Source organism: Nipponia nippon, unplaced genomic scaffold, assembly GCF_047370975.1.
Source record: "Nipponia nippon isolate SJK-2023a ecotype South Korea unplaced genomic scaffold, ASM4737097v1 scaffold_7, whole genome shotgun sequence".
Classification (NCBI taxonomy): Eukaryota; Metazoa; Chordata; class Aves; order Pelecaniformes; family Threskiornithidae; genus Nipponia; species Nipponia nippon.
Window position 1 is genome coordinate 19,022,547 of NW_028262391.1, and position 271,345 is coordinate 19,293,891.

Genomic DNA, 271,345 nt, shown 5'->3' on the forward strand with positions numbered 1-271,345 from the left:
TTGAAGTAGCTAATACCGAAATTTGTACTTGGCAATTTTATTGCAGATCCTTTCCAGCAGAACTAGCATGAATACAATTCAATTCACTTGTTCATGTGGATGACCCATATCTCAAAAAATGGAGTGATCCCTTCCACTTCAAGAGTTTTATTTTGCACTGCTCTTCATGTTACAAACACAGTAGACTCCAACAGTTACCCAAAGGAAGGTTCATAGAGTAGTTTAACTCGCCAAAAACAACAGCTTGCCACTAAAAACAAACAAAACAAGACTCTACATGCAGTCACATATTGGTTATTTTTATCTTGTTGGTCATGAGAATGTTAGCAAACAAACCTTGCTTTCTTTCAACAAATAGTTTGATATACAGTCATATGTACAGAGAAATCTGTGTCCTTAAACCCCCCCCAGAAGATGGAACATAACTGTATTCACTTTCTAATGCCAAAAGTCTTGATTATAAGCAAATCGGTAAACAGCAGTAAGCAAATAATTCCTAATAAGCATCTATTTAATTTATTCTAAGCTCTTATTTGTAGTCCTGTAGCACACAATGTTCTCAAGCAATGCTCAGACCTATGCAGCAAAGTCATAGAGACTCCCATCAGCAGAGACAATTTCAACAGGAGAAAACAGGGCAGCCTGGGAATAGGTGAAACGGGCTATTCATGCAGCTGAAAAACTTTGGGAAAGCCCATGAGCTAAATTGTAACAAAGGCATGTAAATGAAAATAATCAGAGCAAGCAATGCTGCCTACAGGTAACGTTATAGTGTCTAGCATTATAATACATAACTGTTATAATGGAAGTGTCAGGCATTTTAGAACTTTGTCATATTTCAAGAAATGGAGCTGAAGATTTCCCACGTTATCTGTCTCACACTGGCAGTTTTTACTGGGGCTTTTTTTGGGACATTGTATCAGAAGTACTTGAGCCATTTGTAAAAATTAGCATTAGTAGAAACACCTCTTTTGCCCCTATTAACAAAATTCACTACACAACTATTTTATTAAGCAGCTTGCTATGTATGAGAGTTCTTTGTCATCAGGAACTTATTTTTCACCATTGCTGTGAAAAATACTACTTAGCTGTTCCCAAGCAGTTCATGAATGCATAGTCTCCTAGAACTGAGCAGCTCCAGCCTAGGCTGTTGAGGCAATAGGCACAGAAATGCAAGCAGAAATGCTCTCTCACTTCTGGGTTTCAATGCTTCTGCTCCTCTCACCCAGGCAGTATGGCAAGGAAAGCAGACTAGCAGGTGGGACAAGAGCTGGGATGAAAGGGTGGAAGGAAGCACGCACTGAGACAAGGAAGCTGCAGGCGGAAGACTAAAAGCACAAAGTAACTTTAATTTTTTTTGTTTTTACTGTCTTTGACTGTTAAGTTTGTAACCTTACTGTCCTCCTACATAGCTTTTGTGTTATGAAGTCAAATGTTTTACTAGACTTCTTTTCTTGGTCTATATTTATCTGTGCATTGTCTGACTTAAAGGACAAAACAACCATTTAAATAATCATGTCTTCATCTGCCACTGTGAATGTGCACAAAACTCCACATATGTAGCAATCTGCACCTGCAGCATTCTCAGTAAAAAACAAACAAACAAAAAAATCATGTTTGTGTCCATACTCAATACAACTTTTCAATATAGAGTAACAACATATAAACAGTTCTACTTCAAGAGGAGAACTAGGTATTCCTAATAGTACTCCTTTTTAGGTGTAAACATCTTTTATGGCATAGCTGTGATGTTAACAACTGTGCAATGGCTTCCTGTTATTTGGGACGACAGATCATACAGGCATATGAGCAATGAAGAATGAAACAGTACTTCTGCACTGAAATCTTTTTTAGGCCTTGGCACTGCTAACCCATTGGAAATGCACATGCACCCCAGATATCTGTTTGACTAACATGACTGACATTCATGGTGTTGAAGCAGCAGATTGTTAACCCCAGCTATAGCTAGATTTAGCCTACAATATAAACCCATTTTTCCTTCTGCTCGCAGGACTAGCTTTAAAGTGGTCTGTGCCAACACAAGTAACTATGATATAAACATCATGGAAAATTGGTTTTGGCACAGCTCCTCGACTCATTTCTCCCAAGACCAGTGAACTCTGAAGAGCCACTCTTCACTACTACACCTCACTCACTGCAGCTTCTTTTTGGGTGCCACATCATATACCTTGATCCTCTCCATCTTCATGCATTTGGAAGGAAAACTCAGTGCATCAAAAACAGTGAGTCAATGCAATTATATAAATGACTAACAGCACTATATATACACACTTGATACATCATCCCATCCCCTCACCCCCCAAAAAATGAGAAACCAAAAAGCCCCCCCACACATACTTTGTTCTTGACCAGGATTTGCTATCTTTTGCCTCATTAATCCTTCCCTTTGGGTTTGATATTGGCCTAAATAAAAGGATAATGACCCTGGATATGAAAATTCAGTACCTTCTTGCTGTTACACAAATAATAATCCAACAAATCCTCTGTATACTTAAATTTTCTTTCTGACATCTCTATTTACACTAGCAGCAGTAGCTCTTGCTTTTTCTGAGCCACATCATCATCCCAGGCACCAGGCCATCTTTAAGCACCTGGGAACTGCTGCTAAGGACTTGCCTGGTGCTGTGTATCACCTACTGCTTCTAGGAAGCAGCCTTTTTTCATTAGCCCTTAGCATTCCCATTTTCGAAATCAGAGGGTCCTAGTTCTTTTACAAGTTTATACTTGCATTTCTGCAGCTGGTATAGCCACTGTGATCTAATAAATGACTGTTCAAATTCATAGGCAGTAGCCTGGTAAGTCAGTGGAGTAAAATTAGGAAAAAAAAATGCAGTTATTTAATCACTTGGGTCCCAGCTCTATACATGTATTGCAAACAGCGGTTGTTCTGACTTCAATGAAGTTGGCTTTGACACAGCTAATTAGCACCAAAACATGCCCAATCAGGGTATCTGCTACATCACCAGTGAAGGTCTGATTGACAGAGCAATTAAAATGCTTGTAGCCATCTTATGCTAAAACTAGTCATGTGAACACAATAGCTGCTGCATGCTTTGTGCCGCAATTATGTTACAATTAGGACAGCAACTACACATCTGTCAAGTATTAGGTATTTTTCACATAGACCCTCTGCAGGAAGGTCACTGGAAAAAAATCCTTTGGAAGATGCCTGTTCAGTCTAATCACAGGATAAAGCAAGATATGCAAGTGCAACTGAACTGTGAAGTCACTGTGCTCATCTCTCATGCCCATCACCAAGAGATGCGAACAGGCAGTTTGCCTGCCTGAAGCAGCGCTACGCTCCTGCAAGAACAGTCTCCACAGATTTGGTTCTTTCAGTCCTATGGACACTGCAGGCAGCTGAACATTCTAGGTCATCTCTCCTGAATGAAATGTTAATACATTTAAAAAGCTGATTAGTTGAACTGACCCATCTTTTTGTCAGCTCTTTAGTTTGTCTTCAGAAATCCCATAATAGGATTTACTGTTCTGCAGCAGTTTGCATAGGAGCCCCGTAAATTCAGTCCAGAGGGCCTTTACTACAGGAAAATAAGCTGGTATATCATTTCACTGCAGTACATTTCAAATACAGCAACAGCATGAAGAGTATCCAGGTTCAGCACTGATTTGCATGAGGTCATATGAACATTATTATTCCTATAAAAAGCATATGTGTTGTAGCAAATTCAAACTGCGTTGCAGGAACATGATGAAAGAGGGAGAGCATAGGAACTCTATCACCAGCTTCCTCACCCACTGAATAAAAAAGATAGCAGCCAAGAAGTTAGACAAAGTAAGCAGGAGGCCTATATTTGGCAGCTCATCTCTACACGCAGCTCCATTTCAGAGCAGCAAACGAAGTTCCTCTGGTAGCGCATTTCAATCCACAGCCTTCATTCAGCACAGAAATTTGCTAGACTGCACATGGCTGAAATTTTCCATTTTCTATTTCAACCATTCTTGAGGTTTTTCCTAAGATGAAACGTGTAATAGCTATTAGAAAACAAAATAACAAAAAAGTACACACACATACGCCCCCAAGACAATCCTGGTGACCTTTCCTTTGCCAGTCTTCAGTGCTCCCAGGCTTTAGAACAGGAACCTGAAATTTGGAATAATAGCATGTTTGTGCATATACTCTATGCTGTTCCAAATTTGCACAAATACTAAACCTTTGAAAAACATCATGTAAATGAACCCTGAAACCTGTTGGACAGGGTAAAGGGGCAAGGGGGGCAGCACGAAGTATTGTGGGAAGTTCTGGTCTCCTCTCAAAAAGCAGGGCTAGACAAAATTCACAGAGAGGAAACAAGGTTGTTTAAAAGATAGGGAATGCCTGCCATAAACGTCCAAGACTTTGAAGTCTGGAAAAGCAAACAACAGACATATGAGATAAATCTTCAAAATTATGAATGGCATAGAGATAGTATGGTGACATGGCCCGTTCACCATCTCTTTCAGTGCAAAACCGAGTGGCCTCAAATCATAGAATCATAGAATGTCCTGAGTTGGAAGGGACCCACAAGGATCATCGAGTCCAACTCCTGTGAAGCTAGCAAGAACCAAACTCAAAACAAACAAAAAGGGTTGTTTTTTCATATGAAAGTAGTAGAGCTGTAGATGTCCTTGCCATATGACAGTGCAAGTTTATATGGATTAAAGAGAAACTGGACAAATTCATGGAAGAGTTATCAGTCAGCAGTTACTGACTACATAGACACCATATTGCCTCAGGATGTTTCTGTATTAAAAATACTTGGAGCTGGGGAAAGGACTAGAGGATGCTGGTCATACATGTTTGTCCTGTTCTTATGCTCGATCCTAGACATTTGCTTTTGAATTCTGTTGGAGGCAGGACCTTGGGCTATAGTTTTTATTGTTTAAAAAATTAAAAACTTCCAAAAAATATCTTTATACAGTTATTTCCCTGCTGTTATCTCTCAAGTCACTGTAAGCCATACAAAACAAGCAATATGTCTGCTTCTGAAGTCCCAGAGATTTAAAGAAGGACCAAAGTAGACAGGTGCCAAAGGACATCTAATGGAGTCCTGGTTTGTATCATCTTATATTTTTTTATTCTTCCCAAAGGCTGGTCTGTCCTGACTTTGCTCCTCGCATACATGCCCTAATCCCAAGAACAATAAGGAGGAAAGGAGAAGCGTGGCATGGAGTTTGTCAGCTTACATCCATTACATCAAGGGGGAAAGTCACTCTGCCTAACTTGCAGCTGTTACGTAAAGGAGGCAACTTGCCCAACAAAACAAGTAAAAAGAGGCTTCAGTAGGCTCTCCCAGACAGTGATTCAGAGTTCAACACCTACTCAAAAATCCTCTGAAGGTGTTTCCATCTCTCCTAGGCAGACTAGGAGACAAGCTGGAAAACACAGAAATCCAAGCAAAATAGCTAAATTTAGGCAGATAAATACCCCTTCTTGTGCAGATTGGAAATAAAGACTGAGCCTAAAGAGAGAACTATCGAATAAATTGCTAGTGATTGCTTTTAGACTGCCCAGGAATTATGGTATTTTATCATGTCATCACATCTAATAAACAGAAAATGCAATTGAGTCACTCAGTGGGCAATTTGATTTGATTTTTCATTTCTCTTTGATGCTTATAATTCCATCTTATGTTAGCAGCAGAGAGGGTTGTGCTGTGACAGTGATAATACATAATCTAGTAGCGCATATTTTTGCCTACAATATCATGAAACTAGCAAGTCATGATAACCCCTAACAACAACAAGGACTAAAGATGAGACTTTCACATAGAGGCTTTTGCAGCATTACTGCCATCATTAGGCTGCCACTCTGTAAAAATCAGATGGTATTTTTCAGCGTAATAGAGCAACCTTCCTTCACCAAAATGCTGGTGCTAGCTGAACTACCCTGCAGCTCTGGAAAGCCCACAGAGGCTCATTTACACAGGGGTTAATGGACTGAATTCTGTGCTTGCATTCCCAAAATTTAAGCCTCCATGCAGATATTCTCCCAGTTTTACTATCATTCAGCAACCTTTGCCTTCTGTCCTTCTGACCAGATATAAACTGCATGGATTAGCTGTTTTCACAGCTGTACGAACTACTTCAGCTAACATTTACCTAACTTTCAGAAGCATAACAGCACTTGTATTACAATCCAGGAAAATACTTCACACAATTCCACTCAATTCCTCTTCTAAAAGTCCTTGAATTAACGTAGGTTCATAATTATCCAAGTATACACTTAATTGTTTTCAGACCAGTTCTTTTATTATGTTGTTTTGGTTTGTTTTTTTTTTTCAGTCTCTCTCAATGAGGCTCAATTTAAATGTTTCCAGTTGAAACAACCTAAGCTAAATACTCTTGTGACTACTATGACAATAGACAGTTCAAAGCACAGCATAAATGTAGCAGAATTTACCTGTCTGGGAACACAAAGGTAAGATAGTAGCTTGAACTTGATAGTTAGATAAATGAAGTTATGCCTATTTGTCTCATGCTGTTTAATTCAGTGCATACTCTGTGCTTCTGAATTGTGGTACAAAGGCATCTTAAACTGCTATAATGCTGAAGCGCATTGCCTATCCAACGCTCTAAAGCACAGGAATAGATTACCTGCAGTGGTTATGGAAATGTCTAGCAGTGAGAATTTTTAAGAATATGTTGGGCAAACTGCTTCTGACAGTTGCTTAAGTATGGCTGACATTACTTTCAGACAAGGGGATTATGTTTCATGGTTTTTCCCAGACCTATTTTGTAGAATTTCACGGCATGGCAACATTTAAACCACAGTACAAATTTATAAAGCAGCAGCAGTTCTGATACTTTGGGATTTGGTGTGACTACATGGCCTTCTGAAGTTCCTTCCAGCCTGAATTATGCCCTGATTCTCTGTATAGCAATATAGATTGCTATATATCAAACAGTTCCCCTCTATACACCACTGTGATTTTAGAGGTCAAAGCATCAAATATGGAGAACTATAGAGGAGACTGGTAATGTACATGCCTACATATAAACATGGTTCTAGTGTACGTTTCATACTCTTAATCTTGGTGTGTATATACATCCCCCATCTGTTTCTCTCTATATTGTGGTCTGCTTATACTCCCCCTCTATTTCTCTCATCTGTTCTCTTTTCCTCTGGAAAGCAACACATTCTAAGAATTTCAATGGATTCTTCTATGCATTTAGAATTTGTCCAAAATGTTTTATCATTCTGAAAGATCTTCACATCTAACTGAGCTGTATTTACAGATGAACATTCAGAACAATGAAAAAAAATATTTGTTTGAATTTTAATTTGCAGTAAAAGTAACAACTTGGCTGCTACAGCAATAAACTTTTATCTAACTAACTTTGAGAGGCAGTAAATACTTTTCCCTATATATAATGGATTATGAGTATGGAATACATTGAGTTGGCTCTAAGATCTCAATACAGAAATAAAGAAAAAAACCCAAAGAAATTATCACCTAAGAAAAAATGCAGCATTCTTGAGTTCAATCTTCAGTGTAACTAGCTTCATAATCTGACTAGTATAAATGAGCTTTTGATAAATGGTGTAATTTACATGTACTTATAGCATGTTATAAACCCACACAATAATTTTATTTCTTTCTCTGGAATCTGCTTCTTAGCAAGTGTTTTCTGACAAGAAAAACAGCTTCATGACTCCATAAGAACAAGAACATTTGGAGATTGTTTCTGGTGACAGACAAAATTTAGCTGTGCCCAAAGCACCATTAAAACTGCAAAGCTAGTCCATTTTTTTTTTCCTCTAAAACTTAAGGACCACATAGCTGATATTCAAAGACAAATTAAAGTTAATTTTATTCTTCCATCATTATTATCATTTCTGGGGTTTTACCCCTTAGGTTAAGAAAGATTTGGAGGTGCTGAGAACTGACTTGAGAGGTGAAAACCATGCAAAACACCGTACTTCATACAAAACAGAACTCAGTCAAGTTTAAGAGGTTCGTGTGACCTGCCCATGTTCATACAAGCCAGGGAGGAGTTCCCTCTAAGTCACATGGCAGCAGTAGCCTTTGTATTCCAATCACAAATCAACCAAGCTTGAACAGTTCAAACCTTAGTTCAGTCTTATGTATGTTTCCTGCTGTTTTCCTTTAAATCAACCAGAAATTAAGAATGAAAGCACTGCTTGCTTTTAGATTTGTTAAATAAAAAATAATTTAAAAAACCAAACCAAACAACAACAACAAAAAAACCCAGCCCCCCCCCAAAAAAAAAAAAAAAAAAAAAAAACGTCCCCCTGCCAAAACAACCTCACAAACCAAATTTACAAGCCAAAATTGCAGTATTGCACACATAGCTGAGCCCTCTCCTAATCCCACTAGCATGTATGACAGGTATGTCAGCACTACTTTTTTTGCTCAATGAAAGCAGGATCTAGGCACCTGTGTAGTTCTGTGGTGTTACAAGCATTTAAATTATCCAAAACTGAAACTAAAGTTACTGAACGAAGAATTCTAATGCAAAAGCTCTGCTATTGCCATTTTCCTGCATATTATGATTTTAAAGAAATATGCCAAAACAATTATTTTGTGAGTCCACCTACAAGAATGAATAAAAGTGAATTGATAAAAACTTTAAAGACTTTTAATGCGTCTTGACAAGTTTTAAATGACTTTATTAAGGCAGAACAGCACAGTTTTTTTGAGTTATTTCATAAAAGGAAATGAAGTCTCAGTTTAAACTCATGGCCACAATTGAAAGGAAAAAGAACCAATTTTTGGGGGGAAAACAGCAAGAAGAATTTTTTAAGAACCAGCTGAATTAGAAACACAAACCATGGAACAGCTGGTTCCGCTGCTTTAATAAGTGACTTAGAGGTTTGCATCCATTTCTGGATAATTCCACATGTAGAGATATACTAATCCTTCAGAGAACCTTTCCTGACGCCAGGATAACCATACTGACCAGGCTTGCAGACATCCTTCCCAAATGCTAGTCACTGGCAAAGTCAGTCTCACCTGACAGGACTGAGAATTACAACCATATCACTTCAGTCTTTAAAAGCATTTTTACAACATGTTGAAAGAATAAAAAATAGGGTTGTTCCTAGAGAAACCATAATTAAGTATAAATGTTCATATTAAGTATAAATGTTCACCATGAGGAACATCATTTAAAAACTATATTATGATAGGACCATTCCTGATGAAACACTGATTAAAGCTATCAGCTTTCAGCTAGAATATAAGAGGCACTTCCCGCCCCCCCCCCCCCGTGGTTGTCCTTTTGATGAAAAAAAAAAAAAACAAAACATGCTTTGACCAATATCTCAGCCTTTAACATCATATCAAAGGCGAAGATCAAGCCCTTGTGTGCATAAATATGTAATGAGGGCCCCTCATCACAAGGATTTCCAAACTTTTGATACTTAACATCTGACACAGGGCAGTTCAGGCAACACACAAAACACTTTGATGTTCCACTGAGAAACAAGATCAATAAACTACAACCAAACTGAAAATATTTGCTCCAACAAGCATGATGAAGTCATTACATAAATGTTGGCTCTGGAGATAGTTATACAAGATATCAGATAGTATATATGCAGGTATACATTCAAATATTTATATTTTATCCAGAAATTTACATATTTACTAATGTGTGATCTTCAGATTAGGCACCACATATTAATGTGCATTTTTTAATGGTGTTTGAAGGAACTGGAATGATACCCATTTTCCTACTCTCCTCCCTCCACCATGTGTTTAAATTCAGCCTATGAAGTATAAATAGTATGGCTCTCCACGAATTTCATAAAGCAGTCTCATATATCCAAGTAAGCAGTATTTACTTATAAGACTCAAATTGTGCTAGGGAAATTCAAGACAGTTCTGCCATTAGTGTTGGAGGGAGCAAGACTGGACATTAAAGTGGATTCAGCAACAGAAAAATAATCCTAATAAGCGCAGGGCCTGGTAACATTACCTAATGTTCAGCTTTATATAGAGTAGGGGAATGGTTGCATGGATTTTGGCTTGGAAGACTGATGATAAAGAAATTTGAGCATGTACCATGGAGCGATGTGTAAATGCATACAATTATTTTATAGTATGTATATATAAAACTCAACCAAAAAGATATCTATTTAGTGTGGCATAAAATAAGAAAGCAAATCATTCAGAGAATCAAGACACGATATAATTACCATTGGCTTAGCCTTTCCCTAAGGTTTAAGAACCTGTAATTGAGAGCCATGGGAAAAAAAACATCAAAGTAGGTCTAATTTTATCAATCTTTAATTAAATTACTGAACTACTAACTCAGTTTAACAAAGCTGGTTTTGTATGGCTCTACTGTTATGCCATTTTGACTTTTTGCAATAAAAGTGAAATGCAAGGCCTATATTCAGGAAATTATTTAAACATACCTTAGTTGTAACAATGGACTACCCTTAATGAGATCTATACATGCTTCATAGTATTTTGCTGAAGGCTGATTGAATAGATGCTTAAAAAAATAAAAAAAAAATAAAAGAAAAAAAAATGTTAAATCTGAAACCAATCTGAGCCTACTCCCACTTGGACAATCACACAAAGGGCTCCACTGCTGCTGGGCTAGAAGTTTGAGCTGCTTGGTGGATATTCAGGTTGTCTGAATTGCATCCAGAAATATGCTGAGTTATTAACGTGGCAGATGTCAGAGAGTTGCATGAATGAAATCCCTGGTGTGTTTGGCAGGAAATTTTAAGTTTAAAATTGGCTATAAATTTTAGGAATCTGAAACCAGGTGGTACACTCTGATTTGAACAGAAACTGAAGAAACTGCCATTGACTTCAGTGAGAAGAGGAAAGGACATTCAGTCTGAGAGACTGGGGATCAGAATAGGCTTAACCTTCCAGCCTGCGTTCAGATCATTAGTCATGCTGCATTTATTGCAATCCTGTCTAGGCTTCTTGCATTTCCCTCTCTAACCAGTAATCAATATTGAATTAAAATTTGGGTCCCTGGAAAGGTGCACTGAAATAGTCCACTCATTTCTGAATTATAAATGTTTTGGCAAGCCAAAAAGCTGCAAAAGTCAAACAGAAGCTATGTCCTATTGTATATTCCAGCTCTCTGGCAGGATTTATGAATGGCACTAAAAATTAGAAGAAGGAAACAGGTATTGTCTTAGTGCTCGGTCCCTACTCAGCTACCCCCAGCAACAGATGCATTTGGAAAGACTGTACAGATGCCTCAGAGCTGGAAGTTGAGATGTTAGTGCACAATTTTCAGACAACACCATCACAATTTAAAACTCAAAAATGATACATGATAATTAGTGTCAGGAGCAATACAAGGAACTTTGACTTTGGCCAAAATATCCCCAGCAGTTGGCATGGTCACTAAGCACAAAAAGTCCAAAATCAGTGTTAGCACACCTGTGTACACACACCCAAACCCAGAACATAGCTGCTATATGGATGGGTTTAAAGAGCAATGAGAAGTCAACGCAAAAGAAATCTGTTTGCTATCTGTTCTCTTTTCTGAGGACATCTCAAGAGCACTCAGGGAGAAAGATGTAGACTGGATTAATTACATTGGTAACATCTGTCTCCTCAAAAAAAAAAAAAACAAAACCAAAAAACCCACCAAACTCTCCTAGGGCAAATGCAGAGTGCAAAAGGATTTGCTGGCATGCAAGCGTAGCAGAGCACATAAGGAATAAATTCAAAATTTGGAAAGAGTTACATTTCTCATGCATGCAATGTACTCTTTTACAGATACAGAGCATGTACAAATACACAGAGCAGTTTTATGGCATACAAGATGCAACTAGAAGAGAGAAGAGGTGCAATTTATGAAGAAGCAGCAAAACGTTAATCCTGCAGAGGACCAAAATTAGTCTGCAGTGCCTATGAAATGGCTTGCATAGAATAAAGCATCTTCCAGATTTCAAACCAATTGGCAATTCCAATTCCGAAGGTTATAACTGAAGTCCAGCTTCACTCTGCAAAAAGTAGTGGAGCTGACACAGTATTTTTCAAGCTTTTAGATGATCAGGAGAGCAAATATGACAGAATGGCAAAGAAAAATCTATGGAGAAAGAGAAAGATGAGACTGTTTTTAAGATTACTGAATTATCAATTACTGACTGACAGCTGAACTAAAAATCCCACTGTGTCAGTATGACAGTCACTATGGAGAGTGTGGATAATGCTGACTGCTTTTGAAAAATCTTCCTGATTGAAAACGTAATACAGGAAATATAGGAAAAGTCATCAGGCATGTCGATAAAAGCCAAAGCTACATGTGATAAATACACAATGAAAAACGTGAGCGTGGTAGAATTCTGTGGTTTTGTATAGGATCTTCACACAACTCTGAGCCATTAAAACTGGAATAACTGGACTTTTGCAGTGGTTTTTAAATTTTAAGTTGTTGTCATTTTCAAATGAATTATGCAGTAACTTGTTGCAGACTTCAGCAAGTAGCAACATTGCAACATTTTAAGTTTAAACTAATTCTTAAGGAATAACAAAACCTCTTCCTGATTTTAATATACTTAAAATGAGATGTGCATGACATATTTTTACAAATTCATTCTATTATCATTTGTGGTCTTGATTTCCGTTAATCCTGCAAAATACTTTTCCCTAGATACAATATTTTAATTTCAAAAACAAATACCTACTAATTAATTTTTTTAAGCAATCTAAACTCTAATCCTTCCTATTCTAAAATAAAACAAATAACTAACCATTGCTTATCTATTTGAAAATAAAAACGGTTCAGATTTCGAAAAACTGAAAGGTTAGTGACAGACACCATGAAATTTAATCCTTATAAGAAGTCTTTATCAGTATAATAAAATGTTTCCATTTTTGTCAGACCCTTTGCCATATTGTTATGTACTTTCACCATCAGAATATCAATATGTAAGAATAAACTTCTTAAAGATAATCTTCATATTATCTGGAGCTCCTTAAACAGAGTCAGTCTCCATTTTTTCAGACTGAAAGCTTATTCTTGCCTTAACACACATCTTTTTTGTCACTGAATTATTGTGGCCTGATTAAAGTTTAATGACATGGCTACTCTGGTGATGAGTCTCTAGAGACTGTCACTTACTGACAAACCCATCCAAGTTTCAAAGACAGCAGAAGTGCTAAAAGTGTATAAAAGCAGTAGCTGTAGAACAGCAAATTAGAAGCACTGCCTTCTCTAAAGACATGCAGTGCAACAAGTGCAGTCTGAGCCTGTGATGTTATTCACACACTGCTCAGGAGGCTGCTGGCCCCAGAGAGATCCAAGAAAAAAAAAAAAAAAAAAGAACAAACCAAACAAACAAACCAACCCAAACCAAACAAAAAAACCCCACACAACAACAAAAAACCTAATGAAGTTTTATTAAAAATTACACAGATCTTGATTATCAATAGCTAGAATTTCTTGAGAGGACTTCTAAGAGCTTTGTCTTTCAGAGCTCCATTTCATCAATTTGAATAGGTTCTTTCTCACAGAACCAGTTTCAGTTGTACTACATAACTCTCCAAAGTGCAATTAAAAAAACCCAACATTTACAAGGGCTTTCTCCAGTTATTGGCCTTATCTTGTTTGTCCATACTAGAGCAAACTAGTCTCTCCAAAACTGTGACAGATCCCCTTCTACAGCAACTGAAAACACTAAACAGGATCTGCTAACGCAGGTTCACCAAATTTTTACATTTGTATCAAAAAGAATAACAATAGTATTAGCATTACTGTATTCTTAAAACACTAGAAAAAAAAGTGGGTTCTTGAATATACATGAAAATTAGAGTCATCTAAATTAATAGCTTATAAATATGAGTTAAACCTCAGAAATTCATTTTCTATTGGAGGTCTTTGACATTAAACATTATGTTCATTTTCAAAGAATTATTCATTCTATACTGAAGATGAAAATTCATTCTGGACGACAACTAAAAAGCATTAGCTCTTGCAAAACAAGATTTCATACAAAGCATATTTGCTCACCACTAAGCAACAGTCATTTTGCCAATTCTGTAATAGTTGCTTCACGGTTAGGGCCAAAGATGCTATTACCTGGTCATAGCACATACGTTTAGAAATGCATTGGTGCAATGGTGAGCAGAATCTAATCCAATGCATTAAGATAGTTTTAGAGACGCCTTAAGTTGCAATAATTACTTCTCATGGACAAACAATAAGCAGCTACTAGGAGTCAGTGAAAAATTGGTAACAATATCTTCAGCAATTAGAAAGACTTTACCTATAAGCCAAAGGATGAATTCTGCTATTTTTAACATTACCACTTTACTTCAAAAACAAAAATAAGGCTAAATATGAGCCGTAAATGCTGCAATTGTCATTCCTGAAGTAGGAGGGCCTGCATTAATACGTTCTCTCTCAGTAACCTGTTGGAACTGAGAGCTAGATGAGGCTTATCATGCTTCCAATTGGAATTTCTTGAGGCGGGCAGTAGAAATACAACCCTTCCAGTGAGAACCAGACATACCGCGCATGTGCCATGCACGTAGTCTGGGCTTACACTGTACATCTAATGTTGTCACACATTAAACATCTTCACATGTAATGATCAACTGTGTAGCATGTTTTCGATAAATTAAATGATTCCACACAGTGTGGTTTCTCAGCATGTGCACCGTAGGAAAACCTGGGGTTTCTAGCAGGCAGCAGCTCAGGAGAAGCTCGGTACAGCAGTTCTTGTTGGACTGCCCGACATACAGAAATATTAGACAAATGGTGAATCCACCCAGACAAAAATCAGCCTGGGAAGAGTCCAAGGCAAAAATCAATGCACGTATATCTAGAAGCAAGATCGAAAGCCCTGCCAATTCTCTGAGGGAACCAACCACCCATTAGACTAGTTTCATGTTCACCTCCTGCCCCGACCTCAGAATCAGCTGTTCACTCAGCTACATACCTAGTGGATGAAGCTTGTCAAATGAGTGTAATCCTTAAATATATTATAACCTGCTGATTAGAATGGTAATCCAGAAATTAAAGACTGGGGTCTAATATCCTTCAGAAGGTTCATAGCCATATAAGCAATCTGTCAGGGGGATGCTCTACTCATCCCAGACAGCCTGAGATGGCAAAAACCATCTTTCCTGCTGAACCTATGCCATTGTGTGGAAAAGATTTTGAGAATCAGTGGGGTACAAAAATATCAGAAAGGGAGCAACACTCACCTGGGAAAGTACAGCCTTGACTCCATTCCATACTCCCAAGCTAATTATTCAGAGCTAATTATTCTGCATTTTATTCAGTGTCTTTATTTATATGCTGTCTCTTTGAGCCTACAATCATGAGTCTATGAGGCCAAGTAATGAATTTTCAATTCCATTTGATTTCATTTCAATTTTCAAGATATAAATAGTTGAGTGATACAAAATATACACAGAAAAACACCCCAAAGCCAAAACCACCTGTAAATGCTTCGAGCTTTGCAGAGTAGTTTTCTGTATCTAATCATATAGCTTGCAGGTAACATTTTACTACACCACAAAAAGGTGAATTAGTTTACAGCAGAAAATGCTACGTTTACTCCCATCTCATGATTTTCACATCAGAATATTATAATCTTATATTTTAAAATAGTATCAGCATTATATTTGTATAATTTAGTAGTTTAGTAGCACAGATGCTTTTGCTAGAATGAAAATTTAATGACATTACTTATCTAGACCAATTTTTAATATAACACCTATATGGTGAGGTCCTGATCCTTCCTTCATGTTAATTTACCATATATTAACTCAATGTCAGAGCCAAACATCATTTATAGCAGCATGAGAGGATAATCTCATAGGAGAGCTCATTAAAGTGTGATTCCTTCTCTTATTATGCTAATATAGTTGGTGGTTTTTGGTGTGTTCTTTTGGTTTTGTTTGTTTTTTTTTTTTTGAACAAACAAAATCCATTACCAATTTTCTCACTTTTCATATAGAAAATGTAACTGGAAAGAAACTAAAGAAGTCATCCAGTCCATATTGTTACATCAGTGTAATGCCAACCGCATTCCTTACTGATGACTTCCCAGCCACTCCAAAGAACATCCTGTGATAGAAAAGTCACAGATCCCACAATAATTTATTCCAGTGATTGACTGTCCTTAGACTTCCAGTCCTTCATCCAAACCAAATTTCTTAAGACTCTGTGAATCCCTAACTACTGTCACCTGCCAGAACAGCAGACCTTGGTAATACCTTAATGTAACCACGAATAAAGAAAATTCAGGGGAAAACAAAAGAAAAACAAACAAACAAAAATAGACCTGAAAAAACCCAAGCCATCACCAAACTAGGAGTCATTGAATATTTACTGCAGATCTACTCATTTCTGGGAATGCCCAGCCATGCCAGAAATCTTCTGATTTTGTCCTGTTGTACATTTTACTCCTTTGTCCCCCACAAATTCACAACATACAATGTGATAAAGACTTCTGTCAAACAGTTACAACTAGCATTATGAAAGCACTCTGAATTTATTGCAGTCCAAAACTTTTTGCAGAAAAAAATCATGATTTACCATTTCCCTTTGTATCCGTCTCTTCCTCTTTACCAAAAAGCAGGGGGGGGGAATAAGGTGTTTCACAATATTTCATGAAAAGACAAACTTTATTTCACCCATTCCTCTTCCAATCATAAGCAGTTCATCCAAGTGAAGTCGTGTTGAGTATCCCCATGAATCACTCACTCATTTCTCAAATATACCATTCCCTAGATGAGTCTTCAGTTATATTTTTAAATGAAGCATCTCTCTGGCTCCAGCTAATTCTGTGCTTAGCAATTAGAAGTCATATACATAGCAGAAGTACATGTGCCTTACTTCATTTTTATTATGGTTTCCTATATCAAAATGTAACTTAAACAGCGAAGTGCAAATTCACTGACAGAAGTCAAAAAGCATATATTCAAAAGTAGAGATTTGTGAAATGAAATGCTTGCCTTCACAAGCAGTTATGAGATCCTAATTTTGATTTTTCCTCATAAAACAGAAAATTATTTCAGGACCTCATCAAGCTCTAAACACTGCCCCCTTCTCCCCAAATCTAGATAAACTCTTTCTGTGCTCCTTCAGAGCTATAAATGAAATTGTCTTTGCCTTCCTGAAACCTTCCCAAAGTGTGCCTTATTGTTAAAGTTATACATCTGTCTTATTCCTAGGTTGCCCTAGAAGCAAATTTTCATTCAAAAGTGTTAAGCTCTTGCAAGTTTAGGCTCTGATGCAATCCTGGTTCTCATGGATATCACAAAAAGTTATCCTGTAACTGGCAATTTTACAAGCTTCCTGAGAAAATACAGAGGATTACTGGTGCAAGGACTCTGTTATTTAAATTTCCTCAGAAAATGGAGTAGTCTGAACTACATTAAAGGGGCTGTGCAGAGAGGCTTTCATACCTATGGCTCAACTATACCTGTTACAGTGGAAATACACATTTCAGTTTAACAACTGGTATTTATGATTCTGGAAATACCATTAGCTACTATGGTGATGCAAATTGATTTCATAGTAATTTTAAAACAAACTTTTAACTCCATAGGATTTTGTACATGACTGTAGGCATCTATTTACAATCTCCCCTCCTGCAGCTATTTAAACAACTGTACATGGTAATTTAGCAGCAGAAAGTATCAAAACCAAGAAAGGTCAGTGTTTTCACGTTTATTTAAGTCCTTCTGGCTTGCTAGGTTTTGTTATTCTTTTGAGAGTTCAGCCAGAGATGTCCAAAATGAGACTGAAGGACAGTGTACAGTCAAGAAGAATCACACACACACACAGGTAGTAGCTGCCCTGTTCTTTTCATACACCTGCATTTCATTGTCAGTATATCCCATCATTTATTCAAATCAAATGCATGAGCAATTTCTCACATCGCATCTCATGAATATATAATCCACCCAGAAAATTAACACACAGCAGTTGGTGAATGCTTACATGAAAAATCTACTAAAAAAGTAAACCATTTTCCTTCACATTTTAATTGTATGTTCTCACCACTAATGTGATTTTAATGCCTCAATAGCCATCTTAGAAAGCACAGAACACTATAGCTACGGAGAACCCTGCCAAATCAGACTTTCTGCGTTATCATTTGCATTGGTCTTTGAATTTCCTTTCTCAGCCTCTTCTTCTGTCCTCTGCCAATTTTTCTTGTTTTCTGCTTGCCTGTCCACATGAGGAAAAATGGATAGTTCTTATTCATAGCTGCTATGAGGCCATTTTAGTATGTCTTTTGACTTGACCTCTTCTGCTAGGGACGTACAAAATATAATTCCTATTTAAAAACTAACTGCTCCCAGCACTTGAAAATTCCACCCAAGAGAACAGTCAAAAATATGAAGCCTGGGGGAAATGCTATGTTGGAGGATCACGGCTAGCATTAAGATAAAACTTCCAAAACTAGTTTAGTAATGAAAAATTCCAGTGATTTTCAGGAAGATTCAGAATTCCAGATCCTATTTTCAATAATCATTCAGAAGAATTTAAAAATTCTATATATATTCTCAAAACAAAGCTGACCCATGTAGTCACAGTCTTTTAAGTAAGTACCAGCACTTTGAATGACCTCTGGAGCTGTAGCAAGGGACAAGAGCAAGCACACAGCAGTTGTACAATATATTCTCACAGCTCATGCGACATTAAGTTTAGAGGCTGAGAACAGAGGGAAGTCAAAAGCATTTTTTCATCTTTATCTGAAAACCCAGAACAGCAAAGATGAACTCAACAAAAGGTGTATTTGTGAATGTCTCTTTCTGTCTACTCTATATGCATCATCACTTTTAGATGCCTAAAAGATTTCAGTTAATGCTACAGATGATGGCTCATTGCCTACCAGCTGGTTATTATTATCAGCTTCTAGCCCTATTCTGAATAAAAGTGTGTGCATTAGTTTTGACCTAAGAGGAACTAAATGGCTCAGTTTGAGTTTATTGCAAACACCACCTTCTTTCCTTGTGGAATAATACAGTTGAGATCAGCTTAAACACTCAACTATACAAGCTCTCTAGTTTACTGGAATGAGACTGACAACAAACCATTCATAATTTCAAAAATCTAGGAACAACTTAATCTTCTTGATTTATCCTCCAGAATTAAATGCAATCTCCTATCCCCTTCTCTTCCCCCATCTTTTCTGGGAATGGGTGAAAATAGAATGTAGGTTTGGGAGCTAGAGAGAAACAGACTGAATGAGTAGGTTTAATATTTAACCTTGTATATTAACTAAAAAATTTTGAAATTAGAAAAATCTGAAATTAGAAAAAAATTCTCTTTGTAGTTACAGATATGTATATAGATGAAAAATAAATACACCTACCACCCGTGTTCTCTGGTAATGATCTGCATTTATTAAATAGGGAGCCATGTCATGCAGTCTGGAGCTAAGTGACAAATGACACTGATCATTCACTTTTGACTACATCCAACAGTGATCTTTGTCAGACCATCTTCCTCTCAAGCTTCTGGCCATTGCCAGCGAGAACCTTGTGAGCCAGATCTGTTCTAATATAAATTAAAATAAGTCATGCTACTTATTTGTTGCAACACGTTATGACACCTCTTCAACACTGGTTTGTTAACTGAAGGTGCTTTAGTCACAGCCCAAATACTCATGTCAAAGGGAAAAAGACAGAACAAGATTTTGTAATTAGATCACCAAAACTGTAAAAAAAAAAAAAAAAAAAAAAAAAAAGTATCAGACAAGAAGCTCTTTGTCCAAAATGTTTTATAATATTAAAACTAACTACCTAATCTTCAATGTGAAGAGTTTAACAAATGTTACTCTACAAGCAAAACGCACCTGATATGTTGGGTAAAAAAATATGTGTCTGTCTACAGTGTCAGAACTCAACCAATGTATTGAAAACTACATAAAGAGAATTATGCAACCTCATCAATCACCTGATAGCACATGAGGTAATAAATTATGTATGATAATCAACTGCACAGTAATACAGTGAACTGTAATATCCATTTCAGTAAACAAACATCTAGTAGACAAACATAAACCATGTTAGATGATTTCTATTTTAAAAAACTTGTCAAAATATATACACAAAACCCATGTAGCACCCCTTTTACATTCGTTGGGAAAGGGACTTACTTTAGTTGTAAAGGAATAGCTACACATCTGTCAAGACAGTAATCTGTGTGCTCACACCAACTGCACAGAAAACATGGACAAGAAAAATAAACAATATTTTTGGTGCACCTCTATTTGATTGTGCCCAAAGGTGTCTATCAGGATTAGGACCTGGTTGTCCTAACTGGGTGAAACTACTTGTTATGTAAAAGAGATGGTCCCTGTATTGGGGATTTGACAATATCATATTTATTCTGGAAATATTATGCCTCTGTCCAGAAAACACTAAGACGTTGAGAGCTTTTTTGATCCTGTTTTTGTGAACATGCACCACATGCTAAGCTTTCCACCTCTGTATTTCTAATTAGGAGAGTTTTGTAAAAAGCAGCTCGCAGGACAAGCAAAGGGAACTGAAAAGCAAAACACTCTTTTCTCCAGTTCCCTACAACATTGATCTGTTCCTGAAAACACCATCCAGTTACAGAATCAGTATAGACTGGATGGATTTCCTGGGACAAACCAAGCCATGCATAAGCACAGTTTTCAAGGACAGTTTTTTACTGCAAGTGAACAAAACTTCAAAACCACAGAAGCACGGAATCACACAGAGCACAGAATCGCTTAGGTTGAAAGGGACCTCTTGAGATTGCTTAGTCCAACCCCCCTGCTCTGCGGGGTCAGCTAGAGCAGGTTGTCCAGGACCATGTCCAGAGGGGTTTTGAATATCTCCAAGAACGGCCGGAGCCAAATCAAAGTCTTAGTGTAAGTTTGGCTCCCTCTGCCTTTGCAGGAATGACTGACATTTTCTCAGGTGACAGTCAGGTCTGGTGCTATTGTTTCAGTTTCTGTCAGCTCAAACTAACAACTCTGCAACAGTTTATTCTGCCTATCTTCCCAGCAGCAGGGACAATTAATTATTTTTAAGTAGCCCTTGGATTTTTATAAAAGCCTAAACCAGCAAAATCTTAAGGCAAACAACTGGAATAGTCTGTATACTTAAAATATAAGAATATTGTATTCTCTGGCCGTGACTTTCTGTTACCCAATATGGGAACAGTGTCCTAGGCTGACACGAAAAAGACAGACTGAGCTAACTAAAATGCCACAGTATTCTCTTCCTGTTGCCAATTCATATCTAAAAGCTGAGGAAAAATACACTGCCGGTGACAGCTCTGAAATAAGTCGATGTGTGACAGTAATCAGTTCTCTTCTGTCAAGTTGGGTTCCAGGAAAAAGAATAGGTTTTTTAGGCTATGTGCCAACATTGTCAAGGAATAAGAGCAATGACACAAAGTAGTACTTGGCTGTTTCCCTCCAAAACAAAGACTACGGGCTCCCAGCAAAGAGGAGAACCAGCTACCTGAAACAAGGAAGTTTCTGGTAGATTGTGAAGAAATCAAGTCATAATGGCTGGCTCAAAGAGGGGCTCTGAAATGGTGAGAAGAAGCAACAAAAGAAACCACGTCCGTACAAGACAGGTTTTTGCAGGACGATGGAGCCAGACAGTAAAGAGTGACTGATGCAAAAAAGAGAGAAGGAATCAAATTACAAGATGAGAGTCACAGAGCTTCACATCAACGAAAAGGACGTGATAAAAATCAAAGCAAAAACCAGTATGTGTGTCATTTCAGTGCTATCTGCTGGAGTAAGGGACAGATGAGTAGCAGCGTGTATGATGGAAAAACAATGGTTCAGAGCCATATCACATCAGGGAACAAAGACCAAATGTAAAGGCAAGACTGAGCAACAAATATCCCCACCCCTAATGAGGGAAAAACCTCTCCTCCTCTCTTTTTCTGCCACAGAGCTCTTCCCCCTGACAACTCACAAGAGCAGACAATCTGAAATTAGAGAGTGGAAAACCTGTTATGAACTTCTGGAGTACAAACATCACTGACAGAAAATCATCATTTCTTTTCACTGAACTGTCCCTCGCTGAAGGTCTCTCTGTCCTTTTCCTTCACAACAGTAGCAAAGCGTCTCAACGATACTGAAGAAGCTGTTCTGAAACCCAGAAACAGGAATGTGAAAACCATATCTATAAAGTTAAAGGACGTAAAGCAGAATAGTTGAGAGGGCAAAAGTAAAGGGAATAAAAGAAAAAAAGTAAAGGGAGTAAAAGTAGAAGAAGTAAGGGAGAAAACAGAAAAGATACAGAGAGAAAAGGATTGCACGCTGCTACGGAAAAGGAGGGTAACAGAAGAGTTAAGGATGGGAGATGGTGTGAGACAGCCAAACAGAATATCTGTAGGCAAGTAATGTCTGAGCCTCTTCTCCAAAATCTATGAAGAAAATAAGTAAAATATAGTATCACAGCGGTAAGTTAACATTAACTGCCTTACCCTTGGTGGTGACAAGGTTTAAGTAACTACCACACATAGAACCATGGAAGTAAACAAGGGATGCACAGAATGAAGAGAGGCTGCAATGCTCACAATGTGTTCAAGGGAAGGCATCAGAGAGGCTAGATGAGAAATTTGAGCATAGTAATGACTGAAATAGATAGCCATGTTACGTGACTGGTAGTGTCTGTGCGTGCTATGTCTACGTGTGTCAACAGAGCCAGGCACAGACCCATGATCAGTTGTACTCTTTCTTAGTGTTTTCTCTTCAGACAAAAAAAAAAAAATAAACCAGTCTAGATGAGGTCACACTACTTTAAAAACTAAGGGAGTTTAGACATGAGCCATGCCTTACTCTGTGCCCATGGGGCCAGGGAACAGGCCTTGACTGGCTTTAATTACTAACCTAAATGCAGCCTAAGAGACACCTAGGTAGAGTCACGTGTGGACTCAATCTGAGGTAACAGTAAATATCTGGGGCAGAAGAAATGCTTAAACATTGACAGAAAAAGGATAATATAATGACAGTGAAGGAGGAGCAGACAAGCTACTGAACGAGGAAGAACGTGTGAAAGATTAGAAGGTCGGTGGTAACAGCATTGAATTTATCAGAGAGTATTGTGACAAGGGAGAGAAAATAGGATACTTAAAATACAAAACTGGAGATCTGACACCTGGAGATCTGATGCAAAGTCATGTACAAATTACTTATTTCACGTATCTTCTGATAGGTGAAATTAAACTAACTGATCAAGTGGAAGCTGATAGAAAATATTAAGCACTACATGGGTAGGGCAATGGTGTCTATTAGAGAAGAGCTGATGAGAAACAGAGTCAACAGGATTGAGGGACACGACAGACCTGGGAGTCTGAGTGACTACAAAACATGGAAAATGCATGGAAAACTGAGGAGGAGGAAAGGGCATTACAGCCTGTTTCCGGGAATGAAGGGGTGCAAGAGCATTGGAAGAGTGTGAAAAAAGGTATGGCACAGTGCTGATGGAGTCAGGTCAGAGGGGCTGACATTCAAGTATTAAACAGAGCAGGTAATGTTTCCATTTCATGCAGACAATCAGTTTCAACACTAACCTGGGCTTGCATTTAAGCAGGTGAAGTCTCTGGTTTGTCTGGCTCTGGATTTCAGGACTTTCCACTCACTCAGAGTCTGGAAAGATTCCTCAGGTCTCCATGCTGTTAGACGGGCTGGCTTTAGGCCAGCATATTTCAAGCGCTCCCCTAAGAGGCTGCTGCGTCTCTTAGTTTTCTCGGCTTCTCCACTTTCCATTTAAAACCCAACACTTTCTGTTGCTTTGATTCCCATTTACCCTTAACCACCACGATGTAGCTATCAGCCTTGCCATCTCTCATTTGTCACTTCACAAGTTGACAGATGACTGTGACAACAGCAGGGATAATCCATATCCTTAGCACAAAATCTTAAGAGGTATTTAAAAATTAACAGGAAACTTTCTCCTCTTGGTTATGCAAAAGTCATCAAGAACAAACCCTTTAGGTAGCCTTTCTTAACAATGAAAAATGTTGGTTCAGTAGTTAAACGATACCATGCCTCTAGCTGCAAAGTTGGTTTAAGAAATTTCTGCACTGCAAATTAGAACAGAGAACAAAACCTGATTTAATATATTAAATAATTCCCTCCACATGCCCCAGGCCCTTCCAAAACTCGCTAAACTTAATGATTTCATAGCGTTGTGCCAAATAAAGGGAATAGCAAGATGTAGAAAAGACACAGGAATGGTGTATTTAAAGGACAGAAACATCAAATCTTTATTGCAAAAGAAAAAGATGTTTGTCAAAGTGTGGATTTAGTTGTCCTTGCCACCTGCCCTTCCTCTTTGTCTTTGAATTCACTCAGCAAATCTCTGAACGCAGCAATGACTAAAGAACAGCGCTCACCATACATCAGTCAACCTTCCAGCAGTATTTGTGGATATGTGTATGTTCTTGCCATGGTTTTACTGCTGAATTCCTCAGTTGAGCACCGCGTTTGCTACGTACCTAACAGAAGTACAATACTCATCACCTAACTGAACAGAGCAGACGTGAAGCTCTGACCCAGATCATAAAAGTATTGAAAACAAACCTCAGCAAAAGGGGGATCTTGCCAGCAACTACAAGCTGATGACAGTTGTCTCCAGCCCTGCAAATTTCACACCTGAGCCAAAGGACTCCTACAGAACCCCGGAGGCTCTGCACACGCTCTAGCTCAGGGTTCACAAATAACTTAGGTTTGCACAGTGCATCACTTGTGACTCAGATGCTTTTAATCTCACCTCTCCATGACTAGAGACCAATTCTAATAATTTGTACTGCATAGATTCAGACGTGGGTGCGCAAACATGACAAAGCCAAGCCACAAGGCATTTAGTATTTTCTTGAAAAAAAAAAAAAAAAAAAAAAAAAAAAAAAAAAAGACTGCTGCAAGTAACGATGTAAAACAGTCTAAAGGAGCTCAAAACAAGGCGTAAGTTGTAGTTAACTAAGTAGGCTCCTTTTCCAAATTCTCGAGTCTCACATCTAAGACAGAAAGAAAGAAACCCTCGTCGTTTAAATCACATGGTTTACGGGGCTGGGGCTCTAAGAACATCACGACATCCATAACGAGGAGTCAGCAACGATCGCCTGTTTCTTGCTGGAGTCACCCTGCACCGGGTTGTCAGGTCCCAGTTCGCGCACCACAAACAGAGCGCACCACCAGCAACTTCTTCAGGCGTCCTGAACTCGGTGCAGCCCGCTACATCGCTTCAGCGGCGCGGGAACAGCCCCGCTCGGCTGCCTCCTGCCCGCCTCCCGTCGCGTTCCGGCTGGGCACCCGCTGCCGGACAGCGGCTTGCAGGTGTGGCGAGTCCCAGGGACGGCACCGCCCTGGCCGACCGCCGCTCGCCCGGCCAGCCCGGGCCTCAGGTGCCGCTTTCCCACCCGCCGCAGCCCGCACCGCACCGCCCCGGGCGGGGGCACGCCGACCGCTGCCCCGGGGACCGCAGCCCCCCGGCCCGCCGCCACCGCGGGGCCCGGCCGTGAGGGAGGGACGGGGGAAGGCAGCCGGGGCGGGTAGGGGAGGAGTGAGGCGGAGGGGAGGGCAGGGCCGGGAGGAGCCGCGCCGCAGCGCGCCGGGGCCGCGCTCTTGCTGCCCCGACACCGCCGGAGCGGAGGGTCCCGCCGCCGCCGCCGCGCCCGCCATGGCCGGCCGCCCCCCGCCCGCCGCCGCCGAGCCCGGCCGCTCCCCGCCCGCCGCCGCCGCGCCCAGGTAGGGCCCGCGCCCGCGCCCCTCCCCGCGCGCCGCCGCCTGCGCGCGTGGGGCTGCGCCGCGTCGCGAGGGGCTGCCGCCGCCTGTGGCGAGTAACCGCTCCGGGTGCCGCCTGCCCGGCGAGCGACGGCTGCCACCGGCGCCTGCCCGGCGGCGAACGGCGCTGGGCGCCCGCGGGTCCCCGCTGCCTGCCCGGTGAGTAACGGCCCCGGACGCCCGCCGGTCCCCTCCCGGTGAGCAGCCGCGCTGGGCGCCCTCCGCCCCGGTGCCGAGGACCCCCGCCCGGGCTTACCGCGGCGCGGGAGTCGGGAGCCCGCAGGGAGGGGGTCCCCCCGCCTGAGGGCGGTCACGGAGGCGCGGGGACACAGCGGCGGGGCGGTCACGGAGGCGCCGCGCTTCGCTTCTGCGGTACCCGCGGGGGAGGCGGGTGGCGGCCGCCGTGCCGAGCCGCTGCCGGCGGGAGCGGCCGGGCCGGCGCTCGGGAGCGGAGGGGGCAGCCGAAACGGGCACCGCAAATTCGTGTTCAGCTGCAGAGGGGCTGGGGATGCGCTGCTACCTGCCAGAAGGTGGTCAGCCGCCGTGGCTTTACTCCTACACGAAAAGCAGAAATTAAAGGGCTTTTCTTAAAATAGAAAAAAAAAACCCCAAACCAAAAGATTTTGTAACCTAATTTTGCTAAAACAGCTCGTTTTCATACCGTAGCGTCTTAAGAGAGTCGGCGAGCTAATCAGCGCTTGATAAAATACCTTTAGGATACTGTGCTTAAATCACTTCGACACACGTACGCTACCTCGTAAATCAGATTCTTTCACAATGAAAGAAAAACCTAAAAATCACTGTACTTTTATTATCCCAGCTCCACCGAACATGTATTTATAGCACTTAGGAACAACAGATTAGAGCAAAACTTCCTTCAAGACGGAAATTGGTGCACAGATAGGAATAGCCTACCGGAGATGCAAGATGTGGTTAAGCATAATTTTCAACAATCACAAGTAAATTGCATTTTGATGCTAGCAGCACACAGAAGTATTATAGAAATTGTACCATTTAAGTACGATACAGACTATCAGAGATAAAAAGCATATGTTGCAAATTGTTACGATTCATTTTGTTTTAGTTGCTTCCAGTGCAGTGTCCCAATGAGAGACAAGTGGTAAAAATGATAGAAATAAAATTTGGAGAAACTGAATTCTCAAGAGGAACTGGTTGGGGGAGGGAGGGATGATGGCACTTAAGTGGGTGATAATTACTTGCAGAAGAAATTGCTTTTATTTACTTGAAGGAAACAAAAAGCTTTAAAGCAACCCCTCAAAGAGAGTTAACTGAATAGTGTTTCGTATCAGTAAACATTTACTGACCAAAGCTTAATAATGTTTTTGTACTTTGATCTGAATTGCCTGATCTAGACATAGCCCTTCCCAATTTTTCCTTGGCATTTCAGGGCAAAATGAACAGGATTTAGCTTTTTTATTGTTGTTGTGGTTAATTATGGCTAGTAATTTTATGTGCAACTTTTACACACTGAATGCCAATGTGATTGTACAAACTTTCATATTTTATGGGAAGCTACACTCTGAAAGTGAGAGGGACTCAGATTTTAAGGCCAGAGAGACTTTTAGGTTATCTGATCTGACATCCTTTATCTCACACTCTACAAGAAAAATTGGGCAGAATCCAATTTTGACCCCAGTAACCTGGGTCAGGATAAAACAGATATTCCAAAGAGACAGTCTTAAAGATATTAAGAATTAGACAAGCTGCTGCTTTCCTTGCTTTCATTGTTACACATTTACCTCCTCACAGGCATACAACCACCTTCCAGCTCCACACAATTGTTCCTAGGCTTTTCATCACTGTATAAAACTGAGGAAACCAGTTTGCTCCACTCCAGAGCTCTGCTATCTGGTCACCTCTTGACCTCAGCTAGGCCTCTTACCCAGAATACACTGTCTATTTCTGTAGCAAAGCCAAGGCTTATCTTGCTCCTGTGAGCAGCATACCTCTTTCTTCTTCCTGAAGAGCGAGAGATTTTCTTCCTGTAGCTTAAGGAAGTCAGACTTCCTTGCACCAAGAACTACAGTTCTCTTTTTCATCTCTTTTATCTCCTGCAGCTGGTATGTTGACAGCTGCTTGTTATTTGTTGATCAAGGTAACCCTTTCTTTGCTGAACAACTCTGTAAGCTTCATACTTTCTGTCTGTGAATAAGGGTCAGAGGACTCCAGGAAAGACGGTGACCAGAACAGCGAGACCAGACAGATAACTTGTCCTCATACATCTTCAGCTCATCATGCCCACCATAAAATATTTGGGTAACTTTAATTGGGAACTAGTTACAGCAGCTTTTGAGAAATACAAACAATGAATATTAGCATTTAGGAGTTAGCTTTACAGACCTCACCAAAGAAAGTTTTCACTGTCGAACTCTTATAAATCAAATAGTATTTTGCATCTTCCCTACAGAATCACTTTGAGCGTTGGCCTGTTTCTGTGGCACTTCACTCCTGATCTTACCCACCTACACCCAACTTCCTAAACCAAGGCCGCAGCTCTGCCCACCTTGCTGACTCTCCTATCACACACTACAATTGCTACAGCAATTGTTCAGCATAAACTTAGGGTGCATGTTAATTCCTGCTCAATACCTTCCTTTGCTTTGGCTTCCATATCTGAAGGCAAAAACATAAGCCCTGGATCTGGATGCCTGCAGCCACTGCGGAGCACAGCAGAACAGGCTGGTGGCCTTTGGACATCCACTGATAAATTAACATTTCTGGCAGTAGCTTCTTGCAGTGAATGCTTACCCTGGGGATCAGATGAGCAGCTGCAGAGAACTGCACGGAACTGGTAGCTGTCACTTTTTCTTCAAGCAGCTAAAATATATTTTTGGTGCACGTCGTGGTTGGGAAGCTCGAACTGTGGTCTATAATGATTTATTGGGTTTTTTTTATGGTGGAGAAACAAAACCCCATTAAGACCTTAAACATACCAGCTTGCACTTTGCCTCTTCAGGTGAGAGGCAGGAAGAAAAATGCTTGAGTTTTTTACATATGAGCCAGGAACTTCTGTGCTTCTGTCCCCTGTGTAAGCCAGTGAGTATTTGGGATGCTGTTGCACAGCTGCCTAAGGAGATACAACCACCTCTTTCAGTAAAACTGCAGTTTCTCTGCTCAAGCTTATGAAACTAAACCTTTACACATATGCAATTTTTGGCCAACATTGTATATCTGAAAGTAGTCTTAGCAGACAAATAAGAGTCTTCAGACACGTCTTTTGGACTGGCACATGCTTTCAACACACCTTTTGTGTGAATACTGGAAAGAAAAGGAGGGATAATAAGTGTTCTTCAATTCAGAATTAGAAGCAGCACTGGGACTTAGAAGTGACATTAAACTGAACAGTAACTCAAAAGAATTACAATGCATATCCGCCCAACAGAGATAAGAAGTAGCAGGTTTTGTATTTTAAACAGTGAAAAGACAAGTCCAAAGAATGTCTAGCTATTTCTGAGAAACTTACTCTCCCTGTAGTACAAAAAGTTTTATATCGCCAACACGAAATGAAATATCTTTGCTACGTCTCAGTAATGCCTGCCATGGCAGAAAACTTAGGCATGTAGAGCACAGAGAATGACTAAGAAAAGCCTTTCTGGTTTTATAGGGTCCTGTTGGAAACCAAGCATTTTTTACATTTGATGAATATGCTAGGGCTGACCACAGATACAAAGAGGTAAGTTAAGGTATTCAAAGCTAAGAAGAGACCCAAAAGATGCGGCTATATCAGGCCTTTCTTACAGACAGTAGGCACATGGCACACACTCATCGCCGTTAGTAACTTATACAGTAACACTAATGTCACAGACTTCAGCTGACAGCTGCTCTTGTGGTCCAGCAAAGCAGCCCAGGTCTTGTATAACAGAGAAAAGAGATTTGATGGCTTTGTACTAAGATGCTTTTAGGAATGAGTGAAATAAAACTTTGATCCTTTAAGAGACAAAATTGCAGGCAAAGACCCAAATTATGAAGTTCAACAGTCGTGGGACTAAGCTAGAGATAACAGTTTCTTTGAAGAAATCATTAAAAAAAAATAGAACTCCAACAAAAAAAAATGTCAAAAAACAGAACAGCAGCACATAAACCAACAGGAATCAGTACTAAGAATTCATTTTGAACAATTGTCAGTGATGAGTGGAATGAAATAAGCAAAGACAACTACTCAGGGGGTGATGGGTGATATTTGGTGAGACTGGTCACATAGCTTGCAGATCTGTTCTCCATATTTTTCCACCTCCGTGAGTAAAAGAGAAACAAATATATTACAAATCTTATTTAAATAAAAGAGGGCAAACGAAGAAATCCCCTGAACAAGAGTGTAGTGTTGGAACTTTCATTATCAAGACAACTGCATGCATTAGTACAGTAGCTAGGGTCACATATGAGGATAAAATTTGTTTTTCTGCACACGTGCAGAACCAGTGCTGCAGCCCAACCAGAGGAATCAGTTTAATACTTGCTGGATATGCTTTTCATTTGAAAATTAGCAGATGAATTTACCAGATGTTTTGAGTGAAGTGGCCAGAAAATTTATCTAATGTGATGTGATCATTTTGGATATTCACTACCTTCTTACAGTGTCAGTTTGATTGTCAGTGGTGGGAATTCTTGAAATGACATGCTGCATCCTTTTTTCATGGGGAATTACTTTAAACAGTTCATTAACCTGGCTCACCTGTGTTGTCAAACATAGGCAACAATTCTCAGAGGTGTTTTCCTTCAGTGAGGTCAGGGGAGAAAAAGATTCAGCTAAAAGCAGACGGAACTTAAATTGTCAAAGGTCGTAAGTCTGTGGATGAGGAATCTGATCCCTTGAGGAGTGGCGCTGTGGGTGACAGAAGGAGGGAGACCTGCAGAAGTAGTAAAGAAATGAACTATATAGTTTCCATGCTTTGTTTCACTAACCCAGTACACACTATAGTGACAAAAACCCATTGCTTATTTCCAGACTTGCATCTCCATTTCTTCCTTTATTTTACCAGTCTCATCTGTTTTGAATTCTTTAATCCAGGTTAGCCTAGCCTCCCACATGAACTTCATACTTCTTTTCCTGAAAACATCCATTAATCTCCTCTTTTGGTTCCTGCTCTACTCCTGTGCATCACTTCTCCCCTTTCTGACTGCAGTGCCTGTAATAGCATCAGTCACTCTGTTCACAGTTCTGCCTAGATGTACCAACCCTTCTTCTTCATCATTCAATCCTCTCCTCCTTCAAATGTCCTTCCCCTGGGATTGCCTTGAGAAACCCTAACAAGTATCAGTGACAGTTTGGCTTGTCCATAATTTGTTGATATGCTGTTCAATCTGTATATGATTTAGGCTTTGACCTCCTTCCAGTAATCATTGTAAGCACACTTACTAGGTTAGCAGGGTTTTGCCATCTCCTTGTTCAGCCCTATGTTAATTACTTTACTCTTTCCTGTACATGTAGTTTGTTAGGCTACACCCTGCGTAGGAGGGAGGGAGGCATAGTTAGGCTGGTGGGAGCCTTTATCTGCACTGTGGATGAGGAACCCTAGCACTGAAACCTACTTCAGGTCACTCCCTCATGCAGCTGTCATTCCCTAATGACTTGGCTCTACGAGCATTGTAAATTAGAACACCTTCTAAAGAACAGTATTTTAAGCCATGATTGGCACCTGAACAGCTAGAAGGCAGAACAGTAAGTCCCATATTCAGAGAGCAGAGTGTCTTGTGTGCTAGAGGTGCTGAGGAGCAGGAACAGGCTGATAGGAGAGGCTGAGAGAGCTCACTCCGGTGAGGATACCAACCTGGGATTGCTGGGATCCCCACAGTGGTCTCTCCAGGTACACTGCTCTGTATTACATTCTTTCAAGCTGGGCTGGAATGCTGCAGCTGCCTCTCAGAGACAGTATCTAGTTATTTAACAACGGGGAAACAGCTTCAACACGAACAACCGGGAACCCAACCACTAATAGCCAAGGAGTTTTGAGTGTTCACCCAGAAACGGAAAAGGCAAGTTTAGTTTTCTCTCAGAAGAAGAAAAATGAATTAAACTTCTACATCAAAACAATAGCTTTATTTACCAACTCACCGGATAAAACGCAGGAGCAGCTCCCCCTCTCCCTGCACGTTGTGCAGGCTCCTGGCTGCTCTCTCTGGGGAGGAGCAGGAAGGGAAAGCCTGCCTGGCACCGGCAGGGACAATGCACTGTGAAACACTTCACATGTATCAGGAGCTCTGCGTCAGAAACTTGTGGGGGTTGTTTCCCAATTTTTTAACCATCTCTTTCCTTATCAGTGGATTAGATAGTGCTTCATACTACATGTACAGGACACCTTCCCTTCCTCCTGCTTCGCTGAAAACAGAGGGAAAAAATATACTGTTTTTCTTTTAATAACAGGTACGAATTGAGTAAGTGCAGATTAATACTATGATTGTTAGGATTTATTTGGTGCCCAGTATGAATTTTAAACCTTCTTTTTTAGTCTTGTCAACCTTGGATTATTTTCATTAATCTCTTTGGTTCCCCTCATTAATTTTCTTCACTTCAAGACTTGCCTCATTATTATTAAATATCTGGCTGCCGCCAATGCCCATGACACATAATAGGTAGAAAGTGGTTTTTTATCAAAGCTATGTTTTCTCTTGGTTGTGGCATCACAATTTATTATATATCTAATTATTCTTGACTGCTATGTAAGCAAGTTTCCTTTCCAAATCTTGATTAAATTTAATTTATAGCTGAAAGAAAAAGGACTTTTAAAAAAATTCCAACACAGAACCTGGTGCTGCAGTGCACATTCCCCAGCTAGTGAAATTCAAAACTGGTCAACAAGTCCTGTATAACTCTAAGTGGTCACTTTTAATACTGGGACCTGTCCTCTATGCTCTATTCTAAGCTGGCTCCATACACTTGCAATAACCAGCTTCCAAGTATTACAGGATTTGTTTGTTTTCTGGAAAAGTTTTGGTTTATTGTATGAATTGCTGAAAAACTGGAATTCATTCAACTGAGACATCTTTGTGTTACAGTTAAAACTTTTTAAACAGAAAGATGCACAGAGTTTAGGATGCCTAGACTTGGATAATAGCTTAACTTGGAGGATTGGCTTTCCCAAAGACACACCAGACACCCATGTGGTGCGATATTGCATAGAATTAGTTACTTAGTGGCAACTATGTAACCAGTTAGATTTGTAGGTTTTTTTCTTGCATGGAGGTTAATTTTCTTGCTGGAGTAGCAGCACAGGGTGTATGGGCTAGGTAAGTCCAGAAAGCTGGAGTGCAACCGTTCAGCCCACGGACAGAGCTGTTGTAAAAGTAAGAGCATTCAGCAGGCCAAGGGGGGCTGCAGTGCTTGTCTGTGCAGTAATATTAAGTTACCTGGGTACTGTAGTTTCTCTCCAGTGAAGGCTTGGTTTACTTAGAACATCCCATAGGACTGGATGTGTATTTTCTTTCAGTGATGAAAAACTTAGGCAGTCCTCATGTAGTCCTTGTGAGATTGCATAGGTATCAGAATTTCATATAGCAGGCACAGCACATCTCTGCCAGCAGTGGAGCTGTTCAATACATTCAGTGGCTCTTCAGAATATTAAAGGGAAAAAGAAAAGGTGTCTCTTGGGTTTGAGAACTGTGTTTAAATTAGGTCTGAATCCTTTTCCCCCAAGATTCATTTATAACTGTCTGTGCTGTTTCAGTTTGAAAAGGGAAGAGGTCAAAGCAGCAGGGTATCAGTTCAACAATGTGCTTACAGATTGTTCCTCTTCTATGTTGTCAAGACAATGTCTTCCTTCTCGGTGAAAAATGTGTATTACCATTGTACACATCCAATAAAAATTAACAGCTCATTTATTTTTAAAAGAAAAGATTTGCATGCTGTGATACTGAAATGAAAAACCTATCATCCTCACACAAATTCTGGAATAAGACCCTCCCCTCAACTAGAAAAAAAAATTGTTTCTTGAATATGTAAAAATGCAGAAATAATAGCATGGCTATTAAGGAGCTTAGTTAAATGGTCACATTGTACCTGTCAATAAATTCAATCCCAAGCATAATACATGCCATAAATTCAGTGAAATCCGATGGTCACATTATTCACATTCTTAAAAGTAAGTAGCATATATGAACTGTATCAGTGGTTTGCATGATGAAATTTAAATGTCAGTATAGTTACCAAATACAAAGTTTTGATACGTTTAAAAGTACAGCCATATTTCTAAGATCATGCAAATCAATACTGTACATTATGGAACAGCGCATCTGAGTATAAGAGAGAGGTCTCTTTGGGTACTACCATCAGTAGCAGATTTTTATTTCATAAAAGCAAAATTAATTCATAGGTAAGCACATATTTGCTGAGTGCAACAGGTGATTTTTCTGATTCATGAAGGCATGGCTTTTAAAATAATACGTATTAGAAAAATAATTGAGTAACTACTGAAAAAAGAGAGACAGACTATAAACAAATAATACAAATAAAAATAATAATCCAAATCCAGTAATTAAAAAAAAAAAAAAGAGGCTGTAGGACCAGGTTTACTTTGGCATGGATTGCTTTTGGATACGCAGAACTAGATCTCTCTGTTATACTGCATCTTTCTCCAGCTGAAGTTGTTACAGTGATCTCCCACTAATAAAATAATAGTAATTTTGCAAACCTTGGATTTAAGTGTGTGCTGGTTTTGGCTGGGATAGAGTTAATTTTCTTCATAATAGCTAGTATGGGGCTATGTTTTGGATTTGTGCTGAAAACAGTGTTGATAACACAAGAATGTTTTCATTACTGCTGAGCAGTGCTTACACAGAGTCAAGGCCTTTTCTGCTTCTCACCCCACCCCACCAGCAAGGAGGCTGGGGGTGCACAAGAAGTTGGGAGGGGACACAGCTGGGACAGCTGACCCCAACTGACCAAAGGGCTGTTCCATACCATGTGATGTCATGTTCAGCATAGAAAGCTGGGGGAAGAAGAAGGAAGTGGGGGGGACATTCGGAGTGATGGCATTTGTCTTCCCAAGTAGCCATTACATGTGATGGAGCCCTGCTTTCCTGGAGATGGCTGAACACCTGCCTGACAATGGGAAGTAGTGAATGAATTCCTTGCTTTGCTTTGCCTGCACATGCGGCTTTTGCTTTACCTATTAAACTGTCTTTATCTCAACCCAGGAGTTTTCTCACTTTTCACAGTTTCTCTGAAGTTCATTACAAAGCAGTGGCTGAAGAAGCTCTGCAATTTATCTACATCATGCCACCAAGGAAAAAATTTAGATTAATTAAATTAATAACTCATTGATCTGATTCACCTTTAGACTCTCAGAGATAATGTCCTATATTCCTTATATATAGTTAGAAAGGCAGTAGGTTTTAGGGGGTAGAAAGAAGAAGGATTCATCTTGCCAGAAAAATCTCAATCATAATTTCTTGGACTGAAAACTCATGCTTTCCTTATGCTGGTATAAGCTAGAAAAAAATTGAGAATGTTGCCTTTATACTTACCACTCAGTCCTGTTAATCACATTGCAGTACATGGAAAAAAAGTTTCACAAATTTCACAAGCTAAACCAAAGGCAATGTTTGTAGTATCTTGATAGAATTACACAAAAGCATGTTTTATCATATTAGAAGCCAAGATAATTAGAGGCAACTTCATTTTGTTCACATCTCTGACAATGTTATGCTTTTTAAAAAACCTGTACTTTTAAACAAGTGGGTTTTGAGGCCTTGTTTGCTATAAGTTATCACAGATTGCTATTTATTGACATATTAACTTAGCATCAAAATGGATAAGATTTGTGTTCCTTTGGGATATTAGTAGCAAATCAGAATTGTTCAGGAATATTTCAGGCGTGTAAATTATGTTAAAATAAGATTTGTTGTGAATAAGCAATGACAGAATGTATTCTTTGGCATTAAAACAACTTCAGAATGTACCCTGACATTTTAACTAGATAGTTTATGAATATAACTGCAGGTGGTCATAGGAACAATACTGGATTAAAGAGAACAGGAAATTTCTGTGAATACTTTAGATGAAGACACTTATTTTTAGACTGTTTTACTTTTCTGGTATCATTAGTTAAGGTAAAAACATATTGGTTTCTGAACACTATTATAATCCTAAACAACATTTTGAAACATTTAGCAGGAATCTAAACCAATTTGGCTTACTTTCATATAAAAAGGGCTGGAAACCAGAATGGAGTTGAAGAAATAATACATTTACTAGATGGTACTTTTGAAAGTACTTTAGATACCGTTAAAGTAAAATATTTACCATAATCAAACTGAGTTTGGTAGGGACCAACATCACAGCTACATAGAGTAGTTTTGACCAATTGTTTTTTTGAATATATAGATGTGTTGGTGAAGCTGCCTGTCTAAGGCAATGAATGACAATAGACTATGAATTGCCTTCATTTTTGCAGCTGTAGAAATGACTTTGCAATTGGGCAATGTTATTTCTGAGAACTGAGGAAGAAGGGTAGACTCTCCATAGAAGAATATCTCCCAAAGCTTCCAGCTTTGCTCACAGCAGCAAAGTCTTAGTTCTCTTGGGGGTGGGGGGAAGGGAGGAATTCAAGCAGGTGGGTTCAAAATACCTGTTTGGATCTTCTGGTCTGCCAAACAGAAGATCAAAACATCTTTGGTGGCTTGCTAAAATATCTGCAAGCCACCGTTATGTTGAAGATGAGGGTAAACTGACCATTCCACTTAACACGCTACCTCCTCCATGAATTAGAACAACCACACAGGCCAGCATGGTTATTTGGTGGTGGGAGGGATCATTCTGCAGTAGTGCTGTCCTTGTGTTACAAAAGGCTTGGCATAACACCAGTTCAGCTGGTTGTATGCCACGCAGATTCCTGATAGCAGGATCACCTTACCCTGTTCTTTGTTCCTCTACTCTGATTGACTTGTACCTCAGAAATGCCCCCAGAAAGGAAAAAATAGGTTGTCATGCTTTACTGATTAGTTCTGTGGCTTACTGGTGGCTGGGGAGTCTTCAGGCATTTGGAATAAATATTTTATTATAATTTCCTTTAGTATTCAGAAACATTAACTTCTGTGATATGGAAAACTGCATCTTCAACTACACTATGCTGAAGCCAATTCTAGGATCTCATGATTTGTAACAAAGAACACTGTACAGCGTGATATTATGGCCTCTCAGCTGGTCATACATGTAGGTTTTTTTTTCTAAGACCTCAAGCTGTTCCTTAATTCAGATTCTGTGTTTAAAAAATTGGTTTTCCAGTATCACCAGTCCCTTTTCACTAACAGCTTTGCCCTTTAGCTTTTTTAAAGTAGCTGAAAGTGATTCTGCGACAGTAGGAAATTCCCAAGCTTCTCCCTTAAATTTCTGGGGACAAGTCAACCCTTTGTTAATCTCAGATTTCCAAAGCCAGATTTATTATTTCTGAGGAGAGCTCGTACAAAGAATTTCAGAAAGTCTGCCGAACATTAGAAACATGCCATTCAAAACATGAAAGCGATGTTCACCTTCCTATCATGCACATAATCCTGAGTACCTACCACATTTCAATTACACTTCTACAGTCTATTTGATTTGTAATCAATCTAAAAAGGAAAACATTGGAACAGCTAGCAAGTTTTGATTAGCTACATGCATTTTCTATTCAAATAAAATCATGACATACACATTTACTTTTCTGTTACAAACATCTTTGTCACATTTCTCTTCCTTTCAGAAATACTTAGTATCTGTCTTGAATTTAATTAATGAAAAGCTTTTATAGAGTAGGTGTGAGATCGTAAAAGGTAACCTTTAAGAAAAGTTGTCAGATAGTGAAATACTTGATTGCACGTGCTGCGCTTTGAGGCCTGTATTGTCAGTATTTGACTCTTGCTCTAATGCTCAGAATCAGAAACACACTGTATGGGTTGGTGGCAAAAGCTGGTTGAGAAGCTTGACTGTGAAGTTTGGCTATATAATATAAACAAGATGCCAAAAAATACTTAACAAACTAGTTAAGCAGAGATTAACATCCTCCACATGAAATCACCTGTTTCTTCCTATGTCATGTTCCACTGGTTCTCCTGAAATGCCCACCTGACAGTTTGTGCATAGCAAAAGGATGAGAGGAGCAGTCAGAGAACACAAGTTGTTTGTTAGATACAAGAAACATTTAAAACAGACTTTTAAAAATTACCCAGTGGTTTATGGCATGAAAGCCTAATTTGCAACATCTTTAAGTTTGTCTTGAAAAATGCTGAGAATTTCCATTTCTAGTTGAAATTTGTGGGAGCTGCTTGCACATTTGTTATGTATTTAATTTGGACCAAATTTCACCAGATTCCAGCTGTGTCACAATGTTTTTTCCATTATCTTTAAAAGAAGCAAGATCAGATAACATCCCACACTTGGAATATTACATTGTGCTGCACTAACAACATATCTATATTAAGAATAAGCATTGCCATCAAAAGTGCAGTAATAATATAAGTTGCTTAATAAATACACAGTCATGAACATTCTTGTTTGAGAGGAAAAACAAGTGTTTCCTCTTTGTCCTCCTTTCTACAGCACAAGGACAAGTGCTATTGTACAGTACACCTACATATGCTAAGTGAATAAGGATTTTTTTCTGGGACATCCTTTTAATAATGTTTCTGATTTTATATTGCTTCTTGCTGACTTAGTAGGGTTAAATAGTAGCAAGCCTATTTCTTTGCTACAGAGGAAATGAAAATGCCTTATTCTGTTTTTTTCTGTAATACCTGTACCTGGATATAGTGAATTCAGTCTGTATTTCTCTAAAACCATCTTCCTGATCAGCACTGCCCACTAAGTTATATACGTACAGACTAATTAGTTTGAAGAATCCTTCCTTTAACAAGATTTCTTATCTTTTCTGCAGTCAAACCCTCAACAGTGCCTTAGTTTCCCACCTAGCTAGCACTCCAGAGCTGAGTATAGGCTCCCTGCTTTTAGGGCAGAAAAGCAGTCTTGGCTATCTTTCAGTCCATCTCCGTAAGGTGTAGTTCCTTAGCCCTTCCTGAATTTAAGGGCCTATTCCATAATCTTTCCCAGGTTCAGTCATTCTTCCTCACCAGACCTTGTCTGGTCCCTAGTTGTTGATCCAGGGCTTCTTTTTATATGTTCTGAAAATCCTTCAAATCAGGAACTTCAAAAATTATTGTTACCAATACTGCATTCTACATATCATTCTAGGCATTTTCTTTCATTGTCTTATGCATCCTACCAGGAAGAGATCTCATGGTTCCTCATGTGCTCTTTCTGTAGTCTCTTCTGATCAAGGTACAGGCCTGTCCTTTCTAGAAGGTTTCCTTAGTAAGTAGCCATTCTACCAGCATAACAAAGGTCCACTTGGAATTGTCCTAAAGTCATGTCAAACCCAGGGATAGGTGGGAAAAAGGCAGGATGCCTATCAGCTGTATGCAAAAGCCCAGTTTGTATTGGGTTGGCTCTCTGTCAGTAAACTATTGTAATATAATTAACCATCAAAAATACCCCCAACCCAATCACCTGTCATCCAGCTCCTGATTTCCAACTCTTTGATTTTATTGTCAACTCTTGCATCTGAGTATACGTTGCCGTAACTATTGAATGTGGAGAAGTTTGTCAGACTTGTACATAAAACATTGTTGTTTTTCCTTTAAGAATTCAGTCAGTAAATAAAGGAAGGAAGGAATATTTCTAAGTAGATATATAGAATTTAGTTAGTTTCATTTACATTTATTCTTCCATAAAACTTGTTTGTTCTTTTATAATATTTTCAAAACATGATTTGAAAGAAGGCTGACCATTGCTAATGCTTGCAGAGGCTTCTAGACTTGTTTGCTTTTTTTTAATTTGGAGCAGAATAAAGGGCATTCAGGGCTCTGTGAACATGGAAGGAAAAGGTTTTTTTATTGTGTGGTGTACCATAGTATGAGTTGTCTTTTCTCTGCTCCTGTTTTTCAGTAGCACGTAGCTAAAGACCTGGCCTTTTTGCAGCTATATCACTGATAAAAATGAAATGTAAATCAAGAGTACCCAATAGATATTATGAAATGAGCAATCTGAATATAAAGCACTTAAACTTGTACTCTTTTTAGTGCGCTGATCTGTAAAACTAGCAACCCAATCCTGTACCTGTTAGACTGCATAGACACTCAGGTCTGATAATGATGGGAAGTATTCAGTATTTTCAGTTCCCAGTGAAGTCAATAGCAGCCAAAGGAGACTGAAACAAGTCTATGAATACCTTAGAAGATCAGACCCTGATATTGCTAGTGATTATATTCTGCACATGGGTTCCAAATCCATAACAAAATCAGAAAGACATTTGTTTGAGGTATTTATAGAACGTCTGTTTGCCTAACCATCTGTGCTCTGATTGAAGTACACACATGGTCCAGACTGAATAAAAACCAATTCTATGGATTAAAATAGTAACTTTGACACTGTTACATCTAAAGATTTTACTGCTAGTGACTTTGTTGACCTGTTTAGATGTAAAGATAATTTTTAAAACTGTAAAATCTGAAAGGTAGCATGAGGAAAGAGTGTGACTAGTCTGTCCACTTCAAAAAGGCTTTGAAGTTAAGTGATGCTGTTTGAACGCTGCTTGAATGCTGCATGCCTTTCAAACTACTGCTTGCTTAGGGTCTGGATTAATCTAGCTACCTTCCTCAGTTTCTGAGTAGCTTTCAGGTTTATTTGTGAGTGGAAAGGTAAAAATATGCTAAAGTATTTTGCCATGCTTTCACTTGTCTCATATTTTTATTTCAAAATGAGATTCATTCCTTTTTTTATTGTTCATGGTGTTCAGTACAAATATTAGCAAAACATTAGAAATGTAGCTGACTATATCTTGGAGTTAATTGCACTGAGAAACCTCACTGTGTTCGTTCGGTTTGCTTCCTTCATCAAGATTATCTTTTTCATGGATCAGTATGTTTTGTATGTTCAAAATGCTGAGATTAGGAATCATAATGAAAAGATGAAAAGCACTAGGCTATAATAGGATTGATTCAAAATATATATATATAATGGTCACTTACTATTTATCGAAATTTCTCCTTAGGCATGATTATGGAACAGCAAGTGTTTGGAAGCTGGTTATGCTTGTTCAAGATGGTAGGAAACTGAAGTTTCTGATATTGCTTCACAAGATCAATTTTCTTTAGTGATAACCTGGGGAATTCTTTAAATTACCTCCTCTTAGTTGATGTAGCACCATCTGCCACATCTGCAAAAAAGATAATTATTTTTAGGAGCAGCTGTGTTTTTTTGATTAAGTCTTGAGTCATCAAGGTCAGTATTTTTGAATTATTCAATGTAGGAAAATAGAAACAATTGTTTTGCCTTTTGGTCAATAATAAAGGATGCATTGTTATTGCAGTTAGTGCCATAAACCTCATAGATTTTACTACAGTCCTCTAATTTCCAAGAAACTTGTTTGCATTCTTCGTGAGAGCATTTAGCTTTGTAGGAAAAAAATATCAGTCATAATTAATGAATCAGTAAGACAGCACCTGGTGGCAAATAAGTGACTGTGGAGACTCTTCTGTTAATGGAAATGTTAAAGTGAAAATGGCGTACTTCTTAACACTGGGTCATAGGTCCAGGTTCTCAGCTTCACTTTCAAAAGCTGAATTGTAAATTAGGATCTCTCACACCAAAGGAAAAATCTCCAAATGAGCCATCCTTTAACAGAGATTCCTTGTTATGCCTGTGGCCTTCTGTGATAGCTCTAAATCAGATGAGCACATCTAAGTCAGATGAGCATTCTCCATCACATAATAAACAATGGGAGCCAAGCAAAGGTGAGAATTAGGACCTGAAACCTTCAACAGCTTGCTTTATCCTGTAGCGAAAAGGCTCCGATATGTGCCAGATGCCTTGAAAGACTAGTGCTTTGTGTAAACTCTTAACGTGAAGTAACGAGTATAGTACGTGAGTGCAGAGCTATTATTTGATGATGAGATGGCTACATCTCTGCCGCAGTTTCTTTCAGCTTCCTGCTGTTGAGGAACTAATGAGAGCAGGCAGTTTCTCAAAGACAGAATAGTTTTTCCCTGGGGAGTTAATGAAAAGGAGGTTTATCTTACTGGCTTTGCTACAGAGCGAAGGTGGCAGAGCTGTATGGCCTGAGGAGGGTCTCTTAAGAAATCACATACATGTTGAAAATTAAAGCTTAGAAAGGATCCCCACAGGATAAAGAAAAAGAAAAGGGGTAACTTTGATCTGAGAGATGAGATAATTGGAAAAGAGATGTTGAAAAGCCAAACCCATGTTCCATATTGAAAGACAGACCTGTGAATCTGAAGGTATCTAGACAGAACCTCATATACTGCACCTCCTTGAGTTATGGAAGACTCAGGTTTGTGACACTGGATGCCCAACCTGAAGAAGCTCAGCTAGGCGCTCATTTTTTCATCAGTTAATGTGTACTGCTACATATCTACTTTGCACGATACCTAGAGGTGTTCATGTAGCTGACCATCAGTGGTGGCCAAGGCGTGGGGGTATGTATTTCTCTGTACTTCTTTTAGAAATTATGTACCCATAAACTCACTGAGGAAAGGCTGTGGAGTCTAAAACTGTTTCTGAATGTAGCTCTCATAATTTAGCATTTCTTTCTTAAAATTATTCCGCTTTTCATTGACTGTGAACACTGACTGCATGAACCTGTTTGCAGACAATGGGAGCCTTGACTTCATATCACTAGCACAACGCTAGAGTTGAACTGCAATGCAGCATAAGAATAAGGGTTCTGCTCTACAGTCACAGCACAGGAAACATGAACCCGAGGACAAAAAAGAAGCTCTGGAAATGTTACAGATACTCATGAATGTGTTGTCCCTTGTCCTGTGGAACACAGTTGCTGATTTTACCTGTGTTCTGAGTAATCAGCTGGACATGAAACACAGCTCTGAGGACTGGGATAGCTGACAAGAGCATTTAGGCTTACCAGATTCCAGTAACACCAAAGGCAGTTGTTGTTGCCTGTCTGAACTTCACTCTGAGATGAAGCCTTTTCTCATTCAAAACATTTAACAGCATTCTACATTTATTTCACTCATCATGTACTTTTAACAAGCTTTTCTGTATTTACAAATGAAAAGTAGGTTTATTTTGGAAACAACACAGATTTTAAAGGATTAAGAAGATTTTACAGATCTTTTTGCTTTCCACACGACTAGGAAGACTATGTCTGTATGTAATGTGCTGCCTCTTACTGGAGTATCATCCAGAGAGAGCACAAATTGTTAATACTCCAGAACATGACTCCTCAACTATATTTTCCAGCTGTGCTTTAATGTACTATTCTATTTGTACTGTTTAATTAAGGTCCAAAAAGGCCTTCAGTTAGCGGCCATCTATCATCTTTGTTGCTTTTAGACTCAGCAACACTTTATGCACTAGAAGTTCAGTTCCCTGCACACAGTGTAACTGAGAGCAAATAGTTATTATCAGCATATCAACCCCCTGTAGGGCAAAGCAGTGGCAAAGCCACTCAGTCTTTCTCTCAGTGAAGAGCAGGAGGAAACAACGGGCCTTGTACTTCAACCTGTAGGTCAGACTTGATTTGTAAATTTCTATTAGATTGCAGAAGTGATGCATCTTATAAAAAGAGGCAGTGCACAGCTTCTGCTGGGAGTACTGACTTGGACCTAGTTCAGAGGCTGCACCTTAATTTGGACTTATCAAGGAGGGTACTTAATTTATACGGTATTTGATCCTCTGAATATGAGGTTCTTATTTTTAATGAAGATATAAAACCAGAATGACTTCATATGTTTAATGTCCCTCTTTCTGTTAAAGAACTCAGTATACGGCCTGTAAAACGCTATTTTGCTTTGTCAAATGCCAGAGAAATTACTGCCCAGAAATGTTACTGCTTATCTATATAATCTGAGCAATGGAGCAGAATTTTGTAAACAGACAAAAGTCTCCTTTCTAGATACAAATGATGCTGGTATCTTAGAAAGTATTAAGTGGTATCACACTTTTCAAGTGAAGTCAGTTAACCTACTGGTCTCACTTGTGCATCTGTGTTCAATCCTCCCATGCAATTCATGAAGCTTCCCCCCAGTTAGCAATTAATAAGTGCTAAGTTAGTTTTATATCTTTCATTCACTCTTCTAATTCCAGCACATATAGATACTTTTTTTTAATAATTATGAAATAGCACCACACACATCAGCAAAATTCTTATTGATAAAGTTACTTATCAATGGGAGTGAATATATTCATAACTGGTCCTAAGCAGTATCAAGTGAAATATAGATACATGAATCTTTGAGAGAAAGGTAGCCTTATTGATGTTTGACTGGGGATTTGGGCAAAAAGTGGAAGTAGCCTCCTCTTAACATATTGGCTTAAGCTCCAGTGAAGGTCACTTATGAAAATGCATTTTAGTTTTTAGTTGAGCATACCAGAAAATTGTGCATGGTCTGTTATCCTATTGGAACTGATGAAAGATTATTAGTTAAGCCATGTTAACCTGGTTGCTTGTTATGGTCTATTGCAACATGTTCCACATCTCACAGATGACTTGCAACAAATTAAAAGCACTCTAGAGACCCAATTTGGGAAGCAGAACTTGATCGTGTAGGACACTCTTTCCCTAGTACATTTTTGAAGAAATAGCCCTTTAGGACTCTGTGGTCTTTAATTGCAATGACATCATGTACAGAGAGAGAAGCTTCACTAAGCTTGTGACAATTTGATTGTTATATGGAGGGAAATCTTACAAGGCTGGCCTGAACTATTCCAAAAGTGTGAGGGGTGGTACCAGCTGTGCATGCAAATAATTTGGCTGGGGGAGCTTGTTTTTATGGTTTTGTATTTCACATCTGCACAGTTCCAAAATAAATATAGTTCTGTTGTGTACAACTGACTCACAAAACAGAGTATGTGCATGACTTACCTTTGCTCTAAACCTATAATCTATCAAGCTATTCCATCTAGATTACGGAATTCAACCACTCCTGTAGTGTTTTTTTTACATTTTAATCACTAGCCCTTTGCTTCTATCCAGGCAGGTAAAAATGCAGCAAACTTTTTTTTTTTTTTTTTGTCTACCAAGCTGAATTAATGCAGCAAGTATTTCATTTGCTGCTCCAAGCTGCCTACTTATGAAAACAACCTAGTACCACTTTTTACAATGTCATTCAAGACAGGCAGATATGATTGTAGGCAGCTATATGCTCTCCTCTAGTCTTCAAAGGACATTGGTCTGCTATTTTATATCCAAAGTATGTAGCTCAGGAGAGTCTTCCAAAAAGGGAAAATTAAGGTAATAAATAGATGTAACATCAGCAAGGAGAGTATAGACACTGTCTTGTAATCTAAGTTAAGATACGTCTCTTTACTGAACTGTATTTTGTTATCATTTGAGTTATCTATGTAGCTGAGTCACTGGAAAGGTTTTTGGGGGTTTGTTTCTTTTTTGTTTTTCAGCAGCTTTGAATCTCCACTGATGCATGAAGTCCCAGAGCACCAAGGCAGCAGCACAGACAGTTCGGCAAGCAGTTTGGGAAGCTCCGTCACAGCATGTAAGAAGGTAACTTCTAAGTTTATGTTATATTCAAAGGCAGATATATCCCAGGTTATAGCTTTGCTTTTTAGCTTTTGTCTTTATTGGGGAATACAAAATTTAACTGATGCCTAAAAAAGAAAAGGACTGATACAGAAAAATAAATTCTGGGTGCTGTTATGATATCTTGTGATTTTGTCTGCCTGGTCTATACTTGTCTGGTCCCAAAATATATTATACATATATGGGAGATAAACTCCACCTGAATATTACTATTTTTCCTCATTATCTGACAATATGAAATAAAAGCAGTGCATAGCATGAATACCTTCAGGACTGCTCTTCAATGGGTGGCAAGTTTCTGGGACCCAGCCTGAAGGTCCAGAGCTTTGCTTCTCTCAGGTCAGTACAATGGAGGGTCCTTCATGAAACAGCTTTTCTGCCTTCCCTAGTATCTGACTGGAAGGGTTTCAGCAACCCAGGAGGTAGTATAGATGACCGTTGCTGGTTTTGTTGCCTCAAAATGGGTTTATATGTAATTATTTAATTTCTTTTTTATGTAATTTTTTTCATGTAGACAATTTCAGTACAACTGAGAATACACAGGTGAAGGCCATGGGTGCTTCCTTTTATTCCTCCTCCCCAGGGCCAGATTATGGCAGTACAGTCTGAGGGAAGGGGGCACTACCAAAGATCTATTGAGGAGGGCAGGTCATCTTTCATCTCTCACTTTGCAATAACCCTCAGAGCTCTGCTGTCTCCCACAGGCATAATTCTAGAGCCGATAAGAAAGCATTTGTTCTAACACAGAAATGTTATAAAACTTCACAGTTCATTCAGCTTTCCCATAATTCTTACTTTTTTTCTTTTCCTTCCGCTAGTAATAATAATGCTTTCCTTTTTTTTTTTTTCAAAATAACAACAATATATATTTATATATGTAAGCAGAGAGAGAGAAATTAAAATATGTAGAAATAAAGATTTATTTTCCTCATCCTGAAAACCACACTGTGGGTGGTCAGTATTGTCTGTCTACAGAAATTTTGTTAAGTGTGAAATCATTGATATAAAAAAGAACTCAATAGACTGATGTGTACACTGGGACTGGGCTTCTCCAGCTCACCCCAACATGGCTAAAAGACAAAGTGTCAATATTTCATTTGATCAAAGGGTTTGTTTATTTGCAAAAGAATACCTGATTATTAAAAAAATGGTGCTGACTGTATATAGCTAGAAACAGGCAGCAAATCCATTGTGTGGGAGAACATCTTAAATTTTCATTTAATCTCAGAATTGTCTATTTTATATAAGACTGAAGGACAGTGGCACAGCACTGAGAAGTGGCACCACTGTGTTTACAGATACTCCCAGCTTGGTCACCTTCAGAAGCAGCACCACTCTCTTTTAAAGGCTAGCCTTTACCACACGATTTAGAGCTGCTTCACCTGTTTGATCCCTTACATTTGAACTTTTCATTGTAACACGAGTCGATTTTATGATTGTCGCCACACTAAAAGAAGTCATTCACTTCTGCCAACACTTCTGACAAACAGCAGGATATTTTGGGCGTCTTTACAGCATTGTCACAGAATGTGTTACCATTCTTTTTTTGTGTGGAAAAGGATAAAAAATTACCAAAAATAGGCCATTACCTTCTCTTTTAGCCTCTGTTAGTTACAGTGATTTTTAAGTTAGATGTGTAATTGGTGGTGGAGTGAAACACTATGGGTTCCCGCTGCAAGGGAACGGTTTAAACAATTGACTTGCAGGTTTGAGTAATTATATTTGGCATGAATGGCTCCTGTCAGGAACCGTATGAGATGTGGCCTGTTACTACACAGATCAATCTGAACAAATGCAGAAGATGTGCCCCTTGATATCTCATCTTATTCTGTATGTCCCACTTTCATATCTTTTTTGATGAGTAGTAATTAACCAAAGCAATTAAGATGATCAGCCACGAAGGCGCAGCTGTTTCATTTGTGGAGCAGAGCCTTTTTAATGTTGTCTCGGTTATAGATATTTACTGTATTTTAATGTCTTATGATCTAAATCAGGGAGCAGGAAGCTGTTACACTAAACTCGTATGCAATATTTTCCTCTGGGAAAGAGTGACTTTTCTAATCCACACTCTGCTAGAGGCTGATTTAGTTCATTGATTCACAACACACTGAGTAATGCTGACGGCTGAGTCTCTAGATGAGAGTGGAAAACTTTTTTTTTAGAACCATGAATTACTGCTGATTTCACATTTAGTGCACGATAAAATTCATCCTGAATTATTTTCTGAGTGTGATGATCCTTCTCTGAACCAGATATACAGCAGTATAGTGTGTGCAGCTGTTACAGATAAGTATGGTCAATGAATCAAGTTCTGTTTTCAATTGTACCATTGCAAATCACGAGCAACCTCGCTGAATTCAGCAAAATTGCTAACAATGTATGTCAATGGGACTGGCCCAGAACTTGTCTCAATTAGATAAGAATGAAGAGAAGTACAAGACGGGAGGAGGAAATTTTGGCAAGTGGTACTGTTTGCCTTAAAAGTGCAGGCTATATAAAAGAAGGATGCTGACTGACAGCTGAAGTAGTACAGGTTTAGGTTTCTTATCCTTTGGTACAGACCAGCTCAGTATATTTTGAAAATATACTTGCTTAAATGCAAAAATGGCAATCAGAATGTACTGGTAGAATTACATCTCTGAGGAATACCAGTTCTCACACTGTATTTGATTAATTAATTAGCCCTGTTAATTTAGGCCAGCTCCTTCAAGCTTATACATTTTTGATCATTGCAGTCATACATTACTATAAGGACTTCAGTATATTCCCTTAAAAGCATGAATATCCCAGCAAGTTTTAATACATATGCAGACTCCCACTTTATATAAACACATTTTTGCGTAGCAGGTGTGGGTAACCCTACTGTGATCAGCATTGCGGGGTGGCTCAAATTATCCTCCCTCCAAAGAAGTGCTTATGGGAAGGTTCTGAGCAAGAACATGTCTGTAATGGTCCTAATGCAGAAACTTGCATTTCATAAGGTAGAGTTTAAACTCACCCAAAGTTTAACCCTCATTCCTGCCACTGCTTACTCAAATGTCACCTTCCGTCTCCTGAACACCATTCAGATCTGTGTAAAACCAGACCATATGCAAGGAGGCCTCTCCCACATGTTCCTGCATGCCTCCCTTTCCCACAGCTCTGTCTTTTCTGAGTAATTTCCGGAGGCTTTCCAGATTACTTTGGGCCAGCCTGTATTCCTTAGATTGCTGACCTCTGCCAGCTTCTGCTGCATGGACTCAAGTATATCTGTTTTTGTTTTTCTCACCTGTCTTCAAATCCAAATTGCTGCAAATTATCTTCTCCAACCTCCAGTAGTAAAAATGTTATGCCTATTGCACCTTTTTTCACATTTCTGGCTGCATTCTCAAGTGCATGTGCAGAACTACTTATGCACACATGAGAGCAGAATCTGGCCCAGGGAAAACACTAACGTTCATCTCCTTGAGGTTACTTAAAAATCACATGCTGTCCAAAACTTCCATGTAATAATTTCTACCCTTGACTTCAAAGTCTATTATGAAAAGCTGCATACAAAAATTAAATGTACTATAAAGACTTGCAACTTATAAACCATCCTGGAGTGACACAAGCTTGGCAACTATGACCTGACCTGACTGAAACATTTGCTCAGGAGAGTTATTTCTTCTGTTGGTGCTTTACCAGTATTTGCTTCCTGATAAAACCTTCCTCTGAAAGAAAGATAATGCTACCACAGGTCATTTAACATCCCACAGGAGGAAAACTAGGTGAAGTTTGGACTGCCCAGCTCATTTTATGGGTTTATCATCTACAGTATACATCTGCTATGATCTAGCTGTTCTGAAACATTAGGCGTGCACACCAAGTCCTTATAAGACAAAGAGTAGTAGTATCAAGGATATGAACCTTGTTTCTGCACAATAATTTCTGCCTATTCTGGTTTCTCAGAAACTGTCTGAGATTTGGGAAAGAAAGACCTAAAGTGATTAAGACTGAAGGCAAATTCACTGTGATTTTTAAGGAAATGAAACAAGACTGCTTGTTACAGCAAAAGCTATTTAAGCTAAAGAGAACTGTTTCCTACGTATGAAAAATTATGTCTTAACAGGTAATTAGAACTTCATCCCTTGAGGATGAGAAGATCTAGAATGAGATGAAACCTGAAATTACTATATATATGTAGATATATATGTGTGTGTGTGTGTATGTATATGTTCAATTCTTTATGTCTTTATAAAAGCCTCAGAGAATGGTAATTTTTGGAAACGGGGAAAAAAATTCTTGATTCTAGATTTTAGCAACCAGTTTATAGTAGTTCAGCATTTCCACATTTGAAAACATTCCTTAAAAAAAAAACACGTTTATAACACTAACAGGAAATTGTTTCTTTGGGATATGAAATATATGATTTTCCCCATCTAGTCTCAGAGTTGGTTATGGTGGCAGGAATGTTTTTGCACTGAGACAGGAGGTTATAAAATTTATTGAGTGCAGAGTCATTCAGCTGGTAAACAAGATTAGCTAGCAGCACCCAAGAAGAGATTGGTGTCAATGTGAAGCATTCATGAGCCCTTCTCATTCTCAGAACAAAGTCTTCGGGCACGGTGCTTTTTCCGAGTATTTTGTGAAACCTAAATTTGTATTCAATAGCTCTTTGGAAGAAATCCCATAGCAGGGCTGGAGCACTGGGAAACAACCACCACAAAGGTGCAAAGCCTTTGTGGACGGCACCAAAGAAGGGCACTGAAGCAGGCCAAACTTATGGACTGTGGTGTTCCCCATTACCTCCTCATCCATCTTCTGCTGACTTTTATTCAGAAATCAATATAGAATAATACAGGGAGTGCAATATTAACTATCTAACTGGCTTTCTGCCAGAAAGATAAAAATTAGAGTAAGTGTTAGTCTGTGGGTGGTAATAAGCTTACTTCCGGATTGCCCCTGAGTATTAGAAAATTGCGTCAACTGTTCAGATCAGCTTTCCACAGTCATTTATCTTCCCTGAGAAATGAAGAGGCCTCACAAGTTCTTCTCACTTCTCTTCCTAATGAAGGGATCTAGGCTTACGGATCAAACGTTCCTGAAGTAGGACAAAGGTGTCTCAATGCAAAACATGCAGTAAGGTAAAGGAAAGTACTGTGGATAGATTTTTTTTCCAGGTGGAGCAACAAATTTATATTTTAAAATATCATTATTAAAATAAAAGGCTAAAGAGCTAAAGTACAGCCTATTTCCACGTAATGCAAGAATTGCGAGAAGTACAAATAAAATATACATCCATTTCATAAACATACTTCTTAACATTGCTGCCTGGGGAAGACAATAAGCCCTATAAAATGTTCTATAAGTAGTCCACTGTTGCAGCTATTCTTTTCCTGCTGTTACCTAGTTGTTTTAAAAATACTAAGGGTCCCTCTTTTTCATGGAAGAATACTAGTACAGAGGCAGCAAGTAAGAAATTCGGTTCAATCTAAGCATCAGACTTGCAAAACTGGCTTTGCCTCTTTATAGTCTACAGATATGTGTAGCCCCATTTTGTTTTTGTTTGAGCAAAGCTTGTGGCATAAGCTGTAGGACTGAGTCAACACAGAGACATTAAGTGCAAAGTTTTGGTCTCAGGGTGCTCAGTACTCATTGCAGCAGGTCTTAAGTACTTTAGCTTCTCAGAAAGCAGAAAAATGTGTTTAAGAAGAAAGAGTTTGTAGCCTAGGCAGTCCCAGAAATGAGGCTGCTGGCAGAATGAATAGTACTGATCTATTGTGGGGAGAGAGACAGTAAATCATAAAGGCTGCAAGTTTGTGCACTCTGGTATAATTAAATAATTAGTTTTCACAACATCTGTGTTTATCACTTTAACACAGAACAAAACTCCTAGCAATATTTTCCAATAAAAATGTTGGGTTTAGGCATCTCCTTCAAGTATCTCCAAGTACTCTCAGTTCTGAAAGAAAATAGGCTAATGTTTTAGGGGATATATAAATCACTTGATTTAAGGTGCATTAACTGGACAGGTCCAAAAGGAACGGGGGTCCCAGTCTTGCCCCCAAAAATTTTGTAGGCAAGATTTCCTTTGAGTTACAACAATAGAGTTCAGGACCCCAAAGTACAGTAGGACTGAGTAATTTTTTAAAATATTTTAACTATTTTTAACTATTTTAACAGATTCTCTGCAGTAACAGTCTGCTAGAATCAACAGACTACTGGCTGCAGAATCAGAGGACACCATGCCAAATTGGCTTTCTGGAAGACAAGTCAGAAAGCAACTGTGCCTCAGTAAGTACTTGCTGTAATCTCCTCTGGGGGAAAGTCCATTGAGAGTTATTTGGGTAGGATGTGGGGCCAACCACAGTACATGTTAAACTAAAGAAGTCAGTGACTAACTGGCACTGAAATAACAGCGATCTATCTACAGTTTCTGTAATTTCTAGCTTTCTGTTAAAAGCAAAAATACAAAGCAAAAATGCATGCAGATTTCTATACAGAGCACATTAATGAAGATTACTGCAGAGGTTTCCCCACATTTGGCCTTCAGACTTTGTGGCCCTCCGTATTTTTTTATGTTCATAATCTGCAACTGACAAGAAAGAAAAATAAGCCAAAGAGAAAATTATTCCAAACCATAACTTGATAAGTTGAAGGTTGGAAAGAGTAGATGTTTAAAAGGCTGCTCAATGTTCTCGAAGGCATAGAGATACGATTAAAGAGAAAACTGTTTCCATATTCGATGAGAAACTAGCTGCTAAAGAACTCAAACAGAATTATTTTACATTTGAAATGGAATTTGAATATCACTATTGTGGGTTATAATGCAATTAAGAACAGCTTTTGCTTAAGAGCATACATGAAGAAATAGGAGTTGTTATGTTGCTTTACACACTATCTACATGAAACTGGATGGCAGTACATTGCTATGATTGTAATAGGTTTTTTGTCTGATGAAGGACTCAGGAGAGCAAATCCTTACTTGAATCCCATTTGATTGCTACTCCCTGGCCCCAGTGAGCCAACAAGGGCTTTAGAAAAGAGCGGTTTTATCTCAGGCAAAAGGTTTCCAGCAGTGCTTGTGCTGCACACAACCTAAAGACCAGCTGAGGGCTCTCATGGAGTCTGCTGGGATTCCCTCAAGGACATGGACATTTCAGCTCTAGCTGATGAACCCAGACTCCTGCTGTCAAGAAACTGAATCTCCATCCCATGGCGGCAATGACTGGAGGCTTTGTGCCTTGCCTGGGGGTGATGCAGCATGCTTGAGAACAGCAGGAGTGATACAATAGTGTAATTGCAGCAGTTAAAAGTTAGGAATATGGTCAAAGGTTATAGGGCTGAATTCACTGTCATGCTGTCCACTGGACTATCAGTTCCCACAAGACAGAGTGAGCAAGATGCACAACCTAATCAGAGTGTGCTAGTAAGTAACCATACAAGGTATAAGGTGAGAAACTAAACAGACTCCTGTATCTATTTTGGATGATGCCAGGTGAAACAAGGAAGGGAATATTAAGGAGTAATGTTTAGTGATACTAATTTCCTAGACTCCCAAAACTAGACAGACAGCAGTTTTCTGTTCTTTGAGCATTCTGCATGTATTTTCCCAAGCAAAAGGGTCACAGTATTAGGAAGTACTAACATTGCTCAATTGCAGCTGAAATGCTGTCATTTGAACAGTATCCTGAATACATTTGTAACCAGAACAGGGTCATCAGGCAGGTAATGTGTTGTTTGATATAGGAAAGGATTGCTTTTAATGCAAAAAACATTGACCACAGTCACTTGGTTTCACTATTTAGTATTTCATATCCTAAAAAAGGCGTGTTTTCTCAGAGGAAATGATTACTCCAGATAATAATAGAAAAATTAATTATGACTTGCTTTTTGATATATTGAGCTTTGACTTTATTCTTCATGTTTCCTTGAATCTTATAGGAAATTATACCTATCTCTGATAGGATGGAGCTACTGAGAAAAGATAGCTTGTTAAAGCAAGACTATACTCAGATTTGATTTAAAAATACCTGGTATAGCTGCTTGATACACAGTTTTCCTCTTGAAAGCACAGACCAGGTTTTATTTAGCCCTGGTCAGTTACCTTGTAGGGAAAATAAGCGTTACTCTTACCATTCTGCAGATGTGAGAGAAGAGGCAGAAGTACTGAAATGACTTTTCATTACAATCCTCAAGGGAGATTCTGAGATAAGGGGTTTCAGCAAGTCACAGACCCAAATCTCACATGTGCTGAATGCCCACAGCTTCCCCTGGCAAAGTCATGCAAGGTGATAATTTTCTTTTAATCCCTTCTTTGTCAAAGAAAAGACAAACAAGACAAAGCTCTTTCCTAAGAAAACAGCTTGAGTTACTACAGTGTGATGGTGTAGTTCTGCTTGTAGGCAGAGGGTGGGCAAAGGTGCTCCGTGAGACTTCCAGGATACAGAACTGCTCCACAGTTCCTAATGCCATCCTAAAACTACAAGACCCTGACTGACCCCTTTTTTACATGGGAGGAACATTAGGATATGTTTTGAAACAAGGTCTGCCAAGTCATCTTCTCCCATTGCCTACTCCTTGCACAGTGTGCATATAGGACAGTTAGCTGTCCCTGTAGGGCTTTCTGAACACAGTGCCAACTCTACACACACAAAAATTTTGCAATTTTCAAAGCAAAATTTCAGTACCTAGCTGATTCTGCAATTTACAGTTATCACTATAGAAGAAAAGAGATTATATTGAAAGAATTTGGTATTAACGAGATTGAAGTGGAATGTACAATAATATATTGAGTGAAATTAAAATACCATATATAGAGAGCATTAATTTAGAAGCTAAGAAGTTAAAGATTATTTGGAACATTAAGAGAAAAGCTATTTGGTGGCCTGGAAGCTTAGTTCTTGATCTGTCCCTAGAAGTTTTGCTTTTGAGTTACTGTTGAATAGTTACTCATAAACTGTTATGAGCAGAACTGAAGTTTTGTTCATATTCCTGGTTAATTTATTCTGAGTGGTAGTACAGTACAGAATTCTAATTTGGGTGCCTAAAAAGTTCCACAACTAATGTAAATACAAGCAATAAACTAGAAACCTTTGACATTAATCATCAAAATTGATACATGGATCAGAGTGTAAGCACACATCTTTTTTTTTTTCAGAGTTGCTCTCCCCATGTTAGATATGTAGGTGGTTCATTTGGCTGTGCATAGTACCTGAGCAAACCAGGGAACAGGGAATACTTAACCACTGCGCAAGGATTAAGCATTAGTTCAGTATCATACTCAGAACCTGCAAAGCACTTCATTCTGAGTCCTTTCCAATGACCAACACTAAATGAGCAGAAGCTGCAGGAATGAGGGAGGAAGAAGGATATGAACACAGAATAGTTTCCCCAGCTTCTCAACTAGCAAGCAAACCAGACTGCCCTTAGCAGAAAGTATGTTCTCTTTCATGTGGAAGATTTTATAAATTGCTGTTGCCAATGGTGTCAGAGATGTTTTAATCAAACTGCCTCTGAAAGTTGTCATTAGGTTTGCAGAAAGAAAAAAGGAATCTCAAATGTACTATATCATTAACGGTTGCTTTACCCAAAGATAGCTTGTAATACATTTAGCTATAGTGTTCAGTTTTCATTTGGAAGAGTTCATGTTTAGTTATAAGGGGTCTAATCTTACTGTAACTATAAATGCAACAAGACCATATGAACATATGCTTTCATAAATGTTATATTCATTATGTCCCATTACAAATTAGCACAGTTAGTACAAGTAGAAATAGACTCATGGCTGTCCTATGTACGCTCACCAAGTATACTAATATTGCTTTATTAAAACACTAAACATTTAACTCAGTTATAGCAGACTACTTTTTCAAAGAGAGTTTTTGGTTTTGTTTTGTTTTTTTTTAAGGAGACACACATTTTGGTACATGTAATAGTCCATTCATTTCCAGTGAATGAAAATGTAGCCATTATGATATGAATATAATGAATTGTGTTAGAGGAACAGTATTTCATATTTGCTTAAGTTGGAAATCTTCTCCTGAGCTCTGAAAATTATTATTTCAAATTCTGGTATTCCACCATAATAGAAGAAATATTAGCGTGTCCATATTTAATCCAATGTCTCTGGTCATCTGCAAGGACGAACAACAGAAATCATAGGGAGAAATAATAGCAAAATGGGGTGTCTTGTTCTCTCTTTTTATGCCAACTTAGCACTGTGTTGGTGAGTTGTCTGTGAAAAGAAATGTTATATGTAGAATGAGTGAGTATGATGTGAACAGAGTTTGAAAGATTGTTTTGTCCTAACTTTCCTTTCCTACTTTCTGTACATACTATTTTTGTCCAATTCTCTGTGTTTACATTTAGGAAATGAGATTACTGGGATTGAGTCCAGGGGGACAGGGATAACTGTCGTAGGTTATTAGGGCTTTCTAGGGAGACTTCCCACACAGGCTAGTCAGGAAGAGGCAGCTGAAAGAGATTTCTGTGTGCTTGAAGTGAAGGCACAGTGGGAGAGAGTGAAGGTAAATCCTAGGAATCAGCACTGTTTGTTTTCATTTCTGTATTGGAATAAAACATCTTACCAGCTGTCTTTAAAACGTCCCTGCATTGAAGTGTGCTACCCTCCCTATTTCAGATGACCCTGTCTGATTTTGCCATGCTGTGTGCTTAAAAGGGTTAAACTCCTTCAAAGAACTTCTACACCTATGTTATGTTTTTTTCCTCTTCAGAGAATATTTGAGTAATTGCTAAACATTCAATTAAACTTAGTTAAATTAACAATGATACTGTTTAACAGTAGTTTACTACTGCAGATTAGAATACGTAGTTTCATGCTAATATCATAATTAGATAGTATACATTTTAAAGGTAGTTTAATTATGGAAGTATTGTTTTGTTTGTTTCCACTGACTGAGAACTTAATTAAAACCCACCTAATAGAATAAAATATGTTGATTTATGAGACATAATCATAAGCCACACAGTGACTTCTAAATATAATTAAAATATCTGTAATGTGACATTCTTATTAACCCATGGAAAGACCTCATAAAATAAATGTATTTTCACATAAATATATATGCCTTTGTCCACTCCATTATTGCCAACTAGCTTTCTCTGGACCTACACCAAATGTTCCCTGCTTTGGACATGCTTTTAAGCAAACCTTATTTGAAAAGAAAAAACTGATAGATGCTTTGTCCCTACTTCCCCTCCAAAGATCTAGATTATTTAATTACCAGTGCTGAACATTTGTGGTTGGCTTATGTTAAGTATAAGTAAAGAAATTAAAATTCTTCTTTAATTAGATGATTTATAGTTTCTTCTAGCATTGGACTCTCCTCAAATGCAAAGTCTTAATCTTGCACACAGGAAAGTCATTTATGGCTCTTCTTAGCAGTTCCTAAGATTTGACATTTTTCTTTTAATGCCTGTGTGTAAGCATCAGCATGATTAAGATGGTATTGCCACGCCGCTAAAGATGTATCTTAATTGTCTTTTAGGAATTCTTAATGAAAAGAGTTATTTAGAAAAAAGTAGGACACAAAACAAAACAGAAAGATATTATAGTCCTGCAAGACATTTGACATTCATATACCTCAAGATGCAGAAATAATAGCAGTGAATTTTCTGGAAATTCTCTGGACTTTCACACTCTAGACTAGCAACAGATAGAAAAGACATTAGAAATTATATTTGCACTGAAAGAAGATTTTCTCTCAAAATGGACCCAGACTCCAATAATCTCTCCACAAAATGCAACATCATGCCCTCTCCCTCTTCACAGGACCACCTTGTCCCAAGACACAGGCTGGGAAGCAGGCCTTCCTGCTGCACACCACCTAACAAGGAATTGCATTTGAGAACCACTGATCTAGGAAAATACACCCTTCCCTTCCCAAGAAGCGCGCCTCTCTGTGTGGTGTAATGGGATTTCCAGACTTTGGCAGAAATGCTGCAAACTTTTTGTCAAGTGTCCTGGAGAAGTAGAAACACAAATTTTACACCATTAAATGGCAGTGGTAGATATGGAAGGTGGAAAATCTCTGCTTTTCAATTAAAACAAAGCAATAAAAAAGAGTGCTCATTTCTTACTTTAGCATAACCAGATACCACTTTTTAAAGAATCAGGATGTGTCAAGGGCTCAAAAGCTCATTTTAAAATCATTTTATGTCTCCTTATAGCTGAAAAAAAATCTGGCTTTGCAGGCAGATAGGTGGTAGAACAGTTTCAATAAAGGGTTTAAAGATTTGAAACATTCTTGAAATAGTCCAGCAACTTTTCCGCTTGCAAGTACTCCTACTCTGTAACAACATAAACACTCATACCAGAATACTCCATACAAGTATGCATATAATGTAGGCTATATGCATGGACATATGCAGTTGTATATTGGTTAGATCCAGCCCAAGGGAGCAGCAGGAACACATGGCCAGAGTAGAGGGAAAGGGGAAGGACAGCAGCCCAAACTTCAGTCAAATTCAGTGTTGTTAAAGTATCCTCTCATTTAATTGTTGGCCGCTTTTATCTGACCCTGTGCCATTTGCACTTTTTCTCCAAGTGGTCTGATGAGTGCTGGTGGTAGTCCAAAGGAGAGGGGAGGACAACATGACTAGAGAAGTGGGGATGGTGGAGACGGTAACCAGCAACTAGGTGGGCTTATGCCACATGGAAGAACCCTAATCCATCTGCAGCACAGGAGGAGGAAGGATTGCAGCTTGGGGTTGTTAGCTGGTTAGTTGAGTACAGGAGAACATACCCAGTCTAGGAGGCAGACATTAACATCTCAAGGAAAAGCAGCAATGCTTATATTAGTGAAGGATGGCAAGGCTGTTGCCTTGGTGAGAAATACAACAGATTGTTAAGAAAGCAAACAGGTGATGTAATTATGGTTCATGTTGTCTATGATCTCTCTGTTTACTGAGATAATGAAGACTGTCATTTTACCATCACAGCAGCTGGATTTTCAGAACTGGCTCCTTACTTTGCTACTGCATAGCTTCACTGTGCTAAGCAGGTACCTGATCATTGTCACTTTCATTGCAGTTCAGCCATCGAGCTTTTAAACAGATTCAGGAGGAGGTTAAGGATGCCATTACACACTAGTTTGAGCTGGTCAAATCAGAGCTTCTATGGTCTCACCTCCTCCTCCAGCCCCCTCTACTTCATCTTTTTTACTGCCCTGGCATTTATACAAACATGCAGTAAGTTGGTTCAGAGAGAGAAAAACAACTATGAAATTAAGAAATTAGTTTTTCTGGCCAATTCTTCCTTGAATCATCTCACCATATTGTCAGACAAATGCCAGTGCTCACTCAAGTGATGGAACAAAAACATCCAGGAAACAGCTCCCACAAATTAATTCAAATTGAATGATAACATATGCACAAAGAGGAAAATCCTTGGCAAGGTGTATTTTGAGGGGAAAAAAAGAGAGCAGCTTTCAGTTGAATTAAAGTAGATTATGAGTGGTTTTCATTCATTTCTTCACCCAAGTCTTTTTAAAGATTTTACACTAAGTATCTTTAGATGTTTAGGTACAAATATACAGATTTATATTTCACACCAGTCTTTGATACTAGAATTACTTCCAGGTAACTTGCTAACAATAGTGTGGACACTGGGTTAGGGTGTTGAAATCTAAGCACTGGGACATTTTGTATCTCTTAATCAGGGCCCCTATCTGCAGTATGTTCTCCAGAGTCTCCAAGGAATGAAAGCATGCCCTTACTGAAAGGTGGAGATCTAGTCTTACAGGAGTTCAGAAAGGAGGATGTTACTTCTCAGTATTGGTAGTAGTCAACAAGTTTCTTTATACAGCCAAGTATGGAAGTGCAATCTTGAATCCCAAAGGAGGTTTGTTTGTTTGTTGGTTGTTTTTTTTTAAATCAAAACCATATGTGTGTTCCTGAATAGTGACCATACATAGCTGAAACAACTGTTTTGTTTTATTGTGTTTGAATGAAGATTTACATTTCCTAGTAAACATAGCAAAGCCCTATTTGCCTCCATAAAATAGACAGACCTACATACTAAGATGTTTGCCCTCCGTCATGAGGTTGCATGCACACCCTCAGCAGTATGTCATGTAGACAGGGGATTACAAGCGTGTTTATTTTACCTTTCACTCAGTAATTACTCAGCCATCTTCCAGAACAGCATTGTCTCTTTCAGAAATCAAATTCCATCAGTTGCTTTCCAGATCTAAGCCATAATTACTAGAGGTATTTTAGTTTTAAGTCCCATCTTCCTATTCAGCCTGACGATACCTTAATTATATCCTGACAAGGAGCAGGAATCAACAGCTGCAGGCTAAATTGTGGCATTGAGTCTTAGTCCTTTCTCAGGCATGTGTGGGTGTTCATGCTGCTGTGGTAAGGAATTGTACCTTCCAGAGACCCCCTCTCTCCTTTGCACAGAGAAATAAGAAACCCTCTTCTTCATCAGTTACTCTCTGCCTTATGGAGCCCAGTGCAGGCAGTCTCAGCACTAGTTTAAAAGACCATTGAAAGGATTACTTGTATAATCTGTAAAATGTGTTTCTCTTTTTGCTCTCGTACATACTTGGCTCTGAAAAATATATTTTCACATATGAGCTAATGTTAAGCCAGAAATTAAATATGCCCTTAAAGGGTTGTATTTCCACATTTTCAGTACCACACATGTATTTTATACAGCAGCCAAAAGCTGCCTCATGAATTTTGGGGCAGGGAAGATCAACAATAGATTTTCTTCTCTTTCCTTGTAACTTCAGGCTTGGAGAGTCTTTAATCTTCTGTCTAGATCTACCATCTTCTTCCCTGTCCCTCTGTGATAGTCTCATACAGCAGTGTTTTCCTATCTGTATTTAAGAGAACCGGATGCTTAGCCTTACTCTGACAAAGCTATAAATAAACACTGGGAGGATCAAGTGTGGTATTGCAGCTGTATCCCCTTCAGCACTTCACACTGACATATTCTCAGTGCCTCCATGGTCTGCTTTATCAAGAAATGGGATTCTTGTGCTACCTCCAGAGTGGACATCTGTAACTGCTTGCTGCTTTTATAACCACAGGCTCCCTCTAAGATGAATTGCAGCGTGAGGCTTATAGAAATTTGTTAAACATTAAGTATACAGGGCACTAGAGAAAGCAGATGGTGCATGTGGCATAAATATTTATTGGCATATTTTCTTTAAGTCATAAGTGACAATTAATTACATGAAATTCAAAAGAATAAGCCTTAATGGGAAGAAAATATTCACAGCTGGTTTTGAAGATATGAATTGGGATCATTCATTAATGCAGTCCAGCCATTACAATACGGGTAGTCTCTAAAATATCACGACCCATAAATCCACCAAGTCATTTGAGATCTGCACCTTCTGAAGAGTAACTGGGACTAAATTTCAGGTACATTACTGCTAAAAATGCTGAGGGAGAGCAGTATAACACATCCTCCTGACAACATACAATGTGTACCTAAAAAAGAATTGTGGCTGGGCTGGGGAGACACAGGAAAGTCACGTCAGGACATTATTTAGGTGAACTTGAGCGACCCAGAAAATAGTATATACTAGGTTGTCTGCTTTTGGAAACGCTCCATTAGGGCTTGCAAGGAGAGAGTTTAGAAACCTCTGCATGTCAGACAGCAGTTGTGCATCTCTCATGGGAGAGATTTTTACATAGAATCTGAAAGGAGTAATGTGATCTTTGTGGCTGTCCTGATGAAAATACAGGGCAAGAAGGGGAAAAAGACTTTCTCCACTCACAGCTAGAGAGGGAAATTGTCACTCTTTAGCTGTGCGAAGGACTGTACAACAGAAGGAAGGCCCAGACCTGGCTTCAAGTTGATGTTTCCCCAACCTGCCCTGCATCCTGTTGAAGTTCTGGGCAGAGAAACTGTCAGTAGAGTGCCATGGTCCTACTTTGACAAGGATGGATTTTTTGATGATTTGCAGTAGCCTGATCTCACTTCGGTTAGATAAGAAAGGTACCACTGTATAGGTGAGGGATACCTGTCATGAAGGCTTTTGAGTTTAGTTTGCAGTGCAGAAGGCGTGCCTGAGTTTCTTCATACTCTGGGGTTATCATTTGTAAATTCTTCCACCTGTGTAATACTGCTTCCTCACACTTCTATTCATGTACATCCTTTTGCAAGCAGCTACGTGGCATATCTAGTACTTCCAAACTAATATTTTTATTTCTACATTTCACAGCTGTTTCCTCTGCCAGAATCATTTTGGCAAGCATGGAAATTAATACGAGACAAGCATTGCATCCAAATGTTAATGGATAATTAGCTCTGTCTTCCAGAAGATGCTTTTTTATTCTGAGTCACTATCAGGCTATTCCAAACACCTCATATAAGACATATTCCAACTCAAGATCCTCTTTAACCATTTAAATATAAAAGATCAAATTCTACCATGTGTGGAGAAGAGCGCTACATCTTTTATACCGTTTCCAGTCTCCTATCTACCAAAAAGTTGAGCTATGCATATTAGTTATAACTGTTAATGAGTCCAAAAAGAAATGAGGAGACCCAATAGTAGGGAAAATAAGTCACCAAAATTTAGTCGGGGCGGAAAGGAAATTATAATCTAAAAGCAAATAACTGCAACATAAAAACAACAACTGGTAATTTTCAGTTTCCTTATTTCTTATGAAATACTGCAGATCTCTACAAAAAGGAGATATCAATACTTATAATACATCCTTCTTCAACAGGCATTTATCTCTATGCTGAGGAAAGGGAGACACTTGGGAATTAGCCGATTATGTTCTTCCATCCCATGACAACACACCAATTCAATAGCAAGGCAGGAAACAAAATCCTGCCTTCTTCCCAAAGCTGCTCAGAGGTGGAGCAATAGGAGGCTAAATAATAGTAATGAAAAAAAAAAAAGGTGGGAGAACACTCTACAGAATATTACCTGACACTCAACAAATTTCAGCGAGCAGTTGAACAGCTGGAATCTCTCTCTCTCCCAGAAATCATAGGAAAGTGTCTTTTCCTTTACATGTTCTATAACGTAGGTGTCACAACCCTCACTGCTCTGCATGAAGGCATTTTAAAGAAACACAGTATAAAACCAGAAGTAAGCTGAATGAAGATCACACATTAGGCATTATGAAACTGTATACACAAGAAAGCGACACGCACACACTCCTACTTCAGGTAATCCTCACGTCCTCTTCATTAGGGTGTGCGTGACTGCACAGTTATATCTTTAAATAGCTGAGAAATTTGTGAGTGGGCCTGAGTGAGAGCAAAGACCGTCTGCCCCCAGGCAGCTTGTGTAATTGCCTCTGTTCCAGTTCAGTCTGCTGCTGGCTGCAGCAGTAGACCTTCTGTTAAGTAAAATGAGCAGTTGTTTATTACACAGGTAAACACACATGCCCAATGACAGTGTGAGAACCTGAAGAACATACTAGGGTTGGAAGTTCTGCATAGCTTTGTGCTCTTAGCATTCAGAACATGAAATCTAACTTCCACTGTAAGTTGCACCTAATTGCAGTTGTGCGTTTTGCCGTAGGTGTTTTCTTCTCCAGAACTCAGGATCTTGTATAGACAAAGCGTAGGTTCATATGCCCTTTGAACTGAAAGATCCGCTACAGCTCTCTGTACAACATCCATTTTACCATCATAGTGTTGGCATACAGCTTTTCTTTTTTCCTGGCTACACTAAGAAAAAGTTACCGGGGTAAGCAAAAACAGAGATAGGGGTTTCTGTTTTGTAGAGATATTTACCTTCTCAAAGTATCAGCATGAGTCAGAGAACAATCAGGAACCACACCACATAGTGTTACTGAAATTACCTAAAACACCACTCCTGACAGTATTGCAGGAAACTGGCTCAGGCTGAGGTTTCTAGCTCCTTTTCCAAAAAGATCTAACCCAATCCTCAACTGGATGCCAGGATTTCTCATCTCTTTGCTCTTCTGCAAAGAAACTGGGAGCTACAAAAGCCCTGACTTTAATCATCACTGTAGGAGCTTCCAGACCCCTTTCTGTAAGATGAGCCCAACCTAGGGATGATGCCACAGAAAGCACGTCAGGGAACCTCACAGTCCCGTTTGCACCACTGCTCTGGACCTACAGGTTTAAGAAGGCTGTGAAGAAAGCAGGTGTTGGTAGAAGCTGGTAGAAGCTTGTCTAGAAGAAAAAGGAAGTTCAGACCAGAAAATCTTTTTAACTTTCAGCTTCGTCATTTCAGATATGAGAAATCGAAAGCTAGGAGATTCTTGCTTTATTTAAGGTGTTTGTTCTAAACCCCTCAAAACTGTTATTCAGATACTTTTTCTCCAGTCATATACAAATAAGTATGTGGAATAAACAACTCATTTTTTTAAGATGCAGAGCTTAAAAATGGTAATGATAAAGCTAATAATCCAACTGACTCATGGACAGAAAGATTTTTATTTTTGTCTGCTGCTATTTAACATAGTAGAAAAACATTCATGATTTCAGCAGCTGTGTGGTCTGGCTCTGGGAATACAGAGCCTGTGAGAATGGGTGAGTGCACAGAAGTACAGGTACTTCTGCCTGACACACAGGGATTAGGGATGGTTTCAATAATTCTGATGCAGTGGCCACCTCCTCCAGATTCCAGCACAAGATGTTTAACTGAGATATTCCATGCTCTTTTTAACTGATGGTATATAAATGTGGGTAGAGTCATATTTTTCTAGAGTAGTTTTTCTAAGCATATGGGAAGAATCAGTATCAAATCCACCAAAATGAGGTTTCCCAGTTAAAATCACTTTATGTATTACTAACAGTTTAAAGAATTTCCCGGCTTGCTTCTTAAACAGCGTATTTGGGTAAGATAAGTCCTCCCAGATCCACACCTCCTACTCCTGCCCCCTTTTTTTTTTTCTCCCCTGGAAGATGCTTAAAGAACTCTGTGAGAGAAAATTATTTATCTTTACTATTTCATACTAGATTCTGGAAATCAATAGATCAGACTTCAGCTGGGGCAAGACCTAAATCTGTCAAAAACCACATGTAATTAGGCAAAACATTGTCCCAAAGCACCTGTGAATTTGTGTGCATAAAAATAGTTTGACAAACTAGTTGAATTAGATTTAAATTAGTTTGATTAAATATTTTTTTAAGAATCAAGAGAATACCTAGGATTACAACCTCAGTAAAGAAGCATAATTATGGTATCTGGTTGCCTGTTTACCAACAGAAATAATTTCAGGCTCAACTGAGAGCAATGAAAGAGCAAATTCAAGCTGAGGGGAGAGAAAATAAAGGAGAAGTGGGGGGAAAAGGAAATTTCAAAGTTCAGTTAAGGCTTTCTTTCTAATTATGCAGTGGCACTTAGGGTTTTGAGAGCGTATATTTAAGATGTCAGATTAACTGACTTGAAGAATCTTTTTAATGTGACTGAACAACACATTCAGCAAGCACGGTAGGCATGGTGATTCATGACTTCATTTTCAAAAAAATTGTGGGATCCGAGATGGCGGTATCGTAGAAGACACTTCTTTTTTTATGGATGCTAACACAAAGCAGTCCTCTAAAAATAGGCAGAGAGGAAGAGAGGGCAGCACGAAAGTAAACCCCTACTTATACAAAAGCAGACAGACCTTCAGGGACACATTTGGCAACCGAGCCTCCCCCAATGGCTCCGAGGGGCTTAAATAGAAAGACAGAGGAGTCCGGTGTCTTGACAGAGTCATGTCAAGCAACCTCCCACAGCAACAGACTCCATCAGCAGAAGTTGAGCATTGGGCTTCAGCTTTTTTCAAGCCAAATTTTAAGCCGTGATGGTCTGTGGGAGGCAGGTGAGAAGAACAAAGGAGGCTGGAGGGTGGGTAGCTTTGATAAGGAGACAGACTGTGTTGCCTCCAGTGCTGACAGTGGGAGAAGGAGGAACTGGTGCTTCTGCCCCACCAGTGTTCTTCTCGTGACTCCTCTGCAGTTTGCAGGATCTGGTGTCTGATGTGCCTGACGTGCCACACAAAGCTGCCATTCTGCATGCTAGAGATTAAATCTCCATTTCCAATCAAGACATAGCTTATGAGTACACATGGTCAAGGTCTCCTTGTGACAATCTGTAGTCACTTTTGAACTTGCTGGATGATATCTATCTAATTTGACAATAGGACAGAGGTCCCAGAGGTAAAAGTTCCTACGGGTTTCATGAATATAGATGAAACTGGGAGATTGTAAGTGCACCAGCTGAGTGTGAACTCAAACCTTACTTATACAACAGAGAAACAAGACAAAGCCACACCTTCATAAACACTCTACTGAAGGGAAAGTAGCAGTCAGAGCTTACACCTCAAGATGCTGAAAAGTTAACCTTGAAATGTTAATACATAGGTAAGCAGGCTTTTCTAATCCCAGCACTCACATAGCCAATCAGAAAATCATCTGTTTTCCAGACCACTTCATAAGCACAAGAACATGTAATATTTCTTTTTCAAGTAATCTTGCTGCTTCAGAGCTCTACCTATTTAACCTGTCTAACAGCTGGGCAGAGCTGCCCTGGAATTTGTAAAGCACACGTGAGCAGACAGATGCTATGCAAGTCTCCTTCAGCAGAAACAGAGGTCAGTCCCCAAAGGTTTAGTTTAAAATGACTGAAGCTGTTGGCAGCCATATGTTATCTTTATTACAGAACTTTGGTCAGAAATGATGAAAAGAGAGATTGGTGAGCCACAGCAGGAGCCAAGCCGACAGTGAAAGACTAAGCTGGTGAAGTTGGGCAATTAGCCTTTTGTTTGAAGCATACTGTTAAGAGGGGACACACAAAGCAGAGGGCATCACTGCTGTTCTGGGCTAATCCTCCACTCTGACAAGCCTGGCACTGACATTTCTGTTTTTCTGCTTTCATGTTACTGTTTTTCTAGTAGTTTGTGTCTTATCTTCATTGGTCTTTGTGTAACTGAACTAATGTAGGTTAGTAGATTTAAGGCTGTATTTAGAGACTATGAATTGCTGAATTTAGAGGCTATGCCATGTGTTGTGAACTCAATGTTTAGAACAGGGTATGCTATCTTCTGAGTTGCAGTGGAAACCACTAGCTGGTTGCTAAGAATTTGTTTTATGTGGAAAAAATCTCTAAAGAGCAAAGTGGTTCAGTCACAGAACAAGTGGATTTTTTTTATTTGTACTTTAACTTAACCTAGAGAATTCTACAGGGTGACTCTGTTAGACATTGACAATAAAGTGCATGGAGCTAAGAACACTGTCATCAAACCGTATCCATTATAAAGCTGTAATTTCTGTTGCTTGTAACATTAGTCAGCTGTAGCTGGATCTTTTGTGTGCTGAATGCACATACTGTTAGGGGAAGGATGAAGCATTCCTTTTCAGAGGGGAGAAAACATGATGGTCTTGGTTTAAAAATTTAATCTTATGACCCAGGAAGCAAGAAGAAGCACTGGGGCCAGGATGGGCTTGGTGGGGAGAAGGAAGAGTTTAGGGCATTATCCTGATCAGTTAGATTTTACAAACCTGATTTTTGTTCTTAATGTGTATATTGATGCATATTTATCATACAACTGAGCTCAGTCAAAACCCATCATCAGACCTGCGTGTTTCCTTCCTTAGTTCCCACCTCATTTTCTCAAAAGCAGAGAGAACTTACAGAATGGTGTGCTTTTACACACAGGTGAGAAGGATCTCACTAACCTGTGGAACAAAAGGGCCTGGGTTTAATCTAGAGACAATAGTTTCTGATACACTGGATCCAGTCCTGAAATCCTTTCCACAGAAGGCTTTGAGTAGAGATTTATCAGGAGACATGTTTCAGGAGGCATGACAACCATGGAGCTGCTGATTTTGTCTGCTGCCCTGCAAAGTACCACCTCCCCATTCCTTCTTCCCCCACTGCAGTCCAGAACGAAGGCACCTAAGCCCAGCAGACAGTAATATGTAGCAGGCCAGCTCCACTGTGTGAAAGACAGTATGAAAATGAGAAACAAGGTCTAAACTATTACGCACACTAACATTATACTACAAAAGGGGGAAAAAACATTCTGGGTATCAGAATGAAGTGATAAGCATTATTGAGTAGTAAAGGCAAGTAAAAAAGAACTAGCTCAGTTAAAAAAAAAAAACAAACAAATACACTTTTCCAGATCTTGCTGCTTTAGCTTCTGATCTAACAGCTTATACCTAGTTGTATAATGCACAATTTACTCTTCCTATCCAGCTGATAGATATGCTTTGGTAATACCTGCTCATTCATACACCCCAGAGACCTGGAGCAGGTGGAACTTGAGTCCAATCATTCTTTCATATTCATTGCTATGGAATATTTTCACTTGACATCTTTGTTTAGAAAAATCATTTGCATTTTTAAATTAGGCTTAGCAGCATTTACTTCCTCATCTTTCTCAAGTACTGTAAATGCCTGTAGAGCACCATAGAACTGTTTGACATGGACAGATAAGCAGAATGGATTTAAGTGCTTATAACTTTTTAATCTCCTTTTTTTGCTTCTACATGACATACAAGTGTCTTTGGGAAAAATAATTGATTTTTATAGCAGTTTAGAGCAACACTGTACCAAATGAGACTATCTAGGTGTATTTAAAAAATAGTAGGCAAATACTCAACTGTCCCAGAAATCTGAACATTCATTTAGTAATGCAACATCAATGTTCTCTTCTCCATACATCCAACATTGTAATAATTCCCTGCTTCAGCTGCTTATAAGATTAAAGAATGCATCTGTTTGGCTTTGTAGACTACCGGCAGTTACATTTCTTGGCTTACCAAGACTAGCCTGGGCAGAGACTGCCAAGACAATCAGAATTTAGAGCTGCAGGGAGTCAGTCTTTCACCTCTCTTTCATTGTTAAATAGCTCGTTTTTTCAAACCATTGAATATTTTATATTCTTTGGTGCAGTTATTTAGCAGAGTCTGGGCTGTAGTTAACCACAACAGTTAAAACTTCATGGCGTTTTGACAACTGAAAGTTTCAACAATTTCTATAAAATCTTTTCCCTAGAAGTGTCTAAAAATTTGGAAGTACTGTTTTGTAAAGTTTTATCTTTGTCTTTCTGGAGCAGCCTGGTCACTGACATATTGCTCCAGACTGTGCTGATATTTAGGTAGCAAGCATCAGCCTGTCCTGCTGAACAGGAGATCAAAGGATGCAGGAAAAGGGGAAGGAGCAGGACTGGCTTCTGTGCAACACACAAAATGGTCTCAGGTTCATACTTATTATTTTGCTCAGGAACAAATCCTCCTTGAAAGTAACATCCCCTGCAATGGTCTTGAACAATGATTTTCCCGTACCAACATTCTTCAAATACAGGAAATGGAAAAAGAGAAGATTAACTTGAACAAAGCTAAATGATGGTATCAATTATGGTTTATTGGTTTATATTTATCATTGTTTTATTTGGACTGGCCTTGAAATCAGATTTCTCAGCTTTGTTAACTGTCACAGTTATATTGTCTAGTCCTCTGAGATTCTGCTTGACATTTAAATGGGTACAGAAAGAAAGAAAATAAATAAGCATAAGGCCTAGCAAAAAAAAGTAATTTAAGAAGACTAATGCAGGCATGTAAGGTTTTACAGAAATGTACATTAACTTTGCAGTCTTGTACAAGCAGTAATACTTTCTATTCATTCTGCAGCAAGAACGACTTTTGACCCCAAAATGGGGTTAAAATGGTGACAGAGAAATTTTTAAATGGTAATGAGAGACAAGCAAAGGGTAGAAATACTAGGCTGGACATTGCTTTTGGCCTTGATGGATGCAGAGTCTTTTCTGTGAAGTAAGCTTTACACCCAACATAGAATCATAGAATCATTTAGGTTGGAAAAGACCCTTAAGATCATTGAGTCCAACCATTAGCCTAACACAACTGGGTACACCACTAAACCATGTCGCTAAGTGCCACGTCTATACATCTTTTAAATACCTCCAGGAATGGGGACTCAACCACTTCCCTGGGCAGCCTGGTCCAATGCCTGACTGCCCTTTTGGTGAAGAAGTTTTTCCTAATACCCAACCTAAACTTCCCCCGGCGCAGCTTGAGGCCGTCTCCTCTCGTCCTATCACTTGTTACTCGGCAGAAGAGACTGACCCTCACCTTGCTACAACCTCCTTTCAGGTAGCTGTAGAGAGTGATAAGGTCTCCCCTGAGCCTCCTCTTCTCCAGGCTAAACAACCCCAGCTCCCTCAGCCGCTCCTCCTAAGACTTGTGCTCTAGACCCTTCACCAGCCTCATCGCCCTTCTTTGGACATGCTCCAGCACCCCGATGTCCTTCTTGTAGTGAGGGGCCCAAAACTGAACACAGTATTCAAGGTGCATCGAGAGATCAGCATCAGTGGCGTGGAGATTCCTCTCCTGATGCAATCTGCTCATACCTTTCCCTCTGTTCCTTGCAACATCCCCTTTTCTCCTCCAAAATATGAGCTTTTGCTGGTGCATTGCAATAGGATGGGTACCAGCAAGCACACAGTGCAATAACCTAAAACTAGGGAATTTGTCCTCAAAACCACCATGCTCACCTCTAGCTCTGCACACACTAATCCCTGATAGGTTGCAGGTTGGAAGAACATCAGGCAGCCATTTGCATGGTGCAAACAGCCTGCACTCGAGGGAGAGGACTCCTCTGGCATGGTGTGCAAACCCTGGCGTCTTGCATAAATAATGGGATTTCTGCTTGAGAATGTCCTGGGAGCACTGGGGCAGTCTCTGAGTCATTGATAACAAGATTCCCATCCAACACAATGAATTTGCCCAAGATCTCAAATTTCTGAAGCTGCAACGTAGGGAGACTTCTACTCTCCAAAGCCTGAGTCACAGTGAAAACCTGATAGCAGCTTTTCAGCACATGAATCAGAATTATATTGTACAAATTGTACTGAGAGGGGCAGACATATTGGCCTCAGGTGTCAGTTATGAAGGTTTTCTTTTAGTAAATAATTGTGGTGAAAGCACCAAAGCCATGAGCTTCCCAAAAAATTCACACAAGCAGTCTCCTTTCATGCAAGTCTTACCAAACCTAGATGCTAAAAAAATTCCTAGGATCTCCAAAATTATGAGGTAGTTTGTTTAGTTATTAGCTAAAGGGTAATCTCATGTGACATTTTAGAACATTTATTTAGAAATCATCATTTTACAGCTATTTTGTTTGTCTTTCTAAAAAAAAAAAATGCTACTTTGAAACTCTATTGGGATTACAAGACTCAAGAAGCTGCAAGTTTAAATAACAGAGGGGTCAATAATTAGGGGTCCTTACAGACAGGCTATATATACACACACACATATATGTATCACAAGAAGTCCAAGAGTTTTTATTTAGCCTTCACATTAGCATAAATAATTCAAATAAAAATAAATGCAAGGTTCTTTTTGGGAGCTTTGCAGATCAGCATTTTGATAACCATGAAAACAAATGATCTTGTCATACAGACAGAAAAAACAGATGGCTGCATTGCTAGAATCTACTGGAAAAGGCATTTTATGCCATCCTAATATAAGTTAAAAATATGTGAATGTTGCTGGTCATTTTCAAAGAGAAAAATATCACAGAAAATTTCTGGACAAAATATGGCACGTTGCCACTCCTTTGATACTTCCTGTGGGTGACAGTTTGCTTTGTCTCAGATGCATGGAGTAAACCAATATTTTTTCCTAGGGCTTTTGCTGACTTCAGCTCCTAAGGGAGCATGACATGCAGCTGTACGTTCCACGAAATAGGCACTTACCATTCCAGTGAGTGATGCCTTGGAGTAGCTATATTTGGTTATTGTGCTGTGGGGAAATTACAGTGATCTAAACTATCTTTCTAAAGCCAGGAGGCTCTGACTTTGGTCTAATAAATGTTTAGAGCAACTGTATTGTTTTTCTACTTTTGCACAGATGAAATTAGGATGAGAATAAGGCTCAGAATTCCAAAACTGCTATCCCATCACAGAGTTATTACTGAGAGCAGAAATGAATGAGGTCAGACACTCCATTAAATCCTTAAAAACAACTGGCATTGCAATCACAGTTGCTGTAAAGTTTCATAACCCTCTTCACAAACTGTATCTTCACAGTTCTACATATAAAAAAGGGATAAAGTGTTCAGTAGCATAATAGCGTATAAGAAACAATACACATCTGGAAAACAAACATTATCTGCCCAAAATATAGTGGGGAAACAGCGTGGAAATAAATGCCAAGCCTTTAATTTCTCAAAGGACAATGCTAAATAATCAGAACGTCACTGCATTAATGTAAGATGCATGTTACTCACATTGGGCACAAGGAGCAAGAGAAGATGGAAACAGGCACAGTCAGATACACATTAATTTGAAAGTCACATTGTAAGAGTTTCATACCTACATCACCCAAACCAGGACAGAGAGAAGCAAGCCAGCTGCCCTGACATACAGCTACCTTCCTGCTCCCACCACTGGACTCCCGTCAGCAACAGATGCTAACATTTAAAGTGAACAACCAACCACCGAGTGTCATTGGAGAAAGCTTAAAGTGCAAGGAACAGCACAGTTTGAACTTGCCTTTCCTGCTGTGGAAATACAATCACTGCTTCAGTTCTTTGCCCTTGAGGACTGCATTCTCATCAGCACTTCAGCGGGTTTTATATACAAAACTACTATGAGTCTTGGGCTCAGCAGTCATTCAGCCTTCCTAAGCCACACAGTTGTATCCCACACGTCCGGAGGCTTAGGCATTTAAACTATGTTTTTTCCTTTGCACCCAGGAACTGCCTGCTCAGAATTATTTTCTCCTGAGATCTCTCCTGGTGCTAATTATCTTTTTCACTTCTGTTTGTAGGAAATTAAACATGAGTTTCATGGGCAGATTGCAGTGCAGTCCCAAACCAGTTATTTCCTCTAACTCTCTCCTGGGCTGTCTGAATTTGCACCTTGCATGTCTAAGTAGACTTGGTGTTGTGACAGATGACAGGAGAGAGGATGGAAAAAGCATAGCACCACAGACCTGGGACATAAAGACCCTATAAACTGAGTTTCCAGACAGCATCTATATACTGACATACCAACCAGGACAGCACAGAACATGGTGAGTTCTGCACAATTCCCCTGCAAATCCAAATACATACACAGAAGTTTAGCCTATGCTGAAGAATATGGCACCAAACCCAGACTGCTAGTGACACCTAGGCCAAAGCTGATGAGGATCAGCTGTATAGATACATTGGTAGAGTGAAAGGGATGAAGTGGTTTGTGCCACCTGAATGTTGTCCTGCCACCATTTTGGCATTTTGATACCATCTTTAGCTGTATGGTTGCAATCCACCACGTGACATAGATTAGAAATAAAGAAACCATGTTTGAGAGTGTCCTTTAAGTTACAAAGTCATAAACTCAAATGTTAGAAAATGGCAGATACACAGTTCTCTGCTTCTTCAAAATTCTCTACCTTTTTGCAGTCTTCCTATTCACTGAATCAGGCAGAGATCCTGTGCTGCATAAATGTGGGCATACAAGGTAAAATTAAGGTTGCACAAGCCATCTGTATATAATTTTCTAATATATATAATTCTAATTTTCAAGGTTGTCTCTTCATTTTAAATTCCTTTCTTTTAAAATAGATATTGAAATTTATTTGGGAGGATGGTATATAATGCATATGTATTTGGATTTTATGGGGGAGGGAAATAAACCCTTCTTGCAGCACTTTAAACAAATGCTGATCACAGTCCTTTACAGCGCAGAACACGACTATGGCTCTCACTTCACTTACCAGGGTAACTATATCAGTTAGGTGCAAGGGACAGCTATTATCCCAGTGAGAGGGAGGAATATAGTGGATTTTCAGTTCAACCTCTTCCCTAAGAAGAAGCTGGAAGAACTCATGCTTCATGGGAGAAAAGGAACCAAGCATCTCAAAGCTGTTTCTCTTCTCAAAAGCTGCTAGCAACTCCTAGCCATTACAGCACTGTGCAAGAAGCTACTATTATTGTGTCAGGATGAACCCAGCCTTCAAAGATCTCTGCTAAGTTAGTATTTTGACATAGAAGAGGATTGGAAAACAAACAGATTTTCTGCTTCGTTAAAAAAAATAGTAGTTTAATAAAAAACAAACAAACAAACAAAAAAAACCCAAACAAAAAAACAAACCATAAGCTAGGGCTTGTTTTAATCTCACCAAAAGCTATAAGATATTTCATAGGACAAAGAAAAAGCCTTTCCTTACTGTTGGGCATTGATACAGACAATAGAAAGAGGCATTAGCGCTTCCTAAAACAAACAGAAAAAAGTAGTTTGGCAATCTCTTACCTGGGGAAAATAGTACAAAACTGAAATAGACTTCACCCTAGAACACCTAGGAAAAGTACATGTATTTTTTTTAAATCACTGTTGTTAGTATTATACCTCTGAGACAGTGTTTCTTTCTTACCATCAGTGTGCTTTTTTATCGAGGGAATATTAAAATGCCAGTGATACCAACCTCGGTTAATACAAGTGAAATGAAAGCAATAAGGGAAATATAGACAATAATATATTTCTTTGCTAGTCATTCAGCTGTTTGCCAGCATCAGTACTCGAAAAAAAAAAAATGAAATTGCTTTACTCTTCCAAAGTGAGAGCACAGTGTTACGGTTTTAGTGATTCCCTGAGGCCGCCTGTCAGCGAGTGAAATATATTTTGTGTATAGTACATTGCATCCTTAAATGCTTTATAAACACATTATTTCTTAACATGTAGTTCTTTTAAGAAGTAATAGTCTTAATTTGCAGACAGTGGACACTGAGCTGTCTGCATAGTTTCTACACCAACTCAAGAGCAGATTTCAGGACTTGAAATTGTTGATCTAGAGAATTTACTCCATATACCTCTTACCAGTCACAGAAATTATCATGCAAAATAGGGAAGAAAAAAGAAAAAAAAAAAGTTACTCTGTTTGCTTTTTATATAATCCTGGAAAGTAAAGGCTTCTTCAAGATCAAAGCTCAGCACGTTAGTAATCATAATCTGCCTGGTACTGTCCTAGTAGAAACTCTTGGAGAGCTTTATGAAGAGGAGGCTTAGGGGGTCAGACTCCAGTTCGTGTTATTCACGTAACAGAATCTGCATAGAGTTTCTATTTACGCTGTGATTGTGTATTAAATGGTTTCTGGATATGTAGCATACTGCTTTCTCCCAGTATTGAGACTCTAGATTTGAGTGCAGTGGTACATGTTCACCAAAAGAATTGTTCTCACTTCAGCAAATAGAATTTCTACACTGGAAACACTGCTGAACCAAAAGTAGATATTAGCATCTAACAGGGAAGTTGTGGGTAACTATCTCATGATATAAAGCCAGAATTGGGGTGGTGGTTTTTTTCCTTTTTGTATTATGTAACACCATTTAATTTTTGTTGGTTTTGTCCCCCCAAAATAAATATTTCCTAAGCCAGAAAAAAAGGCAATATCTTGATGTTTCTGCATGGTTTTCAGAAAGCAGCTCAGTATGAGTGAAGAGCAGACACATTTTAGAAGTGAAAAGATGTTTGTGGGAAGACAAGGATGTGAGGTGTAAAGGAGAAGTGTATGGGAAAGGATTGGCATTTAAAGATACTATGATTAGGACAAGGTTATGTTCTAGTTAAACTAAGGTAAAATACATTAACCCGCATGTGATCCAAAGGAAAAAAGTCAGAATTAAATTGAGGTTAACAAATGCTGACCTGACCTTGGCTCTTTCTTCATCATCTATGCAATATTTCCCTCCTATTATGAATTATTATGTGGTGTTGTTTTGCCTTCTTTTGATGGAGGCATCTCTGATAATTACTAGAAGTTCATAGAATCATTAAGGTTGGAAAAGACCTCTGTGATCATCAAGTCCAACTGTTAACCTATCTGCCAGGGCCACCTCTACACCATGTCCTCAAGCACCACATCCACACGTTTTTTGAACGCTTCCAGGGACTGTGATTGCACCACATCCCTGGGCAGTCTGTTCCAATGCCTAACCATCCCTCTGTGAAGAAATTTTTCCTAATCTAAATCTCCCCTGGCACAACTTGAGGCCGTTTCCTCTTGTCCTGTCGCTTGTTACTTGGGAGAAGAGACCAACCCCCACCTTGCTACAACCTCCTTTCAGGTAGCTGTAGAGAGCGATAAGGTCTCCCCGGAGCCTCCTCTCCTCCAAACTAAACAACCCCTTCATCAAGCAATGCAAGCTAGTGAGAGCTTACATTTTGTATTATGTAAGCAGAAAACAGTGAGAGATTTTTCAGATGGATCTTTTTCTCTTTGAGCACCTCTAGTGAAGTATCTCCAAGAAAAATATCCTCACAGTGAACTTCCGAGAAGGCAGCAGTAGTGCAGAGCCTGCCAGGATGGAGCCGTAGAGTTAATTTGTGATTACAGTAGCCATCTAGTCCCACCTCCTGCTCAAAGCAGGGCTAATCTCAAAGCAAACAGCAAAACAGAAAAAGTAAATGAGTTCTTCAGTGTCTTTCACCAGTGCAAAACTATTTTTGTGTAAAAATTGCCTCTAATTAAAACTGCAAAATCCACAGAACAGGAAAATGCTAAGAGACTGCATTGGCAGTGTAATAAATCAATGTCAATGAAATTTGACAAGTGTGTTTGGAAACTGGATTCAGTACTGCCGTAGGTTTTATAATATAAGTTCATTAGGTTCTGAAAATAAAAAAGAAAATAGATGAAAGAAAGAGAATGTGACTTTAAATAATAGATATTCCTGCTTATACTGTTATTTCTTATATTGTTATTTCTTCTACAGAGGCACTAGTGAGTTATATGCCATCCGTGACACATGAAATAGAGTTGATTATTTTTTGGCTGCTCAGAAAGGGCATACCTTTAGGATGGTAGTTGGTGTCACTGGTAGGAGTGCCAGTGTATAACACAGCAAAGACATGTACCATTGTACCAACACGTAGGTAGCAAATGTAAAAAACAAGGTTTACCAGAGAGTCGAGTGTTTGGCTGAAATGTGCATGCAGACATGACTGCTCCTATGCAGCTTTTTTCACAAAGCTTTCACACTGAATCCAGTACAAAACTAGACCTTAACACCCTGGCATGGGGGCTTGGAAACAAAGCTCCTAAGTAACAGCCCTACCTGCAGCACAGTAGTGAACATGCTTGGGAGGACTAGAAACTGGACCCATACCTTCCAGCGCTCCTACCCTGGTTGCCAAATTAATGGTCACCTAAGCAAGTGCACCTCCACGCACCTGCGGACTCATAACCATGTATCACTGCGGGCATTGGGCAAGTATCCATGCGAATCAAGAGCATAATTTTCTAACGCTTTGTAATAACTACCTATTGCTGATATGTAAAATGCCTACATGTAAAATCCCAGTAAGACAAATTTTTGACTGTATAATTAACTGTGACATGTTTAGGACATTACATAACTACTGCATTACATTGCTAGAAGGTATTTTTAATACTTTATAGCTTAGAAATTTTTATAACTATTTCTTAAAAGTTAGTCAGCCATAAAATGCAGATGACTGGCATATCCTGATTGTTGACATTGTCAGGCAGAGCAATGTTTTTCCTAAAATTGTAAAAATGTTGGAAAAAAATGTTTTAAAGTTCATATAAAGATGCCATTAAACTATTTAAAAGGGCAAAAAGCTTTCTTTTTTCAGTGGGGTTTTTTTGGTTTACAATGGGAGGTCTGGCTGGATCTTTCCATCTGCTGTGCTGGCTGTTACTGCAGATGGTCATAATCTGTACATATGGTATGTGCGTATATAAACTGAAATCACTGTTGTCTTGGGGTAAAAGCAGGCACACAACAGGAGCTTGGATGCCTAACAAGAATATTGGTGAAGGGGATAATTTAGAGCATTTTATTTTTCTAGGGGAAATTTACATAGAATTAGGGAGAGAAGCATTTACTGTTTGCTGGAAAATTAAAAAAAAAAATCACTCAGCTCTTAGAAGGTAAATTCTGGATCTGCAACTTATTTGGAATCAGGTGCTGGCTTCAGCTCAGCCCTGAATCTGTGCCAGATTTTGGTTTAAATCAAGACAACACCAAAATCTCAACAAACTTCTAAAGAGATATCCACAGTACTCGGAAGTAGTACAGTCAGCCTAGCTTTGGAGTCCCTGTTTCTAACTCGGAAATAAAGCTGAAGGAGGAATTTTCTTATTTCTGAAAATTAGAAAATGGCCTTCCAATCATGTAAAAAAATAAAAGTCTTCAGAAATGAAATGGTCTTTAGATCTGAAGTTTCTGCTTAAGTCAATCTCACCACCATTAAAATGGTTGCTGAAATTCATAATGATCAAAGAAGGAGCAAAAGACCTTGCAGTTAAAAGTAGTACTTTCCAGTGAATCGCATGTAAACTTACTAGATAGTATGCTGGTCTGCCACCTATTGTAGTGCCCGGTTAGCACTGCTGAAAACTTCCGCTTGCATATTGGCTCATGAACCAAGGTTAAAAAAAATTCTTTCCATAAAGTCTTAAACTTCTACTTAGGAAGGCTGGAAAGTTAGAAAAAATACTACAATATTTATGCGATGTGGAGAAAACTCTAAAAACAACTCACAATTTGTATATATATCAACATTTGTGCTTATGAAACGTTTAGCAGCAAGTGCCTGAAAAGAAGAAATCATTGGAAAAGCAAGACATGAAGAGTTTATCTGGTATACAATCAAAAGGATTTTTAACATTTCCTCTATCTTTTCTAATGTGCTCTGTATTACAGTTTACTGGCAACATTTGCCCATTCATCAGACAAGCTAATTGTCAGAGCAGGTAAAGTCATGACTCTTACTTTTGTTTCTTTTTTCTCCTTTCTTAATATCTACTCTGCTTACTATTCTCTTTGCTAACATTTCAGCCTTTCTTGTACTAGGAAAAGTCTTCACGTATTCAGCTACAAGGCTAGAAAAGGAACATATATTGACTTTAAAGGGTTGCTGCCATTCTAATATGACTTTAAAAGCTACTGTTTCTTTTTCTCTCTTATTACAGGTTTGTTTTGTGAATTTAGATGCAAACAGAGATGATTGCAGTGATGAGCAAGTGAAACAGGTAACAGTTTAGGTCTTAATAACATGCATAGTGTGTCTAGTCAGGTGCACCAGAACTCTCCAATACAAACCCAGATCAAAATTCTATGGACAAATCAAAGCCAGCCCTAGATTTTCAATCCTTACAGAGAGCAATGCATCAGGAATCTGAAATTATCTCAACACCAGGCCATATTTTATAGCTTTTCTTACTCCCATCCCAGAAATATCTAACAGATTGTTGCAGCCTGTGAATTCACAGCAGTTATCATGTGAGTAGACTTGCTCAGCCTTGGTTTTATCAGTGGTGAATACGGATATGTCATACATTCAATTTTTTAATTTGACATAATACTACATAAAAATAATTTCTGATGTCTCTCTTTCCTACTGCCAAAAAGCCTCTAAGAATCTTCTACTCATTTAGGTCTTGTTCAGCTGACCAGTCTTACTCAGTCAAACTCCAGACAGTTTGATTATGTGGTCTTGAGGAGGGGTCTAGCTAAAACAGAACTAAAGGTGTGTTTCACCTGTTTAACTGAAAGTTTGGAGGGTAGAAAAAAGGAATTTAAAAAAAAAAAAAAAAAAGAAAAAAAGCTTCGTTATTTTACAAACACTAAGACAAACTACATCATGATATGCTATTTAAAATACATACCATTCCAAAAAACCCTCAGACCTGAGGAAGTCACATTTTAAAGATATGTCCTGGTGTCAGTTTTGAGTTTACATCTTCCTTTATCAGTTCATTTTCATCATCCTGGCTTGGCGCCTATGATCGACATATGTGGTAAGTGAACAAAGGCAGGATCTCCTGACAGTCCAGGGAGCTCCTCAGTAAAGCATTACGGTTAGTTTGCTGAAACCACTTTTAGCTCATGGGAGGACAACCAATGCTGGGGCCTGGTTGCCTCCTGCAAGTCATTCATTAGCAGGAACTGTTTTTCTATGCTGTTTTCTGCATCCTGGATCTGTGAGAATTCAGATGTCAAAAATAAATATGGCTTCCTGCAGCAAAATGATTTTTCTGTTGAATCAGCAGGTTAACTATGCGGAATGGTGTGAGAGGTTTAACTTTACTGAATCCACAGAAGCACTGGTTGTTTTCTAATAAGCAATGGTTTTATTGTCATTTACAGTGTTTATTAAGGAACAAAAGCTATAGAAAGTCATAAGGAAATACCAAAAGTTTCTCCCTCAGTCTTAGAGATAGATATCTGGAAGAGCCAACTTAAACTATCTTTATGCAGCTACCCTTTACAATGCCTGTAGATTAGATTACTCCCTCACAAGCACAAATCAGCTTTGAAATCAACTGCATGATTTTTACCTATCAGCCCTACAGCAGTGGCACATTCACCACCCGTGCGCTTCACATAGCCCTAATCTGTTCCTTCGCAGCAGAGCCTGGTTGGCTCCCCGCCATGCTGCACCCCGACATGCCCACACTTGGCACGTGGCGGGACTGGTAATGGAGAGACCGCAACGTTTGGCCACATTTTAGAAAGGTAGTTTCTGGTGCAGAGTCTACACGTTGATTAGCCATGACTGGGAGATTATACTTTTCTTTTACTTTTCAGTATAGGTAACAGCAATTCACTGCTAGCACAGGCACTGTGTATTCTTCTCTAAGAGGAAACTCACTCATCACAAGTTTTGTGTATAATATGCAGTTTGTGTAAATTAGCTTTGAGTGGGGTGGATTTTTATACAACATACTGATGTGGTGAAAGCGTTTCATAGAAGCATTTTAAAGGTGTTAACATAGCTGTTGCTCATATGAAATATAGAACTATTTACTAATAGGTACTGTTAGGATTTTACATTACCCTTTGAACCTTGGAATGGGTTAAATTGGGGGCTTTTTTGAGTAAAATAATCATCTTTCCAGATTTTTCCTTTTTTGTTCTGAACAAAAGGTAAGGAACTGAAGTAAAAGATATACAAAATGCCATGATTTCCTACCGAAGAAATCTAATAAAATGTGGCAATTTAAGCAGTAGAAAAATAGAGGTACGTAGAGAAATGTGTGTGATAACAGAAAGGTTATAATTTGAAAAAAGAAAAGGATGAGAACTTTTTTATACTATACTGAAATGTCAAACTGAATTGAAGCACTGAATTCAGTTATGTCAAATATAAATACTTAGCCTCATCTGAAGATCAGTCTACAGAAAAGTTAATTGTTCCCCAAGATTGAATTAGATTTGCTAAGCCAGAAAGTTTTATTATATCCAATTCAGTACTAATAACAGTACTGCAAGCTTATTATTTTGAAGATGAAAAGGAAAAAGTGAAGTATCATTGAATTGCATAGTAACTAAAGCATACAGCTGGGTGCCCGAGATCTGCATTCCCTTAATGGCTTTGCCATTTGATGGACCGTGTTAGTGCATAAAACGGAGGTGGTATTTACTCCCTCTCTAAGGGGTCATTCTTGATTCCCTGTTCATAAAGCAAGCACACCGAGATCCTCGGCAGAAAAGAATTGCACGCACTCTTAGAGTAGGTATTGTCCTTTGGCCTGGCCTTTGTACACGAATGAGCACAGATGTCTCCTGCACACCACTGGGGGCTCCTAGCAGTATCGCAATACAAACCTCCTATGTTACATAGCATCATTGATGTTGCGACTATTACCGCTTTTGGCTCTAGCAAATACATAACAGGTAGAAAATTATTTTATCATTACAAGTGAAAGGTCATGAAAGTGTCTAGTGGAAGAGCAAAGAAATACAGATTTCATCTGTGTATTATTCCAGGTTTAGTATTGCATCAATTTGATCAGCAATTTCCAGCTAACTTTCTCTTCGGTTTCTTGCTTGTCATATGCCTGGAGGAAAACTGGAAGATTTTCCCTGTTCTCATTACCATACTTACTGAATCTTTTCTGGTTTAGACAATAACAGACACAGTGTTCTCAGTCTCTTAGGAACTCACTTGTAATAGGAAGGCCAAACATTTAGATGCACAAACACAATCAAGCTGTTTAGCACATGACAATGTAAGGGATAACAGGTTGCCCTACTGGACAGTTGTGCAGAGGTATATACTGTCACTGTTGTCCTGCCTAGTGGCTCAGAAGAAAGAATGTGCATTTTAATGCTGTCAGTTCTATTTTTAATCGACTCAAAGTAGTAAGTTCAAGTAAGCTTTCTAAAGAGATGCCTATAAGTGGTATTTTATTTTGAAATTTATGAATATAACTGTGCAACTCAGACTTCATTACCTGAGAGCAAAAATCTATCTTTCATACTGCAGAGGTTGATCAGCGTCTCTCCAAATCTCCCCAAACTCATCAGTTCGATGAATGTACAGCCACCAAAGGAAAATGAAATAGTCCTGCTGAGTGGATTAGCATCAGGAAACCTTCAGGCCGATTATGAAGTTCCCCAGGTAGGAATCAAACTAATCTTTAAGATCACATCACACCTGTGAAGGATGGAATTTGGAAAATGGAAAAAAGGAAGCTGAAAGCAAAGACCTTGCACCAGTTTAAGAGATGAGTGGGAGTTTGCAAACATAAAAAATAAATCTGTCTAACAAAAGTCTGTTAAGTATGTGGCGGGGGGAGTGACACAAAGATAGGAGAGAGATCCTGCTATTCCCTCTAGATCCTGCGGATGTCTGGGTTGCAGCTGATAATGCTTTAAACCATATTAGCGGTTGATCCTGCAGGGAAGGCAGGCATTGGTGGCAGGGATGATTCATAAGCCCAGATTTCAAGAGTAGCAGGAGTCAGAAGGGCAGCACAGAGGAGGGAAAGGAAAGATGTAACTCTTTTTCTGTGCAAATAGCTAGATCAGGGCACAGCTCCTACAGACTGCCGTTCATGTGAAGTCTTGCTACTTCCCACTTTTGCTCCCAATCCATCTTCTCCCACACGTGCACCTCGGAAAAGGGCTGAAGACAGGATTTGAAGATCCTAGAGGCTACTGTAAGCCTTAGTGTGACAATGGAAAATACCAAGCTACATTAACCGTATCAGAGCTGATTCCTCATTTAGCTTCTGTCAACTTAAACAGTAATTAATGCATTACTTAGAACTTAACATTTAAGGGAGCTAAAGGCAAAGTTATCATGCTAAGTCCTTCACTCCCATTATTGCCAATGAAATGTTCCCTATCTGTGATCTGGAGGCCTCTTACTGGCACCACATAGAGAAAGGAAGCAAACGATAATATTTGCTTAAAGGCATTTTAATACACACGTTCCAGAAGCTTAACTCCTTATTGTAATAAAAAGCTTTTTCTTCCTTTCCATTTTTATTGTACTTTCATTATGCCTGTTCATGTCTGTGTAAAGAAAGAGAATGAAAAATACTTCAGTATTTTTTGGCCTGATTCTGATCTCATTTGGCCAGGCATGAACTGGAAACAAATTCATTAAAACTGTAGAGTTATCCTGGAGTACAAAACTGTCTCAGCAAACTTAAAACACGAACAGGTATCTCCAGTTCTCTCTGCTGCAGAAAAAAAAAAAAAAGGCAGAAAACTTTTTTTTCCACTGAAATTAATTGGTGTACAAAAGTCTTCATGAAGCAGGCCCTGGAACAGCTGTATTGCAAAGATCATTGAATTTTATTTTTACCAATAAGCTGATCTTTAAAGAGAGAAATTTCCTGGTTACTGAGCTTTCTTGCCACTTGTGACTAAAGGCTGAATTTAGAAAGATTTAAAAAAATAAAAGCACAAGCCTGTGGTGGGAGCAGTGGAGCTCCAAACTACACTTTCCTGGGGGGAAGCCACTGCAATACACACAAGGGTATTTCAAGGTCCGAACAAGATGACTCCAGTACCCAAGTCATCCCCATCTCCGAAAGACTGCGGCCATTGAGACTGGCAGCCTTCTCAGAGAGAGTGCAGGCAAGAGACAAATAAGAACTAACCTAAATTTCTGTCTTGTAAGGTGAGTAAAGCTTTGCATTGAGACTGGGTGAGATTTATTGGCCAGATAAGCACATGCTATGTTTGTCCTTACATTTGTTTGGCTTTCCAGAGAATTGCATTTGTAAGGAGACTTGCGTAGTTTTCATACAAGGATTTTTATTCTGCTCCCCCTCAGCCCTTTTCACAAGTACAACCCTGCAAACTGTGGACTGGAGAAACAGCAGGGGAACGTTTGATCTAAGGCTGCATCTGTTTTTAATAACATTTTTCACAATACGGTGTATTCTCATCTGATTCAGCAACAATTTCTTAGCAGCTAGTTAAAAAAAATTCTTTTCTGTTCTACTTTTAACACACTAATTTGTCTCGTTTTCTGTTCAGACACATTTTTTAGGTGGAAAGGAAGAGCACGTTAATAAAACATGCTATTCCAACATAATACTCATCCCACTTCCTTTATTACTAGATATTTGCTTTGCATTCACACTCAAAAGATCTAGGATGGGGTTACATTATGCTAGATACTGTGTGAATGCACAGGGGGCCCAGGGCATCTCTTGCACAGCTTAGAATCTACCACCTTGATCCAGAGTTGGTTCCTATCAAGCTGGCTCCTTCCTGGGGGCCTGGAGTTAAAGCACAAGATCACAAGCTGCAAAAGCTTGGCTTTGCTTCAGAGTACATCCATACCACAAACGTAGTCCCATGCAGAGATATCAACTTAGCTCTGTGGTTATATAAATATCCAACAGTTTTAATATCAATAAAATGAGGATAACAAGAGTTCCTTTCTCTCAGTTTCTGTCCAACTTTCAACTTAATTGTACAGCTTCTCTGGGTAAGACAGTTTTATGTAAAGGCACATCACAGTGCACAGTAGAGCCCCACTTCCAGTGGGAGGTTATACTGGTCTGAAATAATGGGGCTTTGGGCAAATGAGAGGACGAAGAGCAAAGAAACAAAATAAAACACTATTTTAAAACAGTCTGTAAGAACATCTAAAGGTGACCTGCTCTTAACAATATCACCAGCCAGTATTTACCGGGCTGCCTTCAAACAAGCGTTGCAACAGAAATTATCCTGAAAATGAATTCATGCCCACAAACAACTTCGTCAAAAGACAGGTAATACTCAGTGGTGTGAGGCCATTAATAACAGTATGTCAGATGGCCAACTCTGACATGGCTAAAAGCAAATCAGTCTCTGTCATTAAAACAAGTTGATTGAAAACAAACAACTTGGTAATTTCAACAAAATAAAGATGCCTCTGTGATACAGCTGGGTTCTCTACTAAAGTGCTTGTATAACAAAAGCTGTCAGTCCAAGCGGTCTTACTTTGGCAAATATGTAACTGCGCACTGTGTTACAAACATCTAAATGACAAATTGTACTGCATCTTTGCAACAGAACATTCCTGAGATATTTATAGAGAGGGAAGATTAAAAGAAGTTTTATTTTTTAATTAAATAACTATTTGAGATTCTTTTCCCCTCTAGTGTCCTTGGCTGGCAGATGTCTGCTTGGTTCAGTGTGCGAGGGGGGACAGGAAAAACAGCGCAAGCTGCATCATTTTTGAAATAAACAAGTTTCTGATTGGACTTGAGCTCGTTCAGGAGAGACAGCTGCAGATAGAAACTCATGTCTTAAAGCCTGAGGATGACACAAACTGCTCAGTGTCCTCAATAGAAGAAGATTTCCTCACAGCATCTGAGCACCTCGAGGATGACAACGAGGCTGATGAATATAAAACTGGTAAAAGCAACGGGACTGAGCATAATTCTGCTACTGTTCGTACTGCAAAACAGCCGTGGCAATGCTCACAGAAATTGCACTTGATGTTAATTCATGCATATATTTATTTGTAATTTAGAAAATGGACAGCCATTCATTTTTTTAAATTGTTGTTTGAAGACAAGGATACATGGTTGTGCAGTAGTTTTACAGAGCAGCAATGTGTTACATAGTTGTGCAGCTGTTTTCTTTTTGAAGTTACAGGGTACTCTGCAAAAACTAATTTCTTATTTTTCTTTTAATAGGTCATGAAAAATTAAGTGTTTCAGAAGCATCTTCAGATGTCAAAAAAAATAAAGGAAAGGGATTTGAAAATCTCCACTACAGAAAAGCCAGGTTGCCATTCATTCTTGAAGGGAACAGCATTAATAAAGATAACGCAGCTACTAGAGTCTCTGAAGCTGTGAATGTTGTGGCTGAAGGTGGCATCTTACAACCTGAAGATAAGTCAGACCAGGAAATACTGTGGCAGAAGGAATTAGCTGGAAGAGCTACTTCATCCGGTAGTACTACTAATTTGACTAATGAGGTTGAAAATTCCTGCTCAGTGCACATGTTAGAAGATGTGCCTTTAACCAAAATGACTAAAGAGGAGCTGGAGCCTCTGTATCACCCAACAGCGAAACACAACAGTAAGACAGATGGAGAAGATTCTGCAGGTATCAGGAAAACTGATCCTCCCTCACAAAATGAGCAGGCGACTACAGGTCAGTATGCCACAAATTTAGCAGAATCTGTTCTGCAAGATGCGTTCATTAGACTGTCACAGTCTCAACCCACTTTTAGTGAGGAGGCTGCAGTCAGCATCTCCATAGGAAGCTCCTGTAAGTCAGAAGACGTAGCTGCTTCCCGATCGTGGAATGAACTTCCAAAGATTGTCATAGTGCAAAGTCCAGACAGTTCTGAGAATGTATCTGACTGGCCAGGGTCTGCCTTCCCCAACCTGTGCCACTGGACTGAATCAGAAAGTTCTGCTGAAGTTTCAGATTACTTTGAGGAAGAACATTCAAACAGACATGGCCAGAGCGCACTGGAAGTGGCGCTGGCTTGTGCAGCCACTGTTATTGGAACCATTTCCAGCCCCCAAGCTGCAGAAAAATTTAGACGGGATCAAGAAGCCGTAGACTCTCAAAGCAGAGCAGTTGATAATGAAGAGCTACACACAGCATCTTCACAGCTACTCGATGACTGTGCTGGCACAGAATATTCATTTCCATCTGCGCTGTGTGGCATGACTCAAGTAGCAAGTGCTGTAGCCGTCTGTGGTCTGGGGGAAACGAAGGAAGAGAAGTACCCTGCAACTTCGAGTGGACTTCTGTCTGCTGCCCAGACATCTGCAGCCATTACTCTTCATTGTAGCATAGCTATAGGAAGCAGCATGGAGAAGCTAAATGATAGCATTGCAGAGGCACTTCTCAAAGAGGCATCGACAATTTTGACAAAACCCAACACATACAAAAATGTAGGGCATTTTATGGAATCCATAAATGGAAAAATTATTGAAACAGCAGCAAGGCCACAGATTCCACACACTGATGAAGTAATCAGGGATGAACTGGCACAAAACTTATCCAATATCATTCTACGACATTCTATTGAAGAGGTTAGGAAGAAGAGACAGCTACACCCCCATTCAGAAAATGGCTCAAGTACGCAAGACATTTTCATGGAGACTGCAAACGAGTTGCTTTTTAATGTAATATATTTCACTTGCAAGAAGATGAATGACATAAGACAGGTTGAAGAGTGTTCTCCTCTCTTTTCCGAGGGCACAAAAGTGGAGAAAGTAACAAGAGCAGAAGGATGGCCAACACAGGCAACAGCACTTGAAACTTCGCACAGCCCCCTTGATCACTCCACTGTTAAGCCATTTGGTGCTAGCAAAGATCTTGGAAATGTCACAAACACTAGGAAAAGTAATATGAAAGATGTAAATAGCAAGGAAAGTGCCACACTGAATTCAGAACCAACAAGTAGAACTACAGGGCATAACGCACTTGTTGCAAAAACATCTCCCAAGAAAAGATACCTGAAAAGAACCTCACGAGACTGTTACAAATCCCCAAATCAAAGTAACAATCATCAGAAGAAGAAAGACTACAGATCATTTTCAGACAGAGAAAATCCCTTTGCAAACAATGAATGCAGGCATGGCGTCCAAGAACAGCGGTCTTCCAGTGCCACCACAAATGCAGAAAACCAGGCCAAGCACAAGTGTGATGCTGTGCTAAATAACGATGTTCAGGTTAGCTTGTCTTTATTAGGAAATCATGTCTTGCTTCCTTCTCAGCCTGTACTACAGGTGAAACATTCAGGGGACAAATATTGTATAACAGATTTTGCAGAAGAATTGGCAGAAACAGTTGTCTCTATGGCAACAGAAATAGCTGCCATTTGTCTTGAAAATTCAAATGGAAAGCAACCCTGGTTCTGTGCATGGAAGAGAGGCAATGAATATCTGGTGACCCAGAGTTTATCATGCAGAACCATGAAAAGGAAAAAGGAAACCCATGCTAATGGTTCAGTTGTTCGGAAGCACAGGGCACCTAGACTTAGTGAGATCAAAAGAAAAACAGATGAGCACCCTGAGCTAAAGGAAAGATTGATGAATCGGGTAGTCGATGAATCTATAAACCTTGAGGACACACCAGATTCAGTCAATATCTTTGCAAATGAAGTGGCCGCCAAGATCATGAACCTCACCGAACTCTCTGTGGTTGATAGCATCTGGCAAGGTCCAAACCACCCCAGGAACAGGCTGCACTGTGAAAGATGGAGCCGAGCCAAGGCCTCAAGCTGTGAGAGCATACCGGAGGAGGACTCAGACTCCAAAGCCTCTTTCAATACCCTAGGCCTAACGAACACCTTTGGTCAGCCTGTGAGCCAGACAAGTTCTGTCTCAAAGCAGTCTAGTTGTGAAAGCATTACAGATGAATTTTCAAGATTTATGGTGAATCAGATGGAAAATGAAGGAAGAGGTTTTGATTTATTACTGGATTACTACGCAGGAAAAAATGCAAAAAACATCTTAACTTCTGCTTTGCAACAGGTAGCCAAGAAAAATGGTCATCTTAATGTAAGACCAAGTTGTCCATCCAAACAGTCCAGCACAGAAAGCATAACAGAAGAATTTTATAGGTATATGCTAAGAGAAATAGAAAAGGAAAATAAAGATAACTTATCTTCCCCTCGGAATTCCAAGGACTGGTGCGGCAGTTTGCTACCACCCTCTCTACGATCACCTTTTTGCTTTAGGCAGTCGTCAATGCCTGACAGCAGATCATCAGGCTCTAGGCTAACAGTCAATGTCCCAGTGAAGGCAAATTCATTAGATGGATTTGCCCACCATCACCAAGATTCCTTAAGTGTACAGCCAGTCAGTACCGTGGCTTCTTCAGGTCTTTGCAAGTCTGACTCATGCCTGTACCAAAGATGCAAGACTGACCAGATAACAGATATGTTGATTCACGAGACATGGGCAAGTTCTATTGAATCTCTAATGCGCAAGAACAAAATCATAGCAGGTGAGGCAGAGGCTGCAGAGGCAGACCAGTTTCACAGTGATTCCCCACCACATGTGGAACAATATGCAAACAGACTGGCTGCAAATATTGTGGAAAGTGGTAAAAATTTAATTGTTGTCCAGCAGGATTCCTTTGATTACACAAGCCGAGAACACGTGCTGGAAAGCAAACATCCCCAAAGCGCAACTCAGATTCAGTCAAAACCCAAAGGGGATGGAGTAAATTTGGATGAGAAAAAAGAGCATACGAAGAGCCCTGGATGCCTCCCTGCAGGTCAGCGCAGGGAAGTGCCTTTAATTCAGATAGAAACCGATCAACGAGATGAGCCAGATAAAGACGCAGAGTCCTTAACTTCAAGTGGCCCCTCTGGAAAGGAGCATCAAAACAAAGAAAAGCCTCCAGAAGCTTTTGATGGGAAACACATGGTTTCCGGTTCCCTACTAAATAGGTAAGTGACAAAACAGCAAATCAGCATGTTGCTTTAGCATTTGTTTTAATTTCCCAGTAAAAATTACTTTGATAAATGGAGAAGAAGAGAAGCACTTTTAAAGAAATAAACAGGTTCAGTTCTGACTACAGGTTTCTAATGGCATAAAATCACCCAATCATATCTCACAGTGCCAATTTCTAGAGCAAACTTACATTGCATATGACAATACTATGGCTCCGAGATTCAAATCTAATACTGCACAGACAAGTGAGTTTTCCCTCTACAGATATTTAAGTCTTTCTTTAAGAAAGATGGACGAAGTTTGAACTTTCATTTAGTGATGACTGATATCTCAATTAAAAAAAAAAAAAAAAAGTCAGTGTTAGTGTAAAACAGAAGATAGCAGAATTGGACCTGTAGTTCTCTGCTATGCTTGTTCATATAACGAATGCTTTGTGTACCTGGAAACAAGACCAGACTTCTGAGAGCTTGAAGTTCAGCTTTGTGTTTGCAGTCTGGAGCCACAAGTAATAAAAATTCTTTAGTGGAGGAAATAAAATAGTAATTAAAACACCCCTCACCTCCTTTGGTTCAAGACTTCTCTGGTAGAATTTCGATAAGAGATATCTTTTAGATAAAAAAATAAAATTTCATTTTATTTTAATTTAATTTCATTTCATAGAGTTTATACAACAGCTTACCACCCTCTCCTCACAGCTGTACTCCTTCTATTGAGAAATCTGCAACTTGCTTTAGTTAAGGCAAAGTGTAAACCCAGTATGAGAATGCAGTGCCAATGTAGAAGATTGCTGTGGATGCTATAAGGTTAAGAGCAAGGCTCTCCCTCAAGGCACTGCCTATTTTTAACTATACTTCTTCATCGTATCTGTTACTTTAATGGTATCTAAATTGCCAATCACTTGCAGTGTTGCAGCACCCCATTATCTCAGAGTGCTAGAAAGAGTGCAGGTGCTAGTGTTAGAAACCATTTTGTAGCTCATTTTATTCTAGACAGTGCTCTGTTTTGGCTTTTGACAAAGCTCTGCTTGAACTGAGAAAGCATGTACTTTCCTGTGTTATGGTAGCAATTAGGTGGATAATTATCATAGTGTCGCTATTCTTTCATACTGACTCTCCCCCACTAACCTTCCTCTTCCTTCGAACGCAACCCGCTTTTAATAAGATACATTTCAAAATCTACCTATTTGGAATCTTGACTGTTTGAAAATGAAGTTATTTTCGCACAGTTTGTGAGCCCTTTAATAACAGCTTTTCCTCTGCCTTTGATGCAGAGTTCCCGGAGCAGCTATGGGAGGTTTAAAGCAATAGGATTGGTTGGGCAGAATTAGTATCCAGAGGCTACACCTACAGGAGCATTTTGGTTCAGCGATGCAGTGCAGTTCTGAATCAAGTGCATTTCCATGCATTGACTCTCTTTGCAGCATGCAATGCATATTTCTTTTAAAGGAATCTCAACTAGAAGCTGCACAAGTGTGTACCAGATGTGCTTGTACCCCTACTGGGAAGGCAAAGCTTCCAGCGGTTCTTCACATGGATTTGAATCGCTTGCGGCATGGCTGCATGGACCAAGTCTAGGCTGATGTAAAAACCTAAATATATATATATAATGTAGTTATAAAAGCATCAGCACCAATTGCTTTGATCCACTCCTATCGCATGAAATCACTTGCTAGTGTAGATACAGGCACTCCAGGCAAAATATCAAGCAGACATACAGTCAATTAGGAGGGGAGGAAACAAAAAAAAAAAAAGCCACGCAGGCCTGGGAAAGAGGTCTTCAGCATGGAAAAAGAGTTGTTTCTTGTACGTAGGCGGTGCAACAGACCCAGTCCTGTCACAGATACACAGAAACCGTTCCAACTGACTTCAGAAGCAGGGAACTGTCAGTTCAAAGCATCGCTAGTCTGAGAGGTAATTGCATAATGAATCAAACAAACCCCAAAATGCCAAGTAACAACGCCCATGAAAATCTCTCATGTTTTGGACTGAATATTAGGTGCTACCTGCCCTGTATTAAAAATCTGAATAACACCGCTACCCTGCGACCTGGCTGCTCAGTGCCTTCATGTTACTGCAGATGATGAGTTTTGTACCTGAGGGGTCAGGGATGACAGGCGTAGTTGTTTGACAGATGTTGACTGCCTGGCAGAGCAGAGGCCCTCAGGCAAACAAGTCCCTTTCTCCCTGTGCAGGAGGCTGCCTCTCTCTCTAGCATCCAGCAGTAATGCAGCAACTTCTCAGTTGTCCCAAGAGTGAGAGCATGGCAAAAGGTGATATCCACAATGATATTGTCCCAGTATATTCTTAATCAAGTTAATTACTTGGGAGCAATAGAGTTTTTGGGGTGATCTCTTGCTCTAACTGAAGGCAGGGCGCCCCAGTCATAACTATAGATAAAAGTCTGAAGGCAAGAACTTCTCTAGAGGGATCCTGCAGAGGGCTGCCAGTGCACACCACATTGCTTTAATCACAAAGTTGCAAATGCAGACCATTCAGTAAATACAATAAAACTACAGTTTTGCTTTAATTGTTATTCTGGCACTGCAGTGATGTAATTAATTCTTTATTATCATCCAAAAAGAGGGGGGTTGGATTATTATATACTTTTCTGCCTGCATATCAAAGGTCCCACGGTAAGACTCACAAAGTCCAGTTTGGCTCTGAAAAGTTACTGTAAATATAGTATTTATTTTTTTGGTTTTGTGTGCGTTTGTGGGAGTCTGTATCTATATGTGTCATATAAATATGTGTGTGCGACATATGTCAAGTGTGCAGAATTATAAAGCATTTTTCCCTTAACCCTGTATTTTCTAAACTCAGTCTGGGCTCCATATTCAGCCTGGTTTCTGACTACCTACTGCACACCTACCTAGAAAAAGAATACTTTGTCCTTCCCCAACCTAAGCAGCAAAGATCCTAAGAAGCACAGAAGGCTAAGAGTCACTAGTGAGTCACAACCCACAATACTTTCCTACTTTTACTTCTAGACCTCTTTTGGATCTACAATGCTAACGGAGTAGAAAACCCTGGCAAGAAACTTACCCATTAGTACGACAGGGATTTAGTGCCAATATATACTTCCAAGAAATGCTGTCATTCTGCACAAACGTAAATCACATATTTCAACCACTGATTGGCTGAAGCGCATTAAGCAATAGGCCTACACAGTGAGCAGTTCTTTTTGTACACGTAAAATCTTTTTGCACAAGTTAAACCTTTTCTATGCGTATTTCAGCATAAGGCTTACTTTGGTTTGTGTTTGTTTATAGCAGTCATAAGAAGATCCTTTTTTAAGAGCACCTCAGACCATATGTTCAACTGGACTTCGTGTATAAATTATAAGCTTGTCCAGTCTCTTGCATCTGTATAATTTTGCAGCTTGGTTGACTTTAATGAGCAGCGTTGCCTGAAGATTGGTGGCACCAGTTTGTTTGCCTATATTACAGTATCAATGTGCCTTCCTTGTCACCCTACCAGCAACAGTCCTCAGAGCAGACCGGATGCTGAAATCGTAGGAGAGACAAAAACAGCTGAAGAATTTCCAAACCATCTCAGCAGCAGTGAAGAAAGCACTGGCAGCTGGTCCCAGCTAGCTAATGATGAGGACAATCCTGACGACACAAGTAGCTACTTACAGCTCAGCGAGCGATCCCTGAGGTACCCATATCGTCTGTTCTCAGTGTACAATATGGTCTAATCAACCAAGCCAATGATTTGACTACCATGCATCAGGAATGAGGGTCAACAGCTTGAGCTTTATTCAGAATACTGTAAAGAAAGCCTAATGACAGAGTTCCTCTCTTTATTTTTAAAAAAGGGGAAAAAAATTAGCCACATTCTGGTTTTCAGCCAGGTCTTTTTATTATTGGTGAGCAGCTAGATTCAGACACGGAAAAAATTTCCTGGCACCACTCAAGTGCCTCAGTCCTACAACGAAAGGGCCATTGGACAAGCTACTTGCTACGGTCTTTCCTTTGATTTATTTGCTACTATTTGCATAATGTTTATTTTGGCATCTCCTTAGCTGAGACTGATGATGCTGCTATTCCCACCGGGTATCTGTGCACTGAGAGCAGAGACAGAGCCCAGATCTGCTTAGACTGGCACAGGGGAGCAGATCAACAGAGAATAACTGAGTTCCCCCTGAGTCAGCATAAATTCCAGAGCTCCCATTGCAACGTGCTGCTTTTTGTTCCTACTCAAGTCAGGACATGTGTTTAAAGATGTTATCTAGTCCTTAGAGTTTGTATAAAGTGATGTTAGTTTGACTTCAGCCCTTTTATGAATTCAAATTGAGCAAGGCTTTTTCTTCACATGGTCTTAGATTAGATTTTAAAATATTGCCAGGTAATTACATCTTTCTCTTGGGTATTAAGACGACAAGGAGGAAAGACAGTACTGGTAATGAAGCAAGGAGGAGAAAGAGGCTCTGTCAGAGAGCACTGTTGGCTAGTTGAAAAAATACTGAACAAAACCTGTCTGTCAGTGTGGGTGAACATTCGTCCCATTATTAAAGTATCAACCTTTGACAAAGTCCTTGGGCTGAGAGCGCTAATGTATTGTGTCTTTTGGCTCTGCATTGAAACAGAAATTGCTACAGCAAGTCTGAATGCATGGTGTGCTGACACTGACTCAGAAAAATCTGATGGGGAAAGGAACTGTCTAGTCAATTCTTCTAATATAAGGAAAAATACTATTAGTTGCTTTTGCAGTAAAAATTAAGAGGTTCAAGTTGATTGGCCACACAGAACTTGTTTGTGCTAATTGACTTGCAGCCAGCAAATTCACACCCTGTTCATCAGACTACTACGATATCTGCATAGACATTCACTGTCAAATTTATAATGATGTTATAAAGTGAACTGGTACTATTTTTTCCAAATATTCTGATGAAATACTTCATTCTTGTGAAGAAGCCAAAGAGAATACTTCTACATATTACTGGTCCCAATGAGCACTGGCTTTAATTAAAATCTCAGTCTTTCAGCGTAGTCAGAAACATCAGGGGCCATCACTGTACCTGTGGGTTCCATCAGATCCCCGCTAGTATTTGGGGTATGATGTAATACACTGAAACTACTGCTGCTTACAGGCATGGAGTCACCCAGCAGGTAAGTAGTATGATGGGAACCAAATGCCTTGCTATAACTCAGATTCAGAGGTACCTGAATCTCTGCAGGTTTTTTCCAGGACATCTCCGGACCTGATAGTACTTCTTTTCAAGGACTCATGCAGACTGTTTTTTTGTTTGAGGCCACACATTCATTGCATAAGCCATTCACAAGAAGATAGTCCAGTTTTTTATTCTCTCCAGTTTACAGCATCACTTGATAAATGCTCCACCTAGAACTATTTTAATAAAAGCCTCATTATTTTGAGAAGATCAGTGTGCTTCTTTCTGGGAACCACTTGCTGAGCACAACTGATTTTGTGGAACTCTGCATAACAGGGGGCAGCCTCCTCACTTTGCTTTGTACATAAATAAATTTTAAAAAGATGTATGGAGACATGTTCAGTGCAGCTTGGCACTAATATTTAAACTTTTGCTTTGTCAGCAATGGCAACAGCAGCACAACTAGCAGTCTTGGCATTATGGACCTGGAAATCTATCAGGAAAACATGCCATCTTCTCCTATGATTAAGTAAGTAGTCACTGAAGTCAGACTTGATGTTTAGTCTAATTTTAACTGCAAATAGTTTACGCCACCTAAAATGTGCCAAGCCCTGCTTTGCACCTGCTGCTGAGCCTGCCATTAGTTTCAGAAAAAAGCACATGCAGTTGTCTGTGCAGAGTGACAGCACTGGACAGTGACAGATTACAGGAAAGCCCGCCCAGGTGGACCTCTCCAGGGAATATGGACCCACCGACCTCTCTGCCTAAAGAGAGTTTTCTGCGGTATCAGTTTCCCATTGTGCGAACTTTCTTCTCCAAATAATTTCAAATATTATCAAATCTTTACTTTAATAGCAAATAAGGATCAATTAAAGTCAAAGGAAAAAAATACGATAACATTCTTTCCAAAAGTAATAATAATTTGGCCCAAAGTACATCTTACCGGTTGTTTCTGGGCATGTTTCTACTGAGCATGCAATAAAATGATCAAGAGATGTGCAAGTACCTGCCTAAAGATTCTGGGACCCTGAAACCTGGTATAACCTGCCAACTGGTGAATGCCATGATGCAGTCAGGGCATGGCCACTGCAGAAGTGTACAGACTGTACATCATGCATTGAACACAGGACTTTGTGAAGTCACTGACATCAGAAAATCTTCACAGCTCGTTACCAGACTATACTACCACTGTCTTGCTTTCAAGAGGCTCTTTTTTTGTAACATGTCTGGGCATTCCTATTTCTGTAGAGTTACATGCATTTTCCCAGCTGCCGATTCGGAGACTAACCTTGTGAAAACATTCCCATCTTCACAGTAGGCAGTGATACCTCCTACACACATTCCTAAGGATGACCCCTCTCCCTTTTATTTCCGAGGACCAAAGGGATACATTTCTGACTCCCCTTGTTAGCCTTCAGGGCCTATTCTCAGGTGTTAGCCAATAGGTGTGAGAAGTTTGTACTTCCACAAATCAAAGTCAAGGCACAGAATACATCTGCTGTTCAAACAGAAAACTGGAAAAAAATCTGATGGGAAGGAAGTTATTAAACACCTATGATTCTAAGTCATGACAAACCATGTGTTGCATGCTGCCATGTTATCCTTTCCTCTCACATCTTGCAGTAACCACTGCACGAGTATATATAACCTTGACTCTTTGAAGCCTTGGGGGAGATTCTGAAATCCTGTGAACGAGGGTGGCAAGAGTAGCGTCCTCCCATGCTAGAAACAAAATCTTACACTTGCAGCATTCCCCAGTTGAGGACAGAATGGAACAGTCTGGAAATGGGTACTGTGCGTGCTGTCCCTCCAGGAGCGATGAAGCAAATGCAATAGCTGTGACATCAATAGTGAATTTGCAGTCTCCTGCCACACGTACACAAACATAGATATTATGTTCAGAAATGGAAGCTGAAGCAGTGACCACATGCCAGGAGTTTGCTTCCCGTAGTTTAATGAGAAAGAAATGGTACATAAGAAATTAAGAACTTCGGAAATTTTTGCAAGATGTAAACAGAATTTATCCAAAGAGCTAATGTATTTAAAACCATCAGTAGTTGAAGTCATAGATAGTTATGATTGTATTTAACTATGAAAGATTAAACTAGAAAGCAGGGCTGGAACAGATTCAGCCAGGGAGCATAGCACTGCAAAACGCAGACATTGGAAGTTCAGTATTTCCCCCCAGGTTATGAGACTTGCTGCATCTTACCATAATGTCATTTGCTTGTCATTACGTAAACTGTAAAGATACACAGATCCTGGTAAAATATAATACACAGCGCAACCAGTACACGTACTTCATCCTGTTACAGGAATAATGCTGCAATTCCCATAGCTTTTCTTGATTTACAGATTAAATAACATTCCTCATTTTATTATTTCATCCTATGTAACTTTTTTCTTGCAGTTTTCTAGGTCTTACATTGGGGGAGAAGTTTATCCATCACGAAGCAATGCTGTAAACTGTTCCTAAATATCACTAATAAACTTTGTTGTTGTTTGTTTCTAAGTGAATTAGTAGAAGAAAAGGTTTTCCTTAAAGAACAGACAGAAAATACAGAGGGTAAGTTGAACCATATCAATTAAAGCATACAATTTGAAGTTAACACAAGTAATTGCACAGTGACTGTTGGGATTATTTTTTCCAGAAAGTACTTCTGGGCTTTCAGTGGGAACAGCCAATTGTCAAAAGGACCTACTGGTGATAAACTTTGATCTGGAACCCGAGTGCCCGGATGCGGAGCTGCGAGCCACCCTGCAGTGGATAGCCGCTTCTGAACTTGGAATTCCAACCATCTATTTTAAGAAATCTCAGGAAAACAGAATTGAAAAGGTAGTATTGACAGAATTGGGCATGCTATTAATTCACTTTAATCACAGTACCAGTTATGATTTATTGAGGTTACTGAGCTTAAAAGCTGATGCAAGAACATCATTACAGCAAGATGGCAATGCTACTGTTTATTACAGGAAGGGAGGAGAGGATTAAATGTGTCAGAATTTAAGGTATGTGAAAGACGACATTTAGTAGTATGTCCATGGCACAAAAAATAGTATTACCATGCGACCTTCTCCAAAGCCTCTATAACACGCTTTGATGAATCTGCTCACTTTTTCGTATCAATGATGCATTAAGTACCAATGCCTGAGGCAGAATTAACAGGAAGAGTCCTTTATGTGGCTGCATTTGAAGGGTTGCAGGTGGCTAACATGGAGTTTAAACACGTAGCTTAAAAAATAAAGATGACCCGAGTGTAGACATCACACATACAAAGTCCTGCTACCCGCTGACAGTAAGAGCTGACTATGACGCGAGACATAAGCTGTACTTAAGATTTTCAGCTTTGACATTCCTTAGTCCTTGTGCAGGTTCTGTCTTGCCTGCAACACTGATTAGGGCAGCCTCAGGCAGGTCTGGACTTGTGCATGGCTGTTCATAAATTGCTACACGTGAGGATACAGCGGGGTACCACAGGGCCCTGGCAGTTTCTCCTACATTTATGCGGGATCCATCATGGCCAAGTGCACTGGCTTTAAGGTCACTTTGTGCTGGCAGAAAAAGATTGCTGCTTACCAAGGAATGGGCCCACTGCTCAAATGTACAGAAGAGAGTAACTGCAAAATAAAGATAACCTATATTAGCTCAGGTTCGGTGTCTCACATACCAAGACTACAAGGCTTCTGCACCAGAGCTGATCAGCAGCTCAGAGGACAGGCAGGATGGACCTGTCTGTGTAGGCATATCCTTATATGATTACTACCCTGAGAGACAGTTTTAGCCCAGGCAGGGACCAACCAGCGCTTCCAGTGGCGCCATATTTGCATTCACACATCTGTTACTTGGAAAATTAGAGTGACTGACTGAAATATTTTGCACCGTTGTATGGAAATTATGAAGCACCTCCTCTGACTTAGCCATAAAAGTGTGCTACGTGTGCCAGTACTCTTCTGCTCCTGCTCAGGTGTAGCGTAGCCTCTGCCAACCACCATTTTGAAAGCAGAAATCCGTTTCCAGAGGGAGGCAGACAGACACAGACTACCAGAACTGCAAAACCTTCTGAGGTATTAGTCCAAGCCAGAGCACCAAGAGCAGCGCTGCAGTCCAAAACGGCCACAAGAGGTGCAGACTGTTTCTGTTCCTGAATGATTAGTTAGTGCTCCATTGCAGACACCACCAAATCCCACCTACGTTATTTCAGGAATAACCAAAACAGCCCCTTTTCCAAGGTCAACAAGAACAGCTCAAACTTTAAGGCTTACGACATGTCACAGTATTCAAATAAATTAATGAAAAAAGTGTTACAAATCAGTATTTTGGTCTTTTAAAATAATGTCTATGGGAAGATCATTTTGAGTAGCAGAGATATTGTTTGATTTTCTTGAGCACATGCATTTAGGAATCATAAACATAATTTAAAATGCATTCAGCAGCAACAGTCCAAATTGCGTCTAATTAAAGAAACAGCTGTCAGCTTTACCCATGTGCTTTGGCAAACAGTTAATTCAATTGCAAAAATACACTAGAGAATAATGAAGCACATCCTGCCTACAACAGTGCTCTTGGAAATCGCGTGCCTATTAAATATCATTAAAATACATATTAAAAGTTTAGGCTTCAGTATGTAAATAGCAAACAGCTACACTAACTAGACACACACAATATTTTCTTGTGTGGTTTAAAACTGGAAACGTAGAAGGAGCAAGCTAATTAGATATTGATTGTGAAATTCAAAGAAATGAAAAGCTTTGATTTTCATTTATGTGCTTCAGAAAAAAATGGGACCAGATGTATGACACTGTGAAGCCCATTATTAAGTACAAAGTGGACAAAATTCAGGATTTTTTACAGCTGCTTAAGAACATATATTTAACCTCTGGTTTATCTGGAAGTTAAAAATAAAAAAAAAAAAAAATCGAATATAGATCCTCTCCGTGATTCAACCACAATTGTGGCAAATGTCTTCATGTGACCAAAGTTTACCCAGAATCCCCTCTCACCAGTACTATGTGAGTATTTAAAATACTGTGGGATGTATATGTGGAAATACAGAAAATTAAGTATAAATGAAAATATAGGTAATGGTACTGAAGAGGGTTGGTTGTTTTTTTTTCTTTAAAATGGATAGTCACGCTTCCATTATTTTGACAGCAAGTTGTTGATAACAGGGAAAGTTGTGATCCTTTATCAAGCTGACTTTCACTGGTCTTACTTTCATTGCAATAAATAAGAAATAATTGATGAGAGCAGCTAATTTAGAAATGTCATGAGATCCGACTGTCTTTAGGGAGCTGTGGAACTTCAGAAATGAAGTTTTATAAATAGAAAGAACCTTCCTGTTGCTGTGCGGTGAATTGTGTCTGCTCCCTCATAGACCAGTGCATTTAGAAAGGATGGTCTTACAGCAGTTTGTGTGTATTCATTTAACAAAACCTTAGCAAAACATTAACAAAATCATAAGCCTGTTCTGTTTTGTTTTCTTATTTAGTTTCTAGATGTTGTGCAATTAGTTCAACGGAAGTCCTGGAAAGTGGGGGATATCTTTCATGCCGTGGTGCAGTACTGCAAGCTCAGCGAGGAAGGCAGAGAGATGACACCAAGCCTGTTTGATTGGCTTCTTGAATTGGGTTAAGCAAGTTCACCTGTTCAGCGTTTTTGTTTTATTCCAGTTTAAATAAGCAGTGGTTTGTGTAACACTCTGATTTCCGAACATCACTGAATAAAACGAGCAAAGATATACAAACTCTACAGAAACAGCACACGTCTGTTCCACAACTGAACAAGGAGCAAAGTGAGCCCAAGGCGTATTGTATCTTTCTGTGCCATGAGGGAGTCTTGACTTATTGTGCTATAGGATGTACTGTACTGGGAGGGGATGGATTTTTAGCCTTCTGAATTAATGGACTACACAGTAAAGGCTTAATTAAGTATCTACTATGTTCCATTTTCATCAATTTGATTAAATCAATCAGCTAAAATGGGATAGTACACTAACATTCAGTTTTAAAACACCAATATTTGTACGGTTTAGCTATTAGAACCAGAGTGTGTTCCAGGATGCCTAGAGACACCCATGTCCCTAGATAATTTTTTTTTTTTTTTTTAATTAGCCATAGTCTGCTAAGGGGTAAAAACTTAAGAACTTTGCAGTTAGACCACACAATAAAAAGCTGCTGAAAACACATCTTAGTTTCTTTCCATGTGATTATTTCTCTTCCATAGCTGTTCCCCATTCCTATCTTCCTCTCAAGGAACTAAAACCTAGACTCCTAGTTATTGCCCTTAAAAAAGTCATTCCTTTCCCTTGGAGGCAGCGCAGTTCAGTACTGCACTCCTGGTACGTCCCCGAACGCAGCTCTGTGAGCCGGGGCAGCGGGCTCCGGAGCCCCGGCCCACCACAGACCTGCCGCGTGACCTTGGGCGAGCCATGTCACCTCTGTGCCTCAGTGTCCCTACCTGGAAAGAGGGAGTAACGATAGTACACTTGTTACCTACAGTGCTTCTGTTTGAGGCACTATGTAACATGCTACATATCAGTTAAAAGCAGTGAAAAAAATGCTATTTTAATTTTAGTTTAATCAAATAAATTGTTAATAAGGTGAAGAAATGCATATCTGAAAAGAGTACCATCTCATCGTTAAAATCTTAATGTTAATTTTTCTAACTTACAGGAAAGCAAAATGATTATTAAAATTTCAGCAGACATACTTGTTCATTTTGGATATAAGTGTTTGGACTATATGTGATAGTTCACATTACTATAACATTTATATAAATGTTTGATAAGAAATACTATGGTATCGTCTTGTTGAGATGATCTGTCAGTATCATGCACTTAATGATACGTTCTCTTGACTCTGCCAAAGAGATTGGCTTTGAATTTAAAGGTAAATATAACTTATCACATCACAGCTCTTCTGCGATTTGTTTCTTTGAAAATATTTATCTTTCGTCTCTCCCTACCCAAATAGCATAATAGAAAACCTGCCTGCTTTTCCCAATAAAATATTTAAGAGATGTTTTATTTTCCATATAACAGTATATGCTTCTGTAATATTTCTTGGGGAAAAAAAATAAACGAACTATCCTTTTGCACTAAATATTTTTGAAAATTTTGAAGTAGTTTTAAATAATTTATGAAAAAGAGCCATATTCTCAATTTTATCTTTAAAACCATTCCTAAACTTGCATGATTGCATCACTCATTTGTTATGAAATACAAATTGTTAGTGAACCAAAATCTAACGTGGAACATTAAACAACATGAGCGATTCTACATCTGCTCTGCAGCATACACAAAACAGCGAAGGTGGCTTTACTGTCAAGAGAAAGGTCGGTTTATCGCATGCGCTGAGCGTAACCGCGCAGTCACTGAGCCTGCTGCTGAGGATTGCTGAGCATCCCCAACTCCCACCAACATGAGTGGCAACTCTGAGTGCTCAGCATTTCTGAGGCTGGAAGTTAATAAAAAGCACCAAGTATTATAGACTTAAAGTGCTTTGTTTGAGTTAATAAATGGGAAAGTGTATTTATTTTTAAGCCAAATACAGTTAGTTGTCAGTATACCATTTTTTGCTGTGATAGAATAAATGTTTACTTATCCTACAAAGCACAACTATCATGACAGAGTTGTAACAGTGTGATGCAGTTTCTCTTAATGTTCTTAATGTTGCAATTTATTCAGAAATAAATTTGTGTTATAATGTGCGTCCTCTTTGCCTTCCTAAAAAGTTCATGAATGTGCTATGGTTTTTTTGACCTATTAAACAATATTTGCCTGCCATCCCTGTAGCTTCCCAAAGCTCTGCTTCTGAATGAAAGATCTGACCCATGGCCCTAACCAAAACAAGTCAGAGGAAGCTCCAGGTCTTACCTCAGTGCCAAAGCTATGGCTTTACTCAGGTTCCACAATTCATTCAAGCGACGCAAGGCTAATCATGACATTCTTAGTATCACAGTAAAATAAAGAGAAATTACATGTTCATTGCTGAGAATTAACCCCAGAACAACTCCCAACATGCCAAATCTCTATGAGGGCTCCCTCCAGCTGCTTGCAGTACCTGCAAAAGTGGGCGGGGGGGTGGGGAGAGAGAATTTCAGGAGTTTCTTCTGCTTGTATAAGTTTGCACAGATATTTACTGCCCTACTGCCTAGGTGTAAAGGTATTTCTACTGCCAAACAGAAAAGGAAACCGACACTTAGCTGAGTGAATCAGAACAGGACTTGTCCACCATTAAAAAAGGCTGAAAAAAATTAAAGTCAACTTTAATTACACATAAATGAGAACTTCATACTACACACAATTTTAGGTAAAAATCTCAGAGTAAATTATCTGCAGTTCAGCCTTTCTGTATACATGAGCATGATGCAGGTTGTTAATATCATGAGGGTGTGGAGAGGGTAGGACCCAACAAATGAAACTCATACGAGCCAGATTCCACGCAAACAAAAAGAGGTGACGCTTTATCAAATGAGAGGATGCAAAACTTGTACGCAGGTTCAAGCGGGAGCTGGATAAGGACTTGAAAGAGCTGCACCACAGCTTCCTAAATAAGACAAACCCTATGAGCCTGGGGAGGTGCCCTGGCCACCAGAGGCCACCCATGGGAGCAGCAGCCAGTTGCCGCAGCAGCTGCTGCGGTGCTGGGCCCAGCCAGGGCTGCCCCACTCACCACCGTACTCTGCCAGAAGGCTTCGGGGAAAGCTGCCTTCCACCCTGGTGTTGACTCCACCACCCACCTAATGCAGAGCAGGGTTTAGCCTGTAGATACATTAACTCAGACACAAGAGAATTACCTATTGAAAATAAGTACTTAAAACCTTCAGTTTTAGTTTGGTTTTGTTGAGGGTGCTTTTAACATTGGGATCATTAGAAATTGAAAAACTATAATCTTCCTCCATTTTGTCATAACACTGAAGATTTTCATAGTGTCTTCAAGTAAATTAACCATTTTATTGTGGTCTATGATAAAAATGGTCACCTGTCTACAGTTATCCTATTAAGTTCAGCAGATAACTTTTCTGGAGAGGCCGATTTTACTGTTTCTCCTGCCCAGTTCCATGCAGAGCTGCACGACAGCCAAGCATAGGAATGTCCCCATGTGTCCTGCACTCTGACTTTCAAAATGTCAGGGAAAAAAACCCACCACTCCATTGAAATAAAGAGCTCACAGGAGCTACTTAATAAATAAAACAAATTCCAGCTGAGAAGAAAGCACATCCATAGTAGCCAATTTAAAAATTTTAATTCAAGCCAGAGCCATTCCTAAGCCTTTGCTAAGTATGAGCAAACTCATAACGCCACTACAATTTTTCAAACTCACTCTACAGCAGGTCATCACAAGGAACAGGCCCTCAGAAAGCAACTTGCAGGATTTAGCAGGACAGACAGTTAAATTAGACAGCTGGCCTATCAAACTAATTAAAACAATTTGCAGGGAAGACAGGTCTGGCTGATGGGTACTGTGCCCTCCTCCCAGCTTCAGCTGAAAATCAGTAAAGTCCAGCAAACTGGAAAATATCACCAAGGACATATTTCATATCCTTTCGCTAACTACCCAGTAAATGCAAGTGATCACACGGAAGGAGCCCAAAAAGAAATTCTCAGAAAATACCACTTTTAAAACACGAGTGGGTGTGAGTATTATTATCCTCACCTACTCAGAGAAGAATTTGAATCTCAAGAGATAGAAAAAGCATACGTCAAGAGTCCAAGTACACATCGTATGCTTACATGGAAATCCTCGTCCTTGTCTTGTAAAACGTATGCTCAGTCCTGGGGAAGTTACGTGATACAAGCTAAGGGCTTCTTTCCTAGAAAAACAAACTTGTATATTCACAGAGGCACATACTGGAAGGATTCCAAGGTTTAAAGGACAGAAGGACAGAAACAATATAGCAAATCTGATTTCCACTGTGGCAGTCCTTACTAAAGCACGCTTCGGGAGTCTCCTGAGGTAATCATTTTCGATAAGGTCACAGTGAATCGAGTTTGCCAGCATTTCAGGATAAGCTTGAAAGCCACATCCCACGCCAACCACCCCGTGATTACAGTGGCAGCTTGGAGAGTGTAAGGTATGTAGAAGCCAAATGTTTTTACAAGATTTAAGAGGCACCAGACAATAGAGTTAGAGCACGCACAGTTGCTATTTTGGTTACAGGGACTGAAGTGGAATTAGAGAAGGGGATCAAGCTGCTAACAGAGGCACAGAACGATTTCAGGATGATACATCTATACAATGCACTCCTAACATATATCTCTATAATTTATTAAATCTACACATGGGTAAACCAAGGTGCAGAGAGCCTAACATAAAAGCACTCCTATGCTCCACACCTAATAGTACCTAGGGTGCTACTGACGTTCTTATGAGGCACCAGGGCAGCACACTTTTCAGCAGTGCTGTGAATCACACCAGATGTGAAAGTATTTCACATGTGAGCAGGAAACCTGGATAACTTCACCTGAAAAGCCACGCCACTCACCCAGTGAGTCTCGGCAGAGTCAGAAATAGAGCCCGGATGGCCTCCCAGTCCAACGCCTGGTCTATGAAACCTCAGCTCACTCACAATTTCACATAAAAATAGGACAAGAGCTCGAAGCCAAGAGCTACTACAGATGTTTGATTTGCTGAATCACTAGCATAGTATAAGAGAAAAATCGTAACGGAAAAGGCAACAGAAAATAATCCAACCTGAAAAATTAAGCAAAAAAAAAAAAAAAAAATCTACTTCCTAATTGCAGTCCAAAGAATTTTTTTTACTTTGTGATGGTTACACAGCAAGTCAAATTCCAGTTTTTAACTGCATAGCAGTATTTGTAAACATTTCCCTACACTAACTTTCCTCCATTTTTGTCAGCTGGAAATCCCCCATGTCACATCTGTAAGCACAGGTGCAAACTGACCTAGGGACACAGGGCAATTCTAAAATAACACAGAACTGCATTGCCCTTCCTGCCCCTTTCAATTCTGGATTGCCAAGGTACTCTCTTGGTATCATAAGTCTTTGCACAAGACAACAGGGAACACCCCAAGCATTACTGTAACATTAACATCAGCCACTTTGCCTACTGGTAAAGGCTTAATTTTAAATGATCTGCAGCACACTGCTTAGTTCTCCCACAACATGACACTACTTGAAACAACCAGGATACTTGCCAAGTGATGACGGGCACTTTTGTTTCTTCATTTACACACAAGGATGCTGGCAAGCACTCAGAGATAATCAGAACACATCAGCATTAGTAACTTCCTATGAAATTTAACAACATTTAGAAGTCAAGTCCACAACCAGAGATATACAATATAAACAAAATACCTTCAAGTTCATTCTCTGCTGCACGCTTCCTTTCTTCCTTTTGCCTCCCAGGCACCACACATACTTTGTTCAATCCTGCCCTCTGTGCCTCTTCATCTTTCTTCCAAGGCTGCTGGCAGACACCAGTCAGCTCTGCTCCTTCACCACTTCCCTGCAAAGAGCAACTGCACTTCCAGGTGCTCTGCTAGGAGGTGGGGAGAGCCCTGAACAGGTGAAGCCTGTTGGTGATTGCTGGCAAGAGGTAAACCTGGGTTAGAGTTCATCCTATGGTGGTAAATAACGTGCAGGAGTTTCTCGTCCACTTCTCAGTTTATGTCATGATCCTTGGCTCCAAATCTTTGGTGTGTAGAGTTTCTTCATCTTGGCCATAATCTTTGGGCCAGGATTCAGAGTTGGAGTCACCACCCACATTATTTTTTTTACCTCAGATGAAAGCAGAAGAATGAGGGCTGAGCAGAAAGGAATGGAAAGATGTGAGCAGGTATGAAAGGGTGGTGAGCGGGAGTTTAACTACAGCATGCATGCAATAGTTAATAGCAATACAGTTCACAAATGGTTGCTGATTTTCCCCAGAAATATCAAGTGCGACATTGTATTATAAGTAGTGAAACTGGCATTTTAACTCACTACTTTATTACACAACAAAAACAAATTAATACAAAACTACTCAGGGCAAGTGCATAACAACACCGCTTTCATACTTGAGAGTATCATAAGGCTATTTTTTATTAAAAGGGTTACAAGGGAAAAACAACACACAAAGAAATGGGGCCATCCTACTGGACTCATTGACACTAATCATCATTTCTCTCAGGTGACTGAGGTAACAGAGCGAGACTCTTCTCGGCAGTATCCAGTGAAGAGCCAACGTGCACAAATTGAAATACAAGAAAATATTCTATTTAAAAATAAGAAGAAAAAAAACAAAACTTTTTTTACTGTGAGAGTGATCAAACACTGAGCAGGTTGCCCAGAGAAACTGTGGAGTCTCCGTCCTTGGAAAAATTCAAAACCAGCTGAACGTGGTCCTGGGCAGCCTGCTTAGTTGACGCTGCTTTGAGCAGGGGTGTTGTACTAGACGATCTCCAGGGGCCCCTTCCAACTTCTACTGTTTTGTGATTCTATGATTCCATATCTACCAGACATCAGCAAAGTCAAACCTATCAAAATCTAGGTAACTTCTCTACTTCAGCAAAGCTGAACAAAGAGGGTAAAAGAAAACAGATCTGAAAGATTGAGTTTATTGACTACGAAACTCATGAAGTAGGCATATACCAAACTGGATCTTTCCTTGTCGTCAGTCAGTGCCATATTCTACAGGTGTTATCCTTGCTCCCTAGTAATAAAAACACATTGTGAGGCAATCATTTAGCTGTATTGCACAAATTATCCATTTTTGTTAACGCCTACATCAACAATGTACCTGGAATGCCTAGGAACCAGAGAAATATTTTTCTGTCCATGACTAGGAAGAGACAGCAGGACCTGCAGCAATATTTTTAGCTGAGATCATCCTGCATCCCCTATTTTGGTAGTTCACTCAAAAGATCGAAGCGATCACAAATACTCTGTTCATGTTTCCCACTCCCGTGATTTTTCATCTGAAGTGAATGAAACCTGAACAGAATGCAGTGCCAAATACACAAAAGGTGTGCTCCCATCTAAAAAGCTTTGCGTTTTGCTCATCCAGACCTCCCTCACTGCAATACATTGCGAGAAAATGGCTTAAGTCACTGGTCTGGGGCTAGTATAGGCCCATAGGACAGATGGTGGGGTATGCCCATGCCTTTATACAAATTTGTGAGCCTCAGTTCCAAAGTGAGTTTCTAGGTTTTTTTGACTACATTTTAAGTCACTGCTGGTACCTGCATTTGGGATATGGCTCCAGGACACTTTTCAGACTCTAATTTTTTTTACCATAACAGGATTTAAAATGTTTCTCAAAAAATGAAAAAAAAATTGGAATATATTTGTTACCTGTAATTATTATATCGCCTTTGTAATTGAAAGCGCAGGAAAATATCTCATCAGTGTGACCCTCTAATATCTGAAGGCAGTGTCCAGTAGCAGCATCCCAGAGTCGAGCTGTTTTATCAGAGCTGGCTGTTAATATGCGATTGCCTTTAGGGTTGAAACATATCTTTAAAAAAATATAGAAAAGAGTTATATTACTTAGCAAGTCAATATGCCCAGAAAAAGAAGCATATCTAGTGATTAAAAAGTGAAAACAGAAACCAGCAAGTCTTGCATTCAGTTTTTCAGCTAAAATTCAGGATAGTATTCCACTAGAGTCACCCTGGCAAACTTCTGTGGCTGAAAATTTTGTGTATGTGCAAAGGTCTATAAACAATGACCTTACTATATGATCAAGACTTCAGAACATTATCCCCCCAAATCACAATTGCTCTACAACTGTAACAACTTTATTTAAATGTTATCATCATTCCAATGTAGAATTTATACATATTTTATAGAGTTCTACATTAAATAACTTACGTCTCTATAATATCAAAACTTCCACTGAGGGCAACTCATTTTTCAGTATGTCTTCACACTTGTTAAACATTCATTGCCAAAATTGCTTGCACTTCCAGATAATCTCATATATTTCTACAGCACTAACTGGACACTACCAGGTTGATTATATAATGCAAAATTGCTTAATTACTGAAGGCAAAACGCCTATTCCCCAGAAATCACATTTCCAAGTAATAAACTTCCCAAGTGATCACAGAACATCTTGCAGCTGCAGAAGTAGATTGACTTTTCAACATGCTCTCGGATGCGCAGATTCTCACTTCCAGCAAAGAAATCATGCCAGCACTACGGACCCTGATGGAAGCTGTCCCTAACCCACCCACATGTCAGCACGTATTCAGACTGCATTCCTCAGTGCATCTACACTGAATGTGAAATATTGCACTGAGTATATTAAGTGAGGAAAGACTAGCCCTTCTGAACTTAATATTCTCCCAGTGGAGTGATGATAATAGCCAAATCTATACAGTGAAAGCATGTGAGTTTTGTTCACTGAGAACCATCCTAGTTTCAAAATATTAATATTTCATTTACAAAATACATCAAACAAAAGTAGCACAGACTTAGCCTGCTAGCCTGGAAGCTAGTGAAAACTACCTGAAAGAATAATGAAAAGTTGCAAGCATTAAATAACAAAGTTTGAAAAACACGTACAATTTTGGAAGTAACTAAATGTATTTGGAACTGAACTTTGGCATTAAAAATTGAGCCAGACAAGACTTCCAGCAAAGTACATGAGCACACTCCTCATGACCAAGTGATTTTTGAAACAAGCTTTGTACTTCCAAGTCCCTTATGCACTTTTGAAAATAAGACTCTCCATGTATTTTTGCCACAGAAATGTTTTTTCTGTTCCATTCCATAAATCGGGTGTGCAGAGAAATGAAAAAGAGTAAAGAGGAGCAGATCTGCTAGAAGTAAGGAATAAGGGTGATGGTAAAAGCCTCAGAGACAATAGCCTTAAGATGTCATCAAGAGACTAAAAAATTGTGCTTATTGTCAGAGGATCTGGGGACTCCAAGGGCATAATAACACAAGTACAATTTAGGACAGGTCAGACAGAAGCTCTATTAGCTATGATCATAGTGAGAGAACATTTGGACAGCTTCTCCTTCTCTGCTCCCCTCTGCCAAGTAATTGCGGAGACCCAACCTATATACTGTTTCAGAAAAAGGAAAAAGGTAAGGAAAAACAATCATTTCAATGTTAACTAAGCCAGGTACCATCCCTGGGAGGGATGGATTTCTTAAGCAGCTTGCTAACTGCCACAATTCTAAGGAATCAAGTAGTAAATAACATGACAGTATGGAGAGATGGCTCTTGCTAGAGCTTACAGGAGTGGCACACCCACTATTATCTTAGCTCAGAAGTGGGGAGTTGGAAACAATCACTGACTGATAGCTTTTACTTGAAAGGAATGTTCTTTTAGTAAAGATAACTTCTTAGCCAGACCTCTCAATCTTAAATATTAATAATTTTACCACCACATTCTTTAACAGTATTCCTGTGTCATGGAATAACTGGTGGATTGGATGTCACACGTAATCAAATAAGAAAAGGTGCAAACCGCAAACAACTTACCTTTGAAATTTCACCTCCATGCCCTTCTAGCTTTGCAATGCACTTTTTTGTTTCTGCATTATAGACTCTTGCTGATCCTGTTGTAGTAGCATAAAGCCATTTGTGATTGTTATGCTTAAGCATGCATTTCAATAAGGACATTTTAATAAGGTCGGAAGGGCCTCATCCTCAGGTTTGATTTCAAAAGAAATAGAAGACAATCTTAACACAGTTTCCTCCAAGGATAAAGTATGTCAAGAAGGATCTGGTTGGAAAAGGTTGACTACTTAATAGGTTCTGCTGGAAAACTTCTAAAATGTGAATACAAATGGCCACATAGAACACAGACCACTGAAGTCTGTAACTTCAGAATGCATGTACAATATATTCAGAAAGCTTTCATTATATTTCAGATATTCATTCTATTTAATAAGTTATTAATTATACTTAAGAAGCTATTGATTACATTTCAGGAAACTTTTTACATTGTCTTATGTCTTAATTTAGCAACTACAGCAAATCAGATCCAAACAGTGTCCCCCATCCAGTCTGTTATCCTGTTTCTAAAAGTGCAAACCAAAACACTTAAGTATGTAAAAATAATATGGTATTGTCATTATGCGCTATAACGCAACACTGTGCAGGTGAATACAAAAAAATATTTATTGCGATTCCTAAATAAATAATAAGCATGCAAAACTGCTGCATACCAACAACAAAACAAAATTGCTTCTTTCAGTATCTCTTTATTGTGTATTCTCTTGCTGTGTGTTTGGAAAGCCTAGTAGCAAATCCACCATTAAAATTCCAACTACCTTTTGCATTTAAGCCTAAATCCGAGCCACCCAAATCACACTTCACTCAAAAGCTACTTACCTAAACATTTAAAATTAATTTCCAGCCACAAGTGAATTATTTCCCTACAAGTTTGAAGTTAAAGGGGAAAGACATATTGAGTTGATTAAAGTGAGAAAAATAGGAAAATTTTCACTGGGGAAAACTTTTTAAGTTAATGCCAAACTTTCTATAATGCAACAAACATTGCCTGACCCACAGTTTCGAGTCACGATACTCCACTTCCATTAAGCTACATTCAAAGCAAAACCAAAGGAAAAAGTTGTTTTATGCTACTATCACAATTCTTATAGCACTCCCAGTCACTCCACTTACCATCAGCAGAGGCAGTTGCAATACGCTGGCCAGCATAATCAAAGCAGACATCCAATATTTCATCACTGTGACCTGTTAAAGTTGCTACATGTGTCCCAGTCATAGCATTCCACAGCTGCATAGATAAATAAGGGTAATTTTTTTGCTTATTTTGACTAATTTACTTGACAGATATCTAGTTGATCCATAAAGCAACATGTATAGGCCCTTTCTGATGTCTGACTGAAGGTATTAACCTGAAACCTGGATATAACTCAATAAAGAGTCACTGTTTAGTCAGTTTAATGAAGTCCTATATATTTTTTTTATTTCAGTGTATTGATTAAATGAGCCTTAAAATATATATATATATTATTATTTAACTGGACTTCACGGAAATTAATAAGCTTATAGGTTTTACGCTTAGTTGTAAATTCTTTAAGGAATTACATGTACTACATTTAAAATAATTCTCCTCCATTTACAAAAGATATATTTTTGTATATCAAGTAGCTGTATTTTTATATATCAAGTAGCTGTATTCAGTACATACTCAAGTTTCTTACCATGCATGTTTTGTCCATTGACCCAGTGACAATGAGAGAACAGTCCCAGTTGAACTGTGCACTGCTAATCTCTCCTCGGTGACCTATTAAAGTATGTAACATCCTACAAAAAAGAGAGTTTACATTTTTAGTGTGTATTTTGATATATGCATATAAATTATAAGTAAGTTTATAAAATGGTATAGTTAAGGTGTCAAGTCTTCACCATTTCATCCATTAAAGCAATTAAATGGAGTGGTACAGCTCATTTACGATTCTAGTACTACATCAATTCCATTTTTTATTGTTGAGACAAAGAGGCAGTAAGGAATAAATTGGAAAAGTCCTCCCTTCTCTTTCAAAAATGTTTTAGTGAATGTATTTCCAGTGAAATGTGATGAGTTTCCAGTGCCAGAGACAGCTTACTTGTATTCATCTACATACAAAGCATATACAGCAAGTTTTTCCGCATTACTCTGGCATTATCCCACTTCAATGAACTGTAAACAGTAAATCTTTAAAACTCCATATAATCTAAACCTTTTATAAAATCTGCTGAAGATCAAATGGAACTTAATCGGTACTTAATGTTAGCGTGTTCCCAAGTAACAGGCAAAGGACGACCAAACTGAAATATGATTTCTAATCCTCATTAATCCTAAACTTCTTGCTGCACAAAGACTGACAATATTAATTCCATTAAATTCTTCAGCTTTAGCTGAATAGAGAGGGTACAATTAGCCATTATCGCTTCCTATGAATTAATGGCCTGTAAAGCAATGAACCCTAAAAAAGATTAATTGATATATATATTAAAGGATTAGTAAATTAGGTTATTATCACAATGCTAATATCACTGTATCATTAATAGAAAACTGTTTTAACTAATGGATAAACTAACGACTAGAAAATCAACTAAATGAGTTTAAGTAACTGAAATCTTTTTATTCATTGCATAAGATACATAAGGGTAGCTAAATTAATATATACGCTAAATGAACAGCAAAGCAAATCTCCTGAGCAATTGAATTTTCTATTTGCTTATGATAACAAAAACTTGATTATACTCATGTCATTTTGTAGAATTACTCCTTTTCCTTTCTAACAATGTGAGGCCTGCACTGTTGTAATTGTGTAGACCTTTTAACAGTAAAAACAAAAATCAACAAGCTGAAAACAACAGCGGAAAACTTCTTTTTGTGAACTATTATTTGGCCATCAAGACTGCTGTTATTGTAATACCTAATACCTAAAATACCTAATATTGAAAAAAGTTTTAATTTAAAATTTAAAAGCTTTAATTTCCAAATTTTGAAAAGGCAGTCCAGGCTTCAAGCTTCAACATAAATATCTGATCAATAAACAGAATAAATAGTAACATGTGGAACATCTCACAGAAACCACAATCGATCAGGTACACAATTAGAAACAACCCAGAAAACAGGCTTGTGAAATGCCATAAAAAATTTCCATTTAAATTATTAAAAAAAAAAAAATCGGCTTCAGTCATGATAATACTTCTTTAGCCTTTAGTTTCCAATGAAATTTAATATATGGATGCTCTAATATTTACACCATAATTGCAAATAAGAAGAAACTGTCTCTCTCTCTTAGCATCCTGGTGTCCCGCACTCCTGATCCCAGTTACAGGCTGTTAATTTGTCAAATGAAGCTCTGAAGACACCTTCAACTGAACTACGGCTGGCTGGCTGTATCTGACATTGAGAAATTATTGAGGAAATACAGACCTGTATTATAAAAGCATGTTGTCCCCCCCTTTTTTTTTATTTTAACATCTTATGAAGAAAATCTTGAACCTTCTTGAGATTTCTTGTTGCTACATCAACTTCCCTCAGGATAATTCTGGATACCTATCCAGAATAAAACTAAGCAGCACAGGCACTCATCAGAGGAAGACAGCAAAATTAAAAGAAACTTCAAGTTCAAACTCAAATTTGGAAAGCAGTGTTTCTCATGTATTTCATATGGTGAAAGATGGGCACACACAACCTCACCTACAAGATTTTTACAAATCTACCTGAACCTGTATACAGAAGACTATGATTTGCTCGCAGTCTTTCTGACTGCAACTTTTCATTATTACTAAATGTATACATGCCCAGCTGCCATCTAAAAGGCTGAATGCTGGCCCTGGCACAATTATATTGCCCACTAGCTAATTACCAGAGCTGCCAGCGTTTAAATGAGAATTTTCTCTTCGTATTCCACTTCCTGGTATTTTCCCTGATGTGAAGTCCACATTCATTTCTTAGAAAAAAAGAATGCAACATGAAAATCCCAAGACTTTTACTTCACTGCAGGCTCAGACAAGAAGCTGGAAGAAGAAGATGGTTTATAAAAATAATACTTGCAAGAACACCAGGCTGAATGAAGTTGAATCCAAAGGTCCAATTTGCTGAATGAGTGTGTCCTAAGTATTTACATGCCAAACATTAAACTGCTGGTGTTGAATAAGCTGAAAACTTACAGGATCAAGCCTTAAATGATGTACTATGTGTATGTTATTTTTTAAAATCATGATTACTCTCATTCTGAAGATACACACATTGTTTACTACCCCAAGATGTCACTATACACACACTTTCCTTTTATATATAAATTTCAGAGATATTGCCTTTGCTCTCACAAAAAGAAAAAAGACATGACCTCTGAAAACATAATAGAATCATTATCTTCATAAATTACTTTGTCAGTAATCAGGGCAATTGTTTTATTATTCTACTTATACCGAGTTTCCAGTTGAAAAAACAAGTGGATTTGTCATGATAATACAAGAAGTTCATATCTAGCTACTACATTATTATTTGTTGGCATCATAATCTAGACATTTTATTCTCTGCAGTCAGAGAGGCCAAATTTTCTCCTCTTTGTAAATTTATACTGACATAAAGGACTGTGAGAAGGAAAACAGACCCTCTATGGTTTATAAAGACAATGTGACTGGACTAATTTTTTATGACATAACATATACTTTCTACTTAAATAGTCTGTTCCATCTAGAAACTCTAGACACTTTCCAAACCACGAGTTTCCACGCTGATAAAACATTCTCCTGTTTGGAGAATTCATCAGCCACAAACACAGGATCAGTCCATTCTGTCTGCCTCCTCAGTGCTAATAAGATGGAAATTTGGAACAAAAAACATATACAAAAGCATTTTGTGAGCAGCATTCCTTTTCAGAAAAACAAAGGGAACAGGAGTAACAAACTATAAGATGAAGGAACGCATACTCTAAATGAAGCAAAAATACAAGCTCTGTAATTTGTAGCTCAACATTGTCTCTTTCATTTGTCATTACAACATGCAATGTAAAATGATATTTATTAGTACTTTAGTACCTGCCTGTGCCAACATCCCACACTGCTACTGTATGGTCAAAGGAGCCAGTGATAATCCTGTCTCCAGTGGTGTTGAAAGACAAAGCAACAATTTCTGCTGAGTGCCCCTGAGAGAATTTTAAAAAAGGAGCATGAGAAAGCAAATTATGACTTTTCCATTAATGTAATTCAATATGTAGCTTTTTTTCAGCAGCATAATCCTTCTATAACCCTTCAATATATTATTTACTGTCTTGTCCAGTATATCACAATTTTGACAGAAAGATCTGCTGGACTGTGGAATAGTCAAAATCCCAACAACTGCAAAAAATCAAGCACATCACTTAAGCAGTAACCAATTGTCCAGTGATGTCATCAGTGCATATTTTTCATATTTGATTTAAACAGAATCACATTTGATTTAAACAGAATCACATTTGTTCACCAATACATACTGAAATCAGATGATTCATTTACAGTAAACTACAGTACAGCTTGTCAGTGGTGTTGGTGGAGAGGCTTGGAAAAATGAATATAGGCATACTTATAAGCTAAAGGATAACACATTCCACTGCTCTTTGGTCTGCTCAGGGCTCTAAGAAAGAGAAAGTCAAGGAGGAAAAAGTGTCTTCCCCACTCTATAGGTCACATACAGCAAAGGAAGCTTACGGACTACCTGTTATTTAGGATTTATGTGAGAGAAATGCATTGAAAAAAACCAGGCCTATCTGAACCTGTGGAAACCCGGCAAGGCACGTAGAGCAAAGAGACATCACAATCTAGAGGTAATTGGATGAGTTTCCTCTGCTGATTTTACAGGAAGAAGATCCATACAGATGTAGTGTCTGACATTAATGTTCTCAGAGTTACTTCATGTTAATGCAGAGGAGGCCATAATTTACAGGATAGCAGTGCATTTTAATGAGCGATGGAAGACATTCTGATCTATACCAGTAATGTCACTGAAATGAGAAAATCCATCTTTTGATAAATAGGACTTCTTATGAAACACTATAGCTTTAGCATTCCCTTCAAGTTTTCTTAATCTGTTTTGTAACTGCAGTCACTGTGGGACCCCCCTGGTAACAGAAACTCTGCAAGTTTTGAGACTGTGGTAGTGGTTATACTGCTATTTATCTCAGTTAGAAAACTAAGAAAGCAAGGAACACCTTTAAAAACATAAGGAAGGCAAACATACACTTAAAGTGACTATTTCTTCTCCTTTCTCTATATCCCATAATTTGGCGGTGGTATCCATGCTGCCAGTTGCCACCAATGTGCTCTGAAGATTAAATGATAAACACACCTGTAGCAAGAAACATATGGAAGAAGTGGGAAAAGAGAGTATTTATATACATTTTCTCAAAAACAATAGGTCAGAATTAATATTTTTAAAAAAGACAAAAGACTGACTTAATATTTTATGGCATACAGAAAAATTGCAGAGTTCTTCCAACAGTTCACTAGAAGAGCAACAAATCCTTATCACATAGCTCTGGCTGACTACTCCAATCAAATGGACTAATTGACTGCTTTGCAATGGCAGTGCATCAAAAAGACTTATTGGAAGATTTCCTGTATTATTTTCTGAGCCTGGATTAAAATTCACTATTTAGGTGCTTCATTTTGTGTCACAGGGAGAAATTATTTAGTTCACAAAATTTTAATCAAAATCAAGACTGAAGCAGTTTGTTAATTTATTAACAGTGCATAACTGGCAGAGAACTACATATTCAGTACCAGTATCTGTAATACAATAGATAAACTTATGCAATCTTAATAAACAGCTACAAATTTCTAAACCTCCTCCTATAACTCCAACATGTTTTAATCACACACACACACTTGCACGCTCTTGCATGCACACTCACCCCCTCTCACAAGATGAGTGGGTTACAAGCACACCCCCCTCCCTTTCCTGGGCTATGTGTTCCCTTACTTGCACACACCTCCCCTAGGAGACACGAGTGCTCTAGCTTTAGTTGAACCCACGCCACTTCCTACAATCTGCTGATCCGCACACCAGAGAGAAGGCATCCAAACTCACTCATGCACATCTTATGGGAGGGACAAAGGGGCCTTCTTCTTGAACCCCGTACTGACAATCCACTTGCCGGATGCAGACTCCTCATGGTGACTCCAAGAGGAAGGCTACGCTTGCTGGTCTAAGCAGAGACTGTGATGCCCAGGGTGACTTCTGGAAGCACCAAAGCAGGTTTTGACAACTGCTGCTTCCAGACTAATGTCTCCCCCGCCCTGTTATAAATTATTTTGATTCTTTTACACTTCTTTTTGGGCTTTTCTACTTCTTTATTTCAAAATGCTCTTTGAGGTTCTCCAGTTACTCTTCAATCCTACTGACAGTACTCCCTAACGCTCTCATTTGGTAGGCTTCCTCTTTAACTTGATCAGTTTGGGGCAAAGACCCTCCAGACAGTTTTGTGTCCCCACAAACACACTCTGTACACTCACACTCTTATCTTAACACGTGTCATTATGTAGGCCATTTGCCATGGGCGTCCCCACAACATAATATCTATTTATGAAAAAGCAAGAACAAAAGCTCAACAACTTCCATAATTCATTTTTCACATTGAAAAAAATCACGTAGTCATCTTCCCATTCTCTGTAATTACTCAGTATGATTGTTTTGCTAGTAAAGAATAAGAGGTACCATGTGAAAAGGAAAACAGTAGCTCATGTCACTGGTGCATTTTCACTATGTCCATTTATTTTTCTTTTTTCTATTTTTTTATACTGAATACCTATGGACATGCGCTTGCCAGCAATGTATCATATGTAATAATGGCCTTTCAGAAACAGGTCTCATTCAGAGAAACACATCATTTTCTGCCGGCTATTATCTTCTACTAATTACTGGTTAGCACAACTCATAACACTTTGGGTCTAATCTAACCCCTACAGAAGTCAGAAGAAATTGAGAGGCCTTTAAATATTTAGCTAACTGATTTGTGGAAGCAAAATCACTGCAGCCTGTCTCAATAAGGTATAGGCCTCAGAATCTACAAATTAAGTTTCAATTGCTTCCAGAAACAATTTCCAGAAATCCTTTATTGAATAATGATTGTATAGCTGTTTTTGTTAAAAAATATATTCTGCATTGAAATTAAGAGTTTAAGTGGACTTGCCCCCATCTTTTAAATCAGAGTGCTGTGCATCAAGGCATTGAGGCCAATAGCATCCTGGCTTGCATCAGGAACAGTGTGGCCAGCAGGACTAGGGAAGTGATCGCCCCCCTGCACTTGGCACTGGCGAGGCTGCACCTCAAATACGGTGTTCAGGTTTGGGCCCCTCACTACAAGAAGGACATCGAGGTGCTGGAGCGTGTTCAAGGAAGGGCAACGAAGCTGGTGAAGGGTCTAGAGCACAAGTCTTAGGAGAAATGGCTGAGGGAGCTGGGGTTGTTTAGTCTGGAGAAGAGGAGGCTGAGGGGAGACCTTATTGCTCTCTACAACTACCTGAAAGGAGGTTGTAGCGAGGTGGGGATCGGTCTCTTCTGCCAAGTAACAAGTGATAGGACGAGAGGAGACGGCCTCAAGCTGCACCGGGGGAAGTTTAAGTTGGGTATTAGGAAAAACTTCTTCACCGAAAGGGTAGTCAGGCATTGGACCAGGCTGCCCAGGGAAGTGGTTGAGTCCCCATTCCTGGAGGTATTTAAAAGATGGGTAGATGTGGTGCTTAGAGACACGGTTTAGTGGTGGACTTGTCAGTGATAGGTTAACGGTTGGACTTGATGATCTTAAAGGTCTTTTCCAACCCAAGTGATTCTATGATTTGCTATTGCTAATAGGGCTCCTAGTGCATTGGAAAGGAAACCAACCATTTTTAAGCTTGAACTGTTTTCGTTTCACATATCTTTGACATTTCAGCATCCCACATATTCCCAGTTAACACACTTAACATTTCAGAAATTCATTCTTCTATGGCTCCAGTTGGTCCTGTACATGAAGTACAGATCTCAGCATGAAAGACAGCAATACAAGCAATGATGTTCTTGTGTATTTAGTTCTGCAAATATGAGAGGCAATGCAAGATATCTAGAAAAAAATGGGATATATAAACAAATCAAAGACTAAATATGTGCAATAAATCAAAAATTCTGATTGTTATGGTATTTTTCAAAAAAGTTAAAACATTTTTGAAACAAGGGTAATAGGAACAAACTAAAAATAAAAATGTCTTTTCAAACTGTATACAATGTTTTCTATTTCTTAAGAACCGTCAGACTATCTTTTCTTGCAGTGCAGAAATGTTCACAATGTCTGAATGTATGAACAGATGCTGCAGAATAGCTGCCCCTTCCAATGTCAGCTCACAGGGACTTGGAACCCACAGCCATCAATGATGGTGTGTGAAAGCATAAAGGAATAAGAAACATCCATCAGTACTTACTATTTCTGCACTATGTCCTCTGAAAGTATGGTAACATTTTCCGGTTTCTGTACTCCACAGTCTGCAGGTTTTATCAAACGATCCAGTGGCAATCTTGTCACTAAATGGAAAAAAACCCTGTCATTTTTATTTAGAAAAAACCTTCTGACTTCAAAGACAGTAGAACTCACAGAAACAATACTCAGTTGTCGAAGCTTGTGTGCATTTTAGCGCATTCTGCCGCAGTACAAGATCCTGGAGCAGTATTTCACAGACAGAAGTTACATTAAAGGAAAAAATTAGCAGACATAATTAGTTTCTAAAACAGCTACTATGCCTATCTATTAGGACAGAAGTGTTCATAGCTGATGACTAACCTACATTAGGGATTAGGTTATCTGCTGTACTTCCAGATGTATTTAAAAGTTAGATCATTTAATCAGATAGCATCTGTTTGTTTATCAACAGGTATAAACTCTTCTTATAAGTAGTTTACCCAAATTTCAGAGGTCAAATTCCACTCCCACTGAAGTCAGTGGAAGCATTGTGACCAACTGCAGCTAGAGCAAGACTGAAGTGAGTTACCCAGAAAATGTAGGAAGGGACACTTTATTGAAACCTAAAGATTAGCAGGAAAAACAACATTATTTTTTTACTGAACTTTTAATTTAAAAGTAGCTCAACGTTCTCATCAGATTTTTGCTTGCTATATATTGCTTTTCCACTTTTACGTTACAGTCTAGTTATTGATCTTTGCACAGATTTTTGTCATACATTAGTTTCCTCAAAGTACATAAAAGAGTTTCATTAATCGTTTTTTTAAAGTAAAGACTAATATCAGAATATAAGACATCATTAATATAGTGGATTCTAGGTTGGATAAAGACTTTTCATTTAGAAGGAAATGACGATGCTCCAAATAGCCTAAGAAAAAGTCTTTAACATTTATTTCCTGATGTTAACTGTTTATTGCTTAACTGATAAACAGGTCATCTGACAGTGAAAGAAGTAATGTGATTCAACATAAAAATAGGAATTAATTTCTCTTATTTTGCAAAGAAGCAAAATGGTTTACTTACACACGACAGCTTCCTCAGGAAGCAAATGACAATGAAACTTCAGTAGCTAACATGTAATTCCCTTCACCTAACAGGTGGCAATTCTAACCTAGGGCAAACAGTTATTGCAGAAATAAAGATGCACGGATTCATATTTGACATTCATACAGCGGCACCCTGTGGATTTTATAAAAATTACTCAACAGCTCTGACACTTCTAAAGCACACCCTAAATAATAATGAATGTGTAACACCAAATGGAGAAATCCACTTTTATTATGACAGAAACGTTCTTTCTCCTTAATTGAAGCAACTCAAGCTGTCATAAGTACTTATATCTCACATCATATACAATTACATGGAGACAGTAAAGAACGATTAACATTCAGACCACAATCTGATTATGTAGATATTATTGAAATAAATCTGTGTTTCAATATATTAAACTGACTCATATATGTATTTTTCAAGGCACTGAGTACCTAATGAAATTTATGCTTTGAATTTCTAAATTTCATTTTAAAAAATTATAGCAGAAAACATGTCTGAATGTCTCTCTTATACAAATAATATGCAATGTCGTCCCACGGTCATTAGCTATAGTTGAACTTTGCAAATTCAGAATTTGAACTCTTTCAATTTGAGATAGTCTATTTTATGTTAAAGTTTGAGTAACAGTTCTGTATTCGCAAAATAACATGATAAGCAATTATGATGTATCTCAGAGAAAATATATTTACCCATAGGGATTATTGAAAGCTATTGCATAGACAACATTTCTGTGTCCTTCCAACGTATGTAGCTCTTCTCCTGATGCAGTATCCCATACTTTGCAGGTTCTGTCATAGCTTCCAGTGATAAAGCTAAAGCAAAGAGAAATTAGTTTTTGAATACAGTAAATATCTTGCTGGTCCTGGTGCATAATCAAATGAGTTATTTCCACAGATTTCAGTTAGCACTGTCTCAGACCCTAAATCTCTTGTTTCTTTCAAAAATATAGATTAATGACCACAGAGGTTCCTTTTTTAATTTAAATATTATTCATTAAAAAAACCTTGTTTCTAATCTTTAATGTATTTCAACTAAAAAGCAAGCTGCTGCTTTCAAGACATGAAGGAAAAAATGATTAGGCGTATGCCCACAGTGAAATGAATTAACACGAAATTCCACTGCAGTGAAAGTCCCAAATGAATTTATGTCAAAGACTCATTTATCTTTTAGTAATATTCACTTTATTGCCATAAAGGTGCTTCTTTCTGAAATATGATAATTGTCAACAAACTATCATCTTGGAAGAAAAAAATTACATAAATTGAATCTCACCTGCTACTTTTTTGCATCTCCCATTGGCTCTCCCCCAGAGGCCTGAAATCCAATCCCCAGTCATGCTTGAAACTGCTTATGAGCAGCACAGCTGAATTCTTTTTGCAGCAAGATAAGAGCATTGAAATTCCCTTACAATTTAATTTACAAATACAAAACTTCAATTAGTGATTATGTATTTTGACTTCGAAAATGACTTACCGGGAACCAGATTTGTTAAATGCTACATTAGTCAGTGGCAATATATGTGCTCTAAGTACCTGAAATAGAAGCAGGGGAAGAAGAAAGCAACATTTGATGTAATTAAAAAAAAAAAAAAAAGAAGCAACCCCAACCCCCAAACAATTGCTCAAAATGCTCAATAGGATAATATTTTAATATTTTCTCCTCTCAGATTAGCAGTTACAGCTGTAATGCATTAATCCCTAACTAAAAAGTCCCCCATGTCTCAGCAGGTTATCACTGCAGATATTATATACTACTGATTTCAAATTTATATTTTACTTGAATGAACTGCCTTTTCCCCCATGTTTGCTTTTTCTCCATCTTCTCTGAGACCAGCAAGGTAATCCTAAACCAGAGCTGAAAGGGCAAAAACAAATGAGTGGGGAGACCATGCCTGGTGAGATCACTGATGAAAGAAATTCCAGCTAATATTAAACCTTATATAGTGAATCAAGTGATCCAGCTGAATTGAGTATTTTAAGTCTTTCAGCTTATGGGATCCTTTCAGCTAGTTTATGATTTTGTTTTAAAAAACAGGAAGAACAGAAATAAGCTACATCTACGTCCTATGAGGTCATGACAAAAAAGGTATGCAGAACTACAACAAGGATGCTTGTCAAGACAAAATTCAAAGAGGGAATTTCAAATTTGATGTCTGCCTGTATTGTTTAGGTTATGGAGGTCACTATTTTTCTAACATTGCTTCTAAGGTCGTTTAATCAGACAGTATATGTGTTTCATGTGAATTATCTCATACCCATAATAATACACATTAAGGTTTATTAAACATAGGTGAAAATGGTTTTAGATACTGCCAATGAAAGTCAGCATGCCATGATACTTTGAAAATTACTAAAAAAAAAAAAAATCATCTGGTTTGTGTTTGAATAAGGTGGTTACTGTATAACAGGGTTTGCATTTGAACAACTTTTGCCTATTACAAGCTGGCTTCTGCTCGAGTCTAAAGCATAATAAAATCATAACCTGGGAAGTCACAGCAATTGCTGACAGTGAAGTAAAGGGATGTTAAAAATACAGCAGTGGTCCACTAGGTCTTCTCTGTAGTGTAAGAATGAAGAAGAAATGATTTATGAGCAATGCCATTTAATCACTGACATATTACCACAGACTCAACTTTTGGTACTTATCTCTAGCTTTCTCAGCTGCCTGTCTCCAAAAGGAAAATGAAAGGAGCCCAGAGATCATCTACTCAGAAGAGTAGGGACTGATCAAAATGGAAGAGAAATAACAACAGTCAAGTGAAGGACTGAGAGAGAAAGAAACAGAACAGGTATTTTATGTTAGAGAAACAGCAATTTCTGTTCTCTAGAGAAAGTAAGACAAGTTGTACTCACAGCTACAGCAGTGGGAATGGGCAGCCAAGATGTGGAAATGACAAAAAGTATTTTGCTTTTTTTAAAACAGCCACAGTATACAAATATCCACATATGAGAATGAATAATTATGGAACTTTATGGAAATTTGATCCATGACATTTTTAGGGCTCCATGCAGGCAGCTCTGAATAACAAACATATTTAACAATTATGAAAAAAAGGGAGGAAAACAATATGGGTTTATGTTGAATTTCAGATCACTGGACTAATTCTGCTCTTCCAATGCCCAGTGCTGCAGTTGCTTCATCCACAGAACTCTAAGCCAGTAAGAACTGCTTGTGCAAATGATACAACAATCAAACCCTAAGGCAATATTAAAAAAATGTACCTCACTTCTGCAAAATCTGCTACAGCAGTTTCTACAATAAAAATCTGCAAATCACTACAGGATACCATTGCTATGTAATAGTTTAAAACCTGAGAAATTGTTACAAAAGCTTGTTTCTCTGCAGGGTGCCTAACAGAACACTATCACCACAATTGCTGGAAATAACAAAAAGATGGGTTTATGCACTCATTTAAGATTATGCTCCAGTGCAACAGGAAAAAAATATTCATTTCCAAACAATGCAAACAGATGGGACATTGTTCGGAAAAAAAATTCTCACTCCCACCTACCTCTTGTATTTTATTAGTATCTCAGAAGCACCTGATACTCATTTACAAGCATTAAACGGAACTCAAATATAAACCAAGTTCTTTTCACACACTTCTAACTACTCTTGAGTGAAGTAAATAAGCCAGCACTGATTGGATTTGCCTGCTTCTAGTATTTCCAAATACAGAAGCTCAAATGTGTCACTATACCCAACAAAGAACAAATACATTATTTATACTGAAATTTCAATAAACACTTGATGATTTGTCAGTCTCTGTGATGAACAAGCAATTTTAAAAGCTTGTGAAAAGCAAGGCATTATCTCAGTTGAGAGCATACCCTAAAACAGAACAGAAACTTTTTAAATTTAAGGTGCCTTATTAAATAGCTCTGTTTTCAAGGTTATATACACAGATCTTTGCAGAATTCACCCAGATGTGTACTGTTGGTCAAAAGAACCCAAGTTATATCTAGCAACGTAAGATTTTTCTTTAGCCAAACAAACCAACACAAAATTTCTCCCTTTTCTCTCTAAATTTAAGGTAACAATCAATAACATAGCACTGACCAGCAATTTTTAACAGCTACACATTGCCATCTGCTGACACAATAAAGATACAACACTTAATTATTTCAGATTGCAACATGCAATTTCTGGAAGCAATTTTATTTTTATTTCCACAAATAAATACAATTAAACCTACTCTCTTCTGATAGACTGAATCCTGGATTTGAAGTCCTGAAAGGTCTCTCTAATAATTATTCTTAAAAATCTGACTCATTTAAAATAAATTTACAAGGTGCTGTCCATAAGCTGAAAATCAAATTATCAATTTTCAGACATAATAGTAATGGCAGAAAGTAATGACAACCAATATTACTGTATGTAGCAGAATACCTAAAATAAACAGAGTTTTCACAAAATGAAGAACAAGTAGACAAGGGTATGAAAATATTTTGGGTCTTTCCCAGCAGCTAATTTACTTGGGGTCTAGTTACAGGTTTTGTTTAAACATAACTATGGGTAATGTTTTTCCAAAGAGTCTTATTTGACAAATAAGAGAAGTATGTCTCCATCCAAAACACACCCTTGTACATAAGCCTACGTAAACAGTGTCTAGGAACAGTTATACCTCCCAGCTTTTTGGGGGAATTCCTGGCAGACATAACCAGGCCAGACTCAGTCACTCTAAACAGTGCAGAGGTGATTGAAAAGAGTGAAGAAATTGGTCATAAAATCTAAATTTTGCTCTCAGGCACAATATGCAACAGTAGAAACATACTTGCAACATCACAACTGAAACCCCCCAAAATCCCCCAAATTATTTTAAAGATGCCTCTGACCTTAAAAAGATAGAACTTGTGATCCTCTTTTTCCTCTAGCTTCTCTTGCAATCTTCGTACTAAATGTATGACGTGTTCCTTGCATGAAGCTGTGATGAGAGGTTCTCCTTTTCTAATTTCTTCTACTAAGGCTATGGCATCTGTGCTAATTATGAGAAAAAACAACAACAAAACCCCAAACCCACCAGATTTCATCCTCTGACAATAATTATGATTATAAAAGCAAGAACATCATTTACTTGCAGAGAAACTGAAGTAAGCAATTCAATGATATGCACTTATCTTATTCTGTAAAGGCTTAAAGAAATATGGATAAATCTTTCTTGGTTTCTATACTTCCCTCTCTTACTGAAGTTGTTCAGTAAGATTTAACTTTTAAAAATTTTAGCTTGGCAAGAACTTTCCACAGAGGGTCAGACATGGGAGATGTGCATCTAAAATTTTGGAATAAATATCTAAATTAAGGTGGAATTTCATAAATTCCCAATGAATTGTCCACGAAGTAGCAACAAGATAAATTATATATGGAAAGTGTTAAAATTATCTCTGTCTGTGGCTTCACAAATCTATACCTGTTCCTGTAACTCTTAGTTATGATAATAACTTCCAAAACATGGTCTGCAGTCTGATTCCTGGCCATCCATGAGAAACTGAGGGTTGACAATACCCAGCAGTTGAAGCACCAGCATACACTTAAAATTGGCCCTAGCAAGAAAACCTAGCCTTTCTGTTAGTATGTAACAGTATGTATTATTGCAGTCTAAAGGGGATCTTCTATATCAGTCCTCTAAATGGGAGTCACTAACATCCCCATATATTAGTATCCTCTCAGTGTTTATACTCCTGTTAAGTAATACCAGACAACTTATTTCTTTCATAAAGTGACTTGTTAGGTTTTATTCAGAGTACTGAGCTGGACATTTCCAGGTAGACAAAAATAAATAATTTATAAATTTGGATTTTTCATCTTGCATGTGCAGCCTACATTGTCTACTGACTCTGGCCCACACGCAAGGACTCTTCAATATCAATGTCGATATTAAGACAATCATATTACTTCATGCCCTTCTGCCTAATAAACTCCGTGGATTTTGGCAGCTTTATTTAATGGTGGCATTTTTTTCCTCTTTCTGAAGCTCTTCCAACCAGAGCTGGCTGAGTAGAGCACGCAGGCTGACTATTATGACCAAAACCGTATTAAAGCTCTCAGCTTTCTTTTTGATTTTTCTTTTGGGTGCCAAGAGGAAGACATTAGCTGGAGGAAAGCGGAAAAAACAGTTTGAGAGCCACATAAATCCTGATAATCTTTCCATGGTGTTTGATGCCAGCCAAAAAGTTCTGTGAAAAAAATCCACTAGATATGACATGCAAATTCGTGAAGTGTTCCATATTTTTTTATGTGTACAAATAACCGACGGGAGGAAATGAAGCAGAGGGAGCAAGACTTTTCTCAGTACTGCCCACTGAGAGGACAAGCATCAAGAAGCACAAATGAAAAAAAAAAAAAAAAAAGGAAATTTAATCTGAATACAAAAATACACTTTTTTTGCTGTAAGGGTGGTCAAACACCAGGATAGGTCTCACAGGGAGGTTGTGGAGTCTCATCTCATCTGGGAGATATTCAGAACTCAACTACATGTGGTCCTGGTCAACCTGCTCTAGCTGACCCTGCTTTAGATGGTCTCAAGATGTCCCTTCCAACCTAAATGATCCCCTGATTCTGTGACACACCATTATATTCTATCACTGAATGCACAAAATAGCCAGTCAAATAACCTCTCAAGCACTGGTGCATAAATTATATGTAGCAGTATTACAGCTAATTCAGCATAGTAACTTGTCAAGTCAACATTCTCATTACAACTAATTTGTCCTATTTCTCACAAGGAAGACATAAGAGAGTTTCAGACTGGTGCCTTCCAACTGCCTGAAAACCAGAGCTAGATGTGATTGAGGATTGTCTCAAGCAAGTCTCACTTGCTTCCTCATGAAGTGACCTTTGTCTTGCCCTCTATCTTACCGGAAGATATCCTATCAAACTGAAATCTAAACTTGACTTTGAAATACATTGTATTTTTTATTCTTCAGTTAGGCCAGTCCCTGATTTTTAGACATATCAAGCTCCTGCCATTTCTTTCATCATCTGTAGGAGACTAGAAAACCAGATTATGTACTCTTACTTCTTCTTTCAAAGGACTCAACTACAATTAGTTTTGCAACAAAAGAAACCAGAAAACTTCCATTACTTGCAACAGAAGCAGATACTCAGTTTCTCCACACAAACATACGGGAGGGAATCACTTACTTGCCTATCTTACACCACCTTACCTGTGGTTGTTATGAGGATTAATTAATGTAACAGGAGAGATCTGAACTGATATTTAGTTGTTATTTTCAGTGATTTCAACAGAGGTCATTTAAACCAATGTAACTGGGGTTGAGTTAGACCCACTTTTTAAAAACATTCTGAAGACCAGAAATACTATTACAGGACCTAAGAACTAACTGTCATTCATCACAACATTACAACGTTAAATGCTGTACATTTCTGCTGGCTTTGTACAGGCACCTTCATAATCATACTTCTATAAGCAAAAAAAAGGCTTCACCTCTGAACAGAAAAGCATGATGGTAATAATCAGATAGAATGCAAGATTCTGTATTTAAAATAGAGGGAAAATAGTTTGATTATGTTATTTTCTTTTCTGTGTATGTATTTTAGTGCACAAAGACACAGCTGACCTCAATTATGTTTAAAACAATCAAATAGAGTTGTATCTGAGCATGCTATAAAACAGCAGAGAGTGCTGTTATCTGAAATAACATCATACTTACTCAGGTCTAAGATAAAGTAGATCTATAGATCTGGTCTTTGGCTCACCACCTTGTACATACTCCAGAATAATTCCTTTAAAAAAAAAAAATGTGATGAAAAGGTCTTAATTAGATGTCAGAGATTTCATAACATGCACTGTAGACTGCAATGCTTCCACTTTTATTGCTCCACTGACTTCAGCAGACCTGCTTCCAAGTTCTTGAAACTGGAAGGATGTTGGCTGCTCTTGCTGAGCGCTAGCAGGGTGATGAACAACTCCAATGTGTTTATATGATAAAAGATACTAAACAGTATTATTTATGAGCCATTTTCTATTCTGGAAATGAACAAGCTCTTTTTCCCCCAACAACTTTTTGCATGATTTCATCAACTCTATTTTCAAAGAAGCTGTCCTGAAGATACTTGCTGTAGTTTGGTGTTCCAAGAAGCCTGGAAAACATGCTTTACAAAACCTGTTATATTTATTTCAGTGTTTGCAAAGGCCTGTGTGCAGTAACGTATAGAAAATCATAACACACTTTCCATTTCTAGGTATGCTCTGGCACCCCTGCACCTGAGGTGAAGTATTAAAATGTTTAACCGCATTGCTTCCTGTTTTGAAACAGTTGTTAAAGAGTCCTGCTGCTCCTTGGTTTTCTGTGGGAAAGGATAATTTAGATTAATTTTTATGTCATTTTGCATTTTACCAAGTCTGTAAGAAAAATATTTAATTTGAAAGAAAGATCTGTTATTACAATATTTCCTGAGCTGGCCATCTCCACCTTGTTTCACTTTTGAAAACCCATTAAGTCTCCCGGCTAAGTTCATAAGAAATGACGAAGACTGCTTAGCCGAACAGCTTTTCAAAGCACAGTTCTGCTCAGAAAAGTCACAAAACAAAGAAAGGAAAAATAAGAAATGTGGCAACTTTTAGCTAAACAGGCCTTTTGATATACATTGATATACACATATACATTTTTTCGTGCCAGCTACTGCCACTTTTGACTTTTTATACTCCTTACTGCAATGCGAATAAGACCACCTCGATTTCGCAATGATAAATCATCAATTACAGCTCCAATCGGCAATGAGCTGCTTCCAGCGGGCAGCCTCTGACCCAGCCGCAGTGCCGAAACACCCGCACCTGAAGCCAGCCCAGCTGCAGGTGCGCGATCGCCCGCTGACTCCCGCCCTCGCCCACGGCAGAGGTGAGGGAGACCTCCGCTACAGGAGGCCCCCGGGCCTCCCTACGGAGGCGCCCGCCACACGCCCAGCGGCCGTCCCTACGCCCGGCCCCAGCCCCGCCGTGCCGGCACAGCCCCTGACAGGGCAGGGAACCGGCCCGGCCTTCCCGCGCCCCGCTCCGCACCCGGCGGGTAGTAGCGCAGCAGCAGCCGCCGCAGCATCATCATCCTCCGCCGCCGCCGCCGGCCTCCGGCCCGCTGCCATAGCAACGCCCAAACAGCGCCTGCGCGCATGCGCCCCCGCCGGGCGGGAAGGGCCGCCGGGTTGCAGCCTCCCCTCACGGCTGAAGGGCTGGCGTGGCCTCGGGCCGAGGCGGCTGCGTGAGGCATGGCGGTGCCTCTTCAAGCCCCTCGGCCTGGCTGTTGTCATCCACACAGCTGGAGCGGCAGGGAGGCCCGGTGTGGAGAGCTGGCTGCCGGCCCAGGTGGCTGCGCAGCTGGGGCAGGACGAGGACATGGCTGCGCAGGCCCACGCCTCGGCTGCGCAGCCGTGTCCTCGTCCCACCCTGGCTGCGCCACCGAGGCCTCCCGTGAGGGAACAGTTCGCTGTGAGGTTGTATGTGAGCACGGCACTATTGTGTTTCCTGCTCTCAATTATTTTCTATGAATTCATAATGTTCAGGGCTTTTTGCTGTTATTTTATTTCAGCAGAACTATCCATTATATTGGCAAGATGTTAACCAGAGTAGTAATAGCCAGCTAGAATCCCATCACTATTTATACAAACAAGTTTGCTCTCTCCCAGATGCATAGATTTGTAATTATCCCCGCTGAATTTTATCTACCTTTTATTGTCCTTTCACCTAGTATTGCAAGGCTTTTCTGCAGCTTTCACAGTCAGCTCATCTTGGCTACCCTGAATGCCATCAGCTAGAACTGCTCACAGTATATAATTCGTACAGAGCTGCAAGGGCTTCTAATCTATGCCATAGAAAGGAAAGTACCAGATCTTCAAAGGCTAGAGTGCACTAAAAATGGATACAATTTGGAGTGCTAAAGAGCCACAAGTAACGGCATAACAAATATATGAAAGCTATTTGAAAAGCATATAGTCAGTTAATTACTAAGGAAAGCAGGCAAAGATTAAAAAAAAAATTGGAAAAAAACTAATCAGCTTAATTATTTTAAAGAGAAACTCGGGACAGATACATGAGTGTGAAAATACTGTTTCATCAAACACAGAAGAAAAAATATATTTGAAAAGAGGTAACCAACATGGAGTCATTAAAAGATAATGTATTAATAGAACTAAAAATTTTGAGTCAAGCTTTATGCAGAAATGACTGTACAGCATCAATAGGGGGAAGCAGTGAACACATTTTCACTTAGCAAATCTCCTCTTAGCCCACATTGTTGACAACGGGTCAACAGAATAACAATACGTGACTTTTCCAAAAACACCCATATGGCTCCCTACAGCTTCACTTTGAAGACAGTCCTTTGGTTTTTGAAAGCCAGGAAGTAAAATACAATGGCCAATTCCAGATTTACTTTGGGACGTGACTAGGGGACAAAGTGGTCTCTGGGTTTTTCATTCCCATTTGTGTTTGAATCTTTTGTCTTATTTGTATGTGGAAAGTCTTGAGGCAGATAAATATTTTTACTGAAAACAAATACTCCAAACAGCTTTCCAACTGAATTGACTTACTTGGACCAACCCTATTCAAAAATAACTTTTTGAACAACCCCGAGTCTTGGCGGTCTCCAGTTTCTTAACAGGTTTTTGTATTTGTTTAGCATGATATGTATCCACCCAGATTATAATTCTGTTCTTTTAACTTAAGTGATATGAACAACGAACATGGCATGAGCACTACTTCCTAAATTAACACCTTTGTCCTTCTTAAACACACATTCGTGAAGCCTTTCTGGTGCCTTCAGTATTACTTAACACAAACTGGAGGTGCTACATTTGATTTTTTTAGTCAAATATAAAGGCTTGATGCTTCTCTATGGCATAAATGAAGAGTATCTGCAGTTCAACTATAACTTATGCAGTAAGCATCTCTTCAATTCTGCACTTCCGCATTGTATTTGCATCATTGAATCAATTATTGTGATATTCCTGAGCAATCATTTTTTTCAAGGTTTTGAACATCATATGCCAACAAGCTTTTTTTTTTTGTTTTCTTTTCATGAGACACAGAAAGAGAAAATGCAGCCCCAGACTAAACAGGGAAGAAGGAAGTGGAAAGGCTGCAGAGCTCCATCACATCAGTACCTGGTGGTTCAGCACATTCTCTCCTCACTTTCTTGCTGTAAATCTCCCATCTGAACATGCACGCCTCACAGCTTGTCACCACCTGGTATTAAAAGGCAATAATGACACTGAAAGATGGTAAGTCAAATCAGGCCTCAGCTCTCACCTCCTTTCCTTGCTTCTGCAAGCAGAAGATTTAGGAGCAGTGGAGTCATGACAAATCAATCCCTCTTAGCTCTGTGCCTGCTATCCAGACTGTCCCAAAGAGGCACTGGCATAATGGCCTTGTTTGCTCTGTTCCTATATGGTAACTAGAAAAAAATTGCCGACCACTTGCGTGGGGGACAAAGAGCTAACACTATGCTGAGATGAAGTTTTTCCCAGAGTGCCACCCAGGACAGGCCTGTCTGCAAAATAAATATATAGTAACTAACGGCATGTCTTTCTGGCAAAACAGAACCAGAGTTGTAGCACAGGCAGGATTACCTAAGGAGACTTTAGGCAGCAAAGGTAAAAACTGTAGTGAGGGAGTGAAGGGAAGGACTTAAACACAGCTAATTACTTGAGGACTAGTCAAGCAGGGACTCTGATGATAGGGCAGACTGACCTGAAGTCCATACCACCAAACCTTGACTGTTAAGCAGAAATGCAACTCTTTTCAAGTTCAGGGAAATGGGCAACTAGTGTATACTTTCAGAAGGAAAATTTTTAGACTGCTGGGGCAAAATTGTTGCCCTAATATTTTTTAGCATTCAAAGAGTGCACGTAGCCTCTAAGCCATGAAAGGCCCATTTCAAAGAATCTGCATACACACCATAGAGAGTTCGAAAATATCTACACTGGAAAGAAAAATCAAATGCTGAGACATTAATCCAGGGTCTGCAGCAATTTTTCTCTCTGGATGAGATAATCAGCTTTTATGTACAGAGATCAAAAGTATGGATGTTATCAGCCTGGAAAGATAACTTATACATCGGTTGCTCCCTGTGCATTTTTGCTTATATCATCAGTTTGCAGGAAAGGCAGAAAGTTAAGATACTATAAACCTCACTATCAGTCAATATTCAAAAGCCTTTGAAAGGCTGCAATATACACTTATCTGGAGTGCTGGGGACAACTGTGTTGGACAGTATGAAGCAAAATTAATACAGTTACAATGAAGAGCTCTTCCTGCCGTCACAGGTTCTCAAAATCTCTCTTTTCTTGAGCCAAAGTCCTAAGAAGGATAACAAGAAGAAAGTGTTTCTGACTCAAACACACTCTCGCTTACAGAGAAGAGTTGGTTTTAGGCTTCCTGATTTGAAGTTGTACCATGACCCACTTGTTCTGAAGTAGGTCAGTCTGTGGTATGCTGAACTAAATCAGAAAGACCAGCCCAAGAGTAGTCTGACTTAAGGGAAAGATGTAGAAAGCCACTTCCTATTTCTGTTATGTTAGTAATGGGTGCAGTGAATTTTTACTAAGGGGAGTTTTTGCATGCTGTCCTTTCTCACATGCTGCCCTTTCTCATAATTGCCAGGTCTGTCAGATGCAGGAGGACTGTGCTCTGATATTTCCTTGTTTCTGCTTGGTGAATTAAATGGGTTTAGGTAATTTTTTTCAAGGTTGTTTTATTCTGGCTTAGATAACCTGCTTCCTCTTGCCTGAACAGACACCACTATACACATGCACTTCTCTGTGTGTTGTTTGAGTTCCTTCTCACTTCTGCTCTGTTATTTCTAATGCTAATCATGACACCACAGCCATGAAAAATGTTAAGACTACATTACTTGTATAAGGAACATGATCTTCCAGGAGTTTGCTGTTTGCTAGGTGTGCTGGTTTTGGCTGGGATAGAGCTAATTTTCTTCATAGTAGCTAGCATGGGGCTATGTTTTGGATTTGTGCTAGAAACAGTGTTGATAACACAGGGATGTTTTCACTACTGCTGAGCAGGGCTTACACCGAGTCAAGGCCTTTTCTGCCTCTCACCCCACCCCACCAGCGAGGAGGCTGGGGGTGCACAAGAAGCTGGGAGGGGACACGGCTGGGACAGCGGACCCCAACTGACCAAAGGGCTGTTCCATACCATATGACGTCATGCTCAGCACATAAAGCTGAGGGAAAAAGAAAGAAGGGGGACGACGTTTGGAGTGATGGCATTTCGTCTTCCCAAGTAACCATTACATGTGATGGAACCCTGCTTTCCTGGAGATGGCTGAACACCTGCCTGCCAATGGGAAGTGTTGAATGAACTCCCTGTTTTGCTTTGCTTGTGTGTGCACGGCTTTTGCTTTACCTATTAAACTGTCTTTAACTCAACCCACAAGTTTTCTCACTTTTACTCTTCTGATTCTCTCCTCCACCCCACTGGGGGGGAGTGAGCAAGTGGCTGTGTGGGGCTTAGTTGCTGGCTGGGGTTACACTACAACACTAGGTAAGACCTATTCTGGGAGAATGAGCTGACTGTGTTATAGAACAAAGTGCTCTCTTTCCCAAAGATTGTTTTTCATCTTTGCATGGCTGTTTTCATCAATTTAAAGTTATCTCTAATTAAAACAAAAACAAAAACAGAAAAAACCCAAACAATTGCCACTTGCCTAGAAGGTGTGTCACCTACAAGTTTCTGTTAGAAATAGATGCATGTGTTGGTTACCTACAGTGAGGTAGTAACAAGTACCAGAAAGGAACAGTAGTTGTCGTCTTTGCTCTTTTCTTCCATCTTCCATTTCTGGCAAACGGCTTACATATCCCATGCAGTCATGCAAATTCCATACATTCTTGCTTGTTTCAGTCAAATTTTCACTTTTAGCTGAGAAAAGTTTTTCCTTGCTGTCCACTTTTTAAGGGAGAGCCTTTCCTCTTAACCTTGCCAAGCTGATGGGTAGACCTCACAACAACAAAACCTCAATGCGGAAGAACCAATAAAATATATTTATCTTACCCTCTCCGAGAAGAACTCAAAAATACCTTTAATCTTTCTTTCCATGGTCCACACTGTAGGAGGCTGAAGATCTTTTGGTTAAGGAGAGCTCTGTGTCATCCAGTTAAGATGGCAAAGCTGACGGTATCGGGTAATTACGCAAGTATTCTGCGGTCAGATTGTCTGAGCTGCAAGATGAAAGCCAGTGAGTTATCCGGATGCACCTAGTGAGGAAAATAGAGGAGCACTGCTCCTACATACACCTAACACAAAACTGAGTCGAACCACTTTGAGTCAGGAGGAAGCAGAAAGCTCCCAATGAATAACAGCATTTCTAGTAAGTCTACAATAGAATTGAAAAAGTGGTGAAAGCCACTTTGTTTTAGAAAACACAGGTTCATTAAAGTGAAAGCGTGTTCACATCACCAGTCACCATTGTTTTTAATAAAAAGGTCAAAATAACTCATTTGGGCATTTATATTTCATTTTTATAATGCCAAAATTCATTAAGCATTTCACATAAACCATCATGTTTTCTACATATCTATATGCCTTCACTAAGTGTGGTAGTCCTATTGCATTGTCTCTGTGTTCTTGTTTTCTAAGTTTCTTTACCATCATTTTGATGTACTTCATATGAATGTGCAAAACAATATATATGTATATCATCCAATCATCATAAGTAGCATTAATACAGCACTACCCACTTTCAAATTCATAAAACATTTTTGCCTACTCTCGTACCAGTTTGGAGGATGCTATAGAATAAGAAAGTCTTTGAGATTTGCAGTATCTCGGATACCTTTGAGACTTGCATTGTCTCTGAAAGACATTTTGGCCATTTATTCCTAGCCGTAACAATATGAAACATTCAGATGCCCACTGGAACACATAATTATATTTTTCAACCAGCTCTAGTAAATATACATTTGAAAAAAGAAATCACTGTAGTAAGGCATATAGCTAAAATATTATTATTTTTCAGATATTCATGATGAACTTTTACATGAGCATTTTGATTTTTATTCCTTAAGTACAGCTATATAACAAAGCTTATTCATACATGAGATACTGCCACATTTGAGTGAACAGTTGAAGTCACCACACTGACCACTCTACAGCTCTGATTTATCTGCCACATTAAATCTATCATTCTCAAAGACCCATTTGCCTACTTTGTAAGTTTATAGTATCCTCACTAGCTTTGTGCCTGACCAATGATGCTGCAAGGATATTAAACTACTAGTTTAATCTTGACACTGTAATTGACAATTTCACCGCAAATTGGACCACTTACTTGAACCCATCTCCACTGACACAACTCTAATTAGATGGCTAGACCAGTCAGTGCATAGCACCTTGCCATCCGCTCCCTCCGGGTACGAGGCTGTAGCTTCTTACAGATTTGTCATGTTTCTCTGCCCTTGGTACCTAATGATGCTGTCTACTGTCACTTCAATATTTGTTATATGAATTCTTCGTACAGAGTTTATCCCCTTGCAAGCCATGTTCCTTCAAGAACAATCTATGTTTTGATTAAATTTTATCATCCAGAAGATATAGGAGTCTAGTACAATTTTGTTGTACTAGACCATCCTACACATAAAATTTTCGCCTACACATAAATGTTTTGCCTTGACTTATGGGCACATGGCCAGAAGCGAAGGCAGTTACAATTCGCATCACAAATGTACCTAAGGTTTGACTCACTCAGAAATAAGAAATACTTAGCGCTCTGTTTCATACACTTTGGTGCACGTCTTCACTAATCATGGTACCCCAGCTGCACTATCTCAATGTTTCTTGGTTCCTAGGTTGCTTTATCCGGTAGCTATCTATTAAATGGATCCTATCATTCAGGCTTTCTCACCGGGGAGACCAAGTGCTGGGCCACACTGTTCCCATTTCCAGAAGCTGGTTTGTCTCTCTCCCCCTCGTTCTTAACATGAGCATATCTTACCAAGTGAGATACTTATCTTACAGGCTGAGAAACCCCCAACTAACAGAAAAGCCTATCTGATATCTTATTACAACTACCTATGTGTGTCTTCTCATTCACAGTGGCACAAGAAACAGTTAATATTAGCCCTTGAGCAAGCTAAATCTCTGAAGCCTGTGGGCCATTGCATCCATCTCCAACAGCAAAGAAGCAAAGGAGTAAAAAAACAAACTATAAACCAAACATAGAAAGAACATACACATCTTCAGCCTCAGCCAGAACAGCATTTTTTTTCCACTGAAAAAGAGGCTCAAGATCATAATTTCTGATAACTGAAAGTAGCATTCACTGCAAGAAACATGGCAATAACCTTCCCTTTAAAGTTTGCTACTCCAGCTGCTACTCAAAAACATGAGTCAGATATCAAAACATCATACAACCAGCTTAGGTGTGAAAAGCTGTTGAGATGTTCTTCTTCATCTTTTGTTTTTCAAGGCTTTCCCCGTAATTTTGAGGGCTAGAAAAAAGAATCACCCTGAAGCTTAGATTTCTGGGTAAATCAAGATACTCCAGGAGACGGATCATTGTGAAAACCTAGTACACTGGAATGCATTGGATCCAAGGGTCATACAAACAGATTTAACCAAGAGGTTAGATTTGTAAATTAATACATGTAGGAATTAATTATGTATTTAATGAACCTTAGTGATTGCATCTCACACGTTCCTTGGACACGTCTCCAATAATAAGAATATTAACAGTTGGGAAGAAACCAAATTTAACAGAACCTGAGATGCAGACTTTTTATCCACAGAATAGATACCCATACAAAGTCAACTCCCACTTACATCAGTCGCCTCTTCTGAGAGTCGGGTAGCTCTTTCTCCTTGCATTTTCCTATCCCTTTGCTGGCACTGTTAGTCTAGGAAAATCTGCCGTGTGCAATCCCTCTTTTCCTCACTTTTGTATGTGCAGCTGTGTGGCCGTGATGGTAGATAAAATCCTCCTAGTATAGGACATGCATTGTAAATGTATCCAGCAGAATTCTGTATATGGAGGCTATATAGAGCATATTTGTTTTTTCAAGGGATCTCAACCCAGACTATCGATTGTGTCCTTGATACAAAGAGAGTATTAAAAAAAAACCCCAAACAATAGAGTTTTCAATTTAACGTTAGGGAGTAGCAAAATTTCAGGAACACAGAAATGTAGATGCAGATACTTAAAAATAACATTGTTACTTTATTTTGGGGGTATAACTGAAGTCATATAAGCAAAACTATAGAAATGCTGTTGTAGATGTAATAATAGCAATTAACAGTATTTTAGTCTCTACTTTTCCTGTGACATATTTGCTTTTTAAGCATACAGTATTCTAAATTTCATCTGATGCTTTTACATTAAATATGTATTTTGGATTGCATAATCCTTGAATAATGCTGCAAATTCAAGGAAGCTAAAAGCCTATTAAACAAATGCTTGGTTTTATTTATGGTAGTAGTCACATGAGCTTAATATATAAGAGCAGCCACAGCACCGTATCTATTGTATATCATATTTACGGGTTCTAACGTCAGCATCTCTTGTTGAGCTTTGACTGGAAGCTATCTGCAACTGATAATGCAGAAGGAAGAAACACAGCAATTTAAAAAACTTTAACAGAGTTAGGACTGCAACACTGCACAGTTAAGGCTGACACGTCCCAGAATATAGCAACCACAAGATCATAGGAACATAGATCATAGTTTTCCATTTATGTACAGTCATACAGCTATAATTGGTTCGTAAACTTAGCATACACAATGCAATAGTTTTAGTCTGAAGATTAAAAACTTTTGTGAGTCATATTTTGGCAAAGGATGTTGCCTGTAGCCTAGTATTTGGAATAAGACTGTCAGGGTGTAACACAACTGAGAGCTCAGCATACAGAAGGCTTGTTACAATTGAGCATCTGTATTGTTCTGATGTTTATCCAGCTGGACGTATGCCATTAAAATCAAGTGACAGTGTCATGAGCCTAAAGCCCTTCTTGATTCATGAATTCCCTGATTCACTTCTCAAGAAAATTACAGCTGAACGATGCATTCCAGTTCATCAGGACTGAAGTTCGGTTACATGTGGGCTTGTTGGTACTGGTAATTGAAAATAACTGACCAATTATCAACACCCCTATGAAAGAGCTAAAAGTCATTGTCACTAAGCACACCCAGTAATGCTTGGTTTTCAGATATACTTGAAAACATGCATACCGCAGGCTAAGAAGGGCCTTCACCCATTTGTCTCTTGGATTTGCACATGCTTTACAACCCCGTGTGGAAAGTGGAAAAACCAAGAGAAAAAGTGTCTTCAACTAATAGTTAGGAGCTACCATCAACCGAACAGTAATTCAACAAATACCTTGTTAGTACTTGCCCAGCAGATGAGATGTGGCAGGTTTTATATTTTAACAGCAAAATTAAATCAGCAGAAGGTTTGCTATTAATTACAAAAATCACTGTCCGTGCAGTCCTAAGTTATTTTGTTGCTTTGTGCTGGAGTGGGAGAAAAAAGTATTAAGAAATGAGTAAATCTAATTATGATTCGATATATGAAGAGAAATTTTTCTGTCAAAGATCCCAAGGTAATGAAATGAGATTGCTTTAAGAAAAAAGGAATTAAAAAAGAAGCAAAAATAAACATTAAAAAACCCCAAACAACAAAACAAACAAACCAACCACACCAAAAGAATATGCACAAATAGGATTCAATAATAATACTCCAGCAGGCACAGGAATCACTGAGGACTGGTCGCAATACAGCGAGAACACGAGGCTTTGGAACTGAAGTATGAAGTTGTGCTGAGACTTTGAAGAGAAAGCTCTCACAGCCATTATCCAAATGATATCCAAGCTCTAGTAAAAAAACCTCATTGGCATTTTGCAAGAAAAAATAATTTGTTTTTTTAAAAAATTATATAAACGGAAGGGAAAAAGTCACCAAATGACCATCTAAGACTGCATCTCAAATTATTCAACAAAATTGTGCATGCCGAATTAGGAGCTGAAGGCCAAAGTTATAGAGGAAAAAGAAACTTACCTACACAAATACAGAGCAGCCCCTCCAAAGTAATCAGGATTCAGGCTTTCCTAGAAATGGTCATGATTTTCAGAGCTGTCAGAACTTTTAACTGGCCACTTAAGGTTACTTACAAAAACGTGCCTCTGATACAATGATTTTGGAGATATGGCGCTCACTTATAATACCTATTTGTATCCTCAGGAATGCATGCAGGGATGTGCTATTTGGACATGGAATTTCCTACCAGTAACATAACAACCTTATCAATTTATGTTCTTGAGCATAGAAACCAATTTTGAATTTTTTTTTTTTTCTCCAATGAGGTTGGTTATAAAAAAATATTCAACCAGAATAAGAGAAACTAAAAAAAAAAAACAAACCCACAAGTCATAGCTCTGTGGATGAAGCATCTGGGGTTTTGTGGCAATAGAGCCATGGCTGACAAGAGGAAGGACGAGTTACAGAAGCAATACAAAACTTTTAACTGGCCCAACCTGGGAGTACAAAGAGCCACCCACAGAATTTCACACATCAGTCTTCACTTTCTTATTTTGCTCCCCTGCTTTGAATTCACTAGCTTGGACTCCAGGCTTTTCTGCACCAAGCTCCTATACAGCTCTGGTTCCTAACATCTCCACCGATGCCTACCTATTCCCAAGGCAGGCTTGGAGAACCTCACCTTCTGACACTGTTAACACAAATTCTTTCACTGTGTCTGTACCATTTTACTGGTGCCTGATTTAGCCTGCAAGCAATTTGAGCCCAAGCAGGAGCCCGTACTAGTTGTAGCAGGTATGAGGCAGAGCTCTGCTGTTTTGCCCAGAAGTTAGGGGGATTCCCAGGGAACATGCTGGGTAATTACTCCTCCCTGGAAGGCTGATAGCTTCTTACATGATATGCTTAATATCAGGGACATGGAATCCACCTGCTGGAAATTAAAAAAAGCCCAACACCTCTCAGCTCCTCTCTCAAGGACGCCAAAAATACTTTACATTTAAGTTTAAATTAAATTAACATTAATGCTTCTGTCTCTATGACTAAAAGGTACCAAAAGCCAAGGCGTGGATTTATCTGCAAGACTCTGGTGCTGACAATGAGAAGACTACACCTACACAGCCTGCTTGGTCACATCCCTGAAGTCCGTGTGGGCCATGTAATGGCACCTAAAAAGCTGAGCAGCCTTCCCCATTCAACCTGCACCCATGTCTTACCTACTCCATGAAGTCCCATTACTTTTACCAGGCATCATCTGTACTGCAGTAGTGCCTGCAGACCTCCATCAAGACATCCTGCATCAGGAAAACCTCATTATGCTAGAAGTCATAGGATACTGTAGGAAACGCATAAAGGGGAAGGAAAGCACTGCAAATTTCTCCTCTAGAGATAGCCCTTTAAGTTGAGAGCAGGCTGTGTTACCATAATCATAATCCTTCTCAGTGGACGAGCCAGAAGCTTGCCCTGTAACAATATGTGTAAGGTTTCTCCTGAACAAATAGACAGACTGGTAAGAGAAATTCTCTCAAGTCTGATTAAGATGAAATTGAGCTAAGAACTGGTCTTCATATTAAGCAAAAGCTTTGTAGGTAGCAGCTCTCTGGGGGAGAGGGAGGAATTATACCCTATGGAGGTCATAGCTACCTATAGGGCAAACAAAGTGAGCGAGGTGGAAGGTGGCTTTAACAGGTGTGAATACACTTGGATAATTGTTTCAGCTGGAGGCTCATAAGCAAAGGAATTCATTTCAAGGGAAAGTCACCTTTTTCAAATGAAAAAATAAACATATCACACAGAGAGTGCAGATTTTAACATTTATTTTTTTTAAACTCCGTTTTCCATTTTTTCCACAAGCAGACTTTGTTTAACAATAGTTCAGGAAGTATTATAATGCTAACTACAGTTAAAAGGAAACATTTTGGCACAAGGCAGTGCCAAAGAAGTAACAAAATAAACAGAATAAATAACCCACTTTACACATGCTGAACAAAACAAAAATAATATGCAATAAACTTAATAAAACTCATACTCTACAACAGCTTAAGGTAATCCTTACTAAACAGCACTCTTATGTCATATTAGTAACATACACATATTAGTAAAAAAAGAAACTTTAACCAAATGCTTAATTCAAGCAAAACAGTGATGCAATATGAATCAACTCAAGAAGTTCAATGGTTCCAAAGAAGCCAGAGATAGTGGTGAGTAAGCACACAACAGTGTACAAGACGACGATCTCAACCGACAGGTTGAACCTAGTGGTTCTTCAGCCACGTCTGTGTTTAGTTCCCTGCTGGAAACCGTATCACATTGACATCTTCTTGAGCTTATGGCTGTTAAAAGAATGAGAGAACACACATAAGTAATGACCTCAGCCCCAGGTCAATTATAGGTTTCTCTCTCCAAGATATAGCACCTCCTGAGAGAATAGCTCAGGTAGAAAAAGGGACATGTGACACAACTGTCCCCAAGAAGACTCTGAAAAGGAGTACCCATGTCTGACAGGAGACAGTAGCCACGTCTGACAAAGACAAATGTGTTCAGCATTGCCATCAGAAGTGGCGTTCAGGAGATGTAAGAAATGGGCTTTCATACACACTCTCTTTTCATCAGCCTAGTGGTATTTAGATTTTTAGATTCCTACCTCAGGAAAAGAAGATGCTTCTTCACCCAGCCATCCTTAGGATTTACACAGGCATTCAGCCCACCGTAGGTGTGGAAACTGGAAAAGAAATAACAATAAAGAGATCAGTAAATCATTAGAAATCACTGCTAGTAAATACTGTGGAATTCATTTGGTCAGAAACATGCATCATAGTTACTCTATGTAATAAACTATAGCAACTGCTTTTGTGAATGCCAGTTAGATATGGGATGCTCCACAACCCCTCCAATGCTATATGAACAAAAAGAAACACCTAGTGAAATAAATGTAATAGCTGCTTCAGTCTCAGGGATCATTTTTTGCACCATAAAGTTGTGTTCAATTTATTGGAACTATTGAAACAAAGAACTTTGCTGGAGGCCAGAAATAATTTGTGAGACTAAGGAGAATAGTTTCTGTCAAGCTAAGGTGACAGATCATCATTTAGGAGGGCTAAAACCTTGTGGAAAAAAAATTCTGATCTCTGTGAATTAAGAAAACTATTGTTGCTTATGTGTCTGTTAACAGGTTTTAGCAAGGGAACACCCTGTGTTGGCTAGAGTGGCTGTCAGCTGGAGACAAAGCACATCTGTCTTTGCACAGCTGATTCCTAAACAGTCAGATTTATTATTTACATTGTGCAGCTGTCCTGTCAGTTAGTAGTCCCTGTCAACTAGAGGTTGTGTATTTTGTTTACAGGTATTATATACAATCTATTCGATTAATTTAACGTTTTGAAAAAGTGAGAAAAAAATCATGCTTATAATGTTCAAATCATTGTTTCTGCCTGAATGGTCATCCTAAGGTTAATACATGCCAGAAAAAACAGAAGATCTTCTGAAAGTAACTTACATGATTGCATGGATATCGCAGACTTCACTGGAGAGCTGTTCAGTGTAACCCTTTAGGGCCCACCGAGGCAGACGCACTTTAGTGTAAGACAAGCAGCAATCCTGGTTGCTTTGTGCTGGAATGAAGGAAAACAACAAAGTAAATAAAACCCATTTGGACCACACTGCCTAGGGTACTCCCTGCTCAGCCCCCTGACTATCCAGCTCCCCGTCCGCAGAAAAGGAGGATTAGGCAGCATACGTTGCTGAAACAATTCATTTCCACCTCACCCTCGTCCTGCTGCCAGCTGCGAGCATGCACACCCCGGCGTGGCTGGCACGCTGCGGAGCGGCGCCAAGAACCTCTTCCTGGGGCCGAACGCCCGAGCCCACTCACCTTCGGAGGTGCTGCACAGGAGCAGCGCCAGGAGCCCCAACAGGGAAACCAGGACCAAGCTCTTGCTGCTGAAGCCAGCCATTTCTGTGCTCCAGTGAGTGCTCGGCTGCTGCCCACTTGTCCTGCCAGCCTTGCCGCACCTCCAACTGCTTATAAAGGGGTGGCAGGAGCCATGGGAATTCACACGCGGGCGGGTTCCACTGTCATCAGCGGGTTTCCCCATGGCAAATTCCATCGTGCCCGATTTGGCCCCAGCACACCTTCCTGGTGCTATAACCGGAGATAATAGCGTGCTGGGGAATTTTTTTTTTTTTTAAATAGGTTAGAAGATTCAGCCAAAAAGAAAAGGAAATAAAAGGCTGTGAGGTAATGGTTCTGTGGGTGAAGCATGTGTATTTTTAGGGGTAGGAGTGTGGGTTGTGAAATGAGGAAAGTCAAATGTAGGTAACTCTTGATGTTACCTACAGAAATTGCATGTCTGCTGTGCTCTAGTTTAATAAGCCCAACTTGGGGGGCAGAGAGAGGTGGGCCTAACCCAGCCAGATTCATTGCAGTATGGCATGCTCACAGAAGCTGGGTAACTATCTGCAATGATACCAAAGCACTACATTGATATTTACTGGTTGACCAACACAGTAACATCAGGTTTTCCAGATTACTGCTTTCTGAGCTCTTGACTGTAGTATTGGTGGGGACATGTGAGCAACATTGAGTATTCATGGAATAGGTTTCTTTAGAGTTTCTTTTACCATATATTCACTGCTAGCACTTTCTGCCAGTTTGTTACACATCTGAACTATTTCATCTGAAACAGAGTTAGCTTAAAAGCAACTTGAATGGGGTCTATGTTTTCTACTGATTCTGTACTGTCCAGAATGCATTAATGCTGCTTCATAAGCAATAGCTGTATCTTATTACTTTGCCATGCCAAACTGTACCCGAGTGTTGTGACTCCTGACCATTCAACTAGAACACACACAATCTTAAAACTGCCTCGCATGGCTCGGGAGAAACCCTCGGAGAGAGGCTCTGTCATCGCTGCAAGTACACTGTTTGAGCTGCTACTGAAGGTTGTTATTTCCAATGCCGTTTAGTGACCTCTGTGAATGAATGTGATGGCTGCAGGCCATGTCCTGGTCAGCTGGTGTACGCAGGAGCCGCTACCAGCTCCAGGTGGTTATAGAGTAACCTGAGCTTGAAGTAGCTTCTCTTAAGGCAGAGCTCAGGAACACGGTCATAGCCAGTTCATGATTACATACCTTCTGTTCTTCACAGACTGGCAGTACCTCTCGTGAAGGGTGCATTCTTATTATTTCTTCCTAGAAAGGTAAAAAATTTGAACTCTAGAACAGGTTATTATTCAGAGAAATTAATTTCTCTCTATAATAGCCAGAATTTAGGGAAGCTCGTATGGCTGGGGTACATATGAGTGGCCTTGAAGTGTGCATGACCTCACGTATGTTGGAGATGCTTCTCCTCAGAGCCACTGCCATTGGTCAGAGGACAGGGGAAGAGGCAATAAAGATCCCATGCCCTGATATATCCTGCTTTTTGTAACTACTTTATGGATCATAGTGAAATGCCATAAAAATACATAAAGATCAATGCTCTTAGTATGCAGCTATTTCTGAACTGTTTTAAGGACTATCTGTCAGCATTAGGCAATGCTACAAAATAGCTGACTAGAATGCTAACACCTGAAATGATGGAAGGTTGGCTTGATAGCTTTTTCCTTTCCGTAAAGATAGGAGCAGTTAAACATGAATCATTTACAATATTTCTAGATTGACAGGTATCAAGAAGCATCACGGGCAATAAGCAATTCTCTATCATCTTCCCCATCAGCACCAGTTTTTGGTTTTTTTTTTAAACTGGCTGTCCAGTAACAACCTGGGATTTTTTATTTACTTATTATTTTTTAAGCAGGATTTCACACTATCCAGTCTCTATCAAGCAACTGCCTTTAAGAAGATATAAAAATTAGGCATTGGGTTATCAACCCGCATTCCTCCACTTCCACCCTCCCATTTCACTCTAGTGTCGATACTAGGGAAGTCTCCAGCTACTTAAGAAAGAGAACTTTCTAAGATTGTGAAAATAGTAACCGTATCTTCTTATCCATGAATTAGTATCAAGAGCATCAAAAGCACTAGGCAAACAATAATTTTTAAAATTGCTGACAAAGCCTTCTTAAAAGAAGAGATCAGTTTGTCTCCTCTCTTGCTAATGTACTTGTTTCTCCTGAAGTTCACCTCTCCCCTATTAGTTTGGAGGCTTGAGATGTAACTGATTCGGGTGATTATAATGGTTATTGATTAGGCAGCACATCTTTTAAAAAAAAAATCTAATACCTTAATTGGCTAATAAAACCACCACTATTATTAGCAATATTACTTCACAATTATATAACTTCAAGTAATATTGAGTTACAATTCTATTGCTTACTATTAGTATTGATACAGTGGTTACATTAATATATTGGTTAAATTATTATAAAGAAAACTGAAAAATCACTAGTAGGTGCTATTAAATTGCAATTCTACTGCCTTGCCTCCTGCACTGAGTACTAAGGTATGAGTCTATCCTTCCTTACAAGCTTATCCCTCCTTACTCCCCCCTCCTGCACTGTCTTTCAGCTATAGACCTGGTGGAGAATCTGGTTGTCCACAGGGGTTGCCCCCAGCATCCCAGGGAGCTTGGGCCCACAGGCTGGCTTCACCACTGCCTGGAGGCAGCCGCACTCCCTCATCACAAGATCCACCCATTTCTTGCACTCCTTCATTTTATACATTATTCTCCATTTTTTCCTTTTCTTGAACCCACCTTTTTACCACCCCATGTCTCCTTTCCTCCGCCCAAACTCCCCCCAAATAAACCACTCACCCCTAATTCCTTTTTCTCATTGATCCCAAATCTATTACACCCATACCCAACTTCAATATTTCTTATGCCATTTCCTAGGCAATTACAGCTTAACATGTTATTACTGATACAGTTATCTAGCTGGAGGTGTCCTTCCATCTCAAGTCTCCCTTCTGATTCTACAGCTCTATTTCTTCTCCATTCGGTGCCTTTTGGACAGAATCTTCTCACTTGAGCTTTGACTCCTCTACCTACTCCTAAGCACAAGCAGCGTGGATACCAGAGCAATGACATCACCCAGTTAGTGCTCACCCCATCCTTCTGCCCTCAGGCAGTTTTCATCACACCTCTGGTTCCCACCAGAGGCCATGACTGGTGTTGCGCCTCGTGTCGCAGTGGGACTCTTGCTCATGGTACTCATTTTATCTCATGGTTTGTTTGATTTAGGAAATTAGGTTAAGAATTAGATTTAGAACAAAAGCCATCAGGAGGGCTTCAACTTCAGGAGCGCTGTCCTTTTATTTGTACTTAGTGTGTACAAAGTACCTTCAGTTTATTTGCACAAAGTAGTTAAAAAAAAAAAAGATCAAAAAAGTTTAGTGCAAATGGCTGAAGAAAGTTGCCTGCTAGGTCCTGATATGACTCATAACCATATCTCATCAGTCTTTACATTTACAAGTCCCTAATGCAAACAGAAGGCAAAAAATAATATAAAAACAGGGAGGTGCATGTGTGTTCACGGGAAGTGATTATTCCCTACGGACAAGGGGACGGCGGCTGTTGTCCACACTGGCTCAATAACACTTTTGTCCTGGTTTCCCTTAGCACTTATGTGACCAAATAGGGCCATATGGACTGGACGGGGGACTGCAACACAAGTGAAAGACTGGGCCGCTGGGCTCCAGGGTGGTGACCAGCACCTCAGAGTCTGTTTGTGGGCGGTCATTGCTAGGCCAATACATTGTGTTTAGTGTCCCAATACTGATGCAAGTAGGAGGCTGCACATGGAGTGGGGGTCAGCGAGGGGGCCGCCAGGTCGAGGGAGGCCATTATTTCCCTATGCTGGGGCCCACGAGGCTGCAGGGGGGGGGGGGGGGGACGACGACTATGCCCAGAGTCTCCTCAGAGGGGTACAGCCAAAGTACAAGAAGCAGCAGCCACAAGTTGTGAAAAGGGAAATTCTCATCAGACATAGTGAAAAACCCTCTTCATAGCAAGGAAGGTGGAGCACTGGGACAGGTTGCCCAGGAGGGGATGTGAAAGCGCAGTTTGAATTCCCTTGGAGATACTCAGACCTCAACTGAACACGGCCCTGCCCTGAGCATGATCTTACACTTGGGTTCCTTCCCAAGCCACGGTCAAGCCCACATTATTTTTTCCGTTTTTGTCATGTCTATTATTTGTCTCTTCCCAACTTTCCTTTGCTGTAAGTTTCTCAGCTTCCCTCCCTCCTGTTTTCCCTCCTCAGATCCTCTCACAAACTCTGCTCTCCCTCCCTATTGCTGCACTCACAGTAAGACAAAGCACCAAAAGACAGATTGACAAAGTTTTCAGCCTCTCCTAAACCTCCCCTCCTGTTGTTCCAGGGGCCATAGGGAACAGGCCAAACCCCTCCTGTATGTATCATAAAAGATGAGGCAAAGACAGCCTAGGTGCCAGTGCTGTAGAGCCGTTCAGTTAGAGCTGTGAAAGGAGAGGAAATGCATCAGAGAAAACTGAGCCTTTTCCAAGATAATATTAGGAAACTGATAATTCTGAGCAGTTTGGGGATGTTAAAGAGGAGAGCTGGGGAGTCAGACTGCTCTCAGACACCAGCTGCAAAGCTACAGCCTCTCTGTCTCCTCTTTCCCTGGTCACCAGGCTGCTGTCTCCTGGTAATGCGCTTCCTCTCTCATCCCAAAGGGCTTTTACCCACAGAAATACCTGCTGAAAGTCTCAAGTGCTGAAGGGACTTAATAGTTCAACCTTGATAAACATTCCTGTACCAGAGGAAAAATGGACATTATTTCTGGGGGATGGGATTGCTCCATCACTCTCCCTATTGAGAAGCAGCACAGAAGCAGACCGCCTGGTTTCCAGGTACATGTGGAGCTGTGTCAATAAGGCTATGTCTGTTTTCATGCAAAATCTTGCATATGAGAAGCCGTATGCACATGGGAAATTCAGAACTGTACATGATTTGGAAAACAATTTGAAATGCTTTGAAACTGTGGCCCCACAATGGTAATCTATTTGACTATGCAGCTCTGCTACGAGATCCCAAAACAGTCATACAGATGCAAGGCTTGAAACACTCCATTAACTTCTGAAGAAAGACAGAGAAGGAATTTTATAATCACTATTTGCTTGATAGACTACAGCTTATAGTTACTTCTTTATGGCTTTAGGTCTAGTATTAAACATGAAAGGTTTTTAAAAAAAAAACCAAAACAAAACCATCTCTTACCTACCCTGATGTTAGAAACTGTCTAGAATATCTTTACCTATCCCCTACAATAAGACAAGAAACATATTGACAGTTTTTAATTGACTGGCAGCAATTTACCAGAATTTCCATTTTTATTCATCCTCGCAAAGAGATGTTGTTTTATTGCATATTACTGCCCATGTCCAGACTGCTAAAATAAAGTATTATAGCAATATAGCTGATCAACCAGGAAGGACAGAACCAAATGGGAAATTCCCGTCTGTAATTTCCAATGGTTTAGGATGCCTTTGACGGAGCAAAGGGCAGGAGAAGGCACTAGTTCAAAGGAACAGGGCCAAATGCAGGGATTTAATCATTGCATAATCCCTGATGAAATACATAATAAATCCCAAGTACAAAAGTTCCACAGGTTACTTGCTCAACATCTCTGGAGCTTTAGAAGCTGTGATGCAATACAGTGATTTCATGCAGTTCAATGCTTGCATGACTGACGAAAATCCTTATCTGAAGGAAGAAACAAATTTTCACTAATTACATGTTGCACTTCATAAGGAACAGATCCAAAACTACTATTGAATGACATTGGTTTGATGCAATTGTGGACAAATTATGTGCCTATTGGGAGAAATGAACCTCTGATCTATCGAAAGTGCAGGTTGTGAGGAAACTGGTACATCTGCTGTGAACATCCTAGCATCCATCCTAGCACTGCTGGTTGTTTGCTGCTATGTACATACAGGGGCTGAATATCTGGCGTTCTGAGGGCAGATTTCTCTCTTCCAAAATTAACCCTACTCTGTCTATAGCCCCTTGTGGTAGCCTACCACTTTTTCACAGAAATGTACCTCTCAAAGTTGAAGACAAAACCTATAGTTGGAAGGAAGGATGAAAATAATAGTCAAAAGAAGAAACAATTAAAAGCTGCCTACCAAGCTGAGCTCTAGGTTACATTTGCTTTATTACAGCTCTGTCTCCCTTCCAATCTAGATTCGTATGCGCCTTTAGGCATAATAAACACAACAAAAGAAACATTTTGACTAATACATTTCTGACCATTAAAGAAGTTGAGAAGTGCCAATTTTTTGCATAACTTCACAAAGGCAGGGAAGAAGGGAAGGAATCACTTGAGAGGATACAATATGTATCTATCTCCTGCAAGGGACTGAGACCACCAAGTGTTATCTGCAGACAAAAAGGAACCTGCTTACAAAAAGAAGTAGTAATGTGATTTACTAGAGTCTAACATCCTGAAATCTTCCCAAAAAAAGCCGTCAGCAACCTTTTGGCGCTAGAGTCATCATACAACCCCACTGAAACTAAGCCTGAAGCTTCTTGTTTTCTATAGCCCCCACCTCACCACCTCTACGCATGTCGGTCAGTGCTTCTCCACTGCTGTGGTGTGGCTGAGACTTTCCCAGAGATGTACAGATCCCAAAGAAGATCTAGAAAAGGAGAGTGGCTGGGGCCAAAATCCACAGCCTGAAGATCAAGTTGCCTTCCAGTACAAACAAATGAGGGTTTGCATTTAAAAAAATATTTAATTCAGAAAGAGGAGAAAAAGATACTATTCCTTGGCAATTATGAAAGAGATATATGTGACATTTTCCAGATTTTGGCAATTAGTAGACAAAGATAAAGGTGGGGAAAAAAAATCTGGCACTTAAAAATTTCATTAGAAATGCAATTTTAGGTGGGCTGAAGCTATTAATGAATTCAGTAGAAACGTGGTGAACAGTTTTATCTAAAAATTAGAAGAGAATAATTTAGAAAATGTGAAATGTTTTTTTTTCTCATGTTCTATGTTTGCTTCCTCAAGTTGACCTAAAACAAATAAAACAAACCCTAAACAGAAAAGAGAAGAAAGAAGAACTAAGTGACATGAAGTGGTAAAGTTTTAAGTTGACCAAGACAACTCATTGACTGAAGGTTTTACTAAGTCACACTTGACACATAGAGCACTCGATCACTCTGGACTACTTAGTACATGATTAACACAGCTAGCATTTTGTCATGTATTACTGAAAGACTAGCTTAAAAGTATCCAGTAACACCTGCTTATTTCGGATTGCTGAAAAAGAACAAACAAGTTTGGTTTTAGTAGATATTAGGTAACACTGTTGAGTGGCTGCATCATGAACACTGGCAGAGTAGCCATGGACACAGGCCTTCTCAGGGCAAGTGCTGCAATCGTAGCTTTTCAGCACTACACAGCTACATTATAGGGACTTTCCTGTGGGGAGATTTAAACCATGGTTGCCCAAACCAGCCAGCCTGGACTTCCCTCTGTCCAAGAGTCCTGTTCTTTTTCCAAGGAAACCACAGCCCTGGGTCCTTCCATCCCAACTCTTACAGGTTCTTTTGCATAACACAATTGAGATACTGCCTTTCTTACCCTCCTATACCCTTAAAACTCCTTTTCTGGACCTTAGTCTTCATCTCTTGATTTCTGCAAGAGGCATTTGGGGGCCCTAACAAGGGCAGTCTTGCCCTAGCTCCCATTAAGGAAATGTCTGCCAGGGTCATTTTTCCTCTCTTTCTACAAGGTTCCCCTTGGCTGCTTCAAGCATATCTGGCTTGTCCTCATTTTCAAAGTCTTTCTCACCTTATTTCTGGCCTGGGCAACTCTAGTCAGCCCAGTGGACAACTCCAGTCATCCACAGCAGTGCTCTGTTGGTTAGGCCTTCGGCCAGGGCTTTAAGGAAGGTGCTGTTCCCAACCCACAGGACTGCTCACAAGCATCAGGGGCTCCCGTAAACAACAAGGGCTTGTTCTGCAAGAACCAGAGCCAGAAAATCTGCTCAAACAAAAGATGTTTTAAGCCAAGCAATCTGGGCTTGACAGAAATCTGCTATTCCAAAGTGAACTGTGTTTTACAAGAACATTTTTGCCTTGAGTTACTAGACTTAGCCTTCCTTGGATCAGAGAACGGCACAACCTAGCGCACTGATGGACCTGGGAACCAGGGCCAGAGCTTCAGGATACGACACATACACTGTAACTGCTGCCTTTGAAAGGACTAACAGAAAAATGAAGGCACATGGAGAAAATCTTGGACCAGATTAAAAAAAAAAAAAAAAAAATTATTCCTCATTAAAGGGACAAAATCCAACACACTGTTGGGGGGGGGGGGGAACAACAACAAAAAACCCACACCACGAAACCCAAAAAAATCCCTCCCTAGTACACTGCAAGTGTTTGGTGACTCTATTATCCAAACTCTTCTGAGCTGGCAAGAAATCAAGGTATTAGAAGAATCCAGGACATTTTGAGTACAAGAATTGTTACTTTCAAGCAAACACTAACAGTATGACGCATTTATTTTAAGTCTCTCTCAAATGTCATTAGAGATTTAGCATTAAATAAAGCATCCAGCTAGTTATGTGCACTTGTCAAAATGTGACAAACATTCTTCCAGCAGGACTTTATGCTACCTGGGCTGTTGCAGTGATTCAAAGTCTCCCACAGTGTCTGTAATGAGATGCACCTTGAGGGAAAAAAAAAAAAAAAAGGTAGAGCGGAGGTGCTGAGCTGAAACTTCCTACACACACAAATTGTGCAAACGTAAGTTTGCATCTCTGAAACGAGATGTCCGTCCGTGACGACAGGGCAAAATCTGCTACTAGTGGGAGTTTTGTAGGATAAATGTACAAGGGAACACGCCTCAAAGTGATATTTCAACACGGAAAGTTACTTAGAAATCCTTTCAGGTTTTTCCTCTCATCTCTCTTTGGCAATCCACAGTAAGTCACCACTAGTCACTAAAAGTATTAACCAATTTAAATGAGATTTCTTTGACCTATATATCATTTCCTTTTTCTTACTTCACTGGAGATGAAGAAAGTATGCAATCAAAGAAAGGCTAAAGCACAAGCTAAGAGTGTGTGTTGAATTAGATTGTATAGCATCATTACAAAAAATACAAATAGAATGGCAAAGTCACCAGGTCCAGTCATCAAGTAGCAAACTTGGAGATATTGGTCGTTTTTTTGGTGCTGGGATATGCATACTACATGCATCCATCTGTGACTGGCGTGCCCTCCAAATTCTAAAGGTGAAGCTTAATAGATTCTTCTATTCTCTTCCTCATCTCCTAAAAGCATGATTTTTACTCTTTTTTTTTTTGTTACAGTGTTGAACAATGATTGCACTGAATTAAAAAGATGAGTTTTTTCATTTCTACCAAAAAAAAAAAAAACAAACCAACCCCAACAGTGAGAGTTGGCACAAGCTCTCTATCCAGAGACTACTTGCCTTGTGGACTTTGGCTGGCTCATTGGTCATGTGGAGATCATAGCTGTCATGGGAGTGATCTGTGGTTGGCACTGATGAGAAAAGAGGCCTCTGCTTTTAGAGCATTTGGTACTTTATGAAAGCGATTGTTTCATTCTTACATGTAACATGCAGCTCATACCAAGGGAAGTATTAAGCAAAATGTTCTTATTAGCCACAGAAAATAGACATGTTTCTCTCAACCACAGTTTGCAGAAGTGAAGAGCTCAAAGCCAACTTGTGAACCACACTGATAATCTTAAAGCGATGGTGAAAGATAGCTTTGCAGTCACAACAAAAACTCAACCACTTCTTTCTTGCCAGGATCATTTATCCTCCACTTCATCCAGAAGTACCAAACTGCTGTTCTTCCTTTAAACACTGACGACTTCCATGCCATTAGAAGAGCTGACAGCCATACTGTGTGGGGGGCAGAGGGAAACCAGAGCCCAGTACACCCACCCACAGCCAGCACTTGCACAAAAGTCAGTTGTGGACCTACAGCAACCACCACAAAATTTTAAATAAAAGGAAAATCCCCAGAGAATCCCACTGACAAAGTAGTAGTTCCTGTCCTCCGCTGATGATCTGGAAGGAAAATGTAAGGAAAACAAAAGGAACTACTTAAGGTGTAACCTTTTCTTCTGTAAGCCTTTCTGCCGTGCTGTAACATTCATTGAATGCAACAGGAAGACTTTCTCCAACTTCCAGTAAACTTTGCATCACATTATCTTTGGCTTTCAGCTCTCCGTTTTAAAAGTTTCAAGACAGTATTTTGCTCTTGGTACAATTGCAACAGAAATAAATTCGTCTGTTAGAGCTAAAATATACCCTGATGCCAAGAGGAAGACCATATGTCAGATATTATTTGTCTGCTCAATCCTGGAAATTTTATCATCTATTGAACTCACTTGCTTGATTTTTTTTTTGTTGTTGTTGTTCAAAAGTAGTTTTGAACCATAAAAATCAAGGTTGAAAATGTTAAAATTTAATATCCCAGCATTCTCAGACCTATAAATCAAAGAGGAAGATACCACAAATCTCACAAACAGCTTCAGTTTGAACAATGAATTTTGTGGTAGAACAGTATCAGCAGATACCTCCACATGCTGGACTGTTTCCTGGCTCAGCTCTGTGGCTCCTCTGGACCATGCTGCTTTGCATCGCTCAGCTGGGAGACCAGAGTGTGCTTTGTGCCAATCAGAGTGCGAAAGTAAAAGGGGGATCTTGCTCAACTAACAAACCTAGTCCTCAGACAATGAGAAACACCTTTATTTGGAACCTACCAAAGTCTCTGGCAGGTTTTCACAAGAGACATGGAACAAATCAGAGCGCTGCAATGCATGTCACTGGGATGTAAATAGGGATGCCATACGTCCCCGTAAAGTCTTGGCAATGCTCCCAAGGGGACACCCAGTGTAAACTGGATGCTGCTTCCCCAGCCTCTCACAACTATGGAGGTGTTGGCCCATCACGTACATTTAATTCAACAATGAAACTGTAAACAAAAAGAGGAGAAAATCCAGCCAGTGACTTATATTGCAGAAAGCTAAAGATGTTGAAGTTAACTTTCTCTGGCCAACAACAGGAGATTAAGAGGGTAAAGCACTCCTTTCAACCCAGCACTGGCCAAAGTTAGCAGTGTACAAAAGGGGACATAAAGCATGGTTCTGCAAGCAAAGTAGGTTCAACTGGTCTTTATAAACTCATCACAAAACCTCTACATGATCCATGCTCTGTTGGTAGCACATTATAACAAGAGCTCCAGACCTTACCTATGCAAACATCCAAGTGTGCCACTACTAAAATGTTGCCTATAAGAAAAAAGAATTGGCTCCCTCAAAATGTCCCAGAGTGGTGATTAATGACACAGTTGTTAGTTCCAGATCCTGCACTGCTACTAGCAGCCACTACCCTGCCCTGTGCAAATGGCACTGCACACTCTAGTGACATGGCTAAGAGTGACTGGATAAAAAGGAAGGGCATTAGCCTTGTGTAAGTAGCAGCGTAGTGAAAAATAAGGTTATGTCATTACTTTTTAGTAAGGAAGTACTCGTAAGTCTACATTTAAACTAAGTCCCTGAAATATTAGTTTGGTTGAACGTATTCTCTAACTTACCCCTCGGAGTAATGCACTTAGTACTTTCTAGTTAAATTTTCTAAACTAGACTTTGCATAAGCATTTAGTAGTCTCAGATGAAAAGCATTTGAGCCCAGCATGTGAATGTCTCCCTGCCTTGGGGACCTTGCGTGAGATTCAGCTGAGAGGTGAGTTATAGAAACCCTCACCCATGCACCACAGGGTTCAGGCTCAGACTGCAAATGGCAGCTCGTTCCCAAAATGGGCATGTAGTGCACGAGAAAAGATTAAGATCTGCTCATCCATAAATCAAAAGTGAATTTGCCCCGTGAATACTCCTGGGTCTTAGGAATCCAACAAAGAGGCAGTTTAATCTTCATAACTGCCATTACAACCTTTCTGTGCATTGACTGTATTTGACCACTGTTGTGGTTTAACCCCAGCCAGCAACTAAGCAGCACACAGCCGCTCGCTCACTCCCCCCTCCCTGGTGGGATGGGGGAGAGAATCAGAAGAGTAAAAGCGAGAAAACTCATGGGTTGAGATAAGAACAGTTTAGTAATTGAAATAAAGTAAAATAGTAGTAATAATAATAATAGTATACAAAGCAAGTGATGCACAATGCAATTGCTCACCACCAACTGACCGATGCCCAGCCAGTCCCTGAGCAGCGGTCTCTCCTCTCCCAGCCAACTCCCCAGTTTATATGCTGAGCATGACGCCATACAGTACGGCATAGCCCCTTGGCCAGTCTGGGTCAGCCCCCCTGGCTCTGCCCCCTCCCAGTTTCTTGTGCACCGGGCAGAGCATGGGAAGCTGAAAAGTCCTTGACTGGTGTAAGCACTGCTTAGCAACAACTAAAACATCAGTGTGTTATCAACATTATTCTCATCCTAAATCCAAAACACAGCACTATACCAGCTATTAGGAAGAAGATTAACTCTATCCCACCTGACACCAGGACAATCACTAATTGAGAAAAATCTCCAGTATTAGCCACAGTACATTTTCTTTGCTATCACTCTTTCTTTAAGGGAGTACAGTACACATTCTTCAAGAAGTATAAGCCTTCAATCTGATTTGCAAAGTCTCTTCTTCTGAGTTAGGCAGGTGTCAAGAAACAGATGTGATTTGAGAGCTGAAAGTCAGTGCTAAAGTCAACACCCAACCAGACAGTTTGAGAGAGAGACGTACCTCACACAGCTGGGGTGAGGCTCTCAGCCTTGGTGCCATCCTGTGAAGCACCAGAGATAATACCAGGATCGAGCCTAAGCGGCAGCAGAGGCAGGAGAAGGTACCAGGGTGACAGAGGTTTGCAGTCTTGTTCTCTTACTGCCTTTACTTTCCCTTTTCTCCTCAGAATTTTCCTGTCTCCTTGATACATTAGAGACCATATTGCATTAACTCTTTAGGATACACTACTACAAAACTCACCTTTTCTCCAGGTCTTACAGAGTCTTCCCTTTCCCACCTGAACAGAATTGGGATCCCAACTATAAGCAGATCTCCTAGCCCACCCTCCAAGCAGAACACTTCTGCTTCCAACCAGACTACATTCAAACTCAGCCTAAAGAGCATGGTCCCCTTCAAACCCAGCAACTAAGCTCTGCTGCAGGCAGCTTATGACACAGAGCTCAAGTTGACCAAAAATTTGCATAAGCCCTCATAGTTTTACTGTCTGCCATTTGGCATTCGGATGTGAATCAGTGAAAAAGGATGAAATTTTAGGTACAAAAGAGATGGACTAAAAAGTGTGGAAAGAACAGCTATAGAGGAGAAAAGACGGTCTGAAAGCAGAAAAAACCAAACATCAATAACTGGAAGTTACTTAAATCATTCTTTCTCATTATTACATTACAGGAAAAACATAGTTTGGGGGTTTTTTTCAGTGCTGAGAAATTTGAGTTGGATTCTTACCTCAGTTAAGACAATGCAAACCCAGGGTAATGCTATTCACATCAACAGAAGTTCTCTGCATTTTAGCAAGAGGCCTTGAGAACAGAATTGAATGCAGGTATACAGTCTCCTCTCAGATGGGCTGTCACCTCCTATAGCTATAGGTTCAATTAAATATGCAGTGAAGTAGAACCAAAATAACTCTGGAATCAGTGTCAGACAGTGACTGACAACTGCGAAAGCGCCAAAAGGAATTATTACGTCCGCTTCACACATTAGTTTCACATACATCACAAAACGTCACACGAATATACAGCAGTGTCCCAGGCAGGATTAGACGGATTCATGGACAACAGGTCAACAAACAAATGATAAAGGCAATAGGCAGGAATGGCACCTCTATCATCACTAATCCCATAACTTTCAGTGCTGAGGAGTAGGAGGTGAAAAGGCTGCAAAATGTGGCCAAGGATGACTGCAAAATACTGGCCTAGCTGGGCAACTCATCTGACCCAGCAGGGAATTTCATATGCTTTTCTTATTCATGCATATCTCCCTGTTCTACAGTTACTGTACCATTTTACTGTATATGAACTAAGAACCTGCCTTCCTCTGAAATTGTTGGATAATTCACTGTTATTTACAAATTTATCATTTTCTTACTGTATTGGTCACATTCCTAATTACTATGTCCTTCATTCCAGACCTATATGTGGTAGGACTGGGGTGGGTGTGGATCTAGATTCTCAGGTACATACTTTTTGTGCAAATCTGTACATTTCAGATGATAGCATCCTTTGCTGTTGTGAGTCCCGCAGGTTCTTCTGAAGATGACTATAGGGCCATCTCCATCTTCAGTAGAACTGTAAGAACCTGCCTGAGCAAAAGATCTGAGAAACTTGCTAACAAACAACAGTCAAGGGGAAGCAGAGCGGACTGTTTTACTTTTTAAGCCTGCTAGAATAGTATGAAACCCCATGTATTCAGTGAGGAAGCATTTAAACCTTATAACACGGTTATTTGTTCTCCCTCATCTCTGTCATTACCCATGCATAGCTACTGCTCTGTCTTATATATCAACGAGTTCCAGGCACCGGTGGGTCCCAAGCCACATACCCAAAATTCTTTAAGAACAGGATTAGTTCTATTGCTTTTGTGCCAGTGAAGCACCAAACCCGTAGTTTGGGTCTTGATCTACTGCTGCCTTTGGGCAAGGACAGGCCAGGATTATCTGGCTGTTCCTTTAAGGGTGCTGAAAGTGGATGCTGAAAGAAAGCCAGCTGGAAATGTTTTCAAAGGAGGTGTCATCAGAGCAAGCTGAAATACCAGAAGAACAGGAAAAGCACAAAACCCAAATAGAGTCCAGTAGCTGCAACACCCACAGGACAGCCAGAAGAAAGACCAGAGATACTCAAAGGGGACCTTTCCCTTGGAAGTAAAAAAGGGAGAGCTCCAGCAGACAAGGTAAGATTATATATGAACTTCAGAAACCAGAAATTCTGCAGTGACAAGGGAAAGAGGGAGAAAAGAGGAGAGCAGTCTGGTGGGGAACTGGGGGGCTGGGTCAGGCTGGGCAGAAGAGCTGACGGTTCTGGCACTAACCAAGAATTGATGGGGGAAGCAAGAAACAGAGGAGATTTTGCTTGAGAATGACACTAAGGCATCCCACCATCTCTCCAAAAGTTAAGAAAAACCCTAGAGGTATAAAAGACAAATTGACCGTAAGGGGTGACTGAATGGGAACAAGTTGGATCCCTCCCCCTTAAGCACCAAGGTACAGATCTCGTTGTCAGAGGTTTGTGGTCATGAATGCAAAAAGGAGCAATTATACCAGCAGCCACAGAGCTGAGCTGGGGCTGCAGCAGAGCCCTTCACCAACAGGAAAGGGCTGGGGTGTGAGGCAAGCACACACCCCGCTGCGGACAGAGCAGCACCCACCTCCCGCTCGCCAAGGGCAGAGCAGGCTGGCTCTGCAAGCCCTCAGCCCACTGCATTTCCCAGCTCAGCACCAGTGGCAGGTTTTTCCTGCACAGCTGCTTAAACCAGGTGGGAAACTTCTCATCTGACTTATCTGCCAGCCTAACACAGGTGCCTCAAAGCATGTTTACTCGTTGATACCCCTACAGAAAAGGGGTACATGTCTAGCAGAAAACCCCAAACAGTGCATGTGCTGGGACTGGAGGGATGCAGTGACCAGGGCACATCTAAAGTCCTTCTCTATATAGCTCAAAACTGAAATTACTGCACATGATGGGACAGCCATGCCACAAATGGGCAGCATCAGAGGTGCAGCACACAGCACCCTGCGAGCCCTGGGAATACAGCAGCTTGTCCCACTCACCTCCCAAGGTGTGGGACGTTTTGAAAGGATCCATGAGACCTGCTGCCTTTGCGTCACGCAACCTGCCAGGGGGAGAGCAAACATGGCAAGACCTGACACAGACTGGGGCAAAGAATCTAGGCCGACAAGTGAAAAATATAACCTGGCTAAGTCACAGAGCTGACTTGTACATTACAATGCTAGAGATGCTCTTCATCCCTCCTCTTCTCGATGCCTTTCTCAGAACCTCTCGGTACCACATGAGGTGTTCACATGGCATTAGGGTGCTGTAACACTTTAATGATTACGATGTGAAAGGAGAGCAAGGGGATGTTCTGGTGACTAAGTGTGATCCTGGGCAGGGCCAAAACTGGTCAGTGCTGCCAAAGCCATGCCTGCAGCAGAAGCTATCACAACAACTGGGGAGGAATGAGGGGCAGAAATACTTCTTTTCTTGAGCATTCTTAATGTGTCTCACATTCCTCCCATGCACATTTTTCCTTTGCTGGGGTCATCTTGCCCTCTAGTGGTTCACACTACAGAGCTGACACAGAGCTAAGTTAATTTCTGTTGTAAATCCTGTAATGCCAATGATTTCAGCCGTTATGCATAAAATGAAATAATTCAAATTCCCTTTGATCTGCACGCATTTCTTAGTGCATCAGACCATTAGTAAAATGTGCTATCGTGATGTGAAGTTAGAAAAGAAGATGCATAGTGCTTGCTGCCTTATACATTATATATCATACCCTATAAGAGGGTCCTGTGCCCATCCAGTCTGGAGTGATGCAGTCAACAGGTACATGAATATTTTAGCTGTTTTGGAAGAGATCTTTCTTCAGCTTTTACAAAAAAGTTTGAGGAAAAACACTGCCTGCAAAATACTTCATTTTTTAGATTAAAACTTTTGCCTGAAAAAAAAAAAAGTTCTCAGGAGGTAAATAGGTAAAGGTCAAAAGCAGAGTGATGGAAATCCCAGCTGGTAACAAGCACCCTCCAGAAGGCTCCAAAACATAAATTGTACACGTTTAGGTTCCTGACATTGCCTATACCAACAGGAATATGGAGTATAACTTACTGTCTGTTTCCTTTGTGTGCCCCCCATTACACCCATTTTGAGTTCTCTTTGGGCTCCATCCAGCAGAGTTGCCAAGTTTAATTTATTCCATAAGTCTCAGCTAGAGACAAGAACAAAAATATCTGCTTCATTTCATTTTAGTGTGAACTATTACCTGCAATGACCACAAATGTTTTTTATAGATTGAAAACAGGATGTCTGTACCCAAACTGGATTTCTGATGCAGTTAATTCCAGCCGAGGATCTGGCTTGGCATCCTTTCTGTATTTCTTAGTGACTTTCATCTGCTAGGCTCCAGAGTTACCAGCTCTCTGTAACAGGAAAGCCATGCACATCTAGGAGGCAAAGGAGGAAAAACAGCAATTGCGGACTAGTTACTGGTCATTCAGCAAGGTGCTTGGCTGTGATCAGTCATGGTGCTGAGTGAAAACTCAGTGCTCAGCTGTCTTCAGCAACTTTTGTCTAGAAAGGCTTTATCTGTGGTTAGCTTGGTCAGTGCAGAATGAATGACAGTGTAATTTGTCTCCCAGTTAAAGACCTTCCAAGTCATTCTTTATAGACTATCTACAAAGACAGAGAAACAGCAGACAAATGTAAGGAAAAGCTGTTCACTTTAAATTTATGAAGAAAAATGTTTTCCAACTGCCAGCCTCTAATGAGCACTCCTGAGCATTAGAAACCACAAAATAAAAATCAATTACTAGACATCTTTGTGCTTGCATGTGCAGTACCATCCTGCTAACACACTTCCTCCTCAGCTTTGCTGCAGAGGCCATGGGCTGCTGGAAGCCAGAGAAGAGCCACACCTGGACTTTCCCCACCCTGATCCTCTGCCTCTATGGATTCTTCTACATGATGAAACCATCAGAACCTTTCCTAACACCCTATCTAACAGGACCAGATAAAAACTTGACCATAGATGAGGTATGGTTTTAATCTGCCTTTTCTCTTACATGGAGCAGCAAAAATAAAAAAGTAAAACTTTGTTTAAAGTTTTTAACCAAAAACAAAAAAAAGCACAACTGTAACCAGCTTTGGCAGGTTACAATTTGCAGCAGATGGCATAAATAAAAGATCCATTTAATGGATTTAAGATCCATTTGCCTGCTCAACAGTCTCATGCTGCTTCAGCGTGGTTATATATTTTATGAATTCCTTCAGAGCAAAAACATTCCTCTACAAAGGCATTTAAAATAAATGAACTTCCTTTCCCCAAGAATGACAACACAGAGATTTCCTCTTCTCTTCTAGGTTACCAACCAGATTTTCCCGGTTTGGACATACTCCTACCTCGCACTCCTTTTCCCAGTCTTCCTGATTACAGACTACGTACGCTACAAGCCCGTCCTCCTCCTCCAGGGCATCAGCCTCATCGTCACGTGGCTCTTGCTCCTCTTCGCACACGGAGTGGTGGCCATGCAGGTGGTGGAATTCTTCTACGGGATGGTGACAGCCACCGAGGTCGCCTACTACGCCTACATCTACAGCGTCGTCAGCACCGATCACTATCAGCGAGTGACGAGCTATTGCAGAAGTATCACTCTTGTTGCAGCCACCCTTGCCGCTGTGCTGGGACAGCTGCTGGTTTCCTTAGCAGATGTATCCTACTTTCACCTCAATGCCATTACTTTGGCTTCCGTGTCCCTGGCATTCGTGTGTTCGTTTTTCCTCCCGATGCCTCAAAAGAGTATGTTCTTCCACAGGAAGGATGTCTCAGAAACTCTCCCAGGACCAGATAAAGCTGTGGCTACAGGCGACTCCGACAGGCCATCGAGCGGCCAAGAGGACAAGGGCTCTGTGTCTGCTGACAGGGGACCAACACCTGAGCAGCAGGCTGATAATGCCAAGCCCCAGAATCATGTGCTCAGAGTGCTGGTGCAGCTGAGCAAGGACCTGAGGGACTGCTACAGCTCTAGGAAACTTCTCTACTGGTCCCTGTGGTGGGCTCTGGCTACGGCAGGCTTTAACCAGGTTCTGAATTATATCCAAGTGCTGTGGGACTTCAGAGCCCCCTCTCACAGCTCTGCAGTGTACAATGGAGCTGTTGAAGCAATAGCAACTTTTCTGAGTAAGTTAGCGTCTAAGCATCGATCACAGAGGCAGTCTCTAAAGTTTTACTTTTGAGCTCTTTTAAAGTGCCATTCCATTGCAGACACTCCAGGAACCCAGTGTATGCATTGTGCATTCAAGACCTAGTTCTTTGACGTACATAAGAGTTCAAATGCAAGCTATGCTATTTTTCTTTAGGACTGGGACACCCATTTATCCTACAGTATGGAGAGAGTGTACAAGTCACACAGACTACATCCAGATGCTAAATCCATTCAGAGACATCCATGTTTCTTTGGATGAGATTGCTGGCTTTTCCTCCCCCCTCCCCCCAAGAAGTATTGCACAGTTCCCATAACAATGGTATCAGCTTACGCAGATAAGAGTAGTTTTTCATAAATATTTTACACAAAACCAACATAATTCTCTCATTAAGATCTTTTCCTAGTGAAATATTCTCGTGCAGCAGGACAGAAAGAAGAATTTTAGTCATTCCAAGATACAGAGATTGGCACAAAAAGACCTTATTGAATTCACTGCACTACTGATATTAACCATTACACTTTTGCACCAGAAGCAGATGCCCACACCACATAAGCAAAGTACTGTTCTCAAAAGGTAACATCAAATGATACCACCCTGACTTGGCAGTGTTTCACATATTGATATTGTGCTGCTGTAGACAACTTGCACAAGACATTGGGGTGTGATCCACCAGGGAAAATAAACACGTCTACATCATACCTGGTCATTCAGGTTACCCTTACAGTCATCAAGGAGAAACAGATACTTCTAAGATTTAAAATTACTCTCATCTTGAGGTAGGCAACTAAATAGACCAACTGAATCACGAATTAGAAGCACTTATCTCCTGTAGCGTCTACCCCTTGATTAATTCCTCTCTCTTGTGGAATTGCCTATTTCTCAATGTAGAGGTATAGAAGTTTTAAAATTGTATGAGACCCCTAAGATGGGTAGTCAGGTGGCTTACCTTTGCAACGGATGTGTCTTTGTAGCAGGCCCACCAAAAGCAAACAGTGCCTATCCTTTCTCATTTTCCTGAATATACTCACTTGATACCTCATAAAACTCCCTTTTTTGACAGCTTAGCCCCTTTACAAGCTGCACAGAGCTAAACTGTTAAGCTAGAAGGTGTACTAGCTTAGCTATGAAGTAAGCTAGTAGCGGCTGGAAGAATTGTTCTTCTTGAGCTCCAAACCGTGTTCCTTATTCTCTCCCTAGAGATACATGCTGGGTACAGACAGCTAAATAATGACTCCTTCTACATAACAGTTTATCCTGTGAAGTGGAATAAAACACTGAGAAAGGAATGGCAGAGACTGGATTTATGCCGGTGTCTAAAAATGACCAGTCATCTACATGACAGAAGTGATTAGAAATGCTTTCAAAACACTTCAGAAATACTCTGCTTCATTATTCAGCATTGCCTTTCAGCATGTGAGGGTGGCAAGACTTGGTGATATAGGCTATAGGACAGATACAACATTTACATGTTTTTTTCTCTTTTTCTAGGCTCAGTAACGTCTTTTGTAGTGCAATATATGAAAATTAACTGGGACCTTTTTGGAGAACTGGCTTTAGGGATCTTCTCTACAATAGATGCTGGTTCTCTGTTTCTCATGCACTTCACTACCAACATCTGGGCATGTTACACCAGCTATCTCATTTTCAAAGCATGCTATATGCTCCTCATAACAATAGCAACGTAAGTATAAAGCCTTTCAGTGCTGCCATTAATGCACGGAATACTAACTGTACTTTAAGTTTACTTTGGACATCCCTCCTTTTACTCAGAGGTAGCTGATCTAATGCTAGACATAACTGTTTAGGTAAAGACAAGGGCACTTAAGTGCCTAGTTATGTTGTTTTCATTCTTCTAAACAACCATAAAAGAAAAATTATCAAAAGGACGTTGAACATTTACCTAGGCAGAAATTAAACAAGGTACAAGGTATCTTTATTACTAAAGGCAGTGGCAACAGGAAAACATATAAGCTGTTTTCCTCCTTCCTGGCATGGAACGTGCAAAGTGAACAACAGGGACAAGCATGCCTTGACAACCATCCTTTAAGATCCCCTTATGTCTAGACCACCTTGCTGATACACTTTTTAGCATGCTACCAACTGCATGAATACAAGAAAAGATTTGGCATGGAGTGTTCCCCAACATAACTTTATACATACAATCTTTAATGATATTATGATGTAAAGAAGCAATAAAAGAGAACATTGAACATATAAACTGAGACACGATCTCTTAGGAGACCAAGATATTCTGTTGGCAGAAACAGAAAAATAAAAATAATACAAATAACGAAGATAATATATTATCTGTGTAATAAATATAAAACATTTTTATCACTCCAGTTATTTTATTGATTGGAATGTCATTAGACATACCACACTATTTCATTAACAAAAATATCAGATGTATTTTTATGTCAAAACCCAAAATTATTCAGATACCATTTCAAAAAACCGCTAAAATGATAATGCATGACAAGATTATGCCTATCTTAAATGTAGCCAAGTAAATCCTCTGTTTTCATTTTAGTGGACTGTTAGTACATTATAGTGGATCACACACCTGGACTATTTCAACACATTCTACAAAAAAAAAAAAAAAAAGTAAAAGCTTGCATAAAAAAACCCTTCTAAAAAATCAATGAAAAGAGTATTGCAGGAATTCCACCCTTTTGTTCAGTTAAAAACTTTGGAGGTAAATATTGGAAGGAAAGATGTTCTGATTATTGTCAAAAAGGATATTGCAAGGAAAATCTACAGGCTCCTGACAGGAATAAACAGTATACTACCTCCACTGTCAAGCCACAAAGCAAAAAGTGATTCACATCATCACAGAAAAGTTGGTTAGAAGATACCCATAGTGACCTTCTAGTCTAACCTCCCAGGCAGGGCAGAAGTCCTGCCAATGCCAGATCAGGTCATGGTTTTGTCTGGCCAGGTCTTTGAAAGCCTCCAACCATGGAGACTTTACAACCTGTCTGGCACAGTCTGTGAAGGTAGAGAAGGAACAAAGGGGAAGGTTAGAGAGATCTGATATTCTACTTGATAAAGCAGATCCCCTGATAATATGGTTTGGGAAAGCAACACAGACAAGTACAAAAACATCAAAATACACTATGGTCATCAAGACATTTTTTTAGAGAAAGCAAGGAAGCAAACAAACAAATGAATCACCATTTACTCCGTCCTTGATATATCATCTGCATGAATCATATGTCTTCATCAACTAAATAGGGAGCAACAGCTTTCCACCCAGTGTGAAGTAACTCACCTGCCAGTCTCACATTAGGTTCCAGATTGCAGTCAATCTGAGCATGGAACGCTATGCCTTGATGTTTGGATTCAACAACTTCATTGCACTGGTGATTCAAACCATTCTTACAGTGGTCATCGTGGATTCAAGAGGCCTGGGACTGGACATAGTAACTCAGGTAAGTGCTGTTAACTTACCTCCTATTTACTGCTTAGCCAATTTGTCTTCAAAAGTTTACCAAGAAAGAAATTGCTGTGCCAAAGGACAATTTAATTCCCTCTTTCTTCTATAGAAATCTAGACATCTTGCTCTTCCCTTGTATCAGCCATCATTCTTCCCTTTTGCCTTTTAGTGCAGTATTTAGGATTACAGATGCTGGTCTTTGACTTTTTAAAGGCAAATACACCAAAACATAAATAATCAGGCCCTGCTATCTGACCAGCTTTTGCTAATTAGTAGGACACTGAATAACATCATCTCTGCCCAAAAATTCAGGCTGGTTTTCTCAGGTGCAGAATGAACATGACCACATGTTGTTAGGGGAGTTCAAGACCATGAGACACAGCCTGGATTATTGGAGTTATTTCAGCTCAAGTGAAAAGGACACCTGCCTTCTAATTCCAGCTCAGGAACAACCTAGTCTGTATCTCAACATGAATAATAGAGCTTTCTGCCCATATTTTGGTCACTTAATTTGGGTGGGATATCGTACCTCACAACAGTGTCTCTAACTTCAGTCATCCCAATTCCACTCATGTTGGAGTCAACTGAAATGTACTGACTTCTGCATTTTCTCAGATGGGATCTCAGCTGGGGCAGCTTCCTACTCCCACGGATTTGAAGACGACTAAAGCTATTCAGATATTCTGTGCAGAGAAGGCAAAAGTTACTTTAAAAGGTTAAAGATTGAATTAAATGCTAAAAATCAAAACTTTAAAATTAAGGACAGGAACATGTAGGACTTCATAAATAGCCTTGCCACTGTTCTTGGAAATATTGATACAAAGTCATGGCATATTTACTGAAGCCAGTGTGGTGGCAGCACTGAAATGTGCAAGTAAGAGCAAAAAAGGACCAGCTCAGACTCTTCACTTACATTATTCATGACTATGTGGGTAATGAAGCTACTTCTACATTTTGCACTAACAGAAAAAAATTCTGTTCCTATCCCTCGCCCTCCCTGATGTTTATTAAGATTGGGAGTAAGGGGCAGTTCTTCATTCCCCAAAGATCTGCTGTTTGCTGGAAAAGCTAAGATTTTGCTTAATCACAAAGCAAAAACTTGAATATAGAGAAACTGTGCCAGAACACAGGTAAAAAAAATAATAGTGTGTCTGTCATCTCCAGAAGCAGCAGCGTTTCCCTAATGTGTTTTTCACTAATTCTTCTGCCTTTTTCTCTCCCCCTCCCAGTTTTTAATTTATGCCAGCTACTTTGCAGTCATAGCTGGGATTTTCTTGATCAGAAGCATTTGCATGCTTATCTCAAGTAAATGCAAAAGGAAAATAGCAAGATCTTGCAGAGAGCATCCGAACCATGCTGAACACGAATCAAAAGAGCAGATTGTAACTGGCTATATGACTTGGCTGTAGGGAGTCGGGCAGACAGGCTGACGTGGCCAGGCCCTCATGGGAGAAGAGCTCCTACTACAGCATTCAGGGAACAGCAGTGCAAGATGAACATAAACCACAGCCCTGAAAAGCTACGCTGAATCATTACAGCACTTCGTTACAACATATGCCAGCTAAGAGATTACCATAATGGCACTGTGCCAAGAAGAAAAGTTGCTTTAGATGCTTATTTACTTGCCTACAAATAGCTTAACAGCAGTAACTTATACACAAGAACAGAGCAACCACCTTGGTATCCAACCATTCACAATTGTGAAGATAGAGTTCACCTTGCCTTGCTTGTTCCAGCTCTTGTATATGGTGTTGGCAAGCTGCTTCCATGCACATTTGCTCATGCATGTAGGTGAAGGGTCTATCCCCCCCCTTTGCACATACCTTGTTCTGAACCAAGGAAGAAGGGATTGCGTTTGCATCATCATATTCTTTCCTACCTAACTACCGGCAATTTGGTGACAGACTCCTCCCTTCTAATTTAAAAGCCAACATCAGAAGCAGGCCTTTTGCACACAATGGTGCAGAAAAGCAGGGTTTGCACAACCTATCTGAGAAGGTTCACTAAAAGACTGCTAAGCCACAATTGTTGCTTGGCCCATATTTGAAAGCTGCAACCTAAACACTGTACTGAGTCCATATCAATCTCAGCCCAGAAGGGAAAAGCTTCAGAATTCGTAGAATCATAGAATCATTAAGGTTGGAAAAGACCCTTAAGATCATCAAGTCCAACCATTAACCTAGCACTGCCAAGTCCACCACTAAACCATGTCCTCAAGCACCACGTGTACCCGTCTTTTAAATACCTCCAGGGATGGAGACTCAACCACTTCCCTGGGCACCCTGGTCCAATGCTTGACCACCCTCTCGGTGAAGAAGTTTTTCCTAATATCCAACCTAAACTTCCCCTGATGCAGCTTGAGGCCGTTTCCTCTCATCCTATTGCTGGTTACTAGGGAGAAGAGACCAACCCCCACCTCGCTACAGCCTCCTTTCAGGTAGTTGTAGAGAGCAATAAGGTCTCCCCCCTCAGCCTCCTCTTCTCCAGACTAAACAACCCCAGTTCCTTCAGCCACTCCTCATAAGACTTGTGCTCTAGACCCTTCACCAGCTTCGTTGCCCTTCTCTGGACACGCTCCAGCACCTCAATGTCCTTCTTGTAGTGAGGGGCCCAAAACTGAACACAGTACTCAAGGTGCGGCCTCACCAGTGCCGAGTACAGGGGCACTATCACCTCCCTGGTCCCGCTGGCCACACTATTCCTGATGCAAGCCAGGATGCCATTGGCCCTCTTGGCCACCTGGGCACACTGCTGGCTCATGTTCAGCTGGCTGTCGACCAACACCCCCAGGTCCTTTTCCACCAGGCAGCTCTCCAGCCACTCCTCCCCCAGCGTTGCATGGGGTTGTTGTGACTCAGGTGCAGGACCCAGCACTGAGCCTTGTTGAACCTCATGCAGTTGGCCCCGGCCCAATGATCCAGCCTGTCCAGGTCCCTCTGTAGGGCCTTCCTACCCTTCAGCAGATCGACACTTCCACCCAACTTGGTGTGATCTGCAGACTTACTGAGGGTGCACTCGATCCCCTCATCCAGATCATCAATGAAGATGTTGAACAGGACCAGCCCCATCACTGAGCCCTGGGGAACACCACTCGTGACTGGCCGCCAACTGGATTTGACTTTTGAATTAAAACAAAATGAAAGAGCCCCATTCCTTTCCTTGTGCTTCCAGTAAAATTAAGTTCAGGACTAAGTGTCTTCCTGTTTCAACAGAAAAAGAAAAAAATGTCAAAGGGATTGAGTAGTATGGACTAAAACCAGAAAAGTATATTGTGGAGAAATTTGGCTGATTCTGCACAGGAAAATTCCAGATTAACACAAATATCCAAGAAGATTTATAACTGAAACAAAAATCTAGCATCATGTGTGCGTCTGAGTGCCAAATGAGGGACGTCCCCTGATCTTGGCCAAGGATTTGGCAGGGTCGGCATCTCAAAATTTATCAAGAAGCTTCAAGTTCTACAGCTAATTTAGTGCAGCACAAAGGACAGTTAGTCCAGGAGGAAGAAAAAAAAAAAAAAAAAAAAAAAAGACTATAAATGAGTTTGCATAGTGAATGCCTAATTTAATATAAATTATATCCATATGTTAAAGTTCTTTCTGTACCGCTGTTTGCTTCTAGCTTCCAATACCTACATCTAATAAAAACAGAAAATACTTAGCATTTACAGAATAATATTTTTCCCGTAGGGACACAAGCTATCATTTGTACAGACATATGTGCTTTTCATACAATTGTCACACACTGCAACTAGACAAACTGCCCAGAGATGAGAGAAGCAATTTGCTTCAAGTCATAAGAAGAATCAGTAGAATTTGACTAAATGAACCCAGCTAATTTTGGGGGGCTTTTTTTTTTTACTATTGTGCATTGTGTGGTCATTCTCTGTTGCAAACTGCTCTAAGCAGAACAGCTTAACCTGTGCAGCTATAAAAGCAGGAGATGTACTTAGTCTCCACTAAGCAGTAAGTATCTTTTATTACTGCAGAACTGAAGGCATGATATTCCTGCCTAAAGAAATGGGGACAAAGTCCAGTAGAGCAAGGACTATTTTCTTTCTCTTTTCCTTGTGAGTAGGAATCTTCTTTTGAGGCATTTAGTTAAAGAACTAGGTGCCAGTCCTGGAGCAGAAGCTAACTAGAGTTTGTGTTTAAATGAAAAAGAGGAACTTGGTATTTCCAGCTGCACTCAAACTGTCTTTGGTACAGAAAGTTAACAAATAGTTCTCTCTATGTAGCATCTGACAAGAGGAAAAGAATCAACAACATGAAACTTTTTGTTATTATTACAAAAATAGTGGTAATAGCAAGCTGCAAGAAAGGAGCTAGAAAAACGGGTAGAAATAACCATAAAAATTCTTCCATTCTGAACTGGTCAGAACTCACTGCCTTCCATGTATATGGGATATCACGAAGGAGCAAAGGAACCAAGCAGACACAATATATTTGGTTTGCACCTGTAGAGAATACTATCTTCAGAAAACAGATAAGACTTAAAAAAAAAAACCAAACAAAAAAACCAACATAATCTATTCCTCAAATTTCCGAAAGAAAGATTCTGAGGTTGGGAGTTGGGGGGAGCATTTGGGGAAGGGGAGGAATAGGGAAGGAAGAGGGCAGCTCTTAGGAGCGTTAGGAAGGACATGACACATTGGAGGTGGAAACAACAGCAAGGGAAAGGTAAGGCCTTACGTTACCCTGGGTTTTCAGCTGCAAATTGGTATTAACCCAGCAATCAGTTAGAGATTTCATCCAAAACAGTAAGATGCACACATCTACCTGTGTGTTCATCTACATACGCACACACTCTTTGGAGAGGAGATAGTTGAGGCTTAGCAGGTTACGAGCAAGGCTGGAACCACAGGCTCTCTAGTTCTGCAGGAAAAGGAAACAGAACAAATCCATTTCTTGCAGCTTTTAGTATTAAGTGCTTATCTTTCTCCCAGCATGCTAAAGGATTCCACATAAATATGAAAATCCAGAGCTGAGCACATTGCTCCCTGTAGCTACAACCCCCTCTAAATACAACACTAACTACCTTTGAAACATTAGTGGTTTTGGGCACAAGTCTTTCATGAAGGTACAGTGCAGCAAGCTGATAAGGCCAGTTCTGGCCAACAAAGCAGCAAACAAATTGTATCTTTGTATTCAAAGCAAGCAGGTATTAAACCAAGCACTGCATGGGTTACCAGAGAAATGCTAGTCAGCAGCCACCTTTCAGCAGGCCAGCAGACCTACCCAGCAGCACCTTCCCCACGGTCCTTTTCCTTTCTCAGAAACCATTAGTAAAGAAAGAGAATGAAACACAGAGGCAGAGGCAAGCCTGGCTTCTCTGAACACTTGCCTGCCTGGTTGCACTACACACTAGAAGCGGTGCAAGAAGTTTCCATACCTGTGGAAAAAGACCAGGCTCTGTCCAGCTGACAGAGCTGCTCTGGGTAGCACGCGGGGCCCCTCCTGCCAGGGCCACAGCGTTTGCTCCCAGTGTCAGCACGCATCCCCCTAACAGGCTTCAGGGACAACTCCCTCCTCTGATGAGCCCTGGAAGACATAGAGAGTCCAGTCTGAAAAAATCGGGTGAAGGAAAGCAAAGCAGCAGCATTTCTCTGAAGCAGTTCTGTTTTGATTTTTTAGCTTAGAAGCTAGATTGAGAAACTTCTTACCTTCTTGTCTGTTTGCCCTTAAGTGACAGATTGGTTCTTATATAGAAGTAATTCCTGGCCAACTAGTAGTACATGGTATTCGATGTCCTACCTCCCTGCACCCCCAGCAAAGCCGGGACAGTCAGCCGAGACCCCGTGAGCCCAGAGGCCGCTGCGCTGTGTGCAGGGGAGGGTCAGTGGCAGCCCAGACTGTAAAATGGGTGCTGTGTCTCAGCCATGAATCAGAGACCAGAGCTTTTAAAGGTATTTATTAACACAAAAATGCGATGAAGTAATTGCTTTCTTGCCACATCAGTTTTGATTAATCATTAGCTACTGCGAGTCTTAAAGCTTTACCTGAAAATTAGAACTCAGTTTGCTTACAAAACCTGTGAAGGAGAAAGCTTCCCTTGCAATCTTCATGGACAAATTCTGCAAGCAAGAAGATTTGTGATGAATTATTATTATTTCAATTCTCTTAACATTTTATCAAGTTCAGAAAGAACTTTTAGGAAACAGAAAGACATAGAAATTTCTTACTGCCTCCAATCCTAAAGGGTGGTTTCTGACTTCTACAAGACAGAAAATCATCCTAGGAGGAAACTGCACATGAATCCACAGCAAATGCTCCACAGCCACAGCTTTGACAGGTAATTTATTACCTTCGGAGTTATTTGGAAGTGTGCCGGCCACTGACTTGCTCAGTGCATTTGGAAGGGATGCAAGATTTATGCTGATGTCATTGATCAGTCCAGGGTTTAATATATTTCTGTTTTTAAAAGATAACAGATATCAAAGGATTTTAAAGCAGATATAAAGGATTAAGGATAATACAGGCTATTTTTTATATATAGATACAATGATTTGTAAGAGTAAGATGATAGTCAGAGGCAATCATTTGAAATCAAGTTTTAAGGTTAGGGTTGGTTTTTGTAACCTTCCTCTGAGGTCATAGAAATACTACCTTAATAACATACTATTTGTGCTAAATTTTAATAAATATAATTTCACAGTGCAAGTAGAAGCACTTTTGATAAATTGCCTGCTATAAAATGGAATTCAACAATTTAAAAGAAATAGCTTGTAACAGCTTGATTAAACATTAGTCAGTGCTTTGCTTTCATTCTTTTATGGTTTCAGAACATTCTTGTTTCACTTGTTTTCCAGGAACAGCAGAATTGACTTTCTAAAGCAAAACAAGGAAAATAAGCTTTAAAACCCCAAATCTCTCTAGACTTCGTTTTGCTGCCAGCTACACTGAAGAAACAAGTCCCATTCTTTTCCTTTTGATCACTTTCAAAAGTGAAGTCAAGATTCCTCTTTTCTAAGTCTGAGCAGGTACCATGAGCAGAGAGTTTCTGCATCTTTATTTACCCACTCAAATGACTGGAGTGCAAGAAATATGATGAGTATTAAAGTATTTTGAAGAAACCGAGCTCACAATGGCTGGTGGCTTTTATTGTCTACAAGAAGGCTTGCACTTTTATTGTTCCAATTGGCTCTCAGGCTGCAAGTCAACAGCAAAAAGCCTCCGTAAGCATGCTGAGAATGAGCTTTAATCTCACAGATTGCCCACTCATTTATTCGGCAGTGAGACTGTAATGGAACTTTATTCTTCCACTACAATAATGCATCCAATCAATTCTAAGTATGTCATTAAGAACAACCTTTGACAGATGATACAGAGACTGGAGTTTACCACCACCAATGCACCATGATCTAAGTTGTTCATTTACAAGCAGCATCTGTGATCGCTGGCAGGTTTAGTGAAAGAAACATCAGCTGAAGTAGGGTTAGTTAAAAAGTAAACTTACAAATGAATTTTTACCAGCTGTTAAGAGCATCTTTATAAATTCCTTGTGTGCTCATTTCTTCACTACCTTTTTTTTAGGTAGACTATGGATTGCTGGAAGGGAGCGGTAGGCCGCAGCTGGATTTATCCCACGCTGATCATCTGTGCGAATGGATTTTTCTCTGCAATGAGGCCGTCAGAATCTTTTCTCACTCCTTATCTAACCGGACCAGACAAAAACCTAACGATTGAAGAAGTATGTAACTATTCTCTTAAGTAATAATTAGAATGCTTAAATCATTGAGTCTTACAGCAATAACTGAAGGGGAGATGAAGAGTTCAATAATAGAGGTATATTTTATCTAGAGACTCATATTTAAGATGCTTCTGGAAGAGTAAGGACTCACCTCTTTTGCAGAAGGTCAAAACTTTGAAGTCCCTACATTCTTAGGACTCTGAAACCACTTTAGTCGTTGTTTAAGAAATGGGTACTTTCAGCAAAATCAAGTTAGCTCGTTCCTCTCCTCACCTAGAACCCCAGAGGGGAAGCAACACTAAGATTTATTTATATTTATTGTGGAATTGATTACACTGACAGTGATGTAGTGATTGCAAATCGTAAGAAAACCAAGCAGACTTCCCCTTAAGAGCTGTTAGATTATTACCTACATTACAAGGTTGTTTTATGCATTCATTGCCCTCTGGAGGTCAGATTCACATACAAAACCAATATTTTTTTTGACAAAAGCATGCACTGCAAGTTTCCTTGCTCTGCTCTTCTGTTCAGCACTGGCTGCTTCAGGAATACACTTCCCAACAAAAGGGGACATAGTTAACAAGTGGCTGACTCATGGAGCTAATGGTGTAATTAGAAAACAGAGGCTTGGTACACCCACATACAGCTAATACAAAGAACAGTCATTCCTGATGTGCAGTAGCAACCCTTAAGGCAGAATCTGCTAGCATAGTCTGAATCCAAGGTTTCTTCCAAAAAAAGGTATTCACGGTTTGGGCTGTTGGGGGCTCCCCCCCTGCCTTTTTTTAAAAAAACCACAAAGGGAAATCTTCTCTCTTACATGAAATACACAAAAAGAATGATAGAATGCCTTAATTCTGATTTCAACAAGAATCCTTAACTCAAAAATAAGTGTAGTACAGATACTGGCTCTTTCAGCCAAATTCACCTCTGGTGAGCTAATTCCGTAAGTTTCGGTCAAACACTTAAAAATTCTAATTAAAGTTCAGAGAAACAAAAGTCACCCAGAAAAGTATAGTGAACCTGCTGCTCACCATGCAACTCACTCCAGTACCAGTTCAGAAGAAAAAAGATAACCAGCTACTATTGTTCCCCCAGCATTTGAAACAATTCCTTTCTAGTCTAATTGCTTAAGCAGAGAACAGATCATGAATGGATACCCTAGCAGATCCAGCAGTTACTGGATAAGACCTCCCCAAAGCAGGCAACTTGCACATCACGAAGTGAACTTTGTCTGTGACGGTATCTAAAAGAAGGGGATACCCCTGCTGCAGCTGTAGTCAAGCACTGAGCTTCAGTGGTGACAGTAAACAGCACCTTCCAACCTGAATGCAGATCAGTTTTAGAAAAAGAGAAAGAATTTCTTTTCACAGCATCTATGCATTGAAGGCCAACTGAAACTTACTGAAATACTGTTCCATCAAAGACTTGCTTACTTCTTACACATTGATTTTGAAGAAAACATAGAAGGTGAAGATAGCATAGTAACAGCTACACACTCACTATATGCAGTTCCAGTTCCCCCATCATAAGAAGCATATGCATTTTTTTCTAATTCTAACAAAGGAAACAGGTGACCAAAGGTACACAATGACTCATGCAGAAGTTAAAACTAAATAGGCATTCATTTTCAGCTACTGTGGAGAACAGAATTTGACGCTAGACAGGCTTTGACACAAATGGTTATAACCACTTTGAACAGCTGCACATCAAAATCTGCCTTATTCATAGGCCTTTACTAGAATTATTTTTTAAGCCAATCTACCTGTTTAAGTAGAGGAGCCTAGTATCACTATCTGTGCCTCTTAAGGAGTGCACGTACAGTTTTGTAATTTAAGACAGTTTAAGTCTGCACAATTCACGCAACTCAATGTTTCCTGTCACCACAACTATGTTCCTTCAATATCATTGTCCAACCATTAAAACCAACATTTCAAATGTATTTAAAAAAAAATATTTCCTGTTTTATTCCCTTCTAGGTTACCAACCAGATTTTCCCGGTTTGGACATACTCCTACCTTGCACTCCTTTTCCCAGTCTTCCTGATTACAGACTACCTACGCTACAAGCCCGTCCTCCTCCTCCAGGGCATCAGCTTCATCATCACGTGGCTCTTGCTCCTCTTTGCACACGGAGTGGTGGCCATGCAGGTGGTGGAATTCTTCTACGGGATGGTGACAGCCACCGAGGTCGCCTACTACGCCTACATCTACAGCGTCGTCAGCACCGATCACTATCAGCGAGTGACGAGCTATTGCAGAAGTATCACTCTTGTTGCAGCCACCCTTGCCGCTGTGCTGGGACAGCTGCTGGTTTCCTTAGCAGATGTATCCTACTTTCACCTCAATGCCATTACTTTGGCTTCCGTGTCCCTGGCATTCGTGTGTTCGTTTTTCCTCCCGATGCCTCAAAAGAGTATGTTCTTCCACAGGAAGGATGTCTCAGAAACTCTCCCAGGACCAGATAAAGCTGTGGCTACAGGCGACTCCGACAGGCCATCGAGCGGCCAAGAGGACAAGGGCTCTGTGTCTGCTGACAGGGGACCAACACCTGAGCAGCAGGCTGATAATGCCAAGCCCCAGAATCATGTGCTCAGAGTGCTGGTGCAGCTGAGCAAGGACCTGAGGGACTGCTACAGCTCTAGGAAACTTCTCTACTGGTCCCTGTGGTGGGCTCTGGCTACAGCAGGCTTTAACCAGGTTCTGAATTATATCCAAGTGCTGTGGGACTTCAGAGCCCCCTCTCACAGCTCTGCAGTGTACAATGGAGCTGTTGAAGCAATAGCAACTTTTTTAGGTAAGTAAAAGCTCATTAGCAACTACTTCTAACCCATCCTGTGCTGATGGCATTCTTCAGCCACGTCTTTGGTGCCTTTCTGGTTTTTTCCAAGGTCAACAGCAACAGCCTCCAACATATAACACCCCCAAAATAGCGTGCAAAGCATGTTTTTACTGTACAACTTTGAGTGTGGTCTTCAAAAATAATCTTAAAAAAATATATAGATATAAGGTTTTCCTTCATAGGGGAGCCTCATTCCAGCAAAGCGTTTGAAGTTCACAGCTCTGTTTAGACCATGTTTTAACCCCAAGTAAGCAGTTAAAAAACCCTGTGCAATGACAGCTTGCCTGTTCCTCCCTCAAATACACCTTAAGCTAGGTGGTTTAAAAATTTAAAAGCAGCATATTAACAGATACACTGCTCTAGACGGTCTGTTTAGACAGTGGATTAAAGATAATTTCAGGATGAGTGCTCCTGAACAAATACTCTGTGACTGCATCTGTATCCTGATCCATGAGTTTGCCTCTGGATGTGACACACAAGGCAAGGCTGAGAGCACTGTAATTGCTCAACCTTGAGAAAACAAAGGCTCTTATTAGAGTGCATAAATACTTGAAGGGGAGGAGTAAAGAGGACAGAGCCAGACTCTTCCCAGTGGTGCCCAGTGACAGGACAAGAGGCAACGGGCACAAATTTAAACAAAGGTCCACTTAAACATACAAGAACATCTTTATTGTAAGGGTGATTTAACACTGGAACAGGTTGGCCAGTGGTGTGGACTCTCCATTCCTGGAGATGTTCAAAACCTGGACACCAGCCTGAGCAGCTTGCTCTAGTTGACCCTGCTTTTAGCAGGGCTAGGCGATCTCCATAGGTCTTCCACCCTCAGCCATTCTGATTCTCGTTACAGTTACTTGGTCCATCCAAATGACATTCCTCTTTGGCCACAGAACAGAAGGCATATGGGTAAAGTGCAACTTCTTCATTTAAATAGCTGTGCGGTACCAATGGAGCCTCATTTTTAAGCTCACATTTACACAGCTATGTCTCCTCCTTTCTACCAGGAGCTTTATCTCACCTTTCTACTGTGAACTCCCAATTTACTCTTCCCCCTGCAACAAGCATGAAACTGCATTTTAGCGAAGCTACCCCAAAACTTCTCAGACTACCGGTTTGAGCAGTATGCCCAAGGGTTTTCTTGCTTTTACACCCTCTGGCACTTCATACTATTTCAGAGGACAGAAAGCACTCACAGTACGAGGAACCTCTGGTTAGAGCAGTGGTGGACCAAAGGAGTAGGCCTTCTATGGCTTTTTGAATTCTGATGAAGAGCACATACAACCAGCAAATGAAGTTCAATTTTGCACTAGTGTGCTAGCCTGCCTGAAAACACCTGAGCAACTGGTACTCTCTGGACTCTGATAACTCACTCTATAACCTGCCTGGACCAGACTTCTCTTCATATTTGAGCTACTAACCTCAGCATATTGTGTGTCAAAGAGCTTTCGTAAAGGAGCCTCTGTGCTAAAGGAGCATTAAAAAAAACCCATAGCTGGATAACCTTCTTACAGCAGTAGACAGTATTTCTCCAGGATTGAGATGAGGAGAAAAGTAAACCTCATCATTATTGCAGAAATAAGAAAAAAAAAAAAAAAAGAGGTGCACTGGAGTATGTTATACCATATTACGCTCAAGTAAGGGCTTTTACTATATGTGATGGTCAATAAGGCATTGACAAATGCAGTTCATAAGATTTTTCACCAGAAACTGAAAAAGATGCTTTTATAAAAAAAAAACAAACCAAACAGAAGCATGAAGGAGCACAACAGATTTTTCATTTCATAAAAGATCTTTATGTGAAGGAATTAAACTCCATTATGCATATTTTGACAGAAAATGCTTGGTGGAATTGTTCTTCGCTTTGCTCACAGTCGTCAAAAAACAGAGTAACAACAATAGACTGTACGCTGCTGCCTCCGGCCTTAGGCACGAGGCGCTTTCTAAGAGTACTTCAGTCTGTAAAGGCTCTGTAAGCAAGGGAAAAAAAAACCCAAACAAACAGAAGACTCCCACACCACTAACAGAAAACATTAGCCACACTATTTTCAAAGCCCATTGTGGCTGTAACAGTCTCAAGAGCTCCTGGCATGATCCATTTACACAGTTATGCAATGGCTCTAGAAGAATGATAATGTTTCAGAGTTTTAAATTATTACTTTTAAATTTTTAGGTTCGGCAACATCCATGGCAGTTGGATATGTCAAAGTAAACTGGGATCTTTCTGGAGAACTGGCTTTGGGAATTTTCTCTGCAATGGATGCTGGTTCTCTGTTTCTCATGCGCTTTACTGACAACATCTGGGCATGTTATGCTGGTTACCTTGTGTTTAAAGCATGCTATATGCTCCTTATAACAATAGCAACGTAAGTATAATACACAACTGTTGTAATTAAATTGATTTAAATCAGTAAGTGTCACATTTTTAAAATCATCAAAATTTTACTGAAAGTTTCCTTAGAAATAAGATTTTTAAATAGGTCATGATAGCGGCACATATTATTTCTAGCTTATATAATAAAAATACACTTAAAATTATATGACCTAACCATTACAATTGGCTACTCCAAGTCAGAAACTACCTTATTCTGCATTTAGCTGTTCAATGATCTGTGTACAAGTATTCTTCAAATGATCAAATGAACATACACAGGTCTTTATTTAGCAGAAATAACCACTCAAATAAGTAAAAGATAAGTAGGACACACAGAAGTGCCAAAGCCAGAAAAAGAAGGTATTTCTGCCAAAATGAAGCTGTTAAGGCTTCATAACCAATATTGAAGAGGCTTTATCCTGTGAAGGATCCACTGTGCACATTAAATTGTTCCCAAACTTCCTCCCATAAGTAAATTGCAAGCATCCATGTTCTCCATAGTTTAGTTAACCTGTACATTCATTTTCAGGTTTCAGATTGCCGTCAATCTCAGCATGGAACGTTATGCTTTGATGTTTGGCTTCAACAATTTTGTTGCACTGGTGATTCAGACAATTTTAACTGTGGTTGTAGTAGATTCAAAAGGTCTGGGACTGGATATCAGCACCCAGGTAAGCTACGTTACTCACACTGCTCTCAGTTCCCCTACTCTTCTCCAAAAGTGTCCTACTCCAAGATTAGCCTTTGGGAAGACATTAGGTAACGGGCGAACTTAGGACAGTTACTCACTTGAAAAACAGGTTGAACTGGCAGTAGCTACTACAATCTACTTGTTCTCTAGTCCTGCGTTTCTGCAATAATTTTAAGAATATTTTCATAGAACAGAAGGGAAAGACCACCACCTATTAGTCATGTGGGTTTGTTCTTTTTTATTTAAAGGCTTACTATTCACGAGTTTGTTGTCAAAATACCCTAAACAGAAGCAGGAAGCAAGCTGAAAGGCCATCTACGGGTCTATTACTAGGGTAACACTAAGTTAGAGTTTTATTGGATGCATCTTTAAGTTACTGTAATTCTGAAAATTAACTAATCTCACAATTCCCCATTAAATTTCTAGATTTAAACTTACATACTGAATGAGGTCCAAATCTCTAGCTTTCATCTATTCAGAGAAGAGCCAGAAAGCGCAGGGCAGCTGTCCTCCTCCCTTACTGAGGTGGGGAAATGAAGCACATAACGCAGTATTCTCTCCCCCTTTTACAACCACAGACTTCCTACAGTATGAAGTCAAGCAGCCAGACTTCTTGAATCCTTTCAAGATGGGATCATTTTGGGGCATGGGTGACAGGGAAGGGAAGGCGGCAGTGGAGGGACACCCCTTAAGTTATTACCTAACAGCAAAAGCAGTTTTTGACTCTCCTTCCTCCTTCTTCCCCATCTCCATTTCCCAGTTTCTCATTTATGGCAGCTACTTTGCATTCACAGCCGGAATTTTCCTGATCAGAAGCATATACACCATTATCTCCATCAAATGCAGAAATACCAGCGCGGCTGGTGAAAGCATTGATCAGTAACAAAGGAGACAAGGAATGGCTGGCAAGCAACAGTGCAGAAGGCTGCACCATCTGAACAATGAATTAGGAGAAATAATGCTCAATGAAGCAAGACTGGTCAATGGTGAAACAGGGTGTTTATAAGCCTACAGCATAAAGAGCTCAATAAGCACACCAAGCAAGTGCATACACATACCTGAACCTTACAACAGAAGAACTTCTAGAACACAACCTTCGAACTTTCACTTCTACTGAGTATTTCAATTAAAGGCAATCTAGTCATAGGCATAAGACTTTCAAACATTCCTAGGTGTGCTGGTTTTGGCTGGGATAGAGCTAATTTTCTTCATAGTAGCTAGCATGGGGCTATGTTTTGGATTTGTGCTGGAAACAGTGTTAATAATAGAGGGATGTTTTCACTATTGCTGAGCAGGGCTTACACCGAGTCAAGGCCTTTCCTGCCTCTCACCCCACCCTGCCAGCGAGGAGGCTGGGGGTGCACAAGAAGCTGGGAGGGGACACAGCTGGGACAGCTGACCCCAACTGACCAAAGGGCTGTTCCTTACGACGTCATGCTCAGCATGTAAAGCTGGGGGAAGGGGGGGGGGGGGGGGGGACGACGGGACACGACATTCGGAATGATGGCATTTGTCTTCCCAAGTAACCGTTGCATGTGATGGAGCCCTGCTTCCCTGGAGGTGGCTGAACACCTGCCTGCCGATGGGAAGCAGTGAATGAACTCCCTGTTTTGCTTTGCTTGTGTGTGCACGGCTTTTGCTTTACCCATTAAACTGTCTTTATCTCAACCCATGAGTTTTCTCACTTTTACTCTTCCGATTCTCTCCCCCATCCCACCAGGGAGAGTGGGCGAGCGGCTGTGTGGGGCTTAGTTGCTGGCTGGGGTTAAACCAGGACACTAGGGAATCTAAAAAAGCAGTTGCCCCACAGCAGGAAAATGATCTGTTGGAAAGCTTGCCACCGAAACCTTTTGAAAACTTAAAGACCTTTTCAACTGGAGGTTGTGACATGCATTTTTAAAGCAAGTTAACAAAATAGCAATAAACGATTTTTTTCCAAAAGACACTACTTCTGTATGTTCAAAGGTGGATTACTACAATGCTACATAGCACAGCAATACTGCTGCTTTAGTTTACAAGCGGCCAAATGCAGTTATTTCAGATTCCACGCAGACAATGCGCTCCTCAGAAATCTGAAGTTACAGGACTGTAAGGAAAACATGTCATTATATACAGATAAACTGCTACTGATGCAGCAGCAGCTTTACTGCGACTTTGTTGAAGATGTATGAATACAACACACTAACTTCCCCTTTGACTGTCTGTCTTGATAAGCAAATGCATTAATTATGTCTGACAACTGCCATGACCCCCACACACTTATCTTTGGAAGCAAAAAACCTCCTAAACTAACTTCTTATTTTTAAGCCATGGGGAGACACTTCAATTTCTATACAAGGCAGTCTTACTTAAATAACACCACTTAAAGTTTAGATATTTAAAGTTTATATATAACTAAAACTGATTAGGGAATGTTCTTTCAACTGTGTTCAATAATGTCCACCTTGGAGTCAACTATATCAGACAGCAGCAAATTCCCTTGTGTTCCTTTACCACAACTTACAGATTTGCCAATAGTCAGAAGTAATATTTCCCCCAATTCAGCTCACAAGAAAGTAAAAATCATCAATTCCTTTAAAAACATACTTTTAAAAGCTGCATGAGCTTGCCTTTATGTCTCAATACATTTTCCCTTCAAGAGAGCAGAATACTTGCATCACACTTATAGTTCTCTTTCAGGAATTCCAACTAAATTTGGTCTTTTTCTAATTAATCTCTTGCCTCAGCATTTGTTTGAACACCATGCTTGGGAGTTTGTAGCCATTAAACAACTTTGAACTGCAGAAACTGGGCATCGCATCTGCCTCGTAGAACTCAGGATGTACCTCCTACAGCATCTTCTTACACACGTTAAGAGCTGACATATTAGGAATAAGAGTATTAATCTAGAACGTCTCCAAATTAATTTCTGTATAAGAGGGCTAAAGTTATCAAGTGAAGTGCTTTAGTGCTAAAGCAGAAGGGGATACTGGAAGGCTAGTGGAAGTTAGCTTTTTGGGAACTGTGCTAGTTGCATGAGCAATTGCGTGAACAACTGTAGAGGTTTCTAAGACAAAGCATTTAATTATGGGTGAAGAATTCATTTTGTAAATATAGCTAATTTAAAAATCTAATCAACAAAACAGCTACGGTGCAAGTTTCTGCTCAATATAAAAGGAGACCCAATACAAGATCTTCAGCCACTTGTCTGGAGTTTGACAAACTTAAAATTAGTGAACATACACTAAACAGATGTGGTTGCGTAGAGTAGAAGTTGCCAACTTTTTATCCGCATTCAAGCTAGTTATGAAAAATAAGATATTCCACTATTTTTGCAGCATAATTTAGAACTACATGCCTTGCATACTGAAATTCATTTAAGTATGCAAGGCATGTATCTCTTAGAAGTAATCAGCTTCATTTGGACCAGAACAATTTCAATAGATGCTGATCTCATTAGCCCTTGCCCACAGCTTAATTTACATTTATTTAGGTGAAGGGAGCACAGGATTGTTCTTCCACAAGGCTGTTCCTCTTCTCATTGAGGAGACGTTTGGTTGATTTGGTCCAGTTCCCTGCAATAAGCATATTTAAGCATTCCACGAATCCTTCCGAACCCTTGCAGTTCCCCACTCTCTACTGCATTTAGGTGTTACTATCCCAAAACAGGTATGGTCAACAACTACACCTATTTATACTATGCTAAAACAACTGGTGAGAGCAAGGGCATCACTAACATCCTGGAAACCCTCAATTGCTGGGGATTTGTTTAGTGAATTCCCCAGAGAATTTTGGGAATTAAACCATACAGCATACTTTAGCCAGCACTTCTCATAGGGAAAAGACAGACTTCAAGTCTGTTTTAACTTCAAATGTGCCAACAGGACAAAACCAGACAGTTAAGCGAAAAATTCTACTATAAGCAGCTTGTTGTACAGGCTGCCTATCCCCTGCTTTGGGATCTCCAAAGCTTCAAAAAAAGGTAAGATACAGAACTTACTACCACCCCACAGACAGGCAAAAGAAGTCAAAAGCACTGGCATAAGAGTGTTTTCACAAGCAGCGGTCAAGTCTTTCAGCTCCCCTAGAAATAAGCAGATCTAACATACAGGCAATCAATTACAACTGAAGTGTCTTACCTTCAAGAATTTTCGCATTTGTCTCAAATGGGCTTGTACGTCCTTTTCTCAAAAATCACCTGACATAATCTGATCCTGTTATATCTTGAAAGCTGTTAAGAATTTTATTTTCCAGCAGGTCAAACTTTTTTTTTAAGCTTGCAGTTTATGTATTCATGATATATTTACATTATTTGGTTAGTTCCAGTATTGAACTTAAGCAAAGTTATGTCTGTATTTAAAACACCATCACCAACTACTTTGATGAAGAGTTATATTTTTCTCGAACCTTCTTACTATTACAGACTAGACAAGCCAGAGTTCCCCCCCCAAATTGCATTCTAGTATGAGAGGAAACATTCCCGTAAATAAAAAAATAATTGATGAATTTAATATTTCAGAGAAGGTCTTACTAATATATATCAATTTTTAATAAAAACAGTGCTATTACATCTGTGGTACCTTGGCCTGCTGTTACACATACTGTTCTGATCACAACTAAGTCTTGTTCAAAGACTGCCATCAGCTACCCATAATTACATGTCTTTTGCAGCTAACCATTTCTTGAGTAACTACACTCCTCAGTGCTTCCAGTGTCCTTCATTACACACCTATTCTGTCAAAATAATCTAAGTTCACTTAACATTTTCCTGTTCAATAGGTCACTTCACTTGAGCTAGAAGAGCAAGCTTAATCACAAGGACACAAAGAAACATATCCAAGTGAGGCATGCAAAAATTTTAAGCTTAACTCACCTTTAAGCACATTGCTTTTGATAACTCATCTGTGTATGAGACTCACAATATGTACATTTTAACCCAATAAAATGTTACTGCACAGAAATAATGCTACACAATTGGTTTTTCTAATATTTATTTTTTTCACCTGCAAACTGTAGCAAAACATGATCAGCTTTATTATGCAGACAGGTATCCCTCTAACATTAGAGATTTAGGCATGTATAAATAGAAGAGCTCTTAGGAAAGGAAAACATTTTGAGAAATGAACAAACCTTCAATTTAACTTCATGACTTCCAATACCAATGGTTAAAATGATGTAGCTCATTCATTCCAAGAGATACAACAGCACCTTAAAGTGGCTGATCTATTTCCCAGTAACATTTTTCACATAACGATGTGTTAAAGTTACAAATACTGATATGCACAAATAGCTATTTTCTAAGAAAAATATGTACAGTACTGCAGCATAATGAATGTGGTATCTGCAATAACTTATTAGCCAATTTTAATATACATGATACCGCTACTTTTTACCTGCCAGTTCACAGGTTCAATGATGTTACCACAGCCCTCTGTTTTGCACGTTATTACCTGGTGGGGTGGTTGATTTTCTTGGGTTTTGTGTATTTTTTATTTTTTTAAAGGTACACAATGCAGGCTTTTATTTTTACTTCTTAAAGACTTCTTTTGTGTTTAAAGCTAATATCAGTGAAACAAGACAACAGTGCAAGAGGCGCAGAGATGTTATGTGACCACATAAGAGTTCTTTTGGGTAAAGTGTCTATAAGGCTATAAGAAAGGATTGGTTGATGAGCTTCCTGTTGGAAATTGTCCTGTTGGTGCACCAGCCTGAGGGAAAATGAAAGAAGACAAATATTTAATTTTTTTTTTCATATTGTAAATCATAAATGCAGAATATATAAAAAAGAAAATAACTTATTAGGAAGTATTTCTGGTTTATGTTGCAGTCTTTTTTTTTGGTGGTTCTCTGAAATTACACTACTGTAAGACCATGGTGTACAAGTACCTCTGTTTTGATTTGAACAGCCTTACAAATGCCATGTCATCATAATAATGAATTGCATTTAGGATTCATATGCTGCCTTCCCGTATTTGAAGCAAGAAAAAAAAAAAAATCTTTGTGTGTCTCTAAATTAAGTGTTACAGATTATGCCTCTTCAGACATACAGAAGTTATTAATATCATGCAACAACTCACTTACCATAAAAGGGTTACTAGATACTCCAACAGCTGCAACTTGTCCAAAAGGAGTTACTACAGGCTTTGCTTGTCCAAATGCAGCAAAACCTGCTCCTTGGAAAGATAAGTGAAAAATATTAATACTAGTAAACTATCTTCAGAGAGTTCTTTGCTGCAGCTCCCACACAAAAATAAGTGGAAGCTTGGACTGCACAATCAGGAGGACTGAACCTACTTAAACACTATCAGTAATGTAAATGTAAAAAATATGGCTCAGCTTTGTTTGTTTTATTTTCAACTGTTCAGAACTAATCAATTTCCAGTTTCTACACATGCGCTTTTTTCAATATTATTTTATCATTTAAATTTAGGGAAAAAGTACTTTCCAATTTTCTCTTGCCTGTGTTCTATTAAGTTAGAGAGTGTTATAATCTGTTGCAGACACTCCAAAAATGAAGACAAAACAATCCTTCTTGCATAAAAGCCCTCTAAGCCTGGGAATACTTATAATTTTAGTATCGGATTATGGTAAACTTTCAGTTATGTCACTGCACACAGCCAAGTCAGAAAGCTCAACTACAGAGCCAAAACAGAGTGTTGGAAACCCTCATCAATATTATTACCAAGTTCATATAGAAATAAATACACACCCGTTATTGTTAACTTACAGACAGATCATTTTCTCCATGTTTCTGATTTAAACAAGATTATTTAAAACATATAGACCTACCATTTGGCTGCTGAGCAAAAGCAGTCTGTTGAGGGAAAGCTGCCTGGGTTGGGAACGTGGGCTGCTGGAAGTTGCCACTAAAACTAGTAGGAAGACTGTAGGAGGCAGGAGTTCCAAATCCTGCAGGCATGCTCATGGATGCAGTACCAAATGTTGCTGCTGGTAGGCAAAAAATAACATCCAATTATTTGTAAGAAATTACTTTTTTCATGAGACAAATTACTATAATGCCATCTTAAGAAAAGTCTCCTAATGCCTCAGTGACCATACAAAAATTAGGTTCAACTTCTACAGCCACTGAACTGATTTGTTAGCTTGGATCACCACCAAATAGGTGCATAATTTACTTTTGCACTTTAAAAATTAATGCAATCATTTAAAATTTACTAGATCTAGCACATTCAGATATGCTTTCCGAAAAGGAAATTATTTTTTGTGTTTTCTACGTTATCATATAACTCCCCCAGAGACTTCTGGTAGAAGTCTGTACACATCAGAAGCAAGCACTTTCAGGCAGCATAAGCCCCTCTGTTTTTCTCGTTCTGAGAAAAGCATGAAAGGATCTTCCTACTTTAAGCTGCATTACAGGAAGTCAAAAGTCATAAGGGATACATGCATCCCCTCTCTCTTCATCCCATCCTTAATGTCACTTTAAAGGAAATTTTCACCATGCACATTATTTGCACACAAAGTTCCTATTGCAAACGCTCTTACTGTTGACATAAGACTTAAAACAAAAAAAACCCCAAACTTTTCATCTGATTCTCTGCTGAACATTTCAAGTAAAGAACACACAGCTCATATGCTATTCCACATGCCTTCATCAAATAAACAGGAGCACATCAAGTGCAAAAACGTAGTAACAAAACCATTATTCAGTCTTTTGGGAGTTATTCTTGAAAGGAGAAGCATATAGAAATTATTTTGGTACAAATACAGACACCACACATTTTATTCTAGCTAAACATCAGACCGGACTTCTCTTTTGAAATGTTACAAGTTAGATTTTATGGAAGCTCAACTGTTAAAAAAAATAATATATTTAATGAATATAGCTTAATTATCAGTTGAAAAATTTACCCCAAAAGTATTCAAGGGCAAGACATTATACATACATAAACTGCTGACAAAGTACACGCAAAACTAATGTACTAACATTGTTCTCAAGTTACAGATAGCAGAGAAGCTATTCAACAGGAAAACTTGCTAAAACAGCAAACAAAAGCACAACAAAATGAGCAGTGACTTGGGATATCCCAAAAGGCATCAAGCTACTGTTGGTAGAAACTTCAAGAGTCACTCAACTTGTTAGCATTATATTGTGACCATAGAGGATATCAATAATGGTTTTGTTTTAGTTGCTTAATAGGTTGCCTATGTATGCTCTTCTCTCCCTTTGCCCACACCCACTCCATTTTAAAACACAGAAAGTCTTCCGAAATTCTACTTGCAGAGAACCAGATAGCTATCAATAAGCTTTTACAAGCAAGAACAATTAGCCACAAGAAACTTGATACCAAATGTGGCCACCTACCAAAATGAGCCTGAGGAAATATGTGAGAGTGCATTGCTCCCGAGAGGCCTTATGGAAGCCACAAAGAGACCAGACAATGTCAAATCATTTATACACTCTTGAACAGTCATTTCTTAGTTATATATCTATATATAAAAATATACACACATATATGTACGAAACAATTTGTCCATAGCATGAGTAGCAATAGACTAAGCTAAGAAAACCATTAGAAACAAATGCTACAAAACAGATCTCCTATATAATAAATAGCAAAGTTCATGCAGAAAGAAAGCTTAAGCATAAAAGGACAAGCTACAGGTTTACACCTTACACTGAAAGGGGTAGAATATTATCTTTACTTATTATCTCTGTTACCTAGCACATAACATCAGTATAGCTGCCAAAGGTTTGGAACCTCTGCAAGCCAAGGAGAGCAGTTTAGAGGGCGGAAGGATAGAGTTGCCATATTCAAACAAATTTAGCTAAAGTGGCTACAAGTTCTTGATGATCCGAAATAGCACAATTAGGAACGAGATTAAAATAAGGAAAAAGATATTTTGGGCATTAAATAGCTGAATAAGTTTAAGTGCATAATATATCAAAAGGGACTGAAAACAGAATTGAGAGTTCATAATCACAATTAGCAGAGGACATGAATTTGATCAATTCAGTTTTAACTCAGCCTGATCAGTTTAATTAAATCTACCTAAAACTTTGAGCAACGCACAACTCAATGTTAAAATGCATACATCAGCAGATTTAAGTCTGTGGAGGTCTGCTTAATAGATAGAAGTGCCAACATTTAGCAGTGCCTTTGGAGAGGAAAATTAGCATAATCTAACAGTCATCTAAATCCAAGTTCAGCATTTTAAAGAAAAGTACAAGTTTGCTTTTTAAAAAGTGATTAAGTTTTTGTCTGTGTAATTATGATTCTACAGAATCCTCCCCCAGAAAATTAATGTAAATCATGAGTGTAAAGATTATATTTAAACATATGCTTTACTGTTACAAAAGAGAAAAATAAAGGACACCACCAATGTACTGAATAAGAGGACTGGTGAGGAGCTAACAGCCCCAAAGCCTTGTCTTTCCTGGTTCTAGCCCCAGCTCTTTGGTTTTGAGGGCTTTCAAGACTTTGAAATAAATAAAGAAAAAAACCAAGTGTACCAGCTTAGCAGCAGGGCTTTCAAGATCCCTGATTTCAGGGCAACCTGCAATGAAGCATGCTTCAAAGCCAAGGTTATAGTCTTGGAAGGTACCCAACTGGTAATACACAGACTACAAATAGCTTGGGTAGTATTAGACGATCTTCAACAGATCATTTTGACGTTTTTCATGGCCACCATTTGAAATCCTACGATTGGGACAGAAACAGGAAACTAATGTCCTCAGCTCAATAAAAACATCACTTATTTCCCCCCCCCCCCCCCAAAAAAAAAGTTAAAGTTGATTTCTGCAGCCTATTCATAAATATTCATATACATTGAACACACGCACACACAACATGTCAAATAGACTAGAGACAGATAATACAGAAAACCTTTAAGGAACAAATTACACACTATGAAAAAAAAAAGAATCAATGCAAGTCTTCAAAGAAAGTTTCTCAAACACTCAGGTGTTTTTTCCTAACCTGTTGCTCCTCGGCTATTGGTCTGGAATGGATTTGTTGAAGGTGCCACTGGGGCAACAGGGGCAGCTACAAATGGATTTGTGGAAGGTGTTGCTGAAAGAATAAAAACATCTTATTTAATAAATTCTTTTAAAAATAGCCAATCTGACTCACATTATGTATATGCAGCTTTAACACAGACACATAAATATCTAAAATTACATGAAAAATTAGGCATTGATAATAAAATGCTTAACTTGAACCGCATAACAGTGCTTTTTTGGCATCCTTTAGTAACTTTAATATCACTAGTGTCAAAGTATAGCACTATCAACTAAAAATTTGTAAGATGTTTCCTTACAGTCCACAAAAGGTGTTAGTAACACTTATATACCTCCAAATGGAGCAGGCACACTCGAAGATGCAGGCTGTGTCTGTGCAGTAGCAGCCACAGGTACTGTTCCAAAAGCATTGCTGAAAATAATTCATACATTCAGTGAAGTCAGAATTGCTTATTTAACAATTAAATACAACTTACAATTATTGTTGGCATGTAAAAGAATAGAAAAGGAATGCTTATGTGCAGTTTGCAAACTGCAATATAATTCATTAATGCCAGGAATTGAGCCCCTGATGTCAGGGTCAGGGACTGTAACTAGTGCTGAGCAATGAGAAGTCCTCTCCACCAACAGCAGGAGAAAGAATATTGAACAGAAGCCATCAGCATAAAGGTTGCAAAGCAGAATCTTTAGGAGCACTTGCAATACCAAGCAAAGCTATAACAGGCATTTGGTATTTATTACTTTAATGATCTAAAAAAGAAGTGGTTGGCACTATTTACATTACAAATACCTATTTTTTTTTTTTTTTTTGCCAGGGATGATGCTATGATTTTCAGTATGCGTGCAAATATTCTGTACAGTAAAGTGTTACCATCTAACAGGTTTAGCATGTAATGACTAGAAAGACACAGAGAACGTTCTGCTGATAGGAAGTATTCTTAATTTTATCTTATAATATCCTATCAGACAGTACTGCTATTATTTAAAACAAAGAATGCAGTTTCAGTAGTATCTCTAAACTCATTCAACATTTCCCCATTTAGATAAGAAATAAAACCAGATCGAGAAACAGCTTTGAGCTACTTTTCTGCGTATTGCTGAAGTCAATGTAGAAAGTCAGCTACTTCCAAAAAAGTACCTGCTAACGTTACTGGTGGACGTATATGCATTACTAGAGGTTGCTGTGGAGCTGAACACGCTGTCTAATTCTGCTAGAGCCGCATACTTGTCTGAAGATGCACTTGGCTGATTGGGGGCTGACAATGCAGGACCTGCTGATGCCGACACTACTGTACTGAAGCCACTTCCTTGCTCATTACCACCTAGAAAGAAAGAAACCTGCTTAGAAGTGATGAAGATGGTTTCACTTTCTGCACTGCCAATGTTGAGAACTAAATAAAAGTTCATGGACAGTGTAATTTTCAGACTTAAAAATTAGATGTGCACTAGGGCATACAGGAAAAAAAAAAATGTTCAACAAGCCATTAGCTATTAGCAAAGTGTCATGCTTCTAAAGATATTCGGCAGCTCCAGAGAGCTTCTGGTTTCCCTGGAAAATGACTCGATACTACTGTCATTTTCAACTAGAAAATTTAACAACATACATACCCTCAAATTATCCATTTCAGAACAAAGCTCTACATTACAAACCAACACAAGTTTTTATACACCATTTGAGAAGAAAAAAGTTACAGAATAACTACTTTTTTTCTCCTTAACTTACAACTAAATCCAAGTATCACTGCTACTAGTTTATAAAAAACTAAAGCCAAATCTTTTTGTGGCAGAGAGGTGGAAAAGCTACTCTGGCAGTTCTCTGCAACAACTGTAGCTCTTCATTCAAGAGCCTTCACTATAGGTTTCAGCACAAACATAAAAAATATATTTTTATATATTTTCATTATTGCAGTAATAATTATTTAGATAGTTCCACTTAAGAGTTATTCATCTTGATAGCAAGTAGGTTCCCAAAAAGCAGTCTTCTGATGACATCCATTTGGTGTTAGTCTTAAAACTTACATCTTGCACATTAAGGGTACATTGATGTGAAATTCTACTGATAACTTAAAGAAAGGATATTTTGAAATATGGTTACTATTTCAACATGCACAGCCATCCTTGTGGTAAGTATACACATGTAGAATAAGCACATCAAAGAATAAAGTTTAATACCTTGCCCTGCGCTGAAGATATTATCTAAATTAGCAAGAGCTGCATATTTGTCAGCTGACTGGAGATTTGGTTTATTCACTGCAGCTTTACTGGCTGCAGTTGCTGTTGTGTTGCTCTGGGAAGCACTGAAGGCTCCAAAATCAGCACTGGAGGATTTGGGGAAGTTATCAAAGTGAGCAAAGTTAGCATTCACTGATCCAGCACTTCCACCTGTAACAAATTAAGTTAAACATGATCAACACTCTAAAGTTAGAGAAAGTCTCTCCAACTGTAACTGATGGCACAATAATCCCACCTCTTTGTGGGAATACGAGGCAACATGTTCCCCCACCCCATCCCACATGTTTAAGACCCTTTTCCATTTCCTTCAAAGTTACATTGGGTCATCAGAAAAAAATAATTTTTTATATTTTTCAGTCTGCAGATATCAGTGACAAAAAACCCCCAAGCTTCAACAGCTTAAATCACAGTCATAATTTGATCTTGAAAAACTTTACGCTATTTATTTTATTAGCTGTTAAAGTAATTTCAACAATAATATTTTGCTAGAAAAATAAGTATTTGTCGGAATCTTTAATATTCAAAATACAGAAGCTTCCTTTTCCTGTTGTACATGTCTAATGAATAGGCTACTATTTGCATTTACTTAATGGTACAATGTTTAACCATTTCAGATGTCAGTCATCGTTCTAAGCAAAAAAAGTGCCTAGAATTCCAAAAGTAGTATGATTCCATGCCAAGGTTTAGAGAGATAGTTTGGTTCTCTGTTCTCAAATTTTTAGACTACATCCAATCAGGAAAGAGGTGAAGGGGAAGACACAACACAGCTCTTTTCATACCAAATCTCCACTGACGTCAGATACACATAAATCCATTTTTAAAATCTGACTTAGGTCCACACAACTGAACTTTAGTCCAAATATGAAACCATGAACTTCCGTCTCTTCAGTGTCCAGACAATTTAAATCTAGGCAGGTCACATACTTAAATTTGAACGAGTTGTTCCATTAAGTGTATCGCATTTTACAACAGTTGGTTGAGGATTCCACTCATACCACAGAACACGCAACTTTCTAACAACATAATCAAGAAGTTAAAACATATGCAACAGTAGGAATGAAAATGCTATACTACAATGGCATAAAAAGAAGCAAGCTGAGTTTTCCACTGTGTGGAACTTACTGTGTACAGCCTGGAGAGGAAAAGCTGAAGTAAATTCACCAAAACTGCAGCTAGATGAAAGCGTTCTGAACGCTGGACAGCCAGAAATTGTGTGTGGGTTAAAAAGTTAACATAAGAGGGGAGAAAGAAAATTTGAAAAAAAGTTTAAAACGACACCACACTCAAAAGAAAAAAAAAAAGGAAAAGAAAGTCAGTCAGCCAAAGATCTAGACAAACAGCAAGTGTAAGCTCAAGCAGAAGTTCTAAGGCATGATCAAATTAAAGGAAAGCAAAATAAATCTTAGCAATAAGCTCTACACATGAAGTCAAACATACTGAAGTGTGTGCATATGTTGTACACACACACCGACAGACACTTTTTTTTTGTTACTGTGATGTGCTTTTGGGTCTACTGAAACACTTTTCTTACAAGATAAAGAGTCAATTCAATATTTATCAAAAACAGTATGGTTTACTCTTTTCATAGTTGTTTCAGGTGTAGAGCTAACAAACACATAATGCCATAAATCAGAATTCTGAGTAGCATCAGGAAAGAAAAAAAAGAAAATCAAAACCAAACAGAAGGAATTAATTTTGAGTTTCCCCAGAGCTTCAGATGGCTTGATTGCATTAAAGCAGGCAGATGCAAGAAAAACTCAAGTACCTTCCAACATAAAGGTAAGGATTATTTCAATTAAGTATTAATCAAAAGTGCTAGGAGTTCTACCTGTATTTTGGGGCTGAAAAGAAGACTGACTTGCTGTGGGGAAACCTCCAAAATTACTCGAGCCACTAGACTGTCCAAATGCATCAAAGTTTGCAAAACCTGCATTTGCAGAGTTCTGCGCTGTAAATTGCAAAGGAACAAAACATGTTAATGAATATGGGAAATAAACACAAAAACAGATGTATTAACTGAATTCGTGGTCATGACAACCTCCAAGGGTTATGTCCTACCTTGTAATTTCTTTTTACATGAAAAAATTATACATGATATTCTACAACTGAAAGTTGTCTTTGAACAAGCTTTCACAAATCACCTTCACAGAGCTGTACCAGCTAATGCTACTGCTCACAACTGCACGACCTGACGAAGTCCAGTTCAGCTTAACCCTAGAGTGTTTGCAGTGGTGGCTGGTCAGGGAAAAACAGCCAGAAAGTACAGAATACCAGAGGCATACCTGTAGAACCCAAACCTGGTATCATTCTGAATGGTAATTTCCAAAACTAGAATTTGTGGACTAACTGAATATTTCTTTGGGAATAAAAATTAGAAAGTATTCTTGTAACATACTGACAATTTGAATTCCTCATATACAAAGTGCTTCTTCCTTGGGTGAATTTAGTTTGGCACCACTTGAATAGTTTTGGCTAGGTTTATAAATTCATTTCACTGGAAAATTCAGTTTTTAAAAAACTAAATCAGAGTACAGAAATATGGAAAATCAATACCAACGTCAAGAAGATAGCAATCATAGAGTGCATCCACAAAATAAAATCCAAGGAAATCTCAAATAGAATTTCAGTTTTCGCCTTCCTTTCGTGCCATACTATAGGAGAAAATAAAAGTTAACACCCATCTAATTTCAAACAGCTGGACATTCAAGCATCTATAGATTCAACAGGAATTGCGTGCCTAACTGATAAGTTCCACAGAAAGTTTTAAACACTGTTATAAGCAAGGAGTACGGGGAAAAAATGTTCTTAATCATTGCAAAATGCAAAACAAACCCATATATACAGGTAACGAGTTACTATCTAAAGAAAGCCCACAAAACACATTCTAGAATAACGGATGCAATACATTATACTTTTGGGTCAGGATTTGTTTATTCTGGAGGGATTTTGCAGATTAAGTATATGCAAAACCAGTAAATTACAAGGGATACTGGGAGAGAGGGTGAGGTTTGACTCTACTTAAATGTGCATGCGTATTGGGTTTACATGGCATGGTTTTGGTAGCAGGGGGCTGCAGGGGTGGCCCTTCTGAGAAGAGATCAGAAGCTGCCCCCATTTCTGATGGCCAGTTTCAGCCAGTTCCAAAACAGACCTGCTGCTGCCCAAAGCTGAGCCCATCAGCAACACTGGTGGCACCTCTGTGGTACCATATTTAAGACAGGGTAAAAACACTGTGCAGCAACTATGAGAGAGACGAGTGAGAAAAATGCAAGATAAACAACCTTGCAGACAACAAGGTCAGTGAAGAGGGAGGGGCAGGATATGCTCCAAGCACTGGAGCAGAGATTCCCTCACAGCCCATGGAGAAGACCATGATGAAGAAGGTTGTCCCCCTGCAGCCCATGGAATACCACAGTGGAACAGATATCCACACTGCAGCCTGTGGAGGACCCCACACCCGGCAGAGATGCCCTGAAGGAAGCTGGAGCTTGTGGAAAGTCCATGCTGGAACGGGCTCCTGGCAGGAGCTGTGGCTAATGGAGAGGAGCCCATGCAGGAGCAGGTTTTCTGGCAGGAGCTGTGATCCTGTGTGGGGGGCCATGCTGGAAGGACTGCAACGCACGGGATAGACCCATGCTGGAGCAGTTCTTGAGGAACTGTAGCCCAGGGGAAAGGCCTGCATTGAAGAAGTTTGTGACAGACTGTATCCCACTGCACGGGAGGGACCCCACAATGGAGCACAGGAACAGCATGAGGAGGAAGCAATGGCAGAGATGAAGTGTTATGAACTGACTGCAACCCCCTGCACCGCTCAGGGGAAGGAGGTAGAAGAGTCAGAAGTGAAACTGAGCCTGGAAAGAAAGGGTGAAGGTGGTTATAGTTTTGTTTTTATTTCTCACTATCCTACTCTATTATTCATTGACAATAAATTAAGCTAATCTTCCCCAAGTTGACTCTGTTTTGCCAGTGACAGTAACTGGTGAGTGATCTCCCTGTCCTTATCTTGACTCACAAGCTTTTTCATCATATTTTCTCCCCCCATCCTGCTGAGGAGAGGGAGTGAGAATGCATCTTGGTGGGCACCTGGTGGCCAGCCAAGGTCAACCCACCACAGCATGAGAGTCAACAAGCAAGGAAAAAAAAAAAACCATCAAGGAGAGAACAAGGTCTTGGGAAAGTTCTGTCCTAAAATTTTCACCCTTAAAGTGTGCAAGGAGAAAAAGTTGACACAGAGGAAAAATTGGTTCCATTATTATACCATCTGTATTGGTTCAAACAGCATTCTACAGACTTCAACTCTAAATTCCACAGTTTGGGTTTTTTGTTTGTTTTGGTTTTAAACCATTAGCTTTTTAAGAGGAATAGATTAAGAATTCAATTGCACCTTCCTTTAAAATTAAAGTAACACTTGCTTTCATCCTGATGCATCAATTGGATAGGGGCTACTTGGAGACTGATGTTTAGTTGACCAAATAGGATTAAATACATAAATGTCACTCCTAGAATTGTGACAAAATTTTTCATTTTAACCAGTCATACAAACAGAATACAATGTCGAGAATCTTAAATGGAATATCTTTTGGGTCTAAATTAAAAACTGGAACATATTACATTACAGGCCACTTTTAACAATTTTATTGCATCAGCTGACACAAAGTATGATTTGCAAGTGGGCCCACGTTAAAACAGTAGAGCTGTAAAGATTCTTCTGCAGAGCATTCAGATGTTAATCTTGCTTTATTTTATGTGGTAAAGTTTAAACCTATGTAAAAGTGGCACAAAGGTGAAGACCAGGTAAGACTTGTACTTCCCTGTACCTTAACAATATGTAGATTGGGAGTTCCAAAATTCAGTTCTCCACAGAGAAACCCAAGAACAACCCTAAGCAAGTTAAGGAACTGCAGTGGATTGCAGATTGGCATAGATTTATAACTGCTGTTGTGACTGCAGATCAACGAGGCAGTAAAAAGCTAGCTGGCTAAGCTAGCTCAAGTATGACAGCACCAGTCATGGCAATGTAAGCTGCCCCTACAATCTTTGCATAGTTTCTTCTGTGAGGTTTGCACTGCCTAGTGCGAAATAAAGACATGAAACATTGCAAAAAAGAAAAAAACCCTAAAGTCCACAAATAAACTACAAAACTGAAAATAATTCTCTAGAAGACAATAACTATGTCTTACTATTTTATTTCTTCTGGGCAAAGCCTCTTCTCCCTTGTTACCCATAATAGAGTTGTGCTGTGTCACTATGCCTTTTTAAAATCTTTTGTGCAGGTCTTCCATTCCATTAGTCTATACAAAGTCTACATACCAAATATTTATCTTTTTGTTGCTATTACCAGTCTGTAAACTACAGACAGAGAACAGTTATCTACCATCATCTTCAAAATCTCATTTTTCAGAAGTTATGGAACTTTATAAATTAAATACAGACAGTAAACGTAAGGTCAGCATGCTTCCCCTTCAACATGCAACAACATCCCAAGCCAACTTAGTACATTAGCAAACTCAGAAAAAAGGAACGTATCACAAGTTGCACTTCCTGCATAATTTTCAAGCTTTACATCTACACTTTACAGATCACAGCACAAGTTTATTAATAGAGAATCATAGAATCATTAAGGTTGGAAAAGACCCTTAAGATCAAGTCCAACCATTAACCTATCACTGCCAAGTCCATCACTAAACCACCAGAGATGGAGACTCAACCACTTCCCTGGGCAGCCTGGTCCAATGCCTGACTACCCTTTCAGTGAAGAAGTTTTTCCTAATATCCAACCTAAACTTCCCCCGGTGCAGCTTGAGGCCATTTCCTCTCGTCCTATCACTTGTTACTTGGGAGAAAAGACTGACCCCCACCTCGCTACAACCTCTTTTCAGGTAGCTGTAGAGAGCAATAAGGTCTCCCCTCAGCCTCCTCTTCTCCAGACTGAACAACCCCAGCTCCATCAGCTGCTTCTCATAAGACTTGTTCTCTAGACCCTTCACCAACTTCGTTGCCCTTCTTTGAACACGCTCCAGCACCTCGATGTCCTTCTTGTAGTGAGGGGCTCAAAACTGAACACAGTACTCAAGGTGCGGCCTCACCAATGCCGAGTACAGGGGCACTATCACCTCCCTGGTCCTGCTGGCCACACTGTTCCTGATGCAAGCCAGGATGCCATTGGCCTTCTTGGCCACCTGAGCACGCTGCTGGCTTGTGTTCAGGCGGCTGTCAGCCAACACCACCAGGTCCTTTTCTGTCAGGCAGCTCTCCAGCCACTCCTCCCCAAGCCTGTAGTGTTGCATGGGGTTGTTGTGACCCAAGTGCAGGACCCGGCACCGAGCCTTGTTGAACCTCATACAGTTGGCCCCGGCCCAACGATCCAGCCTGTCCAGGTCCCTCTGCAGGGCCTACGTACCCTCCAGCAGATCCACACTTCCACCCATATTTTCCTATCAGCTGCTGCACTGAGTTGTGCCTTAACTGCAGAAACAGTTACTTATACTGGAAGACCTTAAATTTGCTGGTGCTCTTCAGTGACTTTAGTTAACCAGAGTGTACATGAAGGGAAAGAGAAAAGTCCATCCCCTGTAGGTATAGCGAAAACCAAGCCCTAAAACAAGAACACTGGACCATAAACTTCAAGAAAGTAGTGCTGGACTAAGTGCAAATTCTTCCATTCTCTGCTGTAGCATGTGATTACTAGCAAAAATTACATGTTTATACAGCTCCTTAAATGAGTATTTAAAACTCCTTTTTGCCAAAGCTGGCGGACTGATCAAGCCTCCTTGTGTTCTGAAGGGAAGAGTCTGTAACATTTCATTATTAGTTTCAGTTAACACTACCCTGTGGTTACTGCAGGCAGAACAGCCTTACAACTGTTTTTTACTCTAGCAAGTCAGAAAACACCTTTAGATAAATCAGTCTGCAATACACATTCAGCTATCGCATGCTCAGAACTACATTTTTGTCTTAAAAACTGATTTACCCGCCCTGAAACTGTTTTGAATTCTAAAACTTGTGGAAATGTATCATGGGAATGACCACAATGGTTAATTATTGAAACAGAAAACTGGTCAGTACAGCTGAGTATTCATCTCAATTTTGATTTTCAGCACTTAGTTCAACCAGAAATTAACAGAGTCTTCCTTAAGATTACATTTATTCTGGAGCGTTCATACTGCTTTTTATCCTTTTAAAATCACCCAGCAGAGATGCAGTGGAATTTTACTGAGATTTGGAACACAGTATTGAAATATTGCTTTACTGGAATTTTCATCTCCTGAAACCCACAAAGAGTAATTAAGTGTATATAAATATAGAATCATTCAGCAACAAGTTTGGAAAGAATAAGTTATCAGAAAGAATTAAATACCCGCAGCCTCTTCAGTAATGCTGTACAACACTGGCCAGTTAGCACAAGTTCTCCTAGTTAAAAATACCTCCAAAGAGATGATTAACATGAAATCTTATGTTAAGGATTTTACAAAATACACTGCAACAGCAGTTCTTATTCTGTATTACTGAATTCAGCCAACTATTTCACAACATTTGTTTTTGAAAGTTAACTTTCAGAAAGCCTTGATGCTTTGCTCAGTTCCTCAGGTATGCCTTAAGTCCTCTCAATCACACTTCCTCTCAGCTGTTAACAATTTCAGGACTGATTTGCAAGAAATCTCTCATTCTTGTTGGCTTAGCAGCATCACAGTTTCTCTCAGAAAGACTAGATGAAAAGCCCATTCAGACAAGGCAGGCAAAGGTACTTTCCCACAATTACAATGCAAGTTAGCAACAACATACTTCAGTGACCACAGAATCGACTGTTTCTTTAGGATAGACTTCTATGGCTCAAGATCTTTGGCTGAAAATAAACCCTGAGGGCTCAATATATTTTACTGAAGTAATTCTTTAAGAATTCAAAGCCTACCCCCATCCTCAGTCAACACATATGCTCAAAGCTTGTTTATTCCTCCTGAAATTACAGAATACTACTCACATGGGTAGTATTCAGTTTTCAAATAGATACACACACAAAAGAGGAGGTCATTCTTTAAACTGAGGAAGCCTTTGTTTTTCTTTTAAAAAATTGACAGTTATTGTCAATGCATTTGAACTCCTTTAAAGTCTCTATATCTGCTTTCTTTCCGTGAATGCTCTTCCTAATAATTTTCAGAAAGAAAACTGAATGTCTAATACCAGGTTCTCCCTACATTCTGTTACTCATCCTCTCACTCTCTCTCCCCTGAAGAATTTAAAGTTCTAGTAGTAGGCAGAAACAGTCTAATCATACATATCATAGAAAATAGCTATAGCAACTCCCACTTCAAAAAGCAGGATTATCAGCCTTTATGTCCTCAACCTTTCTTTATAAAAAGATCTAAAGGAAATCTTGAGCAATACAACATTCTCAATGCACAAAAATTACATATACCTCATGAACAAGTTTAGACTAAAGTCTCCAAAAACTGAAACTAGATTTTAAATGTATAAAAGGGATACACTGCTCAGAATACTTACCTGTATGACTGTTGAAGTGTGCAAAATTAGCAAAATTTGCTGTAGCAGTTGACTGAGGAGGAGCAGCCGCAAAGATATCTGAGCCAAGGTCACTGAGGAGGTCAAATTGTTTCTTTTCTTGTTGCTGCTGTCCTTGAGATCGAACTACAACAGGAGACTACAAACAACATTTCAGTTAGCTAATACATAAAAGCTGATATTTTACCAAATTGATTTTTGCAAAATACTAGGATAGACTAGAAATATTTCTTTAACAAGCCATTTATTCCTGAAGTTTAAGATGCTGTATATGGCACAGACCCTCCCCCCCATAGTATGAGCAAGACAATCTATTTATGCTACTATGGTGCCTTTTAAAGGAATTCTGCAGCAGATTTCTATGGATTAATAGGACCTAGAAGAATAAAGTAGCAGCATATAAGCAACTTCAAAATTATGTATTTAAAACCGCAAATACTGTACAAATACAAGCAATAAAACTTTATTTTACAAGTTGGAAAATAGTTATTCACTGCATTCTGAAAAAATCTTTAGAATTCAGTATAGGGAGAGAAAAAGTGAAGGATTTCATAACAAGGCTGCAAGCCACAAATTTCTACTGTTTGAGTCTTAAGAGGTATATTTGAGAGTTGCCTGTATCCTAAAGGTATAACAGGTTTTCAAAAAACTGTCTTCCCTCCAAAATTTAAGTACATAGTGTTGTTTGGCTTTACATAGCAGCATACAGACACTCCCTGAAAGCCACTTGATAAAGACAGTTACAGAATGCATAGCAAGTAATAATGAACATGCATGCTTTTCATCAACATATTCACTACTCATCTCATTGTTAACAGTATCAGCCATTTTATTGTTTTCAAATAAAAAACAACCACAAAAATATATATCACATTAGGTTCAAACTTTAGAGATATTTAAGCAAAAGATAATCAGAATTAACTTGTCAATCACACTGGAAAATTCTGCTTACTGAAAATAACCATTACAAAAAATTAATTTGGTCAATAGAAACAAGCTTAATTTAGAACCTGATCTGCAAACACCTGTATACTTCAATACATAAAATAAAGTTGTCTTTAGTGATCATATTATTCTTGTGCCACTAAAAAAAGAACTGTTCAGCAGTACTTTTCCTCTGTGCTCTTCAGCTCTGTCATTACTCACTTGGCTAGGTGTGCCCTTGTTTAAGTGCAGTGTGGGTGCAGCTTCTCCCAAGAGGGATTTGAGTGGCTTCACCTCAGGTGTGCTGCTTGTACTACTAGCAGAAGACCCCGATATGGATGCATGGACTGATGCCACCACCTTTGCCTGCTCCGGAGGAACATACCTACATTCAAAAAAGAGCAATGTTTTTTACAAGCTTAACATGAAAACTTCTGCTCAACATTCATAAAACTCAAGTGTGAGAACTGGTAGATCCCAGCTTTGCTATTTTAACCACTGACCCTGTAACAAATTCTACCAGTAGTTTGCAAAACAGGCATTATTTAAATATGCCAGATATTTTTTTAAAAAATGGACTGGAATTCCAAGTCATCAATATTTTATAGCACTTATTTAATAGAAACCACACGTCTTCCACCTCCTAATAAAAGCCTGCAAAACCCTTACTTTACACTGTTGTTGACATCCCCTTAAGCCATTTCTGTTTCATCAATATGAACTACACATTGAGAAACTTCTTTAAATAGTTTGTCTTCTCTGTTTCCTGTAGGAGCTCTGAATAAAGTCCAGAAATCATTTTACTTTACAGAACTGTGCAATCTAGTCCAAAGAGCACACAAGAAGGAAAGCACACTCGAGAATATGAGGATAACGGTCCATCTTCACTTCTCCTCATAGAGGCAATCTTTATAATTGTAAAGCTATCTTACCATCTTTTCTTTTCATATTTTTCCTGTAGAAATTCCTTTACTTTCTGTGGATCCCTGAAGTCTGGAATTGCTGATGATCTATCATCAAATAGGCCTAGCCAAATCTGTTTGCACACCTTATAAAAAAAGAAACATACCACAGATTAATCAGAGAAAATATCTTAATTCAAAACCTATTTAAGTTTACAATTGTTAATACATCAAACCATTAAAAAGTGTGTGGCTGCACATTTTTCGTTCCAGACTGAGCTGCTTTAACAACTGACTGGTGCACCATGTACTGGTCTAAATACTTAATGTTGAAAGACCATCTGTCACAGCAGGGCAAGCAAATCTTAGCATCCAATTTCACCAAACACTGCTTTTACAAAGTATTTGTAGTATGTACTTATGAAGGGGCAAAGCACCTGATTTCTACTTGTGATCTTTAAGACTCTTCTCCTTCACCTAATTCTACACATTCCCATACCTGTACTTCAGGGTTTAAACTGTTTCAACAGATTCCATACGCCATAAGCCCCAGATGGTAGCTTTTAAAGGATCTGAGGTTTAGTGTTTATACTTTTAATTACTATTTGACCATAGAAACTTTTATTTTAAACAGCCTTTCTTACCATGACGCAGTTTCTATGGTATCCTATACGTTTAATTTGAGGGAGGGTATGAGAGAAGGTGGAAAAGTACTATTGCTCTGCTTTAGTTTTCTAATTTTAGTTGTGAGTGTGCAAAAGTTGAAGCAATTGCAAAATTCTCAGCATGTTCAGCTTCAATTCCTGACCAAAACAAGAGAAAAGGTGACTGTTCTCAAAACTAAACAAGACACTGGAGTTGTCACACTTAAAATGTTTTCTTTAGGCACTTAAGACTACTCTGCAAATAACCTGAATATGCACCCAAATGATATACCAAACATTAGCTACCCTCTAAAAACAGACTCTGCCATTTTAGAACAAGTTTCTTCCAGAGAAGTGGAGTCAAAAAAGCTTTGTTTTTATGACGCATACTCTTTCTTCACACACCCTTTCCAAAATAGTCCTGACCATCCCTCTTACATGCCCCCTACAAATGTTGCCGTCTATCCCTGCAATAGTGTCAGGTTTTCAGCATTGTCCCCACGACCTTCTGAGGAAGCACATGCTCTGACAAGCAAGAGCGGCACAAACCGATTGCCCTGACAGTTGTCAAATCAAGGAAGAAGCTGTGATACTTCCACTACCTCATCTTCCCCAGAGACGTTTTCTTCTTTACACAGCCAGCTAACTTCACCAAAATTGTAGCAACTTAGCATCTTCAGGAATGCTAGTTGTCAAATGTGATAAATCTTATAGGTCATTTCAAAGCTTGCTCAAGATTAGACAGACAGCGTAAGTATGTATTTCATACTTGATGTCTCAATTTTATATAGCCTGCTTGCATGTCCAACACTCCACAGTCCTTATTGTCATCTACTGGATAGAGATAAACAACAACAATGGGAAACAGATCTAATGATCAAAGGATAGCTCTAAATTAGTGATTTAAATACTCATCTAAAAATAAGATCAGTAGTTCCTACTTCAAATAAACTCAGCTATTCAGCATTCATTCAGGAGTTGTACTCCACAAAAGGGTTAAGTTCAATGCATTGATTTGAGTTTGCAAATTTAAACAGTCATTATTTGCAGTATGGTAGTAGATGAAATGAAACTGAAGGTATTTAATGGTTCTTCATACAAAGTTAGAAGATATAAACTTAGTAAAAAAAAAAAAAATCACAAGTCTGTTCTAAAATAATAGCCAATAGCATGAAGTGCTATTTTAATAGCAGCAATCTTTCACGTTAGCACTATAAATTTTGTCAGCAAGAGTAAAGTCAGAACATTTTATGGGTATAGCTTTAAATATCTGCAGTGGATAGTCTGATGTGGGCCAGCAGTAGTATTTCTATGCTTAGATTTGTGAGTATAACTGTACCAAATAGTAGTCATATGATTTCTAGGAAGAAGAGAAGTCCTGTTTATGGCTAGGTTACAGAACACCTGGAAGCAGGAGTTGGTGGTGTCCGAATCTACATAGTCCCATTCCACCCTGCCCTCCCCACCGCAACTTCAGTATTGGGATGAACATCAGGAAACACTGAAGAAATGAAAAAGTTGTGCCTAACTTCAGAGGAACAGAAAGACAAGTGTTAGAACAGCCCCTACTTGATCCCGCACCTACCAGAGTAACACTCAGGGCTGTACCATGATGATCAGTTTGCATCCAGCCTAAGATGTGCTACTGAATGAAAGAGGAGGTCCTCTTCCCCACCCATATCAGGCCATTAAATTACTCCCCCTTCCAGTCCTACCACCCAAAACAAGTCAGATCAAAGAAACTCATCACAATTACCATGTCACTAGTACCACTGAAACCTGTACTCAGATCAACTCACAGCAACAGTCAAGCCACAATCCAGTTTTTCACCCTTCTCCCTCCCAGTTTTCTGCTTCTTCTTCACCCTGAAGTGCACAAGCATTCGGGGGGGGGGGGGGGGGGGGCAACACCCAAACAAAACAAAGCTCCATGTCAAATAGTCTCAACCCTTCCTGATCACTCCAGGCAATTTCTAGGACGAATCAGAAAACAAGATCCCATGTGACTTTGGATCATTTACCAGCTATGCAGCTATAGTAGACAACAGTTCTATGAATATGGAAACATGTGTGCGGAGGACTGTGCTGTCCAAACACATTGTTGGTTTAAAATGGTGCAAGCTTCTTAAAGGGGTCAATTCTTGCATTGCAATTTTTGCAAACCTTCAGAAAGCAGGGTTCCAAAAGCGTTTCCTGAAGCAACTAATTTCTTCTAAATACTTAACACAAAAGCATTAACAACTGAAATATGCCTTAAGTCACTATTATAACTTATTTAATTAAACCTGCCAGGCACTCTTTATTGGTTCTCTGTTAGAGGTAGCAGAAAGAACAGTATTACTAATGGGCAACACACAACCACCAAGCAAAAGAACCTAGACTTAGTCGCACATGCTTCAGCAAGAAGTTCTCATTTTAACAGAGTTTGACAGCAGTAGCTATACAAACACAGGTTAAAACATTTACTTTACCACACCAGAAATGCAAATTAAATCTCACGTAAGTTTCTTTACCTAAAGAGTTCTCAGAGAAAGTACAATTTCTTAGAAGTCTTAAATATAGACAAGTCCTTTAGAAAGCCAAATTTTAAAGCTTTAATATCACACAAGAAAGTTAAAAGGCACAGTTTTGTCTATTTCTGTATGAAGTACAACACAATGCTTTGAACATCAGCAGCCACTGCAAGCAAGCATTCAGAACACAATAAAAGGCCCGTTGTCTTTCCTTGTTTGCTGGTGACCTGTATGTTCTTTCTAGCTATACTTTTGTTACTATCATCTGACTTGACAGGGATCCACAATACTGCATTGATTAAGCTTCAAGCAAGCCATAATACACAATTTTCAGTTATCTACAAAAAAGAAAATGGTAGTGTGCTGTGCAATACTATAGGATAAAATCAAAATTGGAAATTAAAAAATATTGTCAGAGACAGAACTCACATCATCATACAATTGGTTTTTGAAACAGTTCTTTCCATAGTCTTAAAAGTCACTAACAGTACTGAATCTTGTGCAAAGAAAAGTTTGCTGTGAGAAATGTGAATATTTTTACTGATCAGGCCACCACATTTTTTATTTCAAAGCTATTTAAAAGTCACTCTTATGATAAAGATCAAGGAAATTTACGCCATAGATCTTGCTGTTGAGTTACAGTGTGGAATGATCACTCAGCATTTATGTCTTTAGTATCCTGATTATTCCTCACTAATCACAGCTTTTAAACCCACTATCTGAATTTGACAGCACTTGAGATACTAAAAGATTAATTGTAACAAAAAAAAAATAGTGGAAATGTAGAAAAGTCAGATTGGCAACTTTAATTGCCAATACTTTAACATAAGCTTCAGTTCTATGTTCTGTCTAGCCTGACAGCTGCCTATGCAGGACACTGGAACTAATTAGCACACAGTTATTCACAGCATGTGCTGACTCTTGCACAGCCATTACTTGCAGGACACGGGGAAAAGAAGTGCAAAAAGGCAGTAAAGGGCATATAAATCTGCACAAAACCAAGCTTTAAGCGACCAGTCGCTGTACTAAACACAAAGTTTTCTTCTTAGTTTTCTAGTACAAATTTACTATTAGAGGGGAAAAAAAACCCAAGGAAGTAATTTTCAAAAGAAGCAAAAATTCAGAACAATGTATGCTTTGAGAAATTTGGACTTGATATGCCAAAGAGCACGTATTTCAAAACACCTCTCTACTCTACCTACTCCATACATAGATCAGACTTGCAGAGCTGATTCAGAAAATGGTACTGCCCAAGTTTCATGATACATTTTAAGCTTCATTTTAACAGAATTACTCATTCCTTTGCTTTTTCAGATAATACATGAAGAAGCATCCCAACTCACCACAAAGTTACACAATACTACTATTAAGGTACTGGGCCTAAAAATTCTATAGAATTCGGAAATCCTTCTACGTCATACCATCTTCTTGGGGATACTCTGGTTCAGCCATTTAATATTAAGATTGTTCTTTTTGCAACAGCAGCACTAATAAGCCTCTGGTCAAAAGCTCTGTTCATTCACCAAAAGCCTTGCTATACTCCTCCTTTTGATAACCAAAGCTCTATGAAACAAAACGCTGTGCTTCAAGGAGAAGAGCCTGGCAAGCTGGAGCAAAGAGTAAACATTCAAGTTATGTGGAAGCCCCTAGAAACAGTGGAACATATCCAACAATCCATAATCATTGTCCACTGTCCCTGAAAAGTATAATTAGTCCATGTCCCACTGGTTCACCAATGCAGCAAGAAGAAAAAAAAGACAGCATTGAAGTCAGAACGATTAAGCGTACACAGCATTTGAAAGTCTACTTTTGTTGAAGGGTTGACAGAAGCAAGACTTTGAAGTTTTGCCTGCCTCTACTACATTGTGGGATCTGCAAAGTAACAAGACAAAGCAAAGTTTTATCTTGTCAGGTAACAGTAAGTAGAAAACAAGATTCAGCAGTTATCTTCATCAAATTTAAAAGTTCATGAGAATCCTTTTACAATTGGTTTGGGAAGAACAGTACCTGTTCTGTGCCAATGAGCTCCAATCCTGCAAGGGACGTCACTAGACATTTGGTAACTAGATACTGGGAAGTTCAGAATTAGATCAGTAAGTACAGTGTGAAGCAAAGAGGGAAAGAGAATCACAACCAGCTTCAACCTACTCACCCTGACCTAAATAAAAACCCAGGAGGTAGCAAGGCAGAGAGTTGCCCTAACTTAGATGTATCTTTGAAAGGAGAAATTGGGCCAAGTGCATATTGTATGTTATTATAAAGTCTTTACCTGTATTTCTCTTCACACCATTGGTTTCTCTGAATCTGCACTCAACAGCTATTCTGTTTGAGGGAGAAACTGTTTTTCCTGTTTTATCCTGCATTTACCTATCTTGTTTTCCATACACTATTTACATTTGTAGTCCTACAGTTTGCGTAATTACCCTTGGTTTGAGCTTTAACGCAAAGGAACAAAGAACTCATCCCATTCATTGCACATCTGGTACTCCACAGAACAAAGTTGACCAGAAAGGCTTCTATTTTAAAGCCCAGCCTCATAGTAACATTTCATGCTTTCAGGAGTTCCAGGCAGGGCTCAAAGGCTAAGAGGAACACAAATGTACCTGTTTTCCACAAATGTTTAGCTTTTGGTTTTGCTTCTAGGTTTGTTGTCATATTTGGTTTGGGGTTTTTTTTTGTGTGCATGTGTGTGTGTTTTTACAGAGTTGGGAAGGTGGGGAGGGACAGGCACACTAAAAAACTGCTAATAAAGGAAAAAAAAAACACAACTTGGCAGTATCCATCAAATTTTGCAGAAAGCCTGAGACAATCTGAGATTTCACTAATTTCTATTCCAGTGCTACATATTTCAACTACCAAACAACACTTTACCATGTCATAACTATTTCACTGATACAGATCTCCAGTGTGTGTGGGAAGGCGGATATGGGAGAGACAAAGGCCTTCTGCTTACACAACACATCGAGCCACCACATTTTAGAAACTCCTGTTAGCACAGTTGTGCTAGCTAGGAATAATAAAAATTCAGTTAGGCCAGCAAAATTAAGTTTTTGCTTATGAAGCCGCCTTGTCTTCTATGCAGTGAAGGCAGCATGGCAAGGAAAAGCGATAATAGGACAAGTACTTCTGCTGGTAGAAGCTGCACTTCAACTAGAAAAGCACACTACTAGACCTACAGCAATAGAGCACTTCTTGTTTAGACCCAGACATGCCATTGCATAGGAAGATTACACATGTCAGTCTAGTTTAAAAGGCTCTAATGAGATATTACCTTTCAAGAGTCTGGTAAATGCGAAGTTAGATTTCTTTTTCTCCCCCTCCCCCCCAATAAAATATCCTCAGTTATGCACCAAACATAACGCCGACAGTGCAAAGAACTACAGATTACCACACAACAAAACTATGTTCCAAAACATAACACTCACCACAGGAAGAAAGATTTGGAAACAGTTCCCTTATGTAAGCAAGTTATAGCTTTGTTTAGTAATTCAGCACTTCTGATGTCAATATTATTCATTAATCTCTGTAGGTTAAAAGAATTTTATACTGCCAGTATACTCCTTTCAAAGCCAGTTTGGGTCCAGAAGCTATAGCTGCTTTCATAAGCACAGAGTCCCAAGCTAGTAAATCCTACTAACAAAGACATTGTTCTACACACAATCAGCTCATGTATCTCTATATCGTATTAGCAGAACCAGGGATGTACTACAAGGACACCTGACTGCGCAGCTCATGCTGTCAGGACTCATCAGCTCCAGCTTAGTACTGCTCTTTCCACTCCAGGGTTTCTAGGCCACATTCCACAGTAAAGGAGATTCTAGGAAAGCATTTTGGTCAGGCCAAACACCAGCTCTGAACCAGCCCCATACCACTACTAGTTCTGCAACTGTAGGTTCTCCGGGAATCTAGAGTATGGGAAACTGGTAAGAAACACTTGTGCAAGTGCTACCAAGAGTCAGGAAGACTGGCACAAAACTAAAATTAAGCACTGATAAGCTAATCCCAAGCAGTTGAGCATACCCACAAAGCATTCTACTCGTTAACTCAGGTAAACATGATCTTTGCCCCCAGATGAACACGTTTTCCAAACACAAGATCATCCAAATCATTTTCTTCCACCATATGCATATTAGAATAGGCTATTTGGGAATGTTATAAAATATATGGCACTTTTTGAAAGTGTAGTAGAAAAATTAACTATGTAACTGGTCTGCCTTGTAATACTATTTTTCAGCTTCAGGGGAAAGCTTCTGAATACTCACAGCTATAATGGCAACATGAGATGAGTACCACCTCCACTTTCTGCCACGAGTTCACTTTCTACTATCATTGCACTACTGAATCAGAGGCCTAATCAATGTTAGCATCATTTGATTATGAGCATTCAAATAGAACCATCTCCATACCACTCTCTCCTCATTATTCCTAACATGAAAATGCAGTGTGAAAATACCTCACACTGCTCTTCATGAAGAGAATGAGGAAGGGGAAAATCCTACCCAGTGAGTCAGAATTGCCTTTATCCTTCAAGAGGACTTCAGAAGGGACTTGAGGAATATCAACTTGAAGATGTCTCCACTCTTGCTGCAAAAGTGAGCTAACCCCAACATTAGCAAAACGAGAGTCTGGACATCTGTTTATACCTGCAGATGAGTAAGCAACACCAAAATACAGATGTCTTCTAGCACAGTAAGAAGATCTAAATCTGTATTTGAAGCAGTAAAGACTCATCTGAAAAAAAGTTGAAGTTAGCTGTGCCAGAAAGACATCCCTTGGAGGTGGATATACAGGGAAGGAGATGGTGTCTCACACCTGAAGAGAAGCTGCTCTGAATAATCTTTTCCAAAGCAGTCGCTTACCCATGTGTGCCACAAAGATGGCAATTTGTGACAACCGGGGAAAAGTTACTATTTCAGAGATTAGGATTTTTTTTTTTTTTTAAAGAACTTCAACCTCATACAATACATTGACATTATACTCCTTGAAGGAGAGTGGAAAACTACTTCCTCTGAGAACAACTCACCACCTTAATAACTACTGTATCTCAGGGAAGCTTTCTTGCTATTTTCCTTTCTATTCAGAATTAGTTTCCTATTGTACACCATGATCTACTCATATGGAAGCAAGAAAGCCTACCACAGAGGCCTTGGGCATGTTGGAGAAAGGCTGGGAGGGCAAAGTAGGAATGAAAACATTTTGCACACTACAGAAAAATGGAAGTTAAACATAGTAGATTGCAAAAAGTTGAGTTTTTTCTTCTGTATATAGCTGCAGAACTAAAACAACTGAACATTACAACATCTAAACCATTCAGCGACTGTACTTTGTTTCACATGTCTACATTCTAAAATGCTGGACAGTTCCATGTTTGAACAAGTTTATCCTAGAAAATTTCATTTCTTGATATATACACAAGAGCCACGTATGCTGAAGAGTAAGCTAAGCAAAGAAGGTTTTTGTGAGGTCAGCTGAACTTCATCTGCCCAATACTTTATCTTATCTGCAGGTGAGTATTCCAAAGTCCAATACCAACAAGAGAAAGCAAAATGCTTATTTAACTACTGCAACATACAGCATGACAAAGTGAAAACATGTTTAATGAAGTTTTAAACATCTAACAGTGTTTAAAACAATATCACTTCTGTTCAGTATTTGAGCACCTGTTAAATCTACTGTCTAACTGTCTACAGTTACAAATAGCTACTCAGTGTTACTTTAGAATTAAGGCAATGGACTGCTATCCAACAACCCAAAACTAAACTCAGGAGGACATCTTCATTTATGAGGTAGCTCATTGAAATCATTGCAATACTTTAATTAGAGGAGTAAGTACTACAAACACAAAGACCCCTGCTTTTGAAACATAGTATAGCACCGTAGAGATCCGTGAACTTTTTTTATGTCAATAATAAATTATGTATCAACTAAATCATTACGATCGGCAGACTAGTCAGGTCTATAATGAGAAGGACAACTACACTAATCAACTGAGTAGTGATCACTTAAGGTTTCAGATCAGTGAAAAATGAAACTGATAGCATTCACTAGCCATTGCAGATTCAGTGAAAAACAAATTAAAGCAGATGTGGGGAAGGAGAAAGGGACACATGCTTTCCTTTACACTTGTGAAGCTTAAAGCAAAGCTGGAGTTTACAATCTAATCTTACAGAAAGAGACTCCAACATACTATATCTGAATGCACAAAAGATTCATTATTATTCTCCCTATGCAAAAAGTCAGCAATATGCTATACATATATATATCTGTATGTACATATATGTATAATGTTATACAGCTTTAACATGTCAAAACTATAAAAAAACCCACTAGTCAAAGCCATTAAGTGTATTTTATAATGTCTGGAAGAGTTTCGACCTTGTTTGAGCTCTGTCTAGAGCAATCATCCACTAACAGTCATTTCAGCAAATAATACATTTTCCAGGACAGAAAAAGAAATTGCTACTTCTATTTTCATTCTTCAACCTGCCAGTTATGAATGGGCCAAGTTTAAGAAAGTTAAGCATCAGCATTTTAGCTAATGATGGGATTTATCCCCACAAAGGTTCACAAGAACATGTTGATAAGACTCTGTAGCCTACAATCAATAGTTCTACTAAAACAGAATACTGATCCAATCAAAGCAAAATAGAACTTTTTCTAATTCAGAACAGGAGCAAAAGCTGCCTCTAAAATCCTCAATGCTACAGTATGGTATTAAAATACAAATTTCATCCTCAAATGGAAAACAGCAATAGCGACATCCAGGGTTTACATGCTCCATGTGTCCCCACAGAGCCAATCCAACATTTACCTCAGATTTAGCTTTCATCTATTAAAAAGAACAAAAAGACAGTACACTAGAACATTTTGTCTTCAAAGCTGCCCCAAGTCACTCTAAACATATAAACACTTACTAGATAACAATCCTTAGAGGAAAAAGATTCTCCCTTTCGTTCCTCTCTTCAAGAGCCTTCAACATTGATATACTTTCATTAAAGAAAAGGGCTATTGAACCTACTCTAGAAGACTTTCTGACACCTACTCTTAAGAAATACAGCTACAAGCAACAAATTTATTTTTGCCATGGTACGCTCTTTCAGGAAACACTGTCGCAGTCAGTCTCAAGGTCTGAGCTTGCAGGAAAAAAAAAAAAAAAAAAAAAGACAGATGCATATTGCCTTACACAAAAGCAACGGAAAACCCCGTTCAGAAACATTGATCATATGAATCTAGATTGTCTGGGTTGGACAATAACATTATAATGATTAGCTACCTAAGTGAAACAAGCTATTTAAAAGCATCACTTCAGATGATGTTGGCTTCAAAAGACTTCTGTCTACTTTTTGCTACAAAAAAAAGGTTTTCCTTAAGTAGTGTTTTGAAGTTTAATATTAAAGTGCCAAACCCACTTGATATTCTCCAAGTAATACTTACTTCATTTCCATGTTTCTGCAGAAATTCTATTTCCTGTTGTGTGAAAGTAGTCATTGAAATTGACTTCACTCTGTGGGGTGGATTCAAGCCCCGTCTAGAAAGAAGAAGCAAGAAGTATTTAGTCAGTATTCAGGAAATCTGTCATCATACAGTCATTTTTAACATTACAACCAGAAGTCAGTCAGTTTTAAATTCAGGAGCCATCTCTGTAAAACGCACTCATTTTGGTACTGCCATACAACTTAAGGCTGTGTAAACTCATCTCAAAATAAGATTCAGCATGCAAAGCCAAATAATTGAGCTTTAGGGGAGACCAATGTGTATAACTGCACATGCAAACTCCCTCTGACCCTTCCTATGCAAATTTATGAAAACATAATTAGACTTTTTTTTAAATCCTAAATGGCTTCCCCAAACTTGTTCACCCTTGCCTCTACCCTTCATCTCTCAATCTTGGGCCCCTCTGTTGCAGTTTTCTTTCCCTCCAACCCCTCTCTAACTTCGACCTATTCTAACTTCTGCCAAACAACTAGACTTCTTCAAGCTAAACTCCCCAGCTCAGATTCTTTTTGTCTTGCTTTAAGCTATATTTCCTGTTTCCTCCCAGCATCTTTTTCTAGTTTACTTTTTGCCCCTCCATCCGCAGGTCTGTCTTCTTCCTCCTGAACATTACACAAGCAACAGCAACAAAAGCAAAAAGACAATGGTTTTATTGTGCTCTCAAATGAGAGATATCATTACTAATGCAATAGCTCAAAACTTCAGCAGCTCTGCCTTAAGATTGGCACCATTCTCACATCCACGCCACAGACTGCTGCAGCAAAGCTAACAGAAACTCAAGTCACTTGTGCTGCCAAAACCTGACATTGTCAAACCCAGTTCAGTCAAAACCTGCAAGCATAGAGAAAAATCCTGCTGAGCAACAGTGCCAGTATAAGAAAAAGCTTTCTTTCTTTTCAAGCTCTTTCTTTAAATACATGCTAACTACTGCTTTTGCCCACAAATACTTACAATTAAAATAAAAGCTGTCTTTTGCTCAATGGAAACAAGAACATTACATCCCACATATGCCAGACACTAACTCAGGCAATACAATAGGGTTAGTTTAACACTCAAGTTAATCAGGCCTGGATTTTTGTGATACCGTCTTAAAAAAAAAAATGAATATACATTAACTATAAGATATCAAAGAACACAAAATTCTGTGGTTATGTATAATCAGAAGAAAGTTTCCAGAAAGTAAGTTGGGGGAAACTTTCCAGGGATGTAATATGGGGCTAACAAATTGCTGACAAATCAACTGATTCTAAGAGTTAGCTTTATTGTTTACATTTGTTACTTCGCTTTAATTATAAATTTCGTTCAGACTGCTTTTAGGAATAAAAAAAAAATCACTGACACCCGATTTAAGACTACTAGTAGTGATTACTCCAAGAACACTATAAATTAAATTGTTATCCATCAAAACAGCAAACAACAAATCTGATGTTCCAAATATTAACACTTTCTACTCAATTTTTAAAGAATATTTTCAATACTTTGAGTTTCTGAGTAGGTATAATGTGGAAAAAAAATTGTGCATTTAGCTTGCAAATTCACCTTGACATGTAAGTTCACCCTGTACCTGTAAGAAGACAATTCTGATCCTGTGTTTAAAAAATTTCCACATTTTTAGTTAAAAGTTGGATACCAATTAGAACTCTAAGCAGTAACATTTTAGCCTAAGTTTCATTAAAAAACAGATTTAAGACACTGTTTGAAACACCTGGATAACAATAAACAATGAATTTTATTTTGCCAACAAATGCAATGAACTTAAGAGTACCTTAAAAACAGAAGTCATATACAAACCTACTGGCATATGAGAATTAATTTTACAGAATGCTATTTGCTTAAGCAAATTTTTCAAATCTGAGCATCTAAAATTAGACTCCATGGTTCAGCACCTCAACAAGAAGGCAGAAGTTTTATTAAGATTAGTGAGAGAGGTTTCAAGATAGTTTATTCAACTCAACCATCAGCAAATTAATTTCTTGTCACAAAATGTTTAAATTCCACGGTAAATTGAAATTAACAATTTAACATCTTTCCTCTAGTTGTAAATCAAATCCACAGCTACATGACAAATAAACAAATGTTATTATCTAAGATTTTTTTTTGAAGTAAATACTCATTTTAAGATGATGCAACTTCAAAAAAAAAAATGTAAGAGTTCTAAGCAGTTAAAATTCATTGTTTCAGAGCTGTTGCTAGTATTAAGTCTGGTTGCTCGAGTTTGGTTTGGGGATTTTTACAAACACCTCCTTGGTCTGTGCATGCGAGTAGTTACATTTCACTAAGCAACACTGTAGAAGCGCATATTAAGTGACAGCATAGAAACAAAGTTGGCATCCACCTGGCATTTCACATAAATATGCTCCATAAAATATTTTATGACAATCACTGCCCCTTGCGTTTACAGTAAAAAGGTTTTTTTTTTAATTTTTTTTTTGTGAAAAAGTGGTTCTGTCTGCCTTAGTCTGTTCAATTTACTCTCCTCCTATTAATTAAGAAAGATGCACAGTTAGATACTTGTAAACTATTTAATGACTATTTTAAAAGCTAGGGTTATTCACTAACACATTCACATGTTTTTCAGCACAGGTAGTATATCTAAACTTTCACACTATCTTCTGCTGGAAATTAATTTTTACAGTAAGTACAGTTTAAGTAGTACTTGTGTTTGCAATTTAAAGGCACTGCACAAGTTATTTAAGCAGTACCTGCTCTACACTGATCTACTAGGGCTCTTCAAAGCATTTACATCAAACATGTATCTTCAGTTCTGTTAAGCAGCAATATTAAGTGTCCTTAAAGCACAGATTAGATTTTGTTTAGCCTAGGCTAGAGGCTTCTTACATGCTTCTCTCTCCAATGAGGACTGCTCTAGAGTTTTAAGGTTCAGGTTATAAACTTCCCCAATTTGCACATTATATCCATGATGTGGGATAAGATGAATTCTTATTTCTTTCACACCCTCCTGCTAAAGGAGAAAGACACGGCCCACTCCTAAAGGTCAGATCACAACACAGAATGTCAGATGTCTTGCATTATGGAAGAGAGCATGCCGACACATCGGTGGTCCAGGAAGATTGGAAATCCTGAACATAACTTCAATAGCCATAAATGCAAAGTTAACTATCAAGCTGCAGTACTATCCATAGAAGTCATTTTTAGGTTTATTTAACATGGCAAGGGGTGGGGGGAAGCCTATAAAAAGCCTCCTCTTATGCTAAAGCAGTGTAAGAAGTCAGACTGGAACAAGGAATTCAAGACAAGAGGCTGCATTATACAGCATACAAACACAACCCAAAACACTTGCATTGTGTTCCTTAGACAAATTACTTCGATTCTACCATTAGAACAGCTAAACCCCTATTTTTTTAATGCTTTTAACTAGCATGAGCCACTTTCAGTAACATTATACCCATGAACTGACTAGAATCTCCCTAAAACAGAGCAGTTGTGGAATTTATGAAGCAGAACTCGAGAACGAAGCCTAAGTGCTAAAGGTACTCTTACTTCAAAATCCTAATATATTTTATACCCTTCCTTACCTACAGAGATTACTTGATGACCCAAATGATTCACAAACAACTCATCTACATATGGGGGAAGCTTACTGGTAGGCAGCCAAGCGCAATTATCCCCTATGAGGAATTAACAAACCTTTTTTTATAGGAAAAATGTATCTACCACTCGCTTTGTTTCCTTCCACGTATTTGACAAGTGTTTTGCACAGTTCTAATGCTTTACAGCATTCCCTATTTAACAGGAGGCAAAATGGATTATAGTCCCTTAGCCCAAATTAATAATGTCTAAATTTAAATTGACCCCGAACAAATATTTGCAACCTGTACCTGTGCAGCGGTACCAGTTACTCTTTTCTCTACTACAGGGTTCCTGAAGAAGACAGCAACCACCTGTCAACAGCAACCAACTACCTCAGCCCTTAATCCAGATCACAGCTATCTCCTAAGAGGCCCTTGGGAAAGATGACCGAGTACGACTATTCTGCCATCTGCACTTATCCAGCACACCACAGCTAGAACATCCCACACATCGATCCCACTCATCACTGCCAACTTCTTCATGCTCAGCAATGGTTATTTCTGTGGAACAGCACTGTGACCAGAACTTCCAGCTATGAGACCATCCTCCACTGACCCTCCACTGAATCAGTCCAAGCTTCTAGTGACACAGCCTATCATAGGGGCAGCTACAGAAAACGAGCAGAACATGAGATCTCCATTCTTCAGAGAGCATTGTTAGAACTGGTGCTCTCGCAAACAAAGGAAGCTTTAAAGCCACTGACACAAGATTCCGAAGTCTGGCAATTGAAACATTAAACATTCAAAACGCTGTCAACAAGCGCTGAACATTTGTTACTACCATAATTTAGTAGCAAATTATGGTTGAACTTGTGATTGTTGGCAGAGCAGCCATTCCTGCATTCATCTCAAACAAACATCAGCCAAGTTGTCTACAAAGGCCAGTGCTGGGAAGCGGGGGGGACAGACAAAAAACTTAAAAAGAGTTGGGCTCTGCTGGGATAGAGGGTCACTTCCATGAGAGGAATGGTGGGCAGATGGCTACTCAACATGACTAATGTCCCCCTATATCAGATTCTAACGTGATCTCAAGTCTAAGCCAGCAAAATCTGATCCCCTTAAGAATCAGGAAGTTAATGAGGCAAGTCAAATGCCAGTCCATCATAGAGTACTCTACATCCCCAGGTGTCTGGAAAACAAGCTTTAGAAAACCCAATGTCACAGCATTCGTTATTATTTCTATGCTGTTGTTATTAGCAAAAGAGAATATAAGCAGTACTAGCCATTACTGATACTTGTAGACCTCCCTGGAGACCCTCCACCATCTCACAAGCTCATTTATTTTTAACAGCAAAAGGCTCACATACACATTCAGAAGCACAGTCAAGGCTAATTTAACTTTTTTCTTAAAAAAAAAAAAAAATCCTTTCTGAACTGCACAGTATTCACTGTGGTATAGACATTTCCTTTGCTCTCTAGCCATGACACGGAAAACAAGAAATATAGTAATATAGGAAATACCCTTAAAAAAATACATATATATTTATACACACATAAGATACGGAGCCATTTTCCAAACACGCTCCAAAGGAAAAAAAGGACTGGTAAGTCATGCCAACACAGCCAGAATCACCTTCGCTCTAACACTGTTTGTTTAGACCATTTTAATTTCTGCAAAACTTTTTGGGGAAAGGGACAATAATTCACCACCATTGCAAAGACTCTGTTCTAAACATTCTTTGTTGCTCCTTCCTGACACAAGTCAGAAGTACAAACTTCTGAACAAGAGACTTCCTCAGTAAGTTGGAAGGGAGAGAGTAAAGAGGGCAGCAGTGAGGGAAAGGGTAGAAGGAGTGTCCCAAGTATCACATCAGCAGACGTTAAAAAAAAAAGTCAAGATTAAATAAATTTCTATAGTACAAAGCTTGTGGAAGTGGACTCTTAGTCAAACAGGAATACTTTCCATTTGAGAATTTAAAAACATGTTAATTCTAGAAGCAGGCTGACCAGGAGTGGTACAGAAGTGCTTGAAAGCAAAGATGTGCGCAGACAGCTGAGAAGCAAGGCAAAGAGGCAGTTGATAAGACAAAGGGAAGGATGTCACTGTCAGCAGGACACATGGCAGCATCCAGAAACACGAGACATAGCTACCAACATAATCCTTTGAACCAAAGGACTTCTGTCAAACCAGAAGAATCTCTCTGCCAACATTTCCAGAGATGCGGTTTTGCTACAATAAAGAGAAAAGTCTTCTGGTTTTGTATTACCATGATACTTGACCTGAGAAGACTGCTCCTCTAAAGCATCTCCTCCCACTCTTGGAGAATAAGAGATTGTGTGTATATTTCTACATAACCTATATTCTTGTCCAACACCAAAAAGTTGAATTAGGCACAGCTTGTGTGATGCTAGTGTGCTTTTTTTCCACGTGAAGAGAATTTAAACACAGGGGACAAGCAGAGGTATTTTACAAGGAAGCCACTACCCATGAACTTTCTCCTGCATGCACCATTTTGCACAGTGAAACTTTTGCTCGGGTAAACCCAATCTGATGAGAAAACTTAAAATCTAGGTATTACAAAAAAGGACCTCCTCTACATTATTCATACTTCTAACTTGCCAAGACTCACCTTCAACATTAAAGTCAGAAACAGATCTTTTTAACAAAGTCACTAGTTCTCTCATCGTTTTTAGCACTACTTGAACAAGTTAGAAATACTATTTTTGGAAGCAGTTAAGAAAATGGTAGGTTTTTTAAAGCTAAATCTAGTAATAAATAGCATTGCTCTCTTTCTACACATAGAATCATTAGTAGAAATTAATGATGGATCCAGAAAGAAGGTTTTGGGTTTGAACAGACTGTCCTTGCCAGGACAATGAATAAACACTTCAGAAAACTTGAAAAAAAAAAAAAAAACAAACAAAAACAAAAACACAACCACAAACCAAGTTAGACTTCAGATTTTAAAAGTTTAGAGTTAACTGTATCTAGAACAACATGCCTGTCTAACACGATACCAATGTTAGCAACCACTTTTAATTAATTGAGCAACCTTTCTGAAGGAGACTTGTTAAAGTACTAGTATTTTAATCTTGCATTGGGCACTTCATACTTGAAAAAACTGGTCTACTCTACTCCAAGAATAATTCCTGTACCAGATTAGAAAAAATGAATTAAAACAAGAAGCAATGCAAGTTATTCACGTAGCATACAAAGATGAAGTAATAAGATTATTAAAGCCTTACAGTAAAGCAAGTATTATGAGGTAGAATGCAAGCAGCCATTAAGCACTACAGAAGCAGCAGTACATTTACACTTATTTGCCATTCTGTGGTTTCTTCCCAAGTCATTTCCCTCCACTGTGGAATTCTACAGTGAAAAGCATTCGGAAATAAGTTGTATGAAGGACTATTCTGATAGAAGTGTTAAAAATAAGTTTCTAGTTATGAAACTGACATGACCTATCTCTACACTAAGTCTCATCACTAACAAAAATATCCCAGTGGCTATACATATGATCTTGCACACACAATTTATGAAAGCATTTCCAAGTCAACATGAAAGAACAAGCCCAAATTTATTTCAGAAGAAAGCTTTCAAGTCCTCTTAACAGTCCTTTACTCTAGCTTTAAGTGTAGGTGTTACTAGCTGTAACAACCAAAAATCTTGTTTGTGGTTTCTTTTTTTATAGCAACACAAAAACACTACATATTTAGGATGAAAGAGCTATTTGCATTTTATTAGAATACCAATACATTAAGAACTGTCCTTCAGAAAAAGTCTTCCTCCTTTAAGAATATTAACATCCAAATGATGGCCAACTTAACAGCAAGTGACAGCTGTCCCCTGCTTACTAGCTGTTTCACTGCATGTACATCCTTTTGGTTACTGTAAATTGGACTATGGACTTTAGTAGGCCATACCTCCCAGCCAACAGATAAAAGGAACAAAACCTACTGAACCTATGCTAAACATCTCAGCAGCACTCATGATATATTTGTCCATTAAGGTCGAGAAGCCTGAAAAATAAAGGAAAACATTCTCATGAAGTAGTTTTATCATGCTGTCAGTTTAACCAGTAAGAACATGTGCAATCATTAAAATAAGCTCTGTGCAGTAGCTTAAAATAGTCTCACATGCCAGCACAAATAAGTTTGCTAACAGAGCAAACAATGGCCAGAGCTGGCTGATTAAGTAGCATGTATATGTCAAAAACTAGAACGTCTTTTCAATTCCACAACCTGAATGTTTTTTCTGTATTTGTGTCAAGCCTGTTCAAAAGTCTACACAAAGTAGAAGTAAGAAGGAAAAAAAACCCCAAGACTAATTAGCTGTCTAGTAGTATAAAAGGCAGCTTGTTCCATGTAAATTCAGCATAGAACTAACATGTTTGCTTTGGTTTGAATCTCAATATAATTACCAACTTTGTTCCAAAACCACCAGACCTTACTTGGAAAGCCTGTGTGGGGTACTTAGTCCTTCTTAGTAAGGGGACAGAAATTAGTTCAGGCTCCTGAATGCCTTTTATGAACTCAAACCCTTACAAACACAAATCTCTATACTTCGACATACTATTTATTACTTACTTTGGCCACTCTCTGATTCTGCTCCATTCCATAAGCACAATGCCACAGAGACATAAACAAGCAAACAGATTTAGCTACAGAAACAGTAACACTGAAGACAGTAGGGTCCGTGTCCCGTCCCCCCCCAAGCTACGTATATATAACTGAAATTCAGAACTGACTGATCTCAGCTCTTAGTTTCACACACACTATCACAGAGGAGGAAGGGTGGAAAAGGGAGGAGGAGTAGCAGGGAGGCCTATGCAGGAATGAGGAACAGGAAAAATGCAATCCACTTTATCAGAGCCAATCCCTTTCTAAGGTTTATATATATAGTTTGTAGGAAGTAACAGATGTAAGAAAAAACCTTCTACTACTTTTCTGATCAAGTATATTAAATTACTAAGGCTAGAGTTTATCCTCCAAGCTAGAGAGTTGTCTTACAAACTACTATTGAGCATAATTTGATACACAACAGGCTAGTCCGGTGATTTAACCTAACATTAAAGTAAGATTTTTTTTAAACGTTAAACTCGGTATTCACCATAGGGTTAGTCTCCTCCACGTCTTCAAGACTGTCACAAAAGTGAACTGTTCAGCCATGTGCCCCCTTCCCTTTCTAAAACTATTCCCCAAACACTTGTTTAATTAACTACACCCTCAATGATTTCCAGGGGGGCGGTGGTGGCGCTCCCCCCTTCACGTCCGCGAAGGCCAACGCTTGCCCTCCCTACGTGCCGTGAAACACCTCCCCCGGAGCAGCCACCGGAGGAGCCGCGGACCGCTGCTGCCCGCCGGCCGCGAAGGCTGCCGCGCTGCCTGGCCCCGCAGACGCACGGCCGGCTAGCGACGGCCAGCGCCCGCCCCGGGGGCTCCGACGGGGACTTCTAGCGAAGACCCCCGGGAAAGCCTCCCGGCTGCCTTCGCCTGCCCTCCCCCGGGACAGCCCCCCGCCTGCTCCCCTCCGACGTGGCCGGCCCAGCGGCCCGGCGGAAGGACAAACCCGCGGCGGGGAAGGGCCGGCGCAGCGCAACCACAGGCGAGGCGCTACACCCCGCGTAGCGGCTCGCTCCGCCGCCGCCCCAGCAGAGCCGTCTCCCGGCGGCGAAGCGAGCCCGGGGGCCAGCCAGGGGCGGAGGTCACCCCGCCGGCAGCGGGGCCGCCCACCCCCTCCCGGGCCGGCTGGAGGGATGGAGCCGAGCGCCCCCCCGCCCGCACTCACAGGATGCCGGAGCAGGAGGTGCACACGAAGCTGCCCACCGTCATGTCGGTGTAGGTGGGGCCGCGCTGGTCGCAGTCGAAGCACTTGCGGTTGGGCGGGAGGCTGCTCATCTCCCGCAGCAGCTTCAGGTGCTTCTCCTCCTGCTTCCGCTTGGCGCTCGCGGCCATGGCCCCGCCGGCGAGGGGACGGCCCGGCACGACGCCGGGCCCCGCTCACACCCCGACGGCGGCGGCGCTCCGGGGCCCGGCCGGCGGGAGAGGGGGGCGGGGCGGGGGGGGGGGGGGGGGGAAGGGGAGGAAGGGGCGGGGAGGGCAACCGGCGCCCGCCGATGGGCCGGGGCGGGAGCGCGGTCGCCGCTCACGCCGGCCGGCGGCACCGCGAGAGAGAGAGGGCGGGCGGGAGGGGGCGGGCCGAGGGCCGCGGCGCGGAGGAGGCCGGCAGCGGCGCCAGGCCCGGGGCGGCTGAATGACGAGCCCAGGCGGAACCTGCGCGACACCTTTATGAGATCAGAGCAGGAGATGGCGGCGGCGGAGCCGAAAGCGCTGGGTTGCGGCAGCGCCCCCTTTCGCGCGGGAGGACGCACTCCCCTCCCGCCGCGACCCCGGCCCGGGGGAGGCGCCGCTGCCGGGACCCTGTCACCTGGCGTGACCCGGCGGGGCGAGAGGCGGCGGCGGAGAGGAGGCCGCGGGGGGGGCGGGGGCAGGCCTGTGGGGAATCCTAACGACAAAATCCCGATAAAACGTACGGTTCGCCTTCGCTCGGGGGGGAGGGGGCCGCCCCCCGCGCTGTGCTCGGGGCGCGCTGTTCCGCGGCGCCCTCTCCCCCCGCCCGGGCTGAGCGCGAGGCGCGGCCGTTGGGGTCTCCACAGGCCCCTGAGCCCCCGGCGGTGAGGGCGGGCTCAGGCCAGCGGGGGGGGAGCCCTTCCATAAAACAGCAAGCACCAGCCTCGCCCCCCGCCGCAGCACTCCCCGTGGCCGTCTGAATTGCCCTCGTCTCCCGAAGTCTGAAAATTCCGTCACGGGAGCTCGTGAGAGCAGAGGCCGAGGCGAAGGCGGTCGTGTAGGCGGCTCCCCAGAGCCGTGCCGAGCCCCCGGAGCTGGGAGCGTTCTCCAGAGCGGGCTGCCGGGGTCCCTGCCGGCTGCGGTGGGACTCCCAGGGGACGGACTGGTGGCTGTGGTGCTTCGCAAGGGCTCAGGGAGGACTGGTAGGGCGATTTTCACAAGGCAGCGGGATTTGTGAGGAGAACATTCCTATGGGTCTCTGGGTTTTTTTGTTACGGAGACAGAAAATGCACAGTTTCCCCTTGGGAAGTTAGCTGTCGGTGCCCGACTGGACACTTCCCTCATCAAAAGAAAGAAAACAGAGCCAGCAGTCATGTATATCTGCTGATATCCTTGAGGAACCCTTGGCTCTGGCTTGAACTCAAATCTGCCGCTGATCTACAAAACACACGTTTGTTCCTTACAAAGGTGCCTAAAGGAATATTTTTCAACAGAGCGCAAAATACTTTTAAAGGAAAAAAAATTCAGCGTACTTTATAATTTGGTGATTTAATTTACAAAACTGCCTGGCAACACTATGTGTGGTTAAAATCTTTTGAGGTTAAATGATTCCCAGTGCTGTGTATTTAGGGTCAAGTTTTGCACCTCTGACGTCAGTACATATGTTAGCACTAGCTTTTGTAGGAGCAAGATCTGATCTGCTGTGTTTTCCTCATAGTTTTAGTTAAAAAATCTAGGACTAGGTTTTCAGCATCAGTAATTTGGCATTCCTCCTCTGATTCCTCTGGATGTGCTGATTTACGTGAGCTGATCAACCACTTTAAAACCCAGTTTTAAACCCAGAATATAACGCACTGATCTCAAATTTTTCTAATACAGATTGCAGGAGCCGTTCATAGTGAAAAATAAACATCATGAAATCATTAAATAATCACAAATGCTTAGACAACATTCTTAAAAGTAAACACAAAATATTTCCAGTCTTGTAAGGACTAAGTTCTCACTGCTTCCTCTAATTTTTCACTTCTCTTTGAAATGCTGACATTCTTGTTTTTCAGAAGATTTCAATTTTTTTGCCTTGTACAAAACACGCTAACATTGAAGATTTGTCAATGACCTAAAGTAAATGACCTAAATTTAGAAAAAAAAAAAAAGTTTAAAGGTTAAAAAACAAGGTTTTTTTTCCTGGCAGATAGTTTGGAGAGCAGTGATTGGCCACACCACCTGCTGTAGCGAGGAGTTGCTACGTTCAGTTGGGTTTTGTTTCATCGCGAGTCAAAGGTGCTTTGTAACTGAAGCGAGAACATCCCACTTCAATTGCTTGTGCTGCGAATGTACTTATGTGAAGAGTTGTTAATAAAAATGACACCATTGTCATGGAAGTTGTCATTGCCATTAAAACGTGGAACTGAGCTCCCAGGGAAAATCCTAGTACTGTTCAAGTCAATCACGCAGTTCAGTAGGAGTGCTATGGATTTCATATTACACTTGAGCAGGCTCTAATTTGTTTCGTGAAGGAACAGTTCTGACATTATTCATGGTCAGCACCAAGATGGGCTTATGCTAGTAGATAAATAACCTTTATTAACATTAATTTGGTTTAGAAATCACTTTTTTAAAATACCAAGCCTCTCCATTCTGTATCTTATAAAGCCGATTTCTGCCAGTAAAGTGCACAAGGAGACTTCAGAGGGTTGTGAGGATACACCCTTCTACAAATATCCGTAAGCTCTGTGGATTTGGATTCTTCTAGAGACTGTGAGCACATCTGCTCCAAATCTTGGGTTCCTACAATCAAGCATCTAAATCTTACCATCTTGTTTCCCATAGGAACCAGGGTTTGAGAAATACAACTACCTATGTATAAACGCATGTGTTACACTGTTGACACACACAGGTCTGAAAAGTGGCTACATTAACTTCCAGCCCTGTTTCGCCTCCCGCAAGCAATAATGATGTAACTTGTCCTGCTCTTCCACTCCCTCCTTTGCTATTTTGTGCTGCTCACAGCTAGCATTGATTTCCTCAAAGCGTATGGCTTGTGTTTTCTCTAAATTACTAAGGGAAAAAAATCCACAAATAATACACATGAATAAAAACTTGACTCTTCAGCTTTACTCTTTGGCTTTCTTTTTCCTGATAACATTTTTCTGTTTCTCTGACTTTCCCACAGCTTCTCTGTCCAAATTTGTTCTTCGTTCTCTCCTCCTATGACCAGACTTTTGTGGTTGGAAATATACTGGCCAGCTGTTTATTCCAAAAGTGCTTAATCCCTGCTGCACCTGCTGCAGCTTTTAGCATTCAAATTAATTTCTTAACAAGAGGTAAACCCATGATTTCTAATGCTTGCAACATTTCTCTTTACATAAAAAACGGAACTTAAAAGTTAGCCCAGTCATGGGTAATAATACCTAAAAGATGCTGCTTCAGTGAGCCCTTAAATATGGGCTAATAAGGTATAAATCATAATATACAAGCACATAATCTAGGGGACTTATTGTCAGGACCAAAAGAAACAAGAGCCTAAGAATGTACATTTGGGAGATGAATAAGACATTCTCTGTTTGTCACCCGGATTGAGGTCAATAATATCCATTTTAAAGCAATTAACCCAGCAGGCTAAGTGACGTGAAAATTATCATGCTGAAGGACTAATGGGCTATTAAATCCATCTCGCTTCACTGCTGATGGGCATACAAAATTAATCCTGGGATTAGGTATATCGGATCTGTGGTAAACTGCTACTGGAATATTTATATATGAAGGGTTTTCTGCAAATGCTAAGAAGGAACATGGCAAGTGTATCTGGCAGGAATGTGCACTGATGTGCTCTGTTAAAGATTCAGTCAACTGAGCATAAATTAGTGTGTCTGTGCCTGGCCTTATTTAAGCGGTAGCTTTTTGTTAATGAATAGATACATTTTAGTAAGAGATCAGAACAACAGAAAGTCATAGTAATGTTTATAGAAATCATTATTGATTGTTGGCAGTTATTTAAATCTAGAAAATCTAACGGCAGGAAATGGTCAGACAAATATGATTGAATTACAAAACCGTTTTTATTTGAAAAGCCATTTCCCTTTGACATTTCCCACCCACTGCTGTGACATTAACATAGTAGAAAAGGTAAATGATCGATAGCCCTGCCCTTACCCATAACAGCTGTTCATAGGAAACAGACCTCACAATAGAGAAAGGCACAGGCGCATCAGCTTGGTTTTTTGTAATGCACAAGTTAGTGGTCTTTAATTATGTTTTTTTTAATGCCATGTTTTATTAGTGTGACATACACCTAAGTTGTTTTGAGTAATGTAGGCTCGGAAGTGATTTTTCAGCCACCACAGCAATGAAAGTCTGAGATTCAAAGCAGAAGTGCTGCCTCTCAGGATGACATGGAGGAGGCTGAAGGTATGGGGTGAGAGACACAAAAACAAGAGCTAGCAGAAGAGCGGGAAGTATCAAAAAGACCAAAAAACATAGACAGAAAAAGCAAAAGCAATTCTTCTCTAGACTTCTCCTTCAACAGTTTATGACCTATCTGCTATATCTTTATTGATAGAACAGCTTTTACTGTTTCCAAGTGAGCTAGATTGAAGCTGTGTAGAGCCAGGTATCGGGCATTAATGGCAAGACACACACACTCTCCTTGCTGCAAAGTAAACTAGAATTTTCCTATTAATCTGAACAAACCAGACAGGTTTTAAGAAGAGGACCATAAAGGTGCAGAATGCCTTTCCAAAGTTAACAGATCAACATCAGAGGTGGTTAAAAAGCCTTAAGTATCTTTCCTCTTAGCTTGGTGTTCTGCTTTTGGTGATAATTGCTAAGAATGAAGGTTCCATTGCAAATAATAATTTAGATGAGCTTCTTGCAGTCATTAATTCTTCTAAATTGTTTGAGTGGAAAGTTTGAATTGAAATGAATTGAATCAGTGACATCCTAAAGTTAGTGTTGTTAAAAATATGGTTCCTTTTGTCTGAATTAAATCTATTACCTTGTAGTTCAGTTGAATCTACTTGAAGTTTTTCAGTGGGAAGGACTTAGATTTCCTGGATGGACTCCCATGTAGCACTAGTTACCCTGTACACCCACCTCTCCTCAATTTTTCAAGTTAACTACACTATTAACACCTCCCTCATGGAAATACTCTCCTTAGGCTTTTTTCATCTTCTACTTTTGTTTTCTTCTCACAAAATTAAAAAAAAAAAAGTATATCCATTGATAAGATTAAAAAAAAGTCTATTATTGAATTTTAGCTGTTTAGAAAGTCGTTCAGAAGAGTGAGAGGCAGCTGCGTTACTTAAATTGTGCCTACAGTTGTTAACTAAACACTGTGCTCTCCTGGCTGGACTGGAACTACCAGGGGTCCTGGTGAGCCTGACTTGCCCAAGATTACAATTGTTCCACTGCCTTAAGATTTACAAGTTCCTTCAGGCAGCGTGCTCGGTGAAGAACAGATTTTTTTTTTTTTTTTTTTTAGTGGGAGATTTTCGAGTGCAGGATTGTCCCAGCTCATAGTGTAATCCAGTCGAGTTCAACAGGAAGTTTTCGTATCCAGGGAGGACATTTCAGCAGACTGACTTGTTCCAAAGCTACAGGAATTTTTCATTTTTTAATTTTAGTGAGAAATTTTGATAGCTGAGGAGGCATTATTCTCTTCCTGCTTTCTAGCTTGATGAGCGATGTTGAAAGGTTATCAATATTTCAACCTTGCCCCTTTATTTGACACAGTTCTTGAATTTCCATCATGCCTTAAGTGTATAAGATCATATTCCAGTTTGTAATCACAGACTAGGTAGTGGAAAGAACATGCCTATATACAGTTGCAGTGAAGGCAAAACATCTGACATACATAGCAATATCTTGTACGTGAGGTGAATGTGTTTCATTTTTGAGTTCCTCTTCATAGTACCTTTATTTTTAGGGTATGTGCCAATGTTTCTGTAACTGATTTTGGTTTGTATTGGTTCATCATTATTCTATAAGATCCTGTAGTTGAATGATGCTTTATAAACTGTACCACAAATCACAGGGCTTTTTGTAAAATGATTGTTTCATGCATCCTTTCAGAGGAACATGCCAGAGGAGAGTGGAACGCTTTAAACTGAAAAGGGAATATATTCATATTAGACCCTATAAACAGCAATAGAAAAATAATGGTAAGCCATATCATATTTTACATTTGCTGGAACTGCCCATGGGAACGTTAGCAATACACAAGGCAGCCTAGAGCCTATAGGTAGAAGAGAGAGGTTGTGAAACCAATATGAATAAAGCAAGAAGGAAGCAAACAAATGACCTTAGGAGACAAAGAGCTGAAAGACAGACCTCGATGGCGGAAAGAGAGTTTAACTCTGTCTAACTTTTGGGTCTAAATTAGAAGAGGGAGAGACAGAATCTGAATAGATATCTAAACCACCAGCAATTTCTGTAGTATTTGGCTACATAAAGCACTAAACCAGGAAATGCTCTCCCAGCTCCCTGAACAGCAACAACTTAATTTTCACATTAAAGTTCATACAACATAACTTATTTCTTGACCTATGAATGAGATTTATATTTAAAGCCCAGTGTATTTTCAAGTTCAATTCTTCCTTTTCCACTTGATGACGATCATTTCCTGCCTGTTTTCTGTAAAACTCCCATGGGAATGAAGAGAGGCCTTTGTTCCTCTCCACTAATGAATCTAAATTATTGATTAGTCAGTCTAATTTGTGGAAACTACTGTTGGTTAGTGCTGTCTTAGAACTGCCTTAGATTTGGCAAAAAGAATTACAGGTAATTTGACAAGCATCTTCAGTGAGGGAAACACAATATTAAAATAGACAGGAGAAGTAATATTCTCAATGCGTGTTCTTTTATTTGCCCACGCTTCACAAAACTCACATATTCTCCTTCAGACTTCCCTAAAATTTTAATACCTTTAATAAACATCACTTGAAGGCTGATTTGGGGAACACGAAAGTAGAATTAACTGTTCTGAGCAGGCATCCTTTAGTGCCCGTGGTAATCCTGAAGCAGTGTTTACAACTGGTATCTACACACAGAAGACAGGTCCAAAACTTTCTAATTCTCTAAGTCAACCTGAATATATAAAGAATGAAAAAGGTCAAAAAGGAAGGAAAAAGTGGGCTGAGTCTAAGATGCCAAGACAAGCCATGAAATACCTATCATGCACTCCATTATCTGAAACACTGAGATGGTAAATCAGTGACTCCAGTGCAGTAGTGTTTGAATCTTGCCTGATAAACAAAGAGTTTTGTCCACTGCACTGAACAAATCAATGAATATAACAAGTATCAGAATAACTAAAAATCATGGAAACATCCATTTGGATTTGAAGTGAGATGAAAAAGAACAGTATCTAAGAGTAAAGCAATGGAGATGGACATAACAAAATAGGGAAATTGGGGAAATAGAGCTTTCGGACGTCAGACATTCAAATAAAAGAATAAAGAAAATAAGCTATGTAATGTGAATATGGGAAAATTAAGTTCTTCAGTCACCCTGTTTCTGAAAGAAAATATTTTAGAAGTGGTCTACAAAAGGAAACCCAATCCTTCCAATTTAGCGTAATGTTTCTCATTACCGTAATTTTAAAATCTGAGATATTGCCACCAAGATTTTTTCCATGAATCCCTGAGAATTTGTCTTGTCCAAACTGCAGAGAGAAGGGCTTTATGACTGGTAGTATTAACAGGTTAAAAGTGAGAGCGCTAACAAGGTGCACAACAAATGAAAAAATCCCACGGAGAATGGAGCCCAGGCTAGTGCAGTTGCAGTGAATAGATATGGGTAAACCCTGGTACCTGCAAATGTCCTCTTACGGGAGGTTTTCTGCAGGAGAAGCCTAATCTCAATCCATACGTAGGAAAAATATTGCTAAAACTAGTAACATTTTAGCACTTTCTCTCCATGTCATTTAGTTTGGAAGTAAAAGGACAAGCCCTCAAATTGTTGTTTAGAATCATTAATTTAACAAGAAAAGTGAATCCCCTGACATTAAGGCCTCTTGTACATCCTGCTGCACAGCAAGAGCACCTGCAGTTTCTTGCCTTGAACTGACTGTTTTCAACATTGCAAGCCATAGCTGTAGTTACAAACAGCTTAAAAAAAACGTTAAGATTTCCTTCAAGAATACCTTCTCTGGTTACCTGGCGATGACGGGCATGTCTCTTTGAAACAATGTGTGTGAATTTCAATTGGGAATGCGGGTTTTGAAAGTATTTGCCAATTAGAAAAACTCTTCCTTAAAAAAGAGGAAAAAGAGAAACGCTCATGAGCATGTGACTTAGCCAGAATGACTTGACATGAAAAAGCAGCTTTTTTCATAACGTGACAGGAATACTTAATATTTACTGGTTACAGGATTAAATAAATTAAATAAAAACAAAACAAAACAAACAAACAAAACCCACCAGAAACAAATTAACAATTAAGGCATGGTGGGCATAGTAATATTCCACATACTGTGTTTTGGCAACTGGAAAAGGGTAAGCGTTCAGAACGCTGTTGCAGCCTGACTAGAACAAAACCTTGTTTTGGTGGGTTTTTTTCCTTTTAGTTTGTGGACAAGGGAGTTAATGGAAGAGAATGAATTAATACTCTGATACAGCACAGTGGATGAAAAATTTGGGACAATGTCTGCTCAGAGCAATATCCTGGTTATCAAAGAGCAGCGTCTTACTGACATAAACACGGGAATTTGAGAAATACAGCCCCTGATGCTGAAGAGATTTTAAACAAATGAAAAAACTAAACCAAGTTCCTCCAGACTACCATGGATGAGGAAAACTGGCAGGGAAAAGGAACCTGACAGTTAATAAATCACCACAAATATGGAAACAAAAGTATTACAGAAGCTATTAGGTAAGCATAGGATTTCTTAAAGCTTAGGACTTTTAATCAAGTCTCTTGTAACTGTTAGAATAACTGACACTGCTAGTATAATTTCCTTAGAGTTCTCTAAGTTTACCCTGGCTTACCTAAATTATCAAGATCCACTTTATGAATACATAGGGGTTTTTGCACGCTGCTGCTCTTTGTTTGGGCTTGTTTCAGACCTCAGTACTTTACTACTTAAGGTCCAGCTTTCCAATTTTTCAGGTTCAATGTATTCATAGCCAGTTTATGGATACTGCTCTGATGCCAGCACTACCCTTCAGCTTATTCTTCCCTCCCTGCATGTGCCTTTGTGCACACAGATAACTGCCCAACTGAAATGGCGACACGTGCAGGCGAGAGATACAGGAGGTGCGTGCCCGGCCGTGCTGATTAGCCAGCGGCTGCCCTTCAGTGCCGCGCAGTTGGCTCTAGGTGCAGACCACAACTTTCGTAATTCAGAGTTAGGATTATGAGTGTAATAATTAAAAAATGAAACAATTTAAGCAATGATCAACAGAGTAAGGTTTCATAGTAATTAATGAGAAGTTTCCATTGTATCTGACCTAGACATTTGCCAGGGTAAACTCTTGTTTTACACTCCTACTCTTTCTGTTATTGATAGAGATCACTGTACAAACCCACCTGTCAAAGGGTTTAATTCTTTCTATTTCATCCTCATTATAAACTGAGCACCTTACAGTCAACGAATTTTCAGAGTATTGTCCACAATCTTGGCTTCGCTCCGAAGTACTGTGTGTTTTCTTTCTTTGCTAGAGCCTCTTGGCACTGCCAGGCAATGGCCCATTGCCCTCGGTCCTCTCTACAGCCAGCTTCATCGCCCTGTATAACGAAATCCAAATAACCATTTGTCAAAGCAAACTCTTTGGAATGACATCTTCATGTTAAAAGGATGTATTGTTATGCTTCAAAAATGGAAATGATGTTGAAGTATGAAACACATTCATTGCAGGTTTCAAAAAGAATCTGCTAAGAGTCAGGTAATTGAGCAGTGGATTCTGTCACTAGCAGCAAATCCCTTCTGCAGTAGGGGGAATTTTTCTCTAGAGGAAAATTTTGAAGCTTATCCCAAATTTTATCATTTTTTAATTATTATTATTATTGTTATTATTATTATTATTATTATTATTATCATTATCATTATCATTATCATGTCCCTGATGTTTTTGGTTACTAGGAAATGATGAGTATAGTATGCCAGTCAAGAAAAAATGTTCAAATTTGTTATTTTTAAATTGCCTGGTTTTATCTCTCAGGAGGTAATGAGACCAACCAAATTCAATCTGATCCATGATCATCTCCTGAACACTTGGTCTTACAGCAAGCTTGCAGTAGGCAGTTGAAATAACCAATTAAGAACCGACAAGTTCAACAAGAATCTGTCAAAGAAATAAACCATGAAATAAACGACCTGCCTCTGGAACCCGCGAACAATCAACAGTGTTGCTCCTGGTCTAGATTTCCCTGAACTTCAGCAGCCTGCCTGCTCTTCATGCGGCACACAGACCAAATCAAGGAAATTATCACAAACCTCGCTTTGACATCATGCCTGAAGTCCCAGGACACCGAGCGTCAGTGCAGATTCCTAGCAGCTGGGAGAAAAATATGCAATGCCGTGGGTCTTGAAGTGAAACTGTGTGGGTATGTGCATCTAGGGTAAGTTCGTCCTAAAGCAATAAAAGCAGCAATAGAAGCAATAATGAATTGCCATGTGGGGATCTGCCAAAGGCCAATATGAATGTCATCTTTTTTTTTTTTTTTTCTCCAAAGTGTTGTCTCATTGCCTGGCGGATACACGTTGTTGAACATGTCTGCCTGATTGAAAACATGGTGAAATATTCAACATATATTACTACTGCAAAAGAAACATAAAGGCAAAACTGAACTGTACTCTGATATTATAAACAGAAAATGATAGGTAAATCACTCCAATCTAAACCCATTAGCCTCCTAGCGATGAAAGCCCAATCAAATGATAAAAGTAGTTCTACTAAGTTCATTGCCACAGTCGTCACTTGATGCAGGAGGTCTGTGTAGTGGAATAAGCAACCTTCAGATACGCACTTTTAGATTAGGCAACCATTTTGTTTCTGATGGACTATAAAAAGAAGTTATTTTGTAAACATTTTCAGTTCATATCTCTTGAAATTATGGAGAAGAATTTCCATTAGCATTCAACTAGCACTCAACAAATGAAGCCATTTTCTCTCTGGACTCTTTTTCCTCCTTAAACACGCTCTGACGTTGGAATTATTTCTACCAATCATTTCGTTATGTTATCATCCTAAGCACTGGTAATTTTGCCTATAACTTAGAGGATAAAGCTGTGCCTCCCAGTTCTTCCTATTGAAATTATCATTAAAGCAATCGAATTTCTTTATTGGACCAAGCTAGAACTTTCACACAAGTTATTGCCCTCTGGTGGTGGGAATGCTTCCCCCCGGTTAATCCTCTGCTCTCACAGCACTAATTCTGTAACACTTCCTCGGTTGCATTAGTCATTTCTTAATTACGTAGGGCTGCCTCCATGAAGGAGACGCTCCACGAGAACAGATTGCAGAATGGTATCTTTGAACTCCACTTGGTGTTCCACCACTAAGGTGGAAAAATTGCCAGCAGCACTTTTTTTCTCCCCACCTAAATGCTAGCCACAGCCTACAGAAAGAGACAAATACACTGGCATTGACAGACCAAAGATTTGATTCAGTACTTATCTAAATATGGGTGAATCATGAAACTACAGAGTCTGTTGCCAGAAGTGAAGGACTGTAGCTAACTGTTGTCTCTCTCTACTGTAACAACTTGCATTAAATAGTGTTAAAAAGTTTCTTTGAAGCTGGATATCAAAACATTCTTTTGGAACTTTTTTTTGCAAGTATGCATGTTTTTAAGAGTTAGAAATGCTACATAAAAATTGGCCAAGTCATTTGAACTACTACTGAGAATGTTTTTTAATAGGCACACCTACCTATTGATGAGATTAATTTTGGTTGCCTGTGTAAAGTACCAAAATTAAGTACTTTAAATCAAAATCATGCCTTCAGGACAGAGAGTATTAAACTACAAATGTCAGGTAATAATTAATCCAAAATATGTTACTCAAGTTATAAAAACAAATGTTCTGATTTGTATAAGCATCCCAGTCTAACTAGGGGAAAACAGAACTGCAGAACTATCGAGATGCCCTGTAAAGGGGAACTCTCAAGCACGTTTGAAACTCGATGAAATTTTCATCTCATTCATTGGAATTAAGTGCAACATTCTCCCAACGTCAATAAAATCAAGATTTCTTCTGATAAAGAACACTGGTATAAGAGCAAGTGAGCACAACTGGCGATGAATACTTACAGAGGTAAGGCATAATTTTTAATTTCTGTACCGGAACAGTGAGGTTCTGTAATTGTCCCCAGCTGGAGCAACAGGGGCAAAAGATCTAATGCTTCTAAAAGGGAGCTGAATCTGTTTAGGACAAGGGTCATATGACACATCTACGATGGTGCTGGATTGTCTTGATGATTCAGGAGGTCCCTGATAGTTGTACGGTACCCGCACTGTAGTAATTCCGACAACATACTTCAACATAATACTGGAAGTTCAAGAGCATAGTCACAAGCGTAGCTGCCACAGACTGGCAGAAACATTACACTTATTACACAAAAATAGAAAGGGATGATAACGTTTACCTTCTCCCTAGAGCTACCCTTTTCCCAAAGAAGACCAGCCCCAGTTTTCAGGTGCACCGCGAAGGGCTGCATTGCAGCATGCCCCGTGACGGAAAGAATCACCGACAGCCTTTGATGCTCTGATTCTGTCACACGGATCTACTGTGTTTCCACTACGCAACTTTGTGTTATTACAGTGGCTATTTACTGACCAACTGGTGACCATTTTATCTTCCTAATTTATCAACAGTTCCTTAGACTGAAATAGTAAACACACAAAACTAGTGCCGTTAGATGAGTGGAATCAATTTGAAAAGATAAAAACAATCTGTCCTCAGATGTTTGCTTCTCTACACTAAAGGCATCTCCTAATATTACACTTCAAAGTGCAGATATAAGAGAAACCAAATAGTTTAGAGCCTGTTTAAAGTTTACCACAGCACTCAGTAAAGTTAAGGACAAGAAAAAGTAGGGCTCTTCTAATGTTTCTGTACTGCATCATCCCTTTCCCCCTGCCCTGCAAAAAAAGAATGACAACCCATCTTTTGATGTTTTGAATTCTTCGTGGCTTTTTATAGCAACATAACACCAGAGCAGCTTATTTAAATTTTTGATTTATCATAAAAAACAAAAGAGTTTGGTATAAGAAATTTCAATAAAAGCTTTAACTTTTCACCAGCAATTTCAAACTCTGAATTAACATGGAGGTAACTGCAAAGCGATTGTATTTTAATCTCCTGCCTTTAAGTTACAGCAACAATTAACACAAGAATTATTCCTGGACTTTTTTTTTTAAGAGGAAATTACAGCAAAATATCTGGTTATTGTAACCAGCAGAAGCTGCAGCTGAAAACACGGAGATAGCACAGAGCGTTCAGTCACGTTACGCAACAGCTGGAGACACAGGAGCAAAAGCACATACCGAGAACAGAAGTAACTTAATAAAAGTGCATGAAAGCATGTTAAGAAGTTTTTCTCCAATTACTTAGCTGAGACCAATACAGTAGAACTTCTCTGACCTTTCTCAAACTAAAATCACTTTTAAAACACTTTCAAGAAAAAGACAAAGGATCTAGACGACAGAAACAGAGCAATCCAAGACTATTCACACGTTGAGGTTAGTTAACATGTGGAGTAAAACCAAGTCTAGACCAAAATCAACAGCAAAACTGCCATTGCTTTTAATGGATTAACAGCTAGTTGTCCATTTATTTCATAATTCAACTTATATCTATGTCTAAGCATATTAGCGTACTTATGCAAATTAATACAAAGATCAAGAAGGGAAAGAAAGCTAAAAAAAGAGTTAGCCTATCGTACTGTACTTTTGTCAAAACGCAGCTGTTAGTACACACATGACATCACATTTTAAGTTAGTGCAGAAACGTTGCTATTTGTGTTCTGGTTTACCGATTATAATTTTCACTTAACAAAAAAATCTTTATTATGAGATAAGGTTCAAATGAGTTAAAGGAAGGATAAATGCAAATACAGTAACAGAAATACCTGCATCAGATAAGGTTAAAAGGTAGCATACAGAAAAGCATAATCAACGTTGACTCTTGAGATGATATTAACCTATTCCAAAATTTCATTAATGCTAAAGAATATATCCTTTTCTACTGTTAAGCAAGTTTACAAAGATAATATTCGTAACAATAATCAATGAGTTGTTCAATGGGTTGCAAGAATAAACTGTCCTGATTCCTTTCTGTCAGTCAGTTTTTGACAGGCTGCTTGCTCTATTGTCTTCTCTGAAAGACAAATAAAAGGTGATTTAAGAAAGGAACAACCACCGGGAGACGTAAATGCACTTGTCTGCAGCACCTGGGTCAGAACCAATCAAGTAGCTTACAAAGCACTTTTCAGACAACAAAACTGTCATGGAATTTCATGAACAATATTTCTACTAGAAGGAAAGCTGCTGTTTTCACCAGACTTCATGGAGACTGATTTCTGTACATCTAGCCAATCTTTTAATGCCACTGAGATATTGTTTATGGCTACCGATTCAGGATTAAAAAAAAAAAAGTTATTAATCTGAAGTATGTAAATGATCCCATTACTACAACAGTAAATCCTTACATGTATGCTTGAGTGCCAGAAATTAAAGCACAGATACCATATAAAATGCTTTTTTGACCTTTGGAAACTTGAAAATAGGACACGTTTTCGTATAAAAACTCCTTTTTCACTCACACCTCTATAAAAACCCAGTCCTTTCTTTCCATGTCCCCAAACTGTCTTTCTGTTTGAGCTCAAGACATTCCATACATGTACTACGCAATAAATTGATTTATCTTGCATTACTCAGTTTTTTTCCAGCACGCTATTCAGTAATCCACTTGTCCTAGGACTTATGCCCGTATTCCAAACTGTAAAGCCACAGTAAGCAGATCTTAAATATTCTTTTAAGGTAAACTGCCAGAAAATTGATTTTTTCTCTCTCAAAATACAGAAATATGTATATAAAAAATAGTAGGTAGATCAAACTTTGGATGTAAAAAAAAAAAAAAAACCACCTTCACTATTGTCCTTTTAAAATAGGTAAAGGTAAGAGAAATACCTCATCTGGAAACTAAAAATAGCATGAGTAATTTCTATCCTCTTTTCAGATTTTATTATTCCCCTGGAAATGAGTGACCTTATTGGCTCTGCTTACATAAGCGATCATAGATTACCTAGCTGGAATTTCTCACTTAACACAAGCAATTTTATGCTAGGCTGATCTTTCTGCTCTCCTTTTTATATTCAAGCCTTCACACATGTAACCTCCCGCGCCAGAATGCAGAAGAAAGGTTTCGCTGCTATCCAGCCACATAAGCGTTTTATACACGCTTCAGACGCAGGTCACACCAAATACTGAAGACACACACGGATCGCAGACAACCAGTTCTTTTGCTTGCATACGCTAATAAATCTATTTCTGTCGAGTAGACCCGAGTCAGAACTCATTCTCAGGCCAGGGGCAGCAGGGAACGGGCCACCTGCGCTGCACCACAGGTCTGCTTAGCAGCCGCGACCGCAGCCCGGGACCTTTTGCTGCTAAGTGTCCTGCACAGAAATCCGTCCCGTGGGCCGAATGCAACGGATGCACGTTGCTACAGACAGTAACATCAAACCTGTCCGACCGGCCACCCGTATATTTCTTTTCCCCCAATTAGTGAAGGCACATTTACCTGTTTGTTTTTTTGTTTTTTTTTTTTTAAACCAGTGCTCACAATGGGACCCTCACTCAATTTTAAAGGAAATTATTCCAAAAGAGTCACAGTCCTCATGCATCTGTTGTCTTCTGGTGCACATACTGAGTTTCTATGACATTTAATAGGACCATCATGCAGGTACCTGAGTTACTCCTAAGGGACTCTCCATTTACTTGGAGTTACATTCGAACAGCTACAGATGGTGCAAACAAAACAAACGCTGATTTCACTGAATCCCATACTTCAGTCATGTGACTGCTTCAATTAAGCGGCCAAAAGATGGGGGGAAAATGAAGTACCTGGACAAGAAAAGCACCAAAAAGATTAAAAAAAGAGAAAAAAGAAAAGAGAAGGCTGTAGCTTATCTAATAGCCTATGATTAAATCATGTTCTCCACTTTATTTGGGTTCAGGCCTTCATGATCCTTATTTTCACTTATTTGTAGTTTTGCAATAGAGAAATTTTTACAAATTTTAAAATTATAAAAACACCCTCTTTCAGAGTGTGCTGCAACGACAGAAACCAATGTGTATGGCAAATAAAATTTGTATGCATCAGTAAGACCTCAAAAGTGCCACTTGCACTTTTTATTTTTTTTAATTGGATCACCAGCAGCGTCAGTGTCATCAACATCACATTTGATGTTTTCACAGGGTCAAGGACAAATGAATCCAGATGCAATCCAAAGACTGATGCTGCATGTGTAATTCAACTCACCTTATTAACAATACCCTCAAAACAATCTCCAAGGAAGCATTCATGAAACCTTTTTCTATACAGCGAGACTTTGTCACACGTTATTAAACATCATTAAAAACAGTCTCCTGTATGTGTGGAACATACATCTCCTGATGTATGGAAAAGCTTCTCAGCCAAAAGGCAAAAATTCAGAATAAGGGTACTTTTGTTATGTTTAGGAAAAAGAGCAAATATTAAACATTGTGCAAAAGGATAAGACTTTATTTATTTTAATACCGTATTTGATTTGAAAGTTTCAAGCACTGAAGATCAGAAAACCAAACCGAATTTTGCTTTCCTAAATACATCTATATTCAGCATGGAAGCCATTAATTCTTAAGAGAAACCAGAAACGTCTTTCATCATCTAGTTCCTGCTGATAGCCTTTGCAGCTGCCAGTCCTTGTTTGGGTTTCGAGTAATCCCAAGGTCTCCTGTTCTCTGTATACCCATATAGCTTCCGCAGTGCCACGCGGGCAGCTTCTTCCTCTGCAGCAAGCAGCGTTTCACCAGGACCTTCAGCTATAATCTTCTTATCACTTGGGGAAAAAAAAATAAAATTAAAAACTTTCATCATGAAATCTTGAGCACTACTGTGTATCACAAATAAGGACTGCTAGATTCTTTTTTTCTCCATTGGCTGTGAAAACTGAACGTAATTTCTATATACACACAAATGTAAACATTTCTGTTGGTCTTTCCTGCAAAGGTAAGTATTGTATATTCAATAACGGAAACTTAAATCAGAAACGCGTCCTTTTCCTGGAAGAACACTACTCTGTTCATTTGGATTCCTAACATATCACTGATTCTTTACAGTGTTCAACTTGTTAGCCCTGTTCAAAATATGCAAATTTGTTACTCTGGTTAGCTTAAACAAAGAAGCGAAATGCTTCTGTCTTTTCTCCTCCCTTAGCAAGAAAGCATTTTAAAACTTCTTCAAAAGGATTCACAGAGAAGTTCTCTATGTTATGAAGTACGTTCTCAGCTCTGTTTAATCAACATCTATGGGGACTGAATAGAAACAGTTCACGAAGGGACACCAGAGATTCCAGAAGAAAAATAATCAAAGTTCCTCTCTTTTATATAGGATAATAAATCTTAAAAGGCATGTAAACCAAAGCATGATAAATCAGAACAAGTTAAGGCAACGTGTTTATCTGCAGCTCCTTTAGCAAAGCAACAATGATGTGGGGTTTGGTGGAAGAAAGTCCTGTCCTGCTCCAGAGGAGCAATGTTACCCCTGGGCAAGAGAGCAGGCCAAGCACTGACCACGCCTGAGACAGGCGCACCAGGGGTGACTGGCACTTCCTAAGTCCTGTCTGGATACGGACACGCCTCTTGCCTAGTTTACAGTACCCGTGATTTGAAAACTAAAAAGCTTCTCTGGAATATAAAATAAGGCTCTCTTCAATTCCACCTCCCTTGATGTCTATGTCTCTTTACCCTTCCTCGGGTAAAGGATCTCTTTACCCTTCCTCGATGGGATCGAGTGTACCCTCGGTGTTTGCAGACGACACCAGGTTGGGTGGAAGTGTCAATCTGCTGGAGGGCAGGAAGGCCCTACAGAGGGATCTGGACAGGCTGGATCGTTGGGCCGGGGCCAACTGCATGAGACTCAACAAGGCTCAGTGCCGGGTCCTGCACTTGGGTCACAACAACCCCATGCAACGCTACAGGCTTGGGAGGAGTGGCTGGAGAGCTGCCTGGCAGAAAAGGACCTGGTGGTGTTGGCTGACAGCCGCCTGAACATGAGCCAGCAGTGTGCTCAGGTGGCCAAGAGGGCCAATGGCATCCTGGCTTGCATCAGGAATAGTGTGGCCAGCAGGACCAGGGAGGTGATAGTGCCCCTGTACTCGGCACTGCTGAGGTCGCACCTTGAGTACTGTGTTCAGTTTTGGGCCCCTCACTACAAGAAGGACATTGAGGTGCTGGAGCGTGTCCAGAGGAGGGCAACGAGGCTGGGGAAGGGTCTAGAGCACAAGTCTTAGGAGGAGAGGCTGAGGGAGCTGGGGTTGTTTAGTCCGGGGAAGAGGAGGCTGAGGGGAGACCTTATTGCTCTCTACAACTACCTGAAAGGAGGCTGTAGCGAGGTGGGGGTTGGCCTCTTCTCCCAAGTAACGAGTGATAGGGCGAGAGGAAACGGCCTCAAGCTGCGCCAGGGGAGGTTTAGGTTACATATTAGGAAAAACTTCTTCACCGAAAGGGTGGTCAAGCATTGGAACAGGCTGCCCAGGGAAGTGGTTGAGTCTCCATCCCTGGAGGTATTTAAAGAACGGATAGATACGGTGCTTGAAGACATGCTATAGATGGACTTGGCAGTGATAGGTTGACGGTTGGACTCGATGATCTTAAGGGTCTTTTCCAACCTTGACGATTCTATGGTTCCCTAAACCCTGGATACAGCTGTGGTCCCTCCAAAGCCATTCAGTTAGGCTATTCGCAAAGCTCCTATGTCAGGTCACCCAGAACATACACCCACACTCTTCTGTGCACCCGAGTTAGACTTTGAAGCCCTTTAGTCAGAGACTGTCTTTTTATGCATCATTACTGCAAGCTATGACCAACACTTAAATGGCTGATTTTATATGGAAGTCACTGGAAGGTTTCTTTTCTGTAATAACTTGACCTAAGAGCACAAGTAGAAAAGACCATCTTCCCTCCTCCCCTCTCCCCCAGCTTAAATCCATTTCACTTTACATTAGTATTGTACTAACCAGTACAACCCAACAAAGTACAGCGGCAGAACGGTGCTGACGCCCAACTGCCTGGTAATTCTTGGTTCTGGAGGAGAGATATTCCTCTTGGTCAGTTCTTCCACTAGTAGGCCCATAGGATTTACAACTTTCCAGATCTCAAACAGGTCTTTTCCAATCAGTTGGGGAATAAAAAAATCCTGAAGAAGAATATTTAGAAATTATGATTAATGGGAAAGGTAATGAAGGCTCTAGCTTCTGGTGTCTCCTAATAAAAATACAATATGAGGCAGCATTAATACAGTTGACAATAAATTGCTGAAATGAGTGACGGAACCGCCTCAGTGCTCCACCACAGCTAAGCACAGCTAACCAGTGTTGCTACGCTCGGCAGCTCTGGCTCCGATTTAGCCCCTGACAGGATGCGTGCCTCAGGCAAAGTCAGCCGCCCAGACCTAAAGAAGGAACAGCACCAGCCCGAGGGAGGAGTTGTAACAACGCTGATGCACGGCTCTCAGTACGAGGTAAGCAGCTCAGCACTGCTTCCAAGCAAGAAGCTGTACACCAGCAGAGTCCTGCAAACGGGCTGAAGGGAACGTGTGAACCCACGGGACTTTCCACCTGCGCGGATCACTCTCTTGCCTGTTAACCGCTACTTGCTCTTACAGAGACCTCTCAATAGTCTTATATCAGAAATAAGATTTTAACAAACAATTCTCCGTTGCAAAACTAGAAATAAGCAAAAAGGACGACTGAAAGGACAGTAGCTGCTAAAACTACTTTGTTAGACTGCATTTTAATTGAACATTTTCATATGAAATATCTTTAGGTGCTTGCACTCCTACATGCAAAACCTATGAACTCAGCCCCTTCTTTATATAAAAGTTTTTTTAAAATTGAACATATATGTGACTTTACATGGAATAATTTCATTATTTGACAGTACAGTGCATGGAATATAACACTTTCCCTTAGCAAGTGTCAGCAAATACTAAAATATCACCCTTATAAACCAGAAGTATATGATTTTATGTACTTGACCAGCCTGGGCTTCTTAAAGAAAAACAAAACAAAACACAAAAAAAACCCAAAAACCCACAAGCCCAAACCCCTGCCCTGACCACCACCCATCAGATCTCATGGTTAAATTATCTTGTTACACATATTGTCAAACTTCTGCCAATCTCCCTGGATCTCTGACCATCATGGTACAAGCCAATATTTAATTTTTTTTTACTTTTTTCCCCTGTAACTTCTGAGACCCTTAGATGTTATTGTTGTCAGTACAAAAATATACGACAAGCAGTGACTTACCCTGACAAAGATCCCTGTTTTCTCAGGCCCGCTGCTATCGAGCAAGGCTCCTATTACAGCAAAGAACGTCCTCTGTAGCACATTTGGTGGGACAGGAAACTCTTTGCAAAGCGTCAGGTCCTGTACAGACAGGTTTTGAGCCACATAAGAAACAAGTTCCTGACTGGTAAGAAAATCAACAAGTGCTCCTATCCCCTCTGCCGGTAAATCTGGGTAGGCACCTTCAAAGCACTGCGTCAGGTAAGAACGCGAAAAAGACATCCCTTGTTCAGCAAGTTTACTGTTATCTTGTAGATTAAGAGCAACCGTTTCTTTGTCTAGCCCAAGCTCTCGGCGTCTTGCCTCTTCACTTTCAATATAACAAGAATTAATAAATGCAGTCTTGAGAAGATCCAAAGAAAAATTTTCATGTAGCCGGTGGCTAAAAGCTTGTATCTCTGCGTGGTAATCCCAGTTGGGCTTCTCTGATCTACAGACATGGAAAACAAATTCAGAACCAGAGCAGTAAGTTACCCGCACTGCAAGCACCACGCCTTTCTGGGGATCGAAAGGAAATGAAAAACTGGGCTGTTTTTGAAGACCAGAAGCAGCGTTTAAAACCCCCCGTGTCAAACGCTGCCGGTTCGAGCATCGCCGTTTGCCCGCCACCGGCCGGGCCCCTGCCACGTCCCAAACCGGGGCTAAAACCAGTCCGCTCCAAAGGTGACGAGAAGGTGCTTACACGTTCTGATTTTACCTATTTCCCAGCCTGTTGCACTCCCTCCCCCCGAGCCCCGCCGACACCCCCCTCCTCCCCCTCCCCCTCCTCCCTGCGCCGCCCGCCCTCTCCCCACGGCCGGGCCGGCTCTCACCGCCGCTGGGGGGGCGCCTCCAGCCGCTGCTGCTCCAGGTAGGCGCGGAGCCACCGCTTCTTGTCGCGGGGCGGCGCCGTGCCGAGCGCGACCCGCCCGGCCCCGGCCCCGGCCCCGGCCAGCAGCCGCCGCGACACCCGCAGGAGCAGCCGGGCGGCCATGGCGGCGGGTGCAGGCGGAGGAAGGCCCCGTCCCCTATCCCCTCCAGGAAACACGGCCCCGCCCCGTAAGTTCCGGGCGGAAGCGTTCCTGGCCGGGGACAGCACCGCGCGGACCAGCGGCGGCGAAAACGCCCCTCGGGACTACAGCTGGCGGCGGCCGCGCTGCAGGGCGGGAGCGGCCGGGGGGCCGCCGCCAGCCGCCCCCAGCCCCGCCAGGCACCGCCCCGGCGGCTGGAACCGGGGAGCTGCAGCGCCGGGGCTCCGCGGCCGCGTGGGGAAGCGGCGGCTCCGATGCGGGACCGCGGGGCGGGCTGCCGTCACTCGCGGCTGGAGGGCCCCGGGAAGCCTTGAGCAAAGCCGCGTTTGGCTCCGGGCGCCCGCAGCTCCGTCGGCCGCGGCCCGTGGCAGGCCGGCGTCAGCCGCCGGAGGTGGCGCCCCGCTGCGGGGGTGGGAGCTCCTGCTGCCGGGGCCCCCCTGCGCCCGCCTCCGCCCCAACCCACCCTGCCGCCGGCTCTTCTGTCACCGGCGGCTCGGCCCCCCGGGCGCGGTCTGAGAGGCTTTTAAAATCCGCTCTTTATTTTATTTGGGTTTCATTTCCACTTGCAAGCCAAGTCTGTTCTCTTAAAAGAAGCTTTATTTTTCCCTATTACTCATACAGCTCGCATAATCTCTAGTAGCTCTAACCCTCGCTTGCTTCATCAGAGTTCATAACAGTACGCTTCCAGCTTCAAGGTCATGGTATAAAATCAATGACAATACAGAGAATGTGCAAAGCAGGCCCTTCCCTTTGTATTGTCCGTCACTAAAAGGCAAAGGCACACGCTCCCAACATTCACGGTAAGAAAACATGCACAGCACATGCTCTAAATAGCCAACGGAGTCTCGTAACAAACAGCGGACAAAGCTTAAAAACAATACACACAACAGCCAAATCCAGCGAAGCACAAGGAAGCAGGCGCAGCAGCCTGTACAACAGTGCAAAAGCCACGTAACACCAGGTTACGAGGCCCTGTTTGACTTGATCGCACGTGAAACGTACGAGAGCAGCATTCCTTAACCAGGCACTCACAGCGCACGTCAGAATCCTCAGGGCTTCTCATGCCGATCCTCCCCGAGCAGCCTGTCCTCGCCCAGGCACCGCTCCACCGCCGCCGAACCCCAGCGCGCAGCCACCCGCCATGCAGCCGCCCCAGCGGCCTTCCCGGCTGCCGGGGGTCTCTCTGCACAACAGTGGCCCTGCTGCCGTCCCGCGGCCTCTGCTGCTGCAGGGTGAGCCGAGGACAGCGCTGAAAGAGGCCCCACAACCTTTTCTTCTGCAGCCATTGGGTACCATCATCTTGTCGCCAGGCAGTGTACTTCCAGAGCCCAGAAGTGGTCCTGCACAGCAGTCTAGGTTGGACTGTTCCAGGAAAGGTCCCCTTTGAAGCACCATTTTGGTGTCATTGCACGTTCTCCCACACCTTGGTTAAAGTGACCACGGTACATGGGGACACCAGGCTAGCTTCCGTACCTGCGTACTTGCCACACGCATCGAGAACAAGCCCACAACAGGCAGGGGAGGGTAGCCTGCAGCAGGCTGTCAGATGCCTGCCTGGTACTTTTGAGTTCAGTCCATGACTACTACTTACTTCAAAGACTGATAGTTTAGATGAACCCTCAAATCAATTTTCTTACAATAATATTAAACAATGGTTTGGGATTTTTTTTTTCCAGAGAGTTTTATTAAATATACTACATCAGTATCTTGTTCTCCATAATCTTTTGATCACTCACAGACTGACTTGCTTAAAAATGTATTTCATAGAAAAACATCTGCAAAATTAAATCTAAAAAAAATACATATTACACACATCTGGACAATCTGCATGTTAGCAAAGAATACCTTTTATTATTTGACCTGAACATGTGCTTAAACAAGGAACATACTCATGAAACAGGACACACTCCTTGAATATGGCACACCTCAAACTACTCAGACTAAAGGAAAACTAGTGCAATTGTGTTTAATTGCATCTAACGATAGAACGATAAAAACTGCTTTTTATTCCTTTGTTTTTCTATTTTTTCCAAATCCATTCCATTTGTTCTCTTCCCACCACAACAAAACATCCAGCGGTTATTCCCGTAGATCACTGTCCTTACATTGCATGAAGCAAACTTCATATCGGCTGATCCATATTTACACTGAAGCATGCAAAGGAGGATACTGCAAGTATTTGACAACGCAAATCTATTAAATACATTATAACTGAACAACAAGGTGTCCTTTTAACACTGCAATTCTATAGCCTTTATCTGTGGTGGAAGTTTCCAGTGTATGAATTATAAAACAGCATATAATTCAGAAACAGAAACAAAGGATTTTGCAAATTGTTTGTATTTTCAACTATTAAATCTTTCCGAGAGCTGTGTCTAGCGCCGAAACCAAAGCCAGCTATTGAGTAGCCAGAAAGCTACAGTAATTGAATACATGATCATTTCCCTTTTAGCACGCTCTTTGTTTTCTTCTTCCAGAAGTTGTAGACGGCGATTAAGTTTGATTATCTAAAAATAAATAAAGGCTTTTAATACCTCATTAAAATTTGCCAGACTTCCAGAAGCTTCTGAAGAGCCATGTAAAATTAGTATCTCAGACAGATGGATTTTAAACACTTGATAATTTTACTGTCTATCTTCCATTGCTAGTGATCAGATATTGCTGTCCCTAATAAGTAGAACAGAAATGGAGTCGGGCTCTCCAGATTCCCAGAACAATACAGGATACAGGAGGGCAGCCCCGCAGGGGTACAGAGGGGATGTCTCACCATATCTGTTACGGATACCTTTGCAGCCACACAGAAAACCTGTTCCCCCATTTTACCACTACAGCTTTTTCTTAATATTATCAACTACTATGCTTTACATACCTGTCTTCTTAAGGAAGCAGCATCTACAACTGTCATGTCATCTGGTGTTCCCTCAAGCGTAGTATCCAAGTTGGAAAGACCATATCTATCAAATAAGAGAGATAGCTTAGCTGTCTCATCCATGCAAAGATTAGCAAGTACCATATTTTATCAACATTCTAGTAGATGTATTTTTTGGTGGTGAGAGAGAGAAGAATTCTAAAACTTTTTTCCCAGCTTTTACAGTCTATTTCCATAGGATCCTAACTGAATAAAGCCTAAGCACATACAAAGTGGGTAAGTGCTTGATTGAATCTGGGTTTATTGCTCTTCACACTTAAATGAAGATTCTCCACACAGACAGACTTCTTGCTATCACTTGGTCTCTCAAAAGACTGTTTCCAGTTATTTAACTGATTAATGAAACCTGAAAATTGCCTGAGCTAAAATGCCAAAGTTGCAAGAGACCTGGCAACAGATTAGAAATAACCAAATGAAGACTTGGAAAGAACTGGGTGTCTTATGCTCAGTATGTACTTAAATATCCCAAGTGGACACCTACTGAGATGATCTCAGTCACATTAATCTCAGTATTTTAGGCAAAGAGCCTTGCAAATAAAGAGTCTAGTGTGGAGACACTTTGCATGCATTAGAAAGTTTGCTCCCAGAGCACCTCTCAGTTTTCTGAATGTAGCAATTCAGAGAAAGCATTATTCTAACATCAGGGCAAGTTAATTAAATACGGCACATTTATTACCAGTTGGGAAGTGGCAGAAAGTCTACCTAAAGTATGTGTTTTGATCACCCAAATGCTACCTCTTAACCAGATTCTTTTCCAACAACTAACAGGTAAAAGTAGTTCTTGATGCTGCACCTACCACCGAGCTTCTCACTTCCCATCCTAAAACCTCAGTTGCCAGTATTAGTTCCCCTTGACTTGCTTTCTCATTAGGCATATGAACAACTGCTGCAAACAGCTTAGGACATTGAACAAAATAATGTCAAGGCTACCAAATTCACAACCAAATACACCTAAAAGAATCCTTAGCATTTAATGACAGTTAACGGTCAACTTCAACTAATGTGAACACAAGTAGAATCCCTGAAGGTTGCAGAATGCACTTAAGTGCAGATACTACTTTTGCACTTAAGTAGCACTGCATGTTCTTTCATCGCTTTCAGCAAACGTCTATAGAATGCCCTCAGCTCAGGCAAGATTCCCCCTGCCACCCCAACAGACAACTTGTCAAAGTTTCCCTGTATCATTGCTCATTAATATATTGTTTCCAAATAAGAACTGCTGTTTGTAGATGAGCTGCATTAGTCTAGACTTAGATAACAATGAGATCCTTGAGCAACACTGTATAAAAGATAGGAAGTTAATTACGTTTTGATCTGTGGTTTTTTGGGCTGAAAGGTATACAGGGAGAGGGAAACCTCCAGGTGAGATCAGGAAAAAAAAAAACAGCTTTTAGTAAGGGAACAGTCAAATAAGCAATTGTCTGTCAACAGAGCCATATCTGTTTTAAAAACACAGTATGGGACCAAAAAAGAAAAGTTTTGGCAACTCCTTTTGTTTGAAAAAGATTTTCTCATTAAGGATATTATTAATTTTTTATTCTAAGGAGACTTCAAACATTCACTTAACTGTGATTTATGCTATTTACTACTTGTAGTTCTTTCAGTTTGGGCAATATGAAAAAGACTGAAACTATTGGGGTTTTTTTGGGTTTTTTTATTTCCTCAGTGCTCTGAAGCTCACATGGCTAACTCAAAAAAGTTATTTTAAAATAAACCTAAGTTAGTTATAGAACAATTTGAACATTTCTACTGTTAAAAAAAAAGCCTGAAGCTTTGCACACATAAAAAAATAAATCAAGTTTTCCTTACTACTACAGGTTCTCTGAAAGCCAAAGAGATTTCTGAGGAAGGTCTTTTTGTAGCCATTTTTTTTATTCGTAGTAGATGGTAGAAAAAAAAAGAGAAAATCCCACCAGATCCACAGCATACTTGTCCCTCACCATCTCTTGGGAAAAGCAGAGAGGTTCATCATTTCAGTGAGATGAGCACACCTTCCTCCCAGGTCACATAAATTTAATATAAAGTCACAGTGTATCGCCACTGCTCTACCAACTTCCAAGCCATTCCAGGTATTAAATCAAGAGGGTTACCAGCAAGAAATTCCTTGATATAATCTCTTGGACCATTATAAAAACTGAATTCCTGAGTCAGAGAAGAATCACCTGCTTGAATCCAGTGTCTACTTAGGCACAAATGTAATCTCCATTTCGATGAAAACACAGAATTGTAGTGGCAAATGGGAACAACAGATGTGGAAGGGACTATTTTTTTTCCTTCATCCTGACCATGAGATTACGTGTCAATCTTATATCCAGTTCCACTGAAACGATGTCAATCTGCCAAGATAAAGGCAGTGAAAAGGCATCCAGCTACAACTAACAATCACAGGCATGTTACTGAGAACACCTGGAAAAAAATAAGGTGATGCAAGGCCAAATTTTCTAGCAAGAAAAATAGGAAACCCACTACTAAATCGAAAATACTTGAAGTAAACTGCTAATGTAATTTAAGAGCCTCCCCTTGCACATTACTTTGAGTCAGAATTCTGCAGCACATTTTATCTATTAGACCAGTAAGGTCTTCGCAGGTGACTTGGATGGGTAAGGAATAAAGGCCTGAAATACCTCAAGAGTTGAAAGGGAGGATAGAAATGAGCATTGTGTTTTAAAATAAGGATGCTAGAAATAGGGAAACAGAAGCCTGAATTTTAGAATCTAAATTAGTGGATCATGACTAATGAAAAAATACTCTTTACCTGGTGTTGTCATGATGAGGGTTAGAGGAAGTGGTAGCAGCTGACCCACCACGTAACACTGGCCTACAGCAGGTTTTTGTAGGTAGAAAGGACAAGACAGAAACAGGAAACGACAAACAGAGATAAGAGGTAAACCACACAGAACAAAGGAACATCAAAATACTTCCACTTATATTGTATGTTTCAATACAATATAGTATCTATTTATTTGGTTATAAATTGCACTTTCATAGCTCTCTTATTCAAATTTAATCAACACTGAATGTTTATGCAGCTAAGACCTGTAGGCAAATTTTTGATGATATAGCTTCATTTATGGAAGACAAACTGTTGAAATAGAGATTTGGGTGGAGGTTACTAGCCTTATAAAATAACCATGGGAAATTTCAGGTTAAAAAAAATCCCCCCCAAAACCAAAACCCCAGCCAACAACAATGGAGAAAGAGAAAAAAAAAAAGTATCTACACATACTTATAAAAGCCTTTTTAATCATCCTCTCCTTCCTCTAGGGAAAGGGGAGATTTGTCTTTTCTTTATTCATCTATGCTAGATGTAATTCAGAAAAGCTGGGCTAGTAGCATAAGGACCACATATAGTCCAAAGAGAGGTAGATCTCTCCAGGAAGAAGTGACTAAAAGCTTCAAGTAGATGGTATGAACATCCTTCTAAGCGTTGCTCTTTCAATTTCTTTTCCTTTTCTTTCTAGGCAGAGAGGAAGACAAGGTAGAGTTTTCTAAATTGCTGCAACTATATAATATACATTAACTTTGCAATAAGAAGTTACTGCGTCCTAATCTACAGCAGTACCTTCTGACAAAGGTGGTACTATGTGTTTTCAGTCCCTGTGGTAATGAGGCATTAGCGTTCCACGTCTATGATGTGTAACAAACCATTCAAGAGCCTGCAATCTCTTTTCAATTTCTTCCACTTTCCCAATTCCAACAGGAGGTACTTGTACCATGCATTTAACCCATGTATACTCCAGGCTATACGATTAAAGACAAAGAAAATCTAGGTTTGAAGATCTTTACAACAGGTACATGTAGGAGGCAGAGGCTTGGTGCTGAGGTGGCTGGGAGAACACTGTGGCCTGGCTTAAAACGAGCAAGAACCATGCACAAATGTCACAACCACTAGTTTCATTTAAAAGGATCAGGATCTAGGAGCCTTAGCAAACTCTGCTACCTGATACAATACTGGGACTAAGTCCTACTCTAATCAGCACCATAAGTGCATACCACAATGTTTTTCCATCTAGCACATAAGATAAGCCAGCATTTTTTGTGTTTTACAAAAAATTACAAAAATTCTTAATACATACAGTAAAAGAATATTCTTACCTAAATGCATGAGGTCTTGCAGAAAGTTATCAAAAAAAAGTATTCCTATTTTTTAAGCGGAGGAATAATTCAGCTAGTCTAAAGTCTTGTCTGACAGATGCTAGAACTAAATACTTTGAGAAAGCGTAAGAAATTCAGCGAACAGCAGCTATGGAACAGGTCGCAGAATTTCTCTGCTAACATAAGTCACCTGTAATTGGCAGATATGTGAACGCCAGCTTGTCAGTATCCAGCAGGCATTTCCACGCCATCTGACACAGGACAACATTTGGATTTTGTTTAATGAGAGCGATAGGTCTCAAATGCTCTCTAAACTCTTGGCCTCTGTGGTATTTTGTGGCAAACAAAGTTTTACAGCTGTTGTAGAACTAATCAATACTAACGAATTCACACTACTCTTCCCAAGGAAAGCCACAGGCTTGAGGGTGGCTGAGGGCTACAGCAAGGAACAAAACTAGAGCACTCTGGGATCTGTGCAAATCAGGAACTTAATCTAAAACAAGTCTTTAATCCCACTTCCCAACACAGCCAGGCTGTTAGGAGGCTGCACGTGATTTCTTCCTTTTCTTTGCAGTTCACATTTTATTTCTTTACAGGTGGACCCAAAAGGATCACCAGAATATTCCCCTGCCTCTCCCACACTTTTTACTTGCTTGGTTTTATATACCAACAAAAAAAAAAATCATTATATAGATGACAGTGGGCTCATAACTGAGACCACCTTACCCCAAAATCAGCAGCAAGTTTTTTGGTAAATACAGAATGCACAAGTATAATATAGTCAAGCTATTAAATACATAGCCTTCTTTAAAAAACTGAGTACAAATACATCAAAACTTTGATTTTTCTGGCTACTTCTGTCAATTCCATCCTAAACACTAATACATGATCAGAAGAAGCCATAACTCTGAGGCCATGTATACTCAACACTTAACTATTTCACTGCAAATACAGCAGCAGCCTGAAACATGAAGGGAATGCAGAGTAATACAATTTAATGACAGTGGGAAAACAGGCAATAAGGCAATGATCAAACGAATCCTGTCTGTCTTCCTCCGCTTAGCGCAGAGCACGCAATGGAAATACCACAGTAACGATGCAATCATAAACACGTGGTCTGGGGGGAAAACAACAAGGTGTGGACAATCTAGGTACCTGGGTCCAACTTCCACGCACACAGGGGGCTGAGGCCAGCACATTCTCTTTGTTCAGCAGAGGCAGCAGCTATGTTCACCTCTCACTGTACTTTAAAACACCTCTGGAAATCTCAGAAAGGCCATAAGAATGGGCACTAGGACTTTATGGACGTGTTCTGGACATGAAGTGGGTAAGAAGCTCAGCTTCTAAAGTACAGAAAGAATTGCTGCATTGAAGAATCGGTGACTGGACAAAACTACTCTCCTCACTTGTCTCAGTGCTGTAAGCAGTTACTTCAATAAAGCAACACGGTTTTTCCCTGGCTCCTTCACATTTGCAGACCCATTTCATTTTCTTCTGAACTATATTATCCAAAAGTCATGTGTAAGCCCTCTTCGATGGTCTTAACTCACATCCCATTTTATTTCTACCATGAAAAATATCATTAACTTGCTCAATATAAAAAGTGATCTCATAACACCTCAGGATGTGGTTATGTGGGTGAAGTTTGGCATTTAAGAAGGATAGTGGCTTTTTAGAAAGGGCTATCCTGAAGAAAGGAAATAGTAATAAGTTTCATACTTTTTTCCCCTAAATAAAAAGGTATTGACCCAAGAGATGAAGAATAGTTCAGATAAAGTACTGATTTCAACACAACTCTATTCAGATAGGAAATTGCCTTTTTTCCTGCATTTAAGACATCACTAAAATCTCCTTAAATGTAGGGGATTTTTTTGGGTTGTGAGGGTTTTTTTTTGTTGTTGTTGTTGTTGTTGCCTAGAGCATAAAAGATCAGTCTTTAAAAGACTCTAGGTATAGGCCCTACAGTCATCCAACAGAAATTGAAACAGAAAAATGGTTAGAACTGGAAAACAAAACTGACCTATTGTCCTTGTCCAAGCTGAAGGAAATGCAAGAGTAAACAGACAGTGTAAACAATGATCATTAAACTGTTGCCCATTTAAATAACCTATTATGCGAGCAGTGCCAGCTAAACTAGGCATAATTCATTATCTGCAGCAGTACAATCAGCACCTACCGTTAGCAGTTTTAGTAGACTGGCAAATATTTTGGAAAAAAAACCAAACAAGCCATGAAACAAGTTAAAAATATTTCCAGTGAGTAACACATCATCAGATCTTGTTCATTTTAAAAGATCTCTTCCAGTATTAAACATAAAAATGTTAAAATAGATAAGGTTTTGAGATAGAAAGCACATTATGCAGCGCAAAAGAACAGAGTGCAGGTTTGGAGCAATTTAAAACGAACAATATTTTGCAACCATGCAAGTGGATTATCCAAATTTCACATTCCTACGCCAGCTATAGAGTAATGGTGGGTATCTAAACACCCAACCACAAAGAACACACTTTCACCTTATTGAAAAGTTCAATTTTTTTGGCACCTATTTGTTCACAGGCGACTAGAAACAGGTTTCCCATTTCTTCTAGGAAGGTTAGTAAGAACACCTCAAAAATTAACCGAAACCAGGAAAAGTAATGCAGCTTTTGAAGTATTCAGAACCCCAGAAATTTTCTGATAACTGAAGTAAGCTGAAAGTGTATGTATGCATATGTGTATGTTTTCCAGAATCCAAGAGAACATGGGCAAGAACCAGCCTAATGGAAGCCAGGAATAAAACCTGTTAGCTTCACTGCAGACTGGGGAAAGAGCTAGAATTTCAGTCTGTATTTTAACAAGGACTCTTGGCACAGTACCTATAAGTGCTATTATTCACAGACAGTAGAATCCCTCCTTATCTGGGAGCTTTAATTTTGTAAAACAAAACAAACTTGTAATTCCACCTGATTTTTAATACTGACAAGGAAAAAAAAAGGTATTGCTGTCCAACTGTTGACAGGCATCAAAATTTTAACAGCTACAGCCTGAAATTTCAGAGTCAGGGTTAAGCATCCAACTCACAGAATTTCAAGGGGAACTATGCAGCTCATTTATTTTTGTCTTTTTTTTTTTTGTCTTTTTTTTTAAGTCCCAGGTTAAGAACACAAAGGCCAGCAAGACTGGAGTTCTATACGATTCAGGAATGTTAATATGGGCATTTATATACTGTCAGATCAGCAAACATGGTGAGCTACAGGAGGTGCCAGTTTGAAAAGTGTCTGCAAACACATACACATTCCCAATAAGATTGGCTTGATAGTCGCATTTTATTACCAAAACAACTAGAAAGCACATTATTTAACTTCACATTACAAAATATTAAGAGTGCTGCTGGGATATTAGCAACCAGAGGCAGACGGCAAATTTCAAAGAACTGCCTAGCACAGGCCACACTGAAGGGCTGCAGGAGGAATGAGCCGTTCCTTCCACCATTCTTGCCAGTTATCTCCTCTAATTCAACCTCTTGGCAAGCCCTAGAGGTCTCACCAAGCCCTACACTAGAGATAACTGTGTGCAATTTTTACTTGAACCTCTGTGCTAGCATACTATTGAAATGAAAATTGCTTTTGGTAAATTAACCTTGCCATTATTAGTCTTTATAGATGTTTCTGTAGTGTTAAACATGCCATTCTTGTAACGCTTCGAAGCGCCAAATCAAAACAGTCCAAGGATACATCAAATAGGCAAAACTCCACTGTAGAAAATGGAAATCATAGAATCATTGAGGTCGGAAAAGACCCTTAAGATCATTGAGTCCAACTGTAAACCTAACACTGCCAAGTCCACCACTAAATCATGTCCCAAAGTTCAACGTCTACCTGTCTTTTAAACACCTGCCAGGAGGGGGACTGATTGTCATGAGGCTTGTGTTGGCTCATTACCTCTCAAAGTATCAGCTTATCCATAAAAACAGAGACAGCATTAATCAGAGGAGCAACCAGCTTCTCAGCAAACACTGCCTTTCTTACTCTCAGCAGCCAGCAAAGTGGTCATTATCAGTCATGTATCAACCAGAGAAAACTATTCCCAGTATAAACTGAAACAGACTAATGTCCTGACATGTTATCAAAAGCAGTGTCTGCAATGCTTTGCATAATATTCTACCTTGTTTCTGCACATTTGTTTTAATCCTTTATGACAACATCAACCCAATCTTATTGATTTGCACCATTGCTCACCAACAGAAAAGCAGAAGACAAGGCTAATAAATTTGCGGGCTCAGGGCCAAATATTAATTGCAGAAATCACTGACAATCTGGGAACAGCAGAATCCCTTGCAGTCACAGACTAACACTTCTTATTTTGATTTTTCTTTGGAAGGAAACCAAAACAATGCTATATTTGACTGAAACAGAAGCATTTTGAAATGTGAATTTTGGACAATTAAATTGCTTATGAATAGTGAAAGCAAAGGAAAGCAAAAGCAAATAATTTCATCTCATTATTTTGTAAACAGAAACCAAACTCCACTAAAAAGGAAAAAAGAAAAAAAAAAAGGCAGCAAAAGCTGGCAGAATCAGTGACAACCAATCACCTGCGGTTTTCATCCAGCACATCCAAGACCTGCTGGTAAGCCCTACGAGTGGAAGACTGGATAAACGACAAAATGCCACGAGCAGAGTAAAGATTAGTTCCATCTTCAGGCAACATATTGGGAGGACAGACACGAGCCTGTTGCAGTGATGGTGTCACACTGTTCGTACAAGCATAGTAAATGAAGAGAGAAATACTATAGTCAGATTTTAAATTTAAAAAAAAAACCAACCTTTTCAGATAGACCCCATTCCAAAAATGCTTATTGCTTGCTTTTGGTTTACCCTTCTCCCACCACTATAAGGTAGCACTCCCAAATTCTAGTAACGTAGGCATCATGAGCTACATTTATATATGTTCTTCAGAAACAAACCCAAGCAATAATCCAAGGACACAGTTTTGGTCTGTTATACAAGTTAGTTTTAGAAAGTCCTTGTCCAGCTAAACCTGTACCTGTTAAAGTCAGTATTCAAGTCCTCACTGACATCAAAAAGACAAGTGTTTTTACAAGCACTGGTGTTTTAAAAAAAATCCTACCCATAATCTCTTTCAAAACACAAGCCTTTTTCAATAAGGAGAATCTCACATAGAGCTTCTTCAACAAAAATTTTTCTTCAAGCTGTGACTAAAGACCAAGATTGTATTTTGATTTGCATATGAACAAAATTTAAAAGCAACTGCAAGAAATTCCAAAAAAGCACAGAATTCATATCCCAGTGACAACAAACTACATGATCTGAGTTTTTGACTATGATGCAAATATAATATTTAACATAAAAAGGATTGAAATTCAAACATGACCATTTGGATCATACAAACCTCATCTCTATCAGACAGAAAACAGTTTTAATAAACTGCCTTTGATTTGCTCATGTTTCTTTACACTCAACCTGACTTTATCCACATTGTCCTTTACACATCAAGGTATTTTTCATTTTATTTTTTTAAATCAGGAAACTTTAATTAAAGTGATATGCTTTTTTAATAGGAAGTAATTTTTGTTAACTTAATTGTAAATATTAACACAAATGCAAAACAAAGTGTGAGTCACTGTACCCTTTAAGTCTTGGAATAGTTTTTATTCCAAGATTAGCATCCATAATTCAACACATTTCCTTTGATCTTGCCAGCTGCGCTTTGCTCCAACAGTTTCTGGAGTTAGAGTGCCAATCTTCCCGCTTTTGGCATTTTTAAGAAATTAAGCAAAGCATTAGTGGCTGAGTGCTTGGAAGCTGGTTTGATATTTAGATAATCTCTAGATGGGTCATAATTCCATGGATACTCTTATTTTGAACACAGTTGTTCTGCAAATGGCTGGGACCAAGATCACAAAACTGAGTAAGAAAGAAAATGCAATTGAAAAGACAGATTCAAAGCATGTTACACAGATGTCAGTTCACTCACAGAAAAGTTCAGCCATCCTGTGCTTCAAGAGACATGCAAAGACAGCAGTGGCTGGTGCTTGACTGATACTGGTCATTATTTATCACCTAAAGTGCAAGTATCTTTTCATGCTGCTGTAGAGTACATTTGGACAAGAGAAAGTAAAAATGAGAAGGAGACATCAATAAACATCTACTTTGCTTCTTTACAGCTTTTATCGTTCTCCAAGACTTGTAGGATCCATCTTTCTTTTATATTTATGATGACTTCTACTTTGCAATCAATGGTAGTGGTCAACATCCACACATTTTACTCTTGAATTGCATTGGAAATGCCAATATTGACTAGAAAAATATCAAGAAGCAGGGGCAAGTATGGAAATACTGCCACTAAAGTGAATTTATGAGAATTTCTACTCCTTTGTGGATTTGCTGGCTTGAGGGAAATGAGGGAAGAGCTGAAGGCTTGAACTCATAGTATGTTTTATATTAAAAGTATTTTTTCCTGTTCATCACTTCAGAGTTTTACAGAATAGGTTGAAAGACAGCTTAAAAAAGGTAACAAACAGTATTTAGACATATTGCAAACTAGAAGACATTGTGGAATTCCTGTTGTCCGGAATGCTATTACTGTAAATACCACAGTAAGGTTATTTGCATACGAAGTCTTCTGTAGATACTGAAAAAAAAAATCCCCCAAACCTATTTAACTAAAACTGCACAAAATTCTCTGGAAGAAAGTTACATGTGCTGATTAAATGGAAAGTGTATATAATAAGGAAAAATCAAGGCAGACTTCAGAACTAGATAATTCCTAACCCCATGGTCTAGTCCCTGAACTACTTTATGCTCGTTGTTTTATAGGTGGCTTGTAAGAAAAGGCAGTTTCAAGAGATTACTTCATTCTTTTTAAGATATTATTTAATTCTTACTTAAGAGAATATTTAATTTCTGAAATTATTCAATTATTTAAGAGATTATTTAAATCTATTTGCTCCAATTTACTCAAATTTTCTCCATAAAGGCTATTGCTAATTTTAATACCCTTCTAAAGTGCACAGTTTGAGAGAGACCTTTCCCTTCCTTTCTGTCTGAAAGTGAGACTAATTCCATGAATGGCTCAAATGTCAGGATTAAGGAATACGGGGGGAGGGGGGGACGACACACGGGACACAAATAAGAAGCCAAATTTTTCTTCTATCCTCCTTTTTCAGGATTCAAAATTATTGTCCTGTAAACATGTGGTAGTAAACATTTGGACTATGTCAGAGACCACAGAGAAGAAATATTATGAAGTAAATATCTGATACAATCAGCCAAGATGACACAAGAAAAAACATCTCTAACATAACAGAAATTCTTTAACATTTAGTATGACTACTTATAATTAGACATTGTGGCTATCTCCCTTCTCTCCTCCATTTGTAGTTAAATGGTCTTAGTCCTAGGCATAATTTTGTCTCAAATTTCTGAAAAGAATTCTTGTATACAGCTCCAGCCACTTATTTTAGCACTCACTCCCTGGTTACAAACACCAGTCAATTCCAGAGTTTGGAACCAAAACAAACAACATGGAATTACAGAAATTACTACAGAAGAGCACAGTAACATTCTACTATATGCAGAGCTTTTAGCTTAGCAGTAATCTCCCCTAAACCTTCTCAAAACATTTGTGATGCACACAGGATTTATTTCAGGTATTTCTCTAACTTATAGTTCTCCAAGTATCAAATGAGAGCTAAACAGATTTAACTAATCAAGGTTACTTTAAATTCAACCACACAGACAGACTGTATTCTCATTAAAGACGTGCACACCGTTACCTTTTCCCCCACAACTTGCATGAAGAACAGAATTTCTCAAACTGTGAACCTGAACTCTCTAGAGAGGTGTGTTTTTGTAAGGGAAAGGCTGGAGCAGAAAAAAAAATTTAAACATTGTCCCCTTTTACATGCACTCTTGGTGGTTTGTTGGCTTCCAATGCAGAAGCTGAATCCTTGCATTCAACATTGGCTGGCGATGGCCAACAAAAAGCTTTGTTTCTCCAGCCATTCGAGAACAGCCAAAGAGCAAAGAATCAAACAAACCAAAGCTATCTTGAAATTTAATTTTTCTTTACAAATCAGTTCTTAGTTGAAGCTGTCCCCTTTCCTTTTGCCGCCAGGTATTTTCCCCTATGTTCTTTACACAGGGAAACGATTTGGCAAAGTTTGAGAAACCCTGAAGCAAAATTAGAAACCACACATTCAGTGTAGCAAAGGCTGTTTCAAATTTTATATTCTAAACTACAGATACTTAGTCAGAAAATTAGTATTGCAGAGAGCTACATAATTAAACACACTCTTGACTTGCATATACCAGGTAACATTTAGGCTTACGTGCAATCCTTAGTCGAAAGAGGTGACTGGAACCGTGGTATTTTATTTCTTGGGACAGTATCTGATCTGTGCCACCTTGAATAATAATTGTAATCTCTTAAGTAAGCATCCTTATAAATAGAGGGATTGTAATTTAGAGAACCGTCATTTTTCCTACCCAGATAGACAGTTATTGTACAAGCAGGTGACTACCTGCTCATTTTTTTTAAACACATCTGAGAATCACTGTCTTAAGTGAAGTCCAACTCCCAAAAAATTCTCAGAACTGTCTCTGCGTGCAACTGGATGACAAGAAGAGAAAAACAACAGAAAAGAAACAACTATTTGTACCACATAGAGAACATTGTGATAGGGAGCCCCGCCAATTCTTTCGCCTCAATCTGACAATCTATTCCAGAATATTTAATTTTGTCACTTTGTAGGTGAAGCACTGGAATTTTGCACAGTACATCCGAACATTTTGTCCAAGGAGGACAGTGTCCCAGATTAAAACTTGAGTATTATAGTCCTATTTAGAAAGCAAAGGTTTTAAAAGGCAGTGCTCCGTGTGCCTTTTCAATGGGGTCCTCATCACAGCATCCAAGTAGACTATCATGTCTATCAGGAAGTTGAATCAACGAGGTAACAGAAACAAGCATTTTGAAAGAAAAAAAATATTTTCTGGATAAGAATTAAATACTTGAAGGAAAACATGGAGTCTCTTTTCTATTTGAAGATGTGAACTAGGCTCTCAGAAGCACAGGAATAAAGAGCTGATCTTTGTAACATAGTATTTATTACTGCAGAAGTAAACTACTTGGACATGGTATGAACTTAAAAGTCAAGCCTGTTTTGATGAAGCAGCAATGTATCATTACAGTAATTAGAACAAAGATTATTTTTTTCAGCCAACACTGGAAACAAGAACTTTACGAGCAGCTGGTTTCTGGTGTTTTTGCATCACTGGAAAAAAAAATATTTCTAGACGGTAAAGAAACTTCAACGTGATATAAATGAGGTAACAGGTGTACAACTACGTTTTCTGTAGTGCAAAGAATACATTTGTAGTAGAATTTATCTACTTAAATGATGTAATTTATCAACAAGGAAGCTAAACGTAGAAGACATTTACCACAAACCTCTAACAGAAATAGTAGTCTATGAGCTAGGTGATACCCAGTACCATCTGAGGTAGCATAATTTACATCAAGCAGGTTTGTTTGCTTGTATTGCCTATTTTGAACTATACAATAAAACTTCCACATGAGTGGCTTCTCTAAGTAGCTACCACAGTGAAAACAGAATGCTGAGTTATCAATTTTGTTTGTAGAATTGCTACTTCTGGTTTTATTTACATGCAACTTGCAATTTTTTTTTTCAGTTTACAGTGTATGTCCTGTGGGCCTAAATTGTGAGGAAACAAGAGCCAAGAGAGACCTTTTTCACCAAGTACAAAAGACTTGGCTTTCCTGCATTTGTGTGAGCCATACAAGTTCCACCTTAAACATACTGTTTTCATACTCTGAATTCACATAACGTTCTCCTGAAAGTTAGCCAGATACATAGTCGCATTCTGCATGTGGAGATTGACAAAACCTGTATGAGGGAGAAATGCCAGATTCATCACTGAGAATGCCGCAGCATGATCACAGTGATTTCTTTTTTTGGAGTCAGAAGAAGCACTGATGACAGAAAAAGCAGCAATTTCTAGGAACCTCAATGATTTCAAAGCAGATGATCTACACATGAGGCACAGCATAACTTCTATCATAAGAAAACAAGTACTTGAGAGGTCAAGAGACAAATGAAGTTCTAAAATACTGCAGGTCAGCAAGTATGGAATGCTGCAGAGAAGAAAACAAGCTTCTTCCACATGGGCAGCAGAGAGCACAGATAGAGGAGGCTCAATATTAGCTAGCTGTCATTTTTCTTACAAGCAAAAGAGAAGATATCCTGGATCAATCTAAAGTTTATATAATTTTCTTAAAAGACACTCATAATGGAAACTGCTTGGCATTGAAAGTTTGATTTATTTGACAGACATTATGCAGGCGCTAGCATGGGCACCAAGAGAGGAAAACTAGTCTCCAGATGTGTCATAATTTCCTGGCTTTTGTAAATGATAAACTGAGTCACACAAGCTACTAGTTATATATTCATCGATCACATCCTTTTTCAATTTACAGGATTCCGAGTTCTTATTGTATTGCTAAGCCTCTGAAGGACTGCTAGTAGATTAATAAACTGTGACAGCAAATAATATTCAGATCATTTAAACTAGTAATTCCATATATAGCTTCTGAGCAACAGCTAAGCACATAGGCGAGTTTTACAGATTTATGATTTTTGGATTCAGAAGTCCAAGTGTATGTGAGAAATCTGATGACAACTGGATACATCCAGCCAGAGCTGATCTTGCCAGTTTCTCAGATGGCTGGCTGGGCAGACACAGCCCATGACTTTCAAAAGACAAAACTAACCTGGGGAGCAAGGATAAAGTGATTTCAAGGAATCACAAGAATTCATACACCATCTGTTTTTTCTTTAAGTCCAATACTGGCAAAGCAGAGCTGGTAACATCAAAGAGGTAAACTTTTTCACAAGCAGCTTCCATCACATGAAGACCATCTATTCCAGCATGCATCATGTACAAACTATCAGATAGGCAAGTGAAGGCCATTCCTGCAGTGAAATTCCAGTATGGTCGGTCCAACAGGACAACCAATACCACAGGGAACTTGGGCACTTAGTAGGCTGCTAGAACATTTGGAGACCGAGCTGATCAGGAGCTTATGGATGGGAATCTGGTTTTGCCAGCCCAGTGAATATATATGACTCAGCAGACTTGAGTACCTAGACATGTGCAATCTACAAGCTTGTATGAACCAAAAGCCCGATTAAGTAAGAAGAGGAAGATACGCAACAACATTTCCATGAAGATCTAGAGAAAGAGAAGGAGAATTATGTCTAGAACGTGCATAAGAGTACATATCACTAGTTTTAGACAAACTAACAGGTAGACAGATATGTAGTACATATAGTACCTTCTAGTGCCCCTGCTGTAAATAGAAGAAAACAGACATTTCTAGGACATAATTCACGTGATCTATTTTAGACTGAAAATAGGTAGACCCTAAGTAGGTCGTGCACTTATTTCCCTCTAGTTACTGAAAATTAAGTTTGTGGTGATTTAGCAATAGTGTTACACAGTCTACATTGGGACAGATCAATCCCATCTTTTAGGTCTTCAAGCTAAGATCCTTTCAACAAGGGCAAGTATTCTTTACGGTAGCTGTATTAGGAATCTTTAACATATGAGTTTTAAGTGTTACATTGCAAAAACAGTTATTGCCAGGTGGAAAGATGCTGTCACTCAGAATAAACCATGATTAATCAAAGACTGTCATATCTAATAAAAATATACAGACCTGTATGTCTTCAGAAAGCACCATAAGAATTGCTGCCTCAGATGGTATCAATAGATGAAGTTTCCAATTTTAAATGCTACTTGCCATTTTGGTCTCAAAAGATTAAGAGATATACTCACAGACTCCAATACATTAAGTACATTGGCACCAAAGGAAAATTACTTATTCTAATATTTATAAGAAATACACATATTCCTTTTTCAATGAATGAAAACCATTACATAATACCAACAATGACAGAACCAAGAACATTTTCATGCACAAAGAACTCAATTTCCTTAAAATTCCGGGGGGGGGGGGGGGGGGGGGAGATATTATACCAGCTCAGAAACTGAAAAATCTCCTGAAGTAACAATTCATGATAACTGGTAAAACCAACTGTGAGCCCACAAACACTCCCACCCACCCACTGCAAGAAGATACTTTGCAGATGAGTCACCTCACTAAACAAAAAGCACAGAAATTAAGAAAAATGTTGGCTTTATAATATGTAAAATTATGTACTTGCCACAACATACAAAATATTAACGAGGAGATAAGGAACAAAGGAAATACGTAACAAGGCTCTAGCTGGGTCCCTGCAGGCTGTTGTTCTACTCACATGGAATCATTTCGGGCCAGCTGGCCATTCTGTCGAGTAGCATTTTCACTCATGGAACGTTCTCTCTTCAGTCTTCCCACTGAGCGGACCTGCGTAAAAGGGGAGAAAGAGGGAGATAAAAGACAGGGAATTCCAGGAGACATTTAATAATTTGCACTGGAGATTTGTAAGTTAGATTTGCCCTCAGATACAAAGGCATGTTTTCATGAGTTTCACAGTGATTAGGAGGAGAACAACTGATGACAGGATCTGATGCTGGTACATGTAAAACCAAGATCCAAAGTTATTGCAATCCTGTTGTTATCTATCCATATGATCTGATGCCGAAAGTATGAACAAACAGAATTTTGAATATGTAAGAAAGCAATATTATGTTTAATATTACTTCCTATCACCAGAGATAAATACATTTCTACTGTATTTTACGAGACTGTATTTTATAGAACATGCAGCCTCATAAATCTTTTTCAGTTTTTAAGATGTCAGTTACACATCATCCACCTGGATGCCAATGGTCTACCGATGGTTTTCAGAGTTTTGTTAAAACTCACTAATTCTATGTGGTGTTATACCATCTGGCCACGAATTCCAAAGGTTAACTATACACGTTAAAAGAATTTTAAGTTTGTTTTCTGATAACCTACAAATTAAAAAAATCCTGCAGCTTTCTCTTCAATCAAAAGGATTTTTTTGTTAGAAGTATTTTGAGTAGTTCTAATTATGACTTTACTTTTGTAAGTACTGTGTAAGCTTACTGAGCATGGCAACACCTAGCCATCTGCCAGTTAAATATGGAACCTCAAAGTCATAATTAGAACTACTACAGTGCTAATAAAAATATTTTTATATTTTCCCAACTTATGTTAGCAACAAGTAGATCTGCACCACAGTAGAGAAATCATTGGTCATTTCACTTTCTTTCGTAGAATGCTTCTCAACTAAAGAAAAAGCAAAATAAGTACTAGCCTCTTCATTTTGAGGTGTCTGCTGGGGAGGTTTTTCTAGGTCCAAAAAATCTAGCGGTCGATCACTAAGAGAAATAACACGGGGAGGAGTTTTCAATGCCAGTGGTTTGAATGGAGTAGACTGAACGAGGTCAAGGTCTGGTGGTCTGGAAAATGGAATGTCTTCACTATTACCTGCAAGAACATCTGTTGTCAATAGAAAGCAAGCTGTTCTGAGGCCTGAGGGCTAATGCTAAAGTTAAAAAAAAAAGACAGTTACTTCCCCTGACTATGCTAAATAATTAAGTATACCTTTCTTTAACAGGGCGTGTATGTTAAAACCTATGGTTAAAGCTCTCAAGACCACATTAATTGACACTTATTTGAGCAGTTTCTCTGAGAACAATGGTCCTGAGTAATCCTGAGCAACATCAACTGTTATTGCAAGCGAGGGCACTTTTAATCACAAGACATAGTCCTATTAAAAGTCTATTTGTTTAGAAATACAGTGACTGGGGATGTGAAGATGTCACTCTTTCAACGCATAAAATATATGCATGTCACACGTTTTGCAAATCGTAAGGCCTTCAGCAGTTCTAGGTCTGTCACTATAAAGCTGATGACCATAAATACCCAAGAAGTACTGACAGAGTGCACCCAATAATAGACAGATCCTTAACATAATTAGCATTCTGATTATAATCAAACACATTTTGCATGGCTAATACATAGTACATCCCCAAAACCTGCTATAGTTACTTTAGCTTATAGTTAATTAAGAAAAATCAGGTGTAAATCAATAAACATTTTTTTTCCTCCAGAAATGGTTTAGTAAGATGAAAAGTCAGCAATTAAACCTTCTGTTCATAATTCATTCATTAACTGTCTCGACTACAAGCTAGACCAAAACTATTCATGAAATATTTTCAGAGTTTAAGACACTTCCTAAGTCAAAGTCAATCAGCAATAACTGTTTGAAACCCAGAAAACATTTTACAGGTTTTTCTTTTAAAAATATGTCAATATATATTTTTGTCCATCCAGAAATCTGGGGAACTAATTTAAGTTTTCGCCTATTTTTCTTTTATTGAGATGCAGACATACCTGCCACTACAATCCGCTCTGGAACTTGCATAGTTACACTGGCATTTGGAAATCCTTCCTGGATGCCCTTCTCAAGGTCAGCATTTTGAGGAGCTACCTTGAGTTTTTCTGGGACCCTCATGCGCTGACTGATTCCTTCGGTGTATTCCATTTCATACTGAAGGCGATTAATTTCTGCCATCTCGGCAGCTGGAGATGGGAATGCAGCCCCACTCATTCTGGCAAAAGAAAATCAAAAGCTGTAATAGCAATACAGGAAACCAGCAGAAAGTGCGTAAAGGAAACTCTTTGTTCGGATTACTAGGCAAGTGGTAGATGATCCTAACTGAACAGGCTTACATAGAGAAACAAGTTACATGATAAAATTCATAGGAACTGTAGTCACAAGGAGCCGAGAGTTGAGGGCAATGACAGAAGAACAAAGTGATGCTGTAGGCAATGCTCAAAGCTGCACTGAGGGTCCTCAAACTGAGCTGTGACAAAAAAAAAGGTAGAAATTCTGCAGGTAATGTACTATTCCTGCACTGGCTGGCAGAAAAACAAACAAACAAAAAAGATTTGGCAGGATTGACAGGAAGCCTATTCAGGATTGGCAAGAAATTGGAAATATTGATCTGTATTTACAGAGATCCAGTGTACCGGTATTTGCGAAAATGGATGAAGTCTTACAAAACTGCATTTTGATGTAGGGGAACAAAAGAAAGGGCTTGACTTGGGCAGCAGCCTTCTGCTTGCCATCAGTCACCCAGATCTCACTCCATCTTATAAGGACAAAGTTCCTTATCAACAGCTGTCAAATCGGCTTGAAAACCTAGCATATTCATAAGCCATTCCTCATCACAAGCAATTCTGTAAACTTCTCACTCCTGAATTTTTCTGTAAATGAAAATCTTACTTTTGCAGAAGATACAGATACAAGATGGGCAGAGAGATAACAAGACTTTATTTACACTTTAAAGGGTTTGCCAATACTTTATATATACATTTACCTAGAAAAGAAGGGGAATATCATACGAAGCAGTGGGGGAATTTCCTAGAATCTAGGCTGTGAGAAACTTACTAATACGGCAATTGTGGGGAGCCGCCTCGAAGACAAAGACCAAAGATAACTGGGTTTTTTTTGAGGCTAGATTTAAGGTTGAGAGAAAAATAAATCCTACAGCTGCACTTGGAGGTGGGCTGGAAAGGGGCTACTGATGGAAACTGTGGGCCGGAAAGGGAACGTGGATGGCTGAGAGAAGTTGTTTACCTGGGCAGTGGCTAGCGGACTTCGTTGATGGCTCAGACCGAGATTACGGTTATGGGCTCGGTTAAAAGAGAGACATCCCAGAGCTGCAGTTAGAGCAGGGCTGGAAAGGGGCTCCCAGAGGAAACTGTGAGCTGCAAGGAATACTCGGTTGTGAGAAACTTTTCATCCAGGCAATGGCTGTGAGGCCTTGTCAACAGCTCAGACTGAGATAACAGTTATTTTTAGGGTTAGGATTGAGAGAAATATGTATTTCTACACATGTATGTACACACACAATATGTAAATATAGTTATGCTGGCACGTTCACCTATAGGAAGCATAGCTTACTCTAGCAAGAAATCTTTTAGCAGTACTGCTCGAAGTAGTTCCCTAAATGAAGTAATCTATCCTGGCAAAAAGGCAAGTTTTGCCACTATAATTGCAACTACATTCTTTTACTATTTTTGGCAGCAAGGCTACGTCTGTTGCTGTGTGTGTGCTTTCATAAGCTGAACACGCAGAACTTTGTGAACAAAACACCTCGGTGCAGACCACCTACATAGCAGGCGAGATGGACCACAAGCCATTCTCCCCACCATCACACAGAAGCAATACTTTCCATATTTATCAATAAAATCTCAAATAGTAACCTTCAGACAACAAAAAGCAGCACACAGAAGGATCTGGATTGTGTAACACTATATTAAATGCACTCATTTAGTATATTCAATATGTGATCCACTTGGCAATTCATCCTGGGATCCTCAGTGTTCTTTGAGACTTCCTATCACCACAGATCAAATGAAAGAATCTCATTCATCTCAAAGTCTCACTGCAGCACAGTAGGAGAACTGGTGGTCAGAGAGAAGGCAAGAAGGTCACTGTTTATGTAAACTTAAAAAAAAAAAAAGTAGTTATAAAGGAAATACCTGAAGTGATACAGATTTAATGAATTTATTACTTATTTATTTTTAATTAATTTCAATTATTAATTCTTACTGTTTGTATGTATCAAGTGAAAGGAAATGGAACAACCCATTTAATTAGAAATAAACACTTTACAGGAGTTCAAGAGGTGCTTAAGCAGCAGTGTCACTTCAAAATTCTTAAGTTTTACTGTGGGGGTTTTTTTGTCCCCGCCCGTTGGTCTTGCAAGCTAGATTTGTCCCTCTTGCAAGACATTGGCTAGATCAGCCAGTGACATGAACAAAGTACACAGTCTTCTGACATTTCCACATTCCAAAAGGTGTTTTTAATTTCAAAACATGGTCTATGATGATTAAAGCATTTCCAGATTGACAGGAGTAAAAATCATAATGTCAATAAAGAGACCGAATTTTAAGAACTAAAGTACCCAGAATATCTACTGGTAGCAGCTTAAAGAATAGTTATTGCTCACAAGACTCGACAACAGGTGTTTCACTGCTTGTTCACTTTCCCATTTTGAAATACCTGTACGGCTCTAAGTTTTGCCATCAAGTACCACTACAGCGCAGCAGTGTTTACACCACAGCTTCCCTAAAGTTTGGCATTGCTTTTGTATATAAGTCCGCGTGACAACTGCTTTCCAGCTGTAAGGTAAAACACACACAAAAAGGACAGCATTACAACAGTCGCTTTATAAACTATTTAAAAACTGACTATCACTGTGTGGGTTTAGCTGTACTTGCCAAGGACCTATAGATACAATACCTCAATGTCCTCCTGCTCTTGTGTACTTCTCATCTACTTTGCATCACTGAGAATTGTATTTTCTGTCAAAGTGATTTCAATTTTACCCCTTTTTACAAGAGAAGAGCAAACCAAGAAACTGTGAGATTTCAGCAACAGAAAACTTGCATTATTTAAATGGGGCTTGTTAACAAAACCCCCAACTACTTACAGAAAACAAAAATCAGAGTAACGTTTTCTGTAATGTTCTTGTTACACAAAGCATTTTACAGAAGACATTAATAATAAATCAAGGAGAAGAAGGATTTTAAAATTGATATTTACAGAACTAAGTAGCTCTGAAGAGGCACGATAATAGAAAAGAAGTCTGAGAATGATGAGACAATAAAAATATAATCACAAATACAGGATAAATAAAGGACAGAGAGCAGCTGAAGCACAGATGAGCATCAGTGGCGTTTAACAAAAGAGCGAAAGGAAGGAGAAAATCCAGAGGAGAATAAGGGAAGAGAGAGTGAGAGAAGTTATATAAGGTGAATTACATGTGTTTGGAAAGACGCAGGGGGTACCTCCTTCCCCCTCTCCTGAACAGGAGCAGCAACAGAAGAGATGGGGATGAAGCAATGCATAGGAATCTGAAGGATGACTTTTTGTCAGCATTCTGATAATAATCAGACATTGGCCATATCTGTGCTGCAACCGGGAATGCTACGCACAGTGTGGATGTCCAAGTTAATCCGAGATATATGAAGATGATTACTGGTAACAGTATAGCTGTGCCAGCACTGAGATCAGAGCAGGTTTTACAGCCTACACTGAACTAACTCTAACTTTTCCAGCTGCATTATTGTTTGTTCCTGATGCGGTTGCTTTACAGGTAGTCTGTTCAAGTACACAGACTTGCACTGGACTTATAGGACCCAAGGACCCTATGGGACCCTAAAACTGTCAGAACATATCACAGAGGCATTCAGGATCAGAGCCTATGAAACAACAAAGCACTAACAGAACAATTTGAGGGAAAGGAGAGCAGAGCTAGGTGTCGGCTAAACGCTGAAAGCTGTTCTGCATAGTACAGTTACATGTGTTGAACTTTTAAAATACATTACCTCCTCTCCTTAGCACAAGAATGACACGAACAAAAAATATCTATTATACATAAACAAGGCTATGGGATCACACAACACTTAAGGCTGCACTCTTTCAAGTTTGTTTTACTCCAGTTGGAGGTTTTAACACAAAACACCTTTTTTTTTTTTTTAAATAGAAAAAACCCTGGAAACATTTGGAGGAAAAAAATTGTCACAGCCTGACAACCATTTCTCTGAAACACCCAAATATTCATCGTCTTGTGACAGCATTAAGAGCCTTGGGCAACAGACCCACTCAGCTACGCCAGAGGAAGGGAACGGGGGAACCGGGCGCCCAGGAGAGCGGCGGAGCCCTCGGCGTGCTCAGGCGCTGCCTTGGCACTCGCGGCCGCCCCAAGCGTCCCGCCGGGGCCGAGCCTCCAAGACTGGCGTCCAGGGCGGCGGCAGGCGGCTGCCGGCGGCGCTGGTCCCGCTACTCAAACGCTTCCCGTAAGGCGCTGGGAACGCGAGCTGGGAACGCCGGGAGCGCTGGGCGCGCGAGGCCGGGCAGAGGCAGGTGTCAGGCAGCGGCGCCCGGCACCGCAGGGAAGGGGCGGGCACCGGCGGGGCGGCGGGCAGGAGCGCCCGGGGAGCCGAAGGGGTGCCCCGAGGTTTGGGGGGGGGGGGGAGAGGCGGGGAAGGCCGCGGCGAGGCACGGGGCGAAGAGCGGGGCGGGGGCAGGAGGGGGCCCTGCGCCACGGGGGAGCAGGGCTGTGAGGAGACACGGTCGCGGGGGGACGACACGGGCTGAGGCGGGGCTCGGGCGGAGGGGAGGGACGGCTGCGAGGGCGGGGGTGGACACGCTGGCGCCCCGCAGCCCGGGGGGCCCCGCGGCCGGGCTAAGCCCCCTCGGGACAACCTGCGGACGCTGCCGCCAGGCCCCGGCAGCCCCTACTCACCCAGAGCGGCGGGACGGCGGCCGGCGAGCCTTTGCCTTGCCCTGCCCGGGCCGCTCCTGCCCCGCTCCGGACCCCGGCGCTGCCTCGCGCGGGCGGGGGCTGGTTCAGCGGCGCGGCGGGCCCGCTCCGCGCTCCTCAGGTACGAGGCAAACACCGGCCTGCTGCCCCCATCGGGCTCCCGTAAGGGCTGACGGGCCGGGGACCGCGCGTCATGTGACCGAGAGAGGGCGGAAGCGGCTCTCGCTGGTGCCTCACGTGCGAAGGAGCCGCAGGGCATCCATTTTTAGTGAGGGAAGGCGGGCGCCGCGCAGGCGCGCTGGGAGCTGTCCCCAGGCCGCGGCGCAAGGTCGCCCGCAGGGCCGGGGGCAGCCGGCGCTGGGCCCGGGGCAAGCGGCGCCGCTGTCGTGGCGACCCGCCGGCCGCATGAGCGGCACAGGCCTCTGCAGGGGGAGACGCTGTTTGGCTGATCCCTGCAGCGTCTCGTCGCCTTCTCCCCGTCCGCACGGAGGGCAAGCCGCTCGCCTTAGCCTGGTGCCGCCCCGGCGCGGGGGGTGCTGCGCCGCCGCGGCTCCTCAGCGGAGCCTCGCAGTAACCGGTGGTGCCCGAGGGGACAAGCTCCGGGCAGCGCTCCGCGCAGGGGCCGCTCCTCCTGCCCGCAGCTCGCCCCTGCGGGAACCGCTCCGTGCGACCCGTCCGTCGGAGCTTCGCCTGGAGCACTCGCACTCTCTGCTTCTGTCTTTGTGCTGTGCGTTGACATACCGTTGTAACAGGGGAACACGAAGAGCTAATTCCGTGCTGAGTGGGTGGCAGCGTGTTGCTCGGCCTGTGAGGAACCCGGCACACCACCCTCCTGTGGCAGGGGAAGAGGCCGGTCAGTTGCCTAGCTGCTGCTCGGAAGCAACTGCACTGTTCAAAACACCCGGCTGCTAGTTACGCTTCACGCCTTGCCAGCTGGTAAACTTCACAAAGGCTGTCCCGTTAAACAGTGTCTTTTCTACGTCAGTCACCGCCCCATGAGCATTGCACAAAATGTGTCAGCAGGTGTGGCTGGTGCGCCCATCCGTTTCTGCCCCGCTGAGGCCCAGCGGGCTCGGCCACTCTGACCGGCCGGGCACCATCGCCGTGTGTGGGTAGGACACTTCCACCGCTGCCGTGAGGTGACCCGTCCTGACGCGGGCTCTCGCTCACAGCATAGCCTGCCTAAGAGCAGCTGTTTCCTGGTGGTGTAACTATCGATTTTCCAATTCCATATGGAAAAATAAAATGAAATGCTATTATATACAGCAGGTGATTTTTTTAAAGAGAGGAAAGTAGCCTCTGAGCTTTCCCTATGTTTTGATTTATGGTCACAATAATGTTTTAGAGGTCAAAATGAGTAGCGATGCCAGAAGTATTGAAGCATATATTGATCCGAGGCCCACAATGTGCTAATTCAGTGCTTTAGAAATACCAACAGCACTGTTTTACAGAGGCAAGTGGTCTGAAATATGATCTCTTACTAGATAAAAATAAAAGCTGTATAACATTGGGAAATATACATTATTTGCCTTTAGATATATGATCTTACATTTGGCCTCCTTGAAACACAAATTGTTAGCCTAAGCACATCTTCCCAGGCAATCCCCACCATTCTGTAGGAGAGTCCTCCTCAGTTTTACCACTTCTCCAGGCTCTAAGATTTACAAACTATGAATAGGGATTTGGTCTTTAAAAATAATAATCTAGAAAAAGTCTAAAACTGGTTCTTGAAGCACACGAGAAATATGGTCCTTCTCCCGTGATTCCCCATATATGATTTTATGTTGAGATCAATTATTTAACTATGTTTATTCCATTGAATATATGATCGATGTTCATAAATTGAGTGGTCACACAATAAAAGCAGCCACAGACTGGTCACCTGGCTTCTTCTAATCCACAGGAAATTCTTCAGAAGAGCCCTGGTGGTGATTTCTAGTGTCGTACCATGTTATGAATTACCACTAGTAGATCATGACTGCATCAGCCCGTCCAGGCCCCGTGTATTCTGCCAGATCTCAAAAAGAACTACGTCAGGCTGTACCCTCATCCCTTTCAGGATGCTCTTTCCCTTTTTTCATTATGTAGAATTCCTAGCACAAATAATTTT

General features: G+C 39.8%; 8 protein-coding genes across 34 annotated transcripts; 3 read left to right on the forward strand and 5 right to left on the reverse strand.

Moving 5' to 3' along the window:
- The first annotated feature begins 25,662 nt into the window (after positions 1–25,662).
- Positions 25,663–101,657, forward strand: SPHKAP (SPHK1 interactor, AKAP domain containing). Of its 4 annotated transcripts, none has more exons than XM_087740182.1 (12): positions 25,663–25,678; positions 45,138–45,237; positions 51,418–51,528; positions 78,144–78,203; positions 81,443–81,577; positions 84,567–84,822; positions 85,107–88,833; positions 92,314–92,493; positions 94,392–94,478; positions 96,463–96,515; positions 96,601–96,785; positions 99,439–101,657. In XM_087740182.1, the coding sequence occupies exons 2-12, from the start codon at positions 45,154–45,156 to the stop codon at positions 99,580–99,582; spliced, it is 5,022 nt and encodes a 1,673-aa protein (XP_087596308.1). In that variant the 5' UTR covers positions 25,663–25,678; positions 45,138–45,153; the 3' UTR covers positions 99,583–101,657. The 4 variants fall into 4 exon arrangements, with proteins under 4 accessions (XP_087596308.1, XP_087596306.1, XP_087596307.1 ...); XM_087740180.1 differs by lacking the exon at positions 25,663–25,678 and adding an exon at positions 25,740–25,873; XM_087740181.1 differs by lacking the exon at positions 25,663–25,678 and adding an exon at positions 25,783–25,873 and having other exon boundaries at positions 45,135–45,237.
- Positions 101,658–105,056: 3,399 nt separating this feature from the next.
- Positions 105,057–128,991, reverse strand: DAW1 (dynein assembly factor with WD repeats 1). 2 transcript variants are annotated; one of them, XM_087740186.1, is made up of 14 exons: positions 128,922–128,991; positions 127,573–127,645; positions 124,738–124,882; positions 121,376–121,434; positions 120,592–120,714; positions 118,815–118,914; positions 115,600–115,707; positions 114,423–114,529; positions 111,083–111,185; positions 110,538–110,652; positions 109,389–109,465; positions 107,247–107,409; positions 106,545–106,605; positions 105,057–105,718 (listed from the first exon to the last, which is right to left on the reverse strand). In XM_087740186.1, the coding sequence occupies exons 1-13, from the start codon at positions 128,962–128,964 to the stop codon at positions 106,571–106,573; spliced, it is 1,251 nt and encodes a 416-aa protein (XP_087596312.1). In that variant the 5' UTR covers positions 128,965–128,991; the 3' UTR covers positions 105,057–105,718; positions 106,545–106,570. The 2 variants fall into 2 exon arrangements, with proteins under 2 accessions (XP_087596312.1, XP_087596311.1); XM_087740185.1 differs by lacking the exon at positions 105,057–105,718 and having other exon boundaries at positions 105,726–106,605.
- An 11,697-nt stretch (positions 128,992–140,688) lies between these two features.
- CCL20 (C-C motif chemokine ligand 20) lies at positions 140,689–142,986 on the reverse strand. Its single transcript, XM_009469266.2, has 4 exons — positions 142,760–142,986; positions 142,385–142,499; positions 141,533–141,610; positions 140,689–141,221 (listed from the first exon to the last, which is right to left on the reverse strand). Exons 1-4 carry the CDS (start codon positions 142,980–142,982, stop codon positions 141,194–141,196), a joined length of 444 nt encoding a protein of 147 aa, XP_009467541.2. The 5' UTR covers positions 142,983–142,986; the 3' UTR covers positions 140,689–141,193.
- A 14,683-nt stretch (positions 142,987–157,669) lies between these two features.
- Positions 157,670–168,656, forward strand: LOC104008544 (thiamine transporter 2). 2 transcript variants are annotated; one of them, XM_087739564.1, is made up of 6 exons: positions 157,670–157,758; positions 160,451–160,616; positions 160,944–161,760; positions 163,275–163,467; positions 165,076–165,217; positions 166,452–168,656. In XM_087739564.1, exons 2-6 carry the CDS (start codon positions 160,467–160,469, stop codon positions 166,629–166,631), a joined length of 1,482 nt encoding a protein of 493 aa, XP_087595690.1. In that variant the 5' UTR covers positions 157,670–157,758; positions 160,451–160,466; the 3' UTR covers positions 166,632–168,656. The 2 variants fall into 2 exon arrangements, with proteins under 2 accessions (XP_087595690.1, XP_087595689.1); XM_087739563.1 differs by lacking the exon at positions 157,670–157,758 and having other exon boundaries at positions 160,413–160,616.
- A 2,604-nt stretch (positions 168,657–171,260) lies between these two features.
- On the forward strand, positions 171,261–180,246 carry LOC104016491 (thiamine transporter 2). 3 transcript variants are annotated; one of them, XM_087739571.1, is made up of 7 exons: positions 171,261–171,513; positions 172,031–172,201; positions 172,755–172,911; positions 174,891–175,707; positions 177,920–178,112; positions 178,650–178,791; positions 179,572–180,246. In XM_087739571.1, the coding sequence occupies exons 3-7, from the start codon at positions 172,762–172,764 to the stop codon at positions 179,692–179,694; spliced, it is 1,425 nt and encodes a 474-aa protein (XP_087595697.1). In that variant the 5' UTR covers positions 171,261–171,513; positions 172,031–172,201; positions 172,755–172,761; the 3' UTR covers positions 179,695–180,246. The 3 variants fall into 3 exon arrangements, with proteins under 3 accessions (XP_087595697.1, XP_087595700.1, XP_087595699.1); XM_087739574.1 differs by having other exon boundaries at positions 179,606–180,246; XM_087739573.1 differs by lacking the exon at positions 172,031–172,201.
- A 3,518-nt stretch (positions 180,247–183,764) lies between these two features.
- Positions 183,765–221,608, reverse strand: AGFG1 (ArfGAP with FG repeats 1). Of its 10 annotated transcripts, none has more exons than XM_087739478.1 (15): positions 221,314–221,607; positions 211,936–212,029; positions 201,375–201,490; positions 200,665–200,827; positions 199,501–199,657; positions 192,830–192,949; positions 192,124–192,195; positions 190,942–191,151; positions 189,908–190,091; positions 189,102–189,181; positions 188,729–188,821; positions 187,114–187,161; positions 185,580–185,735; positions 184,872–184,963; positions 183,765–184,498 (listed from the first exon to the last, which is right to left on the reverse strand). In XM_087739478.1, the coding sequence occupies exons 1-15, from the start codon at positions 221,478–221,480 to the stop codon at positions 184,439–184,441; spliced, it is 1,812 nt and encodes a 603-aa protein (XP_087595604.1). In that variant the 5' UTR covers positions 221,481–221,607; the 3' UTR covers positions 183,765–184,438. The 10 variants fall into 10 exon arrangements, with proteins under 10 accessions (XP_087595604.1, XP_087595603.1, XP_087595611.1 ...); XM_087739477.1 differs by having other exon boundaries at positions 185,580–185,738; XM_087739485.1 differs by lacking the exon at positions 221,314–221,607 and adding an exon at positions 220,636–220,654 and having other exon boundaries at positions 185,580–185,738.
- A 10,200-nt stretch (positions 221,609–231,808) lies between these two features.
- MRPL44 (mitochondrial ribosomal protein L44) lies at positions 231,809–242,894 on the reverse strand. 2 transcript variants are annotated; one of them, XR_015700302.1, is made up of 6 exons: positions 242,680–242,894; positions 241,829–242,297; positions 240,536–240,714; positions 238,057–238,357; positions 237,224–237,380; positions 231,809–231,883 (listed from the first exon to the last, which is right to left on the reverse strand). XR_015700302.1 is itself a non-coding variant. In XM_087738619.1 (4 exons), exons 1-4 carry the CDS (start codon positions 242,838–242,840, stop codon positions 238,186–238,188), a joined length of 981 nt encoding a protein of 326 aa, XP_087594745.1. In that variant the 5' UTR covers positions 242,841–242,894; the 3' UTR covers positions 238,021–238,185. The 2 variants fall into 2 exon arrangements, 1 of the variants encoding a protein (XP_087594745.1); XM_087738619.1 differs by lacking the exons at positions 231,809–231,883; positions 237,224–237,380 and having other exon boundaries at positions 238,021–238,357.
- Positions 242,895–244,706: 1,812 nt separating this feature from the next.
- On the reverse strand, positions 244,707–269,447 carry MFF (mitochondrial fission factor). Of its 10 annotated transcripts, XM_087738609.1 has the most exons (11): positions 269,218–269,447; positions 265,539–265,669; positions 264,290–264,507; positions 263,208–263,380; positions 262,242–262,330; positions 258,234–258,308; positions 254,475–254,633; positions 251,922–251,939; positions 248,562–248,624; positions 245,747–245,831; positions 244,707–245,384 (listed from the first exon to the last, which is right to left on the reverse strand). In XM_087738609.1, the coding sequence occupies exons 3-11, from the start codon at positions 264,504–264,506 to the stop codon at positions 245,253–245,255; spliced, it is 1,011 nt and encodes a 336-aa protein (XP_087594735.1). In that variant the 5' UTR covers position 264,507; positions 265,539–265,669; positions 269,218–269,447; the 3' UTR covers positions 244,707–245,252. The 10 variants fall into 10 exon arrangements, with proteins under 10 accessions (XP_087594735.1, XP_087594734.1, XP_087594738.1 ...); XM_087738608.1 differs by lacking the exon at positions 265,539–265,669; XM_087738612.1 differs by lacking the exons at positions 258,234–258,308; positions 265,539–265,669 and having other exon boundaries at positions 269,218–269,446.
- Between the last annotated feature and the right edge of the window lie 1,898 nt (positions 269,448–271,345).

What these genes read in the sequence shown, in the direction of transcription:
- MRPL44 (XM_087738619.1), bottom strand. Translation starts at nt 242,840, where the DNA reads ATGGCCGCCCGGCTGCTCCTGCGGGTGTCGCGGCGGCTGCTGGCCGGG. An exon ending in AAACAGGGATCTTTGTCAGG is followed by an intron (nt 240,715 to 241,828) that starts GTAAGTCACTGC and finishes ATTCTTCTTCAG; the next exon opens with GATTTTTTTATTCCCCAACT. An exon ending in TACTTTGTTGGGTTGTACTG is followed by an intron (nt 238,358 to 240,535) that starts GTTAGTACAATA and finishes TTTTTCCCCAAG; the next exon opens with TGATAAGAAGATTATAGCTG.
- MFF (XM_087738608.1), bottom strand. Translation starts at nt 264,506, where the DNA reads ATGAGTGGGGCTGCATTCCCATCTCCAGCTGCCGAGATGGCAGAAATT. An exon ending in AGACACCTCAAAATGAAGAG is followed by an intron (nt 262,331 to 263,207) that starts GCTAGTACTTAT and finishes CCTTTTACGCAG; the next exon opens with GTCCGCTCAGTGGGAAGACT. An exon ending in CTGCTTCCTTAAGAAGACAG is followed by an intron (nt 245,385 to 245,746) that starts GTATGTAAAGCA and finishes ATTTATTTTTAG; the next exon opens with ATAATCAAACTTAATCGCCG.
- LOC104008544 (XM_087739563.1), top strand. Translation starts at nt 160,413, where the DNA reads ATGTGCAGTACCATCCTGCTAACACACTTCCTCCTCAGCTTTGCTGCA. An exon ending in AAAACTTGACCATAGATGAG is followed by an intron (nt 160,617 to 160,943) that starts GTATGGTTTTAA and finishes CTTCTCTTCTAG; the next exon opens with GTTACCAACCAGATTTTCCC. An exon ending in GACTGGACATAGTAACTCAG is followed by an intron (nt 165,218 to 166,451) that starts GTAAGTGCTGTT and finishes TCCCCCTCCCAG; the next exon opens with TTTTTAATTTATGCCAGCTA.
- SPHKAP (XM_087740182.1), top strand. Translation starts at nt 45,154, where the DNA reads ATGCATGAAGTCCCAGAGCACCAAGGCAGCAGCACAGACAGTTCGGCA. An exon ending in CCATCTTCTCCTATGATTAA is followed by an intron (nt 94,479 to 96,462) that starts GTAAGTAGTCAC and finishes TTTGTTTCTAAG; the next exon opens with TGAATTAGTAGAAGAAAAGG. An exon ending in AGGAAAACAGAATTGAAAAG is followed by an intron (nt 96,786 to 99,438) that starts GTAGTATTGACA and finishes TTTCTTATTTAG; the next exon opens with TTTCTAGATGTTGTGCAATT.
- DAW1 (XM_087740186.1), bottom strand. Translation starts at nt 128,964, where the DNA reads ATGATGATGCTGCGGCGGCTGCTGCTGCGCTACTACCCGCCGG. An exon ending in TGGGATGTTGGCACAGGCAG is followed by an intron (nt 111,186 to 114,422) that starts GTACTAAAGTAC and finishes TCTTTTTTGTAG; the next exon opens with GATGTTACATACTTTAATAG. An exon ending in TGCAACTGCCTCTGCTGATG is followed by an intron (nt 109,466 to 110,537) that starts GTAAGTGGAGTG and finishes CTACTACAACAG; the next exon opens with GATCAGCAAGAGTCTATAAT.
- LOC104016491 (XM_087739571.1), top strand. Translation starts at nt 172,762, where the DNA reads ATGGATTGCTGGAAGGGAGCGGTAGGCCGCAGCTGGATTTATCCCACG. An exon ending in AAAACCTAACGATTGAAGAA is followed by an intron (nt 172,912 to 174,890) that starts GTATGTAACTAT and finishes ATTCCCTTCTAG; the next exon opens with GTTACCAACCAGATTTTCCC. An exon ending in CTCCTTATAACAATAGCAAC is followed by an intron (nt 178,113 to 178,649) that starts GTAAGTATAATA and finishes ATTCATTTTCAG; the next exon opens with GTTTCAGATTGCCGTCAATC.
- CCL20 (XM_009469266.2), bottom strand. Translation starts at nt 142,982, where the DNA reads ATGGGGAAACCCGCTGATGACAGTGGAACCCGCCCGCGTGTGAATTCC. An exon ending in TGCGATATCCATGCAATCAT is followed by an intron (nt 141,611 to 142,384) that starts GTAAGTTACTTT and finishes TTTCTTTTCCAG; the next exon opens with TTTCCACACCTACGGTGGGC. An exon ending in AAGCATCTTCTTTTCCTGAG is followed by an intron (nt 141,222 to 141,532) that starts GTAGGAATCTAA and finishes TTCTTTTAACAG; the next exon opens with CCATAAGCTCAAGAAGATGT.
- AGFG1 (XM_087739477.1), bottom strand. Translation starts at nt 221,480, where the DNA reads ATGGCCGCGAGCGCCAAGCGGAAGCAGGAGGAGAAGCACCTGAAGCTG. An exon ending in ACCTCCTGCTCCGGCATCCT is followed by an intron (nt 212,030 to 221,313) that starts GTGAGTGCGGGC and finishes TCTTCTTTCTAG; the next exon opens with ACGGGGCTTGAATCCACCCC. An exon ending in TATCTAGTAACCCTTTTATG is followed by an intron (nt 184,499 to 184,871) that starts GTAAGTGAGTTG and finishes ATTTTCCCTCAG; the next exon opens with GCTGGTGCACCAACAGGACA.